At 29.6% G+C, this 237918-nt stretch overlaps 3 protein-coding genes and 1 long non-coding RNA gene across 12 annotated transcripts; 2 read left to right on the top strand and 2 right to left on the bottom strand.

The window, feature by feature from the left end:
• Positions 1 to 2832: 2832 nt before the first annotated feature.
• On the top strand, positions 2833 to 134695 carry LOC142326149 (ATP-binding cassette sub-family G member 4-like). Of its 9 annotated transcripts, XM_075368365.1 has the most exons (14): positions 2834 to 3132; positions 9804 to 9922; positions 37787 to 37883; positions 41799 to 41988; positions 103277 to 103397; positions 106831 to 107026; positions 109742 to 109887; positions 114983 to 115221; positions 118541 to 118687; positions 120063 to 120235; positions 122052 to 122220; positions 126238 to 126338; positions 132485 to 132640; positions 134255 to 134695. In XM_075368365.1, exons 4-14 carry the CDS (start codon positions 41907 to 41909, stop codon positions 134600 to 134602), a joined length of 1878 nt encoding a protein of 625 aa, XP_075224480.1. In that variant the 5' UTR covers positions 2834 to 3132; positions 9804 to 9922; positions 37787 to 37883; positions 41799 to 41906; the 3' UTR covers positions 134603 to 134695. The 9 variants fall into 9 exon arrangements, with proteins under 9 accessions (XP_075224483.1, XP_075224480.1, XP_075224478.1 ...); XM_075368363.1 differs by lacking the exon at positions 37787 to 37883; XM_075368364.1 differs by lacking the exon at positions 37787 to 37883 and having other exon boundaries at positions 2837 to 2935.
• Positions 134696 to 142906: 8211 nt separating this feature from the next.
• Positions 142907 to 143233, top strand: LOC142326921 (uncharacterized). The gene has a single exon (XM_075369651.1). It carries the CDS (start codon positions 142907 to 142909, stop codon positions 143231 to 143233), a length of 327 nt encoding a protein of 108 aa, XP_075225766.1.
• Positions 143234 to 145811: 2578 nt separating this feature from the next.
• LOC142326796 (uncharacterized) lies at positions 145812 to 150247 on the bottom strand. The gene is made up of 3 exons (XR_012756861.1): positions 150091 to 150247; positions 146725 to 146842; positions 145812 to 146012 (listed from the first exon to the last, which is right to left on the bottom strand). It is a non-coding gene; the product is annotated as an uncharacterized LOC142326796 (long non-coding RNA).
• Positions 150248 to 177966: 27719 nt separating this feature from the next.
• On the bottom strand, positions 177967 to 212919 carry vir-1 (virus-induced RNA 1). The gene is made up of 4 exons (XM_075368361.1): positions 212759 to 212919; positions 187004 to 187201; positions 185510 to 185670; positions 177967 to 179021 (listed from the first exon to the last, which is right to left on the bottom strand). Exons 1-4 carry the CDS (start codon positions 212826 to 212828, stop codon positions 178725 to 178727), a joined length of 726 nt encoding a protein of 241 aa, XP_075224476.1. The 5' UTR covers positions 212829 to 212919; the 3' UTR covers positions 177967 to 178724.
• Between the last annotated feature and the right edge of the window lie 24999 nt (positions 212920 to 237918).

The raw sequence follows: 237918 nt of genomic DNA, 5'->3' as shown, positions 1-237918 counted from the left end.
AGGTTTTAATGTAATTTGACTGGGTTTGTCAATTATTTTGTCTGACTCAATTGCATTTGAAATTTTGAAAAGATGTTCTAGTTTTTATAAGCTTTTATTTAACTTGCTTTTATAATCAAATCTTGCAACTGCTATATCTTTTGATCTATCGTATGAAAATCAATGAAATTTGGTACACGTATGTAACTTCGATGACAATACAATACTACGGTGTTAGAATTTGGATATGACCCATCCCCATCCACCCAACTCGCTTCCCCTATGCTAAATTCATGCATTTAGTTGAAAATTTTCATTTCTCATGAACTATCGTATGAAAATTATTGAAATTTGGTACACGTATGTAACTTCGATGTGTAAAAATAAATATGTTTACTTTTTAGTCTTAATAAACAAACAAACTTGAACAAACAATAATATTCAGATATAAATATTATTCAGAATACTTTTTTTGATGTAAAAAGTTTATTGTTCATTAAGACTAAAAAGTAAAAAAATAAAAAAATACCACAAAAAAAAATTACAAAAATATATTTGATTACATATAAAAAATTATTTTTTAAAAAAGCTTTTATTTAACTAATATTAATATTCATTAATAAAAAAATGAAACAAATTAGAAAAACCCTCTAAAAAGTAAAAAATAAGAATTAAATCAAATTGAGAATTTTAAATAAAAAAATATAATATATTAACAAATATAAAAATGCACTGAAAATTAAAAAATAAATTATATAAATATCTAATAAATAACCAATAAATAAATGTAATAATTATTAAATTTTAAAATTAAAAGTAATGAAGATATTTAGTTAAATGAAAGCATGGCGCAGTTTTTATAACAATGTTTTCGAATAAGTATTTGTAGACATTTGCTGTATTTTAAAATATAATTTTTTTGTTTAATGAGGTTGTTTAGTATTTGTACATACTTTATTTATCTGTAATAAAATAACTCAAGTTTTTTAATTCTTTGATGGTTCAAATTTGCTCCGAGATGACCTTTAAGGGTTAATAAGATTAAAAATAAAAATTAAATTTAGAAATCTTGCACAAAGTTATTACATTTTGACGGTAATCTGAAAAATTATTAATTATCATTATTATAATTCTAATCGTAATTGTGAATTCGTTAAATAAAAATTCATAATTAATTAAAATGAAACTTTTAGCGGGTAGAGTGCGTTCAATTTGGCTTAGATTACAAGCAGAATTCGAAGATGAACTTCAACTATGTGAGAACACGTACAAAGAAAGCGAGTGGTTGCATTTCCCCAGATTGTTATTTGTAGCTATTTAATTATAATTAAAAAATTTGGTAAAGAAATTCAGAATTCTAGAAACACATTAAAAATTTTTTATTCAACTAATTGAATCTTTCCAAAACTTCCTTGTTTAAATAATGTTTTTATCAAATAAATTTTTAGATGAATAAAACTTTACTTTTTTAATAGGAGCCGCCACCTTAAGATTTATTATATTTTTAATTATTAACCAGGACATTATATTTATTATGATATAATAATATGTATTTTTATTTTTTATTTATTTTTTCATTAAAGCAGTCATTTGTAATATAATTATTTTGAGGCTGAAATACAATCATTTTTGTAAGACCGGAAGCAAATAAATAGTACAGATTTGAAAGAAGCAATCTCTTTATCAGAAAATAACAACGATTCTTTTAAAAAATCTACTAGAATCTACCTGCTAAATTTTTATTTTTAAGACAAGTTCTTTTTTTTACTAGCTCCTAAGACTAAAAAAAAATTGTCGGTTTTTTCAAGACTGATCTTTTAAACATTTACTAAGTTCAGATGTCTGAAAGATTAAAGACTACTTTTTTGGCCAAAGTACTTCTTAAAGTAACTGTACTTTTTGAATTAAACATTATATAGACCTACAAAATTTATAAATGTTTTTAGAAGGAAAAAATTTGTGCCCGACTATTTAAGTATCACTAGTCAATAAATTTACTTTTAAAATGGGTGAAGAAGACTTGCTTTATCTAAAAGATTGAATTATACAAAACAAATAATTGAGTGGAATTTATGAATAATGCAACCAACCCAAATAAACCCTAGATTGAAATATTCAAATTTAACTTTCAAAACTGTTTTAAAATCTATGTAATTAAAATTTATTTAGGACTTTTGGTGACAATTATAAAAAAAAAAAAAATCCAAAAATATCCAATCACAGCCAAATGGCTGTGATTGGATATTTTTGACATAATGTGAAATGCCATTTTGTGTAGAATACACTAATACAAAATTAAAAAAAATTTGGGTTCAAAGCTTTCTGGATAGAATTCTATTCAAGTGATGCAAATTGAAGGAGGTTTTTGAGGCTCCGATTGACATAGAATAAAAAGGAATGGAGAAGTGTACGAATAGTCAAATGACTTACAAAAAAAATATATATATTTATTTATAAGTTGTAACTCTTATTGTGAGTTATGCCATTATAACTTTATTTTTTTAAAAAAGTAATATAAATTAGTCGCTAATAATATTAAAAAGTAAGCTAAAAATTCTCGTACATGAAAACCGACAATTTAAAGTTACAGTTAATACGTTACATTACGTATACTTGGCGCGAGTGGTAGCGTCTCGACCTTTCATCCGGAGGTCCCGGATTCGAATCCCGGTCAGACATGGCATTTCCACACACGCTACGAATCATTCATTTCATCCTCTGAAGAATGCCTAACGCTAGATCCGGAGGTAAAAAAAAAAGATGCTATGTATGTGTTTAGAATAAGATAACGCTGAAACTAATGACAGTAAGCATGTAGTTACATTATTAGTCTGTAGGAGCGCTGTTTTGAATGATAGTTCATCAGTCCGTGGCCAGCGACCCCGCGCGCAAGTTGTGAAGTTGGCTCTTAGCCGGGTTCCGAATTAAACACCAAGAAAATGAAAGAACACTAAACGTAATATTCATAAAATATTTTTTCTTTATTTTTTTTATATGTAATTATTTTTACTGTGATATTAATGAACATTAGACTTGATTATACGTTGACTTAAGATGTTAACTATTTTTTGATTAAATTACAAAAATATTAAGAAAAATACATTTTATACGTTTTCATTTTTCGTAAAATTTAGATCTGCGTTTTAATTTTAAGTAAGCTAATCCTTTTACTATTTCTATTTATAGTATTTAACTATTAATTAATCATATTAACTGTTGTTAATATTCGATTTTTTTTTAATATAAAAAAGTAAAATTAAGTATTTACTTTAGTGTAGTATATTAGTTTAATATTTTCGTAAGTATTAAATATACATTTTAAATATTTATTCATTTATTATTTACAACAGACATAACCAGTTTTTAATTTACCATTAAATGATTAAAAATGCGAGACTTTTGACGGTAATTAATAAATTTATAATCGATCCAATACGTTGTATTTAAATTTGCTTTACATTATTGTCCAAAATTTATTATTCATGGCATGTTTCGTTATATTAAGTTTCATAAAGCATCTTGAAGACTTTTCGGGGAAATATTCATTCTCTTGAAAGAATAAGTAGTACTAATTTCTCCTTATAAAACATACGGGTAATTTATTTTTACAAACATGAATAACATCTAATAAATAAAGAATTATAATAATTCAGGTTCTGAAAAAACTTAGCGCAAAAAACTCATACCCAGAATAAATTTTTTTGTTTATCTCTTCCTTCATCAGAATACATGTATGTGTGTGTGTGTGTGTGTGTGTTATGTTACAGATCCAAAAGTAAATAAAAAAAAAAACTATTTGAAATACTTAACCAATGTACAAGAGAAATAGATTGTTTATAATAGGCAAATCTAAACCCTTAATGATTATCAGTATTTGCAATTACTGAATACATGTTTATAAAAAATTTTCCATCAAGCCCAAATAAATTCAGTGTCTAAGAGGAATAAAAAAAAATGTTGATACCTTTTTCATAAAATTTAAACATTTTCTAAAATCAATATTCTCGTAATCCATATTTTTTTTATTATTAATTCTTGGGTTCGAATACCGGTCAGGCTTGTCATTTTTAAACGCTAAGAAATTAATTTCTTATCGTGGAAAAGGAAGTAGGAAAATTGTGAGTAGGGAAACTGGACCGGGAGTGTAGTTACCGTTAATTTTTTTTTATAACGCGTTTTTCCTGTTTTCTTGCGCTTATAATTTTTTTTAGTTTTTATTTTTTTTTTTAAGATTGGAAATCGTTTAAATTCCATAAAACATTATCAAACATTCGTTCTCACTTTAAGGAAGACCCATACATCGTAGGTGTACGACTAGTAAAATATACACTATATAAAGTTAAAGACACTCCTTCAAATACTATATACAACACTTGAAGGTCACATATATATATATAAAATGTTGACATCATTTTGTTTTATCTTATATCTACTGATTGTAACTTTTTAAATTGAAATTTTGAAGATATATATATATATATATTTATTTTATAACCGACGGTGTTTGATACTTGTTCGAAAAGTTTACAGCTACATTATCAACTTTTACGTAATAATGCACTATAGTAGATAATTTTTATGAATGGGTAACTAGAATTTTGTTTACGTACGATTGATACGATTTTTATAACAATTTAAATAAACAGAGAACACAAAAACTTAACAGTTGTTCTTAAACAACGCAATACATTTTACAAAATTAATGTATCATTTATGGAAAAATCTGATATAGACACTTCATAGACTTCTTTGTACGCCTGTTAAATTAATTACATTTACACATTTTTTTTAAATGAAAAGTACATAGAATTTTATTTTATTAATAACGTCTGATACTTTTTTATTTTATTGTTATCATTGAATTAATATTTATTGTAAACATTTGTTTACAATCAGAGATTAATAATTATAAAAAAAATTAATATATTTAAATTAAAAAAAAAGTTAAAAAAAAGGAGATGAAGTCGGATTAAGAGCCGATGTGCCTTCCTCTTGTAAGATCCAAATATCTCATTAACTGAACTTTTATTTAGCTATAACTCTGAAACTAATGAAAATAAGTACCACTTATGATACATCGTTTAAAAACTCTCAATGAGGGCTTTTTTTGATTTTTGGTTTTTTTGGACACTTGGTTAAGTCAATTGCAATCAAAAGGGGAGGTGCACAACTAGGTGGTACAACAATCCTAAATCCAAAATGTCAATATCCTATGGCTAATCGTTTTTGAGTTGTGCGAGATACATACGTACGTATATACGTACAGCCGTCACGCCGAAACTAGTCAAAATGTATTTAGGGATTGTCAAAATGGATATTTCCGTTGAAATCTGAAAACCGTAATTTTTTGCAATCAAAATACTTTCTTTAATTCGTACAAGGAAGTAAAAATACAGCTGTTTTTCAATATATCGCAAAATTTATGTGAACGAACTATCATCAAAATTTACGTTTACTTTAAGTTATAACTTAACTATTTTGTTCGAAACATTTTCCCAAAAACAAAATCCTTTTTTAGGAATTTTTTAATCAACTATTTTAGAATAGAACTTAAAAGTGTGTTTAAGAGATAATCCTTTTGATAGAGAATAATAGATTTTGATAAAGCCAGTTCAGTGGTTTTTTTTATTGTGTAGTACAAGTTTAATCGATTAATTCGCATGATATGTCGCAAGTTTCCAGAAATATAGTTTAATTTTGTTAATCTGGAAATGCAGGTATAAAGAAATCGTTGGCATTAAAATATAATTAATCTAATCAGGCTTGAAACTATCTATATGGCTCTTGGGAAGGCTAGTAGTCGAGATCCAATCCGGTATATAAACGTAAGTTCCCTTTTTCTTCTAAGTTGCAATAATTCTCAGCTAGAAAATAACAAAAACACAAAGCTTCTATCAAAATTCTCTATGCGGGAATCAATATGCTAACTTTTTAACAGAACCTGTTTCATTTAATGTCTCAAAATATTATTACTTGAAAATTATGTAAAATCTGATATCGCACTGCTCAATAGTAATGTGATTTAGATAAATTTAAACGCAAAAAATCGGAATTTTTTGGGTTTACTTATAAATTAAATATTTATAATTAATTACTTATAAAATAAGTAGTGAGAAAATCATTTAAATGAGGCCAGCAGTTTATTAATTAATGTGGAACGTAATATACTCGTACAAACAATGTTCAATTTTATTTTTCGAAAATTTTCAAAACTTGTATTCCGTCAAAATGTTCAAATCGAATTTTTATAAATTTATAGTCATTTTTATTACATAATATATTGCAGCTAGTATGTGAAAAATAAACTTGTTATTTTAAAACCAACTGTTTTAAGTAGATGAAAAACGGTTTAACCCTGTTGTTGAGTATTGACAATATGAGACAATAATAATACACAATATTAGACGATAAAACAAACCGTCGTTTATCCTTTATTATATTAAGAACATGTTAATTTTAAACAATTAAGAAAGGGGAAAAGTAGTTTAAGAAACGATTATTTTTTAGGACGTTCCCGCCATACTTCAAAGAAATATTTCTGTTATCAAAATAATGAAAAAGTTTATTAAAAAAAAAAAAACAGAAAAATCGAATAATACAGTTTATCTTTTTGGATTCAATTTTTTAATTCATTTAAATAAATAGCATTTAGAAGGAAAAATTAAATAATTTAGATCTAATTTTATTTAAATAATTTCAAAGTGGTCTAATGAGGTTTAAAAAACATAATAGAAATTCATTAATCGCTATAATTAAAATTTTTTTAAACTTATGCTCATTTGTATCTTTGTTTCGTTTACAAATAGTTCTATACTACATATGTTGAAGCAAAAATATGATGAAAATTCACGTAACTTGTAAAAAAAGGAAATATAAAATACATCAAAATAAAAAAAAAATTACCAGAAGTCTTGTTAAGACATTTATTTTGAACGAATTTATGTAAAATACACTAATGCGTAGTTAAAAATTCGAGTTTAAAGCAATCACGTGTTTTCATAAGTGTTTAAAAATACTTACATGAACTAAATAAAACGTGATGTATAAATATTTTAACCCTATTTTGTTTTATATAATAAAAGGGATTGTTAAGTTTTTTAAATTTTCTCTGAGAAAAATGTTACTAGATTTTTATAATTCATACGTAAAGTTAGCTTTGATTTTTTTTTTACATACATGATAGAAACTGATCAAAGTGGAAAAATTAATTGATAATCCTACCTTACTAAAGGGCATTTGTGTGTGTGTGTGTGTCCGTCCCCCTTAGCTTAGCACCGGAATGTACCGATCAGTAGCGGAAAATTCCGTTTCGTTAGTACATGTCTCGTGGTAGTCAGGTGTGTACTTGTTATATTATATAGTGATGTATATCAATTTATATGCGAAATATATATATTAATAATAAATTTTTACTTCCTTGTACGAAGTAAATGAAGTAATGTGATCGCGAAAAATTTCGGTTTCCAGATTTCAACGGAAATATCCATTTTGATCAACCCTGAATCCATTTTGACTAGTTTCGGCGTACATATGTATGTACGTACGTACAGACGTCAAGCCGAAACATAAGTACGTATGTATCTCGCATAACTCAAAAAAGATTAGCTGTAGGATGTTGAAATTTTGGAATTAGGACTGTTATAACATCTAGTTATGTATCTCCCTTTTTGATTGCAATCGACTGGACCAAAAGTGTCCAATTTTCGACTTTTTCTTAACTGCAGTAATAAGCCCTCATTGAGAGGTTTTCAACGATATAAAGTTGTACTTATTTTTATTGGTTCCAGAGTTAAAGCTAAATAAAATCCGAATCCGACTTCATCTCCTTTTTTTCAACTTTTGTTGTAATGTAGATATATTGATTTATTAATAATTATTAATATTTCTTTGAAAAAAAATTTAAGATGAATAATAATTCAAAAAAAGAAAAAATATCAGAAGTTTTTAATGAAATAAAATGTTATGTACTTTTCATTTTAAAAAAACATGTGTAAATGTAATTTAATAAGCGTACAAGGAAGTCATGTGTTGTCCACATCAGGTTTTTTTATTTATGTGATTATTTTTTTTCATAAAATAATGAACTATAACCAAAAAGTAGGCATCGGAATGTATCGATCACTAGCGGAAAATCCTTGTTCGTTAGTATCAGTTTCTAGAGTTACATTTCTAATTTCATTTTGGTTATTTAGTTTGCCTAGCATTTCTCCCGCCACCACTAAATTCGGTCGCCCTAAAGCATAAAACCGAAAGTCTGTGCAATAAACGGTAAAAGAGCCTCGACCAGTTTAGCGACCAGTATCCTAAATAGTTCCTAGAGCTTACTTAACAGCGTGAGCGGACTAAGCGTGGTGCCATACACCACCGGCTTACGTGTCCCAACCCCTTACTTGTCATATATTTGCTAAAATGGATAGGTGCATCCCATCAACTATTAAAAATATATATAACATCGATAAATTAAAATTTATTTCGTCTAGACAGCAAATCGCTGCCACGCCTAGGTCGTTGAATGCCAGCAAGTACCTGTCCACCATATTAAAGCGCCTGGAGCCTTAACTGGCTGGTGGTCAGCCATATACCATATATATCTAGGTTTGCTTCCCACAGCAGTGCGGTAGGAGTCTTTTCTTTTAGATAAACACTGATGTCGGTTAAACGAAGCAACCACATCAAGGAACTTTCATACGGTCCAACAATGCGGCTCTCGCCACATTGACTCGCCGCTTGTGAGTGGCCAATTTTCCCCTTGATCTCTAAGTTCAACAGAAAAATTGATATAGCTTTCGTTATATCAATTTTCATCATTCAAAAAAGATATTGTTACACAAGAAGTAATCAGTTTTGGACACCTAATAATCCCATCTGAGACGCCACCCGACGGGGCAACCCGCCCGAAGGGCTTAGCTGCGGAGGGCGTGCCTAGTATTTGATAAAATAATTAATTAATCAAAATATAAAATTTTTAAAGTACTTTGTCATCCCTATCAAAATAATTAATTGTCATCCTTGATTTTTCTTTATAATTAGGAAATAAGTATAAATACTGGTTTTAGTAGAGTTATTAGTGAAACATTAGTGTGAACTATGTTTTTATAAAAGTTAATACATTAACAGATTAATGTGATATAGTATATGTCAAATCTAAAGGCGGGTTTTCCCTACAAGCTGCCTCTACTTGTCTCCTCTACTCCACTCCTAAAAACTGGCATGCGGAACACGTGCTACTGGTTGCCACAAAAGTAATGTGTACTTATTATTTAAAAATAATTTTCGTAAATAACTACGCTACGTCAAAGAAAAACATAATATTACAGCATGTAATAAATAAATAACTCATTTCATAAACTTTTGTTTATGAAATTATAATTATAATTATATTTTTTTTTTTTTTTTTTTTTTGTACTGTATCATTGTTATTTTTATTTATAGCAAAACCTTAGTTTAACATACTTCAAAAAATCATATACTTTCAAGAAATAAATAAATAGATTATACATCCATACACATTTACCATATACATCTTGAACAAAATATTTGGTATAAATATGTACTTACTATTTCGTTACTATAATAGTGAAGTCATAATTAGATACGGTGGAAATCGTTGCAAACTGATTTGACTTTTGGAATACACTACTTTAGCTGCTAGTGTAAGAAGTCTCTGAGTGATGTTAAGAGCAGTGGAGGGGGTACCATAGCGCTCTTCGGACTCGCCTTCAGATATTAAATATACTAATAGTAGATTATTTATTTGAAATTTTTCGGTGAAATTCTTTCTGTTGGATTTTAATGAGAATGTGTTTGTATGATTATATTTTTAGATCGTTGATGACGATTGAGGTATCAGAATTATAATTATTTGACCTTTAACAGTTGTTAATTTGGTAGAAAATAAATAAATTTTGTGAACAACGCTGTTGCTACAGGGTTTCGTTTATCCGTGAGTATAAGTTTAATGTCAAATTTGTAATTACTTAACTGTCATTATATTTTCATTTTAATAAAATTTTATATTTTTATCATTCATCAACCATAATTTTAATTTTGTAATGGTTAAATAAATATATAGACTGTTGAATAGAGTTTACTTTTTACATAAATATTCTTTTTACATAAATTGTTCTCATTATAAATTCTGTTTTGCTATTTTCAGAAACTTTTAAATAAAAAATTCATGGAAGTTATTATTTAAAAAAAAAGTGTTCGCTCTAGAACATTACAACTCATATTTAAGATTTATAATCTTTAATATTAACAGGTAAAAAATAAATATGTTTTTTCTATAAACTTGCTCTTTATTAGCATCTTGTCATTTATTTACAATGATCATAAAAAAAGTAGAAAATTTTCTCAGTTGTTATTCAAATACAATGAAATATTTTATTATTAAACAAATTTAAATTAAACCGGCAGAAATAGTTAAAAAATGCTACTTTTTAAAACTTACTTTTTAACGTCTCAGCATTTTTTGCGGAGGTCCAGGGTTCGAATCCCGTTCTGCATCAGACATGGCAAGTTTTCATACGCTACCAATTTCCACCGGGCTAATGTCTTATAGCTCCATGCTGTTGATGCCCACCCACTCTTTTATAACAAAAAATAAATAAGTAAACAAATTACTAATTCTTAATCTGATGCTGTTTTAAAATGTCATTTAAAAACTAAATGACATTTATAAAAAAACTTCCCTGAGCTAGTGGTAAAACTGTACAAAGTCAAAACACATTTCCTGGTTTTGATCTCTCAGGAATACGAATTTTCGAATATTTAGTGGATAAAACGTATTGAAAATACGTACGTTTATTCATCGTATTGAAATATAATCTATATCAACCAAATTGTCCTCCTGGAATAGTCTTGTACGATTTCTAGTATGAAATCCTGTTAATAATAAATTACTAATTTTTTTTATCATTATTATAATACTGACAATAAAGCGTAACAATCATACTTATTTTTTCTTTAACCACCTCAATCTTCTTCTCATTCGTTTATCTCATCCATCTCTTTGTTTTTATAAAGAGAAAATGCTATTGATTTATGATTACAACTTAAATGTATTTGAGTGTACGGATATGTGAAAGCGTTCAATGCGTATGTTTAAAAGTAGTTCAAACTTAGGGGAAAATAAATAGAACGATTATGGGATAACTTCACCTAATATAAAAATATAATGCCATACTTAAAATTTGTAATAATGTCTCAATCATCAGGTTTTAATATGTATAAAAATGAAAGGAGGTTGATGATTTTTACTCTCATTCAAGTAGTAGAGTAAATTAAAATCTTACATTAAAAATATATAACATTGTTTTACAGAGTGAAATAAAAAATATTTGTTTATAGAAACAAAAAAATAAAAATAACATAAATACATTTTGTAAATATTCTGTAAGCCAAAATAAAAGTAGCATTAATAAAAGATTAGACATAAAGATAAACGAAATAGACATGAAGATTGTAAAAAATTTCTCACATTATTAACACCGCGTAACAAGCAAATTGAAATAAAGTGCGGGCAGTGCTTAACATAAATTTAACTATATATTTTTATATCTTATGTCTGCACATATATTTCAATCATTTACTCCAGAAGTTAATTAAAAAATACGCAAATATCTGCAATGATTATCATATTTTTCTTGTTAGTGCATGCTTGTTTGTGTGTGTGTGTGTGTGTGTTTGTTCTTGTTAGTATTGCTTGTTCTATACATAACGACATAATGCAAATTTATGAACATGGTGATAGAGGATTTAACGGAGATCATGACTGTTTTAGAAACGAGAAATGTGCAGAGTGTCATAAAATATTACAAAATATTCTACGAATCAGCTTCTTTAAGTAATTTTATTCAAAGTATGCGGGTTCTGTGATATAGTTTTAGACACTATACCACTAATAAATTCTTATTCACTCAGTTTTTTACACAAATACAATTTAATTAAATTTATTTTTAATTGTTGTTTATCGATAAGAAAATTATTCGATATAATTGATATTATTTATACATGTATCTTATTGTACATAAATAAGTATATTCCAAATAAAAGTTGGGAAATTGTACCAAATATTTTAGTTTATTTCTTAAATGTAAATAAAATTAAGATGAAGTTGTATAACAGCACCGGGAAAAGTTACATAGACTTTCTCTAGGCGGGTACTAGTTTATTTAGCGTTAACGGATGGACGTAAATGGATGTTAATTGGTAAATCTGTTTTACTAATTAACATCCATCTGAAAGCTTTGTCTTTTTCGTGGCATCAGTGTTAAAAGTAAAAAGCTGACAGCAAAGTTGTCATACTTTCCTGGCATTGATTATCTGTTCTTATAAACTGGAAAAACAATGATATATGAAAAATGTATAAAAAAATTACGTTTGGTATATTGAATAGAAAAAAATTAAAAAAGTTCCACTGATAAATGTTCAACCAATAAAAAATTACAAAGATATATTATGTATCATTATCATTATTATTATTAAAAGCGTAAATAAACTAAAAGAACTTTAAAAACCTCAAAACATCGGTATTTTTAAACTTTTATCGATTCCCTTGCCTCCAATATTGCTCCCAAAGTATTAAAAAAAAAGTATTATAAAAATATTTATAAAAAGTACTTATAAATACTTATAAAGTCCTATAAATACTTATAAAAGTATTATAAAAATAATACCAAAGTATTATAAAAAAAATCGGTTAAAAAATATGCCATAAATAAAAGATAGCTTCTTTCAATTTTTGGGAAAGGAGGACAATTTGGGGACAGTTTTTTAGATGGTAAAATAAGTATGTACGCATGTATTGAATTTAATATACTATACTGGGTTATGTTTGAAACATTTTGAGAAAATTTACCTCAAAGAAATTATCTTCCCCAATCTCTGCAAATATTGACCCCCCAAACGTTTACCAAAAAATTGCCCCATATACAAGAATCTCTGTGCCAAATGTCATAAAAATCTGTTTATCCAGTCAAAAGTTATTAAGCTTCAAACAAGCCAACACACGTACATAGGTATATATGTACCTAACGAATATTACCCCCCACCTATTTTTGTTTTCTTTGAAGTTCCTGGGTCATGGAACGTCGAGAAATGCAAAAAAATCCCGTAACCCATTTTTTGACTGATTACCATACTTTTCTTCATACTTTCCTGCAGCATATCTCAGACCTATGATGTCAGAAAAGTAAAAAGAACCTATATTTCTACAAAGTTTTGCAGTTGAAAACGGCACATTAGTTTTCTGCTTTACACTACCTTAACCAGATGTTATTACGGTTGAGAAATATGTAAATCTTGTGAGTCAGGCAAAGGTTAGGTTGATTTTTTCTGAGATAGTGATATTAAAATAAGAGTAAAACGGTATATAAAGATTTTCTTTATCCCATAATTATTCTATGAGTTCCAAGATTATAAGCTGGTAATAAAGAAAACATTTCACGAAAATGTAGAAATCGAATCAGAAAAAAAATTCCAGGTCTTTTTAATTATATGCTTGTTTGGTATCAATTTTTATCTACCTGCATACTTTATTACACGACTGCCCAAAAAAGAGTGTAATGTATTTAGGGTGTAAGTATGTATGTTTTTCCACCGTAGTAGCTCAACAGTTGAACCGATTTAGATTTATGACGCCGCGTTTGAATCCTTAACGTTACCAGGAGTATCATAGGCTCTATATATACATATATATAAAATCATAAATTAATATTTCTGATTTTTATCATAAAGTAATTTATTTGTGAACTGAATATTTTGTGCTTCTGTTTTTGTTATATATATGATGTTAATTATCCTGTATTAATAATTTATCCTACATTAAAGAGCAACCTATTTTTTGGCAGTCGTGTTTTTAATGTTTAAAATTTTTCTCTTTTTTGTAATGTATCTTTCAAACGTTACAAAGTTAATTTTTTTATCATCCCATAGATGATCAGTAATAGCAACAATATTTGGTCATCATCTTGTATCTATATCTAGATAAATAAATATCCAGCCGTTTGATCCATTCTCTAATAATGTGAAGATTAATTTTATCCATCCATCCACCCATTTGTACATAATTCAGTTTTATCATTATTATATACTGACATCAGCTCACACGAAGCCAATAATAAAACAGTGTCAATTGTTTTGAAAATATTTTTAAAATTCTGAAATATTTTCTAGAAAATTTTCTTAAATATTCTAGAAAATTTAAAAATAATACGGCAATGTGTAAAATAAATCTGCCTCTTTTTTAATCAATCGTCTTCATCACGATTTTTTAGCTTGGAAGGTGAAATAATAAATGAATACATCTTAAAGTGGGTGAAATTGTTTATTTGTATTAGTTAATTTGTTTTATTTTGTGGTGAAATTGTATTTTTTATTTTATTTTTTTTATTTTATGAACGGTTTAGAAAGTATAATATCTTCTGTAGGTCGTCTTATTAGCTAAGTTGAATTAGGTACTTGAACTAAAAGGATTGAGGGGGTTGATTATCCCCTATTACCTATCAATAACAAAATGAAAATACATATTTGCTCCAGATAAAATAAAAAATTTTACAGTTATATAACTATTAAAGAAAAAAAGGTAATAAACAACGCATATCGTTGTAATGCATTAAATTAAACGAATATAGCAGTGTTTATCGCATAACAGGTCTGACTACTTTTAATCGTATATGTATTACTTGTAACTGTCAATAGTATAAAATTTGTTACAAGATTGAAATAGTTTCTTAAGGATAATTAATAATTGGTTGACCTGACGTGGAAGAAACACTCCTGTTTATATAATTAATAGATTACAATGGCGTAACTTATAAATGAAGTTAATTTTAAACTGTTTTATTTTAACTGGAACAACCAATGATTGTTACTAATTTAAATTGACAGGCAAGACTAACCACCGCTTGACCCTATCATTTCGGGTTGGCTGCTTTAACTCAGTCGAGATGGTCTGTAAAACTGCATAGCTTATTGTCGGCACTATAATGACATTCAATATATTTTCGTAATCCACTTATCCACACTTATTACGATTTTTTATTAAACATTGAACCCTTTCTCAGAAATTTATATTAAACATAAAACTAATTTCTCTATTTTTAATTAATTTTTTTTTTTTTTTTTAGTTGATAAAACTTTTCTATTGTGTATGAATCTTTTATCAAAATTTTTTAATATACATTTTCACTAGGAAATATATCTTTTATCTGAACAACCTAAAAAACAAACCAGCATTCCTTATATTTATCCCTTATATTCTACTCTGTGTAGAATGGTTCAGCAAGAATGTAACTAAATTTCAGGACATACTCTACTGGTGAAAATAAAGAAGAAAGTTCATATTAACATAAGTTCGGAAAAGCTTCGTTAGAAAGTATCGGTCGGCAAAGATTTCGCTCTGACTTGTACGCCTTCGGTAAAATTAAGACTGTAATTCTTGGGACCCAATTTAAAGAGTAAATTTAGTGGTTTTATATGAAATCTGGTCTAAAAAATTTTAAATAAAAAATTGTTCTCAGAACTGTATTTTTAATATTTTTTGATAAATCTGAGACAAAAGATTGGAGTTGAAAAACAAACTATTTTATGTTTGGCGTAAAATAACTTTGTTAAATGTGTAAAAACAAATAAAATGGTATGAGTGAAGTCCACAGAAACTAAATTCGAACGTGTAAGAATGTTGGTCTGCCAACTTATGAGATTGCTTCAAAAAAATTCAGATAAAATTAATTATTAGCTACCATTAAACATTCCGAATAAACTGTTTTACTGATGAGTTGTATTTGATTGATTTTTAATCTAGATTGTCTATTTTTCTAAAATATTTAACTCTTTTGTTTTACAATTCTAATTTTTTTTTTTTGTTTATTACCTAGATAATTTGCCATATTTTGATATGTTTTGTTTTTAATAAACGTAGAAATTCTTACGTTTGTATTTAGTTTCTGTAAACTTTATTTATACCATTTTACTCAGAATCAAATTCTCTAGAAGTTTAGATTAAAACTTTTTAACTATTGTTTATTAACTATTTAACAAAGTTATTATACGTTAAATATAAATAGTGTGTTTTTCGACCCCAGTCTTTTGTCTTTTATCTCAGATTTCTTAAAAACTACTAAAAATACAATTCTAGGACCTATTTTTTTTCAATGTATTAGGCTAGGTTTCATATAAAACCATTAAATTTATTCCTTTAATTTAGGTCCCAAGAATTACAGTCAGAATTAATTTTACCGAAGGCATACAAATCAGGCGAAATCTTTCGTCAGCCGATACTCTCTAACGTAGCGTTTCCAAACCTTTTTTATTTTCAATAGAACATGTTCTAAAATTTTTTTATCGTCTTTGTGAATCACTCTGTATATTAAAATACAAAATTTATATTATTTTCATTATTGTAATTAAACAAACTGATTAAACGTAATTTTAAAAGGGAAAAATGTGTCATATTAATGATTATTGAAGGACATATGCTCTTTTCTTCAACCGCTATAATCCGTTAATAATAAACACAAAAATGCTCTTATTTAAATCATTAATAAACATTTTGAATAATTCCAAAATAGTATTCTACTTCTGTAAAAGTAATGTAAAAGTAGTAAATGTAAAAGTAAAAGAAGTAATGTACTTCTACTTAGTGTAAAAGTAAGTAATTAGTGTGAAGCTAACACATACTTTTTACTTATTAATCATCGGGTAAATCTTCTTTGAGCACCGAAAAATTGAGAGATTAGAATCTGCTTGAGATATCAATTGCAGAGGAGTAGATCAAGATTCAATATATATCCTTTACAAATAGTCATCTAGTTGAAATGGTTTAAAATTATTTTTCTGTACAAGTAATTTATGTTAGTATTCGAATTTCTGGTTCGAAGCGCGGTCAGGAAACAAGATTGCCATTTCATCTCATCCTCTGAAGCAATATCTAACGGTCATCCCGGAGAATAAAAAAGAGTTATGTTTGTATTAGAGAATCATTTATCAAACAATTAGTTATCTATACTTATCTAGTTTTTTTATAAGCGAATAAGTGAGTTCTACATTAAGAAATTTCTAAACATTTCAGAAAATTTCAGTACGCTCGGAAAATCTCTTAAAAGATTGAATTAAACTTCTAGACATGTGCATTATGAATTATTGTTCACAATTTTCATAAACGGCATAAGATATTAAATAAGTTATTAGCGGTTTTACGAACAGAACCCTCAAATCTGCAGAAAAATTCCACACAAGAAGCTTTTCACGGAAAATTGAGAGAGTTATGAATGTTAGATGGAAGAAGACGGAAACTAATAGGAAAATTTTGATAGAAAAACATGATACACGTTTAAGTGACTAAATTACTTAAAACTATGAAAACTCATCAGGAGGAAGGAAGACGATTGTTATTTCAGACAAGTCATACCTTCACTCAACACACGTAAAATGTTATAGTTGGACAGATGCTTCTAATACGTAATGGCTAAAAGATTCGCATCCAAAAATTAAAGCTGATATTTTTGTACACCAACGGTGATCAGTAGAAATTCTGAATGCATTTTTGATTCTTAAATTGGGCCAAAAGGTTGTAAAATATCGGAAGAACACTAATTCTGAAATTTATGAAAAATGGTTGGAAACAAAAAGGTTAGTTCTAAACTTTCCATCTCGTTCAATTTTGGTAATTGATAACGCTCGTTATCATAACGTAAAATTACACAAGGCGTCGAATTCAAATTGCAGAAGAAAAGAACTAAGAATGATTACAAAAAAGAAATATTTCGTATTCAGATATATTAAAAGTGAATTGTAGGAATTAGTAAGATTGAATACTACCGCTAATTAATCAAAATAATGGAGGACTGGATCACAACGAATTAAGATTGCTACCGTACTACCTCTGAATTGAACCCGATTGAAATGATTGGTTCAAAAATGAAGTGAGTTTGCGAAAGAATTTATCATGTTGGCAAATATAATAAAATAGATAGGTGAAAAAATTATCTGAATTGCCAGTTGAATATTGGAAGCAAAACTGAAAAAAATACCCCTTAAAAATAGAACAGAATTATTGTGTGATAGAAAGAGTTGCCAACATGTGAACAAAAATGTTTAGAATAGCTAACAATGTTAGAGAAAACAATGACAATATCCACTGAATTTCAGTCATCAGACAATGATGATGCAGATGATATGGATAGGATTGGGCCACAAATCTAAAAAAATCAGTTTTTACTTTTTTTTAAAATAAAGAATGAAATTATTAAAATGTAAAAATTATAAATGGAATGAAAAAATAATAAAATTAAGTAAATGAAGAAATTAAAAAATAATTAAATTTAAATATTTTTGAGAAATATATAAGTAAAAATGTCATTAAGGAGAAAAATAAAGGGAAACACATGTTTGCCAAGAGTGCATTCACGTACATTTATAAAAATGGTTATAGTTTTGTGAATGCTCAGCATGAATTTCAAAGGCAGTTCAATATTTATTGTGATTGACTTGTTCCATCAGTCTATGCTCTCAAGATCTGGATTCAAAATTTTGAAGCTACATTAAGATTATTTTTTTGATGAAAATCTGCAATGTAAATACAATAATACACCCAAGGATGTAGTTTCAATGAGAGAGGCTACTGAACAAAGTCTATGTCATTTTGTATTACTCAAGCTGTCTGAATCAGTTTCTGATACATTTTATATAAAGATCCATCTCTAGAAAATTTGAGACACTACTCCACCGCATAGACAAGACTATGAAAATTAACCTAATCTTTATAAGAAATTTTTTTACAATTGATTAATAAATACTATGAACTAGTAAACAACTCATAAATGAGCGATAAAGCTGATTTTCATACATCAGATTTGTTAATAAACAAAATTTTAATTTATGATGCCTCACCAAAGTAGTAGCATTTCATATGACAGTACTTCATAATTCCAAAGTTACTGTATGCTAAATGACCTTTTCCTGTGGAATTAATGGACCTTTCATTTTTGAGGTGGTAGAGAAAGGCTGTCAATATTATTAAAGCATGTTTGTTATGTTCATTTATTAGCCAATATTTCAATTCCAGAACTCACTTGGCATTCACTATCATTTTTTTAACAAGATATGCTACATTATAAGCATACCAAAGACATTCTGGCTACATTTTTTCCTACTTATATTAATCTGTCTCTTAATATGAGAATGTGATGTAGTTGGGTAACTTATGTAGTTGACCTTAGACTTTTTTTTAATGAAGGCATTTGTAAACTCAAGCATTCAGGAATTGAAATATTAAAGAAACAAGAAATTAATCAATTCCTGTGGAGATGATGCAAAGAGTGATGAGTGAATTATGCAGCAGCTTAGCAATGCATACAGTAAAATGTGTCATCTAAAGGATGTTATTTTTATGAAACTGAAGGTTGCCAAAATTATTTAAATGGACTTTTTTTACAAATGTTTTTTTATTTTCAAAAATTAAGTGCATGAATTCATTGCTAATGTTTTTAAAATGATCCAGTTCACTGACAATTAGTGTTAATAATAATTATAAAATAAATATGTCAATGATTTCAAAGATTAATAAGTAATCGTTTTTTATTTTTAATACAAATAATTTTTCACGGCAATTAAAAATAAGTACTCAGCTTCATTAAATAATTTTTTGCATTAATTTAAAATTTTTAAATAATAAGTATCCAAAAGCAAAAACAGTATTCAAATGGGGCTATTCACCTCTCTATTCTACACCAATCTTTTAATTTCAACATAGACTATGTACTACAGAAGACATTATCAGTTATTAATTTTAATATAGTTTTTGTGTTTTTCTATAGTTTTTACCTTGTGGAAGGGTTCTCCATAAAAAAATGAAAGTTATTTCAAAAAAAGACTTATTTGGTGATTAACATTTATTTGATTTATTATTTTGTTTTGTCTACAAAGTTCTTCCTTTCATTATTAATACATTTCCCAGTTTTTTTGTCATAGTTGAACTATGGCAAAAATCTATGTACTGTAAAACATAGATATTGCAGCAATGTTCTTTACCATTAAAAAATCTTTTTTTATTATTCTTTTAGAAATAATCTAATTAAGAAATTACTTTTTAAAGGTATCATTTTATGATACCCTTTCAAAGTTGATTTTGGTTTAAAAGAAGTCTGCAAATTTTAGAGGGAAAGAAGGTTGAGCAATGGTGTATTCTGCAAAAAACTCTTTAATAAGGAATATCACCTGAATAAATAAAGCGTCCATCAATTGGTATTTCATTCCTCCAGCTGTTTCTTTTTCATTTTCTATTACAAACTCTGCTTCACTATTAAATAAGACTCTTTGTTACCTGTTGAACTAATGAACAACAAGTTTATGAAGGCAACATGGCCATGGTTTTAGAGTGAGTTTATTTTTTGGTTGAGTGATTATTTTTCCATCTCTGAAATCACTGCATTCTACTTTTTTCTATGTGGAAATTGTATGACCACATCTTGTCACCTGCTGTAACACTTAGAAAATTTTCTTTTCTTATTATATTATTTAAATGTTCCCAATAGGCAACATTGTGCTTTTGTTTCTTGGTTAGCAGCCACATCACAAATTTTGCCACAGTGTGATGCATATTCATTTGTTAGATCAATATCAAGCGACAAAGTTTTATGAATTTTCAATTCTCATATTTCACAGGGAGTTGGTTGACAATATTAACTGATAATAGCAAGTGTCTTCAATCATTGTTCACAATGTAGATACATTTCCTAAACAGCAACACAGCTAAATACATGGATCTGCATTTATATTGATGTTCTCTGAGCTTACCTGCCGGTCTTGTAATTCATCACCATCTTGCACATTAACTGAGCTTTCATATTACACGACTACCCAAAAAGTAGTGTAAAGTATTTAAGGTGTTTGTATGTATGTATGTTTGTCCCACTGTAGCAGTTCAACAGCTAAACCGATTTCGATGTGTGATCTCGTGTTGGAATACTTATGTTTCCAGGATTGTCAAAAGCTATATAAATATATATATGTATGTTTAAATAAATTTACAAAATTGGAAAAATTATTATACTATATACATAAAAATTATATACAAAATTTATATACATAAAAATTTTACTATATACACAAAATTTTCACCCGCGTGGTCTTTAATTATACAATATTAATAATTATTCTTTATTAAAGAGCAGTGTTTTAAAGAGCGATTTTTTTTGGCAGTCTTGTATTTTTTTATATTTTTTATTTATATTTATATTTATTTTTTTTGTATTTTTTATATTTATCTCTTGTTTTGATGAGTAACACTTTACAAATAAAAATTATTTAACTTATACTTTATTTAAAACTATTTATATGAGTGGCTGGCTGATATCATAAGTAAAAGTCTATTGTAGAAAAATAACCTTATCTATTTATAGAAGATTAAACAAAAATTTTACAACCTTTTTTAATGATAAATCACAAACAAATATATATGATTATGTGTATATATGTGATAAAATATTTATAATGTATGTAAAGCTTTTGATCATTTTTATCAAATCTGTAAGAAATAATTCTTGTATGATTGGGATCACCACCATGTATTTATATTATTTTCATAATTTCTAAATTGTGATACTAAAGTTTTGTTTTTGTTTTTCTGAAAACTGATTCTTCTTCAAAATTCTCAGTTATTATAATCAGTCTAATCATTTTTGCTGCTTATTTCATTGCACATTTGTTTAGTCCACATTATATCATTAATAAAGAGTTTTATAATAATAATGATAAATTGAAAAATTATATATCAAATATAAGCTATTTTAATAAATTTTTAAACCACCTAAACAAATAATTATTAATTTGTAGTTTTAAAATATTTTCTCTTTTTGTTTTGTTAATATAAACTATAACATGGTTAAATCATTTTTATAACTAAAATATGTTAAAAAATTATCGATATTGAGTAATTTATAAGAACACGTCAGTGTGTCTGAAATCATTCAGAAATTTTTTAATCATCTAATAATAAAAATAAATTATTATAATTGTAAAATGAAGCAATAACTAAGCCATATTCTAATATTTATAAATAATACTAAAGATTGATGTGGGACAAGGCTGTGTCAACTCAGTTTAAAAAAGCATGTTCATTATTACATAATATTTTAAGAAATTCATTAATCATTCTTTATACTTAAACTGCTACATTCAACTGGTTGTAGTTGGCAAATTTTCAGATGATATTAATATATAGTTGTATGGTACCATATGTAAGATTACTTTTTACTGGTAAAAGTCAGATTGTCGAATAAAAATTACTATTAATTATACTGTTCATAAAACCAGTTAACTGATACATTTTATAAAAATAATAACAGAATATGATGTCATAATAGCATTTTAAGAATACTAAATAAGTAAACAAATAAATGAATGTGTTCTACAGCACTATTGTATGATAATTAACTAGTTTGCATAATTATAAAAATTTACATTTTTTTAATATATAATCAAGTAATTCTATTCATTTTAATACCAATTAAGCTATGTTATAATTATCACGTAAGAAATTATTTAATGTTTCGTATTAATAGTGTTATGATGTAAAGTTATTTATTCGAAGATAAGTTCTTATTAAAATAGAAAATAAATTACATTGTTTATTATGTACCTCATTATTTTATAAAAGAAAGATTAACTTTTTTTTAATTTCCTCTGAAACAATTGTGAAAATTCCTTGATGTGTTACATTTTTTTATTTTAATTAATTTTTTTGTATATTTTGTATATTCTATTTCTTTATATTTTTTATTTTAATTTTATTATTTAAAAAATTAAAAGTAATAAATTATTATCAAGTTATGTATTGTCCAATATGCCTTAGAAAACAGGTTAATTGTAGATTAAAAGTATCTTCATCGATGAGTCATATTAAAGATAATTTTTAAATGGCTGTTTGATCTACCAGCTGTTTATTTATTTTTCTATATTTTTTTTTTAAGCTCTAGTCGGCACAGTTCCATGCACTGTCAATAGACATGAATGTTGTTCCACAGAATCTCTTGATAATTTCTCATCTTGCAAACTTGAAGAAACTTGTTTTTGAAGTCTCACTTTAATGTTCAAATAACAAATTACATAATGTTTTTATTCTATGTTGTCTCTCAGGTTTTACTGGAATTTAATTATTTCCACATTCCAAAGAGACTTAGTTCACATTCAGAAGTTATATCTTTATACAATCTTTTTTTCTTATTTTTATCAAGAGGTAGGTTTTCTTCTTTACTAATATTCCATATTAGCAGCTACATCTCATTCAAACAGTGTTTATCATAAGCATAGCCATAATTAAAAACGATAAAATTAAAAAAAAAAACTGTTAAAATCAATATTATTTTTTCAATATTTTTAATAATGTATAAAACCAAATTAAAAAAAAAACTTTAAAAAAATAAAATTATACTTTTTAATTCTTTTAATTTTCAGTTTTGAATTTGATGCTGTATTAAAAACTAGGAGTTCAGTTTTAATTTACTTACAATTCTTAAAAAGTCATTACTTAAAGTAAACATGAAAATGTATTATCTTTATTTTTAGTGTTCTTTTTTTAATTTATTCTCAAAAGCTAAAATGTTTGTTAATTGTTTATTAACATTATTGCTAAACCCACCGGGTTGGTCTAGTGGTTAACGCGTCTTCCCAAATCAGCTGATTTGGAAGTCGAGAGTTACAGCGTTCAAGTCCTAGTAAAGCCAGTTATTTTTATATGGATTTGAATACTAGATCGTGGATACCGGTGTTCTTTGGTGGTTGGGTTTCAATTAACCACACATCTCAGGAATGGTCAAACTGAGATTTAGTCTTGAAGTGTACAAGACTACACTTCATTTACACTCACACATATCATCCTCATTCATCCTCTGAAGAATTATCTAAACGGTAGTTACCGGAGGCTAAACAGGAAAAAAAGAGAGAGAGAGAGAGAACATTATTGCTAAACAGTTTTTACAGCTACTTTTAGATGTTACAAGATCCCAGTTAGATTTAGGCTTTAGATGATTTAAAAAATGTAGGAGTTTCTCAATTCGATCTGTATGTCATTTATGTTTTTTCATGGTTTACTCTCTATTAAATGCAATGATTTTGATCATTCTTTCATTTTTTTAAGAATGAAGTTTCTTCAATAGTTCCGTAAAACTTTTTTCTAGATAACTTAAATTAGAGCATATAGTATACATTTAGAAAGTGAGATAACTAAAACTTAATTTGATTATGATTACAATGGAGTAATTAAATTATAATTTTATTTAAAAGTTAGAATGCCAAATGAAATTTACCATTTAATTTTTCTATGTTTAACTGCAGAAAAGTTATTTAAGGGTTATTTAAGGGTTCTCATACTTTGTCAACACTCTTTATATAGCCATATATTGTGGATTATATATGTGTCGTTAGTGTTTTGTATCGCTGTTCAACAATGCAGTTGTTGAACATAAAATGAAAATACAAATACATAATGTCGTTTGATAGTACTCGTCAATTACAATCTAATAATAAAAATAAATTATGTTGAATTTTATCTTTTGAAATAGCGTACTACTTAATGTAAGTGTGGATGATATGAATTTCATTAGAACTCTAGTAAAAAACTCTAGTGAAATTTATATACTGCAAATGAAATATAGTTACTTTAATATTTATAACATCTGTGTTTATTTTGTAATAAAAAGAGCACACAATTGAGTTAAAAATTGGAAGTTGAATTATTATAATACTATGTTTTTAAAAAGATCCTAGTTTGTTCATAAAACATTTATAATAATTCAGAGATAAAATTGTTTTATATGTGATAGTATGTTGAATGAAGTACTTCAATGAAAATCATATACCCATTTGATAAGATTTAAACAACAATGTAATTTTACAAAAACAGACCTTTAATGTAATAATATTTCACAATGTGTTTCATTATATCACATATCATTCAAAATAAGTAAATTAGAACAGTAAAATAACTTAAAAATAATTTTTAAATAAAACAATAATTTAATTATTCCATTGTAATCATAATCGAATTAAGATTTTGTTATTTCCCTTTCTAAATGCGTATTATGTGACGAACAGTCTGAAGTGGAAGAATACAAAAGTGGGACATTTATTAATTTTTATTTTATTTTATTGGTTACTTAGGGCCAGTAATTATCTTGAATTGTGCATACACTTTAAAATTAATAATTACATAACCATATCAATGGCTATGTAAAAACAGTTTCTTCAGATAGATTTTTTTACTCTGTTCAAATTTTTTTACTTTGTAATAATAGTAACGGATACAGGAATATTAAAAACAAAAACTTTTTTTTGATAAAAACAAATTTAGAGAAAAGGCGTTAAATAAATACTACGAGCGTGTGTAAAGTCAACGTGGAATAGGAAATACGTAGGCTAATATTATTTTCTTTACATATATTATGTTTTTCAATTAATTTTCTTGAAGTTTCACGTTGAAAATAATTTAAAATCACAATGATTTTAGCTATTCAGTCCGCTACATCAATTAAACGTTAAATAATGGTGTAAACTAATGAATAAAAAATAGTTTCAAATTGTTCAAATAATATTATAATTTTTACATTGACAAAATTTTCCTTTTAAGTAATCTAGAAAAACCTTACTACCTTACTACAGGATTGCTGGAGGAACTTCGTTCTGAATAAAACATGAAAGAATAATCAAAATCGCATTTAGTAGTGAATAAAGCATGAAAAAATCATTAAGAAATTACAAATCGAATTGAGAAATTCCTACACTTTTTAAATCACCTAAAACCTAAACCTTAACTGAGCTCTCGAAACGAAAGTAATGAAATGTAATAAAAATAATATAGATGGACCACGGAATATAAAAAGAGGAAGAGAAATGATTATCGAGGTAGAAGAATTTTGTTATTTGGGAAGTAGAATTACTAAAGATGGACGAACCAGGAGCGACATATAATGCCGAATAGCAAAGGCGATACGAGCTTTCAGTCAGAAATATAATTTGCTTACATAAAAAATTAATTTAAACTTCAGGAAAATCGTTTTGAAAGTATATGTTTGGAGCGTAGCTTTATATGGAAGTGAAATTTGGACGATCGGAGTTTCTGAGAAGAAAAGATTAGGAAGCTTTTGAAATGTGGTGCTGTAGGAGAATGTTAAAAATCAGATGGGTGGAAAGTGACAAATAACGAGGTATTGCGACAAATTGATGAAGAAAGAAGGATTTAAAAATATAGTAAAAAGAAGAGACAAATTTATAAGCCACATATTAAGGAATCCCTGGAATAGTCGTTTTGATACTGGAGGGACAGGTAGATGGGAAAAATTGTGCAGGCAGGCAACGTTTGGAATATGTAAAACAAATTATTAGGGTTGTAGGATGCAGAATGGTTTGTAGCTTGGAAAGCTACATCAAACCATTTAAATGACTGAAAACAAAAAAAAAAGATAATTAAAAATTGATTTTATTTAAAGTTGTTTGAAATAATGTGTTTTATAAGTGTGCAATACTGCAATTGACCCCAAAGAATTAAGTATTTTGTGTGGTATTTAAACAGCAATAGAATTTAAATAAGGGAATGGTAAGTGGAAATAAGTGAAATTAGGACGAAACTTTTGTCAGCCGACTCACTAATAAAGCATTTCTGAACCTATGTTTATATGATGAACTTTAGTGTTTTATGGTTGTGAAATATGGACAATTGGAAAAAAACAGAAATGTAAAGAATGTGGTGTAATGTGGTGTTGTAAGAAAATTTTGAAAATTAGATGAGTTGATGAAATAGAAATGAAGTCTTAAAAAAAAATAAGTGAGAAAAGAAATTTATGACGGAATTTTGTAAAGAGACGAGCTAGGTTGGTTAGTTAGGTATTTTTTATTAAATTAGTTAATAACAAAGGGATTATAAATGATAAAAACTATAGAAGTTGTAAAGAGTGGAATTTATGAAGTAGATAATCGATAAAATAGGATGTAATAAATATTTTGATCTTAAAAAATAGGGATAGAACAAGAAGAAATGAAGAATAACTACAAACTATTCAAATCACTGCTGAATCCAGGCTGATATACGTATGTGCGTGCGAGCATATAATTGTTGATCTTGAAGATTATATTCTGGTTTCCACTCATAATCGTACTTCAATACCTCATCTCATCTTCTTGAATTTTTCAAAATATTTTCGTCGTATTTTGATCATTCTAAAGGTTCTTGGCTAACAACGCGTTTTATTTTGTTTCCTCGATTAATTTTCACCTTACATATATTTTAATGTAATATGATGCTTGTTTTACAGTAAAAATTATGTAACATTAAATTTTACACGTTCTCACCTTTTCTGACATTTTACGTGGATCCAAACAATGATTTAACTTATTTCAATGTGATCCTTATAAAATAAAGGGAATGTTTTTCATTTTCTTAGATTGCTATTGTATTTAATTTTAAATGATTAAATCACTTATAATACTATTGTTTATACATTTCCCCCATTTTTTTTAAATTTTTAATAAGTATCTTAGTGTATATGTTCTTTCTTAATTAAACTCAAAATTTAATACAAAAACATTATTTTTTAATACTCTTCACCTTTTTCGGTGAGAAAATCTTTCACACTGAAATTATACCCTTATTCAAGCCACCCATAAGTAATAATTATACTGAGTGATTCAAAAAGTACTTTTCAACTTTAAAAGCATATGAAATTTTGTTTAGATAACTTACAGATGTGGATTTAATAGAAAAGAACACCAAGTTTTGACTCACGTAGTTGATTATAATTATCGAATTCGGCCGCCAGTTCTGTTTTCAGTGTTGTTAAAATGGGATATATTTGTGGGTGCGGATCGAGCTCGCTGTGTGTTTTGGTTTCAGGATTTGCAGTCAGCATCTGCAGTTCAATGGATGGAAGCATGGCAGCAAGAATGGCACGCCACGACTAAGGGAAGGTCCTTGTACAGATTTATACAGAATCTGGGGGGATGGTATGCCTCTTCATCGTTTTAAAGGGCAACTCCCGTTGCCCTTTAAAACGGGAAAGTTTTAAAGTTTTAAACCAGGGCTGACTCGCCCTGGTTGGAGAGCACTCTCCAAACATGTAAATTTAAACCAATATTTGTTTCGGTTCCACCTGGCAGCTGATGAGCTGTGCGTCTGGGGGGAGGTCCAGTCGAACGAACACATGATGTTCGACTGCCCAGCTTTTGGGTGGCCCAGAACTCAGGCCACCCTGGAACTTAGAGGTCAAGTGGAAAATTGGCCACTTACAAGCTGCTAGTCAATGTGGCGAGTGCCGCATTGTCGGACCGTGTGGGAGTTCTTTGATGCGGTTGCTTTGTTCAACCGGCATCAGTAGTTTTGCTTAAGGGAAAAGTCTCCTACCGCATTGCTGTAGAAAGCTAGCCGAGAGATATGGCTGGCTACCAGCCAGATTAAGGTACCATGCGCTTTAATGGTGGACAGGTACCTGCTGGCATTCAGCGTCCTAGGCGTGGCAGCGAATTGCTTCTTTGACGAAATAAATTTAATTATCGATAGTCATATATGTTTTAGTAGTTCACGGGTGCGCCTACCCAGTTTAGTGATATATGACGAGTGGGCGGTGGGACACGCAAGCGAGTAGTGGATGGTACCACGCTTATTCTGCTCACGCTTTTAGGTTAGCTCTAGGAGCTAGTTAGGACACTGGTCGCTAAACTGTTTCGAGGCTCAGTAGCTGTTTGTGGCACAGACATTCATTCGGTCTTATTCTTTAGGGCGACCGAATAGGGTGGTGGCGGGAGAAATTCCAAGCAAACCAAAACTGCAGTTCAACGTAATATCCGTAGAGGGTACGGTAGGAAGCCTCCTACCAGGCACACAATTTACTCTTGGCGCCAAGCATTCGTTGAGAAAGGTTGTTCTGTTAAACATACAAACTCACCAAGATGCCTAACGCGTCCCTGAAGCTGCTGTGGAACAACTCAGAGAAAGCTTTGCACCTCGTCCGAAGAAATCAACTCGACGTGCGTCACATAAAACTGGCATTCCACAAACTACTGTTTGACGCGTATTACGTAAACGGTTGCACTTAAAATCATAAGAAATAACAGTGGTTCAATACATTACAGATGACAACAAAGTTTCTCAGCAGCAGTTTTGTGTGGAAATGATGGATAAATTGCAAATAACGATACATTTTCAGACAGTGTAATTTTTAGTAATAAATCAACGTTTTACATCAGAGGAAAGATGAACATCCGTAACTGCCAAATATGGGGTAGTGAAAACCCTAATGAAAGTTTGCAGCACATTTGAGATAGTCCTAAGGTGAATTTTTTTTGTGGCCCCAACAAAAAAAGACTGTGCGGCCCGTTCTTCTTCCAGGAGGCAACCGCAAATGGTATCGTTGATCTGCTGATGTTTTAGTTAGACGATGATGATCAAGATGGACGCCATTACTATCAGCAAGACGGGGCACCACCTTACTACCGCCTAGAAGTTTGAATTATTCACTTATTTCCTTTAATAACAGGAATAACAATAAATAAAAAATGATTAAAAATTCAATTCTCAATTGTATTTATAGGAGTAAGATTTCTTGATATTCGATTGCTAGGTCGGTGGATTGGTAGTGAAGGCCCAGTTACATGGCCACCTCGCTCCTCAGATTTGATCCTGCTAGATCTTTCCTTGTGGGATTTCATTAAAGATCGGGTTTATGTATCACATCTACCTGCTGATCTTATTGAGCTGAGACTTCGAATTAACGCCGCAGCTGCACAGATAACGCCCGACTGACAAACTTGATGTGGTTTTTTATGAAACGAGACTTCAATCGAATCTGTAAGTTATCTCAATAAATTTTTATATACTTTTAAAGTTGTAAAGTCTTTTTTGAATCACCCTTATATTAGTATTATTACACTATTAAAACTAAAGGTAGCGTTGTACGAATAATGTAAAGTGTTAATAAAGAATTTCCCTATACAAATCTCCAAGGCGGATAACTATTGCATATGGGTTCTTTTTCTCAAATTGATCTCTTTTTGAACAGGCCTCGTAGTAATACTTATATTGTAATGCATTCATAAGAGTAAATAAGTTTCATAATAGAAGTGATTAGAATTTGCTTGGTATTATGTTTATCTACCGGAAAAAAAATTAAAAGAGCTTTTCTATTATTTACTGACTTTTTAAAAAATTTTATTTCTAATTAAATGTTACGATTAATTACAACATTACAAAGAAGATAACTTGCTTTATTTGTTGCATGATTTATCAACACTCATGAAATATAGATCCCGTGCTATATCTGTTATTTTTTATAATATTTCATTGCGTAATTACTTGTAGAATAATAGTTTTGTTCTATCAGTTACTTTATGATTATTTTTTCTAAAATTATTATTGAGTTTCAGGAAGGACAATTATGCGATCAAATATAAAAAATAAAGTAAAATTTAAAACTGGACCAATGTTGTGTCTACTATTATCGGAATAAGGAAATTTATTATTTTTAGTACTTATTAAATCGTTATTTTTATTATTGTGCTTTATTAAATGTTATGTGCGAGATATTACCCACAGATTGTGTTATATTCAAAACACATTACATAAATAATATACGTGTTTTCTCTTTAATATTTTAGTAAATACAGATCAAAGTTTAAAGTACGTTACTCAAAAATACTAATATTAATGTAAGATAAGCGAGAATAAGATAACTTGTTATTCAAACACTTACTGAATGTTATGTTACCGCTCAATTCTGTTTATTTGTAAATATTACTTAGTACATTCTATATACGTAAATTATGTAGATTAGCACAATATTAAAATCTTATTTTTTTAGTTCTATCTTCTTGTAAACAATCTGAACTCACGGGAAAATCTTATATTACTGTCCCGCCATAAGTACTTACTTTTTCAAATATTGTTCTTGCTCTTTATTAATTAATTTAATTAACCTTAATTAGTTAACCTTAATTTTTATTGAAGCGAAACTTCGTAACATAGGCTTAGATTAAATTTTTCTATTTTACGTAAATAAATAATTTTTATAATATGTGTATTTCATTGTTAGTTCATATTTATTTTTAATAAAAAATTTATCATTTGTGCATATTGCTTATTCAATATTGGATAGGTGACCAATCGTCCTCCTTGAGGGATAACAGTGCTTCTTTTGTAAGTTCTATTCTCTCTTGAAAAGTGCCCTTTTCGATATTTGATGACTAATCTGTAAATCTCCGTATTCCATCAATGCCGATCCGATCCGTTGCGTATAATATGATGTATTTTTGTATTTAATAAATTTTTAATTTAGGCACCCATACACAACTATCTCTTGAAAAAACAATTTTTATAAACAATATACAATTCAACACACTAATATTACACCAAATATTCATTTAATGGAAAAGTACTCATTTAAATAATAATAATTAATAGGCATGTTAGCATAATTACAATATAAAATGTTACAAAAGTTTTTATTATGCATTTATTACATTATAGAGATTCTGCATTGTTGTTGCAACGGTTAAAATGTTTCTTTTATTTTCGATATTTTTTCTTTAAGTTATTTGCGTCCTCCTTTTCACTGTAAAAAAGTTGATCACTTTTACTTGCACGTTATTTTACTCCATTAATAATTCATATAATATTGCGTAAGAAGCTTCGCTTCCGTCGTATGTCCACGCAGCGATACACTCGTTTAATTTTTTTTTATAGATAATTTACAATGCATTTATTCACTTACGATTTATTATTAGCACATATGAAACCAAAATGTATACTCTTTTGATATTTATTGAAGTGGTTAAAATGCTATCACATCGTTTAAAATTTGGTACAAAGTAATTGCGCAATACGTTATCACAGTTAAACATTTTATAATTAGGAACAATCAATCAATAAGTGTTATTCAAATTAATAAAAAATGTCAATTATAATCGGTGCACTTATTAATGATATATTTTATAATATTTAATGATTACACAACATATCATTAAATTAAAAAAATGAAAAATATAGTTTTTTTACAATAATTATTGCGCTCAAATAACAGGCGGGGCTGGTAATAAAAAAGATCCCCCTCATGGAGGTACAAGCAGTTTGTTATGCCGAAAATGTTGTTATACGTTGAGTTTAACGGCAATATTCATTCACTAATATATGAAAACCAATTAGAAAATGTTTACTACGTCATTTTCTTTACATCAGAGTACAACTAAAATAAATAAGGTGGTTTATTAGAGGTCAAAGTCTACACTTGTAATACGTAGAGGTGTATGTTTTGATTATATGACGTTAAAAAACAGTTAGCATAAAAATAAAAAGTTAATATCTTAATCACACAGATAAGCTGATGTAGTGTTCGTAGTTGCATTGTTTATTGCGATTTAAAAATATCAGTTGCAGACGTGACGTGTAGTTGCATCAAGTATGTTGAAAATTAAATTTTAATAAATAAATATTGATATTTATAAATATTTTTCAAACTATACATGGCAATATCTCCTTACTTTTCTTTCCGTCATTCTCAACTCTAAACTCTCAGATTAGCTTTGAGATAACATAGTTTATTTTTTTATAAAATTAAACGATACTCGTCAAAGTTTAAAAAGCGTAAACACATAGTTGCGAAGTAATTCTAATTGGAATGTCTGAATTAGTGTTAACACTGATAATAAATAATGCAGTAAATGGGATGATAGAGTATCGGGGTAGGACTTGTAGGTAGGAAGAAGCCAGTCGCCGGTCCAGCAACCCATCCTTAACTTGTTTTTATCAACTGAATTTTCTAAACTTTGACGATTAATGACTTATATAATATATATATTTAAAATCTTTAAATTCTAATTTAAAAAAATAAAATTTTTAATTTTAATCTCTTTACTCTACAGCAAGCTCGATAACAATATTTTTCAGTATTACACGTTGGTTTACTTCTGCAACACAGACCTTAGGGTCCGGCATATAAACCTGACGATTTTTGAGGGGTAATAATTAAACTTTGTTTCGTAGTATTAAAACATCTAGTATATCAAATTAAGATCAATTTTTGCAATTTATAGTGAATTACTTACATAGATTTTTTTTAATTTGAATACTATGTCGTCCAAATGTTTTCCGTTACTCCTCACACACTCACTTAACCTCATTCTAAAATTTGACATTGCTCGCTCAATCATCATTTCTGGAACTGCTTCAATTTCTCGTTGAATGGCTTCCTTGAGTTCTGCAATTGACTGTGGTCGATTGCTGAAGACTTTATGTTAGAGATACCCCCACAAAAAATCACAAACAGCCAGATAAGGTGAACGCGCTGGCCAAGAAATGTCGCCATCGGGAAATCAAACGTCCAGGAAAGGTTTCTCGTAGAACATCCATTGCGATTCTCGCCGTATGGGCTGTGGCACCATCCTGTTGAAACCAAATTTCATGTCCTTGAAAGTCATTCAGTTTCGGTCGCAGAAATTCATTCAACATGTTTACGTATCGATGAGATGTTACTGTTACTCTGCGATTTAACTCCTCAAAAAAATACGGGCCAATTATGTTGAACTTTTAAACCGCACACCACACTGTAACATATTGACTGTGAAGTGGTTTTTCAAGATTTTGCCGTGGATTATGCGAACCCCAATAACGGTAATTTTATCATCATAACGGTCTTTATCACATTCATATCTCACAAAACTAAGAACTGAAAAATGTTTGCCACATCTGTTGATTCATCAAATTAAATACTAAAAATCACTTGGACTCACTTGCTGAATTATGTGATCGTGAACATCGGCAGCAATGTCATCGATTCGCCTTGATACTGTGTTGTTAGAAACCGGAATTTTTTCAACTTTTTGCATCTTCCACGCCTACTAAAAAACTGAGCATATCAATTGCAGCAGGCAATATGAGGTTTTCTGTATGGGTTTGGACATCTTAGCTACTCTTAATGCTATGAGATAAGATGCTTCAACTGTACTTTTACCAGTATGCCTTGATTTACAAATAGAAGTTTGTTGATTTCTCAAAGTATGTAATTTTCTTTCAAAAAATTCCAAGAGTTTGCTTTTATGATCCTGATGTTTAGTTTCCAAGAGTTGAATTGATTTTGATGGCTTCATGTTTCCATGGAGAAGATTTGAAAGAAAAAATGCACTGTAGCTTTCCATCCAATGAGGTAAAACCATAATTTAAATAACTTTCCTGTACAATTTTGTTTTTTACCGGTCAGTTCACTGGATGTAGATGGCTTACTTCGTTTTTTCACAAATTTATCTATTTTACATAGGAATCTTATTAAAAAAAAAACCCCAAAAAAAACAAAAAAACAGTTACACCGTTCTACCGCACACTATAAAACAGAAACCTCAATTATTATTACTATTATTAATTTCAGTGAAAATACCCATTTAAAATTTAAATAAAGGCATCAGACTCACGCTTCGAATTCAAAACTAAAATGTCGTTCTGCAATCCCTTACGCCTCTTTTATATTGCTCAGAGCATGAGATGTTCAGACTTATCATATGCATGTTTGAACATGATGCTCTTACAGTGAATGTTATGCAAGCAAACCAAATTGCAAGGAGCACGTACACATCATGTTGAAACTTGTAAATTGCTCATATTTCTACACTTCATACATGCATGTTCATACCCGTCGTTGTCAACGTAGCTAAATAGTTTTAACTAGATTTCATTAAGTTGTGGTTAAGGGTCGCCAAATATTCATTGCATATTTTTTTTTACCTTTTAGGGATCGTGGAGCTAAAAAGGTGAGTATCACTGCTATATAAGTATCATCAGCCACGTATCTTTTACATTCACTTCTATCATGAATTATACTTTTCTGTAGTTAAGTACAAATAAGAACGTGAGACATACTTAGTCCTGAACTTTAATGAGTATTGTTTTTTCCCCTAATATCAGGGTAACAATCAAATGTTTCCTTAAGAAAAATCATGATTTTTTTTTTCTGGCCGCGATTTTTTATCTCTGCTTTTCACGTGAAAGGTTCATGTATTCTCCGTGTAGGGAAAAAAGGTTCATGGTTCGATTCCGTGTAGGTACAGTAGTTTCGAATGTCGTAGTTTCCCACACACAATATTACCAAGCAAAAATCTTTTTGAACTAAATTAAACATAAAAAAAAACAATATTACGAAAAATAAATATAATGGCAAGATTATAATCAAAATTGAAAAATGAATAAAACTGTTGTATGGTCCAGGGAAAAGATAGGCAAACCTCATTCCTGAATAATAGATTCATCTCTCTTTTCCTGTTTAGTCTCCGGTAACTACCGTTTAGATAATACTTCAGAGGATGAATGAGGATGATATGTATGAGTGTAGTCTTGTACATTCTCAGTTCGACCAATCCTGAGATGTGTGATTAATTGAAACCCAACCACCAAAGAACACCGGTATCCATGATCTAGTATTCAAATCCGTGTAAAAATAACTGGCTTTACTAGGACTTGAACGCTGGAACTCTCGGCTTCCAAATCAGCTGATTTGGGGAGACATTTTCTTTACGTTTTGAGGTATGAGAAGTACGAAAATATCATTAACTTGAAATCGGTTTTCGTTTATATATATATATATAGAGAGAGAGAGAGAGAGAGAGAGAGTGAGGGGTCTATGTATAATATTTAGTGGCTCGAAAATTTCCAAAACTAGGTACTAAATCAATTACATTGAAATTTAGATATGCTGTAGTAGTGTATCTGAAGTTGTGCGTGTGACAATTATGAAAATTGAAGTCTTATGAAAATTGATTTTTATGAAGTCTTTCTTGAGTTACACTCAGCTTAACGTCGAAAAACGTTGAGGTTATGTGAATGTGTAATAGTGTATTTTTCATAAGTGATTATGCAATGAGTCAAGTAGTGAGTTGAAACTTGTTGATAGTTTCTCAAAAGTAATCAAAATATTATAACGAAAAGTCAGTCTTCTTGCGCAGAACTGCGCAAGATTTCTGTTTTAAAGATTTCTTTTGTTTCCTATATTGCACGTTGAATGTATTTTGTGAAATATCTGTAAAATATCACTAAAAAATAGCCATAATAAAGTAATTTTAAAATTTTGTGAGGAAAAACTGCAAAAAAAAATTGCTAAAGACCTTGTAAAGTATTAAATTTTAGATAAATTCATATAAAAGTAAATAATAAATCCACTTAAAGAATAAACAAGTTATAATTTTAATAAAAACAAAACAGAAAAAAATGTTGTATGCAATTTTTATCGCATCACCGTATAAATTTCATTCTTTTATAAACAAGCTACAGATAGTTAAAAAAATAACCGTTTATTTCTTCTTTGTTTTGATTTCATCACACTCTTTATATAGCACTGTCCTTTTTCTATAGAGATTAATATTCTCTCATGTTTACTAGACAAAGGCTGCTGCTGTACGTGGGTTACAAGCTCCTATATATCTGTAAAACTATACACACATGTATTCCTTTCGTCTCTTTTGAATTATGTGTTTACATTTTGAACATACCAGTTAACCTTCAGACTGCCATTTAGACTAAGTAGAGTCTGAGATCTTGTTCTTTCTGAAGCACCAGTTAACTTTAAGGGCACACGCACATCACACATTTATACTCGAGCGCACGCGCGGTTACACACACTCACAAATTATGTCCACAACAGATTAAAAATATCTGCTTTCTCCCGCATTTTAGTTTACCTTTATTGTCTGATACTGACAGTTCTGTAAATATTTGAACGTAGAATAAAATAAGCTCTTGTAGGTAATTATAGTAAATAATTTTGTTAGTTAATAATAAAAAATGGCTCTTAATTGCTTTATTAATTATTTACATTTTGATATTGTTTCATCGCAGAAATTATTTCATTATAAATAATATGGTATAAATTATTTTTTATTTTTTTGAATATCCTTGAATTTCTACGAAGATAACATCTAACTTTAATCAATAGACGCAGTGTAAAATTATAATTAGATTCGCATCATAAATCTTCCCTTCACGTCATTAATATAATTAGAATCAATTTTTATAGGAGAAATATTAATTGTCTTTCTTTCTGATATTATTTTTCTTTAAAATTAATTGAAAAATAAGAAAACGAATTAACTTAGGTTATTTAAAAAGTTTAAATTGTATTTTTACATTATCGTGATCAATTCTTTATCAATATCTTCTTTCAAGTTTTTAAAAAACAATCTAGAAATTAATCGTTGATATCGGTTCAATCATTCGAGAAGTTTAGTGGGGAAAATAATGTAGCTTACAAAATACGTGGAGAGATACTGTAGTTGCCAGTGAAGCTAAGGATTACTTTTGCTGCTTTATATATTATTTTAATTTAGAATGTCTTGTTTTTATTACTATTACTACTACTTTCCATGATGAAGTTTTTTCTCTCGTTCCAAATCTAGTTTATAATTTTTATTTTTTTATTTGCAACACGATTCATTTATTTTCAAAAAGATTATGGTAGCTGTTAAAATAAGCTGAAGCCTGTAGTTATCTGCGTAAATAAAAATTCAAGACTGTGTTAGTAAATGTTTTTAATGATTAGATATTTATTAATTACTTGTTTATAAATAAACAAAAGATTAAAATCTTTTATTATCATTAATTTATTTTTCGTACATTGTCAAAAATATATGTAAATAAACTAATATGAATAAAATTAGAATACCTAATTTTTCTAACAGACCAATATTTTTTTTTAAAAATCAGAATTTTAGTACCGCTAAAATATTTATTATACATGTTACACGTACACTTTAAACTACATCAGATAATATGTTGTATGTTTTTTCCAACCAGTTTTCCAGTTACCGCTGGGCTGGGTGTATGTGATTAAACGAATGCAATTACCGTTACCAGCTTGCCATGCCTGACGTAGCTGCAGATGTAGTGCAATGTAAGTATAAATGTACCGGTAAACATGTAGTCTGGAACAGATTCAGGTGGACCACTGCTGAGACGTGTGGTTAATTACGACCCAACCACCAAAGAACACCGACATCAAATCACCGACATTCAAATCCATATAAAGACCTTTATATGGGTTTGAACCTTTATATGGATTTATATGCAAGGATTCGAACTTTAGAATACACACTTTAGACTTCGAAAATCAGCTTACTTTGCAGTGACGAATTTAATTATTAGTCTAAACCAGCGGGTTTACATTATAAATTAAATTAATATCATTACTAACCAAACTAAGTATTATAATTTTATATATATATAAAATGTATACATGAATACATTTTATATATGTAAGTACATTATGTGTACGTAAAACTTAATAGGACAATATGTCTAGCAAATTCTATTGAATCACATGGTCCATCATCCGTGTGTGCCCTCATTCATTCTCAATGCTTCCGATTTTAATATATAAATAAAAATAAATTCTTCTTCAATAAAACCCGTTTATCCTAGGTTCATTAGATTCCTGATTCTCCGAGTCCAAGGAATGGATCTTCACTTGATTTTTGGAGGGTGCGGACTGTAAAACGCTGATTTTGAATCCTTCCGATTAACGGATGAAAAGTTTTAAGATTATTTAAATTATGTGCACCGTAGAAACAAGTAAAATTTTTAATATCGTAGAAGAAGTTCGAGGCCCTCGCCACCGAACATCTTTCAATCCACAAAACCTTTTCAATCAACCTTTCAATCAACAAAAATTGAAATGTGGTAATATTCGAATAGAATCAAAATACTTTTTGAAAATGTCCCACTAGATTCCGGGATTCGTAAAAAATTAATAGTGGTAAAGAAGTTCAGTTCCCAAATTAATTTAGGAGACTGTAATTCCCTTTTATTAATAAAAACTGAAATATATGATAATTGAACGTTTTTTCAAAATAAGTGATGACTTCAGGAACAAATAAGATATTCAGTTTTGTTAAAAAGTAGAAACTTCTTGCCCATCCAAGTTTACTTATTTCTCTTTAATTATATAACAAAAAAAAAAAAAAAAAAATAGTTGATTTCTAAGAGGTTGCATTATCCTTGTCTCTCACACTACCTTCTTAGATTCCCTTTAATTAACAAAAATGAAAGATTCTATTATTTGAAACATTTTATTTTTCAATGTTCTGCTTCTAAGGGACAAAATTTCTACTGGTATCACACAGATGTGGGATCCTATTGCCACTGAAGTTCGACAATTCTTTCTAAATGTATAAATCTTTGTTTACTGAAGGCATTAAAATATTAATACAAAAGTTCAAAAAGATTATTTAATGTTCCTTTCAGTTAAGGAAAATTTCAGTTACCTCATGATTAATAAAAAATGTAATTTTAAAAAATTAATAATTTTAAATCTGAATTATCAACAGTCATCAGAAATTTAGCTTTATAACATATAATTTAGTATGTTATGCAAAACCAGTAAGTCGAGTATTTTTAGTTTCAATAATTTTGTCATTATTTTTAATTTATCTGACCTCAGATGAAGAAAATTTCCTACTTTTTATAACTCCTTTAACGAGTTAAAAATTACTTTACGGTTAATAAAAAAACAAATTTAAAATTAGTCGCATCTGACCAGAATATATTTTTTTAAAAAGATTGAAGAATAAAATTACAAAATTTCTTCGTCCATAATTATTGTGGGGTGAAAAATTATCCGACATATTTTATTATTTCCGATACTTCTTGTTAAGTGATAATAATTTTTGATGGAATTTAAAAACCAGTTATTTCTGCTAGAACAAAAAATACTAAAGTGCGTAGTTTTACTTTCAAATCCTTCAAAATAACCAGTTGTATGAAATAGAATGGAAATACGCAATACATAGTCAAACAATATAGCTTCCAGCAAAATAAAAGAATGATGGAAAAGTATTACATGACTTTTCCGGCTACGCCGATGAAGTCGTGATACCAAAATAAGATAAAGACATTAAAATTCTCAATTTTCGAATAAAAATATTTTTGATTTTAGGGGCTTCTTTTCTGTGGAGAAAATTTAGAAAAATTAATTTATAAAGAAGTGATAGAAGAAGTTAACAAAAAAAAAAATAGAACTTTTATGAAAAAACTTACTTCTAATTTAGGGTCCAAAATATAAATGCCAAAGCTACTTAATTTTAATAGCCCTTGAAATAATTTAAAAAGGTTAAAACAAAATTTAATATAAAAAATTAAAAGGGTTAGAGAGCCAAAATAAAAAAAAAGCAGACAGAACATATATATATTAAAGTATATATATATATTTTATTAGTGGGGAATAAATTTAGAAAAGTTTTATAAAAATATTCACATATAGGTTAAACTTAACAAATTTGCTTATGTAAAGTTTTTTCTAAATTTAACAATAGAGCTTCAATAGAGGCTAAAATAAATAAAAAATAAAATTTTTCAAAAACGTTTTCTGCATTTTAGGTCTGGGTTCTATAATTTAAGAAACAAAATTATAGACATTTCTTAATAGCGCTATAATCTTTTAAAAAAAAATTTAACATATCGAAACCGAAGAGAGAAGAGCCAAAGAACAACAAATATACATTTAGTTTTGATAGGAAGAGGATTGATATTTTACAAAAAAAAAAAATTGAATTATTTATACATGCATTTTAAGTTTAATCTTATGTTGAAATAACTATCAAAAAGTGGCTAGTTATCGAAATTTATTGTGAAATGACATTTTATTACTGAAATAAAATTTTATGATTTTTCATTATTTCAGATTTTTATTTCTTTCTAGGTGATAATTAATAATTTTTTTAAAGCTACCTTATTTTATTTTTAAATTAAATTTTACTATTATTATTTTTTTATTATATATAATTATTTTTACATGCAATAGCTTTCATTATATTATTGTATGTAATTCTTTTATATTACATTATTATTTTTATTATATATAATTATATTATAATATAATTGTTTTGTAAAATATGAACCTATAAAAACAAATATTCATATAAGTTAAGTTTAAAAAATTTGCTTAAGTAAAGTTTGCTCTAAATCTAAACTTCCTTCAATAAAGGCAAAAATAAGAAAAAAAAATCTGAATTTTAAAAAAACAAAATTTTAACGTAGGAAGTTATTGCAAAAAAACAAAAAAAGTATATTCCAGTTTTAAAAGGTGGGGGTTGATTCTTTGTACATTTTTTTCATTATTCTTTTAAATTATGCATTGTAGGAAATAAATCTGTTTAAATCGGTACGGAATCCTGAGATATAAGTCCAGAAGCGGTGCGAAACACAAACACACACACACACATTCACAAATTTTTTTTTGGTCAAGTTAAATTGGACCCTAAAACGTATTTGTCGGGAAAATAAAAATTATTTTTTTGTTGTTGTAATTATTTGGTTGAAAAGAAAATTATTGAATTCAAAAATAATTTTCAATGTTTATTTATTTACATAGTAACATCAACAGGCTTACGCCCTGTTACAGTTATTGGATGATAAATGAATTTTGTAGCGATTGAAACATACTACTCCTGACCGGGGGATTCGAACACGGGGCCTCCCGGGTTCAAAAGACTGTGACGCAACCACCCAGCTACGGAGATCGGCATAATAACAATAATAAAATTATGACCAATTATGTATGTAACAAAAAATTGGCAATCAAATTTATAATTATTATCGATAATAAATTTCACAAAATTTACACTATATTTATTATCATGAGTAAGTGTGTAGTTTATTGTCTTAAACTTCAATTACTCGATAAAAACATAAAAATTATGACAATATTAAATAGAGGTAGATTAGCTTAGTTTCACAGTTGAAGTTTTATTTAAAATCGTCATAAGTTTAAATTGAAAATAACAATAACCGTATTATTCTCTGTGTGTTTCAGTAATCATGCACTTTTCGAAACCTGAGAATTATTCGTCTTTAGTATAATGCTCAAAACTAATCAACACGGATGATGATTTACTACTGAAAAAATTGAAATAATTTCAAAATGTCAACTGCTGCACTGTATCATAAATCGGTTACGATAGAATTTGAAGATCTTTATTATCTTGCACCGTCAAATAATAAATGTAAGTAGATAGATATTTTTTGTTATGGGCTTATTAACAAGGAATGCTTTTGTCAGTCAACAGAATACTTCAGTGTTGTATTAATATGCATGTAACATAATTTTTTTAATTTATGACTATTTTAATGAGAAACAAGTATTTTTTAAAAATATTTATTTTCAGTTACTGTTGCTTGACAGATTTAATAGTACTCATCATCTTCTACTTTTTATTTTTACAAAGATAAAAAGGCCGGCTTAACCGATAAGCTTCTTCTATAGTCACTGTCACTGGACCGTCGTTAAGTAATTTAATTTTTTAATACTTCGTTTGCTGAGTATCTACTGATGATGAATTTTTAATAATCGAAATGAACATCTTGTTTTAGATTTCAAGTAAAATATTTTGAACAGTTTTTGAGAATTTTATTTTTATTTAAATTTATTTCACTATCTTTTTTTTTAGTATTAATTAAAATATTGTCATTACCTTAGAACAGAGTATCTTACGATAATTTTTTTGATGTCTAGATTTCTAAGGGTCGCTTCCTGGCATATCAATGGTCTCGCTGGTCGAGGACAGGAACTCTAGAGGCTTTAATGATGGCCGAGTCATTAGATGTTGTTCTCTCTCAGACATACTTCACGAATCGTAGATATTTTTGTCTACGGGTTATTCAGTTTACACGACTGACATCCTGATGGCAGAGCGCATGGAAGTACTGCAGTGCTCACCAGAAATGCGATAAAGCATCGCTAATTACCAGAGTACTCAGACTACGTTCAGGCGACCACGGTTGAGATCCTAAACTTCTATCCTGACCCCACAGAGGAAGATACCGGCCTTGTGACGATTCCAATTACCACACCCCTCCGTTCCTAGCTATGATGGGCTTTACCAGAGGTCATCTTCCAGATTCTCAATTGTTCACAACATCGCAAAAATTGTACGCACATCGCAATTTTGACCTACTATACTAAAGCACCTAAAATTACCAATCAATCCACAAACATACAAAACCACAATCGGGTTCAATTGCCGAATGACCCTACTCTGACGGAAAAGCCCCAAAGGGTCCCTAACCACCCAGGCTACTATTCTACACTGAACATCCTCTCCAGTCCTTTCGAGCGCCAAAACCCTTTCAAAATGCGCCACTCATCTCTACCTTTCCAGTTAACCTGCAGATCCAGGCTCGAACCAATACCTTCAAGCTCCCTGGTCACCTCTGCACACCTCTGCGAATCAAAGCGGTTATTAAAATTAAGGACATATTAATAAAATTCCGCCTAATTAGCAATCTGCCAGAGTAGCCCAAATTTGTCGAATTTCGTAAACTGTTTTATCTTTGAAAAGGGTTAAATTTTAAGTACTGTACAAATTAAGGAAATATTTGGTAAAATTCTTCCGTATTTAAAATTTATATATCAAATATGTACATATTGTATATGTATTGTTATAGTTTTATTACAATTGTATTGCAATTTTACAAGATATAATTGTTTTAAAATAAGTACTTCATAATAATTGAATAATTGGTACTTATAAAATTGGTCAATTAACTAATGAAGTTTTAATATTATATCAGTTACTTTATAACCTTTAAATACAATAAACTCTATTGTATTTTAAGTATCCTAGCGTAATAACTGAATAGTGAAAAAATAAAAACCTACCTACTGTTCTGTTAATATAAAAATAAAGGAATTCATTAATTGATTTTTTAATCGAATTATTTTTATTTCCTGAAATGTAAATAGGATACTCATTTAAGAAGTATAACAGATAAATATTTGTAACTCACAATTTATTTATTTGTTTCTGACTACTAAGTTTAGTGATATGGTACTAATTAGTTTAGTGATATGGTACTACTAATTTTTCATGATGATATGGTAGACAAGGGGGAAATAAAAGTAAAATCGCCTTGGATTCGCTTTTCAGTACAAAAGTATGGTTATAGATCTGCCAATGGTGAATATAAACCATGATTTTAAATTTAGCTTCTTTGTTTTCTAGGAATCAGGATATTCTATTAATTATAGAAGATAATAATAAAATATTCAAAATTATTCAACTTTTCTCTTAACTTGTAATAATTGTTTTTACTTTATTATTTTTACTTCCTTGTACGAAGTAAAGGAAGAATTGTGATCGCGAAAAATTTCGGTTTCCATATTTCAACGGAAATATCCATTTGGACCACCCCTGAATCCATTTTGACTAGTTCGGCGTGACGTCTGTACGTACGTAAAAATATAAAAAAAATATGAAAAAGTATCAGAAGTTTTTAATGAAATAAAAAGTTTATGTACGTTTCATTTTAAAAAATGGGTAAATATAATTTAATTTCACTTGTTTAAAGTGTAATTTAGATTTCAAGGGATTGCAATTTTACAACCCTAAATTAAGAGAAACTTAAAAATATTAATGAAAATATTTATATTAATTGAGTGTTATAACTGTAATTTAAAACCATAATAAAAATAAGAGAATGGTTGACGTAATTGAAATTACAATGATTATGCAAAGCTAAGCTTTCACTGTAAACATGGTTTGGTCATACACTAAAAGCTTAATGAATTGTCATTTTTAATTATGAAATTTGGAGTGAATTATAAAAAAAAAAAAAAAAATAAATAAAAACATATTTTTGAGCTTGTTTGTTATAAATAATTTTTTTTTTTTGTAAAATTAAGAAAAAATCTTTTTAATTTACTTTGTTAACTTATCTTTTGCAGTTTTTCCTTCTAAATAGTATCTTCGTTAGCTTCTTTTTTTAATAAAAAAAAAACTATTTAGACACTGTATTGTTCATTATTTATGATATTTAGTAAATTTTATTAGTATGTAAAGTGTACATAATCTACATATTAAAATTATTTATTAATCAAATTTTGCAAATAACTCTTAAATTTCGGTAGTTCGCAAAAGTGTGGTTCGGTTATTATTCTCTTATGTAAATTATCAATTAATCTTGACTCTTATACGCTATAGTCATAAATAAGTTATTAGCATCACTAGAGTTATAGATCAGAGTTGTAGAATTATAGGTCTGTTAGACGTAAAGTAACAAACGCTATACTAAATATTTCACGATTTCATTTCAATGTTTCCGATGTGTGTGTTCGCTGTAAACTAAAAAACTACTGAACCAATTTACGCACGGTAAAAAGGGAGAAGGGAAAATCGAAAAAGGTAAAAGGGAAGAAAGTAAAAAGGAAGAAGGGGAAAATGGAAAAAAGAAAGAGAAAACGGGAAAAAGGAAATGAAATGAGAAAGGAAAAAAGAAAAGGGGAAGGGGAAAGGAAACAAGGGAAAGAGAAATGGGGAAGGAAAGGGAAAGGAGGAGGAAAACGGTGAAAATGGGGGAAGGGAATATGGTAAAATGAAAATTGGAAAAGGAAATTGGAGGAAAAGTGGGAAAATAAAAGAGAGAAAGTATCGGGGAAAAGAGTAAAAGGAAAATGTTAAATATTGTGAGGTTCCGTAGTGTGGTAGTGTGGTTCCGTTGTGAGGTTCCGTGTGGTAATTTTAGGTACTTCTAAATCATTAACATTTTGTTAATGTTTTATCAAACTTTCAGTTCTGTTTATTAAAAATCTATATATATATATATATATACTCAAATCTAGCAATAGCAAAGCATTGCCGTATCTGCTAGTGTATTATAAAATAAATATATTACGAAAAATATTTTATCTTTCTTTCTTTTTTAAAAAATTGACATTGATGCGTGAAGGTTACATAAACATTGTTACAATTTTAAACAATTTTTCGAACAATTGCCTGTTTTGTTATTCTCCAAAAACTTAATCTTGATTACATTTTTTTTTATTTCGTTTTTAATTATATCAGTAATCTAAAATGTAAAAAGCTTTTTTTAATGATTTTAGAACATATTGTCTAATTAAATTTTGTTTTTTCTAGTTTCATAATATAAACATTATATTAAGAAACAAATATTATTTTCTTGTTTAAGGTTAGAGAAATTTATCATCGTTAACATGTAGCATTCATTAGTTATCAGAAACGTCATCTGCCGAAAATTATTTTTTTAGAAATATTTATTAATTTTATAACTTCAATTTTTATCAATTTTTTTAACCAATTTATTGTATTTTCCTTTTTTCGAAAAAGTTAAAATTTGTTTTATAAATCAACATTCATTCATTCATTCCATTTAACAGACATAAAATTTGGGTTTCTTTTTGTCGTTTTATGAACTATTTTTTTAAATATTAATTTTTTCTGATTTTCTTAATTTATAAATATTATTTTCGACTTTTGGCCGTGAATTTTTCTTTATTATTTCCAACTTTTACTAGATTTTTTCCGTGGAAAATTTTGTATGCCTTCCGTATTTCCGGTAAAACTATACGGTTTTATAATGTGTTAATTTAGTGTTTTTGATAGGGGTTTTTTATTATTAATGTTTCTGGTAAAATTTTTATTTTTTTATTAAAATAAAATCAATTTTTGAAAATAAATTTAAGTACGAAAATGGAGATCAATCAGGTCGTTTTTAAATAGATTTAATTTTTCAAAAGTAATTTTCTTCATTAAATTTATTTTTGGAGTTTTGATTATTCGCGTATCCTCAAAATGAACAAAAAGAATTTAATTATTTATTATAATAAAACTATCGAAAATTCATCTAATTTTGAGGTTTAAAGCAAACTGTTTCTGTTGGTAACTTCCATAGAATTCCAAACATCAGCCATAAGTATTTTAAGTATTGCAAATAGGAACCTTGAATATTACAAAACAATTATTAGTGTAATGAATAACTTTAACTTAGTACAATTCCAAATTGAGGATTATGTAACCGTGCAATTGTTATAGATTTGTGTACATTAAGGTCATTAATTTCTCGCGAACGTGTTAACTAATCTCAAGGAAAATTTGAATAACAGTTTCTTTCCTTTATTTCTGTTACATTTTTTTGTAAATCTCAACTCATAAAATTTACTTTTATAAAATATATTAAAATATTTTCCTAAAGGTTTGATTAATTTATGTAAACGTTGCATTTATTTATAAGTAGTGCAATTTTACCACGTAATTAGAAAAAATTAGTACAGATGACTATTACTATTAGAATATACTCGTATTATAATAAAATGTTTATAAACCAAGTTCTTAGTTCAACAAATTAGACTATGTATTTTTTTAAGCTTGGAAAAGAGTATTTTCCAAATGGACGAATTTCGATGACTTTCTATGATGATCTACTATTAAGGTATTCCTTATAACTTAAGAAGGTTGAATTTATTCAAAATAAACATTTAATATCACATAGATGATTTGGCGATTTTTTTTTCAACTCGTTATTGTTTAGTATTGGATTCACTTTGATATTAAAAGAATTTTCATTTAAAAAAAGAAAAAAATAAGTAGAAATATAATTGTTTTTTTCTGAATTTCAAAGACTTTTAATTACATTCGATTTTTGTTTCTCAAGATGGTTTTTTTTTAAGATTCAGGTTTCTCTCTTCGTTAAATAATTTTTTTCATCCGAGCAAATTTTTTTTGCGTTTTATCCAAAACGTTTATCCAAAACGTTTTTTGCGTTTATCCAAAAAATTTTTTTCAAATTTGGTTTAAATTTCGACGTTTTGGGATCGGTGAAATCGGCGCTACATTAAGGAGTGTTTTGGAAAGTTATTTTTAATTTGGCACTATTTCCAAACTTGAGATTTAAATTAAAATTAAAAATAATCCTTTAAGAACGCTTTTTTAAACTGTTCTTTTTTAATTTATTTTGTTTAATATTTCTTTTATTAACCTTTAAAATTTATAATACATTCCTTAAAATTAAACGCAATTTTCTTAATAGTATTATGTAGGAAATTCAATGAATGGATAACTGAGTTGATTGTCGAACTGATTGGAGAAAGAAGGAAATATAAAAATAAAACGTTGGAGGAGATGAGAGAATACAAACAGATTAGAAATAGAATTAGCAAAGCATGTAAAACTGCCAAAGAAACGTACTTTCAAAGCAAATGCGAGTGGAAACAGGAAGTCGACAAAACTCACAAAACATACTAAGCATTCTTTCTTTGATGAACGGAAAGGCAAAGGAAAGTTTATTAAAAGTAAAGAAGGTGCGATATATTGTTCGACCGAGAAGAAATCCTGAATAGATGGAAAGAGTACGTCGGCTGTTTGTATGAAGAAGAGGTAACCGGAATGGAAATTCTTGCAAGAGGAGGATGACATAGAAGTATCGGAAAAGGGAGAATTCATTTTAAAAAGTGAATTTGATAAAGCTATTCAAACTGTAAGGCACGGAAAAGCCCTGTGTATAGACGAAACACCTATATAGCTTATAAAAGAAGCAGGGAAGCAACTAATAACCCTGCTATACGCAGGGTTATGAAGGATGTGAGACAGGAGAGTGAGACAGAGAGCGAGAATGAGTGAGTGAGAGAGTGAGGTTAAAGACTTTAATAAATGTGTCTAGTTCCCATTCAAAAAAAAAAAAAAATTAAAGGCAATTAGGTGACGAGTTCCACACAATCATCCTTGTTTCCCACGCATCAAAGGTAATAACAACAATAATATTAAAGAGGATTTAGAGGAACCTTGATTCATCTCTGAGTGAGGACCAATTTGGTTCAAGGGATCCAAAGTGATCCTAAGACGGCTTATTCAGAAGAGCCCGAGGAAAAATAAAAATTTGTTTATTACGTTCGTGGACTTAGAAAAAGCATCAACAAAGTCAATTGAAACAAAATATTTGCTATGTTTGTAAGGATAGAAGAATCATTTGGAGCTTATATAAGAACGAGGCAACAGTCATTAGGATGAGTGACAATGAGGAGGAAGCCTCAATACGTAAGGGAGTGAGACAGGGATGCAACTTGTCGCCAGCTTCTTTAACGTTCACATTCAATTAACAATAGATAAAGAGAAAAAATTAAAAGTTGGACGGTTGGAATACCTGAAAGAAAGAACTAGTATCAGTTGTAATGCGGTACTTCAGGCGATTGTTAAAAATAACTTGAACAGATAAAGTAACCATTGAGGAGATGCTTAAATAAACAAATGAAAATACAGAATGATTAATTTAAAAGTACACCGCTACTTTCTTTGTAAATGTTTACATCAGAATTTGTCGTAGCAGGAATAATTCATTTGAATGAGGGAAATTTAGTGCGTATAAGTTTGTATGTGAGGGAAAGACCGTTAGACTGGATCGTAACTGACTCAGTAGCTGGTTACATCTATCGATACACGGTTAGTTGTTTGAACAGTGTTGTGTCAATAGCGTTTATCAACAGAAGAAAAAGTGTTCATTGTCGAACGTATTTCGCCACGCGTTCTTATATTCAATGCATGATCGAATTTACTGAAAAATTCAACAAGGTGGCACCAACAAAAAAAGCTTTGAGAAATTGATAAAAAATAATTACATGATAAGGGTTCTGTTTTGTCGCAGACAAAACACGAATCAGGAAGAGGATAATTTTAACAGAAAAGATGATGAATACAATTAAAGAGAAAGTGGTTGCATCCTCACATAGATCTATTAGTACATTAAGACAAGAAGTGAATATTTCATACGGTTCAGCTCATAGAACAGTCAACAAAATTTTGAAGTTTTATCCATATCGTATTCAAGTTTTCCGTGAACTCCATGAGGCTAACTACCAAAAAAGGATTATTATTGTCTTTTTTTTTTTTTTGTCTTCAGTCATTTGACTGGTTTGATGCAGCTCTCCAAGATTCCCTATCTAGTGCTAGTCGTTTCATTTCAGTATACCCTCTACATCCTACATCCCTAACAATTTGTTTTACATATTCCAAACGTGGCCTGCCTACACAATTTTTCCCTTCTACCTGTCCTTCCAAAATTAAAGCGACTATTCCAGGATGCCTTAGTATGTGGCCTATAAGTCTGTCTCTTCTTTTAACTATATTTTTCCAAATGCTTCTTTCTTCATCTATTTGCCGCAATACCTCCTCATTTGTCACTTTATCCACCCATCTGATTTTTAACATTCTCCTATAGCACCACATTTCAAAAGCTTCTAACCTTTTCTTCTCAGATACTCCGATTGTCCAAGTTTCACTTCCATATAAAGCGACACTCCAAACATACACTTTCAAAAATCTTTTCCTGACAATTAAATTAATTTTTGATGTAAACAACTTATATTTCTTACTGAAGGCTCGTTTAGCTTGTGCTATGCGGCATTTTATATCGCTCCTGCTTCGTCCATCTTTAGTAATTCTACTTCCCAAATAACAAAATTCTTCTACCTCCATAATCTTTTCTCCTCCTATTTTCACATTCAGCAGTCCATCTTTGTTATTTCTACTACATTTCATTACTTTTGTTTTGTTCTTGTTTATTTTCATGCGATAGTTCTTGCGTAGGACTTCATCTATGCCGTTCATTGTTTCTTCTAAGTCCTTTTTATTCTCGGCTAGAATTACTATATCATCAGCAAATCGTAGCATCTTTATCTTTTCACCTTGTACTGTTACTCCGAATCTAAATTGTTCTTTAACATCATTAACTGCTAGTTCCATGTAAAGATTAAAAAGTAACGGAGATAGAGAACATCCTTGTCGGACTCCCTTTCTTATTATGGCTTCTTTCTTATGTTCTTCAATTGCTACTGTTGCTGTTTGGTTCCTGTACATGTTAGCAATTGTTCTTCTATCTCTGTATTTGAACCCTAATTTTTTTAAAATGCTGAACATTTTATTCCAGTCTACGTTATCGAATGCCTTTTCTAGGTCTATAAACACCAAGTATGTTGGTTTGTTTTTCTTTAATCTTCCTTCTACTATTAATCTGAGGCCTAAAATTGCTTCCCTTGTCCCTATACTTTTCCTGAAACCAAATTGGTCTTCCCCTAACACTTCCTCCACTCTCCTCTCAATTCTTCGGTATAGAATTCTAGTTAAGATTTTTGATGCATGACTAGTTAAACTAATTGTTCTGTATTCTTCACATTTATCTGCCCCTGATTTCTTTGGTATCATTACTATAACACTTTTTTTGAAGTCTGACGGAAATTCCCCTTTTTCATAAATATTACACACCAGTTTGTATAATCTATCAATCGCCTCCTCCCCTGCATTGCGCAGTAATTCTACAGGTATTCCGTCTATTCCAGGAGCCTTTCTGCCATTTAAATCTTTTAATGCTCTCTTAAATTCAGATCTCAGTATTGTTTCTCCCATTTCATCCTCCTCAACTTCCTCTTCTTCCTCTATAACACCATTTTCTAATTCATTTCCTCCGTATAACTCTTCAATATATTCCACCCATCTATCGACTTTACCTTTCGTATTATATATAGGTGTACCATCTTTGTTTAACACATTATTACATTTTAATTTATGTACCCCAAAATTTTCCTTAACTTTCCTGTATGCTCCGTCTATTTTACCAATGTTCATTTCTCTTTCCACTTCTGAACACTTTTCTTTAATCCACTCTTCTTTCGCCAGTTTGCACTTCCTGTTTATAGCATTTCTTAATTGCCGATAGTTCCTTTTACTTTCTTCATCACTAGCATTCTTATATTTTCTACGTTCATCCATCAGCTGCAATATATCGTCTGAAACCCAAGGTTTTCTACCAGTTCTCTTTATTCCGCCTAAGTTTGCTTCTGCTGATTTAAGAATTTCCTTTTTAACATTCTCCCATTCTTCTTCTACATTTTCTATCTTATCTTTTTTACTCAGACCTCTTGCGATGTCCTCCTCAAAAATCTTCTTTACCTCCTCTTCCTCAAGCTTCTCTAAATTCCACCGATTCATCTGACACCTTTTCTTCAGGTTTTTAAACCCCAATCTACATTTCATTATCACCAAATTATGGTCGCTATCAATGTCTGCTCCAGGGTAAGTTTTGCAGTCCACGAGTTGATTTCTAAATCTTTGCTTAACCATGATATAATCTATCTGATACCTTGCAGTATCGCCTGGCTTTTTCCAAGTGTATATTCTTCTATTATGATTTTTAAATTGGGTGTTGGCAATTACTAAATTATACTTCGTGCAAAACTCTATAAGTCGGTCCCCTCTTTCATTCCTTTTGCCCAGCCCGTATTCACCCACTATATTTCCTTCCTTGCCTTTTCCAATGCTTGCATTCCAATCTCCAACTATTATTAAATTTTCATCTCCTTTTACGTGTTTAATTGCTTCATCAATCTCTTCGTATACACATTCTACCTCATCATCATCATGGGCGCTTGTAGGCATATAGACGTTAACAATCGTTGTCGGTTTAGGTTTTGAATTTATCCTTATTACAATGACTCTATCGCTATGCGTCTTGAAATACTCCACTCTCCTCCCTATTTTCTTGTTCATCACGAAACCTACTCCTGCCTGCCCATTATTTGACGCTGAGTTAATTACTCTAAAGTCACCCGACCAAAAGTCGCCTTCCTCTTCCCACCGAACCTCACTAATTCCTACTATATCCACGTTTACCCTATCCATTTCCCTTTTTAAATTCTCTAGCCTACCAACCTTTTTTAAGCTTCTAACATTCCACGCTCCGACTCGTAGAATGTTATTTTTTACTTTTCTGGTGACCCCTTCCTTAGTAGTCCCCACCCGGAGATCCGAACGGGGGACTATTTTACCTCCGGAATATTTTACCAAGGAAGGCGCCTCCATTATTGCTTTTGAAAATGCAGAGCCACATTTTCTTGGAAAAAAAAACAGCTGTAGTTTTCCATTGCTTTCAGCTGCGCAGTACTCAGAGGACTGAGTGATGTTGATATGGCCGTTTAAGTCGTTGTGACTTACGCCCCTAACAACTACTGAAAGAGCTGCTGCCCTCTTTCAGGAATCATTCCTTAGTCTGGCTCTCAACAGATACCTCTCCGATATGGTTGCACCTTCGGTCCAGCTGCTCTGTATCCCTGAGCACTCAAGCCCCCTCACCAACGGCAAGGTCTCATGATTCATAGAGGAGGCAATTATTATTGTCAGCGGTTCATAACCTTTTTCCATGGTAAGATATCAATTTTACACATTTTTTTCTGATGAGGCTTGGTTTCACCTTAATGGATACATAAATAGTGAAAACTATTGTGTATGGCATGCAGATAATCCATTGTGCAAAAATTAGTTGTGTAGTGCACTGTGTCAATAAAAAGAGTAGTTGGACCAATATTTTTTATCAAACTATAAATTCTGAACGCTAAAAAGAGATTGTTATGCAGTTTATCGCGCTGTTAGAAGAGGAGGTACTGTTGGTTACAACAGAATAATGCTGCCAGCCATACTGCTCACTCTACAACAGAGTTTCTTCATGAGTTTTTCGGGGATAGGCTGATTGCTAGAGGTCTGTGGCCACCACGATTCCCAGACCTTTCCAGTTTGGGTTTCTTTTTATGGGGTTTTCTAAAAGAAAAGGTTTATCAAAACAATCCTCATACCCTAGAAGAACTTAAGACGAACATTACTGCAACAATACAAACAATTACACCTGGGATGTTAAGAAACGTATCTAGGTCAATGGTTAAACGTGTGGATAAGTGTTTGGAACAAAATGGTAACCACTTTCAGCATTTACTGTAGATGAATTGGTAAAAAATCAGCCTAAATGTAACAAATATGAATAAAATTAATTTTATTAATAACGGTGTACTTTTAAACTGGTCATTCTGTAGATCCCTATGAAAGAAGTTAAAAAAAGAGATTTGTTAATTAGACTTCTACTGAGACACAAACGGATTCTAAAGACCGTTACAGAGGGTGTGATCGAGGGAAGGAACCACCGAAAAAGAGGAAGCTGGAATATATCAGGCAGATCATGAATGACATGAACTGCCAAAGCTATCACAACTCAAGAGGAAGGCACAGGACAGAAAATGTAGAAGCTCGCTGCAAACCAGTCTACGGATTGATGACAACACAGAGAAGGAATTGAAACTTTTTGATAAAGCTTGGTTTTAATGTCTTATATTTTAACACATTTTTACGTAATAAATATTTTATATTCTGTGCCGTGAAAGAAAATTAATTAGGCAATTCTAGGTTTTTCAGTGAATCACCAATTTTTTTTTTTAGGATATTAATATTCCTTGTTACTTTTAAATATGTTTTGTGATCTTATACCGTTCTAACTCTTCTATTAATATCTTATTTTATTATAACTTTATGTTTATATCTACGATTTTTTTTGTCGCTAAATGATTAAATTAATTTCTTTTACGGCTCCCTGATCCATATTGGAAAAAAGAATACTCCCAGCTTGAAGCATTAGGAGAAATTAATAAATTATTTATTCTGACACTTGATAAGAAAATACTTGTAGTAGGAAATTAATACTGAATCACTGGAATTACCACCTATCAAAAGGAATGACTAAATTTCTTGTAATATTTATTAACCAATTACAAGAAGTAGGCAATAATAAATGCAGAATCACTGCAATGAAATTAGCATCTACTGGTTATTTTATTTTATTTTTAATCAATTTCACAATTAATTATCTTCGAAGTCGTTCTCCATAATAACTATTAAAAAATATATAAAAAGTACTTTTATTTACTGTATAGCTTAGCAGCTTACGAATACTTAATTTTAATAAAGTTATTAAATATACTAATGTAATTGTTGAAAAAAAAAAATGGAAAAATAGCACACTAAGCACTGAAAGTATGCAAAATAAAAGTAAGAATCGGGTGAATGTTATTAGTTGTTTTAGTTTTAACCAAATCAATATTTCATACAAAAATAGAACCAAGAAATTTATCTTTAACTTTTAACCGGCGTGTGCTGAAGTAAAACCCAATAAAATTAAAATTAACATGCAAGAGTTTACTTTTTACTTATACACCTCTCATGTCGCTCTTTCACTGGTGATCACGCGATGTTGTCATAATAATTAACTACATTTTAGAGTAAAGATGATGCTTAAAAAATTGAAGTGTTTTTTCTTAACATAATATATTATTATCTAAATTATGTTTTTTATAACAAAATTTAAGTAGATTTTAAGATTTTCGAGGACAAATAAAAAACTGAATTTTATGTTTAAATTGTACGGATACCATTTGCAAACAAAAAATTAAATTAATTTTTACAACATTTTGCTTGTGTTTTAATAGTAAGATAAGTTTCTATTAAATTCAACATGGTAGTCAGTATTGTGAAAACCTTTTGTTCCTTGAATAAAACTATATTCTGCGCATGCAATGTGCAGAAAATGTCAAATTCATTTTCCACAAAAACAAAATTGTTAAGAACTAAAGATTCGTTTAGTATTTTTAAGATATATAATCTAATACTCCTTTAAACAGTATTAAAGGTCTTCATTTTTCCTGTTTAACCTCCGGTAACTACTGTTTAGATAATTCTTCAGAGGATGAATGAGGATGATATGTACGAGTGTAAATGAAGTGTAGTCTTGTACATTCTCAGTTCGACTATTCCTGAGATGTGTGGTTAATTGAAACCCAACCACCAAAGAACACGTATCCACGATCTAGTATTCAAATCCGTGTAAAAATAACTGGCTTTACTAGGACTTGAACGCTGGACTCTCGACTTCCAAATCAGCTGATTTGGAATGACACATTCACCAATAGACCAACCCGGTGGGTTAGTATTAAAGGTGGATTTATCTATTCACCTTTCATTCATACATTGTATTAATTTTTCTTGTTTATCATCACCAGTTGAGATTGAGTGTTCTTAGAGAGTGGTATTCAGCGGACAGTTATGTTTATGCAGGTTACTAGTTAATACACGTTAATATGATTAACGTGTATTTTTTCTGATGTTATGTTTTTATTGTACAGCAAATAAATATTGTAAAGTTTTAAAAATATTGGTGCATATTCTTTGATATAATGATTGTATCTTTCTTGTATGGTAAACTTTGTTTAGTAATAATGTAATGTTAGGACATGTAGTGAGATATCTTAAATGTATCGGTAATGTGCTTTGTGTATTGTATATTATAGTGAATATATATTTACTATATGCGGTTCTACATATATAGTGTTGGGGTTGTTGTGTTCTGGCGTATTTGTTTATAATAAAAAAAAGACGGGGAAGACTTCAAAAAATTCAGGAAGTCAAGGGTCGAAGGGTGGCGACGTGTAAGGCCAGGAAGATAGCCTCTATGCCTAGGGTGTTTTTGGCCCGCCCAGACGCAGAATTGGGGGGTGGGGGTTGGAGCTCCCCGATGATGATATAGAGGACTCTCGAGATGTGAGAGGGTCGCGGACAGCAAAGAACGTGTGCAACGCATGTTTGGAGCTTGTAGAGTAGGGCCGGGAAGGGTAGCTCTCCTGCGGAGGGCGTGTCGGCTGTCCAGAAGAGGAAGTCGGCGTGTTCCTATGTGGCTGGTGGGACCCCGTTGGGAAAGCCACGAAGGGGTAAGTCGGGAGGGCACAGACTGCTGCCACGACACCCTGAGGTGACTGCTTTACCTAACGGTGGGGACTGGTTACCTTGGGCGTGTTATTAGTTCTAAACAGATATTCTGTTCCTACCTTATCCCGGTGATAATTCTATTTTATTTTCCAATTGACAATTTTTTACTCGGCTTATCTTGTAAGATAAGGCTATCGGTCAAGCAAAATGCTAAAGCAGTATTGGCTTATCTTTTAAGAGTAGTTAAGATAAGCCGTTGATAACAGCGCGGGGTGATGGAAATATTTTGTTACTGACCGTAGATTTTATAAATTATAAATTTAACTTTTGCGTTGTTTATTAGTAGCAATCGCTGTTAACGGTAAACGAAGTAAGATGATAACTGTAATCGTTGTGAGAAACCGATTGAATCAAAGAAGAGATTTGTTCTGATGGAATTTGACAATAGACTGATGAATAAAATTGATATTCAAAATCAGCGTAAAATGCATAATGAAACAAATGTAAATAAAAAAGTTCATATGCCGTTAAACTGAAAGAGATAAACGGAAGAAATCAGAAACTAATTGAAGTTAAAGCACAAAAGAAGAAGAATATAGAAATGAAATCAACAATAAAGGAAAAAATATCCATCGGGTATATCTGTTCAGAATATGATAAATGCCGGTAAAGGTAGAATTCTCATAGGTTGTAAATCGAAGGATAATAAAGAGAAAAAGAAAGAATAGGTAAATGATATAATAATAGTAGGTAATGAAGTAAATGATATAGATATGAAGGAGCCGAAAATAAATATTTAGGGTGTTGTGAAATTGAACAGTTGTTATTCGAGAATTTAAAAATACAGAATGATGTTTTAGAATTTTGAAGACGCTAAAATGAAACTTTATGCTAAGAAGAGAAAAAATAAATGTATAATAGAGTGAATTACAATAAGATTGACGGTAAAAGCTTTTCAAGACTTATATGAACGAGAGAGTTATCAACTTCGGTATAAATTCATCGTTGTTTCGATTGCTGGAGATTTAACCAAAAAGCAAATAAATGTAAACACTTTGTGAGGGGAAAATGTTCTAGACATGGATATAAGGCATTAGAATGTAATAAGAACATAGAAAAACGTATTATGTGCAAAAGAGCTAATGATAAACTCTGTAAAGCAGTTAAACTCTGAAGAATTTAAAATTAAAATTAATTTTAGCGGCAGTGATGGTAACTGAACAAGCTGTTGTGCCTGGCACTGTTAATATCAATTTTTTCATCGATTGTTTCAACATTATCAAAATGTTGCAATTCAATTTCTGATTGAACGGTGTCATATTTGCTTTGCTATAATCATTATTTCCAGTTAAATCAATATCACTGAAAGACTTTTTATTCCTTTTTATATTGCTATTGTAAAATTTATTTTTACTGTGTGAAATATCAACATTTTTATTTTTATCACTACTACGGACAGTTTTAGATTTTGCATTATATCTAAAGCATATCAAACATTTACGAATGATAGAATAAATCATTTTCTTACCATATATAATCCAAGTTGTGCGATAATTTATGCTGATTACATTCAGTCATTGAATCGCATAATTTTTTACACATATAAAGTATATGTTATTGATTTATTATTCTTACTAATATGCAGTGTATAGGCACTGTGGAACTGCAGCTTCCTATTTCCACTTGATATTATCGATAACATTTAATGCAAGGAGTCCTTTTTGAAAAAGTTACAAAAATCTTTGTATGGAATTGTGCGCTTCACAGTTCCAGCGGTGTGGTGTTTGGCTGTTGTTCCGCATGCGCACATAGGAAGCTGCGCGCGAGGCTGCGAGGGAGAGAGCCCTGGTGGAAGGTAGTTTTTTTTTTTTTACTCTGCGTGTGTGTGGAAACGTTCTTTGTTCGTTCCCTTTTCTAGTTTAGTCGGTGGAGAGAATAATAAAGTGGTTTAGTTGTTTTTTTCAGTAGTGATCAGAAGATGGCGGAAAGCAAGGTCTCTTTGATCGCCAAATCTGTCCAAAAACACGCTGGAAGGGTGAAAGAGAAGGCAATTAGTAAAAACTATTTTTTTTTTCTGTGTACATAAAAATTTAAATTAAGCACCATTGGACTATAGTGTTTTTACGCAAACATTTTAAGTTATTATCTAATAATACTAAAAACTATTATCTGTATTGACATTTTATTATTTATTCGGTAAAACCGAATACGGTTTTTAAGCACGTTGTGTTTTAAAATTAGATTATTATCCTGCTTCCAGCTATTCTATTCGATTCATTTTTTTTCGGTTCATTTATCTTACAGAAAACTAACCATGGTCTTGAAAAGGCCCAGGAAAAAATTTTCTGCAGCAGCACCATCACTAATATTTTGTTCAAGATGTATATGAAGAAATTTATTTATTTTTTGAAAGTATATGTTTTTTTTTTCAAGTACGCCAAACTAAGGTTTTAGTATAAATAAACAGTAACAATGATGTAATACAAAAGTAATTAATGACAACTGAGTCCCATAGCGTACGGGTGTGTCTCCTCTCGCTTCGAGTTATACTTCCGTGTTTATTGCTTTTGTTTGATTGTTGTTATTTTAGTTGTTGTGATTCGTTTCATTTACGTTTTTTTAGGTGGCAATATTTACCTTTAGACTTAGAAACCTTTTCCATCTTGTGAGTTTCTTAATTAATTTTTTTCATTAATTATTTATTAGTCGACTATGGTCGACTGCGAGCGCTCCAAAGATGTGTCCGCAACTGAGAAGGGGGTATCGAGGAAATGATAGAAGAATTTCGGTGGGTGGACCAAGTATTCAGTAGTCGCAAAGGGAAGAAGGCAGAAGAGATGTTGGTTCGGCGGCAACGGAGAGTTGTAGATCTGCCGGTTTCGGTCGCAGTGGGTGCTCCCGATAGTGCCCCTGATGGCAATTTTCCGTCTCTTCCAATGAGGTCGGATGATGGTGTGGAGGGCGGCCAGCGTGTTTCAAATGTATCAGGGAAACGCAGGTTACGTCGTTCCCCACCGGAGGCCGAAGATACAAAGAAGTCTAAAGCTGATGGCGGGGAATCGTCCTCTACCGATGAGGTCCCTGAACTAGAGGGATATGTATCAAAGTACGATTCCACATGGAAGAGGGGGAGCAGGAAGGAGGCAAGAGTGCGGGGAGTAAGGACATGAGCTTCTCTATTAAGAAAGAGGTGCTTTGCCCTTGGATGAGGCTGAGGAGTCTCAGGGAAGTGGGTCTGTTCGGCCGAGTATGGTATCCAAAAATAACTCCTTGACACTGGTAAACAAAACCACCAAGATATGGGCAAAGCACCTCTTTCTTTATAGAGAAGCTCATGTCCTTACTCCCCACACCATACTCGTCGCCTTATCCATGTCGTCTTCTCCACCATACTCGGCCGAACAGACCCACTTCCCTGAGACTCCTCAGCCTCATCCAAGGGCAAAGCACCTCTTTCTTAAGTCTCAGGGAAGTGGGTCTGTTCGGCCGAGTATGGTGGAGAAGGCGACTTTATCATTTCGAAGGTGTCTACACAGACTCCATACGGGGGCCTTCAGCGGGCGGTAACGAGGTCGGGCGATGACCTACGTCGAGCGGTGGATGATGGTGTAACCTCATCAGATCTTGTGCAGTTGGTTTTGAGGGGCTGGCTTGAAGATGTGTTCCAATTCTTTACCTTGGTGCAGGACATTGCCGCATTGGAGGGAGGAACTGGTCTCTCCTGAGTTGACTTGGAGGCCGGGACTGATAATCCGTACGAACTGCAGATGTTCCGGAAGGCCCTTGGATCCGGGACTTGGTCTGTGCGGACAAGTTGAAGGCGGAACAGGTATTAGTAGAACAGTCGTCTACCCGTACCCTCTCTGGAGATGACGACGGGTGTCAGCTTGATCTTGGGCGTATGGGCTACGCCATTGTAATTGACTCGGTGGCGGGGGACCGGATGGTGGCCTCTGCTATGTACGTTTATCCCAGCAAGGTCATGAGATGGGCAAAGTAGGGTGGGTTTGCTTCTGTGGTCCATTTGGGAGAATTTGCCACATTTTACGATGTACAGTGGAATATGCCAACCGTAGAGTTAAAAAAGATGCGACTCAATAAAAAAAAAAAAAAAAATACTAAATAAATGAAATGATTTTCTTTGACGTGGCGTAGTTATTTACGAAAATTATTTCTAATCGGGGTTATTTTTCAAACGGGGTTAATTTTGTAACCGAATGAATGCTTCTACTGTATGAGATAATTGCATATTTTATATTAATTTGTAACTTTCATTTTTAAATTCTTGTCTATTAAACATTCTTATAAGCTCTATTAAGGTGGAATAAAACTTTTCACAAATTCCGTTAGACTGGCGGTGTTGTGTACTTGTAAAGTCTATTTTAATTTTATGAAGTTTCATTAATCTGAAACAATTATTTCGGGTACTCCGTGATGTAAAGAAATACTACGTGTATTATTTGTAGTGGGTTAGTAGGTGTTTAATTTAACTCATTTCTAAATTTAGTGGAACTCTTTCATATTTTGTTTCTAAACATATTTCACATTATTAATTTAATTTTGCGTGTGTTTTTTTTTTGGCGTATATCTAATTTTTAATTTGAGATATGTTTCTTGTATCTGTGATTTGTTTTAATTATCAATTATTACTTGTAATTCTTCATTATTGACAATATCTAATTCTTTACTTTCACATTTTACAACTATAATTGACATTTTAAAAAAGTGCTACTACTGTCGTAAATCTTTCATAAAGATCAGTTTCAAAAATAAGCTGATAAAATAATTACATCATTAACAAAATTATTTTCAGATATTTCTACATATTCTAGTTTTACTATTTTCAAATATTTGTTGTATCTTTACGTGGATTAATTTTTACTAATTTTAATATAATTTGATTCTTTCCAAAATTTACCGTAACTGACAATAATTGATGAACCAGTAAGTTATAGCAATTTGATTCTCCTTTCCTTTTTTTATACACAATTTTATAATCACATTCTTCTAATTTTAATCTCCAAAATTTATTTCTTATTAATTATTGTTTTTATTTCACTTGTGTAAATATTTGGGATAAACTGTGCTTCGGGACTTAAAACAATATTTACAACTTTTATTAAAATCCAGTTATTAAAATATTATTAAGAAAAATATTTTTAAATAATTCAAAACATTTAATATGGTCTGAATTTGGTTCAACTACATTTTTTCTTAACTTTAAAATTAAATTATACGGAGAATCCTTCTGAATAAATACAATGCACCTTCAGTAATAATATATTTTATATTTTGCTTTAAAATTGCTGCAATAACTAATATAGAAAACATTTTTTAAAGAATATTGAATGAGTAGCTTGTGTATATCTTCATTTATGACTGTATTAAAATGATACTCTAATATATTATGTTTTACTAAATACTGTGATTATTTTATTATTAGTAATAATTTATTATTAGTAATAATTTTATTTCAAAATTATTTCCTTTTTCTTCATTTTTCTCTTCTTGTTTATAAAAAATATTCTTTGATATTTAATTATTTTATAACGTTAGCCAATTCTAAATATATTTTCATAATATTTTAATAAATCTAAACATCAATTAGAATTATTAGAATAATTTTGTTTTTCTTTGACTTGTAAATATTAAATTATTTTATTTACTTTGTGGTCTTTAGCATCCGATATTTTTATAAATTTGATTATAAATTTACTCGTAAATTCTTCGTTTAAAATTATTGCTAACACCAGTATTCCTCTTACTACTATTAGTTAATTGTTACCATCAACATTTTTTTTTAATTGAGGATTTTGAGGTCACAGTGGACCACTTTAGTCAATTCTGGTTCGTCTTTATTTTTTTTCTTGATTGCTTCCCAATACTTCTTCATTCTGAGAGATTTCGCTTTTTTGATTTCTTCTGAACAAATCCTTGTTGTTTTCTTTTCTTTAATTTTAAATCTGGAGTTTGCTTCTTTTAACGTTTTTATATTGTCAGTTTTGTTTCATAAATCTTTTATTGTGATTTCTAGTTCTTGCATATCTTGTTTAATTTCGTTTATTCAGGTCGGTGTTTTGGACATTTCCCAGTATTTCTCGACCAGTTTCCTGAAGAGCCTAAAGTAGTACAAAGCTGATTCTACGTCTTTATATACCTCTTGATTTGGTATGAATATTCATTCTCCCCCATCAGTAGTCGTCTTTTATTTATGCATGTTCTTAGAATTCTTCTTTGTATGCTGAGTAGGAAATGTTGGTTTTAGTTTGAAGAGTGTTTCGCGTCCATATGATATTATAGGTCTGAGTTTGGTATTTATTGAGCTACATCTTTTATTATATGTTGTTTTGGTGGTATTTTGTGTGTAATTGTGTTTTTGTGATATTTCTTTATTTTTTCTTTGAGATCATGTGATATTTTTTAAATATTTAAACCGTTCAACTAGCTCGACTTTATGTCCGTTTATGATTACGTGGTTCAATACCAGGGGATTTATGACCATTATTCTATTTTTTTCATATGATATTCTTAGACCTATTTTTCCTGATAGTTCTTCCAATTAAGTTACTTGGGTTCTATCTTCTGCGATGTTACTAACTAGAAACGTTAGGTCATCTGCAAATCCTAGACAGTTTACTTTGATATGGTTTACATGTTTCCTTGCTTCAATTTTTACATGTGGTGGGTCTTTTTGTACCACTCTCTCATTACATATATTGTGGCGCAGTTGAAGATCAGTGGGGATAGTCCATCTCCTTGTCTTAAACCTGTTTTGATTAGGAATGGTTCTGATATTTCTCCTCTGAATTTTATTTTGGAGTATGTGTCAGTTAACGTTAGTCTCTCATTTTTACCAGTTTCGGGTGTAATCCTAGGTTTCTTATTATTTTCAACATTGATGGTCTATGAATGGTCTATGAGCGAGAGTATTTTATATGTGCAATCTAATAGTGAAATTCCTCTGTAGTTTTCGGGATTGGTTTTGTCCCCTTTCTTGCTTAAGTGGGTGTATGAGTGCAGTAGTCCAGTGTTTAGGTAATTTTTCTTCTTTCCAGATTTTTTTAGAAAATCTCCAAATTTTCTAGGTCTCCTTGGAGGAGTATTTCCAAAGTTCTACCACTGTCTGGCCTTCCCCGCTTGCTTTGTGATTTTTTCATTTCTTTTAATGCTTAGTTTAGTTCTTTTAGTGTAGGTGGGTTTATTTGGTTTTGGTTTGATTTGATAAGTGTGTTTGTGTCAATCTGGAAGAGTTCTGTGGGTTCTTCACAATTCAGTAGTTTTTTGAACGATTTAGCTAATATTTTTGCGTTTTGTTTATTACTGTATGAGGGTTTACCACTTCATAACATTATTTTTCATTATATTCGGCAACTTGTTTGTTAATATTTTTCTTATAATTATTAATATTACTACAATTTTTCTTCTTATTTTCATAATTTTTATTCGGGAGTATAGTGTTACTATTAACATAATTACTTTTCTTATTACTACTACTATATTTCTTTTCATTATAGTTTTTTTCAGCAAAACTAAAAATGGAAAGAGAAAACTTTAAAATAAATTAAAAAAGTATACAAACCGGTGACGGTGACGACGACGACGGACGGTGACGACGACGGACGGTGACGACGACGGCGACGGTGACGACGACGACGACGGTGACGACGACGACGACGGTGACGACGACGACGACGGTGACGACGACGACGGTACGACGACGACGACGACGGTGACGACGACGGCTGTAAATAAATCACATTAAAACATGAATGCTACGTATTCCGTTATCAGCTTGTTTCGAAGTCGAAAGTTCTGAGTTTCAAATCCTAGTAAAGATTTCTTTCTCAAATCCTAGAGCGGGGATACCGGTGTTCTTTGGCGGTTGAGTTTTAATTAACCACACATCAGGAGTGGTTGACCTGAGACTGTACAAGACTACACATTTGCATTCATATATATCATCCTCACTCATCCTCTGAAGTTATACATTACGGTGGTTCCAGAGGCTAAAGAGAAAAAGAAAAATCCTGGTAAAGGTTAATCGGTTTTATTAGAATTTGAATAGTAGACATTGGATAACTGTATTTTGGTGCTTCGGGTTCAATTAATCAGTCGTCTCAGGAATGGACGGCCTGAATCAGTGCAAGACAGCACCTCATTTACATATCAAATGTATATGATCGCATATGACTGCAACGTACACATTAGGAAAATAAAAAATTATAGCCTGAAAAAAGAAAATTATTTAAAAAATGTTAATATCAGAAAACTTTTATACTTAAAAATGAAATAAGTAAATGTTTATTCGTTTTAACTCATATATTATTAACGAATGAAAAAGAATATATAAATAAATATGGTTTATATAATACGGTTTCAAAAAAAAAAACTATTAAAACTAAAAAAGAAATAAACATTAATTCAGGTACAACAAAGTAAATAGACAAAATAGTCAACACAAAACAATAATTAATGATTAAAAAGTTAACACGGAACAAAAGAACAAACAGGTGATATCGCAAAAATATAGAGCGATAAAACGCCAAACGAGACCAAAGTCAGGCACTCGAGCGCTGAACACAAAACTAAAGACACTACAAAACATAACCGAACGATTAAAAAAAACACAAAAACGAATAAAACAAACGAACTGGAATGCAATGCAAAACCGAGAAAATGAAAACTTGTCGCGTGTCTAGTCGCCGTTAAGACTTGAAAACCAACATCCTAAGATGTTGGTTAATTCAATAGGAGTTAATTCATAGGAGACTGTTCGGGCGCATCATGTGCGCATACAGGACGGTCTTCTATGATGTGATCTGCGTGATGGAGCGATGCCTTCACTTTGTGGGAATATCGAAATCGGGGATGAGTGAGAGGATTATGGCTTCTGGCAGAGGAGGTAGACGGCCAGCGAGAAGGGCAGTTGTACCAGGCACCTTATTCCTCAGCTAAAGAACTGGGTGGGACGGTGACAGGGGGAGGTTGACTTCCGCCTCACCAAGTTTCTTACTGGAAATGAAGATTTTGATGACTACTTAGTAAAACAATCATAGTTAATATATGTTAGTGAAACTATATTCAAAACAAGCCACAGAGCAGAGATAGACAAAATTCTAAAACTCGAAAGAAGAATAGCAAGGACCTGCATAAACAAAAAAAAAAATATTACAAAGAACACTGGAGGATAATATCAAATGAGGCAGTATATAAGGATATGGAATCGTAACAAGCACAATAAAAAAGAAAAGAATTTCCTTCTTTAATCTGAATTCCAGGCAATGGAATCTCAAGACAAGTAATAGAAAAACTATGGAAAAGCTAGAACAAAATTAACTTGCTAGTAGAAATACAATAAGACATGTAAACACTGGGGATAATGGTAACAGACCTGAAGGAATAAACAACAGGGAAAATGGTAATTCTAAAAGACATACAAACTGGACTACAAACCAAGGACAGAAAATGAACAAGATGGGTAATAATTTTACAGAGGCTGTAAAAGTAGAAAATACAGTTTTATATATATATATATACTTATATACTATATAATATACTCCCTCGTATATGTTATATATATATATATATATATATATATGTATGTGTGTGTGTGTGCGCGCACGTTCGTATTTGTATGGATGCAAATGTGCACTCATGTGTGTGTGCGCGCACATATATGTGAGTTATTTTAAAATAGTTCGATCTACAATTAAAACCTGAAAAATGTTCAAAATTTTTATATTTTATATTATATTTTTATTTGATGATAATTTTAACAGTTAGTTATAAAGTTTAAGTACAATTTTTAAGTATTGCATATCTTTTTAATAACATTCTTCATTATCCATCATATTACTCTTTTCATTATTTTTATCTAATTTATTTTTATTTAATTTTAAAAGCAAACCTTAAAAATATAAAACATTACCCCAAAATATGTAATTAGTTTTTACACTGCAAGAAACCAACTTACAAGTAAAAAATTATTAATAAAAAACAAAAAACTTGATAACTACTAATTGTACGTATCTACCTAGAATAATTATGAAAAACGAACAAAAAATACTTAAACAAGTTTTTTGAACACAACATAAAATGTAGAAGTAATATTAAATTGCACACTTAACTGTATCCTGAAAAACCGCTTGTAAAAAAGAATGAAAAACTTGTTTAACTGTATTTTGGTCCGATTTCATAAATTATTCTAGGTAGATGTGTACAATAACCTGCTTCCTTTTTCTGAGCATACTTTTCTCTTATATCTAAAAAACGATGAATTTAAAAAAAAAAATCACAAGAAGCAGAAAGTTTTTGTCATTTTGTGGAATATCATCATTACAATTTGAAAATAGCAAATTTTGAAATTATGTCCCCTCCTTTTATAAGACAAAAAAAGTTTGGAAATAAATAACCTTTGTTCTTTTAAACCAAAGACCTGTTACTAACCAAATTTGGTTGTATTGGTTGGATCTGCTACAGAAGGAAGCTACAGAAGGTACCAAACATACATTACAGTTAAATACATTACCACTCCTTGTACAGACAATCTGTTAAAAAATGGCAATATTCTTTTTTCCATACATATATTAAATATTCTTTATATTAGCAATAAAATTGGTAATTCCATTATTAATTGAAAAAATATGTTTAATAATATATCTTTTTTTAGCTGAATATCATTTATATATTATTCATCTGAAAAAAAATTAAAAACATTAAAATAATACAGAATATTCTATAACTGAAATTATATATAAATATGATAATAAATAAATATGATTATTAATAAATAAAAGTTACCCTGATACATTATGCTCAGCTGATTCTTCAAATTTTTTCATTTTGGTAATGGATGAAACACTGTGTACACCGTTCTAATAAAATTTTCTATATCCTGCATAATATACCGTATACATTTTTCCATGCATCATCTAATCCTAAATCTTTCCTATGTGCTGCTACACAGTATTGTTCAGTTAAATGTGATGTTTCTCTGTTGAGTATTGCTTACTCCATGTTTCCTTTCAAGCATAACACCAACTCCATCATGTGTAAACATTACATTTTTTTGTATGATGTATCGATAACTGAATAGAATATTTTTATAGTAAACAGTAGTTATAAACTCCCGTAACAAAGTCATGGTGTATGTTACTCCTTAAACAGTTAAACACGTCATTGATACCTTACATATTTACAATAGCTGATTGTAAATATGCAAGAAATAAATTTCTCTGTCCAGTTTACTGCAATATTCTAAAATCATTGCGTGGCTGTGCACCATCACGGCTTAGACGGAACTATGACTACAATATGATAATTAAATCTGTCATTCTTTATGGTATGAAACAATTTGCTTTACCAGCTTAGAAAAAAAATTAAAAGTAAAAAAAATAGAATCCTCAGAAAAATATACGAATCTAAAAAAGACCAAATTACTCATAAGTTAAGATCAAACAAAGAGATATATCAACATATCCACACATTAGAAGCACCTGTAGAAAAAGAAGATTAAGATTTCTAGTACATATGATGAGGATGAATGAATCTAGGGTGAACAAACAAATCTGATAAAACTTTGAAACAGAAATGAACTGGGTTACATCAAACAAATGAAAATAGAAATTCAGAAATTCAGTCTAACTCAGGAAAGTTTTTCAAACAGAGATGTATTTTTAAAGTTCATATGCAATCTGACATAACTGTGGAACAGAAAATCCCCAATGATAGAAAATGGACTGCAGAAGAAAAAAGATGAAATCAGAACAGATAAAATTTTGGGAAGAGAAAAAGAAAAAAGAAGTTGTTAAGCCATTTTGATAGATTTGAACATTTTTCTTAATAACTTAAAAAATCACTCATAACTTAAATAATGGAACGTATTGCTTTTAAGTGGCAAGTTCCGTATGCAAGGGTCTTGTCATCTTGTATTATTCTGGGGTTTATTTCTGAATGATCAGTCTGACAAAACTACTATTTTGACTAGGTCAGTAGTTATTTTCCAGGGAGGGAAAAGTATTTTTTTCCTTATTGTTTGAGAAAAGAGATATTGACCACAGCAGTCAATATCATAACCCTGGAAAATATAATAGTAATAATAAAATTATTTAGTTGCGTTGTAATATTTTACCATTCCTCCTAATAACTATTTTCATGGCATCCCTTTTAATTTTTTTTTAAATTTGGCAAATTATTCCATATTAAAAAAAAAGTTTGTCTTCCATATTAAAATATATATACTAAAATCTAGCAATAGTGAAACATTGCCGCATCTGCTAGTATATATAAAGAGAAAAGATAATTGTTTTTGTAAATTTATGAAGATAAAACTAGATTTTCAAACTTACTATTTTGAATTCAGTATCCAAAATATAAAATGTTACAATATAAAATAAGTATACAACTCTATCCACTGTTACTCATTGTGTTTATAATGTCTTTCAGTTTATTTCTAGTATTTCTCCAAATTACGTATTCATGTCTTCTACTTTCAAAATTTTATAATGAATATGAATGTTTATTTTTTATTGTAATTTTTGAATAATTGCTATGAAACAGAATTTACAGTAATTTTATTGTTAACTTTGTATCTTCAAATTTTCTGATTATTTTTACATACAGTGTACAATATTTTACTCGTGTTCAAATGAAAAACTTAAGTACTTGCCCTTGATAATTGCAGCTTTAGCTACTAATATAGTCCAAATACCAAAAACTTTGGACTAGATCAGTTACCAAAGAAGTATTAAAATAAACATTTAAAATGACTATTTTACTCTATCATTATAGTTAATAGAGTTATTACTCTATCGTTATAGGTGATTGATTATAAGCAATTATTTCAACCTTTGACACCAAAAAAAAAAAATTAAAATAAAAAAATTATCTAAAATATCCATTTTAAGCACATTCACTTGAATATCTTTGGATGCAAAATTAATAAATATACTATTAGCTTTTTTTTTTTTTTTTTGCTAAAGCAAGTTAAACTGCTATATAACTAAAAATGATAAAATTAAGTATTTAATTTAGTAAACTATATTTAGGGTGATACAGATCGGATCTATTTTCCCAAAACCAGAGAAGAAATAAAAGAAGCACAAGAAACATGAATAACTTATTTTAAAATCTAGACATAAAGTTAAGACCTTATTGGGAGTGTATGGGTTGATAAAAATATACAGAATGTGATTGAATGATCAGTGTAGTGATTAGCAAGCTAAATCAGCCGGTCTATGGTCTAAATTCCTGACAAGGGTGCAATATTTTTTCACCTATCATTTCATCAATGTTGTCTTTCTTAAAACATATGCATTGTTTGCCTTAAATCACAGTACTAAAATCAATTAAAAAATTAAAATGCAATAGGTTTTGGGATTTGTTATTTAAAATAGCCAAGGATGCTAACATCTGTGCGCCTGCTTTTCCTTTTAAAATTTAAAAATAATATGTATTCTACAAAATACATGATTGTTGGATAACTTGTTAGCTAATTCTATCCTTTGTTCCTTTTGAAATTCTATACATTTAAAATCAGTAGATTTAATAACAATCATAACTGACAGAGCACTATGGCTTAATTTTTTCATGTGAGGAGGGTCTAACGTAACACAAACATTGTGGTTTGTGTCATTTTAATCATAAGGGTTATTGTTGATATTTTAACCATAATGAAATAACCCATGACAAATTTTTAATTTCCCTTCATTGACACAATCTGGAAAAACTAATGCATTAACATTATTACTTATAGACGAAAACAACTTTTGTAAAAAAACTTGGAGAGTAGCTAAAACATGAAATCCATTAAAAGTAGAAGAGTTTGGTAATCAGGAATTTCAACTTCTTAAATATCCGTATCTCTTTGAAGATTAAAAATATAAAGTGAATGTACATCTGGGGAGAAAATGAATTTCTCACACCCATACAGACCAGGCGTGTATAAATGGATCTCACACATTACAGTGTGAGATCCATTTATACACTTCATTTAGTTAAACAATGACAGCCATCTTATAATCACATAGCTCCTAATTTATTCTGAGATAGTCATTTGATATAGTCTTACTTTCTTTTTCTGTTTAGCCTCCGGAACCATCGTAAGGTATTATTACTTCAGAGGATGAATGAGGATGATGGGTATGAATGTAAATGAAGTGCAGTCTTGTACAGTCTCAGCTCGACCGTTCCTGAGATGTGTGGTTAATTGTCAACCAACCACCAAAGAACATCGGTATCTATGATCTAGTATTCAAATACGTATAAAAGTAACTGTCTTTATTAGGATTTGAACCTTAAAAGTTTCGACTTCAAAATCAGCTTATTTGAGATGGCGAGTTAACTACTGAACAAACTGACATGCCTGTCAATCCGTTCTAAACGAGAAATGTTGTCCATTTAACATAGGTTTCTGTATTTTATTTGTTTTAACACTTCTACAAATTACGTAATGCTTATGATGTATTACGTAATTTTAAATAAATCGCACACCTTTTTTTAATAATCTATGATTCACCCGTCTCTGTTCGTCGTAATAACATTACTTAAACCAAAAAAATTGATGTAACAAATCTATACTTTAATTTCTTGTATATACATATCGGGTTGGTCTAGTAGTTAACGCGTCTTCCCAAATCAGCTGATTTGGAAGTCGAGAGTTACAGCGTTCAAGTCCTAGTAAAGCCAGTTATTTTTACACGGATTTGAATACTAGATCGTGGATTCCGGTGTTCTTTGGTGGTTGGGTTTCAATTAACCACACATCTCAGGAATGGTCGAACTGAGAATGTACAAGACTACACTTCATTTACACTCATACATATCATCCTCATTCATCCTCTGAAGAATTATCTAAACGTTTACTTTCGGAGAATCCCGGAATGTTTTCCACATAAGCGTATGGGTTTTCAGTTCCCCAAACTCGCACGTTATGACGGTTTACTTTGTCGCTAATATGGAAAGTAGCTTCATCACTGAAAATTATCTTGTTTAGAAAACCTTCATCTAACATCTTTTCCTGTAACTGTAAACAAAAATCGAGCCCACGATGTTTATCTCCATCAGAAAGACGCTTGATTTGAAGATGGTACGGTTTGCATAATAAACGTTTACGGAGAACTCTCCACACTGTTGTTTTCGGATTTCCTAATTCTCTGCCTGCAGCCGCGTCGATTTTGACGGGCTGCGAATGAAACCTGCACGCACACGTTCGACATTGACTTCTGAGGTTGATGGACGACCAGTTGATTTTCGCTTGCACAAGCAACCAGTTTCACTGTATTGTTAATACCATGCACGAATTGAATTGTCACTTGGTGGCTCCTTATGAAATTTCAACCGAAACGCACGTTGCACAGAAATTACTGACTTTGACAAATGAAATTCTAACATACAAAACGACTTCTCGCTTCCCGTGGCAGCCAGTTTTTCTATTGGCGACGCCTAGCGAGCAAATGGTTTACTAACTGCCTAGTATACGTGGAAAAAACTATTTGAAGTACTCTTTCGTACAGTCTTGTTTTATTCTTATGAGTGAAATAGTTTTTTGTTAATGAATTTTCGAAACTCCGAAGAACATTATGAAACGCTCTGTATAAACATGTGAATAAATTTTTGTAATATAAACAAGAACAATCTAGATTTATTAAAACCGGATGTGATCTGAACGCAATCAATTATAGAGGCATTGATTTGCAAACTGATCAAGAAACAGGAGAGACCTGCCTCTTAATAAAAAGTAAGAAAAAATGTGTAAAAACAATATTAAGTAACTACTCGTACTACTAAGCCAAGGTAAGACTTATCTGAAATTCGTGATTAGATAAATTTATTTTCTACAAGCTTTCCAATTAATTTTCTTGAATTTCGCATGAAAATTAGAGTGATTTCTGTTTTTAAATTAATAAAGTTTAATAAGAGTATTTAAAAAAAGTGTCTTGGATTACATAAAATAAAATATGAATTATAAAAGTTGAAAAAGAAAGAACTAATTGATTTAGTTAAAAAAAAGAAAAATTAATGTAGTTTAAAAAACTATGAAATAAATAAAAACCAACTCTGCACATAATTCTCTTGGTCTTCTAATCGTTGGAGAAGTTGAAGTTTTCTTTAAAGAAAATTATTTAATACCTAAAGTTTTTTTTAATATAAATATAGTAAAACAAACTGTTGAATTTGTTCATGTTTATTTAATCTACTTTATTAATAATGAACGTTCAAAAATTAAACTCCCTTACTAAATTAAATCTGTACATCCATTTGTGACCGAGTATTCAACTTCTCACCATAAGATAACCAATTCGTCTTTATTTAAACAGTACTTTTTAAAAAAACTTTTGAAAAGTTGGTCTAGAATTGGACATACAGCACAATAAAGTTTGCAATACCTTTTCTATCATTCACATCGCATAATGTACACTTGTTCTACAATATCCATTATATATATATGTATAAAAACAAGATAACTATCTTGTCATTGATAAACATAGGTATAAATATGATCGTAAGAATTTGTCTGGAAGGATTAAAGGAAACTATGTTTGGTGAGAAAACATTGATTAGAGTAGCATCACAAAATAAAAAAGAATGGTGTATTCTACTTAATATATAAAAAAATATTCTTTAATAGAATAATTACAGTATATCTATGTAAAAATATCAAATGAATAAAATCGATACAGAAGAAAAAAGTTCATATAAACATAAGTCAGAAAACAGTTCGTTACCGAGTTTTGGCTCGCGAAACAGTTAGCTCTGCTTTCTGCTCTCTATGTGAAATTAAACCGTACTAAAATTTTTGAAGTACAAAATCGAGGAGTAAATTTGGTGCTTCCTCACGGTTCTTGATCTAAGAAACTGAATAAAAGTGGTCCCACACCTCTATCTCACTTAGCTTTTAAGAAAAACGGGGTAAAATACAAAACATTTTTGTCGGGAAATACACTTTTTTAGTTTTGGGATAAAATAACTTTGTGAATTTATCAATAAATAAATATTAATTTCTAGTTAACTTTGTAGAGAATTTAATTCTGAGAAAATTGATGAAAAATAACTCCTATTAAAATTAAACACAAAGAAATTCAACTTTAATTAAAAACAAAACACACAAACTGGTTAGGAAAAATTAGAGGATTTTCTACAGAACAATTGTCATCAATGTTTGAACAGTTATAATGTAAATGAAAACAAAAAGAAAACTTATCAATAACAAAAATAAATAAAAAGTAAATTTAAAAACATAAAAATCGCATACTTTTTGGATTTTTTTGTTTTTAAATTATTAAATATCAAAATAATTACTTGATAAAGCTGCAAACATTTCTTCAAACCAGTTGCTCAATGTGGCCGCCATTCTATTCAATGCATAGTTCACCTCGGCCAATCTATGCTATCCGGGTGCGTCTAATAATATCAAATATTATTACTAACAATAGCTCCAGTTTCTATTATACGATGTCTCAATTAATTCTTCTTCCGTAGCCATTGCACGTACTGTGCAGTGTTCGATGCGGGTTTGGTGGTCGGGATCACACTTTAACATATGTGGCGACTTACCAGGCGTTCCTAGATACTCTGTTTCCAGATGCTCTGGAAGCAAAAATCGGCGTCAGGACGGGTGAGATACCATTCCCTGGCGTACGGGCTGCGGATCCCGTAGATATAGACCAAATGGTTTCTCTAATGGCACTGAGAAAGGCACCGGGGATTGACCAGCTTTACCCGAACATATTCTATCATCTGCTGCCTATCATAAGAGAGCCACTCTGCAAGCTTTCTCGGGGTGCCCTAGCTGGGGTTGCTTTCCGAATCGTTGGAAGGTGGTTTTGGTGAGGCTCTTAAAATCAGGAAAGGATCCGAGTGAGGTCAGCAGTTATCAACCCATCAGCCTCTTTCCGGTAATCGGCAAGTTGCTTGAAAGGCTAGTTGTAGAACGGCTCTGGAAAAACATCGATATGAACTCATTTCTAAATCGAGGCCAATAAGGATTCATGAAATTTAAAGGGTTGGCACCGAGGATTGCATCTTAAATGCTCTTGCCGAGGTGGAAAGCGCCGACTGTAAATATGTTTTGGCAAGTTTTATTGACATAGAGACATAATTTCCTTCCTTGTGTTGGAGTTCTGTTCTGTATAAGTTGGAACGCCACAATGTTCCCGTAGCCCTGCAGGCCGTGGTACGTGACTATTTGTTTAACCGTATGGCTCTGTTTAAGAATACGCATCTAGTTGTGGAAAAATCAGTCACCAGGGGAAGCTCGCAGGGTTTCGTTCTCGGTCCCTTACTGTGCAACCTGGTATTTGACGGATTTCTGGGATTGACATTTCCAGAAGGGGTCACGGCCCAGACCTTCGCCGATGACTGTTTTCTGTTAGTTCATGAATTCACGATCACAGCTAGAAGACCGGGTGCAAGCGGCTCTGACAACCGTAGAGGACTGGATGGATATGCAAAATTTAAATATTTCTGTGCCCAAGACGAAGTGTATGCTTCTCAAGGGTGCAGACAAATTATCGTACAGTCGTAACCCTCATATTAAGTAAAAAGACTGTGTAATCAGCCGAGTTTGAGTTCATAAGTACCCAGGTGTTTTTTTGATGAGAAGTTGCTGTTTAGCAACCACATAAGGTAAGTAGCGGCGGACGCGTCTCTGTGACGCACAAGCTTAGGAAGATTGCTCGAAAGGATTACGGGCTGCCCGACCATTTGTACATGGTGTACCGAGGTGTCTTCGAAAGTATGACCTCTTATGCTGCGTCCGTTTGGGCGCATAGGTTGGAAAGAAATCGAGCACTTGTTGAAAATTTAAGGAGTGCCCAGCGCACTCCTAAATTGTATGCGCTAGTGTGTTTAAAACAACCTCCTACGAGGTTACCACCGTATTGGGAAAGACTCTCCCAGTCGATTTAGTGGTGAAACTTCGAGCGGCAATGTGGAAATTGCGAAGAGGTAGGGAGGCTGAGGTATTTGGTATGCGGTTTCGAGCTGGGCTTGTACTGTAGCGTAACGGTGATCACAATGAACCGGTTCTAAATTTCGAACAGTTGCTCACCTCCCGCCTGCGAAGGAAGCTTTACAACCTCGCGATGGAAGCATGGAAGAAAGCGTGGTACGCAACAAGTAAGGGTAGGTCTTTGTATAGATTTATACAGGATGTGGAGGGATGGTACGCCTCTAGTTCGTTTTTAAGGGCAACGGGAGCCCAAGTGAAGTCTCCAACCACGCAAATTTGAACCAATATATTTGTTTCAGTTTCCCCTGGCAGCTGATGAGCTGTGCGTCTGTAGGAAGATCCCAGTCGAACGAAAACATGATGTTCGACTGCCCAGCTCTTGGGGGAAGGGGGGTGGCAGAACTCAGGCCACCCTGGGACTTAGAGGTCAAGGGTAAAATTGACCACTCATAAATGGCGAGTCAATGTGGCGTGAGCCTCATTGTCGGACCGCGTGGGAGTTCCTTGATGCTGTTGCTTTGTTCAACCGGCATCAGTAGTTTAAGGGATGTAAGACTCCTACCGCTTGCCGTAGAAAGCTACCCTTGAGAAATGGCTGGCCATCGCTCAAATATAGCTCCATGCGCTATAATATGGTGGACAGGTACTTGCTGACATTTAGCGACCTAGGCGTGGTAGCAAATTGCTGTCCTTGACAGAATAAATTTTTATTTATTGACAGGTCATATATTTTAGTATGTAGACGGAGTGCGCCTACCCATTTTAGTAATATATCACAAGTGAGCGGGTGGATACGCAAGCGAGAGGTGTAGGGCACCACGATTATTCCGCTCACGCAGTTAGTTAAGCTCTAGGAGCTAATTAGGATATTGGTCGCTTAACCGTTTTGAGGAACATTAGCCGTTTGTGGTACGAACATTCGGTCTTATGCTTTAGGGCGACCGAATGGAGTGGTGATGGGAGAAATGCCAGACTAAACAATTTATGCCAATTCGAGCTGATTAGACATAGACTTCATCCAACACCAAAGGAAAGAGTATACTGGCCTGAGATCGGGAGCAATCTCCCGATGTCAGGCCAGTATACTATAAATGGTCACCTCAATAGGTGACCATTTTACTGCTTACTAAATATATTATTTAAATGATTCGTAAAATCCAACTACCACCTTCCATTGAGCCTTGGCGGTAAGAAAAAAATGACCTATGAGATTATCACCAAGAAGAGCATACCACACATTAAACGAAAAAGTGCACTGGAAATCACTTACAGCAGTCTCATGGGGATTTTCTTCTGCCCAAGTGAGTGTTTCGATAATTTTAATGCTATTTCTTGTAAAACAGGATTCATCAATAATTAGAATATTACTTAGAAAATCGGAATGATAATCACATTTATAATTAACCATCGATAAAATTTCATCCGTTTATCAAAATCAAGTGGTAAATTTATAAAACTCGCTGACTAGTATAACTGATTCTTATGATCATATTTATACCAATGTTTATCAATGACAAGATCTTGCTTTGTATAGATATGTATAAAATGGATAATGGAAAATAAGTGTGCATTATGCAATGTGAGTAATTGAAAAGGTGTTGTAAAGTTTATTGCTGTATGTCCAGTTCTAGTCCAGCTTTTCACAAGTTTTTCAAAAATTACTACTTAAATAAAGACGATATAATTATTTTATGATGAGAACTGGACTATTCAGTCACTAAATGGATATACAGATTTAATTTAATAAGGGTGTTTAAGTTTTGAACGATTCATTATTAATAAAGTAAATTAAATAAACATGAAAAATTCACGTAAGATAAATTAAATCAAATATTATTCCTAGTTGAGTTAGAGATTCGTCGAGGTCGGACGTATTTCGATGCGCTCTATTAGTATTCTGATTTTATCGTTTCAACGGTCTTTGTGTCTGATTTGGAGGATTGGCAATTGTCGGTGGAAATTTACGGAAAGCGTCTTTTAAATTTTATGATTTTTGGATACGGACTGACCTTTTTATTTAGTTTTTTATTTAATCGACCTTATTGCCTTTGGCAATACTAAGCCCTGGAAAAGAAAAGAAATGAGAAAAGATTGACCTTACTGTAGCGCCGCACAACGATAAAGATTTCTACTGCCTATAGAACGGTATCGGCTGTGACGGCGGATGTTTTGGCTGGAGTACCTCCTATTCGGTTAATGGCCCTGCATACAAAACGAAGATGTGAAGGAATGTCCAAGACGGATGCTAAGAAACTATGATATCAGGAGTGGTAGGAGGCGTGGGAAGAAAAACGCTTGGTCAGATGGACGAAACGGATGATAACTAGGCTGGAACCATTGCTGAAGAGGGGTCATGGGGACGTGGGTTATATTACCCAGTTCCTCTCTGACCATGGGGAGTATGGTGAAAACCTTCTTCGTTTGCCTACAAAGGGAGTTGCCCAGCTGTATATATTGCGGCCTGATTGATTCGCCTGAATATACATATTATGAGTGCCATAGGTGGGTTGAACTTCTACAACGCATGGATTGGAGTGGATTACACTGGATTCCACGGTGAAGTTAATGTTTGAAGGTATAATGGAATGGCATAAGATTGAATCGTTGGTGACAGAAATTATAAAGACGAAAGAAGCTGAATACAGCCAATGGAGAACTGTCTAAAAAAAATTCAAGACGTGTCCCAGTGATGGGGGTTCGGGAACCGGGAACAGCATACACGGGCCCGGACCTCCCGTCCCAAAGCTTAAGGCAGGCAAAACTATTATTCAAGACCGAGTCCCGGCTGCGGCTGACGGGGTGGGGTCCCTGGGGGTCCATAGCCGGGCCTGGGTTAACCCTCGCTTCGTCAATTAGAGTCAGGCACATGAAGAAAAGAAAAGATCCAGAGCTGGCGGGCCGACCTGCCGTACCGGACGTACTGCCGGCGGGTGGGAAGGCCCGTTGGAGTCGGAGGACACTCCTCTGGATTGAGTTATTCCACTAGCCTGACTGCAGGACCAACGCAGGGGAGCTGACAAAAAAAATTATTCCTAATAGTAAGATCTTCTGATATACGATGTCTATAATTCATAAAATTAACAATACTTTATAAAAATTATTCGAGACAGCAATAAAAATATGTTGCATTGCGTTTTAATATTTTATTAATATTTTCTCCGCCTTGTTTAATTTTATGGAAATATTTAAAGACATTTTTTATAATCTTTTATGATTGACCATTTTTTTAGCGTGTGAAAATGCCGTACCTTACCGGGATTTGAACCCGGGACCTCCTGATGAAAGGTCGAGACGCTACCACTCGTGCCACGAAGGTTATTTTTTATCTTTTGATGAGTCGGAGAAACCTATCTCACCACCTCCCCCTCCCGGGACCGGGCCGGCAATAAAGCATCACTCAGCTCCGGAACGTGCCTTCGAGCTTAGGGAATCTAGTCCCCGTGCTTCATCGACGACGCCCATCCACGCAAGCGCGGACGAACGACGACTCAGCAGGAGGTTGTCCTTCACCACATCGCTCTCCAGTCCTTTTCTTCACCTGTTACACAGGACTTTGTTTAGGTAATCTATTCTACTAGAAACCCCTCCTCCTTTCCTCTGCTTCCTTGGCCCGAAGTGTCGCTCTATTAAATTACGAAGGTTAGTATATAGTTTACATATTTAGAGATATATTAATGTATGGTAACGGCTTCATATTTCACAACTGAGGGATATTAGGAGGTAGTAACAAGTCCGGATGTACATTGTTAAAGAATTCTAACTTTATGGTGTTTTAGAAATTTTTGTCTCCCATCTTGGATCCACCACATTGAATCAAACCTTGTTTTGAATAGGAAGGGGGTCATATAACGCATGATTTTAACGTAATATTTTACAAGAAAGATGATGATGAAAAACGTTTATCTATGAATGCTTTCGTTTTTGGGTTATAAGTAATCAATATTGCAAAAAAGAAAAATTTGAGTTAGTAATAAAACAAGGTAAAACGTTCGTTCTGTAGTAACTTTTTTATTTCGTATATGGAAAAAATGAAGCCATTTTTTGTGAAATTGATTTCATCATCGTTTTATCATCGCTGTGAAGGAGGCCAATAGAAATAATATTTCCAAATAAAACTAAAAATTCATCGTAGAATCCTTTCATTCTAAATTTCCTTCTTAATTCTTTAAAACCTCTGACTGTTTCATTTTACTATTTTCTTACAGAACAAGACGAAATAAACGAAGAACATAACACGAAATGTTCATTTTATTTCGTTATCCGTATTAAAACGTAATATTTCATTCATCAAACGATTCTGATTTTACTTTGAATCGTCTCACATCATGCTATAACCATTAAGCTGTATTATTACGGTTCAACAAGCAATTTATTTTTCAGTTACAAATTGACATTTTTTATACATTAATTTAAATTGAACTTAAGTAATCAAATTCACACTGTGTTTCATGCCCAATTAAAAGGTCATATACTTTTATCTTACTTTTACTTTTATTACTTTTTATCTTTTATTTAATGCGATGTCCTCCAGCATCACAGAATTTAAAAATGTAAATTAATTGACATTTTCACAATAAAATTTTGTTTAAAATTTTGTACACATTTATAAAAGCTAAATCGAAAAAGTCAGACAAGTATACGTTATTAATAAATCTTATCATTAAAGAATAAATGCTTAATTTCGCAAAATAATCAATTATCTGTCGTTGTTAATTATTATTATCTTAAATAATATGACATCTATAAGTAAAGTAGGGATCTTCTCTTACATTACGGACGTTATGTTGAAGTACAGTGTAACAAATTTATAATAATAGCACATTATTAAACCAAGGCCATATCTTTTAAAAAAAACATTCTTCCTCTTGAACCGCTTAACCTTTATATTTTTCTTATACAAAGTTAAAGATTGTCTGAAAATAATGTATTTAAAGTTTAAACAAAACGTAAACATACTCAGAAATATAATTCAATATTTTTTTTTTTTTTTTATTATTTTTATAAAGTTATTGTATTTACTTTTTAATTTTTATTTATAAAATTTTAATTTTTATATTTTTTTTATCACAAAAGTATACGGAGAGAAACTGAGTTTTAATAAAAATATTAAAAGGAAACATAATTAATTAATCTTAAAACAAGTTTTGTCGGCGCGGATCTGACTGGAACCCACTGTAAATTTCAAGCACGGTCAATTCTACTGTAGTGAAATCATCCGGGCCACCAATTCACCGCGTAAAATAAAAGCTGTTTTGCTGATGAGAAACTAATCAAGGAGAACGGTTTAAATTTATAGGCAGGAGATTATAAAATTTAGCTTAACTTAAACTCCAGATTTTTTTACCTTTAGATTTCTTACTTCCAAAGTTCAACCGATGGCTCAAGAAATATTACTTTAGAAATTAAATTAAAACAACAAACGATAAAGAAACCTTTAAATGGAGTAATTTAAAATTCACAGGAAAAGAAATCTACCCGATTAAACAATTTTTTAGTAAATGTAATATAAAATTGTCTATATATACAAATAATACACTAAAAAAGATTTTAGTGTATTTTTAGAAGAAAAATGTATAACAGTAATGGTATATACAAAATACAATATAAACGCAATGCAATGCAACATACGTTGGACAAACGGGAAGAAAATAAAAATAAAAATATAGGGAACACAAGAGATCCTTTAAAAATCAAAAACAAGATTCTAATTATGCAACGCGTTTAATAAAAGAAGGACAGGCCCCAATAAAAATAAAACAATCAATGAAATTAATTCACAATTGTATTAAAGGAAGAGGAATGAACATTTTAGAAAATTTATAAATCTTCAAATTAAAAAATAAGAATAAAACAATCATAAATGAACAGATCAACTATCAAGTGCATGTCCTTTTCAAGAACCTAAATTTACTGAAAATAATAAATAAATAAATTAACGTAAAAAATAAGTATAGCTGTTAATATAAAATAAACAAGAAGAAGGCCAGATAAGGCATGACGTCAAATAAAGGGAAGGCGTTTACTAAATGTTATATGTATAAAGATAGAAATTCAAAAGTACCAGTACAATAAGTTTTGACAGTAGAGTTATTCCGAAACGCGTCAACACATAATAAAAGAATGAAGCTATGAAAGGTAAACAGTACTCAACATAGAAATAATACTATTAGTAAAAGTTCAGTAAAAAAAAAAAAAATTTAAATATCTTGTTAATAATGTTGAAAGAAGCAATTCTGACAGCGAATTTATAAAATTTATTAAGACTCTAGATGCAATCCAATGAATATCTAATAGTTGATGAAGCAGCGAAGGAGAAAATAAAAAATTTTAAATATTTGCATCACGAAAATTTTAGTGCTATATCTACATTAATGTTATCTGAGAAAAATCTAGCCATGAAATAGTTGAGAATAATTTTGAGACTTTTGTTGATGATTTGCAATTTCAACTAGCTTCAGAGAAAATACGTTTTAATGGTGAAAACTGTATTCCTTACAATGAAGAAACTGCAAAAGATGATGAACTGCAGCAAGTAATCAGAGAACATTTAAATCCGGAATATAAAAAGGAAGTCAGAGATTAAGTAGATGTAAAAGAGTGCCAAACACTTTCACCTTCAGAATTTCACCCTGGAACAGAGGTCAAGGGGAAAACTGGCCACTTACAAGGGGCGAGTCAATGTGGCGAGAGCCGTATTGTCGGACCGTGTGGAAGTTCCTTGATGCGATCGGTTTGTTCGAGTGACATCGGTAGTTTTCCTAAGGGAAAAGACTCCTACCGCGCTGCTGTAGGAAGCTAACCGAGATATATGGCTGGCTACCAGCCAAATTAAGGCTCCAAGCGCTTTAATGGTGGACAGGTACTTGCTGGCATTCAGCGGCGTAGGCGCGGCAGCGAATTGCTGTCTTAAGTTTTGTAAACTTCTTTTACAAAACTTAATTATTGATAGTCATGTATGTTTAAGTAGTTGACAGGGTGCGCCTACCCATTTTAGTGATATATGACAAGTGAGACAAGTGGGACACGCAAGCGAGTGGTGTATGACGCTTATTCAGTTCACGCCTTTAGGTTAGCTCTAGGAACTAGTTAGGACACTCCCAACCCCGTAGGGGGAAGATCACCATGTGTAGTGTAGCTGAGTAAGAAGAAGTGTTGAAATTCGTAGAATTTTTGTTGATGAGTAGTGTGGTGGTATGTTGCTGATAAGGCATCTGGGGTAGACTCTACAACCGATGTCATAGCCAAAGCTTTCCTAAGTAAATAAAATAAGCAAAACTATAATCTATCTACTATTTTGTCAGGCATCCCAAACTCGTAGGGGAAAGACACCCACCTTGTGACGTTACCGGTTGCCACACCACCCTCTCCTTCCAAGCCCTGAGGGGGCTTTACCGGAGCTCGTCTTTAGACCCTCTAACTGATTACATCTCACAGTAATCAGCCAGGTCTCGGTCGGAATGCCACAGATGTAAATGCCTCGGCAGACATTTGCATCAGTAAAATACAAATCAAATTTCGCCTTCACGTAGGCCGCAAACGGACTCACACCCAACCTAACATTATTCCCTCAAACTAACTGATCGAAACCGCGGAAGCGCGAACCCCGCGCTAGTAAAGATTTGACAACACCGTTCGTGACTGTGAATGCCTCAGAGAACGAACGAGTTTAAAGTTAAATCAATGCTACACTCATACAAATCAAAATTATGTTTTACGCAACATACAAATTCAGACCTAAACCCAATTAAGTCGACCAATTTAGGTCACCTAACAAGGGGAACGCAACCTCATTCCGGTCCGCACAGGAGCCGGGAACAAGCCCCGCATCCTAGTCCCATCATGATGTCTCGCGTGGCATTACAAAGTCAAGATCAGGGTCGCCACCGGCGGAGGGAAGCCACGCCCCCGGTCGCAAGGGTACCATACCCCGACAGCGCAGCCACCCTAACCAGCGGGAGCCCCAAATCGAATCACAAACAATACCAATATAACCGTGGCACGATGCCAATGCGCCTACCTTCAACCAATCCAATGCCTAACCCGGAACCCTAGTCACCCGGGATCCTACCACGATCGAGTACCTAGATTAAAATCCCTCTGCAGACCTACACACCGCAAGGGCGCGACTAGTTAGGATACTGGTCGCTAAACTGTTTCGAAGCTCAGTAGCCGTTTGTGGCACAGACATTCGGTCTTATGCTTTAGGGCGATCGAATGGGGTGGTGGCGGGAGAAATGCCAAACAAACCAAACCTCCAGAATTTAATACAAATCTGAAGTATTTTGTGGTATGATATTGTGGAACGCTATGGTACGCTTCTAGGATTATTAGGACACTTACTAAATGTATTACATTTTCAATTTATTTTATTGTATTGTAATTTTATTTTATTTTTTCTAATTTTTATATTAAATTAGTGTATTTAAAATACATTTTCATCTACAGTTATTTCACAATCGTTTTTCTTTGATTCTCTGTAAGTTTTCCACCTCTGCATGTTGACCACTTTGTTGGAACCATTCATTAGGTGGTCAGTATAAACAGGTTTGAGTGTATTACTAAAACTTAAATTAAGAACATTGATTTTTCAACAAAAAAAAAAATGTCTTCATGTTTGTTGAACTGGGAAAACATCAAAAGCTTTTATAATGATTATTGCAAAAAATCATAAATAATATAAATATTTCAACCGAGAAATGCACAATCAGTTAAACACCTTTATCACACTAACTCAAGTGCAATGTTAGCGCCTCTACTCAGTTTGACTGTATAGTAAAGTAGAAGGAATAAAGCTTAAAAATATCAAAGCTTTATTTTTATCTACTGAGTTATAAATAAAACCATTGATATTTTGATAATAATGTTTTTAGGCGATATAATAATGTTTCTTATCTGAATTATTTATATTGTGCTTTTAAGTTATTTGTGATTATAGCAACTATTATATGCAGAAGCTCTTTTCCAATTAATTAATGTAATGGGAAATTTTTTATAATTATTTACGAGCATAAAGGACTTGCGCTTAAGCGACACGACAATGAAACGTGAAACATAAAATTGCAAAATCATCTACCATAGCAAATCTATGTCAATAACGTTTTCTTGTTTAATGTTTTTTGTAGAAATAAATTAAACTGATTAATTTTTACTTTATTTTTTGTTAAGTTTTTCTTTCATTGCTTTTACGTAATTATTTCTTCATAATGCAAACATTAGCTTTTGTATAGCAGACCTATGTAGTACGTGACTACAGTGAAAGTACAACAAAAAAAAAAATTGAAAGAGAATACAAACCTTTATCAAATATTAAAATGCCTAAACAAAAGATACATAAAAAATAAGAAAAAACATTACTGCGCAATGTTATGTAGAAGTGTGCGTGAAAGTACGCGTATGTCTCTACAACCTATGTAATTATAAAGTGTATTTCTGTATTAACAGCATAACAAGAGACATCTTTTTGGACACTATCCGATCTGTCATTTTAGTCGATGCACTATAAACGATACTTACTTTATTTTTATATACAACCCAGTTTACACATTTTACACCTACACTGTAAGCTTTCATTTAAATATGTGAATTCACATATTACTGTAGTTTTATTCTTTTTCGCATGCAAAAAGGGAATGATTTCCGGCAAAATATTAATTTCCTATTAGAAGCGGTCACAATTTTCACATCCAAATTGTTACCATTTCAGTTCAATAAATGTTTATTGATTATATTTTGTCACAGGAAAAATTTTATGTTTATTACATTTAATTTAATTAAGTTATATCAATTTTCATGCAAATGTAACTTCATTTTAATGGGCAATCGTAAAAATTAATGCGTTACAGTAAATAATGAAATAATGTTTGTGTTAAATTTTACAATAGCGGAGATAAAGAAAGAATATGTAAAAGACTATGTGAATATGAATATGAATATGTAAAGAATAAATATGTAAATATTTATTAATTTTTATAGTAGTGTAATTTGATGAAAATTTATTTAAAGTTTGGCTCTTCACCACGTTCTCTTAAAGTACACAAAAACAATGAAATATGACCCATTACATTTCTAATCCACTGAGAGGCAAGCCGATAAAAAACACCGACGGCAATTAACATTCATCCAAACACATCGCAGATTATACTTAACATTCACTGCCCTCCAGAAATTACATCAGGAACTAGGCAATCAAAATATCGTACTTTTTTAACGAATCACGAGAAGGAATACGATTGACCAATCAAAAAGCACTAAATTCTACATATCACAACTCTAAAAGTCATAGATTAATTATCAGTCAGTAAATTCCAACCAATCGTATTTATTGTTTTTTTAACCAATCATAAGATGAGAGTAATTCTTATCATTATCATGCACGAAATTCCAACCAATCTTATTCTGTGTTTTTTAACCAATCATAAGGTGAGAGTAATTCTTATCATTAACAGGCACAAAATTCCAACCAATCGTATTCTGTGTATTTTAACCAATCAAAAGGTGAGAGTAATTCTTATCATTAACAGGCACAAAATTCCAACCAATCGTATTCTGTGTTTTTTAACCAATCATAAGGTGAGAGTAATTCTTATCGTTATCAGGCACAAAATTCCAACCAATCGTATTCTTTGTTTTTAAACCAATCATTAGGTGAGAGTAATAAATTTTGTAATACACGACATATTAATAACAAAACTTTCAATGCACATAACATAATTAACTTTACACGTCACTCAGTGTATAAATACAGCTACAGTAGGTATATGTGTGATTTTCAGTTACACATTGTAAAGAAAAGTGGAAAAATCTGCGGTCAGTTTTTTTTTGAAACAGGAAACTTCCTCCAAGTGGTGAAGGCAGAAAATCAAGTAAACTAAACTATTTACATGATTATAACGCAGTTCATAATTCTACACCTAAAACATTCAGCCCCTCTGACCGGTTGATGTGACAAACCAATCGAATGAAAACCCCGAATCACAAATAAATGAAGCTGAGGAAATTTAAATGCGTTTACAACAAACATCTTTGGTAAAAAAATTGAAATGAAAATCAATATTGAATGAAATCGATAAAGTCTTTCTCGGCTATCGTCAACATAAACAATCCGGTAATGACGGTTGTCCTCGAAAATACTTCTTACTAAATCTTTTGTCTTACGTTAATGAACTAACTGAAGCACAATTTAAAATTTTTAAAAGATGAGCATTGACATTGTTAGATGAAATGAACGTGTTATTCTCCTCCATCATCGCTACCTTTCATCTCTTTCCTGTGCATCAAACAGTTTGTCGGCATTCTTTCCTGAAACTCCTATGCCACCTTCAGATTACGATGTTAACAGTGCTCATTTACTTAATTTGTAATTACAGTTAAAATTGTATGTTTTATAATTGTTTCACTTTGTACATACATGACGTTACATTTAAGAAGTAATTAAATAAAAAAAATTGATTTTCAAAATCGTATAATTTCATTAAAGTGTACTAGTCACCTCGATGTTTATTAGCAATCTTTCCTCAATAAGAATACAACTTCTGTTATGTGTATCTCTTTTAGTAATTATAGATCGTACTAGCTCAAGCAACAGCTTGAAACTTTCTTTTGACATTCGGAAAAATGACTTGAATTTGTTTTCATTATAGGATAGTTCCTACGCGCACACAAAACCTCCTCTTACGTTGTTTTCTCTTCTTCCTGAACAAATAATAATTAGCTACAATTACATCTTCGTCGCTTGAAATTTTGCAAATTAAAAACTGTCAAGTGATAAATTTAGCAAAGCGAAATAACATTCCGGTCGCTTATTATTGGTATGCGAATTTGCCCGACGCAACCGATTTTTCAGTCGCTTTCAATATTTCACATTCCAATTGCTTCAAGGTGTAGAAGCGGTAGCATCGAATTGGTGGGAGATCGGCCTTAGTTTCCTCGAAAATGTTCTGCGCACTATCCTATCCGTTTGTTATTGTACACTGTTTTCTCATATCTATCATCCAAAGATTCCAACTATATTGTAAATCTATAAACTACAAAGTTCGTTCCATCTTTTCAGTATCTTTTTCATCTGTTTTAAATAATCCAGCCGGCGTTTTTTCTAGAGCTTTACGTGACATCTACATTATCTCCGCTTCCACTTATCTCTTTTTCGTATTTTTACTCATCTTGCTTGTTTATAATAAAATAATTCTTCATAAAGGTTTTCTTTCTGATATTCTGAGATAGAAGTTATCGTCCTGATCTACATGTATATTCAGGTCTTATATATCATGTTAAAACTTTAAAAATATAAAATAAAGAAATATATATATATATATTTATAGGATATATATATATATATATATATTTCCTTTTATAATGCATTTATACCAGCACTGACGCACTGTTGATTCATAGGTATATAAATACTATTCACTATTCAGTGGCAGTGTGAAGCTATTTTCTGTTGTTCTCATTATTTTATAGTCGTATACTATTTTTTTTTTAAATTACACGTTACCCGAGTAAAAGCATCAATGTCAGATTTATAGAATATAAGTAACATTTTCAAATATTTGGGATAGCTGTGTTAACGTTAAACGAAACAAAATTGTTTTTATCATTCCAACACGTGCAAATATCAAATAAATATTCTAAAAGCGTAAATTACAATAGTGTTCTGTTTTTCGGTTTATATTGATTTCAATGGTTATGAAAAATGTGGTCAGTAGCTTATAGCCCTCCTCCAAGACGGCTTTTTTAAAAATTTTGAAAATATTCATATTATAGAAATTAATTCGTTCCTTTCTTCCAAACGAAAACTGAATTTATTACGAGGGATATTTTTTTTCAAGGTCCGATCGGTCGCGAAATAAAAACCCGACCAAAATCGGATGAACCTTTGCGCATATTTGTTGCGCAGCGTCTCTAGTATGACCTTCAATCACGCCGCGTCATTTCGTTTGGTTCTGAACACGTAGCTAGCACGTAAACATGTGTTCAACAATAGCATCTCTTGTCAAGTGTGAAGTGCGTGCGGTAATTCGATTTCTTCAGGCTGAGAGGTGTAATGCAGCTGAAATTCACCGACGATTAAGTAATGTGTACGGTGAAACTTCAATGAGTGACAGCAAAGTGCGACAATGGTGCAGGAACTTTAAAGCAGGACGTGCAGATTCTCATGATGCAGGCGGTCAGGGAAGGAAGCGAGTGTCAACCGATGATCTCGTTGACCGATTGGATGAGGCAATTCCAGAAAATCATCGGTTCACAAATTCTGTATTGAGTGATTCGTTTCCTGAAATTTCAAGGTTAGCTCTCTACACCATTGTGAGTGAGAAATTTCAGTACCGCAAACTGTGTGCGAGATGGATTTCTAAGATGCTGTCCGACCATCACAAAACAATGAGAATGGACGCCTCCCTAACGTTTTTCCAGCGCTACCACAATGAAGGAGAAGATTTTTTGAACATAATTGTCACAGGGGACGCGAGATGGGTCCATTTCGAAACTGAAGAAACAAAAGAACAATCCAAACAGTGTATGCATTCTCATTCTCCCAGTAAACCAAAGAAGTTCAAGCGAACCTTCTCCAACAGAAAGTGTGTATGGCTACTGTGTTCTGGGTCCGGAATGGAGTTCTCTTGGTGGAATTCATGGAACCTGGCACGACCATCACTGCAGCCTCATACTGCGTGACTTCAACGTCTACGAAGAGCAATTCAGAATAAGCAAAGAGGAATGTTGTCATCAGGCATTTTCTTTCTCCATGACAATGCTCGGCCGCACACTGCAGCTGTAACAAAGAAGCTCCTGCAGCGTTTTCGTTGGGAAGTGTTTGATCATCCACCATACAGCCTGGACTTGGCTCCATCCGATTTTCACCTCTTTGCTCACATGAAACGCTGGCTAGGAGGACAACATTTTGGCACAGACATCGAGCTGCAGACCAGCGTAGAAACATGGCTGAAATCACAGGCGGCTCCGTTCTATGACGAAGATATTGGAAAGTTGGTACCACGCTACGTCAAATGTCTAAATCGGAGTGGCGACTACGTAGAGAAATAGCGTAACTATGTAAGCACTTGTTACAAATAAAAAAAATTTTATTTTCACTGTGGTTTTAATTTCATGACCGATCAGACCTTGAAAAAAATAACCCTCGTAATTAGAATTTTTGAGCGGTTTTTTAAATATTTTTAAATTAAAAAAGGAGCATCCTTTTTTAAGAGATTCTTAAAATCAGATTTTTTACAGTAAAAAAGATTTTATTCACAAACCATATTAATTTTAGTGTAAATTTATAGTGGAAAATATGAATTCCTAGAAATATATTCTCTTTTTGACTAATTTCGTGTAGTTATTTAATTAATCATACATGTTTTTGCCATAATCTTAATAGTTGTAGGTGACTTTTTTTCCTCTTCTTTTTTTTGTTACTTCTCCTTGAGATCGGACCAGCTTTAATTACGAATGCAAAGCTAAAGGAAAATTAAGGAGATGCTCATCCTTGAACTTTTTTCCCCACCTTTGCTCGGATAATTGAGACCATCATTCTCGACAACGTAAAACCACGCTAGTTTGTTCTACAACGTAGTCCCTGTGATGTTATGAGATGTTAGCATTCTGAATACTCTCAGGCATGCTTTCCTATGCTACACAAACCTATTACAAACGGTGTGGTTTTGTAATGTCCTCCCTTCCATATTTAGCGGAGGGTCTCAATACCCGCGTGCACAGGTTTGCTTTGAAGTCACGGTAACCGATGAGAAACTAGGTCAACTCGCAATCCAATTTCCCACGATTACGGTAGAGCCATCTCTGGAGGTCTGGGGTCAGTCTATGGATCCATCTATCCTCGGTCGATTGAATCCCATCTCTCATGCCGACTGCAAAGGACAGATGTCTCTGGTACATCACCTCCATCTTACGAACGAGGAGGTCCACGGGTTCAAGGCTGGTTATTACCCCGGCGGCATCGCTCGATATGGTCCTGTATCCGCAGCATACCCATAGTGAGAGAGCCGTATGGACGCGGTTTAAGTTTGCTTGGACTAGTTGTAGATGATCTGACCTAAGATAAATTCACTCCTAAAAATGACATTATAATTCCTAACAGTATCATATCTCATATGAGACTTAATTAGAAAAATTGGGAATGAAGTGATTTCTCATTTTTCTTTTTCATTGAGCCGAATACATTTTTACATAGAACGGCGATTTTACTCAAAGCAGGTGGACTTGAGTCCTACAAAAGTGAAACCTTTACTTCTTTAAACAGAGATTGGGTATATTACTACTACTGTCAAAGAACAATCATTGACTATTGTCTTTTATACAGCGCATTACATCGTATTATCTCTTGTAGCATATACATCGTTCATTGGAATGTCAGTCATAAGAAAGATTGTAGAAAACTTTGTTGAAATAAATTTGAAGATAATGAAAAACGTATTTATGAAGTTTTCTTAAAATCTAAAATTAGATGCCCGTTTCGACTTTTAAGGAATCATCAGTGAACACTGATGAAAAGTTCGTATTTGAAAAAAATGAATAAATTAATTAATTAAAAAAGAAGAAATAACATGAAAAGAAAATACGAATTAATTGAGAAACAAGCAATACTTACGAAATACTATAAAGCGAGTAATTTTAACAGTGTTTTTAAAATAAAAACGATATCAGTGGTTTTTTTTAAATTCCTTTAAATTAAAAAAAGATGCATTCTTCTTTTTTAAATGATTCTTAAATAACTATAGAATTTTTATTGTAAAAGATATTTTATTTTATGCATAAGCAATCAGTATAAATTTATAGTGGAAAATATGAGTTCATAAAAATATACAAAAAAAGATTCTTTTTTTAACTAATTTTACGTAGTTGTTTAATTAATTATACGTTAGAGCGCTCATAATTTGCCCGTTTTCGATGAGATCCAACTCGGTGGGTGATGTCTGATTTAGATGTACATCCGCCTTATAGATGACCTTGTAAAGCGATAGAATTTTTATTCTACAAGACACGTGGCAACGAAATGGTAACGACTGCCAGTGTAAGTACACTGTAACAAGCAAGGTTACGCCCAGTTTGGGTTCGCCCTAGGCCTACTTGTGCTATTTTTAAAGCGGGGGCCGAAATCAGTGTTTTCGTAATTGCTTGCACTTGCGAAAGCGATCCAGCAGCGACTAAGAGATGCGAAGAGTGACAGGAGGACAATCAGGCCTCCGGCTGCTCATAACTCGCTACCGGCAGTCACATTTATGTGCTTGCCCAACAAAGAGATATCAACGAGGAAGTAGATAGATTAGCTTAGCTTATCTTATTAATTGCAGCCCAAACTTCTTTAGTTGATGTTTTTTAACTTTCTGAAGTTTAACTCTGTCAAACGGTTCTTGAACTACACGATTAATATTTGAAATCAATTAAAATCTTTTACATTTTGAAATTCCTGTTAAACTGCATTTCTTTGCAAGAGCCCTACGACTCATGCGTTTACATTCAATTGGCACTGTTTGCGCAACTCCTTGATGCTTTTTCGTTTTGATGTGATGAGACCAATTTTTGTAGCTAATGTTTTTGCTGTACAATGTTCACGATATTTCGATCCATATCTTTTATTCCATAGATTTTTTTTTTAATTCCAAATCAACTTTTTCATTTTCCAAAGTTTTCTATTTTATTATAATATTCAATTCCATTACCTTAATACTCAGTTTTAATTATAGTAAAGAAGGGAGGACAGTAATAAAGAATTTTAGTATTCTTAATCATTTTTTTTTTTTTGTTTACCCTCCAGGTACACAATTAAGTATTACTTCAAAGGATGAGATGAATGATTTGTAGCGTGTGTGAAAATGCCATGCCTGACCGGGATTTGGACCCGGGATCTCCGGGTGAAAGGCCGAGACGCTACCACTCGCGCCACGGAGACCGGCTTCCTTAATCATTAAAAATGTTTTTCATAACCCTCTGCCATCATAAAATTTCATAAAAAAATTAACTATATACGCATGTATTTTTACGATTACCCGTTAAAATATACTTACATTTGAAATGTAAAATGATACAACAGTTAAAACCATATCTGTTTCGAAACTTTTAGAGGATGAAATTTACTGTGGAATTTCATTAATTTGTAAAAATTAATTAATTACTTTTAAATGGAAATTTATGAGCCGGTTTTTGTGTATTTACAAAGATGTCCATGTGTGTTAAATAATAAAATAATAATATCTTCTGTACTAATATGTAAATAAGATACCCGTTTTGGGTATGCTTGTCTTAAGTGCGTACAGAAATGTAGGCTTAAATCTGCTGCGATGTGATTAATTATTTTGGAAATATTACAATAAACTTTTCTGATGCCTTTAGCCATTAAATTATTTAGATTTCTGCTCTAATTAGGATTCAGTAAAACATAAACAAAGAATGAAACATATATTAAACCATTATTTCGATTTAGTAAAAAAGTGTGGTTACAATAAAAATATCGATTTTACTAAGTTCGATAATTATAGAAATTGATATTTAACATAAATCTTTTACCGTGAAAAAATGTAAACATTTATCATTTATTCACTAGAATGTCGACAATTTTCCTAACGAAGATACATTATAAGTTCCTAGTAGTCACTGGAGAAACGTTAACTAATATCCTAAAACCGATATATATACTGTATACACATATTTCTAATTAAATTCATATATTAAAATTTCAAATACTTGTAAAACTAAAGTCTGATACCATTTTGAAAATGTTATAAAACACTATTTGCAATAAGATAATCTCTTTCGTTATTTTATTCGAATTGTTTCCGTCCAATCACCAAGTAAGAGTACATACGTCAATCCTTATTGTCCTGTTTTATAAACCCAAGAGAATAGTAATCACTTAGACTGTGTTTACTGCGTGAATGCAAAATTTCCAAGGTCCAGTACCTAAATCCCAGTATTCTTTAGTAAAATTTCAATATTCCGTTGTATCATCGACTAAGATCTGCAATATTTACTTTTTTTACATGACTTCGTGTATAGGATATTCCCACTCCGGTGAATAAAACAAATTAAACACTGCTTTATGCCGTTACTTTTATTCGGCTCGTAATACAAATATTTGAAATGAAATATAAATTTGTAAATTTTACTGTAAATTACGAGTAAACACATTTCCTATTCTCTCTACTGCTAATGATATCGCTGTGCTTTTAATAGTACACAAACATAAATCTGCTTATATTTTAATTTATCACCTACTTACAGATTCAGTTTGCTTCCATCAAAAAATACAAGATCTATAAAAGTACATCATTTCATATAATAATTTGTAATCTATACATATATATATATATATATATATATAGATTACAAATTATTATATGAAATATAATATAATATATATATATATATATATATATATACATTGTGCTGTTATATACATTATGCACAAATAAATATTGAAACATACCCTGATTAAGACTGATTAACACATATGTTTTTTATCCTTATCGAACAAAATAATAATGATAATTGTCTTTCTTGTGTTTGGTCATAATTATTTGTCTGGATGATTCTCATTCTTTGTGTCTGATAAAATGTGAAGTTTAGTGATTGAGTATGTTGTAGTGTTAATAGAATTCATGGTCAGTACGTATTTTATGGACCAAATTTGTTATAGAATTCTAATTGGTAAGTTTTATTCCCACCTTCTGATTGTTTAAATAACATGGAATTTACTGCCTAATAATTGATCAGTTTCTTTTACAATAGCGATTAGTGTAAGTAGTGAGTTTCTGATTGGTCAATCCTATAGTAATTGTGATTTGTTAGGAAAATACTTTATCGTGATTGGTTTGTTATTACATTTATCTCAACCTGCGACGAATCTTAAGTGTAATCTGCGATATTGAAGAATGAATGTGCATAGTCGTTTATTTATTATCGACTTTGTCTTCGGACGATTTTGATCGTGTTTGGGTTTTTTTCTTCTTTTTACGCACCTTCATGAAAGGTGACTTTCATGAATGGACTAAAATGAAATAAATTTTCACAAAAAAGAGCTATTATTAAGAACTAATGAATTCCGGTATTTTAAGTAATAAATTCGTAGAGTAGTTACTTCCCGTCTTTATAAGTTATTGGTGTATGAAAGAAAACACGAAACTCAACATCAACATTTTATTCGGTTTTTAGACAACAAAATTTAGAAAATAAAGAAAAATAAATTTACATGATTCTAGATTTGTGAATAAATACATAAATTAAACAGAAACTTATACGGAAATATTTTGAACCAGAATTGATTTTAATACTACAGTTTCTAATAAAATACAATCAAGTTATAAATTTCTATTACCAAAGCACTCAAAAAATTCTCTAGTATCTCTGTTTTTTTTGTTTTTCACATCCCTTTTACTTTTAAATTTGTATTTACATTCTGCCCGTAAATTCTTTTACCTTCAAATTTCTTATTTATCTCTTTTACTCTTCGGATCTTATTATTGATAATCTGAATCCATATCTCTATTACTAAGGTCAATTTTTAAAATTGACTGAATTGGTTTGTACATGATGGACATATTTTCTTTTTCTCCAACCATTTATCCATACACGATCTGCAAAAAGTGTATTTACATTTATTTAAAATGACTGAATCAGCAACAGCATCAGTACATTTTTTCCTTTTCATGATTCTCAATGAATTCGGCTAACTCTTTTAATTTCTCTGTTACTCTCTTCTCTGCTCCTGTCCTATATAAGGATGTACTTTTATCGAAGGGCATTAAATGAAATTAAAAAGTCCCCATATTATCAAAAAGGTCACTGGATCTTTCACTTGTAATATGATCGTTCATCTTTTATTATTACTCAATTTTAATTAAAAGTTTTTTGTTTTTTGCAACTCTTGTTCATAAAAATATTCTTCAATTTCTTCTCCATTAAAATATTCTATTGGATAAGTAATTGGAAACGTATTTTTAATCTCTGTAATCATATATAATTCTCTACTTCAGTTATTTCAAAATTTACTTTCTAAAGACCTTTTCTTAATAGTAATTTTAACACAATCTTTGATTTTAAATTTTAGTCTTTTAAACTTATTTTCAGAAGAATTAAATATTTTTCTTGGTTCATGTTCATTATTTGTGTTGACTTCTATTATTTCATAATTTTTGTTCTGTGAAAATTATTGTTACATTCTTAATAATCCCAATAAAATATCTACCCTTAGGAATGTTTTTTTAATTTCAAATTGTATCTTAATCTTGTTATTTAAAGTGCTGTTAAATCTTTCTATTATTGTGCTTTTCTTTTTGCTCTCTGTAAGATACAGTTTAATGTTATAATCTTTCAGTAACGCAGATACTTCCTCATTTTTATATTCTCTTGCTTTATTTGTATGTAAAAGATTAGGAACTTTATGAGTAACTTCAGAAGCTCTTTTGATAATTACACTGAAACTTAGCAACTCTTTTCTGTTAAAGGTTCTGACTAAGCATATTAAAGAAATGATCATTCAACATATATTTTATCAACCATTATCAGAAGAATATTTATCCACAATTACTAAATCTGCAGCCCAGAAGTCTATACCATGTGTTACAATTTTGATTTTCAGAAATTTTTTCATTACTGGTTTATTCAACTCTGCAGCCTCTTGAACAGTTTCTTCTGATGATACAATTTTTGTTTCTTTTACAGTTTCACTAGCTTCTGGATTTTTTATAAAAGTACTCTTCCTATGTTTACAAACCTTACAAACTGCTTTCATTCATCATTTGTTATTTGCTGTTTTTACTTTCTCAATGTCTGAAAAAGGTGTTTTCTTTGTGCACTTTGGTGTATCCAATTTATTTTAATGTTAAAAATACTATTAAAATCAAAACAACTTTAAACATATTAATCCAATTCCTGGTAATGTCATATGTAAAATTAATCTCTGAGACAACTACAGAAGCAACTGGAACAGTGTTGCATATGGTGTTAAAACAGTAGAAGTAAAATCTAGTTTGATCTAGATGTTGCTTTTTGAACAATCGATTTTCAGTCGTTGCAAGTGAATATAGATTACCACTGTAGGATAGTCTTTAACAAAGTCTTCATATGTGAAGTACACATTGTCATCTCTAAATACTACTCTTCTTAAACTCTGATACATATGATACAAGATAGCCATGCAATTGTTATCAGAATTAAGGTTCTGTAGTTCTTGTGGGTAAAGTTCACCATTGATCTTTGCATTAGTTTAGAGTAGATTAGATTAGAGTAAAGTAGAGTTTAGAGTCATTCTGCAATTTTAATTTGTCTAATATGTTGACTTTACTAACAGCACTAACTTATTCAATCGGCACTTGTAGAGTAAGGATTTAGTGTCTGTAATAAAGAAATTAATCCTACAAATTCTGCTTGAATGGACCATGATATTTGGTATTCAAAATATAAGAATACAGAGGACAAATGGATAGTGGGTAAGAAGTTGGAAAATCATGGTATTAATAGATAGTTTTCTAAAGATGCTGATCTAAATGAACATTTTACGGATTTATTAATTGCACCTCTGATGCTGATAAAGAAAAAATTGGGATTAGTTTTAAGTACTTCTTTATATATTTATTAAAGAATGATAAATGTTGATTTTAATCTTAAGTGTATTAAATTTTTTTTCTATATAATAAAGAAAAGATGATTTTATATAAATATAAAGTCAATCTGTCAGACAGAAAAATAATGTTAGAATTGCTGCAAAGAAACAGAAAACTGTTACAGTAGGTTTAACTTATGATCAGTTGTCTGAAGATAATGACAAAATTCTGCTTACAAATGAACAATATAAAGTAGCAATCAGAGTGTTGAAAAATAAAAAAGGTTAAGCTTTACATTATTGTACAACCAGATCGGCAGCAGATTATTGAATGATATTTTGACTACGGCTGAAAAGAAATTTCCTTTTATGTAAAAAATTAGTCCTTTGCTAAGAAATAAAATTACACCTCTACTGAGACAAGCTTGTACTTGATAGAGAAGCTTGTACTCCTGGTTAAATGACTTGAATAAGGAATTAAGTGAGTTTCTTGGTAAGGAATTGGTTGAAGTAATTAAGAATGATCCAAAAGTTTCTGGTTTGAAAAACTAATTAATAAAAAGATAGATTCTTTAAGTGATATTATTTTATCAATAAAAGAAAAAAATTTTATAGCCAGTAAAAAAAACTCTAGTTCCTTTATCATATGATGATTTACATAAATTTATCAAAAAGTTGGCTAGAAAATATTTTAAGGGAATCTTCATGTGAGATACACTACCAACTAGCCGCTCTAATAAAACTGAATGTGGTATTATTAACGTGAAAAGCAAATTTTCTACAGGAACTCAATGGACATGTTACATAAAGAAAGATAACAATGTGGTTTATTTTGATAGTTATGGTGATGCATCTGCTCTACTGGAACTTCAGTGCTATCTAAAAAACAAAAATATCTTGTATACAACAGATAATATTCAAAATTATGATGTAGTCCAATCTGTAGTCATTTATGTTTTGAAGCTCTTACATTGTTTTCAAAAAGCATTAATCTCTCAAAAATTTCAATAATAATGAAGAATAACAAATATGGATTCGAATTACGGTTTTATATTCAATAAATTTGGGGAAGAGATTTAAAATATTTCTTCAGATCCCAGTGTATTTAATGATGCAGTGAAAAAGCTAGAGAATAATTCTACCAGTAAAATAAAGGCCTTCGAATAGGATCAGACTAAATCCTAGAAAATAATTTGATGGAATTAAGAATGAACTAGCTAAAGATTTAAAAACTACAATGAAAAGATATATATATATATATATATTTAAAGATAATATTTTTTTCACTAATTCTTCCTTGAGTATAAAATAAGCATATTGTCAGTGTAAAACCTGTTGTAGACAAAATTGATTGCGTCATTAAAAGTCAAGTTGACATCTTAGAAGAAAAAGATAAGACTAGCCCGTAAAATTCGGGTGTGGAATGTTTTTTAACTTCTGATAATTGATTCCTATGTAATTTTTATCACTGAATCCGAAAATAACCTTCAATTCTTCCATCACGTCAGAAGTTTTTGCAAATCGCACATTTCAATATTTGTAAAACGTTGAAAACTTGCGAAAATGTGATACCATAAAACAGACAAAAGTTTTTTTAATAATAAATTAAGCTTGGCCGACAGGTCGTGACAAGACTTAAGAAGTAACATGTTTATTGGCAGCTATCTGCGCCACTCATGCACTGTGCAACTCCTATCAGTGCTGTTTCAACCATCAGCGTGCGTAAATTGAGTTTTTCCGTCCTCCATGATCAAACGTGTGTCGGTGGAAAATATATTTTCAGACTATAAAGCAAACTTTCCGTTTTCAAAATGGCTTCAAGAGGCAGCAAAGATTCTGTAGATTCTTTTTGTTACATTCGTGATGAATTAATTGTGGAAAGGCAAGAAAGAAATATATCAAATTTCATTCGACAAGTGTATCTCACGTATTTCGGAGTGAAAATAGATCAAGTTAATACTTGGGCACCCTACTACTTTGCTACAAATGTGTTGAAAGACGTAAATAGTGAATAATGGTAAATGGTGGTCAAAGGTGAATAAGAAGCGTCCAGATTTAGAGTTCCAATGGTTTGGCGAGAGTCACAAATCACACCAGTGATGTTACTTTTGTTCGACTAGTGTTCACGATTTCAACTTGAAGAATAAAAAAAGAATTGTCTATACAAATATGCCATCCACTTTACGCCCGGTTCCTCATGGTCCAGATGTACCAGTACCAATTCCACCAAAATATTTACATGAAATTGACGGTTCCACAAGTGATTTAAATGACGATAACATCGAGGAGTATGAATCCGGAGATAGCTATGCATCAGAGCCTTATTTTTAATCTGAACTAAACGATTTTGTTCAAGACTTACATCTGACCAAAGAAAATTCAGAATTGCTTGGTTCAAGGTTAAAAGAGAAGAACCTACTAGCAGTTGGCACCTCATTTTCCTGGTTCAGGTACAGAGAAAAGGATTTTCTTCGACATTTTTCGGAAGAAGGAGAATTAGTCTTCTGCACTGATATACGTGGAATTTTTACTCGATTTAAGATTCTGTACAAAAGTACCGATTGGAAACTGTTCATAGATTCGTCTAAAAGAAGCCTCAAAGTTGTTCTTTTTCACAATGGAAATATGAATCCTCAATACCCGCTGGACATTCTGTCCATTTAAAAAAGGGTTACGATAATTTGGAATTCGTTCTCGATAAAATTAAATACGACAATCGTAAGTGGATTACGTGTGGCGATCCCAAAATAATATTTACGCTCCTAAGACAGCAAGGAGGTTACACAAGTTTCCTTGTTTTTTTGTCAGAATGGGATAGCAGAGAAACTCATTATAAGGAAAGATTGGCCAAAAAGAGTTCATTGGAACCTGGAACCAAAAATTTGCTTCAATAAGCTCTCAGATTTGAATAAAGTTCTCCTTCCACCTCTACATATCAAGTTAGGCTTGATGAAGTAATTTGTCAAAGCCTTACCAAAAAAAGTTTAATGTTTTAAATACATCTGTGACAAGTTCCAGTCTTATCAACCGCCAAACTAAAAGAGGATGTCTTAACTGGACCTGACATTAAAAAACTTCTCAAAGATGGTAATTTTGAGAAACAAATGGAAGTTGCAGAAAAAGAAGTCTGGGAGCCTTTAAAGACGTAGTAACCAAGTTTCTGGGCGATAAAAAGGATTCGAACTTCAAATCAATATTTGATAAGATTCTGCAAAAGTACAAAAATTTAGACTGTTCCATGAGCTTGAAGGTTCACTACCTAGATTCACATGTGTACTATTTTCCTGAAAACATGTGTCCCATTAGCGAAAAGGTGGGTAAGAGATTTCATCAAGACATGAAAGAAATGGAAAGGAGATATTCAGGAAGATGTACTACTGTGATGATGGCAGACTATTGCTGGGTGTTACACCATGATGAACCCTATAGAGAACATAGAAGGAAAATCGTGAAGCAGAGTATAAGTCGTCCAAAGAAACTTCGACATAAGGAATAAAATTGTAAGTATTTTACATAAGAGGGGGAGTGGCTTCTAAATGCATGACATACTTCATAAAAGTTAATTAAATAAATTAATTTTAAAATACACTATAATGGAAATTAGGCTTATTTTGTGGTAATTTTCATTAGAAATTAAGAGGTCAATGACCCCCTGCCTCTTCAGACCACTCATCTGTTTAGTTATAAGAATGCATAGTATAAGCCAAAAAAGTGAATATACTGTTATACTATTATATAAAACGTTTATATTTATTTTATTGTATTACATTTTTGCAATTTTTCAACTTTTAGAAATTTTGTAATTTACAATTTGCAAAAAATCCTGAAGTGATGGAAAAATATTCCTGAAAAGGAACTTTAAAGTGATTCAAGGTTAAATTGAAAATTTAAGGAGTATGTTAAAGAATAATCATATATATGTAACAAAAGAGATGTTAATATATATTGATGTATTTAACTGTATAAATGAAAATACTGTGTTCAAAAAGATTTGTGAATACAAATCAAATTTTGTGGAACAAAATAAAAAAATAAGTTATAGAAAATTTAGATCTTGTTAAAACTAGTTATGGAAAAGATATATTTGTTTCAACAACTTAATTTAAAGGTTGTATTCCTTCTGGATGGACAAATAAGTTTTCTTCAGAAGATTGGAAAATTCTTAATAACTCATGTTTTTGATTGATTTAAAGGCTATGATTGATTCATAAAGGAACAGATGAATTACCTGGTGGAAAAACAAAGCATAATTTAAAGATTAATAAAGCTCAAAAACATGTGTATTTAAAGGATTTTATCTTTTAAAATGATAAAGTTAGAAAATTTGTTTTTACAAGTGATGCTGTCTCATGATGCAGGTTGTGATCACAAAGTTGTTGGAGATGCTGGTGGAATTATCGTTTGTAATAAATACTTTGTGGAACAAGTTTTTGTAATACCTGAATACAAATACATTATAATTAACAATATCTTTTCTCTAACTGTTTCATATATTTTAAAAAACATTACTAGAGATATGTTTTCAATTATTAGGTATTAAAGTGATCAGGTATTAAAGTGTGCAGTTATTATGATGCTGCTATCAATAACTATTATTTTAAGTCCTGTCATGCATTTGATGGTCTAAAGAATAAATGAAAATGAAAGAATTCTATTGATTGCGAGTTAATAATTTTACTGTATTCTTAGAAAATTAGAATTCAGATGTTCTTTTTATTGATCGTAAAATAAAGCATAAACATACACTTATGTGCAGAGAAGTGATTGATGGAATCAGTTGGAAAAATATTTTTCCTATGTATAATAAGATAAAATGGAAGAGATTATAAACTGTTTGTAAGTCAATTAAAACCATTAAACAAACCTTTAATGAGGGGGTTCTTGTAAAAGTTATCCAGCCTGTAGTTACCCCTTATGTTATTGGAAAAGAAAGTACATTTGATGTAGTTCGAAGATGTGATTATGTGTTTTCAAAAAATTTTAAAAACACCAAAAGTGTAGAGTAACAATTAAAACTGATAACAAATTTTGTCATATGCATGCAAATTGGGAGATAGTGAAGCAGGAAAATGTGTAGATAAATATTAAAAATGGTCTGGTCTTAGTTGTTTTCCAATCTATTTATCATTTAGGTATTCTTTTTATTCACTGATAAATGAAATTATTTTTAGTGAAAAGATTTACTCAAAAATGTGTTGAATATTTTAATATAGTTTTTATAATTTATTAACTTAAATATGTATTATTAAAATTCATTAATTTTCAATTAAAACTTAGTTAACGTTTTAGTCAACTCACAGTTAACGTTTTTTTTCAAAACAAGAAGAATATAACAAAGATTTTTTCATTACTATACAGTTGTGCTTATGTACAACTACTCTCTTCTTCCTTTTTCCCAGATTCTCTTCACCTGAACAATTAATATCATAACTCACTTCTCTACTTTGGTGGTAGAGTCATGCAGCTGCTTACATTAAAGATCCACAGCTGTAGACAAAAAGTGTGATCGTGATGAGCGGTGTCTCTGCCAAAGAGTAGTTGAGTTGATGCATTATTACTAGGTTCACAAACTGTTCCCATCTATCAATTTCCAAAAATTTTCTTTTGCACAATGAAAGGCATGGTTTTTAAAAATATTAATGTTACCAATAACTTTACTCTGGAATTTCGCAGAATTAAAAACAACACAGAAATTGTTTTACAGATCGATAGTGATCAAATTGTTTTGGATGTTGATCGATGGACTGAATTTTTTAAACTAATTGATATTAATAACAGAGAATATTACAGACACTCAATAACAGACAGTACTAATATAATTATATTTAAGGTAAAGGATAAGGCTTTAATGGTCTGAGATCCATTAAAAGCAAAGTAAAAATTATTTTAAGAGAAAGTCCAATGAAGATTATATTAACAGAATTCAAAATAAAAATGATTTTAAGAGAATTCAAAGTCAAAATAATATAAAGAGAAAGTTAAGTAAGAATAATTTTAAGAGAAGATCATGGGGAAATTATTTTTTCTGAAACTCTCTTGTTGCTTCAAATCATCAGCACGCATGTGCCCGTGACCATACATACATACACACACACACACACACACACACACACACACATATATATATATATATATACACACACACATAAACACACACAAACAAACAGGAATATATATATAATTAATTGTATTTGTAATGCTGCAATGATCAAGATTTTACCATGGTTTTTCTTGATCCATCAGGCAAATACTGAGGACACTTTTATTAACCATGAAGAAATATAATATAATACATTAATTAATATAATATAATAATATATAATATAATACTTATTGTTGATGTGATCTATTTAATATATTACTCATATTATGTACTGATCACAATAAAAGTCTTATTTATTTATATCTTAACAATTTCCTTCATTTGTATTTTACAGCTGATCAAAAGGCTTTATTGAATGGGATTAGTGGTAGATTCCGTTCTGGACACTTATCTGGTATTTTAGGTCCATCTGGTGCTGGAAAAACGTCTTTGCTCAATGTTTTATCAGGTTTTAAGTAAGTTAACTATTTATTTTACATTTTAAGGTTGTTACTTATGGTAAAACTTTATTTTAATTTTTTTTAAATGGAGTTTAAATAAAACAATGAGAAATAAATTTGCAAGTCACAATTTAAATAAAAGTAATACTGCCAAAATAATTTATTTTTACTTTTATTCAAGGGTGGATTTTTTTACACTTTCTTCAACCTTTCTTTAAGCATCATTTACTGCTTGATACTATCAATTGTTAAACTAGCTGTTTGGGGAAATGAACTTATATTAATCTGACATTACCAGTACAAAATCTTGTTACAAACAGATCATTATAGAACTGTTTTATGTAATAGCTTTCAATACAAATCATTCATTTCCAATTTAATTATGTATTATGTGAGATTTATTGTTATACAGAGTATTCCGGGATGTATTTGCCAAACTTCAGGTACTGATTCAGGACACCAAATGAGCAAGAAATTTCATATCGACATAAGTCCCATTTTGCTTTGTTTCCTTCTGGATGCCATTTTGTGATTTTCAACAAAATAATTATTTTTCAGTAAGGTAAACATAGTTTAATTAAATTTGGCAATCTAAGTCTAGTGTCTTATTCTAATAATAATAAAAATTATCATTTTAATTATTTTTATTAATTTATTATTATTATTATTAATAATTTTTATTACATTTATTGAAGGAAATAAAAACAGGCAAAAAATTATTAACTTGCATTACAGTGTGCAAGTGTACTGCCAGGTTAATTCTCTGCAATAACTAGATTGTTTGTCAATGGATTTTTACAAATGTGGTGTCATTTTATTTAAAATAAAATGATTAATAAAGTTTATAATAAGTAAAAATTTGATCAGACAAATAATTACAAATATATTGAAGATTAAAAAATGAATGTAGCCGCCATTTTAAAATTTTGAAGGTGACATTTTAAAAACTTTTTTTTTGTAGAATAAGATACTAGTCTTAGATTTTCCTAATTTAATTAAAGTAAATTTACCCATTCCTGGGCAATAGTTTTTTTGTTGAAAATCACAAAATGGCGTCCAGAAGAAAAACAAAGCAAAATAGAATTTATGTCAATATAAACCTTTTTGCTCATTTTGGTTCTGTACCAGTACCTAGTTTGGCGAATATGTCTCAGAACACTCCCCATATACAAAAACACCACACATTATCTTGAGTAAGGTATAAAAAATATTCTATTTTGATGTTGACAATCTTGATTATTTAAAAAGAATTGAAGTTAGTTTTTATTACCATTCTGTTTTTATACATTCTGAATTTATAGAATAAAATGGCAAACTGAATTATTCAATACCATGTATTTTGAAATAAGGTTTTAATTAAGAGTGAAAGTGTAATGTAAGTTCAGAGACTGTTTCTATATTTTAAAATATAAGGCAAGGACTAGTTCTGTCATGGATTAGAAACTAATCCATAGAAACATGGATTACAAGGTAAAAGTTCAGTAAGTGATTTGAAGTGGACTGGTCCATTGAAAACTGTTCATACGGTTGATAACAATGAATATATATAAAAACTACTATATATTGCAGATGATACTGAAGTCCATCTTGTTCAATAAGAAGACACTCATATAGCATTAATTTATATAAATAAATCTCTCCAATTTATCCATTGCCTTATCCTTCATATAGTTCTTGGAGTTTACCTACAAAATCCAAATTGTTCAACAATTAATTAGTTGTGATAAACTAAACTATTTACATATTATTCAGGAGTTAATTCAAATAAATCCATTGCTACTTCATAGATATCTAATGAGATTAATTTTCACATCTCACTTTGTTAAAAACCAGAATTATCATTTTTGATCAAACACAAATTCAAGTAACATCCAATTGACTGCTGCACTCAGAAAAAGTTATTATTTATTGTGCTATCACACTATTAGTTAGTTGCTATAGTGAACAAGTCTTAATACTGGTCTAGTTTTTTCTTTGTTTTTGTGTTTTGTTTTTTTTAAAGGAATATTGATGGACATTCAACCATTGTTACTAAAAAGCAATTTGTTGTAATGATCCAGACTATTTCAGTAATAACTTGAACAGCACGGTAATTAACTGATTTAAATGATTATGTGGAGGAACAATTATGCATGAGGCAGTTGTATAAATTTTAAAATTTATTTTAATCCTGCAGAATTCTTGTTTGAACAAACACAAATATAAAAGAGTTTTGACTTTGCTCTATCAGTCAAAGACATAGAATAATGTCATACCTTAAAAATATAATACTATGCAGTAAATATAAATTATCTAAAATTATTTAAATAACAAAAAATACTCTAAACACTTGTGAAGGGATACTGATATGTCTATAAGCCCAAAGACACTGCGGTTATTACCATGTTCAATCATCATGATATAATTTCAATAAGAATCAAGACACGACAGATCATAGTGACAATTCTGCATGAAATATTATCAGGGTCATTTTATCTCCCTGGTTGGTAATGTGCAATATGTTGCAGAAAGGACTGATTACTTCTTTTTTTATTAGCATGTCTGAATAGACATGCTAATTATTTCGTATGAGAAAACTGTACTCTTAGAACATCACAGTAACTGAAAGGTTGAATGTTAAAATTACAAAAGAAATTGGAAGATCACATCAGATTTACAAAAAAATAAAGAACAGCTTTGTTCGATTACTAGAACAGAGTATAGATAAAAAAATTGATGGAAACCTTGAAGGAACTGTTTTCAAACTAACTTGAACTTCCAAATATAAACTATAAGACAAAGTTCCTTATAATAAGTTTAGTAAATATGTTTTGAGTTTTTAATATAACATGTAACAATTACATAAAATAAATTCTGGGTTATTTTATATGTTCTTAATTTTATTCTAAATGTACCTGATGTTTCTAATGGGTCTGATGAATGTAAAGTATCTAAAGTAAAAATGGCACTAATCACAGATACTTTCTGTTAGAGTAACAATGTTCCTTATACAACCAATCCCTACTGTGAACAGAATGAAGGTGCAAATTTGAATATTTCCTGAGTTTTGATAGGCTTGAAATGCTAATATGGCACATTATATTTATTTAAATGAAGAAGGAACAGAATTCCACCTTATTTCTTACTTTGCTTAATAATCATATGCTTCTTCTTTCTAGAAATGGCTATGCCATTTTTTCAACAATTAATTAGTTGTGATAAACTAAACTATTTACATATTATTCAGGAGTTAATTCAAATAAATCCATTGCTACTTCATAGATATCTAATGAGATTAATTTTCACATCTCACTTTGTTAAAAACCAGAATTATCATTTTTGATCAAACACAAATTCAATGTGTCATGACATTTTATGGTAGGTGACAAGAGGATAAATACATTATAAATAATATGAAAACCGTAAGTCCTATTTATGTTCATTACATTTTCTCTTTCTTATTTTATAGAGGAAGTGGGTCAAGAGTTAAAGGTAAAATACTAGTTAATGGTAGGCTTAGGTCTCTGCAAGAATTTAGAAAGCAATCATGTTACATAAGACAAGAACTATCAATGCTTCAACTTCTTACAGTAAAAGAAACATTAAACATAGCAGCATGCTTCAAACTCTCAAGTAAAACTAGTAAATCACAGCGAGCTAGAGTGGTTTGTACTGATTTTAACCTTATGTATTAATAGATTTAGTTAATGTTTTAATTTATTAACTAACAGCAGTAGAAATAGCTTAATTAGTTACTAGCTTAATTAGTTTATGCATTTATTGTATAATGTTCTCTATTTTAAAATATAATCACTGAAATATTAAATATACCTAACTACACATTCAAGGTTCTATTCACATTGGATAAAACATTTTACATCTTTTTTTGTAAGAAAATACTGAATACTGAAAAACTTTTACAAAAAAACTGTAAAAAACTACTCTTTTAGATTAAGTTTATTCCGTGATGAATATGATGAAGTGATGGTTAAACTTTAAAAGAGAAATTTACTTTTTAGTTATAAGTAAATGTACGATTCTAGAAGGTCTCAAAGCTATTGTGTACCTCTAAAAGCTGTCTAAAAAATCTGATGTATACACCACATGATTTCCTTGTATGCCTATTAAATTACATATATACATTTTTTTTTTTTTTTTTAATGAGAAGTACATTCAATTTTATTTCATTAAAAACTACTGATATTTTTTCTTTTTTTTTTTATCATTTATTATTGAATTATTATTTACTGTCAATTTTTTTTACAATCAGAGGTTAATAATTATTAATAAATCAATACATTTAAATTAAAAATGGAGGTTAAAATTTTATTTGGCTATAACTCTGGAACCAATGAAAATAAGAACCACTTATATTACATCATTGAAAAGCTTTCAATGAGGGCTTATTACTACAATTAAGAAAAAGTCCACAATCTAAATTTTTCTGATTTTGGTCTTTTTTGGACACTTTTGGTTCAGTTCATTGCAATCAAAAGGGGAGGTGCACAACTAGATGTTACAACAGTCCTAAATCCAAAATTTCAGCATCCTACAGCTAATCATTTTTGAGTTTTGCGAGATACATATGTACAGATGTCATGTCGAAGCTATTCAAAATGGATTCAGGAATGGTCAAAATGGATATTTCCGTTGAAATCTGAAAACCGAAATTTTTCTCGATTACAATACTTCCTTTACTTCATACAAGGAAGTAAAAATGAATAATTTTTAAAAAGAGTTGTATAAATCTTTCTGGTATTTGGCTGTAAATGCTAATTCTCCTAACAGCACCAATGGAAGCCTATGATTTTTTAATGTTAGCAGGAATAGATTCACTACATTGCAGTTGAGTTACATTAAAGAGCTCCTTCATAAAATAAAAAGGTTTGTTTAATTTAAGAAATTTTAAGATTTTAATTATCGATTTATTGTTATACAAAAAGGAAAAAAACTTTTTTATAAGAGGTAATCTACTTCTTCTCCTTTATGTAACATTTTCTATCAAAGTTTGGCTATCACCGTTTAACAAATTTACTACCTGCACCTCTAACAATTATATGGTTGAACAATGGAGCCATTCTCTCAAATTCACAGAACATGACATTCTTCTCCTTCGAATACTTCTGTTACTAAATGAATGAAGTAAATTATAAAATGAAGTAAAGATTATTTTAAAATATATTCAAAGTATACTTTGAAATAATATATATTCTACAGATATATACTGTGTGTGTATATAACTTTGAATATATTTTAAAATATATTATATGTATATTACATCATTATTATATGTATAATTACATATTATAGTGTTGTGTGTATGTGTGTATAATTTAAAAATATATTCAATTTTTTTCTTAATTGCATTGATAAAATTTAGATTCTTCTGTACACTCCCTCTCTTTTTTCTGTTTAGCCTCTGGAACCACCATTAGGTATTACTTCAGAAGATGAATGAGGATGATATGAATGTAAATGAAGTGTATTCTTATACAGCCTTAAGTCAACCATTTCTGAGATGTGTGGTTAATTGAAACCCAACCACAAAAGAACACTGGTATCCACAATCTGATATTCAAATCTGTATAAAAGTAACTGCCTTTACTAGGATTTGAACATTGGAACTCTCGACTTCGAAATTAGCTGATTTGTGAAGATGCATTCACCAAATCAGGTGATGTCGAAGTCGAAAGTTCCAACTTTCAAATTCTAGTAAAGGCAGTTACTTTTATACGTATTTGAATACTAGATCGTGGAGTCTGGTGTTCTTTGGTGGTTGGGTTTCAACCACCTAAAATTTTATATCTGCACACTCTATCCATGCTGTTTTGAGCATTCATTATTAAGTCTACATTTTAGAAGCCCAGTTTTTTAACTTCTTATTTTAAGTCCAAGCTTCCAAAGAGAATAAATATATAACATCTGAATATTCTAATTTGTAGCTATAAATTAACTTATATATATATATATATATATATATAGATTAATATTTATTATATATAAATTAATTTATGTAATAAATTAATATTGCTGTTGAATAGTATTTTATTTATTTTTTTAAAACAAGTGGTATACTGTCATTGTTATTTTGTTATTTTTTTACTGTGTGCTTTTCTTTGATTTAAAGCATTAAAACTTTCATTATCATCTTTGGACAGATAAGTTGTTAGTGTGTATTAAAATGTTATGTTTATAAGCTCTGAACATTTAAAAATATTTTTTTTTTTTAATTTTATTCATGCAACATCATGAGAAAATGTGTAACATTAAAAACATTAAATATTAAAATGACACATTGATGAATTGTTTAATTTGTTTTTTTTTTATATATATTTATCTGTATATTTAATTTAAATTACAGAGTGCTTTTATTGTTTCAGGTAGATGAAGTTGCTGGCATTTTAGGTCTGGAAGGAGCAAAGAATACTCAGGTGAGATACTTATCTGGAGGAGAGAAGAAGCGTTTATCAATAGGTGTTGAACTAATGAATAATCCTCCTGTTATGTTTTTTGATGAACCTATCAGGTATTTTATTTTATTATTAGCACTTTTTTTTTGACAAAAGTAAAAACACTTTTATTCAAAAGAATTTAACATTTAGTTAAATTAATTAGTTGTCTGCACTTTTTCATATGCCAATTAATTTGATCACGTCAAGAAAAATTGATATAGTAATATATTTATATAATCAATATAATAGTTAGAAAACAAAATGACGTATTACTTAGATAAAGACAGGATGGTAATAACAGTTGTATGTTTAAAAACTCTATACCTAGGGTTTGTGATGTGTTACTCTTATCTTAAAAATTTCTCATTTATCACTTCTATTTATTTCTTATAATACTTCTAACTCAGTGGATCTCTGATATACTTCGCATAAAACATTTTAGCAGTATAGTTTTGTATAAGACAAATAGTTGTAATTGTGCAAGTTAGTAAAGATTAATAATAATAAATTACAGTTTACAAACTACAGCTCTTATCAAAGAATTACAATTGTGAATCTCATCAAATAAGATGAAGTTCGTGAGTAATTATCCAGTTGTTTCAAAAATGTTGAATGAACAAATATTATTGAAGAAAGATAGGGATTTAAGCTCTTGGGCTGTACTGTGTCATTGACAGTATTTTGTTACAGATCTTGAGACAGCAAAGTAAATTGGATGGGATTCTAGTTAAATTTCTAAGCTTGAATTAAAAAAATTTTTATGGAAATTAGAACCATGTAAAATCTTGAGTTAAGGGAGACAGAGGTCCTCAACATAGGAGGAAACATAGATGCCTTTGAAGATTATAAGTTATAAGCATTTATTGTTTTGTATTACACTTTTTTAACTATTTTCTTACTGGTTACTCAGTAACAATGGTGTTTTTAGCTTTCCTGATTATTTGATTTATTGAAAACATATATTTTTGGATTTTTTAGCTGCAAACTTTGATAAAGTGAGTGATTCAGTTACTTGAATGACTATGATGATCTTATCTAGTTTTCATTAATGACTTGCTGTCATCATTTAACTTGCATTATAATGATTAATTTCAACTAAATGATCAGCATGCAATGAGTATATTATCTCCAGTCAAGTAAAATAGAAGCTCAAAATTCTAAGATATTTCTGAGTTATTCTAAGAATAAATCAGCTCATATTTTAATTACAAGTAGCTAATAATATGTAAGCTGTACATGACAAAACAGTTCAGATCCTATTCAATTAAATATGTTTATTAATGTGCATATGTTTCTTAGAGAAGAAGAACTGTCCATGAAATTATATTTATATACAGACGGTATTACGAAGTTCTCCTGGGACTTTCATAACCCATTCTCCTCGTGAAAATAATGGAAAACGTTCATATAAACATTTGTCTTAAAATGCTTAGTTTATGAGTTACAGCTACCATATTAGCATATTCCTCTGTTGTAAATAAGTACAGCATTACTTCAATGGCAAACTGATCATGTTTAAACTAAAATTCACAGAAAACCTTCACTAACGACAACACAGTTTGCAGTATTCAACATACTCTATGTACAGTAGGGGGCATGAAATCTTAAACTTACACATTAAACTTATCACTTCACTTACATGTTTTGTCCAGAATTAAATTTTTTACAAGTTTTGTTTAAAAGTTTTATGTGTTTATTACCCATTTAACAAAGGCATTATATGTCAAATATAAAAAAACAGTGTCTTTTTACTCCAATTTATTAGTTTTCATATCAGATTTCTCAAAAAATACTGTAGATATGGTTCTGGGACCTATTTTATCTAAACTTTCAGGTTAAAAACCATAAGAAATCACTATTCTTCCCCTTAATTAATGTCCTAAAAACTTCAGTGCAACATTTCACTGGGGGTAGCTGAAATCCGAGCGAAATCTTTCACTTGCTGTAACACGCAAATGAAGCATTTTAGGACATATGTTTACATGAACATTTTCCATCATTATTTTCATGAGGAGAATTGGTTATGAAAGTTCTGGGAGAACTTCGTGGTATACTTTGTATAAGAACAATCTACTTGCACAATGAGTTTGATTTGTCCGAATTTGTGCTTTATATTAGAAATAGAAGCCATGTCTTATTTAAATAACTGTTAAAAAGTGGACCAGCATTGTTGGCGAGATGCACTGAACAACTTAGTAAATACTTTGATTATCATGATGTTCATGAAAAGTAGAAATTTTATCTTTACCTTTAAGAGGAAGATTGTGGAAATTCTAGGTGACTGTGACATTAATAGATAATTATTTATCTTAATTGAATGGTTACATTGAATGATAGGGATGCTTTCTGTTTTATCAATTTTTTTAATCCTTCTGTTTTATATTTATATTTTATTAATTAAGAAACAAATAAAATAATAAGATGGTAAGTTAAATTTAATGGTTAGCTTTATGTACACAAGAGTTTCATTGAAACTTTATATATTTGTCAATATAATTATTTGTTCTATTTTTATTAAATTATTAATCCCCTCAGCTGTGGAATGTTCCCAGACAGGAAAACTGGATACTCTGAGGTGTAATACTGCTCTATGTACTTCTTTCATATTTTAAAATAGATTTTATTTACATTCTTGTTAGATAGATACATATCTTCAAGAAGGTAGGGATGGCTAAAAGGGCAGATGTGGAAGCCTTAAAAAAATTATTATTAAATTAATTTCAATGCAATTATTAACACAGTTAATTTTATTAATATTAATTTGCAGGAAAAAAAAACTTTAAGAACACTTTGCCAAAGAAATGTATTTGTGCATTTTATATCTTCATTCTTATCCATATTTTAAAAATTAGCTGTATATTTAAAAGTATATCAAAATTGTCTCCCCTGGTCATAACTATTGTTGGAACGACCTATCTTTTCTTTTACTTTTATATATTTCTGTTACAGAACAGTTCTGCCAATTTAATGAACAATTATTCACATATTGATTCTGAACATTCATTAGCGTGTATTATAAAATGTGACAAGTTTACAAAAGTACTTCTTAAAAATATTTGGTTAAGTGTTCTTATTTTTTACTAAATACCATATTCAATTTTTGCATATTTATACTTGTTTACATATTTAATTAAAACTTGTTTATTACAAAAAACAGTTTCTAAATCATTATCATTATTCATTTAAATTTAACTATACCTTTTACTGAATTTGAACCAGGTTGGAGTAGATAGATTGATACATCTTGCCCAATCAGTTTATGCAGTGATTAAGTAATTGGCATCTAGATTAGTAGTTGGTCTCAAGTTTAATCCTGGTAAGGGATTGGCATACTTTATTATTTAGTACATTCACATGTAGTTTTTTCTTTGATTATGCTTTCTATTTTTTCAAAGAAACCAAAATATCTCATGAATATATATTTTTTTTACAGTCCCTTGTTTATTGCATTTCCTTTAATTGTTATATTTTTATTATATTTTACATTGAACTGAATTAATATTTATTGTTATCCTAATTGTAAAAGATAATTAAGAAAAGATGATTCATATTAATTAAGATTGCTGTTGGACAAAGTAAATGAGCAAATTACTTTTATGGGGCAGTTAAATTAAATAAAAAAATCTCATCTTTCTTACTGAGGTATGTATGAAACAAGGCCATGATGGCAAAATAAAATAAAATTATGTACAGGAAATTGCTATCAATATTTGAAACAATTATAAACAGAGATGAAAGGTGGTAAGTAATCTATGACTTCTTCATACAATCTGTGTATTTATTTGTACTGATAATTCATTATTTGCAAACTTGCTCTTTTTGAAGTTTATCTGTTAATTAAAAAAACATGTCTTAAAATAAAAATAAAAATCCTTAATATATTACTACATCTAACTATGGCCAAGTTTATTGTAATTTTGCTAATTTGATGAAGTTTGTACTGATATATTTAAAAATTTTATTTATGTATATAAACATACTCAGCAAAAGTAATGGTATTTTTTCTCTGCTTATAAGTTTTTAAAACCAGTTTATCTCGCTTACTTTTCAGTTAGAAAAAATATTTTTTCTTAAAATGAAAATTTTCAAATGATAATGCAAACCAGATTTTATAAATGAAACATTTTAAGCAACTTATTTTAAACGTTTTCATCTGCTCTTGTGAGAAGGATGCGTGTATCTTGCTATCTCCCAAGGAATAACCAAAGTATGAATAAATCTTACAAACATAATCTGCAAAGGATTGGATCACAAGTTTGGCAATCCCAAACTCCATCTATCTTAAAATTTAACTAAAAATAAATCTATAACCATCATTAAAAATTAGATACCTGTTAGATAAATAAAAATATCCAGCAGCAAGGGCCTGATGTCCAGCTTTGAATTAAATCAGGGGATAGAACATTTCTCCATATCTTTGCTTTCTACTCTATGACCCTGTTTAGTAAGGTGGATGCTGTTTTAGATGCCAGGGTGAGAACAGCAGCCAGATTATATTTTTTGAATTAGTCAGATATTTTAGTCAACTTAAGATTGAAAACTATGCTAGATTTGAATTGTGGCAGTTCAGTTAGTTTGTTGGGTGTTAATATCATGCAGAACAAGCAATTCTGTTAGGATGTGAATCGTTTTGATGCGTTTAGAATAGTAAAATTTTTATAAATGATGGTTGATTTATGTCTGTGGGATAGTTGGAAAATATTTACTCTGTACTACTATGGAGGGCTTCAAGTATTCACTGTATCTTTAAAATTGTGCCCTGTTTGAATAATGAACTGTATTCCAATTGCAAAATTTTATAAATTGGTCATACTTGACTTCATGCTGAAAGCTATTAGTGTAAGGGACTTTCAACCATTCATCGTATTTTTGTTTAAAATTGCTATGTTTGACCATTGCATTGTTCCAGGGCATAACATTTTCTATTAAATTTCTCTGCTCTTTTAAATAAAGGTTTTAAGTAAAAATCATACATCATCTGCATTAACTGAAATATGAATAGTAAGTACTTAAGCTGAATCTTCTAATTTTTCTGCCATGTTTCATTATTTCAAAAACTTATATTGTTCTTTACATGTAACTGTGGTTATTTGAGTAATTTTTATATATATATATATATATATATATATATATATATATATAAATATGTATTTTTGTAATATATTTCAGTGGTCTGGATAGCTCAGCTTCACTCCAAGTTATGACCCACCTTCATAATTTAGCAGAAAGTGGTCGGACTGTACTAGTCATAATACATCAACCAAGTTCACGGCTTTTTGAGCTTATTGATGATATATACTTACTTTCAAGCGGTAAATGTCTTTATAATGGGCCATCTAATGATTTAGTGACTACATTATCTACCTGCGGTTTCCGATGTCCTCAGTATTACAATAGATCTGACTTTGGTAAATATTTAGTAATCATAAAATTACACAATTCATATTATAAATTCTCTGTTTGAAAAAATAATTCATTTCAATGTTTGTGTAAAATGATTTTTTTTTCAATGATTTTAAATGATTTTTTAAAATTATTTTTCAATGATTTTTTTTCTTAAGTAAGTGCACATGTGTGCAATTAAAATGTGAAAAGATTTTAAAACAATAGAATTATTAGGTATATTCTTTCATTTCATGTTGATTAAAATTCCTTATTTGGTCTCAGATTCAATGTGGTATGTTTTCTAAATAAAATGTAATTTATTTATGAGTAATATGTATATGTAATACTATTATTACACTATAAAAACCCCATACAAAGAAAAAAATTATTGGTTGTATAATAAAAGATTAACAACAAATTAGGTGGGGTTGGTTCAACTAAACTGTCTATTCCACATGCTTCAGTCCTGATATTCATTAAGCTTAATGGTCCAAATATCTGGAAATAGAATCCTAAGTCTTACGTGAGGATATGGATATGGAAACATCAAGCCGCTGATGACACAAGACATGATGAGCTAAACCTGCTGATAGTGATAACACTAACGTGGATGAAAACTTTTTGTTGAATTTTTATTTTATCTTTTGAAAGAAACTTAATTTAAATGTATGTAGTACATTTTATGTTCTGATTAAAATTAATAACAACTAACAAGAAGATGTTAACATTTTTTTGGTCTAGATTATATGAATAGGCCTAGTGTATTTTCATGCTTGTTATGTGAAATTAATAATGATATTTACTGTAACTCAGTTTCTTTATTTCCAGTAATTCCTAGCATTCTTGAGTTCAAAATAGAGTTTGTGCCTTTTTCATTAAATTAGTGCTATTAACACAATACCCCAATGTCCTGAAGATTTTCAGCATTTCCACATTGGAAAATTTACAACTACACCACTGTTTGTTATCTGCCTTAATCCAGGTGTTTGACTGAGAATATTAAGTCTCTGTTAGTTTCCTTATCATTGACTCAAACACCAAACATTCAAATTATAGCATTTTCCACATTGAGGTTTCAATGGAAAAGTTTTATAAAGGAACCCTGCTATTTGGCCAAAGATATCTTGAGTGCGCCTTTTTATGGAGCATTGAGGGAGTTCTCAGTCAAATCACTGGAGGATGGTAGCAATACAGCCTAGTGATGAAAGCTTTGCTTATCTTTGTCTTTGCTTATCAAAATGTACTAGGGCTGAGAACTAAAGCCAGTGATATTTTTTTTTCATTGGTCTCCACTGATTTTCATATAGTAGTATTTTCAAGATGTGGTTAAGAGAAAGAATGTGTGCTTCTTTCCTGAGACTTTTAACACTTATAGAGCAGATTGCAAGTACAATTGCACTCTTAAGTGTGGTGGTGATAGTCAAAAGAAGAATTAAATTTCTTCAAAGAACTTACTTAGTGCTCCTGAGACTGTTTGGATTAAGTTTCCAAGACCCTAGCATGAAGAGTTTTCTTTTTGATCTTCATTACTTTTCACTTCTAATCCATCCATCTTTTACTGATGGCTACTTTGACTCTTTGTTAAACCAGCTGAGTCTTCAACATGAGATTAATGTGGCTGTATATGTTTCTTTAAGCAGCTTCCCTATCCTTTTTACCTGATATCAATTTTCATTCTAAATGTTGTATCAATCTTCTTTTCAATTTGGTGGAATATATATAAATCCTGATTTTCCTTCAGCTAATTCTTATCCTGATTAAGCTTGTTCCTATTTTGTTCTGGTTTTAACTAATTTATACACTAAAATTGGAAGAATTGATGGTTTTTATTTAGCCAGATAATTTCATCCTCCTTTTTCTATTTCAGTTACCAACTCTTTATTTATCAATTACAGCAAAATGAATCCATCTTTGGATTCTAAGAATGATTATGCTGAGCATGATTTTTTATCACTGTATTGTACAATGCTGACTCTGACTGAACTAATGTACTTCTAAGCTGGTTTATTGACAAGGCAGGGGGTAAATTTTATGATTGTCTTTGGTTTTTGCTGACTGTCTTGCAAAGAATATTCCACTTGAGTGGAAAAGGTCATCCAAATTTTCATCTTGGTTTTCTTTTGAATTGACATTCCATTACAAATGTAAGCGATCAGGATCAACTCCAGACTACAATATCTTTTCCAATTTTCCTAAGAAAGGGAAGCAGACTTTATAACATGTCAGGATGAACTGTGCCATAAGTTGTGAGACGGATTTACATAACAACCCTAGCATTTTTTGAATTACAGTATGAAGTTTAGGTAAAATCAGACCGTACTGAAGCTCTTCTGTTCAATGGTGTTCATGTGGCTGATCCACAGAAGTTATGTCACCATTTTGGTAAACAGTTTTAATCTATTCTCCAGTCTTTTTCTGAGAATCAGGAAACTTTCCCCTCCACTGACGAAAACAGTTCAATGTTCTGATATTAACATTACAATTATCATACTTGCTGATGTTTTGGCCAATCAGAACCTGAATGCTGGCTCTACTGTTCATCTTGATAATGTTCCTATATACATCATCAAAGCCATTGGCCATATCATTGTCCCTATCTTGGTTTCTATTTGTGACTGCAGCCTTCATTCTACATCCTTTTATAGCCTCTTGAAGAAAATAACTGTACTCCAGTTCCTAGCCTGGATCCCCCACTATAAGCAATTTTCTCAAGTACATTGAGATCTGATGAAATTGCAAAATCAAGGTACTTGAGATTGGTCTCAGAATCCCACCAGGATTAAGAAAGGAGAAGCTAGAAAGCTTGCCGGTCAGAACACCATGCAGATCTGGTAGGCAAGATGAGAAGGAGAGTCATAGGTCGGATGGATAGTTAGGTTAATTCCTCACATAGAGGTATGGATGAACCATCAACATGGTGAGGTTTTCTGACTCAAATGTTGACAGGACATGGTCTCTTTCAGTTGTATCCCCACAAAATGGGGAAGGTACCAGTCCCAAGTTGTGTTTTTCAACTTCATGAAAGATGATGCCCTCCACACATTCTTTGAATGCATTTAGTGGAAGACACACTGGAGTTCCATTGTGACAGCATACGGTAATCTGACACCCTTACCTTGAGATACTAATTGATTGAAATTATTTTGATGTGATCTTGTTAGAGGAGGCTGCTTATGGATTGAAATGGGTTCTTTAATAACCCTGATTACTGAAGTGCTTCTAACCAACTTGGTTTACTGAAAATATGTAATAAAAAGTGATTTATGACAAAGAGAGTAGCTCTCATGTAATGTATATGGAAGTACTTTATTAGTTGTATTATGAATAAAATTTTTTTTCTAGCAATTGAAGTTGCGTGCGGAGAACGTGGGGAAGATTTAGAATCTCTTATAAATGAAGCAGAAAGACAGTTTAAACAAAGGCAAGGAGAATTTTATTGTGATAGTCCTGAATCTCAATGTAACTTCTCTGAAGATACTTCTGAACATAGTAAGTTTATATTTCATTTTTTAGTTGTTTTATTAAATGCCAGCAGAATAACTAACAGTAAAGTTTTAATTTTTTTATCTCATGTTGAGTTTAATTTTTAGACAATTTTAGTATTTTTATAGAAATTGTGTAAGCTGTATTATTCTTTTTGGCTTTAATTTTTTCTTATGTGAATAATAGTTTTTTTAATATTGTTACTTTAGGATTTCAATGTTTTTATTCATCTATAAAGTCAATGAATTTAGAATTGCATGCTATATTTTTCCATAAATGTTATGAATATGTAAAACCTGTGAAATAATTAACCAAATAATTTTACCATTAGAGGCAATTTGATTGATAGTTAATTTACAAACAAAAAGCTGTGCTAAACACTTATTAAAATTTATAAAAAACTGAGCAGAAAAAATAGGTTATTTTCATTAAACCTTTTTAAACTGTACTTGTTTGCTATAATGTTTATTAGTTTTAACTAAAAGAATGTTTGTGACAACATTTTAATTTTGAATTGCTTTTCTATTACATAAATTTCATTAATCTTATGGAGTAACAGAGAAAATAAGTACAATATGAAGACAAGTAAAACTATCCAGTAAAATTTAAAATGATTTATATCATAAGGATTGTATGACTTTTTGAAAGTGCCTTGGGACTTATGTCAGGTTGGCTACTACCATTACAGCAAAAATTACAAGTTTTGTCACCTATAATCTTTTCTAAATTACTAATATTTCCACAAGTTATATGAATAATAGTGAAAATAATAACAATATAAAGATAAGTAATAATATCCAGTAAAATTTAAAATGATACATTTCTTTTTTTATGCTGTATATTTTGTATTTAGAACCACTAAAATTAAATTTTTGAAATTTCTGGACATATCAATTATCAATAATTTCTTGAATGATATTGTTCACTTTTCTGTTGATTAGAGAGCTTTCTGTTTTGCTTCCTACAGAAATCTGGTCATTTTGACCAGATTCCACCATTATAGAAAAAATTATTAAATTTGGTAATTTATAGTAGCTATTCCATTTTAAATATTATGCACTGGATTCAAGTTTCATAGTAAATAAATTTTATTGTATTACAATAACAGAGCTTCTGCTAATTCTGGCCAAAGATGGCTGTTTTAAGCAAAACAGCCATTTTGTTTTTATCAAAATCACATATTAAAATATTCATTACTCTATATATAAAAAAATACAAAACTGCTATTATTAAAGCTTTACATTAAAGAGTTAATAAAATATTCAATATAGTGACAAAAACTGTTTACTAACAGTAAATTATCTTTCTTTTGTATGGGTGTAATATAAGTGTAATAACTAAATATGCAATATTTCATAATTAAAGTAGATTTTCGTTGCAGTGGCAATGTTGATTTGTAAAGAGGAAAGTGACAGTAGGATTAAATACATTCAACATGAAGAGATAGATATTGATAAACATACAAATAAAATGATAGAGTATAGTCCTATATCAAATTTGCAGCAGTTTTATTTGCTCTATAAAAGGTGTACTTTATGTAATAACAGGGATTATGTAAGTTACTTTTTTTTATTAATTACAAATAATTTAGTGATAATTACTTACTTTTATCATTATTATTCATTTTTGCATCCTTAAATATATGATTGACTTAACCTGTGTATATTAAAAAATATCATCATACAATGTTTATGAAGACTGGTCAAGAACAAGTATTATTTTTTCAATGAACTCACTTACAAATTATGTTATTCATCTATAGAGAAAGGAGTTTGAAGAATCATCAAGAGTAGATGAGGGGCTCAAGGTCCACACCAAATGATACTTTATGGAATGAAATTTCATAAACTTTTTTTTTGTATAAATTCACTTAAAATGTTACTATCTTTACATCCCAGTATCTCATCAATAATAATGAAAGTGATTTATAAGAAGACTTTTCAGGACAAACATACTCAGGATCTGTCTGTGATATTTGTCTTCTGATCAGAAAATTTTTTTTGTCAGTTATAATTTTAGCCCACGGGCTGGTCTAGTGGTAAGCTCTTCATTGCAAATCACTTGTTTAGCAGCTGATATTTGAAGTTGAAGGTTCTGAAGTTCAAATTCTACTAAAAGTTAGTTTTATACGGATTTGAATATTAGACAGTGGATACCAATGTACTCTGATTGTTGGGATTCAATAAACCACACATCTCAGGAATGGTCCCTTAGTCTGTACAAGATTTCACCTCATTTACACGTCGCATAAATCATTCTCATTTCATTCAGCCATGATTGGGTTACTTATTCTTCATTAGTTGAACAGATTGAAATATATACATCAGGAATATTGTAATAATTATAATGCAGCATGTAAGTGATATAAAGAAAGTAAATAGATTGCCAAATGTAATTACTAAAAACTAAATGTCAAATATTTAATAAATTACCACAGTAATAGTAACTGCAGAATCTTAAGAAAATTTCAGGCACAAAAAATATAGTAAAGATTTGCTACTTATAATATTGAAAAACATAATTTAGAAACTATATTTATTACCTATAATGCATCTGTTCAATGAATGATTAATAGAGTAGAGAGGTCTTGTAATTCACACCTACAAGGTGATCACTAAATGCTAATTCTATGTTTGTTTGGAGTGCTTTTGTATTTATATTCATTGTATGTTTGAAGCAATCGATTTATCTACGTAGAACACTGGAGGGAAGAGAAATTAAGTTAATATTCTTCAGGGCATTGTCTTTGTTTGATGATTGAGATTTTTTAGTTTATTTTCTGTTTTTCCAAAAGACTACATGGAAAGCTGAATTATAAGCAGCTTTTAAAATTTGTAAGATATTTTTTCAAAGCGAGTTTATGTAAAGTTGAATTTTTGTTTTAATTATCTATATATTTATTTTTATTTGTTTTATTTAGAAATTATTCAATGAGTACACTGTTAGGTGCAATTGGTATGTGGTGGATATTTTGTAGTTCTTTAAGTTAATATGAATGTCTAATATTGAATAGTCTGTGGATCATTACAAAAGTACATAAATGAGATTGGGCTGTTGTGAATGAGTGTGTCAATTATTGTTGGTTTTCAAAGTAATACAAGTCAAAGTAAGCAATAATCAATATACATTATTAAAATAGATCATAAATTAAATTTTACAGTAAACATAATAAAATAATTTACTTGACCTCCAATCAAAAAAAAAAAAAAAAAAAAAATTAACAAGGGACACTTTCAAATAAACATAAAACCACCAATGAAGAATTAAAAATTCTCATGATCTCAAACCATCCAAACTCATGCAAAATGTCTGTAACATTCTTTTTCTAAAGTAATAAAGTAACTGTGTTAGAATTTATTTATTGTTTCAGCAATTGTCACATCTCAGAATAGCTACACATATCGTTATTTCAATCTTGCTGGGACTTATGTATTATGATTTTGGTAAAGATGCAGATAAGGTTATTGGTAATTTTTCTTTTGTTTTCTTCAATATATTATTTATATTCTTCGCTAGTGCAATGCCTACAATTTTAACATGTGAGTATTGATACTATTTATAATAAAAAAGTCATTCGTTTTCATATTTCTAATATTATGTGGCAATAATAGTGTTTATAAAAAAAAATATTTAATAAAAGAAACACTGGTAACCATAATGTTGCAAGATGTGCAGTTGTAATGTTCACTTGTGCATATATGAATAAAGTGAATGACATGATGGAAGGGGTCATTTGTTAGTTGTGTATTTTAGATAGCAGGTTATTCTTTCAGACAGCACACACATAAACATACTCACATACACACATTTGCTATATGCAACAGCAGCCAACATATTTTATAGGTATGATTCATTATACTTTACTACTTCAACTTGGAAGCAATCTGGGAATAAAGAAAGGGATATTGAGAAAGTGAGAAATAGAGTAGATTAACTTTAGTAGCAGTGGTCCTAACCTGAGCACAGTTATTTAATGTAGTCCTGTTTCCTACACTGCAGTTACAAAATATTTTAAGGATTTCAGATAATAATACTGTACATAAGGTGCTGCTTTTTACTATACTGTACTTCATTAAATATCTGATTGATGAATGAGTATCTCATGATTAAAATTAATCAAAAATCACTAAGAATCTTTGTCACATTATAAATATCCCTTAAACCTTGTAAGGGTTATTTTTTTAAGGTATAGACAAATAGGATGCAATACTTCATAAAAAATTTGCCAAAAATTTTATTTTGTGAACTATAGAGTTCAATGTCAAATAAAATACATAACTTTGCTCTTTTAATTACATATGTACAGTTTTCTAATTCATTATAATTTTCTCTCAGTAATCTACCAAGCACTTAATTAATCAACATTTATTGTGTAAATGTATAGTCCATATAAGTCCAACAGATTTTATCTGATTTGAAAAAAAATCTGATTTCTTCAAAAATAGAAATAATATTTACATATAATTTTGCTACTCAAAATAGCAAAGTTTTCTGAATTTAGCCATGATTTATGTAAAATATTGATGTATTTAGAAAAAATAAAACAAAACTAAAGTGAATTTATTCAGTCCAAAATGCAGATGAAAATTATATAAATAAAAACTGAACATAAATTTTGCCTCCAGTATTTGATAATATTGATGTCTTGCAATATTAATATTTACTCATTACCATTGACCATGTTGTCAATGTAGTATAGTGTAGAAATCATCAAAACATAAATTACATATTATTAAATTGTAATTGTTATAAATAAGAATCAAATTAAATATTAAGTAAATAAATTTTCCAAATCATATCAAGATTAAACCCTTAAAACGCACATCTTCACTCCTGCATTTCCTCCGTCACAATGAATAATGTGCAAAATGGCAGTCCTATACTTTAGTAATGTCACAGGTATTTTTTTTCAAAGGTAATACTTAGCAGATATCTAGAATTGTTTCTTTTGCATAATTTCAAATAATTTGCTAAATGATTGAATAAAATGATACCCTGACTCAGGAACTCTTATTTAGGAGACTGAGATTTATACAGATTCTATGAAAATTATCTTTTTTTCTGGTATTATAATTATGAAAATCTTAATTAATTTCTAGGATTACATTTATTATTAACATTAGGCAAGATAAACTGATAAACATAATGAATCAACTGTTGGTATGTTATTATAATATAAAATAATCCTTACAGGATTCTCTTTTGCTAATTTTTAAAATTAAATGAAATTATTTTCTTAAATTAGAAAATGAGTTAAATTCTGCTTGGGCCAAATTGGGAGTCCACAAGAAATAAAAGGGAAGATGATTCCCTCTTAATAAGTATTCACGTCTTAAAAATTTGTAAAGATTTTTAAGTTGGTAAATTTCAGAATTGATTCTGTTAAAACCCCTATCATCTATCATTGTGCATATTGTACCTAAAATTCTCATATATGTAAACCAATATAATTTGTTTAAAAATTGCAAGTCTTCAAATTACATTAATTATAAAGTAAAGTTAAAACTACATTATTTTTAACTGCTGAAAATTAAAAAAAATACACATTTCTTAGAGCAAATGTTTAAATGAACAACCTCAAAATATTTAGAACCAGACTTAATATATTCAACATTAAGAATAAAATTATTTAAACTTACCCCACTACAACAAGGAAATGTCATTAGTGAAATATATTGGTTTATCAATGTTAATTAGCAAAGATTACATGTCATTCATTTAAATAACAAAAGTACTGGTCCCAGTATTGAATATGATGGATGTTGTCATTGACTGGGATACATTTATTGTGGGTGGTGGATTTTGATTCTCTACTGCAGTTGAAGTTGCCCAGTGGATGTTGCATCGTGGCTTATACTGACAATAGGCTCCTGCTAGTCAAAGGAAGCTCGCGTAGGGAGGTTGAACTCCAAGCCACTCAAGCTTGCAGGATGCTTGAGCTGTGACGTCATCAACACAAGGTGATGTTTAGCCTTGAAAAGACCTTGATGATGCTCCTCAAAGGCCATTTGGCAGTGAGTTGATGAGTCCGTGTTTTGATGGCAGGCAAGCATATAAAGTATGTTCAAGTTCAAAAATACTTCAGAGTATTTCTTGATGAGAAACTGCAATTTAAGAAGCACCGTCAATAAGTCGCAGAGAAGGCCTGCAATGCCTTTTTCAGTATTCAACATGTGGTCAATCCTGATTGGGGTTTTAATTTTAAGACCATGAGCATCCTAGATAAAAGCATGTGCAAGGCTATTATGCTGTTCGTGGTGCCTGTTTGGGCAGATAGGCTAAAATATAAAAGTTATCGGGACATATTATTAAGGACTCAACACATAGTGTTGTTAATGGTAATGGGTGGTTACCGTACTATTTCACAGGAGACAGTCTTGGTGATTGCAGGCTGAAACTGATAGACTTGATTGCTTCTGAGAAGCAGCAGTGGAATGTTGCTAAGAAGTTCGGTGAGTTTACTTCGGATAAAGTTTGAGAAATTGAATAACATGGTAATGCCTTGTGGCAGACCAGATGGGATGTGAAGAAGGTGGGCGTTATATGCATGATCTCTTTCCAAACGTTGTTGGTTTTTGGGACGTCTCTTGGGTACACCCTAATAAATATGTGATGCAATTTCCTTTAGGCCATGGTGCTTTTAGGGATAGAGTGCAGAAATTTGGTCTGGTAGATGCTGAGATATGTCCTCAGTGTGGACAATTGGATGACACGTACTATGTTTTTTACGAGTGCTCGAAGAACGAGTTAATGCGCACAGAGACCATCTGTTGGCTTGATCTCATCGGGTTGGCATTGAATCTCTGTTGGAAACTGGAGGAGTCAGGCCGAATGGGTGATAGTGGAGAGTTTTATAGTGTACTTAGCAAAGGAAAGGATTGCTGAGGGAATTTAGATCCCTGCTTGGATTTTTCTTGTATTCTGTTTTTGTTGATGTTTTGTTTTATGGATTTTGTTTTTGTTCTTTGTTTTATTTCAACATTATTGTGTTGTTATTGTTACATGTAATATTTTTATGTTTCATGTTGTGTGTTGAACTCACTTTTACTTCTACAGGTAGGTAGTTGAGTTCCTTAGTTTAGTTCAATTCTTTCAGTCTTACTTAAGACTCAGTAAGATGTGTTTTGTTTTTATTAAATAGTAGTACACCAATGGGAATGTCACTCATGGCATTCTGGCTTAGGTGGATTGGAGTATGTCAGAAGCCGAGGCTTTGAAGATGACTTCTGGTAAATGGCTACAAACGGAGAGGGTGGCAGAGGGTATCTTCCCTAACATTCAGGATGAAATGTTAGTTGGAAAAATCTCAGATACTTGCTACGAAGTGAACTCTGCCAGACTAGCTGATTTGGAAGCTGGTAAACTAGCCACTACACCAGAAAAACAGCCTGTTAGATGTTTATGTAAAGAAGTTAACAGTCTTACTGTGTTAAGATTTTAGCGAGTGATGAGAAAACATGGTTACTCTGATAACATAATCATAATTTTCATAGCTTCGTTTTCTTTTTTTTGAAATATTTTTGTTTGATACTATTAATTTTATTTATATATCACAGTTCCAGTTGAAGCAAATGTATTTCTTCAAGAACATTTAAACAATTGGTATTCATTACCAGTTTATTACTTGGCAAAAATTTTATCTGATCTTCCTTTACAGGTAAATAAAAAGCAAGTATCTTACTGTAATATTTGTTAATGATGATCGTAGTTATATTTAAATGTACCTGTAAAAAGAATTTTTTTTAAATTTTGTACTTGTTTTAACACATTGATCAGGTCTAGTATGTTTCAATAACTTTATAAACAACTTATACAGTTAAAATCACACTTGTTATCAAGCCACAATCTACACTAAGTGACAGTTCAGGTGTTCCACACCTGAACCTACCTGACCTAAAAAAAGACACCTGATATATTTATTAGATAGTTACAAAATCATGGTAGTTTAATATTGTTTTCTTAATAAACTATTTAAAATAAACATAAACTATTAAAAATCATTAAAAAAATATTTAAAATTAATCGTCTAAAATAGCATATGGTTTTATGTATTTTTTTTATATTGTATGTTAAAATCACATAATCTCTATACTAGAATGAGTGCTTCTTATAATTATAACCATAATAAAAATAATTTAGCACCCCTCAGTTATTACAATATTGTTTTACATTTCTTTTTAAAATTAATATTTATGGTAGTATACACAGCTTAAAATAATGATACCTATAAAGTTAACAATAGCAAATGATTATGTTAAACACCATAGGTTAAGTAAAGTAGTTCAATACAATGTTGACTACCTACATCATAAATTGTGTATTGCAAGTTAATTATTAGATTGTTACATAATCTTTACGTATCACATGAGAAGGATCACACATCATGCTTTTTTTTGTTTTTGACATTTGATTTATTTTTATTTATGAAAATATTTAACATGTTGGCTGCCATGCGATCCTGTTTGGAGTCTCGCCTAATGTTGCTACGTGGTCATGTAAAAAAAAAGCAATGTTTCCAATTTGCCACTGTACTTATTGGTCAGATATTAACTCAATATTGCAGACTAGTTGTTTTTACCATATTATGAATGTAATTTTATTGGTATTATGGCCCTAGAATGTGAGATCCCGTAAGGGGTCTCGTGGCCTCCTAGTAATGCTTATTTTTGTTACTGTATCAATTTCACATATTATTAGGATTTTAAGAGTAAAAGATGTTCTGTTAGGCAAGTTATATAGTATATTTTTATCAATTTTACAAAAAAAAAGTGTACATATACTTTTTAAAGATAATAAATAAAATAATAATCGACAATAATAAAATAATAATAACAAGATAATAAATGAAAAGAAATATAATTTCAAATATATGAAATTTTAAAAAAGAATGTCTATTTCCTTATTTTATGTTCAAAACAGAAACAGTCTTGGCAGTAGTATACTAAACAGACTGAGCATTTAGTACGTGTCTTCTTGGAGTGTGAATGTGCATACTTTCTTTCAAATCTTGCGGAACTATATTTGTAACATGTAGCACAACACTTTGTAACATGTATCATCACTTTTAATTAATTCTTGTACAAGCGAGGTCCGGAATTCAGTTATTCAGAGATTTCTTTTAGTTACAGCTGTAAATAAATAATGAGAATTCACAACAGCTATATTACAAATAACATCTACAGCTGCTTTTCTATACCACTTCGGCGATTTCCTGAGTGGTGAATTATAGGAGGAAAATTGATCTGCGAGATCAATAGCAGATTTCCCGTTATTGTAATGTAAAACAACTTTTGGCTTTGAAATAACTTTATTTCGCTTAACAACTGCTACCATTTCTGGAGGGTCAATTGTGCTTAACATAAGGTCTCTCTTATCCTTTCATTTACAAATCATAACATTGGTTGAGCTTTTAAGTGACATAAACTCTCCTTTTTTTAATTTTTTGCTAACCAATACCTTAGGATTTTTCTTTCTATTAGACCTGAGAGTACCAACTAGTGCATAGACTGTTTATTCAATTCATATGCAAGATCTATACTCGTGTAAAAATTATCAGTAAAAAGTGTCCTTCCGAAATTTAAATATGGTTTCATTAAATCCATGACAGTATTTTTTGTCAGATTTTTACCGTTGTCTGCTTGTTTACCAGAATAAATTCTCATTCCTATATTATAGCAAGGAGGGGAGCATATCTTAATCCCATGCCGATGATGTTTATTTTTAATGAATTGTTTAAATGCCAATCGCACCGTGAATGGAACAATGGATTCATCTATATAACATCTCTCTCTGGTTGAAAGCAAAAATTAAATTTCTCAACCGATGAATCAACAACACCCTTTATTTTACCTAACCTATCAGGGCTTTTAGTTTCATCACAGAAGTGAACATTGTTGAGAAATAACTTAAACCAATTCCTTGACATATACTTATGTATTTTATTGTAAAATACTTCTAACGTACTCCAATAACTTGTTATTGAAGGTAATTTAAGTAAGCCCATCCAAATTATGAGCCCAAAAATTTTTTTTATTTCCCCATTCGTAGTTGGACCCACTTTTTCATTCTTGAACAACTAAGAAGCTCGAGCTGGAGCTGCTTATCTGCATATTTATTCGTCTCATTTACTACAACATTTATATTTTCTGAATCAAAAAATAAACAATAAAAATCAATAGGAGTTCCATCAATTAACGTTTCAGTAATATCAAAATTTATTCCAACACTTATGTTTTCTAGATTGTATTCAAAATTGATACGGGACCCGTCATCATCATCATAATAATGTTAATAAGTTGTCAATGTCATTATCATTATTTGTACTTACATTATTATCGCTAGCATTACCAGAAATATCAATTTCACTTTCTTCAGAAGTATTACTGCTAGGTGCATATTCTGGGTCCAAATCTGAATCAAAAACTGTCGAATCTTCTTCATCAATATTCATTAAACACTCAAAAATTTATTTTACTTCCATTTCTATTCAAATTAGAAACAACGTAACTATGTAAAACACGAGAATATAAATATATAAACGATTACCAATAATTAGACACTTTTTCTGAACAAGTTATGAAACTTAGGTTATGTTATTAAGTATGAGATTATTAATATTAAAAACAGATGGTACAGCAGGTTGGCCAACCTTGTTATTGGTTGTTTGAAACTTTAAAATGTTATAATTACTCGAATTTAAGCGTTATTTCCGAATATATAGTGCTTAAACTTGATGAAATTTTAAATTCCTTAAACATTTGTAGTGATTTAGGTATTAGAGTGCTAAATAGATCAGTTTAAAGGTTAGAATTTAGTGAACATTTCTACTTAAAAAACATGCACAATGAGATTCCATACGGAGACACAGTAGGTTACAAACTAATTTGACTTTTGATTCCAAATGGGATCTCATGGCCTGGTCATAAAATTTGGTGAGATCCCATTCACCGCCAGCCATACATAACTTGTTAAATCAGCGTGGCAGTCAACGTGTTAGTAGTATTATAACACAAAGTGACTATTTTTTATAAAACTACTAATTTTTATGGTTTTATGTAACTAAAAAACATGAAAATACATTATTTGATGGAAAAATAAATGTTTAAATTAAATATTTTGCTGGTGCTAAAAATAAAGTCCTTATTTCTAGAGAATAAAAAATTTTAAATATTGAACATAAAATTTTCCAACAAAAGTTAATTTTGTATTTAAAACCCAAGTACCCAACCTTCAAAATAGCCTTACTCAATAGAAGTAATTTAAAAATTAACTTCACCAGGAAGCCTTTGGTAGAAGTTTTTTACTTCCACTATTTTTAAAAATACTCATGCTCAAGTATTTATAAATTCATTCTAATCATTATCAGTAACATAAAACAGTATTTGAGTCAATCAACTTTAATTGCATTCAAAATCAAAAACCTTTAGTGACAAAAGAAAAACTAATAAATTTTAGTTGTTTATGGTTTATTTTTCATATATCTTAATAAATATTACAATAATTAATCTTATTGTAAACATAAATATTTTGAATAAGAGTTTATTCAAGAAATTGTTGTTAATAAATTATGTTAAAATTATATTATTTTAAGTGATTGAATGCTCCAGGTGATTTTAGCAGCAATTTTTTTAAATATCAGCTGTTTATGTGTAAAGTTTTCTCTTTTCTTCTTCTTTATTTCTTTTGCTTTTATTTAATTTTTTTAAGTAGCTAATTAATTTTATTAAACATTCTAATAATTCATGCATTTTGTGAGTAAATAATTTTAAGACTTGTCAAACAAGTTTTAAAATTATTTAATGTTCCTACATAACAAGATTAAGATTTTTAAAAATCTGCAATATTTTATCCTGATAAACATACTGCACCAACTGTGATAATTAATAGTTTAAGAAATTTTTAAGTAAATAAATTTATTTAAGATTTTTTTTTGTAGTAATCATTTTTTGGGAATATTTTTTATGATTGTAAATTAACGATTAAAAAACTTAAAATAATTATCACCACATTAAAGTGTGGATGTCTAAAGTATGGATCTTTTTAAAATAAAGTTGAGCATTTTTAAAGATTTTCATCTTCCCTTGCGAAGATATATACAATGAAATGAGCTAATTTTCTACGAGAAACTGGATTTAAATGAATTAATAAAAAAACAAAGTTTAATAAAAAATAAAAAAACTTGATTGTGTCTTGAAACAAATAATAAATGCAAATATTTGGTTGTTCTGAAACTTTAATCACTAGACAAACAGCACAGATAATTTTTATTTGGCATAAGGGCTAAAACACAATTGGATAGTCAAAAATCAGGATAATCAAAGAGATTTGTGAGTTTATCGATCTACTAAAAGATTATTGAATTTGAGATGAAATGGTTAGTATAGCTGATGAGGATGCCTGATGAAAGTAAAAATGAGGCATATTTACTTTGTACCAAAAGGAAGAAGAGAAACAGAACATCCGAGGAAGCACAGAATTAATAGAATAGTTTTAAGAATATCCATAAAGGAAATGATACATATTTGGAAAGTTAATTGTAAATCTAATGGAAATCAAAGAAATTCATTCATAAAAAAACCTACAGCACCTCATATTTGTATTGTTTACTTTTCAAATGAATTTTTTCAGTTAAACAAAATTGATGTAATGTCAATGATAGAAATAATTCAGTTTCAACAGACTTTATTTTAAACAAGAAGAAGATTAAGAAGCTATGGTGTGCATGATTAAATTGAAATATCCTCACCAGCTCTATTTACTCCTCAAGAATTATCTAAAATTTAAATTAATTTCACTAAAGAAATTAAATTTTTGTAAGAATATTAAAAGAATCATAAAACAAACTCCAGAAATAAAATTGGCTAAAATATAAAAGTTAGGGAAAGTTACAAGAGAAAAACAATGACGAGCCCAGTTGTAATGATTGGAGACAATGACCTTGAAAGAACGAATCGCAATACAAGTTTAAACATGCCAAGCAGTGGAAATACAATAAATGCGCTAATAGAGATTATTAGTTTTGTTATTTACTAGAAATGTCATTAGTACCAGTAGTAAAATGTTGCATAAAAACATTCAAATGCCTTAAGTGTGTGATAAATTTGGGCTACTACATCCAATAATATAAATACACACGGACTATAAAATTAAGGTATATTAATATAAGTTTTGATTTTTATCACATTCTATCAAACAATGAAAGCTCTGTTACCATTCATATTTCTAATATTTTTTCAATAAATTCTATTTTCTCATTTTTTCTGTGGTCCTAGCCAAACAAATGTTTATACTTCTGTCTAAAATATGGTATATTATTTATTATATGACATAATTTGGCTCTTTCAATGTAATACAGTAAATACTACTTTTAATCACCACAAATTTTAAGCAATTATTATTTTTTTTTAATTCTGTAGCATTGATATTGTTTAATGCATTGACCATGTATGTCACCAACTGCTGTCTGGAAGATATCAAAAACCAAAACCTACTGCCCTCCCTTGAGTACAATAAGCACTATGCTAGATGTTCTTTTTTGTAACTGCCCATACTCATAAATTTTTGTGAATCCTTACACATACACAAACTGTTTCCTGCATTTAATATCAAAGATCGATTGTGTAGAAATTAGTGACAAATAGTATACTTTATTCTACAGTTCATTTTCAATTATGTGTTTTAGTGAAAAAATGATTATAATTTTCCTCTTAACACAATGCATGGTTTCATTTTATTTTACTGTGATTAGACTTTGTTGTTGTGCACTAAAATTACTTTTCCTTTTAATTTTTTTTTTTATTTCAGATAATTTGTCCATCATTATTTTTAATTATTGGTTATAATTTAACTGGACAACCATTAGAATATTACAGATTTTTTATGCTGTGGTTAGTTTGTGTTCTTGTTGCAATATTAGGACAAACTCTTGGAAGTGCACTTGGAGCTATTTTAGATGTTCAGGTAAACTTAAATTATAAACATCTGTAACTATTTTAAATAATTTTTTATTAGATAATAAACTTATTACAAATATTGCTTTGCTTTGTGTGTGTGTGTGTATGTGTGTTTTGTTTTTTATCATTTAAAAAAATAATTATCTACATAATTTACAAGAATACCTCATAATTATTTATGTTTTATTATTAATAAAGCAGACTCATTCCCTCAGAAAAAATGCATTAAAATACTTAAAATTGTCAACAGATAACTTTGACCATTATAGTTTACAGTTGCCTATTATCTAAAAATCTAGATCAATTTAACTTAACATAATACATTCATAAATTATGCATATGGTCATTGGTTGATTTTGATTATACAATTTTTTTTTCTATTACTGATGTTTATTTATTAAAAAGCATAACAAATAATGCCTTTCACTTAAACTATTTGAAAAGCAAAATAAACTGTCCCCACACACGTGCGCGCGCATGCACACACACACACACACATACCACAACTCAACTGCTAACATAAATAAACACACTCAAAGAAAATGATCACAATTTAAAAAGCTAGTAACAATGTTGCCTTCAGAAGAACCAAAAATGAGCAAACTATTAAATAAAAACCCTATTACCAAACACAGTTCCCCTGGAATGTATAAATGATCTGTCTACTTAATGTTCTACAATAGACAAATGGGATGCAGCTTCAAGAAAAGACACAATGAATATATAAGTACTTTACACCAACAGAGTCATTACCTGATTCAAAGTGATAAATAAAAGCACTGAAGGTGACCGACCACAAGAGTGATTGAAAGCATTATAATGCAAGTATTAAAAGGCTTCAGTTCTTCACAACTCTCACTGCTAATCTTTACATCATCACTTTCATTACTCTCATATTTACACCACTGATGTATTGGAAAATGAACAGAATTTTATTTTAATGTGTTCATGTTTTCACATGCGTATATAATAGGAAAAATTTAATTTACATATAATAATATTCTCGACCTGTAACCTTTTATTGGATTAAAAATTCATACATATTAACTGATAAAAGAGGTAAGTTGATAATCAGAATAGACTAAATGATTTATTGTTAACTTGTTAAAAAACCAATGTAATTTCAGTGTTAATATTGTACAGTTTTAAAATTGACATAAAATATATCTGCGCGTATGCGCTAACTACACTGATTTATTATATTTTAATTTCTTCCAAAATGAGGCCTTTGAAAGTTATTTTAACCAAACAAGATTAGAATTATGTTTATTGCTCTAGTAACTTTCTGTCTTCTGGTCTCTTATATAGTTTATCACTCAAAAGATAATTTTTAATTTAATTTTTTTTTTAACAAAAGAATTATTATATAAGAACTAACAGTAGCTGATAAAAGTAAACAGGTTGAAAGACCTGATTTTTGATTTTTTAGGTTATAAATTGTCTATGTTATGAGGTTATTTTATAATTTAGTATTGTTAGACATTTAGTGTATTCCAAACATAAAATGAAAAATGAAAACTTGTTTACATAAAATACTTTTGTATGAAATACTTTGCTTAATATATATTTCTTAAATAAGCTTATTACAAATAATTTTAAATCTATTTTTCTGTTATTTCAGCTGGGTGTTTTTGTTGTTCCTGCATCATCAATACCAATGTTTTTGTTATCAGGTTATTTTCAAAGACCAAAAGATTTAACCATTGGTTTTCAATATTTAAGTTATTTAAGTTATTTTAAATATGCGTTTGAAGCAGCAATATTATCTGTGTTCGGTTATAATCGAGAACGACTTCCCTGTAGTCAGCCATATTGTCACTACAGATCATTGTCAAAGTTTATAGATGATATTGGAGTTGATGATTTTTGTTATTGGGAAAAGATCAACGCATTAGTATTATGGATTTTTATATTACAGATTTCTTTATTTTGTTCTTTAAAATGGAAGATTCATAAGTCAAAAAAATGAAGTGATATTTTTTTAATTTTATTTTAATAATTTTTTGTAACCAAAATACCTGTATGAATTGTTTAAATGAGTGGTAGTATATTTTTATATTGTGTACATATGTGTTTTCATTAGCTAAACCAATAACTCCTAAATTTTTGGTGCATGATAACAGTGATTATAATCCTTTTTAAATCAATTTACATGAATGTAGCCAGTTCTGTAGGGCCAAGCAGTGTAGCACCAATTTATTGGAGAGGTTTAACCTCACAATCTCATAATCTTTAATTTTAAAGATATATCTTCTACAATAAAAATTGGAAAAATATGAATAAATAACAGTAATTCATTTCATTTTTGCAAGTTTCAATGAGATAAACTTTAAAACAATATAAGAATTTTTTTAAAAATTCACAATAAAAGTAAAAACTATATAAAAACAATATTTCCATTTCAATTGTTTTAAATTGATACAAAGGTTTAGTAATTTTTTTAAATGTTATTTGTTTAATGACTACTTCTAAAATGAAAAATCTTTGATTTTTTTTTAACAAAATATTTTTAGGACAGTCTTATTACTTTTTAATAATTATTTTATTTTACATTTTTTCTTTTTTTTAGTATAAAAATGAGTAGGCTCACCATAAACACTGCCTTTATTAAAAAAAAACTCCATTAGTTAAAAACACAAAAGACTATTGATAAAAGCAAGCTGACAACAAAGTTATTTTCTGGCATTGGTTACTTATTCTTGTAGTGAAAAGAAAATGATACATGAAAAAAGTTTAAAATATTTAAAAAATCTACAATAATAATTAATTAATAATTGATAATAATAATTTTTTTTGCGGAGGGAGGTGGAAATGCATTTACGCACGGAGTGTCGAGCTCCCGCTGATGGTTTTATCCAATCATTATCAGCACACTACCGACTAAAACCAACCCCCTTTCTACCAGGACTCGACCCGGAACCATTTAACACATTACTTCCGGTCGAGTCCTCCTATATTAGCCTGATAGGTGCTATCTAATTTTCAGGACTATCCAGGTGAACCTTTTTGGCCCTGAGAATGTTGCCGACGAATCGGGCTATACTTTCCCAGCTGATCAGGTCATGAAGCGTCATCGCAACCACGTTATGTGGCTCAGTGCCCTAAGATTTGCCTCTAGTGTCCCTCGATCTGCCGCCCACCGAGCACATTTGAAAAAGGTGTGCTCAGCGTCGTCCCGTACACCGGAGCAATAGAGGCAGTCGGGGGACGGCGCTTTCCCTATCACATGGAGGTAAGCGCGGAAGTACCGGTGACCCGTTAAAAATTGAGTCATGTAGTACTCCACCTCTCCATGCCGTCACTCCTTCCACGGTCTGACCAGAGGGATAAGCTTTGCGATCCATCCTCCTCTGGTCTCGTGGTCCCAGGTCTCTTGCCATGCGAGGAACGTGCGAGTGCGTTCCTCTTTGGCAATGGTCTCCCGGTCTTCGCCTGCCCGTCGCCTCCTGTAGATCACCTGGCGCTCCCTTGCCAAAACAGCAATGTGTATGACGCCGGCGACCACAAGTACTGCAGACTCGGAGACCATCCGAGTCGCGAGTCGCGGAAGCGACTCGCAAAGCTGCGGTGCGTTGCATCTGCGCGAGCCGCTTCCGGTTTCTTGCAACTCTTAATGCCTGGGCCCACACTCCTGACCCGTATAACAGGATGGAATGCACCGTGGACATCAGCAATCGCCGTCTGCTGGCCTTCGGTCCGCCGGCTGAGAGCAGTTACGGCTCTCGCAGCTTTGTCGGCGGCTCTACGAAGCTGCTAAGCAAAACTGAGTTTCCAGTCAATCATCATACCTAGATACTTTGCGGCCGGCTTGTCTCGACAACCTCTACCCCGACCCGCAGGGAGAGAAGGTTGTCGATACGCTTCTTCATTAAAACCACGATCTCCGTTTTGCTGAGGGCTAGAGATAATTCATGGTCGTTCAGCCAGGCACAGACCGCGCATGGCTCGACTGAGCCTCAGTTAGGCGCGCTCCACGTCGCGGTCTGCGACAGGTAGCGCAACGACGTCAGTGTACCCAACCAAGACAGATTCTTCAGGCATTTCCAGCCTTAGCAAGCCATCATAAACGGTGTTCCAAAGGTCGGGGCCGAGAATCGACCCCCTGCGCCGCCCCTGATGTGATCGTAGTTCTACGCCAGCCTGCCGCGGTCTCGTAAATGAGACCGCGGTTCCTCAGGTATCCGTCCACCATTCTGAGGAGGTAATGAGGCATATGGTCTTTTCTTTAACAGCTTCTCCAATACCTTCCCTGTGTCAAGCATACACAATGGCGGTAGGAGGACGGCGATTCTGGGCTTTCTTTGCGCTTGGGAATTAGCGCAAGACGCATGGTCTTCCACCTGGCGCTAAAAGACCCAGCCTTCAGACATGCATTATACATTTCTAGTAGAAGACGGGGCCTGCAGCGCCCCGTCTTAAGTACCTCGGCCGGTATACCGTCGTGACCAGGGGTTTTTTTGCCTTTCAGCGATCGTAGGGCTCCCTCCAGTTTCTCCATCGAGAAGAGCGGAAAGTTGCCTACGTTGCCGAAGTCCCGCTCGGCACGGACCGAGTGGGCCGGGAACAGCACCTTAACGACGTGCTCCGCTTTAGCTTCGTCTAGTGGAGCTGGAGACCGCGAGACCCCCAATCGCCGAGTTTCTATCTTGTAACCAAGCCCCCAAGGGTCTGCATCCACGGTCTCCGTCAGTTCTCTCTAGCAGCGTGGCTTGCTCACGTTGATGGCTCGACGGAGCCGCTTCCGGTGCCTCGGCCCCCAGTGCGGCATGGAAGCGTCGCATGCAGAAGTGATCAGCCGCATGGTCAAAGGAACTACGGCTTCAGCGCCAGCGTCCCGTCCCCCCCGTTGGTGATGTTTGCAGAGGCTACATTAATCTCTGTGCCAAATTTTATAAAAATCGATTTAGCCAGTCAAATGTTATTAAGCTTCTAACATACCATCACATGTACATGCTATCACATTCATAAGTATGTACATATGAACATTAGCCCCCACTTTTGGGGGGGGGGGGGGATCCTGGTTTAAAACATCAAGAAATGCAAAAAATATTGTATCTTCATTTTTCGACTGATTACCATACTTTCCTTCTTGCATTACAGCTCTATAGCTATTTATGCCTTTTAAATGCAATACTAAGATGACATAAAAAAAAATATGTTTGAAGTATTTAAGTATGCAACATAATTTTTCATTCAAATATTCTTCACATACGTTACCTAAACAAACTTGCTACAGGACCGCTAGGAGAACTTCCTATGCAAATTAAAAATAATAATTAAAATCTGTTAATTATGTGATGAATAAGACATAAGTAAACATAAAGACCATATGGAAATCAATGTATAAAATAAAGTATCTTCTTTTTTTAAAGTATGTTTACATAATGATTTCAGTGAAAATATCTATCTCGTAATTTTTTCATTTAAAAAACAATTGCACCCAACTCTTAAACAATCTTTTGAATGAATTCTTGTTTGATCAGAAAATTCAGCGATTAACAGCTGTAATGATATAGGCATAAATGATGATGCTCAGGGATTTTCTTCTCACTATAAACTTTATTTACAGTCAAACTTCAATTATCTTTTTACCAAACCCTTTATTCCAGTAATAAATTAATTACTGTCTTGACATTAAAACCAATAATGCAACTATAGTAAAACTTAAATTTATTAATTATTTTGAAAATTGTGAAGCATTTCCCAGTTGATATCTGTTAAGTACTTATAATAAACTTTCTATAGTCAGTTTCTTTAGTCAGTATAGTCACTTTCTTTTGTCAGTTGACTAGCACATGGATACAATTCTCTGTTTGGTCTAGACACTAAACATATAAGCTTAAGTGAACCATCACTTAAGCTTATATGTAGAAATTGACTACCCCCCCATATTCAAACTCCCAGTTACCTACAATATTAGGTTTTAAGAATTTTATGAACACATTTTTATGTAATCCATGTTTACTTAACAAAAGTGCAATTTAAACCGGAACAATAATTTTATTGTAAGTGGTTTTATATAATTTAAATGTAAGACATCACACTATTTATTTTAACCTACATCAAAATGTTTTCATGTTTATCTTGAAATTCTTGTAAAATGTTACAAAACTTTATGTTATACATTTTTCTTCTTTATGAATTAATGTACATGTGTTTCCTCAGTGAAGCAAATATTAAGTTGTAAGGCAGTTAGCGGTAGGATTAACTTTAAACTAATCTTTCAGTTGTTGATCATTATTTTAGATAATCTTGGTTTTAATTGGCTGATCATCTAATAAACAGGAATGTTCACAGTTTGCCCATGCACTTCTTAGCTCTGCTATTGATTAAAAAATGAATTCCATAGTTCAAACACTACCCATTGATATTTTAAATTGGTGTCATATTAAATAAAATAACATGAAAATCACTTTTCCAGAAGAAAACTTTTAGAATTATTTTCAGAGATAATTATGCAACTTCATTTGAATTACCACTAACTCCTCTGATGAAGAGCTGAATAATTAGCTCTAAAGATTCTCTGCAAGAATAATTTCCATGTAATTTGAAAGCAAGTTTTTTATAATTTTTAATAATTCAAATTGGTACAGTTTGTTGATATAACATAAATAATATATTTACTGTTTTGCTTGCTGTGCATTTTTTGCATAACACAAATGTAAATATTTTGTTTTTGACAGAGAGGATATTATTAGTTTTGTATATGAATTATATACAATGACCAACATTTTGTACATAAAAAATGTAAAATTTCCATGATTTAATCAAACAAAAATAATATTCCGTCTCTCAAAGATAACATAAATTATATTTACATCGCACAGCACAATAGTTTGGTCTGTCCAAAAGGATGCTATTGTGCTTCTGTTGCCATTTTTAATAAATAATTGTAAAATTAAAAATGGCTTTTTTAATTTCACAATTATTTATTAAATAAAAAATAAAAATAAAAAGATTTTTTTCTTTCAACCAAAAAGTATTCTTTTGTAAAACCAATAATATTCATTCTATTACTCTCTCTTGCTGAATTTTAAAACTATTTTTTTATTCTTTTTTTTCAAATACTGACTTACTGCAATTTCATTCAGTAATATTTTGTTATTAATATCAATGCCATCAAGATTATTTTTATTTTGTACTGATTTTATTTATTATTATGATATATATTTTACTATTTATTTTAAAAATATTAGTATCAACTTTAAGCAAGTCTTTTTAATATTAATTTTTAATTTTTTAACTTAACATTAATCGTTGTTTTAGCAGTGTTTCCCTTCTTCTTCTATTCAAAAGCTACATTTCCTTTTTTGTCAATGGAGTATCACAATACTCATTTCTCAATACACAATTACTCACTATTCATTTCTTATAATCTATTACATTGTTAAATGTTCAGCATTATTACAATTGTTCAGCGTGTTTCTACTGAACATATGGTTCGCGTCCTGCTGGTTTGTTAGTACTAATCTCTGCTGCGGGATGTGCTGGCGTCAGTCCGCTATCGAACGATAGGCGTTCGGATTTATGAAGCTGTGTATTAGCAATGTAATAAGTTTTGTATTATTTATTAAGATTTAACTATATCGTTTCATGTGTTTATGGTAATATGAAGAACTTTAATTTAAAAACAAAAGAAAATCATCTTTTGGATTGTTTTATTGTTTTCTTTTAAGATATTAAAACCATGTTATATCAGTTCACGTCAATCTAATGTATAAAACACTACAAAATGTAAACTCTCTCTTTATAATTGCTTGTTAAAAATTTAATATGTTTTCAACTAATGCTGAAATATCTTATGTTATGTTTTAATATGTGAATCTAAGGTAATATAAAAAATTCTTTAAATATTATGTTTTGATTTTCTTCTTTATAATCGTATGCTTCATAAAAATCAAGACAATTCATGTCAACATATAAAATTCACAATTGTAAGATTACAATTCTGCGTAAGTTAACATTAAGCTATTAATGGTTTTCAATGAACAATAATAATAAAATTTTTGAGCAATTCCGCACATTATTTATTATCCACCCGACGGATGAATCGCTCTTTGATTTACAGTCCACTAAATGAATATCTTTAGGTTTTAGAACCAACATATGGTCCTCTTATCGGACAGGATAATTAATATTGTTGTGTTATAAGGCCTCATTGGCATTGTTAAAGTTTAAAAACATGAGTAAATAAACAGTGACTTTGGGTAACGTATCAAAGGTAAAATTATTATAATAATATGTTAAAGGTTTTTCTCAACTGGTGATTGAAACTCCGTATATTCTGTATTATTTATATTTCTTAAGTGCAGTTATGATTGCATTGTTCACAATGGATAAGAGTACAACCTTGTTATGGTAGCCTTGTATTCAGAAGGCTACCATAACACGAGCCCAAACGTTCATCACAAGCACTTATGACCCCCAGCGTCATAGCATACACGATGTTAGCGCAAGATTACATCTGCTAATTAATGCGTTCAATAAAATCACTGAGTCAGTTAATTTTAGAAACGAAAGACACTGAACAGAATATTTCTGTTAAGGCCGCCATGGATGAAATAATTAACTCTTATGATGCCAAAAATGTTAAGCAAGAACCGAACATGGTTAGTAGTCAGTCTCAAATTAATCCAGGGCAGTTTATAAACTTGCCAGTCATTTCAGTGCCTAATTTTAATGGTGATTTTACAAAATGGATGCATTTTAGAGATGTTTTGATAGTTTAATCATAAAAAATCAAGCTTTATCTATTGTTCCAACGTTTACATTATTTAAATTCGTCCTTAACTTATGAAGCTAAGGAACACATATCAAACATCCCTATCAATTCTGATAATTTTTTGGTTGCTTGGAATTTAGTTACTGATCGTTACCATAGTCCCAAATTAATAATTCAAAAACATGTAAACAATCTTTTAAATCTTCCTTCTGCCTCGAAGGAATCAGCCACCAATTTACGTATGTTAATTAACCATGTTAAAGAGTAATATTCATGCTATTGAAGCTATAAAGGAAGTTAAGGTGCCACTTCACGAACTATTGTTAAGTCAAATGTTATTGCATAAGATAGACATAAAGGGCATGGGAGCATAAATGTTCTGGAACAAATATTCCACCTTTGTCAGACCTGTATCACATTTTTAGAAGATAGATGTCAGTCTTTAGTTGCAAACAATTTATTCAAAATAATAAAAAACCTAGAAAATCTTTAGATATAGAACCTAAACTGTTATCAATCTCATTTTTTGTCAGTGTTCAAAATTTTTTAATTTTAATGCGTCTCAAACGGCGAATATAATTCGCAAAAGTAATTTATGCTTTAAATGTTTACGTTCCAATCACTTTTCTAGTGATAAGTGATAAATTATAAGTATTATGACTTATTATTAGTCATAATACTCTATTTAGTAAGGATAAGTTAGATTTAAATAACTCAGATTTTTAATATTTCATCCAATACTGATGAAGAAAAATCAAACGCAAACTATTGTTCTTTTAAAGGGGCAAAAGCAGACATTTTGCTGGCAACTGCCATTGTTCACGTTCGCGATCGCATCGGCCAAATACATGTGTAAAGCATTACTTGACAGTGCATCACAATGCAATTTCATCTCAGAGTCGTTAGTTCTTAAACTAAATTTGAAAAGGCATAAGAATAATGTACCCATACATGATATAAATGACACTAAAACTCAAATCTCTCATTGCGTTGCCATTAATATTATGAGCAACCACAAGTCATCGTTGTACCAAAAATCAGTAGCAATAGCCCGAATGCTAAAATTGATCCTTCTTCTTGAGGTTTACCTTCGAACATCATGTTAGCTGATCCAGCGTTTAATATACCTGGTAGAATTGATCTATTAATTGGTGCTGAATTGTATTTTAGTTTATTGTTACCAGCAGACAAAATCATTACACCTGGTCACCCTACTCTTGTTAATACCAAACTTGGCTGGATTTTTTCGGGACCTATTCCAAGATCCGATTATAATGCATCATCCAGCATACAACAAAATTTTCTTCTTATTGATTGTGGGTTAGATGACCAAATTCAACGCTTTTAGGAGTTGGAAGAGATTCAGCTGCAAACAAATATCAATAACTTCTGCGAGGAGAATTTTTGTCACAATACTACTAGAGATGAAGGACGCTACATAGTTCGTCTTCCGTCAAAGGAAAACATACATTATCTTGGAACACTAGATGGCGTCACAGCTAGATTTCTTCGCCTTGAGAAGCGCTTGATGGAATATGAGTCACTGCGACTATGGAGTTAGCTGATTCTCCTACGAGTTCTACTTTGGTTTACTACTTACCACACCATCCAGTATTCAAGGAAAGCTCGACAACAAAGGTCAGAGTTGTTTTTGATGCTTCATTTAAATCTTCTGGATTATCGTTAAATGATACTCTGCACACTGGTCCAACTATTCAGCAGGATCTGTGTTCAATTGTTCTAAGGTTTAGAACACACCAAGTATGTTTCACAGCAGATATTGAGAAGATGTATAGGCAAATAAGAGTAAATGATGCTGACTGTGAATTGCAGCGGATTCTTTGGCGCAGTCATCCAGAAGAACCAATCAAACAATAGAAATTAAAAACTGTGACGTTTGCTACCGCTCCGGCTTCATTTTTGGCAGTTAGAAGTGTACATCAATTAGTTATGGACCAAGGTCAAGAATTTCGTTTGGGATCACAAGCTCTAAAACGAGATATGTATGTGGATGATTGCTTATCAGGTGCTGCCACAATTGAAGATGCAAGTAAAATTCAAAATGAATTAATTGAATTACTCCATAGCGGAGGCTTCCACCTCAGAAAGTGGTGTTCCAACTCACCTAGTTTGCTGCCTTTACAACTTTGTAATGAAGGAAACTTAAAAACATTAGGAATATTATGACAACCAGCTACCGATAAATTTCAAATTTCCTTTAACATTGCTGCAAGAGAGAACTTCACTAAGAGAAACATTCTTTCCTCCATAGCAGCTATATTTGATCCTCTTGGTTTAATTTCTCCAATTAACAACTTTGTTCCTGTCAATGACAGGAACAACTTCAATGGGACAAGGAGCTCCTGTGTGAAATGCAAGAAGAATGGAAATCATTGTTTTATAATTTATCAGCTATTACTAATTTGTGTCGACAGATTTGTAATCTCTAAAGGTTCTCCAAAGACAATACAATTGCACGGATTCTGCGATGCTTCTGAGAAGGCATATGGTGCCTGCATTTATTTACCTACCATTGATGTGGAAGGAATAATTACTGTTAAATTATGTTCAAGTTTCAGAGTAGCTCCTCTTAAAAAGGTTTCGTTGCCATGTTTGGAACATTGTGGATAGATTTTTTTCTTTAACCAAATTATTACGAGTTATGGCTTATGTCCACAGATTTATAAAATCTTGTCGTGGCAAAATCAAGATCAGTGGCCCATTATCGGCTGCAGAATTCAACCATGTCTCAAGTACAGTTATAAAATACGTTCAACGTTCGCATTTTAGTAAAGAATACCAGTCATTAATTGCAAAAAATGAAGTAAACTCTAAAAGTAAACTTAAATATTTTAACCCTTTTCTAGATTATGATGGAATTATTCGAGTAGGTGGGCGATTAAAAAATTCTAATATCATTTAATACAAAATTTCAAATTGTGTTGCCTAAACTTGCTGAACTTATAGCTGTTAATGAGCATATAAAGAATCTTCATGTTGGACAACAAGGAGCGAAGTTTAGTGAGGAACGTGGTTCATAAGAATGCACTCAATGCTTTAAGGTGAATCCAACAATTTCAAGTCAGCAAATGAGAATTCTACCAAAGGAAAGAATTCAGCCATCTAGACCATTTTTGATTGTCAGAATAGATTATTGTGGACCATTTTACATCAGCCAAGGTCGCAGACGAGCCTTGTTAAAGACATATGTATGTCTTCATATGTTTTTTCTATTAAGGCGGTTCACTTGGAGGTTGTCAGTGACTTTTAACGACTGAAGCATTTATTGGCGCCTTGAAGAGATTTATCGCTCGTCGTGGAAGGTGCCAGCAGATATATTCAGACAATGCTAGCAATTTTATTGGTGCAAGGTGTCAATTAAAGGAACTGAAGGACTTGTTCAGATCAAAGGAGCATCTAGACAAGGTTAATGACTTCTTATTAAAGGATAGTATTTCTTGGTCATTTATACCTACATGATCACCCCATATGGGAGGTTTATGGGAAGTGGCAGTAAAATCCTTCCAATTTCACTTTAAATGAATTGGTTTGGCTAATTTAACTTATGAGGAAATGATTACAATAACCACACAAATTGAAGCGTGTCTCAATTCCCGTCCTTTATTGCCTTAAGTGATGACCCTCTTAATCTCTCTCCTTATAATTTCCTTATTGGTGATTCTCTTACTGCAATATCTGAGCCTGATATTACAGAAGCGAAACTAAATTCATTATCTCGATGGCAACGAATGCAGCAACTGCAGCAGCACTTCTGGCGAAGATGGTCCAAGGGGTATCTTAATCACCTTCAAATTCGAACCAGGTGGATGAACACTCAATCCAACCTTCTGCCTGGTATGATGGTTGTTATCAAGGACGATGATGATATTCCACCGCTAATGTGGAAGTTAGGAAAAATCCTGCATATCAACAAGGGTGATGACAATTTGGTGATAGTAGTGACTAGACTGTAAGGACAGCAACTGGTGAACTGAAAAGGAATAGCAATAAAATTTGTGTTTTGCCTATTTCAGACAATCAGTAAAGAGGACACTATAATCTATTATTTTTCTATTGACAATAATATTTATGTTTGTAATATCTGAGATATTTAGGTGGGGAGTATGTTCAGCGTGTTTCTACTGAACATATGGTTCACGTATAGGTGAACATATCAGTTGACCTCAATCTAATGTATAAGACATTACAAAATGTAAACTCTCTCTTTATAATTGCTTGTTAAAAATTTAATGTTTCAATTAATGCTGAAATATCTTATGTTATGTTTTAATATGTGAATCTAAGGTAATATAAAAAATTCTTTAAATATTATGTTTTGATTTCTTCAGAAAAAAAATTAATTTAAGTAATTATTTAGTATTCAGTAATCCAGAATGAATTTGGTATAACAGTATATATGCAGTTTGAGAATGAAGTACACAATTATTCTTTTGCTTATAATATTTATTTGAATAATTTTACATATCTGTCATTTAATGTTTTTTTTCATTATTAATTTTAATTGAAAAATGAATTTTTATTTTATTTTTATTATTTCAACATCAGGAGGTAGAATCACCCTATGTGGCATTTTTTTGTTAACATTAATATCATTTGCTAACTTATAAGGTCGATATGGCCCCCGATAATGCATAAACTGAAATTAAAAAGAAAAATGATGTAGAAATTACATTAACAGATTTGTCCTCATAATATTTACTTATTTCTTATTTACTTATTTACTCATCACATTAAGTAAGTATACACTGATGCAATTGAAACTGGTAATGAAAATATAACAGTATCATGCGATGTTAAACAATGAATACATTTCTATTAGCATTGTTTTATCTAATCATCTCCATTCTTGTGTGTAGTTTGTGTGTATCACTTGTAGGACAGATTATAAATGCCATTTCAGTGTGCTTGGCACACTGATATGCAACCCCATGTTTGTCTCAGTGAAGAAGATAGAAGAAAACTAGTTACTTCCTTCCTCTTTTTTTTTTTTTTAAACCTGGTATGGAATATTTATGTATGACTGTTACCTTCAGGAGTGACTTTTAACTCATTCCAGGTCTTCTATGAATCATATTCTGTAAACATAAGTTAAAGCGCTTTTCATACAATACACTTATATTTTAAAAATACTCGCTTAAAAATTTTAAAGCTTAATTCATAATTAGTTTTTTCTTTCTAAATATAATAAAGTCTGTGTTAAAATCAGGTACTTTTCCATTATTAGGTTTGTAAATCTGTCAAATTGGTTTAATAGATTTTCCATATAATCCATGAATGATAAAATATGTAATAAAAAAGTGTTATTTTATTGTAACAAATAAGTGATTTTTTATTAAATACCAATATACCTGAGGTTGGATGAAATTTGAAGAAGTCAAGAATATGAAGAAAATTAAAGTAATAAAGAAACTTATTTGCATATTTATAAGATTCTTCCTTCTGGTTACTTTAAGTATGAATATCCCTCTGAAACAAACAATTGATTAGCATTAAATTTATATCAGATTGAAAAGTTTCTAAAGTAAATATTATATAATTTTTACTTAATGTAAAAATGTAAATATTTTAATGTAAATGTTTTCTATTATTATGAAAACAAAAATCAATAAAATTATTTTCTATGTTATTTTTATTTTATTTTTAAAAATATTTTATACCTTCTATATTAGTTTCTAGCAAGTTAACACATTTTTTTGAATAGATTTCACTTAATCTTCACTCATTTGATTGGGATCAATTGATGACCATGTTACGGGTTACCTTTAAAGTATGTAGCGGAGAAATTTTAATCATTCAGTTGGCTGATAAATTTATTATTTGCATTAAATGTTGATCATTTATATGCTTGTAATTAGAAATGTAAGTTGCTGTCTTAATGTTCTTTAATTAAATCTACATCTTCAGAACTGCTATACCTCAAAAGCAAGTATCTTCAAAGATCTATACTTCAACAGTTAATGTTTGCATTAGTAATATATTCAAATAAATCTTCTGGCTGTATGTTACACATATGCAAAGTAATATTTCTCAAATACATTCTGCTTATGAAGCCTATGTTTGAAGTTGAACATCTCATCAGTGAGAATGCAGAAAAATTGGATTTATGGCTTTTTTTAAAACTATAACTACCATTTTTTTGCAAATTGAAAAAGTATCTGAATTTTAACACATTTTTCACATAAAGATCTAAGCCAATCTAGCATGCCAATTTAAGATGAAAAAATTATCTCTTTGTAAAAATAATATCCATTACTTATTTATTAAAAATAAATAAGTAATGGATAAATAAATTTTAAAAAAAATAAATAAATAACATTTTAATAATTGTTCATAATCTCATAATATAAACATGTACTGATTTTTTTTTTTTTTTTTTAAATTGCATGAACAGCTTACTGAATACCATGCAATGAATTATCTTATGTTTTTTTAATTTGTTAATTATTATTAGTCATATTGTAATAAATATTTTGATTTGTTGAGATCACAGAATCATGATAAAGATCAATAAAACCAGTATACAACCTCTCCCTTTTAAAAATTAATATTACATATTCATTTATGGGGAAACTAATAATTGCACTAAAATTTTATACAGATTTTTATTTATTTCCTTATTAATACAATCATAGCAGTATTTGAACTATTTAGCTATATGCCTCATACAAAAATAACTTTTCCCTTTTTTTAAATTTATTTTACTAATAAACTGCTTGCAGAATAGGCTGAAACTTTTCTAATATGCTGTAAAAATATCTGAAAACAATTATTTTGAAGAATATTTTTTGCTATAAATTTCACTAGTTATGTTGTCTTAAGTGAAAAACACAAATCTGTGTATCCTTTCTTTTTATTAGTAACTATTTTGGATGCCCTGCTTTACACTAAAGACCGTAATATTAGAATAACATTAATATACACCCACTTCATGTTGATATTTATGTTCAATAAATGACTGACTTCTTAAGTTAAGTATTATTGAAAACCCGAACATCTTTATGAATTTGTAAAATCACATAGACTCAAGACAGCTCCTAAATATTGTTTAAATAGCAGATTTTAATAACAAAGATGTTCTGACAGTTACTACTTTAAATGAAAACCATTCAAGGTCTAAAAAATAAAATAAATATCTCTGCATATACCTACTATGTAGATAAAGGTGAAATTTAGTTTTTTTAATTGTGTAGTATCAATGACTTTCATTCTGAAGGTTTAAAATTGAAATTCTCGTTAGGTGTGTTGTTTCAGTTTACTGGTATACTGAATGCATCGATTTCTCATGTCATGTTGTGATATACTAATTTGCTCCTGATATAATTTATTGTATTTTAAGAAAATTTAAAAGTTCACACCATTTCTGTCCAAAATTGAAATAGCATATAACCAATGACTTTAATTACTAAAATTTTGATTACTAAATTACTCAATTTTTTGATTACTAAAATCATTGGTATTATCATAAGCTAGATTTACAGCATATATATATATATATATATATATATAATATTAGCTTGAAATATATGGAGTAAAACAAATTGCCTTTCATCTAGGTATCAAATCAGGTTCATAATTCCTAAAGGAACAACTACACATCTCCCAGGAATTATGTGCATGTTGAGGGGATGTTTTCACTTGAACTACAATATTTTCAGCTAGATAGCCACTGAAGGTATTATGTGCCATAGGTAACTTTTGTTGTAATAATGTAATACAACAGTATTATACTGCTAAATTAAACTATCATGAAGAATTAGTAATATTTTAGGTGATAATGTGACTGGGCAAAGATAAGCAGTTTAGAATTTTTAAAACAATAAGACTACATTTCTTATTGTAATTTTACTTATGGGTGATAAATTCACATGTAAGCTTGAAGGTTATACATGGGTATGAATATTGAAAACTTTATAGCTTGTGAAAAATAGGATTAGGCTTGCAGGCCTGATTACGATTGAGCTCAGGAGCTTGGGACCTGAGGAAGGCTGAGATCCTATTAAAAGTCAGTATTAAAACCTACACTTTTTAAATAGTTTTTTTTTTTAATTTAGTTAGGATCTCTTAATCCTCTCACCAAATTGTAATAATTTTATTATATGTAACAATTTTACTTTAATACATTACTGGTGTTCCTTAAAATATGTATTTTCTTTATGTTTAATTTTAAGTGGCACATAATGTTCTAGTCATTGTACACTAATAAATACAAACAGGATACAATGAAACTACACTCAACATTTGTTAACTTCAGTAGTCTATGGAAAGCAGATTGTTCAACATGGTTTATGCTGTTGGAATCTTTCTTTATTTCATACCTATAAATTTTCAGAATGCTGTTTCATGCATTGGTCCAGGTGTACAGAACCATCAAGTTATAATGAATACAGTTTATGAATATAGTTATCAAGAATCTGTATTGTTTTTAATTTCATACTTTTTTAATTATTTTTTATCTTGACTGAATTTTCTGCCTGATTCATTTCTTACACTTAAATTGATTTTGTAATTTAAATAAGATTCCTTTATAAGCATTTAGAGCTGCATCTTTTTTGCTTCAATATTCCACTGTGGAATATATTATATCATATATCAATTTTCAACATATTTAACTAAAATATAATTGATAACGAGTTTCTAATGTACTTACTTTTCCCAATAGTAACATTTTTATTCAGTTTACACTTACCTGAATGAATTATGATAAATTTATTTACCTGTATTAAACTTTTCCTGATTAAATAAAAGAGAATTTCTAATAAAAAACTTTTACAGATAAAAAATAATAGATCTTATAATATATTATTAGTATTAAATAAATGATTCAAAGTACGATAACAAAATTTTCATTTTTAATATAAAAAACAAGAAAATCAGTATAGCCAACACGTAATAATGTAATAAAAAAATTTAAGGTAATTATTTTCTCTAATAGCATTTTTTCATTCAGTAAATTAACAGCATCAGTTGACCTTAATGTGAAAATCTCTGAATAACAAGTTTAATAGTTAATCGCTTAAGAATAAAATTAACTATTAGTACAATTTTTATTTATAGTTACATGTCAAAAGAAACAGAATTGACATTAATTTGCAGTTTGTCAAAATAGAATGAATTTCTAGTTTACCAGTGAAATGAGATCATGTGTGGAACTTGATTATAACCACAAACCACAATACAGTTCACCACAGAGTGTATATTACACAGTTATTTCTTTATTAAAATTTAATCTTATCAAGTTTTCCTTTGCAACATTCATATTAGAAAAAAATAATACATGCCACATATTAAACATTCCTATATTAATCCTTAATAATATTATACAAAATAAAGTATACTTTTTTAATCATTAGTTAACTTTGAAAAAAAATGTCTATTTATAAACAACATAAAACAAAAAGGAATTAAGAATTTGAAACGACCAACCCATATAAAGTTAGAAATATTTTGATGTGATTTAAAAAATCACATCACTGTAATTAAAAAATACAGTAAGTAATTATAAGTATAATTAGTTAAATATTGGATTTAACTAATAAAAAATCGCATTTACATATGGTTTTAACTAAATCATAAATTTAACTCACTAAATGTTATATACAGATGATAATCTGTGTTATACTCAAATACCAAATATATTTTTAAATTATATATTTTTGTATCTAGATGATATATATATACAAAGTGAGTGAAGTATGGTTCTAGGAGGAAATTTGGAAGCTTTTGAGTTTTTGGAACAGTGAGCAAAACAAGAAGAGATAAGATGAGGAAATACTTAAAAGGAATAAATTGAATGCAAATATAATAAGAGAAAAGACTGAGAAAATTAAGTTAAGATGGTTTGGATATGTAAGGAGGATGGAAATTACGAAAATCATTAAAAGAATGGAAAGACAGTGAGTAAGACGCTGTATCAAGAAGATGCAAAGAGAAAATAAGAGGAGAAATTATAGTAGATTGAATGCTGAAGAGATAGTAAAAAATTCTGAAAACATTTTTTTTCATTAGCATTATTTTTTCATATTTAACTATTAATTTCTACAACATTCTTTTTGTAACTCTAATGTAATTGAACATCAGCAGTCATTAGCTTAAAATAAATAAATTTAATCATTGCATTTATATTTTGACACTAATAAAACATCTAATCAGAAATAAATAATACATGATTACATGTTACATGCATACATAACATATGCATTTTTATTATGATCAATTCTCACACAATAGTATGCATGCTCACACACATATACACACTATATATATATATATATATATATATATATATATATATACAACCATCTGTGCAATCTAATACATCACAACAGTATTCACAACACTATTTACTAATAATAAGGAAAACAAAAATAGATTGAAAGTGTATTATATAAAATTACAAAAAATGTTCAGTTTTCTTACTTTGATATATATTCATTTTTATTGATTACTGTAATGGTTTTTCATTTTGGGCAAAAAATGCTTCTGCATTATCATCACCCAGACACAATATATTTCTTATAATAAACAAAGATATATCACATTATATATCTCAAAGCAATACAATAACCATCTGCTTTATGGCAATTGGCATGAACAGCTGAAGCTCATTACAGTAATTTAAATACTTGAATGTAAACGGACGGCCCTAAGAAACCATAAAACTAAGGATAGCAACATTTCATTATCCCCTAAAATGGTTTGTATTATAGGTCCTAGGTTAAACTTGCAACGCAATGCCACATAAGATACAATCCACAATAATGTGGTACACTGTGAGTTGGCAGTCGCAGCGAGCAAAAAGGGGTGCATCCATTTGTATCATCAGATACCCATGAGTTAGCTTAGTGGGCCTTATTTGTAAACGGCAGTTAATAACCTCCTCTCAACAGTTATTTCGGCATAAGGAAGTCCTTGGTGATACAGTGTTCTTAAATGGATGAAGTTTATTGTTCATGGTAGTATTCCAATCAGTTTGCAGTTATCATGAACCACCCTCTGCAGAAAATAAATAAGATCATTTGAAGTGACACAATCTGTGTAAGAAGGCTGGAAACAAGCTTCCTTTGCTGCACTATCAGCAGATTTTTTCATGATTTTATTTTTGAATTCAATTAATTGGATTATTGAAAAAAATAAAAACAATACTGTTGGCAATTTAAATAAAACCATAACCTTAAATATATCAATCTAATCTAAACAATTGATAATACTTTTAAAAATAAATTGAAATTATGAATGTTTGTTACTGTAATACATTATTTTAACTATCTTAACTCTTTAAAGGGCAGATAGCACATCTTGTAACCTCCTCACAACTGTACATTAAGGGTTGATGGTTACACCGTGTGACCACTTTCATATTACTAAAAGATGTACTTCAGGGCAGTAACTACATTGTGTAACCACTAACGTAGTTTTCACAGTTCACGGTAGGACAAAACTAGCTCTCCCTGGCGATTGAAAACTGAAATACTGCATTCCATTATGTTTTTATTCGTAATTGTTTGTAGAGAGTTAGTTACGCGTTCAACTAATGTTTTTATTGTTGTGCCAGTTACCATTACTGATCAATTCATTTTGTGATTTATTTATATCTAACGACTGTTATATTTGTTTCAATAGTAAAGTAGTTTTCAATTGGACTTTAACGTATATTTATTGAACTGTGTGACTTTTTTGAGTGGTTCACTGTGTAACCACTGCCCATGAAAGGGCTGTTATGTGTTTGTACAACAAAATAAACGTGTTTATTAAAAAACTTGCTTTCTCTGTGCCTTTGTTTTGCCTAACAAAATTACAAGATATTTAATGGAAAAAGATATTTTAAAAGACTTATTGTATGATGAAATACCTCCAGATTGTGAAAGTATAGTCCAGTTGATTGCAATCAAAAGGGAGGGGAGGTGCACAACTAGATGTACAACAATCCTAAATCCAAAATTTTGACATTCTCGTGTAACTAAAAAATGATTAGCGAGATACGTATATACAGATGTCATGCCGAAACTTGTCAAAATGGATTCAGGGATGGTAAAATGGATACTTCTGTTGAAATCTGAAAACTGAAAAATTTTGCCAGTACAGTACTTCCTTGTACTTCATACAAGGACATAAAAACAAAATAAATAAGATAAGGCATTTATATTTCTATAAGTAGTAAGTCACAATTCCTGTTTAAACCGATTTCTAACATCACTCAGGAATTACTATGTCTTATATTTTCTTTTATCTTAGAGTAAAATTATTACAGAATACTCTTTTGTTCTAAATAGAAGTTAAAAACTAAGAAGAAAATTAGACTCATATAAAAACAATGGTAGAAATATTAGCAAAATAGAAGGTTTTCATTGAATACCTCCTCATCTCTTTATTATAAAGATTGATTAAAGGATCCTCAAATTGAAGAGTAGACATCAAATACAAATTTAAAATGGAGTGAAGAAAGTAAGCAGATGCACTTAGAAATATTGGGAAGAAAGGAAAAACAAAACACATCAGTAGAAGAAATTGTAACTGCAAGCTTATGCAAAAATGTATGAGACTAGAATAAATTAAAAAAAGACTTTCATTGCAATTAAGTAGGATTAATGGTTACGAAAAATGGCTCTTGCATCGCAAAAAATGGATGAATTGTAGTGAAAGTTGATGTGGACAAAATTATTTATGATGGTTTAAAAATAAACATGTTTATTATAATAATGAAGATTTGTGATATTTCATGCAATCATATGCAAACTACTGTGTTTTCATTGCTACAATATAAGAAACTCTGTTATTTGTAAAGTAGAAAAGGGAGTAACTGGGAGAAATAGGAAACTAAAGAAATATTGAAATTGGAGCACCATAAAAATTTGAGGTTTACTTGGGAAAATTAAAATAAATGTTGGGTTTAATGAATGATAGGATTATACCGTTTTGGTAGAAAATTTATGTTGATTTGCAGGTAGTGTACTGTTTAGTATAATGCTAGGGCTGGAACAATCCCATGAACCGGTATGTGAATGAAGATACTTGATATGTAAGGTAACTGATATTTAATGACACTATTCACTAAACTATAAGACATAATAAATACAAATTTATTTTTCCATTCATTTGGATATGAATGTGTTCACTATCCATTTGGATAGTGAACACATAATGAGTCCAGGGGGGAGCCTTCTGGCTAGATGGTCAAACGAACACAGGCATCTCTGACCAGCTGGAGTATATATAAATGTGTATATATTTAAATAACAAACATGTTTATAAAAATAGTAAATTAACATAGCTAAATGTTATAATAAATGAATATAAAACTGATAACTAAGTTATTTTACAGGTTTGTAGTAATAGAATGCATTAATTAAGATACCATCATAAAAAACAATAGGTAAGAGAATATCAAATAGATACATATATAATCAATACTAAATAATTTGATATAAGTATAATAAATATTAATGTTTTTTTTCTGTGATAAATTCAATAATAGAATTAAAACTGACAACGCAGTCTATCAGTTTGTAAATAATGAAAGGATATTCCAAGAAAATTATCCAAACTGTGATTGTAGATAGAAAAAAGATAATGAATTGGTGTGAATAAATAATGTAAGTATAATATTTTTATTTAATCTGTCTTCTTTATTAGGTTTTGATAAGTTCCAGAATAATATTGTTTTTAATACATTTATAATTTGATTTGTTTCCCGCGTAGATTTTAAAAATCGCATAAAAATGGGGGCAGATTAAGATAGTTTTTGTAAGCAACGTGTGAGAACGCGGAAAATTCATTACCTAACATGGATGTGCCCGATTAGCGTCCTTTCTAACGTAATCTTAACGGTTAATATTTAATTTAACGATGTGGATTGATTTGTTAGTTCTAATAATCTTATCTGAATGCTTACTGTTTCTGCGAATAATGAAATACTATTTTGCTCGGAGGTTTTCTACTAAAAGTATGTAATGAACGACATATAGTTGTTAATTTTCCTAATTGTACACAATATGAATGCGAGTTTTGAAACCCGTTTTACATTAATTATTTTCAGTTGTACTAAATACTAATTGTGTTATCTAAATAATATAAAACTGTAAGTAACTTTTAAGACGTCATGTTTATAGTCAATTTAGATGTATCTTTTATTTGAAACTTTAATATTATTTTTTGTGCCCGTGAACAAATTTTCGTTTTATTATTCATGCCTGTTAGCTCTACTTTCCGTGTTAATAATTATTTTTAATATTAAGGCATACTGGTTATTGTCGCTGAAATTATTTACCCATCCCAGCTATCTATTTTAATGGTTTGTTTAAAGGGTCTAATATTTGTACTTGAAGAAATGCTTGAACATTTACTTCCTCACATAAATGATATAAATGTATCCCTCAAAAACTTTATTTATAAACTCAAATTTGTAATAATACTTTTGTAAAATGCATAGTGCATTTATTCATTGAAGGGCATGACAAAAATAACATAAAACTAAAGTTATTAATAATTGAGTTTAAGATTAATGTAATTTTTCTTCCAAGTCATGTGTAACTAATTATTGGCTCATTACAATAATAAATAGGAATGAGATAGTAATAGCTGCATAAGACATTTTGAAAGAAAGAGTTTCATTATTCTGAACTGGTAGTCAAACTTTAAATGTAATATATACTCATTAATTAAAATTAAATGTAAAAAATTGTATTAAGAGAATTAAAACTAGAATTGAGATTTTTAAGGGAATAAAAGATGGGAGAGGTTAATGAATCAGTTTTTCCACCGATTCTTCTTTTATATATAACATTCTTTTAAATCATTGATTCTCAAAATTTTTTACCTACCGCCCATATTGAGAATCATAAAGTTTCTAGCGCTCTAAAAATATTTAAACTTAACCATCTGTTAAAAATAATAATTGCATTGCAGTTATTTATATATGCAGTTATTTATATTTGCATTTGCAGAAGATGCTCTCTTAAATACAGCAATTGCAATTATTGTTTTTAAACGTGGCATATCCCATTTTTTAGTTAAAAATTTACATTTTAAATGAGAGCAATTAAAACTCATTAAATCATATTTAAAGTATTTTTATTAAATTTTCTTATCTATATAGTTATATAACTACAATATTGATACCATATTCATTATAACAATACAATAATTAAAATAAAGCTTTCAATTGAACAATTTTTTGTCTAGTGTAGTAGGTATTTAATTTTAGTTTGAAATATCAGGAAAACATATTTTTGGCTTTTTTTAATCAGCCCTCGCCTTCCTAGCCTGCCTGAACGTTCCAAATTTTCTGTGGGCCTTCTACTGTCACCTTGAATGTGTGCAGTGCTCACAAGGGGGCATAATAATTTATAATTTGATTTAAAATCTTTAGTTTTTACGACATACTGAATTTTATATTTAACAAAAGACTTTATTCTTGCTAATAAATCTGCTATTTACTATTCAAGGTTAATTATCTCTATTTTGTTGTATATATTTAGAATATATTATGGGAAAGAAGTAAGGAGTTCTTATTGAAGAATTATTTTGGCCAATTGTCCATTTTCATTAAAAAATCCCACATAATCATACTGAAGATAAATACAATTTACTACAGCTAAAGCTGTGATCCAGAACTGTCCAGTATTGAAATACTAGCCATGCTAAACTGAAAACTTGAACACTGAATTTTTTAAAATAAAATTTCACATGAAAATATTACTTATTCTTTTTTTACAAACAAACAAATTTCTCTTATATATATATATAGTACTTGGAATTATATTAAATATATATAACATATTATAAATGTGAAAGAACTAACAAAAACAAAATTTCAATGTAATTTACGGATATGTGACTATAAAATAATGTCTTATAATTATACAAGAGGATAGGGATTAGAAACAATCAAAAATACTGATTTAGCAGCCACTTGGTGAGAGTGACACTCTCAGCAAGTATGTTGGGTTTTCATCCGATATACTACAAGGATTAAACATGATTCTACTGTTAGCAATAGGTAACAGAGAGGTATGATTTAAAATTTGATATACTCAAGTATAATTTCCATTTGTAAATTATATTTATTTATATAAATGACTACTAGTATACTTATAATTTATTCTTATATAGTGACTATTTACAGGTCAAAAAGGTGAGATACACATTTGAACAAGAATATTATGTAACCAGATTTGTTGAACTATTTTACTTAAATCAGCTATACTATTTAAAAAACTTCTCTCAATATCTATGAAGAACTCCAAACGGAATAAGCTCCTCATTTAAACAACATAATGCATGCAATTTTATTTAAATTTTGGATATACATTTTTTTTTGTCTTCAGTCATTTGACTGGTTTGATGCAGCTCTCCAAGATTCCCTATCTAGTGCTAGTCGTTTCATTTCAGTATACCCTCTACATCCTACATCCCTAACAATTTGTTTTACATATTCCAAACGTGGCCTGCCTACACAATTTTTCCCTTCTACCTGTCCTTCCGATATTAAAGCGACTATTCCAGGATGCCTTAGTATGTGGCTTATAAGTCTGCCTATAGGCCTATACTATATTTTTCCAAATGCTTCTTTCTTCATCTATTTGCCGCAATACCTCTTCATTTGTCACTTTATCCACCCATCTGATTTTTAACATTCTCCTATAGCACCACATTTCAAAACCTCTTTCTTTCTTCTTTTCTTCTCTTCTAATCTTTCTTCTCTAATCTTTTCTTCTGAGCTGCAAACCAATATGAAGGTTTTAACTCAAACAATAGTTCTTCATTAGGCTTACTACCGAGTGTGTTAGAATTAATTTCATCACTGAAAAAAAAAAAAATGCTGAACTTATAAAACTATATAAATAAGTCAATAAAATATTTTGTAATAAACATTTAAAAAATTTTTGTAATAAAACTGTATACAATAATTTAATAAAATATTAATAACAGATATAAATAAAACTATAATGAATACAAAAAAAGTAAATTACATAGAAATTTAATCTTATACAGTATCAGTATTATAAAATTTACATACCCATGCACGTGCATGTGCGTGCTCATACACACACACACAATCCTAACTCCAAGCATAAGTAGTGAATTATACATAAATAAAAATAGAATCACCCAAATGCAGAAACTGTTAAAACTTGCATTTACCTGGGTAACAATATAATATTTTATTTGGACGATACATAGGTTATTATAATAAGAGATTAAACTAATGGACAACATTGAATTGTGAGTTATATGCAGAAGTAAGTTTCAGTTTATAAATATTACTGATGCAGCAGCGTAATGCTGCTGCATCATGATCGTAATGATCATGATCTACACATGCGTGCTGAGTCGCCTAATATGTTGGGAAGACTGACACTATTCTTATTCATTTAACAAGCCTTATTCAATTCAAGTTCTACACTTCTTAGTGTGTGAATATAATGCTTAAGAAACTCAAGCCAGCAACAGTGTGTTAAATTCAATACTCTTAATGTAAACATATCCTGTCATTTTCTTATTTTTTTATATGTGTTCTAGCTAGACAGTATGTTTAACATATATTTAAAAATGTATATTTAACTAAAGTATGAAACTGTTGTGATTTAATGTAATGATTAATTCAATGTAAATTTAAAAGTAATCCATAGTTTATTTATCCAGCAATAACTTATTGTATGCTATTACCTATTCATGTATGCTATTCAGTTTCCAACTTCAAGGCTAGATTACAATACTGCCAGACTATGGAAGGAAAGATTATCAAATAAGAGCTGTCCAGATTTTCAAGAATTCCTAGAATTTCTTGAGACCAGACGACACATCCTGGAAAATCTAACTACAACCTCATAATTCAGTACTGAAAATGATGTTAGTTATTATTTATTCTACATCTAACTTTAAATATTGTTTATTTTGTAAGCTGTCATCAGTTACAAAAATGCTATAATTTTTTTAATTTATCCAATGATGAATGAAGAGACTATGATGAGATTCAACAAGATAGAGACAACATAATTGTCGTCTCATGTTTTCACAAAGGTCCTAGCAACAATTAATGTTACTCAAAAAGCTTATGCGATTTATGTCAGCAGACACAACACTTATTCATACTGATAAAACTGATTATAAATTAAGTAATGATAAATTTAGTAATATGATTATTGTTCACAAGTATTAAGACTCAGGTACTCAATTAAACTTTTGCACATATGTTTGCTTGCAAATTGAGACTTCAACTCAATAAAGATTTGCCTATTTCAGGCATAACTAATACATTAGTCAAATCTGATTATAATGTAGTACTTACATTGCACTTATGATACAAAACCTTTTCAAAGTGCATTGTGTTGTTTTGCCAGACATAACTAATAATCTTCCATTACATACATTTGAAACAATAACTTAAATCATTCAATTATACTTGATTCTGATGTTTCAGTTAATGAAACTTCTACATGTGAAATACACTCAACTTCATACCACTAGGAACAATCAAGGCAGATTTATCATCTCATTACCATGTAAATCTGAAACTCCAATTAGGTGATTCTTTCATTAACACTAAAAATAGGTTCTTATATACGGAATGAAGATTATGCAAGAATTCTAATCTTAAAGCGAAATATTCCGCTTTTATGCAAGAATACTTAAGATTAGGTCATATGTCATTACTTAATTCTGATGATTTATTAACTAATGAATCAGATATATATTACTTACCTCATCACCCAATATTTAAGCCCACAAGTGTTAACTACTAAAATGCAAGTTGTTTTTGATGGTTCAGCCAAAACCTCTAATGGTTTATCTCTTAATGAAACACTATTAGTTGGGCCTGTTGTCCAACAGGATTATTCTCAATAATACTTAACTCATTTTGTTGTGTGAATCTCCAGATCAACAAATTTTGCACTTAGAACTATAGGTATGAAATTGCTTCTGCTCCTTACTTAGCCACTATATGTCTAATCCCAATATCAAAATGAAAATCAAAGAGATCTCCCATTTGTGTGTAATGCTATTAGAAATGATTTTTATGTTGATGATTTTATTTCAGGTTTTGACAATCTAGATGAAGCTATCAAACTAAAAACTGTTTCTAATTTACTTCGTTATGGTTTTCCATGTCATCAATGGTTCTCTAACAATCATAATATTGTTACTCCTGAGCATAATTGTTCTATTCTTTTAGCCCAGGAACATGACTTATGAACCTTAAGAATTTTGTGGAACAGTTCTAGACACATAAAATTTCAAATTGCTCAATCTACTGATACTAAATTTATACTAAAAGAATTGTTTTCTCTGTTATTGCAGGAGTATTTGACTCATTAAGTCTTATGGTCCTGTTGTTTTCTCTCATAAATGTTTTATGCAGTCCTTATGGCAACTTGAAGTTAATTGGGATGATAGATTACCTACAATGTTATTTCAATTGTATATTATACAATCAGTTGCACGTAATTGATTTAAGATAAGTTGTCCAATTAAACTCAACAATGGTGCTGAGGTTAACTCAATCCAAATACACGGATTTTCAGACTCTTCCATAAAGTGTTATGGCTGTTGTATCTGCATTCAAACTTTATTTTCTAATCAATTTCATGTAACTTACTTTGTTCCAAATCAAGACTTGCTCCTTTAAAGCAAATACACTACCAAGGCTTGAATTATCTGGTTGCTTATTACTCTCATGTTTATAATGAAGGTAATAAATGTTCTGAATATACATATTCAAGCGTTAAAAATACATTACAAATACAAAGCCATACAAATACATTTGTATTCGATTTCAACAATAGCGTTGTTCTGGATTCATGGACATCAGTCTGCTTGGAAGGTATCATTAATAATAGAATTTCTGAAATTCAAAGATACCTCAAATGCTAAATGGCACTATATTAAGTCTTTTGAAAATCCAGCTAACATATTGTCTTGGAGTTGTAATTCCAGTAAATTAATTGATATGTTGCTTTGGTGGCATGGTCCTCTCTGGCTCTTAAAATTTTCATCTCATTGGCCAACTTATTAACTATAGTAAGGATCCGAAATGTCTTATAGAAAAATGTAAAGGCACATCAACAGCTTTAGTATATACTGTTTTATTGGACTACACACAACAGTTTTCATCTTTGCATAAGCTAACTCTTACGTACATTCAGCTACTGTTTCAGATTTATTAACAATCTTAAATTAAATCTGACCAAATGAATTACTGGTCATTTAATAACGGAATTAAATCAAACCCTTACCTTTTTCATAAAACAATCTCAACATGTATATTTTAGTGATGAAATAAACTTAAATTGTTTGTAACCAAAGTAAAATCATTTCACTTGACCCATTTCTGGATGACTTAGGACTATTACAAGTGGGAGGTAGATTACAACACTTTAATCATCCTATTATCCTACAATATATTAATAAAATGTTGACTAAATCATTGCTGAGCATTTATGTCTTTTACATTCTGGTATACAATTAATGTATCATTCATTACGCCAGAAATACCGTATCTTAAATGCTAAATCAAGCATTTCATCAATCATTAATAAATGTTGATGAAATGTATGTAAAGGTACTATGAGTAGTACCTTTTCATTCTGTCTGTGCAATGGACTATGGAGGTCCGCTTACAATTCATGGCGGGCAGTGGTCGTGAGCAATAAGTAAATCTTATAACTCACTTTTTTTTTATATGCCTCAGTACTAAGGCAATTCATTTAGAATTATTTCTGATTTGACTATAGTCATTCATAACAACACAAGATTTCATGAAGAGATATTCCTACCCAATCTTCTCCGATAATCGTTCCAACTTCTGTTCTGCCAAGAATATTTTGTATGACCTATTTATATTCTTAAATTTGGAAAATCTAAAACTAAACATTATTCTTTTCATCTAAACAAAACATCATGGTTATTCATTCCATCCTCTTCGCTCAATTTTGGTGGCTTATGGGAGAGTGCCATTAAAAGTGTGAAATATCTACATCGTGTTGTAGGACGATCTTGAACTTTGAAGAATTGTGTAAAGAATACAATCAGTTTAACAATTACTGTTAAATTACTGTTAAAGTAATTTTAACAATTACTGTTAAATTTCTCCAATCTATCTGGAAACAATGGTCTAAGGTTTATTTTCATTATCTCCAACAGAGAAATAAATGGTGTTTTCCTTCGCGTAATCTGTCTGTTGGAGACTTGACTAAGGTTTATCCAGGTCCTGACCAATTAGTTTTCGAGTCGTTGATTTAAAGACTGCTGATGGTCAGCTCTGAAGACCTGTGTATAAGTTCTTTGTTGCCAGTGTCTGATAATTAATTGAATATTTATTTAAAATAAAAAAAAATTCAAGTTTTTTTTAATTTAATTTTTTATTTTTAAGTATATTTTTGTTAATGTGCTTTAAATTGATTTATATTATGGTTATAAATGTTATCATGGCATGTGCTAATGTCAATGGCACTATGGTTATTCTGACCATTGGACACATCTTTTCGTGCGTCATGAACATATTTGAAGAAATCATAGTTACTATAAGATAATAGCTGTAAGTTAGTTAGATTCAAGTCACTAAATGTGCAATAAGTCATCATTATTTACACTTTCTATCCAGTGGCACCATGGTTATTCAGACCATTGGACACATCTTCTACTGCATCATGCACAACATATTTAAACAAATCCTAGTCTCTGTAAGATAATAGTAATATATACAAGTTAAATGCAGTAAAATGTGCAATGTCATTATTTACACTTATGGTTATCCAGATTATAAGTTATTAATATTCTGAGTATTTTGATTAGTCTTATATTCTTAATTACTATTCTTACACATTGTCATTGATTTATGAACACTATATATTGATAAAAAAAAGTAAAATAAATGTACTCAATTGTATTATAACAATACGCTTGGTTTATCTTGTTTTACTGAATAATATTAATGATACTTATATTTATTATTATAACATTTATGTACTTTATATTATGTTTACCTTACTGATAATCTCATATTATTATAAAAAAACCTCTTTCGACAAGCATTATGTTCAGATTCATGTTTTCTTCATACTCTTGATATATGTAAACATATCCTGTCATTTACTTACTTATTTTTTAATAATGAACCAGCTTAGCTTAAGTATTAATAACAAAATTACTTAACAATAACTAAACATTACTTTTTTATATCTGTTCTAGTTAGATAGCATGTTTAACAAATATTTAAAAATGTATGTTTAACTAAAGTATGAAACTATTGTGATTTAATGTAGCCTAATGTAAATTTAAAAGTAAATAAAGGAAGTGTAAATTATCCATAGTTTATTTATCCAGCAACTGCTAGTGTATATTACTACTGTATTACCAACGTATTGCACCGCAGCTGGAGTGGCTGTACAGTACTTTTCACTTGCTGAACTGAAATCAGGTTTTTGGTACTGAGTAAGTGGAGGATTTTAATCATTCTGTTGGTTGAAAATTTTGTTACATGAATAATAGTTTTATAATTTGTACACTTGTGATTAGAAAAGTAAGTAGCTGTTGCTAACTCAGTGTTCTTGATTTAAATATGGTCTTCATTACTGCCTAAATGCTATATTTCAACAGCTAATGTTTGGATAAATAATATTCAAATAAAGCTTCTGGCTGTTTGTTACATTCAAAGAATAATTTTTCTGGTATATATTCTACTTAAGTAGAATCTATTGAAACTGGCTTCAATGGCTCATTTTAGAACTTTTCTTAATGAACATTATACCTAATAATTGGCCATTTTCTGCTAACACAGAAAAAATTATCAGATTTTTAGTCAAATTTTTCCCATAAAAAATTTGAGACAATATAGGACTAAACTAAACTAGTTGCTAATTCCAGAAAGATCTTACTCACCAAATAATATAGAAAAGTATTATAAAAATTTAATCATTATCAAACTAATAGCCACATTTTCAACAGGAAAACTTTAATAATTTATCTCAATATTGTTATAAATAATAATATTTGATGAAGGAATTTACTCACCATGAATCTGCCAACATTTGGAGTGTGTAAAAAAATGAACGTAATTTAAAAAAATATATATATATTTTAAACAATAGCAAAATAACAATGATAAATAATGAATTCAGACATGTTTATGTAAAAAAAATTATGTAATATGAAAATATGTAAAACAGTGCATTTATAAAATAATAATTTAAGTTTCTAAAATAAATATCCTTTTAATTTTTTTCTAAACAACTACTACAACTATAAAATAAATATCTGAATCCAAAAACATTTAAAAAAACACGAGGTAAACCTTTTTTTTTTTTATTTTACCATATTTCTTAACAAATAATACTGGTCTATAAAATATCAAATAGCTTAATAACAATATGCATTATGCAATAACATATATATAACTATATATATATATAATTATTATAAATAAAAATATATACTAATTTTCAACTTTCAATATATTTACAAATAAATAAATTTATTTAAATTTCTAATGAATGTACTTATTTTTGACAATAGCAAAACTCTTATTCAATTTATGCATACCTGAATTTATAATAAATTGATTTCCCTACACAAAATTTTTCCTGATGATCAATTGGTTTTTTAAGCTAATAATATTTTAGAAATGTAAAATATTAGATATTACATGTATCAGTAATAGATAAATTGTTCAAATTATGATTGCAAGATAATACATTATTAATAAAAATAAACTCTTCTTGAGATTATTTAACTCTTTAAGAAAAACGCCTATTTACATACAATATTCAACAGAATCACACAATGAAGCAAAAATAATTAAGTCTGTTTAAACTACCATAAAGCTTATAACAACCCATATAAAGCTTAGCAACATTTGATGCAATTAAGAAATTTTCCACTGTTAAAAACTCCATTTACCTACATGTTTTTAATCAAATTGTAAATATAAAATATAGATGAAAATCACTGGCCAAATATATTTTTAAATTGTACTGAGTATTTTTATGACTGGATAATGTAAAAAAAGGGAGTGAAGGATTCAAAGAGGAAATTAAAGATTTCTGAGATTTACAATGAGTGAAATAAGAAGAGATAAGATTAGAACCTTCTTCATAAGGCATAAACTGAATGTAAATAAAATAAGAGAAAGAACTGAAAAAAATAAGTTAAGATGGTTTGGACACGTGAGTAATATGGAAATTATGAGGGTCAGTAAAAGAAAACAAATCAGTAAATGGCTATATAAAATAAGGTGCTAAGAGAAAAGAGAGATGCTTCATAGGAGATGATGGAAGAGAAGTTATAGCACATGAAATGCTGGAGTGATTAGAAAAAGGTGGTGAAGTGTGGTTACAATCCATATCCATTGATCTGGCATAGGAACTAGATTATTATTGCATCTATACTTGTATGCAATTAAACTAATTTTTTTATGCAATTATGAGATCATTACCCAGACTTCAATACTGTATTCTATAATATAAACTAATTATCTTAATGTTATCAAAATCATAAGCTTAACAACTATCTCGGTTATTTGCAGCAAGAATCAAACTGTATGAATTTCTTTTTATATCTGCCTACCAACAATGATTTTCTTGGTAAAAGATAATCATAACAAGAATCTCAATCATAAAATATCAGTAGGCCATCTTTTATTCCCAATTCCTTATTTCCATGAAGTCTTCATTCCAATGTAAATATGGATGCAAAAAATTTATAATTTAAAAATTAAATTTTTAAATTGTAAATCATAAATTTTACAAAAACAATATTGATACTGTAACTGCTATCAAAAAATATAAAACATTCTTCCTTACTGCTAAATTATTTATTTTTAACCATATTTAATTACTGTTTAACTTCTGTACATTTAAATTATATTGTATAAATTTAATAAAATTTTAAAGGCATTCTTTTTTTCATTAGTATTATTCATTCATATTAAAACATTAAATTCTACAATAATTAATTCTTTATAAATTTTATAAAATTAAACAACAGTTATTAGCCTAAAATAAATAAATACATTTAATCATTGCACTTAAATTTCAACATTAATAAAACACCTAATCAAAAATAAATAATACATGATCATTTGTTACATAACACAAGCATTTTTATTATGATCAACTCTTACACAGCAGTCCACTAAACACACACACATATATATATATATATATATATATATATATATATATATATACACACACACACACACACACACACACACACACACACACACACACACACACACAAATCCATATATACATTAGTATACTTCCTATATGTTTTTTGTAAAAAAAAAAACACATTTTCTATTATTATTTTGGTTTTACAACATTAAGTAGAACAACACTACAGGTAAAACAAAGTAAAAGTGCATAAAATTACAAAAAATATTCAAATTTTTACATGATTTTTATTTTTAATTTCAGTTAACTGAGTGTACTGGATTATATAAGAAAAGTAAAACAATACTGATGGAAATTTAAATAAGAAACTCAATAACTTTATACATATTAGTCTAATCTATGTACTTGATAATACTGGTAATATGTTTTAATAAAAACTGAAATTATGAATGTTGTTGCTAGATTTCACCTAATTTAATCATGTTGTATGTCAATATTTTTTTTAAACTGAATTAAGTACTAATTTTGGACAAAAAAAAGTAATATTGTTAATTATAAGGGAAGACATAAAAATATTACTAAACTAATGCACTAACTGATTCACTTTGGAAAGGATCTAAAAACAATACAAGTATAATACATTAAGTGCTTACAACACTTTGTTTCTTAGCTGCATAAAAAATGATATGTTACTTAGTTGAACTGAATGATGTTTTTCCTTTTTTTTAATGAATTATAATTATATTGTAGGTTGACTTTCATACTTATAGTATTCTTTTGGTTTTGCATTAAATTTATTTAAATCAATTAACTCAGCATCCGGATCAATCATTACTAGTCCTTGGGCAGTATTGTGGTCAGAAACATAATCATTAACTAATGTATCTTTACTTAAATCATATTGAAAATTGTCCGATGACTCTTTTGGCTCAATTAATTCCACTTCATCAGATGATACAATTTCATTTAAATGGTCAGGTGGATTTGGTGCATTTTCAGTTTCAGCAGAATCCCATTCAGAAAAACGAATCTATGTAATTAAACAAAAAATAGCTTACATATAAAAGCGTGCAAAATAAAAGGCAGTGAGATTATTATAAACATTACTTTATGTAAAAACACAAGTTAACAGGTAAGTAAAACTTACTTCAGATATTACAGTTTTCAGATTTTCTTTTCCCTTTTTTTATTCAATTGCTTTACAACAGGCTCTAACTTAATACTTAATTATTCTTTTCCATTCTCAAAAGTTCTATTTCTGAGACAATACCATTAATTTAACCTCTAATACCTAAAAATTAAAAGTTCAAGTACTTTTTGCAATGGAGTCATCATCATTACCATATTTTTCTGACTTTAGGCAGGACACTTTTGTCACATCAATCTCTGTTTTCTTTCATTAGAAAAGAGCAAGCTTATAAAAAAAAATTATTTTATTTCTTTATTTTTTTTTTCTTTTAGATTAGTAACTAGGATCATTATCATAAAAGCAGTTCCACATAATGTATATTCAAATACAGTTAAAGTTATATATTTTATTGAATAAACTTGTTACAAATATATTTTGGTAATTTGGGTAAAATTAACCGCACTGTCTCAGAAATATCCAATTTAAGACTGTATATGTCCAATTATCAACCGTAATTTGTTTTATAAATTACTGGAAGATGGTATAACTTTGATTTAAAAAAACATATATAAAAATTTGTTAGTGTTGTTTATGCTAGGTTGAATGTGCATAACTAAAGATAAACAAGGTACATAAGCAAGAAAACACACAGAGTAGCAATAAAAGTAGAGTTAAAAATTATTTTTTAAACGTATTTTTAAAAAATCAATCTCACTATTTGCTTGTAGAAAACCTTTTTAAAACTGATTACATAGTTTCTTCACTGACAGTAAAAATTCAGTTGAGTATGATTCCAGATTTAAAAGGTTGGAAAATCCCTTACTGCAGAGTGTTGTCACATTTTGTCTTGTTGATCACAAATGCATATCGATTTGAATAACATGATTAACTAATAATATGTGTATTAATAAACATGATGAACAATAACATGAATGAACAAACTTAAATAATAATATGTACATGAGCATAAATGCATTAAAAGATCTTCATACATGAATTCAAGATTTGATTATTGAATGATTTATTTTTCACTTAGATATGAGTTTCAAATGATACTGATTTAACTTTCAGGATATGGAAAAATAATGTAGAATTGATACAAACTATAAAAAACAGAAAAGAAATATATACAGAAACATAGATATATCAGCATCTATGCAGAACAGGATGTGTATTCTAAACAAAAAATCAGTCTTTAAAAAGAAAAATTACAGAAATTTTAATAATATTTATTAAAAAAAATCAAACTGATGAAAAAACTTTACTGATTATAGATTTCATGTTTTATGAAAAATTTAAAATTATAATAAATGATAAATTTTTCTGATATTTACCTATAAATCAATGTTATGTTTCAGTTTAAAGTAAATTCAGTTGTAAGATTAAACTTAAAATTTTGGATAATGAGATAGAGTTAAGAGTTTTTGAACAATTAATTTTGATTAAAATACATACTTTAAATTATAGATGTCATACTCTTTTCTTTAAAAAATTACATAATATCAAAATGTATTCATAGGCATTAAATAAGAAAACCATTATCATAGGTTTATTAACATTCTTAATATAAATTTTAAAACCCAAACTGAGTTTACGAGCAAAAAAATTTCTTGAACCTTCAAATACTGAAAACTAATAAGCATAATTTTCTGTCTTGCAGAAAAGAAAAAATTTAATCCATTAAATACCATGATGAAATCATGTGCTGGCACTTTAAGTTACTAACTTTACTTTTAAATTAAGTAGAATGTTTTTCTTCCCAAGGGCTTTCAGTGAGTATCTGGTAATAGTTGACAGCAGTGTCCATGTTAAAAAGACATGAAACTCCTTAAATATGTAATAGAATAAGGCACTCATTCAATATTGTAATGTTCTCTTAATATGCTGTTTTGTCAAATATTGATGCTTTATAAATTTCTTTCAATTCCAGTATATTGAGATTATGATTTTATAAGCTATCTGTAAAATTTGAATGATGTAACGTCCTGTTACATATGTGTCCTGTTTTTACACTTAACACAAACTTACATACATACTCGTACATATACGAGTTGTAAAGCTTGAGTCTGTTGTAGTTCATACTTGTATATGTACGAGTATGTATGTATGATTGTGAATGTACTTATACATGTTTCTTGTGTATGTAAATTTGTGTTACATATTGGGAAACACATAGATAAACTATAATACTGGTATTGCTATGTTGGTGACAATATATACCCCTGTGCAAAGAAAACATAAAATAATGTTTGCAACCAGCCTATTAGTAATTACACAAGAAGAAGTTGATAATTATTTCTGAAAGGCCTTAGCAAGAAAGCATTATTGTAATTTGAATGTGACTCATTTAATATTTTTAATATTATTCAACTTTTTTGTAGTTCCACTACAACTTTAAATTTCAAGAAGTAGCTTATTTTAGTCAATAAAGTAAGAACAGAATGTGATAAATTTTAACAAATGTGACAATCTTTAACAAACTTATTATGACTAAGCTAGCTTCCCTTGAGATGCGTAACTGCATACTGTGATTATTTATTTTTATTGTTATTATGTGACCTTGATTGTGTTTTAACATATACAAGTACATTAATGAAAAAATTGTAATGGATGAAATGACTAGTGATAAAATGTCAATCCATGTGTTCAAATTTAACACCAGCTCAACTAGAAGACAACATGCAAGCCAATACACCATCTGGTTGGTCAGTTATTTATGGAGTAAAATATATATTTTACATTAATAAAAACATAGTAATTCTGTAGTTAGAAGTATGAAAATTATTAACCATATTCATGCATTTATTTATTTAAAATATGAACTTCCTTTCATGTATTAGGGTCCACATTTTCTATGGACCCTAATGCCATATATATAATAATTTATATGATTAAAATGTATCTTTGATATAATTTCTTTTTTTTTTAATTTTAATGTTTTTAATTATTTAAAGAAAATTTGAATAATGTTATAATGTTAAAATTCTGTACACATTAAACATTATATTATGTCAGGAATATGCATATGTGTTCATTCACAATTAACAAAATGAACTGTCCCAGAATTTCTCAGGAAAGAAAAGCCATGGAAAGACTTGCCCATAGAATCTTAAAATGCAAATTACAGTTAGTTTTAATAACACATCACAAACAAAGCAAATCAAATGGATGTAAATAACAACATGGATGATAATAATCCAATACATGTAGATGTAACATTTACATGGATGTTACAAGATCAATAAGTTTTATATAGATGTTAATAACAAAATTAAATGCACTGATCAATATAACAAAAATATGGTCAAAATATTAAAATCTACAGACCTTCTAATATATTGATCTTCTCAGAGCTATTGTAATGTTACAGAGCTTGAAATGATCTAGATTTGTTTTCTTTGTATTTAAAAAATGAGTCTTGTTTTTGCAAAAATTATAATGGCTCAGGAAATTCTCAACTTTGCATTAAATCTTTTTGTATTTATTTTTTTATGTGTTTTTTTTTTAATATTCAATCTGTGAGATAAAGTTTCCTCCAACTTTTGTATCCCTTCACATTATTCACAATTTTTAATAATTATTAGTTCACTTCGGAGTATTTTATAAACTATCAATATCTGTTCAGCTTGTGGTTAACAAATTAATATAAAAGTTATTTATTATGTGTTAGTATGAAATCTTTGAATTGAATCTTCAGTGTGGATGATGATAGTAAAAACATCAAAGAATTTGGTAGAAACATACATGAAAGAAGCAGAAAGGTAAAATAAAGAAAAAATTATTTAAATGTTTTTATCAGGAATTGTTGAACCAGAAAGAGATTTAAAGTACATGTAGGCATTTTCATTTTAATTGTATTTTTGGATATTTTTGGAATGAGTAAATATTTTCAGTTTTATATAATCATAAAAACAACTTTCATTAAAACATTTCTATTACAATTTATCTTCATTTATAATTAATTCTCATTTTTATTTCCATTCTATTTTATTATCAGTATCAATACGTGTACCACCAAATTGAATTTTCTTGGTGAGTATCCAATTTATTACTCTATTCAGTCGGTTAATTTACACACACCCCAGAAATTGCTATATATATATATATTTTGTCTTAATGTCACTTTTTGTCTAATATATTACTAGTGCTAATTATATAAATATTATACATCACTAAATAAATGTTGTTTGCACTGTTGGAATATTAACTGGAAATATGAAAAATCATTATGAAGATGTTTTTTTCCTGAACTTACCATATATAAGCACCATAGATTATCATAAAAAAAAAACAAATTTTTTCTTTTTTTTTGAGTAATAGTCATACAACGAGAATAGGTACAGTGAAGTGTTTGAAAATACTAACTGGATATCATAAACATGTGCTGAGAAATGATTCTCATCTGACCTTCCGGAGGAAGTATTAATAAAGTGTATTATACGCATTGCCAAATAATTAGATTGTGCGGCATAGTCATGAAGATGCATAATTTTGTTTACTTCTGTGTAGTGAACAGATTAAAGTTCAAATCGTCATTACTATGCTCAGCTTTCTGCTGCTAGTTGGCCTGCTTGAAATATAAGTCCCTTCATCTCTTTCTAGCCTGCCAGTACCTCTGCTTTACAACCTCCTTTCATTGTTCTCTTCTCTGTACACATTTTTCAACTACTATCTATCACCTCCCCAAACATTTCCACATAACACATCCTTGTAGGTGTCTTTCATTCTTCCATGATATTTAATTTTTCATACAACCTCATCCTGGATTTCTCTACTTTCATTAAAATTTTTTCATGGTTCTAAAAGTTTTTTAAAAGATTTTAAACATTTTACAACTACCTTGATTTAAAACTTGCTTGCAATGTGTTTCTTTTAGCCTAAAGACAAATTGTCAAAAGAAGTTTTTATCATTAGTGCAAATATTTTAGTCCATTAATGGAGGACAAAATAATAAAAATATTCAGTGTTACTTGAAGGAATAATATTAAAATATACAAATATTAAAATTCACACATTTACACCTAAAAACAAACTGAAATATATAATTGTACAAATAGGTGGTTTCAGACATGTTCTGTAATTGTAAGTTGACTAATGATGAAATGTTTGAAAATGTTTGTATAGAGTTTATTTCATGTTCTTACTGTAGCTGCAAACAACAATATTTTACACTTAGATTTGAAAGCTTATTTTGTCATTAAGTAAACTAACTTTTCTTTTGAAATTTTGATGCTTTATGTATTTTATATTTCTTGATTAACATGGATGCTTTACTCTGTATGATAATATTTTTTTTGGTAAATTTTCCTTAAATCAGTAAGATTTTCCTTCTAGTTTGACCAATATATATATATTTTTTTAATCACTGCATTTAATTTTTTTTAATTTATGACTGATACTTCTTATTTGAATATTTTTTTCAGTATGAGTAAAGTGTTGATAGTTTTAAATATATATTAGCGATACGCTTTTTGAATTTGTTATTAATAAGTAGTGTTTTTAATAAGTATAAGTTAGCACATTCATTTAAGATAATTTGATTATTTTTATTTCAGTTTTGTCTTTAAATTAGTTATGTCTAATTATTTTATAATGTATCCATTATTTACACCACATTGTATGTATTTAATTTTGATAATCGTGGTGCTATAAGTTATTGTATGTGTAAATTAATTAAAAAGGCCCATTTTTTGTGTAGGGGATGGAAGTAATCGGCATGTCTATTGCTGGTTTTCTATATATTTTAACAGTGAATTAATTTGAAGATTTTGGATTATTAAACTGAGAAAATATATGCATTAATTGATTTTTTTATGTGAGTTTAGTTTTATGGTTAATATTATTCAAGCATTTAATTAAAAGTTTAATTTGTTTGCAATACCATTGAAAATATTAGAAGTGTCATTTATTTATAATAAGAATAAGAAATAATTTTATTAAAAATTCTGTTCTACATTTTAGTTACTTAAGGTATCATCTTGTTGTAAGCTACTTAAAAAAACTTATTGTCATAGATAAAATAGTTTTATTGCAAAGTATTTTTTTAATAAAGATAATTGTTCAATATATTATTTGTAGCCGATTTTAAATTAGGCTTTTTTACTGTTAATATATCATTAACTGTAAACATGTCTCACAAATATTTCTTCTCCAGAAACAATAAATATAATTACAAACATTTTTGAAAATCTGAAATTTTGAATCGCAGCTTATCATAACTATTCTTTGATTATATATACAAATTTTCAAAATTAAAAATTTTCTACTTACATTAATTTTCAAGAAAAAATTTATGATTAATAATGTTCTATAATTATTGATAAATATACATTTTAAACTGTGTTTTTGCTTGAAATGATGTTTGTCTACAGCCTTCAAGCATTTAATGAAATTTCCAGATCATTAACTTAGGAAGTGTTTTAATTTTAGTTAAACATGAAGAGTTATTAATCATAAAAAAGATAAAATAAATAATCCATAACATTGTGGAACCAAAACAAACTAAATTACTATAATTGTACATTGAAGAAACCATTATCTTACAATAGACTACTGACTGTGTTATTTTATACCTGAGTTATTTTATATCCATCCACTAGACAGACAAATGGACATTATTTTTTATAATTAAATATAACCCCATGTTAAAATCTAAATACCCATTTTCTTTTATGTAAATACACAGTTAATATGACAAAGGATGGTTTTCCTGCCTTATAAATTGCTATTATCATTCTCTAATGGATGTAGGGTGTTTTTATACTGCTAAGTGCCATTTCATATTAAAATGGAGAAATATAGTAAGCCACAATACACAATTTCCTCCTTTTCACCTGATACCACTCACTATTTCCAGTCCGTCTCTCAAAGACAGACTGAAAATAGACATACTGGGCACGCAAACATTAAGTCAACACATTAAAAATATATGCGATTTTTTCTTTAGTTACCCTATTAGCCCTCCAGAATGTTTAATAATGTTGTGGATTAATGTTTAATCCACAACATTTTGGATTATTCTGATCTGACAGATACATTGGATGCCAATGATAAAATTGTAAAAATAGCCCTATGAAAATTAAAGCATACATATAATGAATATAAGATTGAAGACTTCATGTACTTATTTATGCATAACAGACCTTTGTTCAATGCCACTAATAATAAAGAGTATGACAACTTTTATTACGATTCATATGACAGTAGTTATGTACGGTTAGACTTGTTACTATCAATTTAATTTCGATGTATACAGAATTAAATATTTTCTATCCAAATTATGAAAAACCTGTAACACAATGATTGATAAGTATAACACAATATACATCCTAGGTCCATCCAATTCGGGAAAAATATTTTTTCAATGCACTGGCATTATTCTTCTTGAACCCAGCTTATATAATCAACCCCAGTAGATATGAACAGATTCTGTTCATGGGCAGGATCAATAAACGAATAAAAATCTGGAATGAGGTGCGTTTAGATCTGTATTTTAATAAAGATGTCAAACAAATTATGGCTGGGGATGTATTGGGAGGTATAGGTAAAAAACCAGCTGCCCCAGATGTTATCCAAAACTCCGTTGATTGTGTTAAGCAAAATAATATAATAATAAAAAAAATGATTATGTTTGACTAATGTGATCAAGTGCATTATGTACTTTATGTTACATTAAGTTTATCTTTATACTTACTCCACCTTTAAGCCAATTGTTTGTCTCTAAGTTTGTTTTCCCATTACTCTAAAGTATTGTACTATTCTTAGTACAATATTAAATGCTTAATCTAACACTGGTTTTCAGTAAACTAATTATTCATTATTTTCTTAACACACATCTTTTTTTTTAAATTATATCGTAAACAAACAAAAAACATATGGGAAGGCAATGGCAGTATCACTATGACAAGACGGCTATTGTCTAGTGATCCTATCCCACAAATATAATTAACAATTCCTTTACATTATTTATTTTAATTTTCACTTTATTAATTCAACTTTATTTTAGAGCTTTATCTGTAAATTCAGAACAAAATAAATGAGATCTACTTTCACTGAACTTCTAATTAAAAATTTTTTTTATTTTTGTAACAAGAAATTATTTTTGGATTTAAAAAATCAAGATTATGTAATTTAATTAAGAAATTGTAACTTGTCATTAGAAAAAAAATTGCTTGAGGAAGAATAATGTTTCATGAAAAGATAAGGAGAGATTTTACTTGCAGTTTATCTAAATCCATCATATTACACAGCACAGGATAAAAACTGAGCACTGTGATAAGTTATGCCTCATCATCTATAACTGTGCAGTGGAATTTGGTAAGAAAGGAAATGTTAACAAAATAAGAAAGACAGGAGTAGGCGACAACAAAATATGATTTAAAAAAAAAATTAATATAGGCAAATTCAACAAGTAAAATATTTTATAAACTTAAGATTAAAACAGAAAACTGTACAAGTAAACTGTAATTAAGAACAAGGATAAAAATGGCAAAGAAGCATTCATTAGAAGCACAGTTTTGTTTTGTAATACAATAAAAATACTCTGAAAGCATCTGTAAGTAATCTATTTGAAAAATACTTTTTCTTTTTTAAATATGAACAGGACAAATTTGAAATGTGATTGCAGAGGTTATGGATGCTTAAAATGAAACAGTTCTACTAAGAAAAGTAAAGGAGAGGAATTCTACTTTATGCAGTTATAAAGATAATGATAATTGCAGATAAAGATAATCTAAAGAATATTTTTTTTATACAAATCCTAAAGAAGAATGTCTAACTATAGCAAAATGCATCTATACAAGTATTGATTTATTAATGCTGATGGGTTTGAAGTTTAATTGTTTTCTTCATAGTAATGATAAGAAATCACAGGTGATTAAATTTATTCTCCAATCATTTTTCTACTAATCTAAATACTTTTCTTATAAAAATTGAAGGAAAATGAAAGAAAAGTATTTTTTGATTAAAAATTTTTAACCTAATATGACTAAGTGTCCTTGTAAATTGCATTAATTTTTTTTAAATTATCACCTCTGAACATTAACTACTCATTTTTATTGTCCATCATTTTATTTGGACATTTTTTGACCAATACTATTTCAATTATTTTTCAAGAAATAGTTCTATTAGGAATGGTTACATAAAAAATATATTTTCATTTTGATAAGCTGAAGAAGAAAATGTATATATTAAGTAATCATTATTAATTAATCTGTTGATGAAGAGGTATTTAAAAAATATCTGCTTAAAAGAACAGCTACATTGAATGCTGTAGAGAAGTAAAAGTGATCACACAACAACATATGAATATTATGTGGTCTCTACTACTATTTCGATCAGTTTCTAATAAGACAGTGTACTGGTTAATAATTATCTAACAAGAGTTTTAGGTGATCATCTGCAATTGTGGAAATTATTTAATCACATTTTTATTTACAAATAACAATTCAATCATGTCATTTATGTAATTTTTTTCTCCACAAATGAAAACAAATATTATTTATTTTTAAAAAAATTCTACTTCTCACTGAAAGTCATTACTTTAGACTGTAATTAAAATACTTTTGGTTTAAAAATGCCCAAAATAGTCATAGAAATTATTCTATCCTAAGTAATTAATACATTTTTTTTTAGTTTTTTTTCCACTTGGTAATGAAATAAAATTGGACAATTTAAAAGAAAAAATGTTGTTACTCATTATTTTATTGTTATTATAATTATGTTGAATTATTACACTTCAAACCCATCAGCAAAGATATATATTGCAACCAGTACAGTTCCAGACTTTTACTTTTGTTGAGTATTCTTTCTGTTATACCGGTACTCTAATAACTGTTTAGCATAGAGCTTTTTTTTTGTATTTTCAGAAAATTTGATATTCATAACACTGTATATTATTGCATTCTACCTGAAAAGAGGAAATACTAAAAAGCAGGATAAGAAAAATCAGTTAGAAAAACAAAGGAAAAGAACACAATCAAAGGATAAAAATGATGACTGATATGAAACAGAATATATTGAGGAATGAAAGATAGGGTGAGAAACAGAACAGAATAAAGACAAAACTTATGGAAACCTGCCTAATGGCAAGTCATAATTAAATATAATGGGCAGGTTATAATTAATTATAATACACACAAGTTTACAGTATATTACAAGTATTATAGCATTATAATTAAAAGCAGAAGCAACAAATATAATTAACATGCAAATTCAAAATAAAATACTTTCCTTTCGAAAAGAAAATAAATCATACTCCTAAACCAAAAATAATGGTTATAACTTTACTTAAACAAAGGTTAAACTAAATTAAAAAAGCAAAGGATTAGGTATAAAAATAAAAACAAATCAAATGAAATTAATGTTTTATTAAAACACCATCCAACAATAAAAAATAATATACATAATAATTATTTATTATTTTCATAAGCTATTTTAATCACGAGTGATTGTTTTTATACTGTAATAAAAAAAGAATCCTACAGTTATTAACCACAATTTATATAATAAAATGATTATACAAATTGAGTAGGATACAATAATTATTAAGAAATGAGTTTTAAATTAAAAAAATATATATTTAAATATTTTATACAAATGGTAACTTACTATATTTAGAATTTATAGCATTTTATTTTACAACTAATACTGCTAATATGTTAAATTTTAAGTGTAATTTATAAAAAAATTAAGTTACATTTATTGAAAAGTTAATTAAATCATAGTTTTGTTTTTTTTTTTTACAATAAAAACTACTTTATCACAATGTGAAAAAAATAACTCTTAACAAATTTTATTAAAAAAAGTTAAAAAAAATATTTACAACATGCTTTTGTAATTACTAATCAGCCACTACGTTCATCATTAAAAAATTAAAAACACCAGTTAATATTTGTCAATATAAAATTCAGGCTAGTTTATTGTTATTCTATGGATTTACTCTTAATATTGTTATCTATACATTCTTGTTATAAACCCATAATTAACAGCTTAATAGTTCTAAAAATGAAGCTAAACTAAATAAAAACATTGGCAACAATGATGTTATGAATTAACAAAAAGGAAACAATAAAACTGATGTGATGTGAAATTATCTATTTACAGCATTATATTATATGTTTTTGTATTCTTTGTTAAGATCATCTACTTCAGAACCTACCTTTACTTCATTTGGTATTTCATTGTTGTCATCATTTTTAGGAATTAAAGGTTCAGAATTATCTTCTGCTATCTCATCGTTGTGTTCATTACTTGGTATTACTTCAGATGTGTTGTAGTCAGTAGGCAAGTTGGTAGAATTTTCTTTAGGTTTCAGCTGAACAGTCTTGATACGAAAAACTGCACGATGATCATCACCACCACTTGAGACGACTGTTTCATTAACAACATACTCATGGCCATCAATTACCTAAAAAAAAATGAAAATCAAGAAAAATTTTATTATAAGTTTCAAAATAATTTTAGGTAATAAAATAATTATTTTAAATATTATATACTTCATGTTTAAAATAAAATGCTATTTAAGAAATGTGTTTTAAAAAAAAAAGATTGATTAATGTTAGCTTATATCATTTACCAAAATGTTTTCGTATATTTTCAAAAAAATACATGCACACATTTATATGAAAGTAACATAATACAATGTGGAACTTGTATCAGAAAAAAAATATATATATATATTTTTTTTTAAATAAAAGGGCAATAAAAAGTAAAGAATAATATATTTTTAAATCTTCAAATTCATTGAAGATAGCATCAAATGAAAATAATTGTATGGCTTAGGCAATCCACATACATTTGTGACCATAAGTTGGACTCTTATTTTTAATCAGGCAACCTACTTGATTCAATTCATTCCAAATGATTACACCAGGCAATTTTATAATCCTTCATCTTATAAGTCAGGCTAAACATTTGTAAATCCTGCCTGGTATCCTCTTTCCTTACTTTATTTAGTAACCCAAAGCTTTTTACTGCCCTCAAAACTTAATTTCAGTAACTCTAATTCAATTCTGATTTCTTAACGAAAGGGTTTATCATTTTAATAAATGTTCTTCTATGAGATGGCAGAGGTAGCTCCACAATAACTGACATCAATGACCTTATTTGCTTCTGAAATTAAATAATTCTGTTAATGTTCCTTATGAAAGAAAATCTTACTACCATATTGCAGAACAGGTACTAACATAATCTTATAACATTTTTAGTTTTCTTCTTTGTTTTGCTTTTTAATATTTTATTAATCATTCTACAACCCTCCCTAAATTTATTAATTTATTTGTCATATATCAGTCATATATATAAAAGATATTTCACACCCTAAATTATTAAAACTTGAGACCTGTTCCAGGATAATTTCTTTAATCTGTTTTTGATATTACAGGGTATTTATCAATAAAAGCTATTACTATGATTTTTTTGGATGTACTCTCAAATTATACTACTCTGATATATTTAGCAGAAAATAATGCTCTGTAAACATAACTTTAGTTTTCTGTATAATGAGAACATCATCCATATAAGAAATAATATGAAGTGTTACCTTCAGAACTCAACTGAATTCCCAAATTAAAAATTAGTCTCAGTCTGGGCAGCATCCAAATACATTTAAAAAGAATTGGAGGGATAAAACAGCCCTATCTAACACCTCTGTTTATCCCCATATTAGAAGTCAATTCTCTTCAATTACAACAAAAGTGCCTTTACACAACTTTTAATAGCATTAACAAGATGGAAAGGGAATGCCTTTACACAACTTTTAATAGCATTAACAAGATGGAAAGGGAATCTTCTAATTTGTATATTCTATAATTTAGATTTGTCTAGAATATTGAATGCTTTCTGAAAATTGATACAATGCAATTTGAGCCTCCATAACTAACACTTATTTTGGCACAGATTTTGATAAGTTAAAATTTAGATTACTCAGCAACTTTTTTACAGTCGTTATTGCCATTTCCTGCATCCTACTCTTCAAGCCTTTACCTTACTACTGCAATGTATTTTGGCTGAACAAAGTGTTATGATTTCCTATGCTTCTTTGAAATCTAGTTATAAATTTGATTTCAAATTTAAAAAATAATTTCAAACAAAAAAATAATTACATAAGAAAATAAAAAAATACCTGGTATGTGTTAGTCATAAAATAACTAAATTATCAAAGAGCATGCTCCAAATACAAACACATAACCTAAAGCTTTGTTATGCCTGCCATAGTAGGTAGGTTAAAAAGAAAAATTTGTCCAAATTAAGGAATTATTTGTCCAAATTAAGGAATAATTTATTTAAATAAAGGAATATTTTGTACCTTGCGTAACATTTTTATTTAGAGCATTTTTTTTTTCGTATCAGTGAAAAATATTACTTTTATGAACTGTTCTTGCAATAAAATGTCATTAACTTAAAAAAATGTTCTTTAAAACACTCAATGCTGGTTTTGCCAGCTGGCATGATAATGGTGTTTACATTTCAACTACGTCACATTTAAGTGTATGGAATGGAATGTTTAGGTCTACTAGTACTCAAGCAGACATTTAGAATGCCGTATTTGTTTACAGTTGTACCTTCAACCATCCAGTTTGGTAACAGAAACAGATTTAAAATTATATGCTACACACAATTCAGATACCTGTAGTCTGACTCACAGTAATAATTATATTATTCAGTATGCAGCACCACATCTCTGCAAACTAAATTAATATGACTATCAATGTCAGTAAAATGAGTATTTCACTTGCTAATGAAAGTTACTTCTGTACCACAAATAGCTTATTAAAAGGTTAACATAATAATGTACCTCTATCTTTTTTAATACTGACCAATATTTTAACAGAAAATTTATATTTTAAACTATTATACCAGTATCATAATAATATTGTTGTATTTTTATTTTAAAATTATTCTTTCCTATCTAATTCTAAAATGAAATGGTAGCCATTTGTCTAAGAATCCATAACAATATAAATACATAATGGATGATAAAATCCAGGTCTCACACTATATGCAAAAAACACTATAATGAACTTAATTTTGTTTGGTTAAAAGAAATCATTAAAAAATGGGATATACTGTGATCTTCATGGAAGTTCAGTAGCTTTCCCGCATTTCATTCAGGTTTTGGGTTCAGAGCCCACCCAATCAGGCTTACATTTTTTCATTTACTAAAAAACTCCAAAAAAATGATTAGTAATTGATATGTAATTGAAAGAAGCCATGAATGAAGACCTTTAATGAAGAGAGTGTTAAGAAATATTAATATTATTTCTAAGTAAATGAGAAGTTTTGATCCTTATGTTTCATTAAATAAAAAATTCTCTGCTACTTTTTATAACAAACTAATCTGTAGTAAATTAACAAAAATTAAAAACAGTAAACTTACTTCTATTCACAGTGCTGTTATCTGTGGATTTATTTAAAATTAAAGTAGCTTGAAAGTATTATCTCTCATTGTCAGTAATTGGCTACGATACAAGGTTTCACTCACTACCCAAATAAAATGTGCTGGCTCAATGATTGTTGAGCATAAAAGACCATACTAAGTAATATCTACAGATAAGAAAGTCCTATTTAAGGTAATAACACCTAAATATCATTTTGAACTGAACTTTTAGCTACATGTGTTGCTATTTATTAAAATTCTTTGTTTAGTTGAATAAGTTCAAAATGAAAATGGTTTGTTTCATGACTTTTATAACTACCTATGAACATGCAGTTGTGTAACAGGAGTTTTTGAGCAGGTCATTGCAGTACTGAATTCAGCTTCATCTTTGCAAACTGTTTTAGGTAATAAAGATGTAATAAATAAGCTAAAGAAAGGTATAATAAATAAGTACAAAACCATTTTTAACACAAAAATAAATAAAAAAAATATTATGAAAAATATCTTGATAGTGACCAAATGTTCCTATCCTTTTTAAAGAAAAAAGTTTTAGCTTTCAGTCCTCTCTTGTATTTTTAGAACTTATATTATTTTAGAAGACAAAATTACCTTTCAATGTTCTTTAAATTTTATTAAAAAATCATGAACAAGAGATACTTTGTGTTGGTTACCAAACAATATATAATTTTTGTTGTCTTGTTTTTTCATCTTCATTTACATAACCTTATTTTCATTTATCAATTAAATGAAACTAAATTTTATATAATTTCCATTTCCTTGTTGATAAAGTAATAATATACCTCATAATACAAAATTTTTAAGTTTCATCATTTTCTTAAACTTGATGTAAAATCTGTTTTAAGAAAAATGCAAACAAATAAGTACTGTAAATTACAGTTTTGAAAAATTACACGATTAACTTCCAAATTAAGTCTGAACTTCCATTTTTAACATAAAAAGTATTTGATTACAATAAACATTTGAGCTATCTAGTAATCCATTCATCAAAAATATTTTGTGTGGTTAATAAAAATCTTTCACAAATTATTGCAAGAGGGAATTTATAACTAAATTTTTCTGCCTACAAGTAATGGAATATCTTCCAAAAACAGCAAAAAAAGGCCTAAACTGTAGGAAGACTTGTTCTTCCTATATGTCTATGTACTCACAGGAGTAATCAGTGTGGGGTGCTTGTCACCCTGGCTCATTTAGCCAAATCAAAAATTATAGGTCAATGTCAATAGGTTATAATAGAATTGCGTGGCAAGAAAGCATGTTTGAATCATGGCAGGAGCACTCTCTGGTGAACAAGTGGGGAAATGGAGGTTCAAGGTCTGGATGATCGTGATAAAACTCGAACATTATAAAATATTCAAGGGTGGATTTAGCGGGAAAGTTCTAGTACCTTCTGTTCCCTATTTAAGTGCTGCAATCAGTGCAAGTGAGTGAGTTGACGCATTTGAGGTAGTTCAGACTGCAATCTCACAATAGCAATCTAAAATGGATATTAGAAACCTTTTTAGCACGAAAGGTATGTATCTATATTATTTTCATTTGAGTCGATGAGTTAAAAACCACCTAATTAAAGCAACCTAATATGTTCAGGAAATGCCAAGACTGATTTTTTGTTTGCAATAATAATGATTTTGATGTCTATTACTGAAATTTTAAGAAAAATTATACAATACTAAATAAGGAAATAATAACAAGAATAACACACTCCAATAATTTAAAATAACAATTGAAAACTGTAATTAGCTACTTTTGCAGCAGTATTGCTTAATTAGGTGGTTTTGAATTTTGAAATGGTTGATTTTGGAACTAGTTAATTCTGCTAGTAGCAAATAATAAAACAATTTTATACAAAAGACTAGAGGTTAATTAAAAAATACCAACAATTAATAATAAAAAAACATTAAAAGTTCGATAGCTAATAAATAGTGAATGGCTCAAAATTCATAATAGTCCAATTTTTGTCGTGATCAAATTCAATCACTACAAAACTTGTTATGTTATACACAACACAATCTTGACAAAAAAAATCTCAAATCAGAAATTAATGTGAGCCATGTTGGTTCATATTAATTTCAATCTGTACACAGTGAAAAAAATACTTTTGTAAATTAAAAAAAAATTACAATTACATAGTTTTGAAACTCATATTTAGGTTAAGAACATTTTTCACAAACAAAAAAAATTTTTACTAATTTTCAAAATGCTATAACTATGTGAAAAATTATTGTATGAAGACGATAAAAAGCGTTTTTATATACAAGCACAGATTCCTAGTGAGTTTTGGAGAAGACTACTAATTATTCCATACATAAATTCATTAATAATGTCTCTGGAACAATGTTTTTCTGAGGAGAACTTGCCCACATTCTCATTACTTATGTTGCACCCTCACGTAATGCTTGATATGACGTATGAGGATTTTTTTAAAAACTACAAGTTTTTGTAGTTACATTTGAATTATTTTCTCAGTAAAGTTGAACTTTGATACAACCAATGGAAAGAAAAAATGTGCCAATTGCTGAACTGAAGGAGATGCATTAGGAGCAGCTGCATTATTTAAAGAAACTCAATTGTTCAACCCATCCATAAAATGGACACTACTTATCCACTTGCACTGCTCTGCACAACATGCACTATCGAAAGATCCTTCAGCACCTTATGCAGGGTAAAAACTTGGTTACGATCAAATTGGCTTGTCGGCCTTTGTATGATAGTGTGCATAAAATGAGGGTTCTGGAAGCTAAAAATAAATTTGAGAAAGAAATTTTGTCAAGATTTAGCCAGAACTCTGATAGGCTAGAGCTAAAATAAGATTTAGATAGGTTTGAATAGCATTGCAACTAATTACTTTTAACAAAAAACGTATCTTATTTTCGACCCCCCTGGAGAAAATCCTGGCTACGCCTACGTATGTACCTCACTCAACCTCTGCTCTCTCCCAACCTATTGCCTGTAGCCATTTTAATTTTCAGAATTAATATTTCAATGCAATTAAAAACATTTTTGTAATAAAAGAACAGGCAAAAGAAAGCTTGCAAATAGAACTACACACATTAAAAAAAAATGCATGTTAGGACTACTTCCATAAGTGGAAAAACTATCAAGAAACTTCTATAAACAAAAAAGGAATGTACTTTTATTCAGGAAGAATAAAAATTAATCTTAAGGGTGTGTCTAATTTTGATAAACTTTTTTCAACTCCTAGGTAATGAATTAATGTGTTTTGAATATTATTTTATATTTAGAGATATTGTATGCAACGGTAACTGGTAGTGAAACACTTCAAATTGTTTTCAAAGCTTAAAAAAATGGAAAATTTATTAAAAGATAATTTTATGCACAAAATTTTAATACAGGGACTGTTTTATTTTATTACTGTAATCAAAGCTGAAAGTAAACATAAGATTCTACAAATCACACAATAAATCATTTTTAAATATCTACTATTATTTAAAACTAAGTTATTTTTTAAATCAATTACATTGTTTGCATCGTTTACTTACTTCAGTTTTTGATGTGCTCTTGTTTTTTACGTCATTTAAGTCATACCCACCACCTAATGAAAATACATCAAGATCTGATTCCCTATCAATCGGTTCATTTGGGGCTGATGGAAAGCGCCTGAGTACATCATCCATTTGTTTCCTTAAACGATTCATCATTTCTATAAAAATAGAACAACAAAATGAATTTCTATTATTTGCAGATAATTGTAGCATTACAAAAGAATTTATTAATAAAATCAAGTGATCTTTGACTTTAAACAGTGCCCCAGGATGAAACATATTGGAACATTTGTCTTCTTCTATTGGAAAGCCTAACCAGAGCAATTATATTTTAACACTTCTCTATACAATCTCCCAGTCAAAATTATTTTGTTGGGTTCCAATTAATAACATATCATGGTCAGATAATCTAGAATTGTAATGATCTGTAGTTGCACTCATTACCTGGGCAAAAGGATGGAAGACCAGATAAGATACACTCCATATCTGAACTTAGGTGGAGTGGAATGAATTTGAAATTACAGTTATATTATTAAAAATGAGAGTGTACGATTTAGATGTAAGGTGATCATCCTTATGCCAAAATCAAATTAATACCACCCAAAATTTAAAATTCAAACAATAATGTAACAATCATGATAATTACAATGATACAAATTAGATGGGATATTGACGTACAAAAATGTTAATAATTTTTGGTTAATGAATCATCAGTAAGAGCATACTCGCTCTTTGTCTTACAGATATCTTATCAGTTTTTGTAAGAAGAATTGTATTTGAAGTCTTTAAATATCTGCAGTTTTTTGATTTAGAATATGTAAGCAGCTACTTCAATCTTACATCATCAACATCATTATATCATCATTATATTTCTGAATTGTCTGACGTTGATGTGTTGTTTGGAATCCAACAAAATAATTTTGGCTTTTGACCGACTATCTTTATACATTGTTATTCCATTATGCAAATCATATCCTTCAACCCCCAAACAGAGTTGCAGTTTTGTCAATTTCTTTTAGATAATTCTTAAGCAATATTTAAACAAAAACTATAATTCCAGAAAGAATTGAATTTATTTAACAGTATTCATATTATTATTATTTAATATTTTAAGTAACTATAGGTACTAGACCAAAGGCTACTGAGGATGTCGATAAATTTTAGTTTGTGAGAAATGGAATTTAAACCCAGAACCTTCTATATAAAATGTTAAGAAAGTACTATTCTTCCATGGAAGTTGGCTGTTACTGTTATTATTGGAACTTAATAATATATCCAGTTATCAAATTGTTGAATAGATTTTCTAATTTTTTGCTTTCCTTACGTGTAATTCCATTTACTTATACAGCATATTTATTTGTATATTATAATTAGAATCAATCAGTTACAACCAATATGTATTTTTTTATTCTTTAATAATTTGATTATTTAAATATAATTATTTCAATGTGTATTTATTAATATTTGTGTTAATCATTAAAAAAAGATTACCTTGCATGTGAGTCATGATAAGTGGAAAGCTTGAATAGAAGTATGGGTTATCTTCTGATGGATCATAAATTCCATGATTAAAGTAAATGCCAGTCTCATCAGCAGAATCACTTGTACCATCTTCGGTACCAGGTGCTGCAGGTGGATTTTCTTGATCTGAAGTTTGGAAATCACGACTTGGAATTCCATATAATGTCACTGCAAAAGTAAATAACCAAATCAATTTTATTTAGACCTTGATAATAAATTGATTTTTCTAATATTATTTAAATTCAAGATGAAATGTAATAAAATATTTATGAAAAAGTTAATATTTTACTGAAATCCAGTTTATATAATACCAATACCCAAATCCAGAGTATTAAATTCCATAAAAAAATTCTTGTTACAACTGACCAAAGTAAAGTAATTGTGTGAAAGGAAAAAGACACTAAAAGATTAATAAAGAATAATGTTATCTCTGAAGTAACATTAGAAGCAGTACTAGAATGAAGCAGAATACAGAGATTAAAATGAACAAATGATTAAAAGTTATAGACAGTTTAGATTTTCAGGTCATGTATAAAGATTAAGTTTTTCTAAACTATAGGTAATTAAAATTTTGAGAGGTATCAAAAGAAGATTAATAAAAAAAAAATGGAAAAATCAGACTGATATACCGATTCAACGATCACTGAATCGAAAAGAAAAAAATAAAGGAGATCTACATCAAAATAGGACAAGGAAAGTGACAGTTTATCCTCCCAGTTTATTCAAATGCAGAAAAAAGATAACTTGTGAGTGTTATAAACAAGATTGTTATTGTACAGTATAACCAAAAACTGTTTTTATATCGTTCATAAAAATTTAGCCAAAAATGACCTTACGATAGGATGTCCTCGTTTTCTATGCGTCCCGACTGTGAGTGTGAGTAACAGATCGGGTGTGACGGTGCCCTTGGATTAACTTCCGGTATCATCATTTAACTACCGCAAATGACCTACTGCATATGATTCATATAGCCTCTACCTTTTACACAAGTTGTGAATGTAAATAAAACCATAAGACACAAGAATTATTAAATAGTAATAATAATACCAACAACGTAGAGTAATCGGTTTCTAGTCGTGATAGACTAATCCTAGTAAAGTCAGTTATTTTTACACGGATTTGAATTCTAGATCGTGGATAATGGTGTTCTTTGGTGGTTAGGTTTCAATTAACCACACATCTCAGGAATGGTCGAACTGAGACTCTACAAGACTACATTTCATTTACACTCGTACATATCATCCTCTGAAGTATTACCTGAACGGTAATTACCGGAGGCTAAAAAGGAAAAGAAAGTAAGTCGTGATAGACTTAAACTAATAACTCTTATTTAAAGTTTACTTATATCAGTTTCACTTTTTTCTGAGAGATAAATGCGTATTATTGTACCGTTATGTATGCTAGTTAATGGTAAAGATCACAAATTACCCGATTCTCCCTTAATTTTGTACTTTTATAAAAACGTTTAGGTAGTCAAGTTATTATTAATAATAACAAGACATCAAAATATAAACTAATAAAATTTAAAACCACCTCATTGAATGATTATAAATTCGCTCTATTGGATTGGCCACAGGTGTTTCACATGTACCGACTGTTTAGAAAACTATTCTTTATTTGACTTAATGATCTGATTTTTAATAAACTTAAACCACAATGGCGTGGTGATTAAATTAAAGATATTACAATAAGAGACACAAATAGTACATTGTTGATTGCGTAACACCAGGACGTGAGACGCTCCTTAAATATCTTACCACAGCAAACAGAAATTCTGAAGCTCAAACATGCTCATAAACGTGATCAAAATTAAAAACAATGGTAAATAAATTTGAAAAAGATATTATTATGAGATAACTTATTGTGAGATAACTTTTGACTTAAGTAAATTAATTAATGCAAATGATTGATTTATACGTCCCTGAATTTTTTTCTTATTACATAATTTCGGGTTGTTAAGGAAGAATGTTTCTTAACATTGTAACATTTTAATACAATAAAATCTATAGGAGGATGTTATCAGCTTTTACCATTCTGCATTAAACAAAGTTAAAATCAGTACATTATCTTGAAAACAGCTGGGTTCACCGACTACAGTATAAATATTAGGCATTTTATTCTCGGAAATTTTTTTGTTTAATTATATTTAAATGATTCAGTGTTAATAATCAAGGAAGCATGTCTAAAGGAAATATTTTTGTTTGTTCTTTTAAACTAGATATCTACGTTTATCTTTTGAGTGCATTAATATTGTATGTAATTTAAAAGAGATGTACATATCCCGTTTCCTGTACTTCTGTTGCCAATAATGTAAGTTAACCTTGAATCGACCTATAACATAATCAGTGACTGGTTTTTGTCCACGTGATCGTAACCAGTTTACAAGAAACATATTTTTTTTATTTATTTAATTAATGATGGTCACGGTAAAGAAAATAGAAGATTTTGTGTTTAATGAACAATATACATTTTTTCTTATGTAAAAGATACACAGATGACTTATGCAACTGTTGAAAACACATTTGTAATAATAAATTAAACGAAGATATTAATAATAAATAAACAATAAACGTTTTACTTGGTTAACGAATATTATTTTATTTTACTTCAGTAAAAATTTGGCTCGATTTAATAGAAAATTTATTATCCCAAAGTGTTTTTACTTTGAAGGACTTTTCTAAATCTTTTCCTTAACCAAGGAAAGTTAGTTTTCAGATGGAGATTTTTTTTAAAAAATTAGACCCTGTTTTACCCATACTGAATCGGAATAGCCGTCAAATCTTTATTTGCAGATTATCAACCAATTTTTATGAATTGTATTACTTTTGGGCTGAAATTTGTCAATATATGACCCTTTGAATCAAAGCGTAACAATTTTTTGATTTATTATTTATTTCAAAGCAACAGATTTATGCCTAATTATAGTCACTTTATGACTGATGAATTTTGTGAAGTATGAAAATGCCTGACCGGGATTTGAACCTGGGACCTCCAGTTGATTTGACGCATAATGTTCGATCCATTTTATTTTTAGACTAAATTTATACCTTGGATAGATCATACAATACGGTAACCAGAAACGAGTAAATATTTTTTATCAATTCATTTGTATGATTCCGCTGTTTGTTGTCTCCGGATATCGAATCAAGGAAACTGCATCTCTTGTTTCTGTTAAGGATGCAATTTTAGCTTATTAAAATACTGGATCTTATAGCCAGGATGTATAAATCAGATCCTAACAACAGAATGATAGTCGGGTGACAGTACCGAGGAGCCGATTGTGTTAATAAACTGTCATGCTTGGCAACGAACTGTCGCCGTTTTTATAGAAAAATTAGCGCTAATCCTTAGAATCTCTCCGATAAAAATCGAAAAATCAAGTAAAACTGAAATCTTCTTTGATTGAATTCAGAACTATAAACCAAGTCATCAAACTGCATACCTGAATTCGAATTGCTGGAAGATTCAATCCATGTATGTTATTATTTTAATGAAGGCGAGAAACGAGCATTAAATAACACCTTTTATTATTGCGGCAAAATTTGGAAATAGAGGTTTTGTTATTTAATTCTTCCAGAATAATTTGTTTCGATCACTGAAATTGGCAGCTACTGTTCTGACGTACGTTTTAAATATTTTTCTTGTATTTATTTCCCACACAGATATATAATGGAAAAAATCAAACAGTTAATTTGTGATGATTCGAATTCTCGAATCATTGTAGCTAACTAGAAATAATCGTGTAACCACCCGACAGCAAAATCCTTTATTCGCTATAAGTCCTTATTTACATGGAAAGCTTCTGTCTTACAATTCTTGATTATTCATACAAATCTATGAATGTTTACACGCACAAAATAAACCTACTACTATAAGGGTGTTAGTAAAATTGCTCTGCCCGTACAAAAGTTCTACATCGGACAAACAAGATGTACCTTCAAATAACATGCAACAAATACATGTCCAAAATAATAAAAATGCCTATCGGTTAACTAATTTATAGAAACGTATAAATTTCCTATGTGAACACAAAATACGAAACAGATTCACAATCAGAGTTTTGAAGAAAAAGCGCAATGGTAATAACTTACGCTGGAACTATAGTATAAAAAACAACACTAAATACGAATGAAGACTTCAATTTGATTTGACTTATTGAAGTAAGCTAGGAATTAAAAAAAATCTATTTTACTATTTTCAACGTATACAAATGCTTTGTTTTTTCGATTTTTGAGGGTTAATCTTTATTCGTAAATTTAGAATTATTTAAAAACTTAAACAATTTTAATTCGAAGTACGATATTCTCTCTTACATCGTTAAAAATAATAGCTTACATATAAAGATAAGTGCATAATGATGTTATGACTAATAAACCAGTTTACAGCATTTGTTTAAAGTGTTAAAACACTGTGTATACCGCGTGCCTTAACCTGTCATCATTCCATGCACTTTAAGGAAAACTGCGTAGTAGTACGCCAACCGTATGTTTGTACGATTATTAGTCGGCATCATATGCCTTTTTTAAGTCAATCGTCTATAGTCTTCAAGGTCAAAGAATATTTTTATTTATTAATACTGCGATCAAATAAATAAACTTTTTTATCAGACACAGTATAATTCAAGCCAGATTCAGATTTAATATAGGCTACCGGCAAAATCAGATTATTCTTTACGTTGATGCGGCTATTCAATTTTGACCTTCTATATAATAAGACCTTGTATTAATTTTACTTTCCAACAATCAAAGATAATTAACTAGGGATTCCAAATTAATTAATTAAATAAATAATAATAAAAAATAGCTAATTTTTAACGAGATAGAAAAATATTTTGATAATTAAAAAACAAGTAACTCTTTGATATTTTTATTTAAATTGTTGCAAAATTTTTTTTAATCGGAAAAACCGCAAAATAATAGGTTTTTTATTTTTTAGTATGATTATGTTTATATAACTACTACACTAAAGATGAACTAGAATGGCATTTCTTTAAAACAGTTTACGCCGAATTATTTTTTGGGAAAAAATATTTTTTATATACTTTTTTTAAAATAAATAAAAATGAATGTGTGTACATATTATAAAAAATAAAACTTTAAAAAAGTGTTTTCAATAGCTTATATAAGTACATACGAATGTAAGTTTAGTATCATCTATCATCAAAAAGATTTTAAATGAGTATAATTATTAGTAATTACTCTACTGTAATCCATACAGGACATAAATTTTCAACACATCCCATTAAGATAAAGAAGCATGAATAATACAATAATAATAGTATCAATTGAAGATATAAACAACTGATTTGAATTAAATTAATGGAATAATTTTTTATTAGTGAAATTAAGATATTTAAGCCGCTATATAAAAAAAAAAAAATCATTTTCAACATAATTTTGAGTTAAAATGTAATTCATTTTTCCACAGCGCTGTTTTTTATTTACTCAAAAATCAACTCACATTTCAAAAATATTTTCGTATATAGTCATTTTTAGTTCAAGTTTCTAATCTTATATAAGTAATACGAGTAACTTTGTTTTAAATAGCATAAAAGATAACTTGTTTTTTTCACTCAAGTCGAACTCTACTTCAAGACTATAAATGTTCAAATTGGCACGAGTAATATGACGTTACGTTACACGAATAAGCCCCCGTCCTACGCACCGAAGTCCAGTAGATGATTGTATCAATCATCTGAGAATTCTGTACAACATATATGTGGATTGCTATAAAACAGTTTGATGGACATTTTTATTACCTAGCAATGATATTAATAAATTTGCGTAAATGTTATGCATAAAATAAGCTACTCAATAATATGAAAATATTTCTATAGTACTTTAAACGCATTTATAGCATAAGATTATTTTAAAAATATGATAAGACACAATTAAGTTACGTAAAATGAGTCTCGATATTCACTTGTGATAATATATTACTGTTATAAAGGGTATTATTGTTGTAATTAATTATTATTGGTTTTTATAAATGATGTAAACAAAATCTTTTTTTCTTTCGAATGAAAAGCGGATTTTTCAGAATCCGCTGTATTTAATAGAAATAATCATGAGAAAATAAACACATTTCTTTAAATCTTTCCCATAAAAAAGGATGATGCATGTTTCTTTTTCGGGAAAAGAAAATGAATTCTTGGGAAAAGAATGTGTGTTCGCATTTTTATTTTAGCTGCTATTGGCGTAGAGCGGACCACATGATACACCCACCGGGCGGCTGCGTGCAGCATACGAACGATTCATCCAAAATTATATTTGTGTTTTAGGGATAAAAAATCTTATGTGGATCCCACATGACTTCCTTGTACGTCTATTACATTACACATACCCATCTTTGCTGCACTTCATTTAAACTTATTTCATTTGAAAGTGAGATAATTTCATAATAAAAGTGGACAGTTACACAATTGCTAAAATATTAGTTTTTATTTACATCAAATATTTATACCATTATTAATTCAACAATTTTACCTGAAATATTTACAGTAAGCTAAGCTTTAGAGTAAAAGTCCCTTGATTACTCTTTAAATAAATTCTTTACCAAATAATCGAATAATAAAAACTGATCGTGCTACACCGTAAGGTGAAATATCAATATTTGGAACCAGTAAAAAGGAACTCACTAAACGGAATAGTTTAATTATTATTATTAACTTTTATTTATATGACACATCAGAAATCTTGCGCATATTACGCACAAGCGCAAAACAAATGTTCAACAGTCACTTTACACTGAATACAATTCAAAAATGTATTTTATTTTTCTGTCACAATTAAATATAAAGATTTAAAAAAAATATATATATACAATTTTTATACGAATTTGCTAACAAAATCCAAAAATAATACGATTCTGAATTATAATTTTCAATTAATACTAAATAATTTGATGTTTCACCAACTCTGTTACATATACACATATGTAATAATACCTATTAAATTACATATACACATTTTTAAAAGTACATAAAATTTTATTTCACTAATAACTTCTGATTTTTTTCATATTTATTTTTGTTGTTATTATTGAATAATTATTTATTATAAAAAGTTTTTACTATCACAGGTTAATAATTATTAATGGACCAATAGATTTAACTTAAAAAAAAAGATAAAAAAATGAATTAAAAAAAAAATTAAATATAAAAAACGAGATAAAGCCTGATTCGAACCGATGTGCCTTCCCGTTTAAGATCCAAATATTTCATTAATTAAAATTTCATTTGTCTATAACTCTGGAACCAATGAAAATAAGTACCACGTATGATACATCGTTGAAAAGCTCAAGTGAGGGCTTATTACAGAAGTTAAGAAAAAGTCAAAAATCAAAATTTTAAAAGGGGGAAGTGCACAACTAGATGTTATAACAGACCTAAATCCAAAATTTCAACATCATACGGCTAATCTTTTTTGAGATATGCGAGATACGTCCATACATACGTACGTACAGACGTCACGCCGAAACTAGTCAAAATGGATTCAGGGATGATCAAAATGGATATTTTCGTTGAAATCTGAAAACCAAAATTATTTGCGATCACAGTACTTCCTTTACTTCGTACAAGGAAGTAAAAAGGAAAACATTGAGGTTAGGACTGTGTTAAAAAATTACAACTCAAGAAACAGCTAATGTTCAGGATTTTGAATTTTTGAACGTTATTTAGTTACAGTTGGTAAAAACATTTAACAGAATCATGTGCAATGAAGCATAAACCATGTCACATTTTCCTGCCTTTTTTCTAGTATACTTTAACATGTATATATATATATACCTACAATACATAGTAACGGAATATTAAAAGTGTTTTACGAAACACAAAAATATTCGAACCCTGGGCCTCCGGATGAAAGGCCGAGATGCTAACACTTGCGCCACGGAGGCCAGAATTTTACGCTGCTTAACAACAGAGTTAGCCTAATTAAATTTTATCAATCGTTTTGAAGTTATTTATTACTAGTGTAGCGCCGTAATTAAAACTCCAATCAACAAATAAATGACATAAAAATTCAGTAAAATATTTATTTATTTTTTTGACGAGTTAATGTAGGCCCAACAGTAACTTAAAAAAAAATTTTTTTACGTCGTTTTTTACAGTTATAGTAAAATATTAGCTTTCAAAATAATAGAATTTTTTTTCTTTAAATGACTTTTTCGAGAAAGCGCCTTCTTTGGAGGCGTATATAGTAGGATCTTCATTAATGGCGCCAGTTTTGAAAAGGTTAGGAGACTGCTTAAGGATGTAACGAATAATATATTCGATGATGAATGTAGTGTTTGTTCATCCATTAGGTTGTTTTTGACAAATTTTGAGTATTTTTAAATTTTGTATTGCTTAAATGTATTGAGGCCCTGGTTTTTACGTACTTAATATAAATGTTGGACCAGCAATTTATGTGGATGAAGGCTATGTGAATAAGGCAATTTTACCGATGAAGGCTGATTATTTTATGCCGAACTGTTACACATTTTTTTAGGCATTGTTTCTTACATTTTAAATTAAAACCAGCCAGCTTTATTAACGTAAAAGATGATTCCTTTAATAATTAATTCGGAAAATATATTTTTAAATTTATTAGCAGCTTTAAAACTATCGTAATTTACGTTTCGGAATATTATTTTTCAATAATTAAAAACGAAAGAAGTAATTATTTATTATAGCAAGAGAAAAAATGCGATGCGACCAGCAATCACACACCTCCGGGTCCGCAGTCAAGCAATTCTTTCCGCAGAGGATGAGATGAGTGTTTTGTAGCGTGTGTGAAAAATGCCATGTCTGACCGAGATTCGAACGCAGGACCTCCGGGTGAAAGGCCGAGATGCTACCACTCGCGCCACGGAGGCCAGCAACAAAACCTAGAATCTTTTTAATGAAAGTTCCTAAAATCTTAATGGTAAAGCGATATTACTTCTTCGCCAAGAAGTTTGATGGAGATATTCTTATTGTTATTTAATAATAATAGAATTGATAGAATGTCTGATGTAAAATGTAATATATATATATATTTTAAATTTACATGCTTGTATAATTAACAGTAAATGCACTCTAAATGACATAAACATTAATATACCTATTATTAAATAAAAATGTAAAAACATGCTTTTAAACAAATATAAAAAATGGATTACCCAGTAAACATAAATAAAAGGTAATTTTGTTTTCAATAAAATAATATGTATAAAGTTGACTATTTTCGCAAGACTACAATGAAAAACATAGGACGTGACCTCAGTTCTATTTTACACGTTAACTTTAGTTCATCCAAAGGAATCTGGATGAACTATGACGGATTAAATCTGTCCCCTGTGTGACTAGAGTGGGAAGGTTTAGCGGGAGAGAGCCCCGCACTTGCCGTCAGAGCGGGCTTGCCGACGGCTGGCAGAGCTTTTCCTCCTCCTACGGAAAAAAAAGAAGAAATTTCCATACTGTATACTGAAGTTATCATTCCATTTTGCATCAAATCCTTTTGTCATAATTTAAAAAAATTAAGCAGATACTGAATATGAAAGCGCGCCCCATGCTTTTCATTGTGGTCTGGCGAAAATAGACAAATTTATACATATTATTTTGTTGAAAATAAAATTATCTTCTATTTATGTTTATTGGATAATCCATTTTTTTTAGATTTGTTTAAAAGCATGTTTAAATTTTTTTTATATTATACTTTTTATTAGTATGATGTTTAGATATTTACGGGGGTAAGTATGATAACGGGAGTTTTCGATATCTCGTACAAGAGTGTTCGAAGCGTTAAGTTGATTGATCGACTACGTTAATGTTCATCCCATTAACCTATGCGCATGAGTACTTACTCTCCACGTGTATTATCCATTAACCGTGGAACGAAAGTGAGCTAAAGAAAAGCAGGTAATAAATTTAAAATAGCAGTGAAATTATAATTTAATTAAGGTACGATTCGTTTCATTTAATCCAATGTAAATGTTACTTCTTGTTTTTTAAGAAAAACAACTATATTTTAGCATTGAAGTTATGGTATGAAAAAAATATTGACAATTTATTTTCCACCGCTGAATCTTGAATCCTTATCTTATTAATAAATAATGATTGTATAAATGACTGTAATAAAGTTAAATTATTTAATAAAGGCAAAGCTGAATCATAAAAAAAAAGTAATAAACAGCACTGACTTGGCTGAATAAATATTCTATAGCCTGCATTCTTTTTTTTTTTTAAATAACAATGTGCAATAATTATTCATTAAAATTTTAATAAAAATAGAATTCCTTTAATAACTCCTAAATATAGCAACAAAATTACGTAATCATTCAGTCATTTACTGTAAATGTATGATTTATTATAAAGTAAAATTTCTATACGTGGCTGATAAATTCTCTCTGTGGTTGTTGCTGACTATTTTTAATTATTTCTTATTACAGGAAAGAATGTGTATAAATACATTCAGGCAAATATAGTTCTACAATTGTTTATTAGAATGTGTTTATGCATACTTATAGTGTTTGTGACCTTAATTATTTGCTTATGTAATGTATTTCTAATAATTGTTATTATTATTTATTTTTAGGTCATAAATACGATATGGTTAGGCTAAAATAAATGGCTTAGTAATTTATATTTCAGTCGTATGTAATTTAATAAAAAAAATAAAATAAAATAATTATTAATTAAAAATGGATACCTCGTTTATTTAAAAAAGAAGTTTAATATAGTTGAAAAATAAAATGTTTATGTTTATGATCGTATAAACTGAATAAATTAATGTAGAAGGTCACTTAATTTATTTTTAACAAAATTAGTGTTAACTTGTTTATTTATTTAAAGTATTATTAAGTTAATTTATTAGAAAATAAATAAACACGTATTTACAAAATCCATTAAATTTTACAAAACACGATTATTTAATCTCCTTGAATTCACAGTAACTATTTATAACAAATTGACATAAAATGAACACATCCTTATTACATCGGTCGCTTGTACTCGAAATGATGTTCCAAGAATCTTTCATTGGAAGTATATCTTTTATAACTAATCGTACGTTAAATTTATTTATTTCATTATATACTAACACTTTGAGAATCTGTAAAGTTACAGATATTAAAATAACAAGACTAACAAATGTTAAAAACCCAAATTTGATTTAAATAACAATAAAATATGAAAAAACAAAAAAAAAATTAATTGGTCTTAAGAAAACTGCTTTACCACGTATCAAAGTGGAAAGCATTTTAAGTCAGTACAGTAATCATTATTACATAGTTGGCTATTTATTCTCAAGGGGATATAAAAAAATAAATAAATATAGTAATAACTGGATAAATTTTAATTAACAAGGTTCTTGACTAATTTTTAAAACTAGTTTTGGTTTTTTGACCATTTTTATTTCATTTCTTAATTTAGCTGAAATAATATATTTCAGCAGTAATTATAAAATAAATAAGTATATCTAAAAATTTTAGTACCGTATTAATAGAAAACAGTTTAAATTTTGTTTGAATTACATTAATTTTTATAAAATAAAGTTAACAGTAATTTTGATTAAAATTACTATTAAAAAATGCTAATATATACTAGCAACCCCGTCGGCTTCGCTCCCGCTATATGGATACTTGCCGTTTCCCATCGCGGTCAAGGGATCTTTAGCCGGTTAAAGCTAAACAACCTTCCTGTCTGGACCCCCCTGTGTTCATTAAATCCATACTTGTGAGAATAATAATGAATAAAAATTAAAATCTGTTCAATTTATACAAATTATCAGTGTAATGTAATTTTTTTCAAAGCAATTATTTGATCAGTAGAAGATAACCTAATTCGTTTTTAGATCGCAATGTTACCAAACGTCATAACGACTGATTCAATAGCGATGCGTACAACGGTAAAAATGTAAAAAAACAATTTATGTTTTTTACCCCTTAAAATATTACAATTTAAAAAATTCGAAATTTGTTTTTAGATATTTATCTGAAAAGTATTTTCAAGCTCAAGTAGAGTGAATCTCTCGTTTAAAAAATCTCTTTGAAATGGGGAATATTTGTAATCATTGTTTGAACATTTTTTTACCTTTCTTCAACCCCTTTCAAGGTCGGATTTCAAAAACTTTAAAAATTGTTTCTAGATATTCACATAAATATTACACACATTAATAATAAAATTGGTATCTTCATTTGTTAAAGAGAAATTCCAAAAGTAGTAAAATTTAATTTTAACACTTCAATTAGGAATTTCATAGAATTTAGAAATTGGTTTTAAGATATTCACATGAAGATTACACGTCAAAATTCAAGTTAATGTCTTCATTTGTTGCCGAGAAACTGAAAAAAAAATAGTAATTAAAAAAAAAATAGTAACATTTGATGTTATCCCATTTTATCTGTCAAACTCGGTATTTTTCAAAATCATAAATGGTGACGAAAATAATTGGTAAATTTCTAAAGACTTTTGGTGTCATTTCAACAACGGAGCAGCTCGCAATAAGAAAGGAGCACCAAAAATTTAGCGGTTCCCCACCTAGTAGTGGTCCAATGAGAAGTGCAGCACCGTAACGGATTATTTTTTATTTACACGTTTTAATAAATCATTTTTCATCGTAATATACCCTATGACACTCCGGATTACATAAAGAAGCTACTGTTAAAATTTGGTAGCGATTAGTTCTGCGGTTCAAAACACCTTATTTTACATATAGTATATAATTATACTATTTTCAATAATATAATTTATATAATTATAATTTTGAATTATAATTTACATATACTGAATAATTAATTCACTAACTGATATGCTTGCATAAACACACACACACACAGAGAGAGAGAAACACACAGTCAGAGGTGGAGAGTCCCTCTGGCTGTGTTAGAGGGCCACACATACACACACTGTGTGTGCGTGCGCGTGTGTGTGTGTGTGTGATACGTATACTATGGGGGGGGGATATATGTATATTAAGAGGGATATGCGCTTGTGCATGAAACAAATTGTAATAGTAATAATAGTAATAAAATAAACTCGATTTGTTGCCTAACCGGTCAGTGGAAATTATTATTTTTTTAAACATGAAAGAGCTTCTTTCGCAATACGCTATACACAAATAAAGAATATAGTATAACCAAGCAGAAACTTTGTTTTATATGAAGCAAAATATATTTTCCTTACACCCCTTAAAAATCATGGGAAAAATAATTATAGACTAATTAATATACTATTTTGAATAGTATAATTTATATAATTATAAAAAATCTCGAACATACATCTTTCTTTTGTGTGCGGCAAAAACCGAAATAAACATACATTTTTGTACCGAACGATGAAAATTATCAAAAAATATTAATTATAAAATAAGAATTTTAAAATTACTAAGAATTAAAATGTTAACTGATTTTTTAGCGTAAAATAAATATTTTAACGTAAAAACTATTACGCGTAGTCTCGAGCCGCGATCATGGGAACCAAAATTTCTTTACCATTCTCCTACCAAAAGCAACAGAAGGAAAATAAAAATGTTCTACACTAACAGTATTGAGAACTACTTTGTGTACTTACATATATATGTAATTTTAAAAAAACTAACTCATTCATATACGAGTAAAAAGATATAATAGGAAGTTCTAATCGATTAACACTTCTTCCTTTCTTCTCACTGGCTTTATGTCAATTATATTTTATTCTCTTTATCCATGTATTCCATTTATTTACTCGTGTAGCATGAAACTTTAGTTTACATTGGTCACATGTCACGTACGGTCGAATGAGCAAATATTGCAAACACGGATTATACTTTGCTGTTATATATTAAACAGCAAAAAAATATTGTTCTAATAGAAATTGTGAAAAGGAATTTTATTTAATTTATTCTATAATTAAAATTAAACTCCACATTAGAATATTGATTTTCCTGGCTCAGGTTTTATCTACCGCTGACTTAATGCAATTCTATAAATCCATTATAATATTACACGCAAAATTATAATTATAGATTGATTTTTTTTTTAAATCGATGACAGTAAACTTATAAAGTTGAAAGTTATAAAAAATGAAAGGATGTCAGCTAACTTTCGAAGTAAGCTTTTTGTGCGTCTCTGAAGAAGCTTAACAAAGATCGAAAGGTTATTCAGAAACAAGAGATAATTTTCGTATTTATTAAATCAAATATATCATAGTCGGATTTAAAATACTTTTAACATCTTTGAAACACTTAAATTATAAATTAAAAAATTCAAATTCATTAGAATTGATAAAATAACTAATAAAGCATTACAACATAGTTTCTTGATTTGAACAATTCGTAATTAAAAAAGGGAAAAAATTATTATTATTAGCAGGAAATTCTAATATTTCCCTTATTGTGTATATAATTCCTCTTCCATCTTAATTTCTTTTTCAACAAAGTAAACCAATTTCTCGTTCCAAAAATAAAATGGATCTTTATTGAAGTATAATTTTAGTTCTCAAAAATGGCATCAAACATGAACCTTTGTTTATATATACCATCAATAAATTAATATTAACTGACTTCATCAAATTTCTTTTTGCATTATGTACTCAGTACTTTTTATAGCAATCACTTACTGTAGCAAATGAAGTACAAAGAATTCCTGGTTGAATTACCAGAAATGAACAAAGAATATCGGTTATGTAAAACTGGTAATTTTAAAAAATCAAGTTTTTAAATATGAAACTTTTATTTTATAAAAATAACTTAATTATTGACTTAAAATTATTTTTTATTTTTAATATGAATTTATTTTATTACTTTTGACTTTTATACTATTTTATTTCAATGTGATTTTTTATTTTTATTTTAATATTTATTAACATTCTTACAAGTATGTTATTAGTTCTTTCTTTTTATAACTGGTTTATTTCAATGGATTCAGTTTACTTGTTATATATTCAGTGCTTTTGTAGATCAATTATTTTCCTGAAATATGTGGAATAAAAAATGTTGTTTAATATAAATAATAATTAGATCAAACCTGGAGCTTGAAATTTAAATCAGAAATTGCTCCCAGTAAACACAGAAGACAGTGAATATGTTAATTCATTTGATTTTAACTAAGAGATTTATGTTGATTTGAAATGGGAACAAAACAAACTGATAATCTTATTTAGTTGGCATTTTAGTAGACTGTGAGGTGACAGTTTAATATGAAACAATAAAGAAGTCGTCTTTCCATTCTAATTTTTATTTGTTGACTTGATGAAGATTTATTTTTAGATTACTGTTAAGTAATGATAATTAAAGCAGCCTTCCTGTTGTTCTTTTAAATTAAAACTGTGAATTATTCTTCAATTTTATTATTTAATTAATTTTTATTAAAAACCCTTCATTTCTTTCTTTTATGATTTCAGATTTATAAAACCAAGAATAATTAAAGGTCATGAATTCAAAAGTAATTTATGTAACAAGTAGTTTATATTTCTTTTATAATGACGATAAATTATTATACCTAGAAATTACACTTTATTAGTAATGAAATTAAATTATTTTATTCATTATAATGGATAGTATAAGTTACACAACATCAAATCATAATTAAATTTGTTCTTCTTTACAAACCTTTGTACATTCTTAAAACAATTTATGATTTTATACATGGATGTTTGTTACTAAATAAAGGTAATTTTATGCTAACGGTTCATAACGTCATTGCTTTGATATTTAGTGACTTCCATTTTACTTTAGACAATCAATAATTTTAATTCTTCTATAATATTTTTATATAATTTCTACTTATCCCTTTAATACCATATACTTTCTATTAACTTTCTCCTTAAGAACAAGATCAAAATAATTATCTGTTCTATCTGATTAACACCAGGTAGTTTTTATTATTTTTTTTATCGGTATAAGAGTTGCTTCACTTTTAACTTTACTCATCTGTTCATTTTTGTCATTTTGATTCTATAATCTCATTTTAAATTGTACATGAAAGCAGATATAAATCACTTGTTTAGATTCATAATCCCCAAAATAAGAGAAATAAATTATTCTTTGTCCTCAAATTTAATCAATGTGTGTCATCAATTTTAATCATAATCAAAAGTTATATTGGAAATATCTTCAGCATTATTAACTTATGTACACACATTAAATTTTATACCAATCTGGCAGAATACCATATTTCAACAGGTATGAAATATATTACCCATTATAAAAAATTGGAATAACCAAAAATTTAAAGTAAATTGTATACATTGATGAATTTTTTCCATTACTAATTCTAGTAGGGAGTGCCCCTAGTAGGATGTTAATTAAGAAGTGATCAGTAGTTACTCTATAAAAAGACAGTTCTCGTCTTGTATTGCTCTGATTCATTGATCAGTATGATGAAGTGAAATAACATATACACAGTTACCTAAATTACTCTGCAGTGACTGCACTAAATATTCAATCAGGTTGACTGAACATACATATATTCACCTGCGGATTTAAAGAATTTACAATATAACCACTACACATAATAAAATTGATGTTCACAAAACAACGTAATCTAAATAGAATAAACATAAGTAATATTAATCCCCCACACACAAATTTTATATGTAACACATAAAACACTTAAACAGTATGAAATTTATAAACAAATTAAATTTGAAAATAATAAAATATTAAATGGAATAAGTTTCTAGAGGTCCATAAAGTAAGGCTATTTAAATTTAGGCCATCTTATATACAACCCACCGGGTTGGTCTAGCGGTGAATGCGTCTTCCCAAATCAGCTGATTTGGAAGTTGAGAGTTCCAGTGTTAAAGTCCTAGTACAGGCAATTACTTTTACATGGATTTGAATACTAGATCATGGATGTCAGTGTTCTTTGGTGGTCGGGCTTGAATTAACCACACATCACAGGAATGGTCGAACTGAGACTGTACAAGACTACACTTCATTCACACTCATACATATCATCCTCATTCATTCTCTGAAGTAATACCTGAAATAATATCAGATAATTTCCGGAAAACAGGAAAAAGAAAGAAAGAAGGCCATCTTATATAAAAGTTTGCAGAGAAATTACTCTGTAATATTGGTACCTCTTTTAATAGAAACATTTTTATGAAAAGACCACGCAGTTTGTATCAAAAAATGATTTTACTATATTGAAAAATTACTTTCCTTCAATAATATGTACATGTACATGATATGATGTACATAATATGTACATGTTAATTACCTGTAGTTTTAGGATTAAATTTAAGTTCAGCTTCTTACTAGCCATATACTCAATATTGAATCTTTTAGAGCTCAGATGGTATTAAAAAAAATAAATAATAAATGAACAGTTACCGATCATTTACATTATTTGACCACATATATTTTTTTTGTCTTCAGTCATTTGACTGGTTTGATGCAGCTCTCCAAGATTCCCTATCTAGTGCTAGTCGTTTCATTTCAGTATACCCTCTACATCCTACATCCCCAACAATTTGTTTTACATACTCCAAACGTGGCCTGCCTAAACAATTTTTTCCTTCTACCTGTCCTTCTAATATTAAAGCGACTATTCCAGGATGCCTTAGTATGTGGCCTATAAGTCTGTCTCTTCTTTTAGCTATATTTTTCCAAATGCTTCTTTCTTCATCTATTTGCCGCAATACCTCTTCATTTGTCACTTTATCCACCCATCTGATTTTTAACATTCTCCTATAGCACCACATTTCAAAAGCTTCTAATCTTTTCTTCTCAGATACTCCGATTGTCCAAGTTTCACTTCCATATAAAGCGACACTCCAAACATACACTTTCAAAAATCTTTTCCTGACATTTAAATTAATTTTTGATGTAAACAAATTATATTTCTTACTGAAGGCTCGTTTAGCTTGTGCTATTCGGCATTTTATATCGCTCCTGCTTCGTCCATCTTTAGTAATTTTACTTCCCAAATAACAAAATTCTTCTACCTCCATAATCTTTTCTCCTCCTATTTTCACATTCAGCGGTCCATCTTTGTTATTTCTACTACATTTCATTACTTTTGTTTTGTTCTTGTTTATTTTCATGAGATAGTTCTTGCGTAGGACTTCATCTATGCCGTTCATTGTTTCTTCTAAATCCTTTTTACTCTCGGCTAGAATTACTATATCATCAGCAAATCGTAGCATCTTTATCTTTTCACCTTGTACTGTTACTCCGAATCTAAATTGTTCTTTAACATCATTAACTGCTAGTTCCATGTAAAGATTAAAAAGTAACGGAGATAGGGAACATCCTTGTCGGACTCCCTTTCTTATTAGGGCTTCTTTCTTATGTTCTTCAATTGTTATTGTTGCTGTTTGGTTCCTGTACATGTTAGCAATTGTTCTTCTATCTCTGTATTTGAACCCTAATTTTTTTAAAATGCTGAACATTTTATTCCAGTCTACGTTATCGAAAGCCTTTTCTAGGTCTATAAACGCCAAGTATGTTGGTTTGTTTTTCTTTAATCTTCCTTCTACTATTAATCTGAGGCCTAAAATTGCTTCCCTTGTCCCTATACTTTTCCTGAAACCAAATTGGTCTTCTCCTAACACTTCTTCCACTCTCCTCTCAATTCTTCTGTATAAAATTCTAGTTAAGATTTTTGATGCATGACTAGTTAAACTAATTGTTCTGTATTCTTCACATTTATCTGCCCCTGCTTTCTTTGGTATCATAACTATAACACTTTTTTTGAAGTCTGATGGAAATTCCCCATTTTCATAAATATTACACACCAGTTTGTATAATCTATCAATCGCTTCCTCACCTGCACTGCGCAGTAATTCTACAGGTATTCCGTCTATTCCAGGAGCCTTTCTGCCATTTAAATCTTTTAATGCTCTCTTAAATTCAGATCTCAGTATTGTTTCTCCCATTTCATCCTCCTCAACTTCCTCTTCTTCCTCTATAACACCATTTTCTAATTCATTTGCTCCGTATAACTCTTCAATATATTCCACCCATCTATCGACTTTACCTTTCGTATTATATATTGGTGTACCATCTTTGTTTAACACATTATTAGATTTTAATTTATGTACCCCAAAATTTTCCTTAACTTTCCTGTATGCTCCGTCTATTTTACCAATGTTCATTTCTCTTTCCACTTCTGAACACTTTTCTTTAATCCACTCTTCTTTCACCAGTTTGCACTTCCTGTTTATAGCATTTCTTAATTTCCGATAGTTCCTTTTACTTTCTTCATCACTAGCATTCTTATATTTTCTACGTTCATCCATCAGCTGCAATATATCGTCTGAAACCCAAGGTTTTCTACCGGTTCTCTTTATTCCGCCTAAGTTTGCTTCTGCTGATTTAAGAATTTCCTTTTTAACATTCTCCCATTCTTCTTCTACATTTTCTACCTTATCCTTTTTACTCAGACCTCTTGCAACATCCTCCTCAAAAATCTTCTTTACCTCCTCTTCCTCAAGCTTCTCTAAATTCCACCGATTCATCTGACACCTTTTCTTCAGGTTTTTAAACCCCAATCTACATTTCATTATCACCAAATTATGATCGCTATCAATGTCTGCTCCAGGGTAAGTTTTGCAGTCAACGAGTTGATTTCTAAATCTTTGCTTAACCATGATATAATCTATCTGATACCTTCCAGTATCGCCTGGCTTTTTCCAAGTGTATATTCTTCTATTATGATTTTTAAATTGGGTGTTGGCAATTACTAAATTATACTTTGTGCAAAATTCTATAAGTCGGTCCCCTCTTTCATTCCTTTTGCCCAGCCCGTATTCACCCACTATATTTCCTTCCTTGCCTTTTCCAATGCTTGCATTCCAATCTCCAACTATTATTAAATTTTCATCTCCTTTTACGTGTTTAATTGCTTCATCAATCTCTTCGTATACACATTCTACCTCATCATCATCATGGGCGCTTGTAGGCATATAGACGTTAACAATCGTTGTCGGTTTAGGTTTTGAATTTATCCTTATTACAATGACTCTATCGCTATGCGTCTTGAAATACTCCACTCTCCTCCCTATTTTCTTGTTCATCACGAAACCTACTCCTGCCTGCCCATTATTTGACGCTGAGTTAATTACTCTAAAGTCACCCGACCAAAAGTCGCCTTCCTCTTCCCACCGAACCTCACTAATTCCTACTATATCCACGTTTACCCTATCCATTTCCCTTTTTAAATTCTCTAGCCTACCAACCTTTTTTAAGCTTCTAACATTCCACGCTCCGACTCGTAGAATGTTATTTTTTACTTTTCTGGTGACCCCTTCCTTAGTAGTCCCCACCCGGAGATCCGAACGGGGGACTATTTTACCTCCGGAATATTTTACCAAGGATGGCGCCTCCATTATTGCTATGACCACATATATAACTTCAATATATTCACCTTTAACAACAGTGGTAACTATAAAAGAAACTCAAAAATTTCTTCTACTTATTTTAAAAAGATTTTAGAAGAATCATTTTGAATTTTTGTAGATTTATAAGATCCTTTTTTTATTAAAACAACTGGTATTTTTTTATTAACATTTGAAAAAATAAATCTAATAATTTAGTTTTTAAATATATATAAATTTTTAAGAGCTTTAACTTTGTCCCTTCTTTTGTGATAATATTATAGTGGCATTATTGTTTATACTCCTGTTTTGAGATTATAGAATCTCTTTAATTATACGATCAAATAAGTCAATTTATCTTTGTTGTTTGTTCATTTAATAACATATATATTATTTTTTTTAAATTATAATTTTTAAATTTAAGTTACTCAGTGAATTAAGTTTGAACCACTTTTGTTTTTGTTTTTTTTTTGCTATGAATAAAATTCATATATTCATAAAATTAAAAAGTACAGGTCGGTAGAATTGAGTGTTGATAGAGTCAGAATCTTCATTACATTTGTTGTAATATTATAAATAAACTATAAAACAAAAGGGAAACTTACTTTACACAAACATTATCATTGGTATATATGTATCAATAAAAACTTTGTTTTTAATTTATACCTGTTATAACTATAAAATTTTTTTTATATCCACAAGCAGATTATTTTAAAATCAAAAATGTATATTTTAATTTTTGGAATTTCTTCGATTCATTTATTCAGCATTTTAAATCATTGTTTTTTATTATGAAGTATTTTATTTTCTTTGTAATACATTAAATAAAACCATAAAAATTATTCTGTTATTTATAATATTCAAAAATATTTTCTACAAATTACATAAGATGAATCTTATGTGAAGATGAATTACAATAAGATGATATTGCTCACCCATATTATTATACATCTGGAATTAATGCAATTCTAAAATATACTAAAAATCTAGTTTTAAAACCAAATCAGTAAAATTAATGTACTTTTATATCAAATGATATTAATGTGCTTGTATTTATTCATTTGTCAAAATAAAAAAAAATGTTATCAATATAAAACTGATAAATTGCGCAAACTAATTTACTTGAAAGTGGTTCAGAGTTGCTTTACTTCAACAACGTATCAGTTTAGCATGTCTAGTACACTGGTGTTTCCCTTTCAGGAACCAAGATGTAAAATTTATTCTAAAGCTATTGAATAATTTCACTGAATTAGTTTTATATGAACGGGTTTGTTAACAAGTAAATTTAACACAACAAAATTGAAATGGTTTAACCCAACATTTCTTTTTTCAGGATTTTTTCAAAAACTTTTACTTCTCTACTTATTTAAAAATATATAATTTTAGTTTAGAGTAACACTGTAATTTGATCTTTCTTTTTTTTCATCCTGTTAATTAGCATAAGAGAATTGTATTCTTGCACTTTAAAAGTGAAAGATAACAAGTTTAAACCACTTCCATCCTTCTGATTACTTTATATTCTTGCTTTATTAGTGTATTTTTTTATATTGACTTATTATATGAAGAAGGTCAAGCTAATCTTCCTTTATAAAAGTGAATTATTCATGGAACTTGTTTTTATAATTATTATGATTATAACTATAAAAATAAATTATCTATAATTTAATGCTGATTAAAGATTTTAATTTATGTAATTAATTTTTTTTATGGAACTATGGCTCAGTGCTCATGGCATCACACATGCAGCAGTAAATTATTATTAAATTGTATTACAGTTGTATTTTATTTACATTAGTTTTTTATAATTTTATTTATTGACTCTTGAAAGTGACCCTTAAAATGAAAATAGAAAAAGAAGTAAACTAATTTATATCTTGTACAATAGGTTAGGACCATAATTTTTTTAAAGAATTAGGTAAAATAATTAATAAATGGAAATTCTTCTTATTTTATTCTTCATTTTTCTTTTGTATGTCAACATACTGTACCTACTCTTTACATTTTAGTTTTAGAATGTACTCTTTATTTAATTACATATATACTTTTTTCAATAATTAAATTAAATAATTCAGATTTTACAACTTCCCACTTCATTATCTCAGTTTTTGGTAATGATCCTTTGCATAATTTGGAACAATATAACAGTTTTTATTTCTTTATTTGTATATTGAAGTCAAAAGAGTCAAAAACTAATTAAATAAATGATTATTATTAATTTTTTCTTCATTTCGGTAATTAATATGCTGCAAAGTGTATTGGTCCAATTGTATGACAAATGATTGATTGTTGGGTGACCACCTTCATTAAAAACAGCCTTATGCGAAAGTGGCATAACTGTCTTCAGCTATTCCATTCTAGGTTTAATAAACCAATTAAGGAATAAAGTAGTTTTATGTTGTCATCTTCCATACTGTAACATGTCAATATGCCATGCATTTCAAAATGCAAATGACATTCTACTATACAAGAAATTCCCAGAGTACGGTCACCACATAAAACTTTGTCATGGAAGGTGTAAAAATAACATCCAAAAAAATTGTTGTAAATCTATTTAAAAATAATTTATATATATTATTTAGTTTATTTATTTTGCGATTTCTTTTAATACCCATTTTATTTCTTTACTTTGGGGTTTGATTTTATAATGTATATTATAGTGTGTGTATTAACATATGTGAAAATAGCAACCTTTTTTTGGAAAAAGAATTTTTTTATTGTTACACACTATTTTTATAAGATTACATTTGTGATTGTTAGTAATGTAAATATAATAACATTTTAATTATTAGTTTTATTTTTTTAAATATGCTTGTTAAAATTCTTTACCAAATGTAAGTTATAAAAATGCAGGAAAATCTTGTTAAAAATTTTACTTAAAAACTTTAGTGGACACCTCTCAAACTCAGATTTCAACATATTATATTCAGAGACATTTTAATTTTTAATATTTTTTTTTTAATTTTTATAGAAATAATATATTTCTACTAAATAAATATATAATTACTTTTATAGTTAGGTAGTTAATTTTATTCAGATTTGAATATTACATCTTGGATACCGATGTTCTTTGGTGGATGGGTTTTAATTAACCACACGTCTCAGGAGCACTGATCACTAATGTCTTAATTGTTGATGCGACTATAAATAAAAGTATTAAAATAGTATTAAAAGTATTATATATATATATAAATTATATATTTCGACTAAATAAATACACCAAATTGAAAGCTCCAACTAAACAAATTCTTATTCTGTTTCTTTTCAGTCATCTACAAAAATCAAAAACTAACAAATTTCTGACATTAAAAAATTTATCTGCTGTTATTTTCATAATTTAATTTACCATATTTAATAACATAATTATATCAAAGTATTATTTATTATTTGGCATCTGTTCAATAAAAAGAAATCAAAGATGAAAGATATTTTGCTTAGATAAAGAAAAATTGCCAACCAAAAAGGTTATCTCATTGAAACATTTTTTCAACACTTACAAAAAAAAAGAAAGAATATTATCATCCAGTAAGAAAGAAAATAACATTTTTATTGAAATAAAATACTTTTTGATATTTATTCCTTAACAGATTTCAACAGTAGAATATTTTTTAACTTAAGTATAAATTTTCATCAACTTCAAAAATCTGTTTGTTCTAATAAATTAAATTTATAATAAATACAATTTTTATATAATAATTTTTATTTAAAAACATAGCTGAACGAATTTTTTTAACTTTCTTAGTGTAATATAAAATCTAGCTATTGTCTAAAAAATAAAAATAATAGGAAAAGTAGGTATGGTGATTTAAATGTTTTTGCCAAGAGAAATAAGAAAAAAATTGGTCTTGACATCTTTATTTTAATTTAAAAATAGTTTTAATTTAACGAACGTTAAGGTGCAAAAACTTACCCGTAGCTAATTTAATTATTTGATTAAAAATTAATACTTTTCAGTAATCTGATTTGTACATATAAATGTTTTTAATTCTTATTTTACTTTAACAAAAATTAAAATGTTTACGTGTTCCGTTAATACGTAAAGCTAGCAAGAATATTATTAATAAAAATAAATAAATGTCGATATTTTACTGTGATTTTTTGATATGATTATGAAAATCCTTGATTTAAGATATGTACATATATATTTTGCATATTAATTACTCTTAAAGGAAATCTACATAAAAAAAATCTAACATACGTAAGTTTTTTCCTTTAAATTATCTAACAATACCGTACTGTATTAAATAATTTAATTACTCTACAATCTGGAGTCGTCAGACGGATGAAACAAGCCATCTGAGTATAATATACTACTTGAGTGAGGAGAGTCTTGTAATTAAATAGAAAAGACTAGAATGTCGTACTGGATTGAATTCCTGCTATTCATCGAAACATCTTTATTGACCTGACATCCTGGCTTAAGTTGTACAAATGATAGCTTAAGATTATTAATGAGACATTAATTTATATAAATCAACTATTTGTATTAGATAGAGTTATTTATGAAATCTGATAGAAGTACAGTGAAGTTGTACTAAACATTTTTTTTTTAATAGGATTACATCCATCTTACTTAATACTAAGATAAAATAAAAATACAAGAAGACAATTAAAAACAAAATAATAAGAAAAATAATTGTATAAAAACAGACTCAATAACTACAGATATATTAAGATCTCAGTAGAGGCTCCAAAAAAATTAATAATAAATATTATTTAATTTGTTCACAAATTTTAGAATAAACAAATTTTGTAACCAAGAATTTCACTTAATTTAATAAATGCTTCGACAAGTAGCGAGTGAGCTCACAGGTTTTAGTAAACAGGATTCATTAAAAATACGATTTAGAATTCTGGGATTAATGTTATATCGGCTGCATATTACAATTGTATCTCTTTTAAAAATACTTTAATCATATTTTTATAAGATAATCTTAATTAAATTAACCCAATCTTTCTTATTTATCAAATATTGAAATTAAAAATTTTTTTTCGTAGCAGAAATCTTATTTACCTGTTGTAAAAAAGATTATAATTACTGAATAATAAATTTTCATTATTTCAACAAAACAATTTACGAGATGTAAATCAGACCATATTAATAATTATTGTTATTCTTAATTCTCAGAAATTGAAAATCATAGATCTGATAATTTTTTTTCCGAATAATTAAATATTTAAAAACTTCAGGTTTTCATGATAGTTCTCATCTTAAATTTCTAACAGATAATTTTAATTTGTAGAAAAATAATATCCTTATATCTCTAATGTTATCCTGAAGTTTTGTTGTCAAAGCTTTTTTGATACTAATGAGTTATTAAAAAATAAATAAAAACTTTTTTTATAAATCACAATGGAAAAATTAATCAAGTTTTTAATTGTAATTGTGTATGTATTATTTTCGCTTACTTTTAATTTTTTTATTGAAAATGTAAAAAAAAGGAAAAAAATTATGACAAACATACCTCTTTGAGGGTAGCCGTAGGCAACTACGGCGTATAATAAAACAAGGCACAAAGTTACACGCCTCATCATGATCACAGTAATACGCACGATAATAATTTACAACACACAAGCAAGCACAATACTGAGCATCGACTGAGCCGTTGTGAACTCATATACAGTCAGTTTATGAAGTCACCATCCGTTTAGCCAATAAGAATGAAGTATATACAGATTGCGTCACTAGCTAACTCATCTTCGAACAACAGCTGCTATACTAAAAAAAAGCATTTTTTTTTTGAAAACATTTTGTTTCTTTTTTTTTCTTTTTTTTCTTCTCACATGACATAATTATTTTAGGAAATAACATAGTAATCATTCTGATTTCTAGAAGCTTATCGAATAGTTGACCTAAACCAAAGAAGTATTTTTTTTTACTATTAATCATTGCATTGTATTTGATAATTTTAATATGCACTAATACTGTACCACGGGATATTTATTATTAAATAACGAAAAGTCTCTACACTGAAGGATTTTTTTTCTCTGATTATAGAAAATATATTTTCTTCATTATATAAATAATTAACTGAATCATCTTTTTCGTTAGAATTATGATGAAAGTAACGCGTGTTAATATAATTATTTAAGTAAGCCTGACATAAAGATTATTATTCTTTAAAATAGCTGTCATTTTCGGGAGTGATTTATGACTCATATGAGGTTGCCTTCTACCATTTTTGTTATAGTAATTTCATCCTGTAATTATCTATTAGTAAAGAGTATCCAAAAAATTAAATTTATTAATTTTATAACGAAAATGTTTCAGTATTTTCACAAATAAACTTTTCTGATTGAATCCTTAATTTCTTTTCTTAAAATTGTATTTAGGTTGTTTTGTCACTGTTATACCGTTCACTTACAAAAAAATAAACATTGGTTTTTGTAAGATTTAATTGTTGCATAATTCTAAAACTTTTTCTATAAAATGTTATTATATGCTTCTGGTATCATGATTTATATGTATTCCCGTCGTGGCTTCACCCGCGCTATTTAGTTACTTACGTTTCCCGTCGACGTCAATTTTTTTTTATTAGTCAAGTAACTAGAGGCAGGCAGCCAGACCACCCCACCAGTTGGTCTAATAGTGAACTCTCCATCGCGAATTAGCTGATTTCGAAGTTGAGAGTTCTAAGGTTCAACTCTAGTAAAAGCAGTTAGTTACTTTTATACGCATTTGAATACTAAATCGTGGATACCGGCGTTCTTTGGTAGTTGGGTTTCAATTAACTACACACCTCAGGAATGGTCGACCTGAGGCTGTACAAGACTACACTTCATTTACAGTCATTCGTTCATTCTCTGAAGTAATATCTTGCGGTGGTTCCGGAGGCTAAACAGAAAAAAGAGAGGAGCAGCCAGTCGCGTCACATATACATCAGTAGTGGCTTTATTGTTTGAGTCGACGTGTCGTAAACCATCGCAACCTTAAAAAATCAAAATTCATAAAACCCGAAAATTGTTTTTAGATGATATTTATCTGAAGAGTATTGATAAGCCCAAATTAGTGAATATCTTATATAGTACTGTAGAAAATGGACAAAATTTGTAATCATTGTTCAAAACCTTTTTCATCCGTTTCAAGGTTGAATTTCGAAAAAATTTAGAAATTGATTTTTAGATATTCATATGAAGACCAAACCAAAAAATCATACACATCAAATTCAAGTTGATATTTTCATTTGTTACCGAGAAATTAAAAAATTGTAAATTTCATTATTACTCCATTTTAACCCTTTTAGTACGGAATTTCAAAAAACATTTCTTACAGTGCTTTACTCCGTAAGACACTCTCTTTCTCCATACACACGCTCACGCGCACTCGCACGCACAGGAATCACAGTATAGAGTATTGAAAAGAAAATATCTACAGGAAGTCAATTAATTATTATATAAATAATAAAGATGAAAATATAATATTGCTTATTAATCTATATAATTAGGTTTTGTAAAATGAAAGAGATAAATTAAATTAAAATCAAAATAAATACGAGTAATAAGCAAGTAGTAACTTGATCTAGCAATTAAACTCTTGAACTTGCTGACATGTAATTCTAAGAATCCCAAATAAAAGGCGGGCTTCATCTGTCACTGATAAAAAATTATATCTATTAACGGAAAATATGCAGATTTTTTAAAACGTAGTGTACTTAAGAGATTAAAGAATATTGTTTTTGTTTGTCTGTTTGTCATCCATTTATATATTACGTTGTAGACTTTATACTATATACATTTATCAACATAATAAAAATTGACGATTCTAAAATTGTCTTATCGAAAAAGTACCGTCTGCTAAGACTTAGACTCGGTGTGTAGTATACAAATGACTACTTCTCAGTTATTTGTAACCTAAAAATTAAGGTTCAGTAAGTTCATTTGGCATGAATTTTGTTCCATAGGCTTGCTTAATTATCTCTTATGTATTACACTTTGGCGAAATGAACACTATTCGGAAAACTTATTTGATGGACATTTTTTATACAATTGAGTCGCTATCATACGTACTTTGGTCTCTATACTTAACTTAGAATTTTTATATTTCCAGTCTTAAATTTTTCCAGGGAAGATGTAGCAGCTCACGCTCAGCAGTAGTCTCTTAATGGCTTCTACAGTACTTTTTATAGTTTTATCAAGACATATAAAGCATATAAATATACCATCAATTATATGATTTAATTTTAATTGTAACTATTATTAAGTGACATACTTATTCTTATTATTTTTTATTATTTCTTGGCATTCTTATTGAGTTATTCTTATTATCGATTTGGTTTTTCGCCTTTTTGCGTTTATAGTAAGCGGCTTTTTTCATACTGTAATAATTTCGTGAGTCTTCCCAATTTTTTTTTTTTTTTAATGTTTCTGTTATTGCACCAGTTTAATTTATACATCCTTGTTTATTCAGTTAAATTATTTTTAATACTAAAATAGTAATATCATATCTATTTAATAATAATAATATATAAAATTCAAACGATTTTATATTTTCTTCACATCGTGTAAACTGATCGTGTCTAAAACAATGCATTTAATTTCTAAGCAAGTTTATTTATGAAATCTATTCGTTAGGCTAAATTGTTATTTTATTTCTAATAAGTAATGCAGAAATTTAAAATTAGATTATCTTGATTTAACTTATTCATATCAATTTAATTACTGATACGCAACATTACTTTGGTAATGTTATTATTTATTTTTAATTATATTTTATGACTTACATTTTTTCTATTTTCTTTCAATTATCTATTAAACCTATCTTATTTTAATTTTATATTTGTCAGATCATTTAATTACTACCATTTATATAAAATAATGGGTTATAAAATAATTTTTCATTTACTTTTTAAATATGTAATATAAAATATATATATATTCCTAAACCTTTTGTATTTGTAAGTTTTATTCTTTTATAAAAATGTTAATAGAATTTATTTTGTCGGAGAGTGTAGAAAAGGACTTACTTTCCACATCTCAGGTTCAAGGATCGAAAAAACATTTTCTTTTATAAATACGTATTTATATTGTTGTTATTAAGATAACAATTAATTATTGTTATATTTTCTGCTAAGAACATTATGATATCTACTTAACTACTGTTTAACTCCAGTACTCTTTTATTTTTGGAATAACTCCATTGTCAAAACTTATTGTGGTCTAACTACTTTAATATAATAACTATTGACGATGGAATTATTCCGAAACACATCAACATATAATAAAAGAATGAAGCCAAGAAAGAAAACAGTACTCAACTTAAAAAAAAAAAAAATATTTATATCATCTTAAAAAAAAGAAGTTATTCCGCGATGTAACGTTACACCCACGACTGTTATTCATGGTTCGGACTCTAAAACTTAATTCGTAATTTCTCTGATGTTTATGATCTATTTAAACTTCATAATAATATTGGCAGATTATTCATCTCTTTAATATATTTAAACAAAAAATTTCTCATTAGGGAAATTTTGAATCTGGGACAAAATTTTGTTCTATGTGATGTCTATGGATAAAATCTAACGGCCAAATTTTATTTTGGTTTTTGATTCATAAAAACAGGATTTTCCGTTATTGACATAAGGAAAATTAATTTTGCTTACATGTTGGTATAATGATATAAAAATCGGTATTTTATCAATAACTTTAGTCTTCTTTGCTTTATAGTAAGGGATAGTAATAATTAACAACTTAAGATAAAGAAAATTATCATTTTTTGATGTGATCAACTGTTTCTAAAAAAAAACTACATAAATGTAAGTTGCCTTAAAAAATTACAACAAAATCATTTAATTTACCATTCATTAATCTTATAAAGTTTAATTTAAAAACTAGATAAACTAATAATAAATAAAATAAAATTATTTACAGAAAAAGTTTATTTCGTTTTCATGATACGATGAAATGTTTAGATGAATTGGTAGGCAACTTATAATACTGGACGGAATTCTATTGGCGTTACATTAACGTCCGTTAAGGTGCTGTTCTATAATTGTGTCTGTATCATATCCCTATTAGTATAATTTATGATCTTCCTGTTGCTATGTAGAAATTACGGAGGTTGATAATAATGGACTATACAATCTATATACAGAGTGATTTACGAAGAATGTAACAAATTTTCATGATATATTATACTAGTGAAAATAAAGAAGAAAGGTCATATACACATAGGTTCGGAAACGTTTTGTTAGCAAATGTCGGCTGGCGATAGATTTCGCCTTAATTTCTATGCCTTCCGTAAAATTAAGCCAAACTGTAATTCTTGCGGTCCGAATTAAATTTACTAGTTACCAAATTTTATGGGTTTTTTTATGAAATCTGACCTGAGAAATTAAAAAAAAAAAAATAGATACCGGAACTGTATTTTTAGTAATTTTCGAGAAATCTGGGGAAAAATACAAAAGACTGGGTTGTAAAACACCTCATTTGTTAAATAAACATTTTTTTTTTTTTTGTCTTCAGTGATTTGACTGGTTTGATGCAGCTCTCCAAGATTCCCTATCTAGTGCTAGTTGATTCATTTTAGTATACCCTCTACATCCTACATCCCCAACAATTTGTTTTACATACTCCAAACGTGGCCTGCCTACACAATTTTTCCCTTCTACCTGTCCTTCCAATATTAAAGCGACTATTCCAGGATGCCTTAGTATGTGGCCTATAAGTCTGTCTCTTCTTTTAGCTATATTTTTCCAAATGCTACTTTCTTCACCTATTTGCCGCAATACCTCTTCATTTGTCACTTTATCCACCCATCTGATTTTTAACATTCTCCTATAGCACCACATTTCAAAAGCTTCTAATCTTTTCTTCTCAGATACTCCGATTGTCCAAGTTTCACTTCCATATAAAGCGACACTCCAAACATACACTTTCAAAAATCTTTTCCTGACATTTAAATTAATTTTTGATGTAAACAAATTATATTTCTTACTGAAGGCTCGTTTAGCTTGTGCTATTCGGCATTTTATATCGCTCCTGCTTCGTCCATCTTTAGTAATTTTACTTCCCAAATAACAAAATTCTTCTACCTCCATAATCTTTTCTCCTCCTATTTTCACATTCAGTGGTCCATCTTTGTTATTTCTACTACATTTCATTACTTTTGTTTTGTTCTTGTTTATTTTCATGCGATAGTTCTTGCGTAGGACTTCATCTATGCCGTTCATTGTTTCTTCTAAATCCTTTTTACTCTCGGCTAGAATTACTATATCATCAGCAAATCGTAGCATCTTTATCTTTTCACCTTGTACTGTTACTCCGAATCTAAATTGTTCTTTAACATCATTAACTGCTAGTTCCATGTAAAGATTAAAAAGTAACGGAGATAGGGAACATCCTTGTCGGACTCCCTTTCTTATTAGGGCTTCTTTCTTATGTTCTTCAATTGTTATTGTTGCTGTTTGGTTCCTGTACATGTTAGCAATTGTTCTTCTATCTCTGTATTTGAACCCTAATTTTTTTTAAAATGCTGAACATTTTATTCCAATCTACGTTATCGAAAGCCTTTTCTAGGTCTATAAACGCCAAGTATGTTGGTTTGTTTTTCTTTAATCATCCTTCTACTATTAATCTGAGGCCTAAAATTGCTTCCTTTGTCCCTATACTTTTCTTGAAACCAAATTGGTCTTCTCCTAACACTTCTTCCACTCTCCTCTCAATTCTTCTGTATAAAATTCTAGTTAAGATTTTTGATGCATGACTAGTTAAACTAATTGTTCTATATTCTTCACATTTATCTGCCCCTGCTTTCTTTGGTATCATAACTTGATCTCAGTATTGTTTCTCCCATTTCATCCTCCTCAACTTCCTCTTCTTCCTCTATAAAACCATTTTCTAATTCATTTCCTCCGTACAACTCTTCAATATATTCCACCCATCTGTCGACTTTACCTTTCGTATTATATATTGGTGTACCATCTTTGTTTAACACATTATTAGATTTTAATTTATGTACCCCAAAATTTTCCTTAACTTTCCTGTATGCTCCGTCTATTTTACCCATGTTCATTTCTCTTTCCACTTCTGAACACTTTTCTTTAATCCACTCTTCTTTCGCCAGTTTGCACTTCCTATTTATAGCATTTCTTAATTGCCGATAGTTCCTTTTACTTTCTTCATCATTAGCATTCTTATATTTTCTACGTTCATCCATCAGCTGCAATATGTCGTCTGAAACCCAAGGTTTTCTACCAGTTCTCTTTATTCCGCCTAAGTTTGCTTCTGCTGATTTAAGAATTTCCTTTTTAACATTCTCCCATTCTTCTTCTACATTTTCTACCGTATCTTTTTTACTCAGACCTCTTGCGATGTCCTCCTCAAAAATCTTCTTTACCTCCTCTTCCTCAAGCTTCTCTAAATTCCACCGATTCATCTGACAACTTTTCTTCAGGTTTTTAAACCCCAATCTACATTTCATTATCACCAAATTATGGTCGCTATCAATGTCTGCTCCAGGGTAAGTTTTGCAGTCAACGAGTTGATTTCTAAATCTTTGCTTAACCATGATATAATCTATCTGATACCTTGCAGTATCGCCTGGCTTTTTCCAAGTGTATATTCTTCTATTATGATTTTTAAATTGGGTGTTGGCAATTACTAAATTATACTTCGTGCAAAACTCTATAAGTCGGTCCCCTCTTTCATTCCTTCTGCCCAGCCCGTATTCACCCACTATATTTCCTTCCTTGCCTTTTCCAATGCTTGCATTCCAATCTCCAACTATTATTAAATTTTCATCTCCTTTTACGTGTTTAATTGCTTCATCAATCTCTTCGTATACACACTCTACCTCATCATCATCATAGGCGCTTGTAGGCATATAAACGTTAACAATCGTTGTCGGTTTAGGTTTTGATTTTATCCTTATTACAATGATTCTATCGCTATGCGTTTTGAAATACTCCACTCTCCTCCCTATCTTCTTGTTCATCACGAAACCTACTCCTGCCTGCCCATTATTTGACGCTGAGTTAATTACTCTAAAATCACCTGACCAAAAGTCGCCTTCCTCTTCCCACCGAACCTCACTAATTCCTACTATATCCACATTCACCCTATCCATTTCCCTTTTTAAATTTTCTAGCCTACCAACCTTTTTTAAGCTTCTAACATTCCACGCTCCGACTCGTAGAATGTTATTTTTTAACTTTCTGGTGACCCCTTCCTTAGTAGTCCCCACCCGGAGATCCGAACGGGGGACTATTTTACCTCCGGAATATTTTACCAAGGAAGGCGCCTCCATTATTGCTATGTGAAAATGCAGAGAGCCACATTTTCTTGGAAAAAAAGCAGCTGTAGTTTTCCATTGCTTTCAGCTGCGCAGTACTCAGAGGACTGAGTGATGTTGATACGGCCGTTTAAGTCATTGTGACTCACGCCCCTAACAACTACTGAAAGAGCTGCTGCCCTCTTTCAGGAATCATTCCTTAGCCTGGCTCTCAACAGATACCTCTCCGATATGGTTGCACCTTCGGTCCAGCTACTCTGTATCCCTGAGCACTCAAGCCCCCTCACCAATGGCAAGGTCTCATGATTCATAGAGGAGGAAATAAACATATAAAAGTTTAAACCAAAACTTGTAGAGCATTTGATTTTGAGTAAAATATTAATAATAAAGTCCACAGAAACTAAACAAAAACGTAAGATTTAGAAGTTTATTAAAAACGAAACATCAAAACGTGGCAGATTTTAACTAGGTATTAAACGAAATAAAATTTTTAATATTACATGAATATTGAAAATTAACAATAGAAATGTGCTGAAAGTTTGTTACATTCTTCGTGAATCACTTTGCACTTATGTATGCTTAAAAACTTCTAAACATACAAACTTTTTTTAGTTTATTGCAAGTTTTATTTATTTATTTTGTAATTTGATATTGTACTGTAACACTTGTTACTGAATCACTTTCAATACATTCATTTGCATTACGATTACGTGACACGACTACTGATAAGACATTGTTTTAAATATATTTCTCGGAAATTTGGGGAAAGATAAACAATAAGACCACAAAAGGAACAAAAAAATCTAAATAAGATAAAGAAAAACCACATTGTAGTCAGAGCTACCAAAAATCACTTCAATTTTTTATAGTTGATAACTTATTGGTTTGTTGTTTGATTGTACTTCTTTCGTTTCTCTTTTGATAAATTATTATAATCATACTTTATATTCTCGTTCTTATATTTTCAATTATTTATTTATTATTTATATATAATATTTGTCTTCCCTAACAGCATTTTGTAGGAAGTTTAATATCTTCCTTTCACCAAATTAAGTTATGCCTGATCGTTTAAAATTATTTAAAAAAATAAAAATTATTAATAAAATATTAGCCTGGAAACTTGCTTCAGGCTAATATTTTTATTGTTTAAAAACCGGTTATTTGATTTACACATCAATGAAGTGGATTAAAATTTTATTGAATTTAAATTATTAAGGCGAAGGGTCGATAAAAATTGAGAAATATTAAAATTAAGGTCAAATTGAGAATCTTCTTTTTTAGAATTCGGTTAAAATTTTTTTTTCGTTAGCAGTATTGTGTTCAAATTGCACTGTTGTGACTCGCTGTACTTTTTCCGATAATTTCCACAAGAGGAAGCTTAATAATTAACTTCGTTATAATTTGAAAAATCGAGAATGGTTTTTCCAATTTTCCAAACATTTTTCTGTTAACCTACAAAATTACATTTCATTTGCGAACTTTGTTTACAAATATTAAAGTAAAATACTCTTTATTTTGCTACGTATTTTTTAACCTAACACAAATTTACACTGCATAAAACGCAAAAAAAAATTTCAAAAATTATTCTTCCCATTAACTATCTATTAGTGATGATTTTTTCAAACACCACCTATTCTTTTTAAGAAATTACAATTTAATTCAGGCCTCGTTATTTAAAAATTAAAAAACAACCTGTATTTTTGTTTTGATTACCTAAGTAAGGGTATGTGGACCGTAATTTAAAAGAAACTATTTTACCACTGGGATTTAAATAGTATTGAAAGAAAAGATTATCTTTTTAAATAATTTGTATCAAGGAAAAAAGCATTATGACATAAAACAATAATAATGATCACATTATGAGCCTCTATTTCTGAGATAATATTTCACGTAATCTTATAAAAGTTATTGTAATCGCCAGCTCTGTAAAAAATTATTTAATTATTATTCCTTAAAGTATATAATACAGCCCACCGGGCTGGTCTAGTGGTTAAATCGTCTTCGCAAATCAGTTGTTTAACATCTGATTTTAAAAGTCGAAGGTTTGAGGTTCAAATCATAATAAAAGCTAGTTGTTTTTTTACGGATTTGAATATAAGACAATGGATATCGGTCTACATCGGCGGTTTTTTTTTTAGCCTCCGGAACCACCGTAAGGTATTACCTCAGAGGATGAATGCAGATGATATGTATTAGTATAAATGAACCAGTCTTGCACAGTCTCAGGTCTACTATTCCTGAGAAGTACGGTTAGTTGAAACCCAACCACCAAAGAACACCGGTATCCACCATCTAGTATTCAAATCCGTATAAAAGTATGAAATTCGTATAAAATCCTTTACTAGGATTTGAACCTTAAAACTCTTGACTTCGAAATCAGCTGATATGAGATGACGAGTTAACCACTAGACCAACCCGGGGGGACTGCACTTTGGGGGTTGGGGTTCGATTAACCAAACGTCTCAGGAATGGTCGGCTTGAGTCTGTAGGTTAATGGACTCAGGCCAACCATTAATTCAGACACATAAATAAAGTACTTTATTTACGTGTCATACATATCCTTATCTTATTGGGCTGTGGGGGGAGGTTGCTTATTATTCGCTAGTTGGGCAGATTGCAACATACACATTAGGAAAATGAAAAAAGTACAGGAAGCTCAGTTGATACGCAAGATGGGAAATTGCTGAATCGGCAACTGGTTTCTTGCAATCAACTATGATAAATTTGCTTCTGTTGCGGTATACTACCCCATCCATTGTGCAATTAGCAGTGCCAACACTATTTCAGATACTCCAGATAGGATGATATTTCAGATTGATGACAGGTTGTTTTTTCATACTGATACGTCCTCTTTTTCAGTTTATCAAAACAAACATATCATTCTTTTAATTACTAAACGTTATTATTCCTAAAGTAAAATGCCTACAATTTAAAAATGATCGTTAACTAGAAAATAATTGTTTTCCATAATTCACAAAATTGATGCGGTTAACAAGTAAAAATTGTTAGCCAATTACTAAGCATTTTGTAGAATTTTTTTCAATCGTTTTCAAAGGTTTTGATTCGGGTTAGATAAAAATTTTTAATTAGTTTTTATTTTTTATTTTAAAGAATATTTCTTTAATGAAAGGAAACAGTATACAATAGTACATAATATAGTCTGGGGAATAAAATAATAACACCCTCGATTTTACAGTTACTATAAAGTGAGTTATTTAACTTCAAACGCATCAACAAAGCTGTGTGGAATTATGGTTCAGTTAATTCTATTTTATGTAGAAGGAGTTCTAAACTCCTAAATAATACTCCTATAAATAAGACGACTTATTTATAGCATAGTACGAGTGAAACAAGTAAATACCAACTATAAGGTCGTCTTATTGCCGCTCATAATTATGATTTACTTTTGTGGTTTCATACTGAATTAATTAGATTTCAAGTAATTATTACTTATACAGTTCAACTAGTACTACAGTTTTCATGCAAAGCACCGTACTAGTTTTTATAAGTAGGATTACCTGTTATTTTGTTTCTTCAGGTGGATAATTCCAAACACCATGATTTTTCCACAGCAGTGGCAAAATACTAAAAAATATCAGTAAAAAGTAATTAATTACAAGATTACAATTTAAAAATACATCAACAAAAAATAAAATAAAAAATGTGTAATTCCTTTTCCTTTTTATTTAGCTGTAATAGTTTTAAGAAAGTCTTGCTAATTTGTATCACACTTACAAATAAATGTCACTTTTTGTTGACAGGCGCTTAACTTGTTTCATTGATTGACCGATGGAAGAAAGGGAGTTTTAAATCTTATACCATCAGGTGGAAGTTTCCATCTTCAAACTACCTCCAAGCAACGAAACACTTGGTCATTTCTGTAAATAAATAAATAAATAAAAAAAGAACAATTTATTTGTATCCATTTAACGTGTTTATAAATATGTGCTCAAAGTAGTTTTCAGTAGCGGCTTCTGAAGTGAGTTAATAGTAATTTTTTTAATTTATTTACTTAACATGTATTTATCTCTCTGATAAAAAAGCATGGTGCGTTGGTTTTTTTGTTGTATGTGCTTACATTTTTATTTTGAATGAAGCGCTACCATCTAGCGAAAAAACTGTACGCCGGGCTGAGCGCAGCCCGGCGCACACGTGGTTCGATACAGATGCACCAATAGTAACAGAGTAAGGAGCAGTAGCTGCTCCTTCCTCTGTTACTAAACAACCTCACAAGAACTCACACAAGACTAAACGAAGAAGACGCCGTCCCTAAGCCAACTCCCTGTTATTAATATGGCTAGCGTTATATATTATATTTCTATTAAAGCTTTTAAATTCTATATCTATTCACTCCTTAAGACTATTTTAAATATAAAAACATCCCCGGCCTCCTTGGCGCGAGTGGTAGCGTCTCAGCCTTTCATCCCAGATTCGAATCCCGGTCTGGCAAGGCATTTTCACACACACTGCAAATCATTCATTTCATCGTCTGAAGTAATACCTAACGGGGGTTAAAAAAAAGTGTTCAGAAAAATATTTTCTACACACTAATTTTTCTGTTCTTTAATGAATATCTCTAAAATACTTAATTTCTCACAAACATAAGGATACGAATGCGTCGAGAGTGTAGGGGGTCCCCCCTGGCTAGATGGTCGTACGAGCACAGACCGGTTAGTATTTAAGTAATTAATGAGAACTTTAATCACATCTACATTTTATCTTACGATTTGTTTTTATAATTACAAACTATATTATACAGATGTGACATATGTAGTGTATTATTTTCCTATCAGAATAAAAAATTATTTATTTTATAAAAGATCCCCATCTGTCTACAACACCCACAATCTCAGATTGGATGAGTAAAAGATTCATTGTATCTTTAAACATAACGTTTGTGTCTTGCTACAGTTTTCGTACCAATGTACAACTCGAAGCATTAATCAAAATACTATTAAATTATTAGTGTTGCAACGGTTTTCTAAATCTATCTGTTATCGTTTTCTCATCGGACACTTTTTATTTACAAAAGAAATTTCGAAAAAAAAAATTACGATGTAATGGAAGTAAGTCAAGTCATCAAAGTAATGTTCGGTATTCCTGAAACAGTACTTAGGATATCGTTAAAACACGACTATTTCTGGGACTAATTATAATTTTCAAAATCATTTACATTTTGTACTTTATTGCCACTTAACAAATTAAATTTTTTTGTACAACTCGATTTGTTAAATACAGTTAGAGAAGCGTCTACTGTTCAGAGAAATTATAATTTAATTTTTTTTTCTATTTAGTATTTCTGATTGAAATAGCAATTTCGTGTAAAATAACAACTTGAAAACAGATTTAACGAGGACAGAAAAAAAAGGTTAGGCACTGAAGATGGTATTTTTTTTTTAGAATCTATTATTCCCTTTTAGGTTGGTTTAAAACTACAGAAACCCCTGGATAATCCGAACTAATAAAAACCGTGGCTGTTCAGATTACGAAAAATTCGGATTATCGAGGTTCAACTTTAAGATACAGGATAGGGTATCGAGGCGAATTTTGGAAGTCGAAATAAATGATGAAACTAAATATTACATAAACAATCCATCCCATTACATTAAATATCACTACCCTAAGTGTAATATCTTATTGATTTTATTTTTTGTTATAGTTATTCCTTCTTTTAGTATACAAACAACGCTTTTATTATTGTACTGATATTTACATTTTAAAAATGGATTTTATTATTGTTTCTTTAAAAAGTCGATAATTTTTGTCTGTTTCTTTAAGTGATTTTTGCACTTAAAGAAACTGCAAAAATCTGCATCTTTTCTATTTGAGCCAATAAAAGTAATTATGCGGTGGAACTTTCTTCTCTGTTGCTCACTGAATACAAGTGTTAAAATTTTTTACTGCTCTTCATGCTTTATGCTTTTCGCTCTATTTCAGTTTCATCAACATTATTTTCAACATCTTCATCTAACCCTTATCGTACTGCTTCAATAATCTCATTGTCGGATTTAAGTTGGATACATTCTTTCGCGTCTACGTTAATCCAGTTCGTAATATTTTCTTTTGTTATCTCCAGTTCAAGGTTAACAGTTTTCTGGTCGCTTCTACCACGGTTTTTATTTGTGTACTTAGACTAGTGCCTACATTTTTATCGTTATCATAGAAGGTAAAAGGTTTTCCATGTGCTCTAATTAAAGCCTTGTCATCGGAATTTCAAGCAGCAGCAAGAGAAATCACAACTTTTTCAGATTAATGTTTTTAAGTACGCTACTTATCGACATTTCTTTTTGTATTTTCTCATTTTCAGTTCAGAATACCCGGTATTACGGATTACTTGGGGTTCGGGTTATTTAGGGACTTCTGTAGTCAATTAAAAGGGTATGTGTTTGATTAGTTTTTCTTTGTTTTTAGAAGAAAAATATTAGCAATAAAATGAAATTGCATAAAACTTTTATTAGGCATAAAATAATTCACCTGCAATTTTTTTAGGGTCTTCTTTAAATTCTTAAACAAACGTATAATAGCATTTGTATAGTTTTTGTCTGGTATTTAATAATTACTTCATATTTGTGGTTTTCATTCAGCGTTATTTTTTAAGCGACTCTTATCGTAATTAAAAAAAAAGTTATAACCTTTTAGACCTAACTATATTATTTATTAGTGTACTTAAACATTAATGAATTAATAAATTACTTTCAGTTAATTTATTCTATCCATAACTCATTTATTTTACAGTTTAATTAAGATTTTATTAAATAATTATTTTACGATCATCGATATAAAGTATAATAAAAAAGAAATCTGTTTCGAAGTATTATAGAATGAAGATTGTGAAACGTAATCATCATGGATCAACTTATCATTATTTTAACAAAATTTTACGATTTTTTTTTAAATTTTAATAAGTAACAGTAATAAAAATGATTTATTGTAACAATCGAATAACCTCCACATTTTCAAAGTAATATTTGTCGGAAAGCTTATATGATTCTTTATAAATTTTTCTATTACTTGCTTGGCATCATAGTCTAGAACTACACTGCATATTAATTAATTTTTTTAATCTTCAGTCATATGACTGGTTTGATGCAGCTCTCAAAAATTCCCTATCTAGTACCAGTCATTTCATTTCGATATACCCCCTACCTTCTACATCCCTAACAATTTGTTTTACATATTCCAAACGTTGCCTCCCTGCACAATTTTTCCCATCTACATCTCCCACCAATATTAAACGAACTATTCCAGGATGATTAAATATGTAGCCTATAAGTCTGTCTCTTCTTTTAACTATTTTTTTTTCAAATGCTTCTCTCTTCATCAATTTGCCGCAACATCTCTTTATTTGTCACATTATCCACCCATATGATTTTTAACATTCTCCTATTGCATCACATTTCAAAAGTTTCTAATCTTTTCTTCTCAGATATTCTGATCGTCCAAGTTTCACTTACATATAAAGCTATACTCCAAACATATACTTTTAAACTGCTTTCCTGACGTTTAAATTAATTTTTGATGTAAGCAAATCATATTTTTGACTAAAAGCTCGTTTCGCCTGTGATATTCGGCATTTTATATCGTTCCTGCTTCGTCCTTCTTTAGTAATTCTACTTCCCAAATAACAAAATTTTTCTACCTCCGTAATTTTTTTCCTTCCTATTTTCATATTCAGTGATCCATCTACATCATTTCTATTACATTTCGTTTCTTTCGTTTTGTTCTTGTTTATTTTCATGCGGTAGTTCTTGCGTAGGACTTCATCCATACACTCATTGTTTCTTCTAAATCTTTTTTCCTCTCGGCAAGAATTACTATATCATCAGCAAATCGCAGCATCTTTGTCATTTTATCTTTCACTGCTACTCAAGATCTACAATGTTCTTTAACATCATTAACTGCTAGTTCCATGTAAAGATTAAAAAGTAACGGGAATAGGGAAAATCCTCGGACTCCATTTTTTATTACAGCTGCTTTCTTATGTTCTACTGTTTCAGTTTGGTTCCTATAAATGTTAGAAACTATTCTTCTGTCTCTATATTTCAACCCTAAATTTTTTAAAATTGCTGAACATTTTTTTCCAGTCTACGTTATCAAATGGCTTTTCTAAATCTACATATGCCAAGTATGTTGGTTTGTTTTTTTTAATCTTCTACTACACTTACAGACAAAAAAAAATTGTTTAATGTTTCTCTAAGTGTGATACCATTTCATGAATTTTTTTGCGTATATTTTTTTTTTTTTTTTGTCTTCAGTCATTTGACTGGTTTGATGCAGCTCTCCAAGATTCCCTATCTAGTGCTAGTCGTTTCATTTCAGTATACCCTCTACATCCTACATCCCCAACAATTTGTTTTACATATTCCAATCGTGGCCTGCCTACACAATTTTTCCCTTCTACCTGTCCTTCCAATATTAAAGCGACTATTCCAGGATGCCTTAGTATGTGGCCTATAAGTCTGTCTCTTCTTTTAGCTATATTTTTCCAAATGCTACTTTCTTCACCTATTTGCCGCAATACCTCTTCATTTGTCACTTTATCCACCCATCTGATTTTTAACATTCTCCTATAGCACCACATTTCAAAAGCTTCTAATCTTTTTTTCTCAGATACTCCGATTGTCCAAGTTTCACTTCCATATAAAGCGACACTCCAAACATACACTTTCAAAAATCTTTTCCTGAGATTTAAATTAATTTTTGATGTAAACAAATTATATTTCTTACTGAAGGCTCGTTTAGCTTGTGCTATTCGGCATTTTATATCGCTCCTGCTTCGTCCATCTTTAGTAATTTTACTTCCCAAATAACAAAATTCTTCTACCTCCATAATCTTTTCTCCTCCTATTTTCACATTCAGTGGTCCATCTTTGTTATTTCTACTACATTTCATTACTTTTGTTTTGTTCTTGTTTATTTTCATGCGATAGTTCTTGCGTAGGACTTCATCTATACCGTTCATTGTTTCTTCTAAATCCTTTTTACTCTCGGCTAGAATTACTATATCATCAGCAAATCGTAGCATCTTTATCTTTTCACCTTGTACTGTTACTCCGAATCTAAATTGTTCTTTAACATCATTAACTGCTAGTTCCATGTAAAGATTAAAAAGTAACGGCGATAGGGAACATCCTTGTCGGACTCCCTTTCTTATTACGGCTTCTTTCTTATGTTCTTCAATTGTTATTGTTGCTGTTTGGTTCCTGTACATGTTAGCAATTGTTCTTCTATCTCTGTATTTCAACCCTAATTTTTTTAAAATGCTGAACATTTTATTCCAGTCTACGTTATCGAAAGCCTTTTCTAGGTCTATAAACGCCAAGTATGTTGGTTTGTTTTTCTTTAATCTTCCTTCTACTATTAATCTGAGGCCTAAAATTGCTTCCCTTGTCCCTATACTTTTCCTGAAACCAAATTGGTCTTCTCCTAACACTTCTTCCACTCTCCTCTCAATTCTTCTGTATAAAATTCTAGTTAAGATTTTTGATGCATGACTAGTTAAACTAATTGTTCTGTATTCTTCACACTTGCGTATATTACAGATCTGTAAATACCAATTTTCTATTACCCTTAATTTTAAATAGATACGCCTCAAAAAAAATTAAATGAAAATATAGTTAAAATTTGTAAAATTAAAAATTTTCCATAGCCATACTTGTGTTAGAATGATTTCGCTGATGCTTTTCTTTTATAAATAGTCTCAGGCACATCCCGAATAATATCCAACAGGTACCGGCAAACATGATAGTATTCCATTTCCCTTTTGAGCGGCTATCTATCACCAAAATGTCTTGGAGGAAACGTTCACAGTGTTCGTCACTTACGTCTCCGAGGTTGTCCAGGAAAAACTCCAGATGTGAATGGAGGAAATGTATTTTCAAAGACATATTACATCTCATAGCTTTGCATGAAGTAAGAAGTTGATTAACAATATCGTGGTAATTGACGGATTTTTGTTTGCTGAGAAAAGTTTTCAAAACGTCTTTAAGTGAAGCCCAAGCTGCATTTTCTACTTTATTTAATATTGAGTTAAATATAACATCTTTGACAAACTCTCTTATTTGAGGACTAACAAATATACCTTCTTTAATTTTTCCTACATTTATATTCGGAAATTTCTGTCTGATGTACAAAAATCTGGGACTATCGTTCTTCATTGCTTTTACAAAATTTTCATTAGTCCTAGCTTGATATGGAGAGAGAGTAAAAATATTTTTTTTACTTCTACTAAAGATTCATGAATAATATTTTTCCCATTCGGGGTTAAGCTATCTCGTTTCTTCCACTCTTTGTTAACATAATGATTATCCCTAGCTCGGCTGTCCCATTCGCAAAGAAAACACATGCACTTAGTATAGCCTAACGGCATTCCTAACAAAATAGCTATAACTTTCAATTCACCACATATGTTCCAGCTAAGTTTTTTATAATTTATTTTTTCAAGAACGTCTTTCATCACATCATATGTGTCTTTAAAATTAATACCATTAGCGATTGGTATCGATGGATATTTGTTACCGTTGTGTAATAGAACGAACCACTTAAATTACACTTGGACAAATCTATGAAAAAACGCCAGTCCTCAGGTTTATGAACTTCTCTTAAGTGCAGCATTAACTCATCAATATTTGTGCAATAAACCAAATTATTTTCATCACTAGAGTATTGAGAAAGTTCTTTTTGTCGGTTTCGAAAGCCCGAAATTTTTGTATTTCTTTTAAAGTAAATTCCAACCTTGCAGTCTTGATCCTAACCGTTCAGCTTGATTTTTTTAATAAAATTAAATCCCTAACCAAGTCATTTAATTCACCTTGTGATATAAGATGTGGCTTATTGGAAGATAATTAAAAATTAAAATCATTGTTGTCTTCTTCAGTATTGCCTGATTCTTCGTCGCTGCTTTCGAAACTTACATTCACAGGCGACTCAGGAACTTGAATAATTTCACTGTGAATTTCTCAAGATTAACATTAAGTTAATCTTGAGATGTTTACGGGACATTAATTTTTGGTTTTAATTATTCGCTTAGCTGCATTATTTACGTCTATGATATTTTTTGTTGTTATTCATTTATTACTTTCTTACTGTTGCTTAAATAGGAATAATAAAACAGATGCAATTAATCTTTTTTTCTGATGTTTACTTATAATACTATGAATTATTTTTATTTTATCTTGTAAATTATCATTATAGTGATTTATATTCTCGGAATTTCCCGCTATTCCCTTAAATTTATTTTTATTTTCTTTGAATCGTGAACTTCTATTCTCCTTTTTATAAAGTAGCTGATTTTAATAATTATATTATTAAATCTACTTTGTATTTTTACTAACTAAAGAATAGAAATAAAATATCTGCGCAATACTACTTGGAAATATTATCATTATTTTAATAATACACAGAATATTATATCTGCACATATTATGTCTGTATTCTCTTACTTTATAATAAGAGAATGCTGGTGTACGATACTCTTGCAAAAAACTGTCCAATTTTAATTTTTTTCCCGTTTTGATTTTAAAATTTTTAACACTTTCTTATTTACGCCAGTTTTTTATATTAAAATTCTACGGATTCAACATTAAAAAACCCTTTCATGCCATGAATTCGCTATAAGATATAGTAAAAAAAAGCTCTAGTCCATCGCAAGTGTCAATTTGTTTCTTTTTTAAAAGTTTATACTATCTGTTAAGTGATAATATACAATTTTATAAATAATCTTTAAAGAATTGGTTTGGCTTACTGAATTATAGGTAAGGATAATGTTACGGGTTGGCCAGCTAGCTTGTGAGCCAAAGTTTTACTTCACTGGATGATTTGGACTGGAATATGTCAAAAGCCGAGATTTCGAAGATGACCTCCGGTAAAGCCCATAAGGGCTAGGAGCGAAGGGGATGGCGGAGGGTGTCTTCCTCTACGAGGGTCAGGATAGATTGTGAACATAATATCGGATTACAGATTGCAAATTTGTTTGCTGAAATGGCATTATTATGACAGAGAATATTTAATTTGCTTTCCCCTTTTTTTGTTGAAATCTTTCACGAGAATAAAAGTAGATAAACACTCTTTTTTGGTATTTTTTAAAGAATTTTTAGTTAATCTATGCAAATAATTAATTGGAACCAAAAATTTAATAAATTAAATGAATTTTTAAAATTATCAGAATTACAAATTTTACATAAATTTAATGAAGGATAGAAATGCTAATAACTGATGTAGAAAAGAGAATGGCAACAGACTGTTTTTATTTTTTGTTAGTTAAAAGACGAATAAAAGTCCGGAATTAGTTCATGAGTAAAACTGTTTGCCGAAAAATATTCTACAATTATTGGTAGATTTTTTTTTACTTCCTGAATAGTTATAGTAACTGTAATTACATATCCGAACCAAAAAAAATCACATTTCCAAAATGGTGGTCGTTAAAAGTTGATAGTGCAAAAAAATTAAATTTCATTAGGTTGTGGTAGGTTTTAGCACCAATTTTTATTTTAGCTACACCAATACTCAAATTCAATACGTCAAATTTTGCATATTGACTGCTACAAATGAGGCATTAATGATAGTAAAGTATGAAGTGAGGATCGATCGCAAATGGGTGTGAAGATAGAGGCAGTCAAGATTTTTCTCTCGGGTTATTTGTCAGGAAAGTTTAGAAAATTTTAAAAAACTACCGTAAATATGAAAATTTTGGGTTTATTTCTTTTGGTTTTTTCCTACTCTACCTTGAAGTATAATTAAACTTATTTTACAGAGAAAAGATGTAATACCTTCATTTGTTAGTATATAATAACATTGATTGAAGGCACATAAGAATGAACTTAGAAAAGTAACTTGTACAACCGATATGACAACTCGGTTAAAGCGCAACATTAAATTTACACAGCTACAAGCGAAATTTATTATCAGCTGTTTAATGTACATAATTATTGTATATTATAGATAATTTTCACTTTTATAAAAATCTTTTTGCGCCTAGTACAAAGTAATAATATATCAACGTCATGCTAGTGTGAATTCCATTTTAAAATTTAATTGTTCATACTAAACAGTATAATTTTATTAAAAATTATTTTGTTATTGTAGATTTTCTATAAAAATTAAATGTTATCCATTCGAGTCGAGCCCCTACATTGAAAATAATGAAAATGTCATCTTTAGGGCTGAATATACCTAAATTTCATATAGCTTACGCTAATATGTTACAGTACGAGTGCTGAAGGGTACGGAAACCCACTTTACTCTTAAGTATTTCCATTAAGCTTACATGGGAGGTTTATTCTTGATTTTAGTAACGAGCTGTGGCTTAAAAGATTTTATTTTAAATTTATACATAATTTTTTAGATTTAATTTATTAAGTATTTGGCACCGTTGGTATTAATACAATTGTATAAATTTAATTTCCCCTTACCAACATTTAAAAAATATATATCCGAGTACTTTCAACTCCGTATACGAGTGCTTTAATTCCGTGCAAGATAGTCGCAAATATCTTACGAATATGACGTTACGGTCTTATTGACATACAATTTAATTTTATTTCATGATGACCGACTATTATGAACGTAATAATTTTAATTTAAATACAATTATACATTTGAATGTGAATTAACATCTTTTGGGAAATCCCTGATAACGGAGTAACGGCTCCGAAAGTACTCTCGGATATATACTTTTAAAATTGTTAGTAAGTGGAACCTTAATTTATACAATTATACATATTTAATTATTATCCCCTTCAATATACACCCCTTTCTCTATCCCTACAACGCTCCACGCGAATTTTCCATTGTTCGGAACAGTGCTGGAAGTCTTCTTCTGTCAGCTCTTTGATGGCGCGTGCCGCTTTTTCTTTCACAACTTCTACGGTCTGAAATCTTGTTCCTTTTAATGCAGATTTGACCTTGGGGAACAGATAAAAGTCACATGGTGCCAAGTCAGGCGAATAAGGGAGAAGGTCTAATACTGGTATCTTATACTTGGCTAGAAACGTCTTAACAGACAATGTAGTGTGAGCCGGTGCGTTGTCCTGCTGAAGAACCCATGACTTTTCTTCCACAATTTGAATCGTTTTTTTCTTATTTTTTTACGGAGTTAAGCAAGGGTGTCAAGGTAGTATTGTTGATTAATAGTTTGTTTGATCTTCAGGAACCCAGTGAAGGTACATAATCTCATGAATATCGAAAAAAAACAATCATCATCGCTTTGAATTTTGATTTGCTCATTCGAGCTTTTTTAGTTCTCGGTGAAGTTGGTGCTTTTTATTAACGCTTAGTTTCTGGATCATAAGTGAAAAACCAAGATTTATCAGATGTTATCACGCTTTCCAAAAAAAGTTTGGGTAATTTTCAATGGCATTCAAAGTGTCAGAACAAACATTTTCGCGAGCTTCTTTTTGTTCGATTGTGAGAATTATAGGCACCATTTTCGCGTACACGTTTTGCATGTTAAAATTGTTATGTAAATTTGCCTTACGCATTCTTTGTCAATTCCTACAGTTTCAATAATCGCACGAATTAACAGACGTTAACAGACGGTCAGATCGGATTTAGTCTTAAGCTCCATCTTCGTTTATTATATTCTAGCTCTGTCTTTTCTCTGCTTTCTTTCATAATTATTTGGATAAATTAATTAGGTATTGCAAAATACGTCGTAAGCATACGAACATAAGCAAAATTACAAAATATTTTGTGGGTGGGTGGGTGACATGTTTTATTAAGCTACTCTTAAAGGGATTTAAAAAAAAAATTTATTACTGTTTTTTAGGGCAAACTTTTAGGAAAACACAATTTGTCAGAAACGCAGTTTGTTAGTGTTTAAAACGCTACTGATATTGTCTCTACAGTCTCCGTGTATCTACAGCCAGGAAATTCCTCTGCTGTTACATTATCACAGTTGATCGTTTTATACACTATGCTGCCCTGATAACCTAAATAACCCATTCTCTTGCTCTAACCTGTATTACCTTTACTGTTATCCGGCGTTCATTTCTTATATTCTTCATCATTATTATGTCGTTTCCTTTACAACATTCTTTTTATTGAAGATATTACCTTATTAATTATGATCTATTTAAATAAAGAAGATTGAAAGCCGAGATAAAAATAGAAATACATACGAGATCAAACAGATAACTGAATATGGATACATAATACATTAAGATTAAAAAAAAATTAACTCGTGACAGTAGAATGGTAAAAAGTATATCAACTACACAATAGATTAATTAAAGAGAAACAAATATTTTTTTAATTTCTATCACGCATTTTTATGCCTTTTATAAATTTTTAAATAATCAATTTAAAAAAATAATAATAACATTTTATTCAATCGATAAAACTATTATGTTTGACCTCTCCCTTGAACCAAATATCATAGTCCACACAAATAAAAATAGTAGTTATTTTCTTCCAAGTTTTACGTTAGGTAATGCTTAGGCTACTTTAAAATGCAGATTACATTTTAATATAACCAGTTACAATTATTAGCCTCAACTTTCTGTGACTTCTTGTCTGCATGTGTTTTGATATATTTTATAATTTTTTTGCTGTTAACTGTTTATTAAGAGTTACATTTCCTTATTGTTCGTTTGTAGTTTTTAATTTCCCGTCAAGCGCTATAGCCGAGCTATAACTTTAGAAGGGCTATTATTGTAATCGATCCAATTTGGGAAAATGCGGTTTTCACCGGATCTTTTACATTTTGACACCTAAGAAACCCAAAAAACAGATGAAAATTTTCCGGATGTCGTATTACATGTGTATTTTCGATGTCGCCCTCCAAATCACCTTATATTTACAGAATTGCTCGACCGATTTTGACCATACTTGGCCAGATTACTACTTTATATGGGGAATTGATGCCATTAAATTTTCAACTTAAAAGGTCAAGGAGGTAAGGCTGTAAGCAAGATTGCCCACAGTATTTCGAGATTTCGCCTAATTAAGGTTTTACTTTTCTTAGGCACATTTGTTAACAAATTAAAAAAAAATATTTCCAAAAAAAATTTTTTTGCAAAATCGCACTCCTCCCCAAAAAAGGTTTTATATAAATTAGTGGCTAAGTGGGTATACTGTGTCATTAGTACCCCTTCTCACAAAAAGGAGAAGTGTAGCAGTAACGTACAGCTGCTGTGTTGTGACGCCACGGGTAAGCAGTAGAATTAAGTAAATTAATAATTTAAAGTTTAAAAAATTATTAAAAGTGCCCGCTAGTACCACCACACCCGCGCGAATGAAATACGGTATGCGCGCGCGCTTTAGTTAGAATTACTTAATTAAATAAACAAAGTATATTATATTTAAATAAAATGACAAATATTTATATTATTGGTATGTGTAAGCCGTGCATAAAAAAAAAGCCGCGTGACGGGAAAGTCCTACAACTGTGTTGACAGCTTTTTTTTATTACTAATAAGCAAGCAAAATATGACCAGGATTCACCTATACATCGACTCCAAAGATGATAGTTTTTTCAACTTTAATAGTTAAGCTTTCATAAGTAACATAATAACATTGCACAAATAAACTAACTAAAGTTGTAATGCCATTAGAGCGTTGTTCAGTACTGATGACGAAGCGGTTGGTCAATGCTTACGCTCTGGACTAGTGTAGCTCTGTTATTAGAATTAAGAATTATTGTTGTTATCGCAAACTTTTATTTTTACCCGAACATTCATTGGCTTTTTTATTTATTTCATACTTTGATTTCAAACATATATTAATGTAATAAAAAAGGTGGAGGTTTTTATTTACTTAAGGTTTTTCATTTACTAAACTCATAGATCATTTTGTAGATTAAGATATGCTTTTATCACTGATAAGACTGTACTAACCTGCACGGCATTAACTTTTTATTACCAAATTAATGGTTAAAGACGATTGAACAGCTAGAAAAAAATGAACTCCATAAAAATTTAATTAGGGGAATTACGGTCTGCAGATCTCAAGAAAAGTATAAAATTCCAAACTCTTTCATAATTCTATTATGCAAAATGTATTTATTTCTAACTGAAAAATTTCTGTTTATCTATGATCTATGATTTGTTGTTTACTTGGGACCATATTTGTGTAAATTGATTGGAATATTAGAGAAATCCATAACCTCTGCTGGTCTATCAATTTTACATTCAGTAACGCTAAAGCATTGAAATCTATGTTCAATACTGAAACTACTTTAGATATAGAAGTGAAATTATCAGAATATTTTACATTCTGAAAATGGTGAATTTTTCAACATTTTATGAGTACATTCGAGGTGAAGTTGAGTTCTTTTTGGGGCGCTGTAAAAGGAGCAACTCAAAAATTGTAAATAGAAGCAACCGTTGTGCGGTAGATTATTTAAAAATCTGATAAATTTTTTCTCTTTTAAAGGAGAAGAAATTATTATTATTATTATTA

Source organism: Lycorma delicatula, chromosome 6 (genome assembly GCF_047948215.1).
Source record: "Lycorma delicatula isolate Av1 chromosome 6, ASM4794821v1, whole genome shotgun sequence".
Taxonomy (NCBI): Eukaryota; Metazoa; Arthropoda; class Insecta; order Hemiptera; family Fulgoridae; genus Lycorma; species Lycorma delicatula.
Note: the sequence above shows the minus strand (reverse complement) of the source record. Positions and strands in the feature narration are given on the sequence as shown.

What these genes read in the sequence shown, in the direction of transcription:
- LOC142326149 (XM_075368368.1), top strand. Translation starts at nt 41,907, where the DNA reads ATGTCAACTGCTGCACTGTATCATAAATCGGTTACGATAGAATTTGAA. An exon ending in TGCACCGTCAAATAATAAAT is followed by an intron (nt 41,989 to 103,276) that starts GTAAGTAGATAG and finishes TGTATTTTACAG; the next exon opens with CTGATCAAAAGGCTTTATTG. An exon ending in GAGCTATTTTAGATGTTCAG is followed by an intron (nt 132,641 to 134,254) that starts GTAAACTTAAAT and finishes CTGTTATTTCAG; the next exon opens with CTGGGTGTTTTTGTTGTTCC.
- LOC142326921 (XM_075369651.1), top strand. Translation starts at nt 142,907, where the DNA reads ATGGAGTTAGCTGATTCTCCTACGAGTTCTACTTTGGTTTACTACTTA.
- vir-1 (XM_075368361.1), bottom strand. Translation starts at nt 212,828, where the DNA reads ATGATGAGGCGTGTAACTTTGTGCCTTGTTTTATTATACGCCGTAGTT. An exon ending in TATCATGACTCACATGCAAG is followed by an intron (nt 185,671 to 187,003) that starts GTAATCTTTTTT and finishes CTATTTTTATAG; the next exon opens with AAATGATGAATCGTTTAAGG. An exon ending in AGAGCACATCAAAAACTGAA is followed by an intron (nt 179,022 to 185,509) that starts GTAAGTAAACGA and finishes ATTTTTTTTTAG; the next exon opens with GTAATTGATGGCCATGAGTA.